This window comes from Onychostoma macrolepis, chromosome 07 (assembly GCF_012432095.1).
Source record: "Onychostoma macrolepis isolate SWU-2019 chromosome 07, ASM1243209v1, whole genome shotgun sequence".
Lineage (NCBI taxonomy): Eukaryota > Metazoa > Chordata > Actinopteri > Cypriniformes > Cyprinidae > Onychostoma > Onychostoma macrolepis.
Window position 1 is genome coordinate 21,654,464 of NC_081161.1, and position 288,358 is coordinate 21,942,821.

The window sequence follows — 288,358 nt, forward strand, 5'->3', positions numbered from 1 at the left end:
AAATAAAAGAAAGAATCAAAACGAGAAACAAAATGTCTTCCTTATGTTCCACAGAAGAAAGAAAGTACAGCGTTATTTTCATTTTTGGGTGATCTATCCCTTTAAATCTCAGTTAGATTGACTGATTGACTAAACAAATCACGCTACTGATATTAGTCTTGCACGATCACTATATTGCAGCTGAATAAAGCATTTGGCCCTCTAAATAGCTGTGAATTAAAAAAAAAAAAAATCCTATATGTTAAATGAAATGTCAGTGTACAGTGTCTGATGGTGTATTTTTAGCCTGTGAGATAAACAGAATCAGGAGCGTGAGGCCGCATCTAAAACACCATAACATCATTCAATTTATTTTCGTGACCATGTCTCTTATTTAACGACTAACAAGGAGCAATAGCTTGTGTTTGTGATTGTATCTACAGCCTGCTTTGGTTTCCCTCGGGCGATATTGGTTATTTCTCAGATTGAGACAGTGGTTGATATTATTCATATCCACTCTACCAAAAATATCAGCTTGCTGCTATTTTTATGGCATCCAGATGGAGTTTACATTACATGACACATTGATTGCAGCCATATATTTTGTGCTTGCTCAGGTATCCTTGATCTGTACACAGTGGCTATTCTGGGAATTCTATTTCCGCAAATATGTTAAATATATACTAGACATCCAGCCTCATTCATTGTTAATGAAGCTGCAAACAGAAACATTTTTATAAATCAGACTGCTCAAATAACAGATAACAGACAACGGAGGTAACAGAGATATGGATCACTTAGCAACCAAACGCATGACATCATCACTTCATGTCAAGAATCAGATACTATGATGTCATCAGGAAACGCATGACCTTGGAGAAAGGACGTGTGTGATGTCACTGATGTTATAATACAGGATATATAAGATACAGGTTTGTTGTTGTTATCTTTTATTAGCGCAAATGTATAACAAAATATACACTAATATAACATGTCTTGACTATTAAATAAAAATAATTTGATTGTCTAGGCGGGTGTCTGTTGTAAAAATGAAGTACACTGAAGGCTTCTTATAGCTCTTGGCTAAAACCTCTTCACTTTGTAGCTATATGCTGCCATCTGCTGGGTAATGAGAATTACACCAACAAAAATGCGGTGTGCACTTTAAACATATTTTGTTGGAATATGTTTTACAAGAAAATTCTATTTCAGTCTTTCTACTTTAAAATTCCATGTTCAATTCAATGTGTTACTTGTGAAATTTAATAGCAAGTTCTGAGTGAAAACTGAATCCTGCCACTGAAAAAAACTAGAAATTGCTAGTAGGCTACATTTGACAAATAATTACAAAGAAGCAAGTAACACACTCCAATAATCTTGTAATGTTTGTAACTTTAAAAAAATATTATTATTATTATTTACAGTGTAGACACCCTACAGGAAAAGAAGTATTGAACCTTTAATGCGAAATAATTTTTAAAAAGCACAAAACACATGTAGTACTTTATCTTATAGTTGTGGTTGTGCATAGTTTACAGTATATTCATATAGTTTTTAATAAAGTGTTTTTATAAAATCTATTAGTTCAATTAAAACCAATGTTGCAATATAGAACTAAAAGTGAATTCAGTTTAATCCAGTGAGAGTAAAAATAAATAATGTAAAAACAATGCCTGCTGGAAGCATAAAACTGCTGATTCTGGATGCTTGCTGTTTAAAATGTTCTGGTACTGTAACAGAAACTCGTTTCATAAGTGAATATACTGTGTCCATAAGCAGATATGTGCCAGCTAAGCAACTGCCCTTGAATGTTAATGGATAGCTTTCTCCAGGTATTATATACCTCCTTGACACACTGTCTTTAAAAAATGTGTAATTCAAGGAAAGACCTAGAGCAAATGTCAAGACCAAATAATTGCAGCAGACAACATGTTCCAGACTTTATTATTGCTGATGTCTGCTGTGCGTATCATGGCAGCACATGGCTAGGCAAACAGTGAGCACCCCTCAGTCATCCTTATTATCATTTCTTTCCCCGTGTAATGAGCCTTAGCCTGATTACCTGATGGAACAAGTCTGTGCTATTGAATATTCCACACACTTAGACTGCTCCCTGCAGGAAAATAATGACTCACAGATCGACAAGGTTAAACATTATCCAGCCTCTGTCAATTCTAATGGCTGCAAACAGAAGCTGAATTGTGAGCTGAAAAACTGCTGTGTTACGGAAAAGCGTGCTGAGCACACGTGCTTTTTGGTAAAAGCTTAAGATCGTATGGGGTGTAAATATATGTAGTAGTGTATAAATATATGTAGGGTGATTGCAGGTAAAGTGGGCCACGTGTAATTAATTTTTTTTTCTTTTCTTTATTACTTTTGTTAACTTTAATGTCCAGCTATAATATTTCAATTTGAATATCGTTCATATAAAGTTTTATTTGCATGTTATATACCAATAAACATTTTTAGATCATGCACTCCAGAAAAAAAATATTTTCAGGTAAAGTGGGCCATTCCTTATATATCAAAAAATTAAAAACACATGATTTATTACCACATATTATCAGACAAACATATTTCACAACATATTTGACAAATCCAAAAATATATAACCTACAGGTTATGAGTAAAATAAATCCTGTGTAAATCCTCATCTCAATTCATGTGTGAAATTCCAAACAACTGAAAGATCATGTTCTGAATATCAGAATTTTCAGAAATCAGAATATTAACAAAATGAACTCTACAATATGTTATAAATGTGACTATAACACAAGCAACAACGAATAGTCTAAAAATAATAAGAACATTTAAAATGGTAACCATACTTAAAAATGTTTTTCTGTCTGTTTTCTAAATGAACTTTAATTGTGTCCATATTTTAAAGCTTTATATTCTGCATCTATATTTTGCTCCTCTCATCCTTTCTTCATTCCACAGATTGACCTGAATGTCTCGATTTCCTTTCTATTCTCTCTTTCCTTTCTTCCATCTCTATATTGAATTTCCTGACTGCAGATTCATTTCTGTTTTCTAAAAAAAAGTCAATTATACATGTCAACTATAAAATAATGTCAAATTATTTAGTGAATTTGTGTATAATAACTGAAGGTTAAAGGTCAGCCCACTTTACCTGAATCCCACTGGCCCACTTTATCTAAAACATTCAGACAAAGTGGGCCAGCAATATTTAAACACCTTACAAGAAAACTAACAATTTTTTAAATATTTTTTTCTTCGCATTTTATTCCCCGTTAACTGTGGAAACAAAAACAGCAAGTAGAAAGGAAAATCTTATGTCAAAGGGTTTTCTACCATTTACCATGCCACACCCACCACTGTCATATTGCATCAACCAAAACTATTTTATCATTTAGAGAAACAGTATCCCTTTAATTAAGAACCATTGTAATGCTCTGAAAGTGCAAACCCATTGAACACAGTACAATCAAACTTAAATGGCCCACTTTACCTGCAATCACCCATATGTAGACAACTGAGAATTTACAGATTTCAAATAATTTTCAGGTCCATCATGACTTCATGACATTCAACTCAATGATTACTAAATCAAATGAACTTTGAGGACAGAACTTCTCGCTCTGCACTTTATTATATATGATGAGGAGGATGTTGCTTGAGAAATGTTGCCATGCATGAATTTTTTTTTTTTTTTTAAATGAGTATAACTTGTCAGCTGTTATTATCTGCACCTCAGATAATAACCCAGATAATGTCACCCCCTCAATTCACATAGTGTGATAGTTTAATTAAATTAACAGTTAATCATTTTATGTATGGAAAAGTAATATTCATTTTAACTTTGCAAAGTGCGTGATAATACAAAGTTATTTTACACATTTTTATGTGTATATATATATATATATATATGTGTGTGTGTGTGTGTGTGTGTAGGCTATATATAATTAACAATGGAACACATTAAATATTTCAAATAAATCATTTATAATTAATACTGAAGCTTTACTGCAGATTTTTAGTGCATTTCATCTGCAGTGGCACAGCTCTTGGGGTAAAGTTTGTAATATTATCACATATGAAATTTCACACAAGAAGAGTTAGGCTAATGATTGTTTGATGCTGAAATTAGTTTTCAGAGTACTAGCCAATGTGAATATAAAGGAACAGCAACCTGCAACCTGCCTACAAATTAGGCCTATTTTGCAGCTGCAGTAGACTATTATACAACTTTGTATGTGGTTTGATTTAAGGTCTATGTCTCCATGTATGGGTGCTGCAGAAATGTTTGCTTATTTTACGGTGGCCGAGAGAGCTCAACGCGCTGCAACTTCAGAAAACACATGCAAATAGAAAAGCACCAGCAAATCAAGAAAACATCTTCATCAGTTTGACAGCAGGTGGTGCAAATGCTCACAACGCAAACAAATAAAGAAACGCGCTGCAAATGCTCACAACACAACCAAATATTTTATTTGCAGCACGTTTCTTTGTTTGGTTGTGTTGTGAGCATTTGCAGCGCGTGTGTTGTCAAATTGATGAAGTTGTTTTCGTAATTTGCAGGTGTTTTTTCTATTTGCAGTGCGTTTCTTTATTTGTTTGTGGTGTGAGCATTTGTAGCGCGTGTGTTGTCAAATTGATGAAGTTGTTTTCTTAATTTGCAGGTGTTTTTTTTCTATTTGCAGCGCATTGAGCTCTCTCGGCCACCGTACTTAGTGCTATAGGATGGAAATTCAGATACTTGTCACTTATTAGACTGGTTAATGTTGAGTATACCGATCGCAAATCTACAAACTAAATGGAAGTTATTGTTGATCCATTTATCACCATATGAGGGCGCCAGAGAGGTTCAGTATTCCTTTTTAAAATACTCCATAAAATGAGACAACTGTCTGATTAAAAGAAACTAATGGATATTAAGTGAGAATAATATTATTGTGCTGTAAGTTTTATCTTTTTTTAAGGTGTTCATGGTCACTTGGTATCTTACTGTGTGCTAATGCAAGGTAAAGTATTGTGTAGTAGAGGAATACACAAATAAATTACTCCTTGCTACATCTTTTCCATTTATTGATTTTTGAAGCAAGCAGCAGGACTGAAAGCTCATGGAGAAAGAACAGAGAAAAATCAAAATAATTGTAACTTTATCTGACTGCAGTTTTTTTTAGAAGTAGCAAGCATTTTAATTCACAAATATAGTGACAAATAATGTCAGTAACAAAGACACATGGGTTATTAAAATAATTTAATAATTTTGTACATATTAAACATAAAAACTCAATACAATATAAAATATTTATGAAACCATGCCAGCCACCAAACACCCAAAAGAAAATCCTTGCCGTTTCAGCTGGATGTTGTCCAGGGGTCAAGTTTTAATACAGCTCTGACCTGTTAGAAATCTTCCGTAACACTCCTACAGTCATGCCAGAGATTCCATTAGGAATTGCATTAATAACAGGAACTGTTTTCTAAAGTGTGAGCAGTGTAATCCATTAGTCATTTCAACCCCCAAACATCACCCTCCTATTACTGTAAGAGCATTTATAAGGCTTCACTGACAGCACAAGAACATTCACTACAGTGTCCGCAGCGTTGATAAAAGAGTCTGTAAAAACTTACTTCTTGGACTCACAACAATCAGGTAAACAGAAATGCTATCTACTTACATTACGGAGCCATTTTCATCTATTCATGCAACTTTCAGCGATAATGGAGTGCCATCCTGCCACCACCAGGTCTGTGTTCCTGGAAGCACCACGAGCCTTACTACAAACAGCTTAAATAACACCACTCATGCCCTATATCAAAAGTTAACAAGAGCCTCTGGTGGCAACTAACAGGTTAAATTTCAGGATCCTGGATTACTAACCATTTCCTTTAGAAGTGAGAAAGCAGACGACAGCAAGCTTATCAGACCCCATCAGCTTGGACCCTTTGAAAGTACAAATATCTCAGCCACCTGCAACAAGGATCTGTTTGTGCAAGCCTGATCAAGGTGGATGAGAAGGGATCTAAAAATGTAGAGACTTGGATTCAAAGAGCTCAATGTCAAAGTCAAACTGTGTTTGAGGTCACTGGCCAAAACCTTTAAGCAGCAGACAGAGAGTGACATGACTGAACAAACCCCGCACCCTTATAATTCACGTTTTAACCTCAGAGGTGATTCTAGAGCAGTCTTGAAATATAGCTGATCACAACTGCTGGTCCAGGCTACTTAAAAGAGGCCCGCACTGTTCTGCCTTTCAGCAGCTGTGGTGGTCGGAAGTTGTTCTCCATGCGCATTCGGTCGTCTTCTTCCTCTCCATTAAACAGCAGTGTCCGGAACTTTCCCATCTAAGTCCAAAAAGCATGAAAAACAGCATGTGAGACAGAACCTGGCAAAGTGACACGATGCACTGCAAAAGAAATCAACTTTGGTTACCAAATCTTATGTAACAGGCTTGGGTCTCCATGCTGTGAATCTCCTGAGCTTTTTCTACTTATAGCCCATCAATCATTTTAATAAGCTGTACAAGATCAAAGCCTTGTGGCCACATGCCAGACACACTAGGCCGCTGTCACGACTGTGCCGCCAACATGCCAAACTGCTCATGCTTACTTTAATTAAATTTCCTTGTACAAAGTCTGAGGGACTACACAAGAGCCGGAGACCAAATCCACAGTCCAGTCTTTCAGATGAACATAGACATATGGATCTGAAATGCAAATCTAGTAATATGACACTTCAAAGCAAAGGTCATGCACTACTATTCAAAAGTTTGTCATCAGTAAGAATTTTTAAAACTTACAAATAAAAGTCTCTTATGCTCACAAAATGTTAAGTAATATAAAAAAATAAAATAATAATAATAATAATAAATATATATATATATATATATTAGGGGTGTCAACGTTAACGCATTAACCCATGCGATTAATCAAAGAAAATTAACGCGTTAATAGGTTGCTGGTTTTTTTTGGGCTACTTTTTTAATGTACCGCGGCTGCTCAAAGTGTATATAGACAAATTAAAATTAAAATAGATCATTTTACTAATGTGTATTATACTTGAAATGTATCCCTGGCAACTGAACTGAGAGGCGGTTGTAACATCAAACAACCTGAGTTTCAGCAGAGTATACATTTAAAGGCTTTTACACAGCAGAAATAAACATGACAACAGCCACTATAGATTATATAAAATAATAAACACACGATTACGATAGATATGGTCTGTATGTGATTTTCTTGAGATGAATGTGTATATCTGAAATGCTAATTTGTGCAGCAATATAAAAGGCTATAAATAACATTTTAACAACAGTAAACGACCAAATTCCACATGTGGTCATAAAAGGAAGTTATTACAAACACTCGATGGTGGTTTGAAGTGAGTTCTGAGTAAAAGTGTACTATTAATCTCATAAATTGTCTTATGTAGCATGATGCTAATATTAGCTCTAATGCAGCTGCAGAACAGGTCCAATTCTTCTTCATAGTGCATTTTGTCATAATACTTCATAAGGTCGCGAGAAAATGATTTTTTTTGTATTTATTTAGAAATACTTTTGATAATAGTTGGGTAAATGTATACTGGGATTGAAGCGATGTGGCTTGGTAAACGTTTTATTGCCAGTATAAAGGCTGATAATGGCTGAATAAAAACAAAAGAATAATAAGGATTATGTCTCATACCTGGCGGAAGTGTGAAAGGTTCTATTTCCTTAAACTAGTTTCATGCATTTCTTTTTCAACACATTTACAGGTAAATCCTAGTATTTTAAATTTGGGATTAATCATGATTAATCACAGCCCCTGACTGTGATTAATGCGATTAAATTTTTAATCGATTGGCTGCACTAATGTATATATATATATATACACACACACACACATTTATAAATGTACTATAATTTAATTTATTTTAAAATGCAATTTACTCCAAAGTTGAATTTTCAGTAGCCATTACTCTTTAGTTAAAGATTAATTAATTAAACTCCCATTAGTCTTCAGTGTCACATGATCCTTGATCTAATATGCTGATTTGGTGCTCTTCCTTATTATTAACAGTGTTGGAAACATTTGTGCTGCTTGAAACTGTGATATACATTTGATATGACAAATGGAAAGTTTAAAAGAACAGCATTTATTTGAAATAAAAATCTTTTGTTATATTATAAATGTCTTTGCTGTCATCTTTATCCAGTTTAATGTAACTTTGCTGATAAAATCTGAAAATTTCTGTAAGTGTGGTGTATGCAGCACAAATCTGGGGCTACAATTACCTCTATAGCGTTCTGAATCCACAGTAGGATTTCAGTTGTGTTTAATGTTGTCAGGATGTGCACATTTTGTTTGACTGAAAGTAACTCTGAGCTGAACCCCTGACATTACAAAAGGATTCTTTCACGAACACTCAGAGTTTTGAGAGTCACTCAATCAGACACTTTTAAACAGATACATCCACAGATAACAGCACACACTGGTATTGTGCACATATTTATATGTGTTATATGTGTGCGAGTATGTGTGAGTGAGTGATATATATATATATATATATATATATATACACACACACACACACACACACAAATATATAATCATTATTTATGCAAAACCAGACATGCAATCATGTCAGCAGATTTCTGACCAGATTCACTGTCTGGGATACTGTGGACTATCCCTAATTTACATCAATACCAATGATTTTGATTCAGCGGCAGTGCTTCCCACATCCATCTCCCTCCACAACCATTCATTTTCATAAACCGACATGTGTCAATAGACCATATGATGGTCATGACAAACACTAGCAATTCACTTTGTAAATAAGGTTAATAAAGTTAAAGAAAACCAAAAAGCAACCCACAAAAGCAACTCACCTGCTTCTCAGACACATAAATGGGTTCTTTCAGCACAATCCATGTGACGCTCTCATACAGTGGAGGAGTTGTGAGAGAGCCTGGGTATGTCCAATACTCCAGACTGTTCGGCAGGAGGCACTTTGGGTTAAAGCCTTTAAAATCAGTAACACTTCCCTATAAGAAAAAAAAAAAAAACAAGCATAAAATTATTGAACTGTATTGCAGAGCTTTAGGAAATAAAGATACTCTAAACAGGGCTGTAACAATAATACACAATATTTTGATTAGTGACTGACTAATATGTTTTTTTTTTTTTTTTTTCAAAGGTCAATTCTCAATATATTAGTTTTCTACACTACTGGATATTTGGTTAGGGGTCTTTGTGTAAATTCAACTAAAATGTGAAGCAAACAAGAATATTGAAGAAAATGAATCAAATTAAAGAATGTGATTCATTCATAAATGCACAAATTAACATTAAAATAATGCTGAAGAAACAGATAATTACTCTAAATACAAAAGTGTGAAGACACTGGAAGAAAATAAAAAAAACACCTGAGAGGTGCTAATTTGAATCCTTAGAACCTGATTAACATATTTCAAGACAAATATTTACAAATGAAATCATATGCAAAGAGGCATCTGGGGGTTTCCAAATTCAATCAGATGCAAAAAAAGAGGACTAAAGTGCCGCATCCGTTTGGCAAGCTACCTGAAGACCTTGATTTAATATAATCATTCATGCATTCTCTCAAAGATAGCGTAAATAAATTAATATGTTTCCCATTTTTCATAAATTTACTACATAAATACACATACCTTGAATTTAACCATATATAAGGCATCTGTTATCTGATGAAGAGCTCTGTGCTCATCACCTATCTGAAACAAAAAATAAAAAATATTATTAGAATAGGTACAATATGCACTTTACTGTGGATATTTATATCTTTCTGTACTTGATTTTTCTAATATTAAAAAGTATTCTTTTACGGATCTGTTTATTTAAATAAATAACATTTTTATTTTATTTTCCTCATAATACAAATCCCATGCTTTTCAACTAATGCTACATTATTTAGTTTTTTATTTTAATAGGAACTGTTTGCCAAAAAATAAATAGAAAAACAACATTTTGAAAATGCACACATCCTCAAGCCATCCAAGAGAAGTTTGTTTCTTCATCATTACAGATTTGGAGAAATTTAGCATTACATCACTTGCTCAGAAATGGAAAAACATTACAATAAGCCACAATTTGTATCTTCTAAAATACAGCATGCTTCAAAAGACATGGTCCCACTTTATATTAGGTGGCCTTAACTACTGTGTACTTTTAATTTAATTAATCATTTGGTACAATGCACTTATTGTGTACATACATGTTCTTACATTGTACTTTTATATTTAAAAATACCTATATGTAGTTACATCTGTAATTAATTTTTGTAATTACATTTATAATTACACTGTTGACCCATCCCTTACACCTTAACCCACCCTTAAACCTACCCATACCACCAAACCTGTCCCTAACCTTACCCGTATCCCACCTCAATAGCAGCACAAGTGTTTTGCAATACAATATGAACACAATAAGTACATTGTACTTATTTTTTGATGCAAGTACATAGTAGTTAAGGCCACCTAATATAAAGTGTGACCAAAGACATTAAAGGGATAGTTCACCCAAAAATGAAAATTCTGTACGCAGATATGTTGTTCACATTGTTTACACTTTGATCTGAATGCAAACTACATATCCACATAAATACGTTGCATACGTTGTTTACATATGTGATACTCTCCAAATTGGCACTATAGGGTGACGTGGAGAAGACGAATTGTTGAATAAAGTCGTTATTTTTGTTTTTCTTGCGCACAAAGTATTCTCGTAGCTCTGCAAAATTACGGTTGACCCCTAATGTCACATGGATTATTTTAACGATGTCCTTGCTACGTTTCTGAGCCTTGATCATGTAAGGATCCTTGCTGTCTATGGGAGGGTCAGAGAGCTCTTGGAATTCATCAGAAATATCTTAATTTGTGTTCCGAAGATGAACTTACGGGTCTTACGGGTTTGGAACGACATGAGGGTGAGTAATTAATGACAGAACTTTCATTTTTGGGTGAACTATCCCTTTATCTGATGGACTGGATTACTTATGGATTATTGTGATGTTTTTATCAGATATTTGGACTCTTATTCTGACGGCACCCATTCACTACTGAGGTTCCATTGGTAAGCAAGTGATGCAATGCTAAATTTGTATAAATCTGTTCCGATGAAGAAAAAATGCACATCTTGGATGGCCTGAAGGTGAGTACATTTTCAGCAAATTTTTGGGTGAACTATTCCTTTAAATGAGTCCCAATTCACACTAAGACTAACTTCCAGAAAGATGCCAAGGACAGCCAGGCCATCAGGTGCTGCTGCTGCCTCACCAAAGGACTTGTACTTTATGGCATTCCAATGAACCAGATGAAGCTGGAGAGAGACATTCAGGCAAAAAGATTGCAACACAGACAGTGTAAACAAATATAATATACAGTATAGACTACACAGAGCAGACAAAGTCCCTGTTCTGCCCCCTCACCTCAGAAGCGTAGGTTTTCCCATCAACCGTGTGTTCAGAGCCGCTGCAACCCTTGCATCCCCAGTGGAAGTGAAACTGTTTAAGTCTGTACATGTTTTCCAGAGGACCTCCCCGGATCACTGTCAAAAGAAAAGAGCAGTTTAAGGGGCCATTCACACTTAATGTGTTTTTTTTGGTTGTTGTTTTTTTTCTTTTAAAAACGCAAAAAAAAAAAAAAACCCCGTGCAGGAATGAAAATCAAATGCAAGGTCTAGAGACACAAACTTCTTTTAACTTGAGTGGTATGTTTTAGAACACTGTGTCATGTTTGAGACACTGCAACAGATGCGAGCGCAACAGTCAAACACAAACACATCTGTCTATTTTTTACACAGAAAAAAAAACAGTGCAAAGGAATGCAAAAACATGTTCTGTGTGAACGCCCCCTGACTTCCATGTAAAGTGAATATCGCCTTTTTTTTTTTAAGACTCGCTCAAAATGCGATGAAGGGTGAACAAAACGTGTATCTGAAAAAGGCGCTTGGTGTTTTGCACACCCAATACGTCTAACCACTGTAATTCAGTTCACTGAGTCAGAGCACAAAGTAAAAAAAAAAAAAAAAGTCTGGAGATAGACTAGCTTTTTTTGTGTGTGTGTGTCTGCAGCGTGTGTACACAACCACCCTACTGTGGTAATAATCCATCCACTCTGCTTGTTAATTTTAACCATAAATCAGAAAATGTCTCGAAATAAGCTGTTCAGAGCATTTAACAGCAACAACTTCCATGTAAAGTGGAACACAACAACTTCAGGTAAGACTTGTATTGTATTGAATCAACTAAAGTTTTTCAATCAAGAACAGTGGGTAATTTTTTGTTTTTCTTTTATTTGATTCATATTAGCAGCAGCAGCAGTAGTAGATACTGATAATGCTGCTGTCACTTTAATACACACATCTAATATACACACGTGATTTCTTTCCCAGCTTTGATATTCACAGACATAACCGACTTTGTGACTTTGGTGTTTTTGACATAACCTTGTGTGTATTTGAGAGAGTGTAAGCGCAATAAGATGTGAAAGTGAACTTAGTTTAGTACTCGCACGTCTGTGTGCGTGCGCTCAGAAAGCCATACATCAGAAGTTTAAACTGATATGGCTTTATAGCTCATGCAAATAATAAACTTTCATGATGACGAAGACTGCAATGTCAAGCGAGCGTGACTGCGATTGATCTTTGATAATCAAAACTAAACAGATGTTTTGTTAGTTGTTGCCTGAGTGACCGAGGCACACGCGGGGAGCATCGGCTCATTTGCATTAGCTCATTAAACATATATGCACGAAAACAGCAAGTTTTTGATTCCACTCAACAATGCCGTTTACAGCATGGAATGATAAATGATCTGTGGGGTATTTTGAGCTGAAACTTTGGTTTGAGGTTGAAACACAGACACATTCTGGGGACACCGGAGACTAATATTACATCTTACATAATATGTTTCTCTGTAAGGGGGCTCAGACCACAAATTCTCTTCCCTTTTAATGACTGCAGAATGAACAGAGTTACTATTTTTGATGTGAGCAATTTCATATAACAGTCATTGCATTCCAGAGCTCAAGTGGTAAGAAGAGAACTAAAATGACAGGGTCATTTGTGCAGATTAAGCAGAACTTTCTTCTGTGAGTGACAGTACAGCCCAGTGTTGTTTTAGTACTATTTTTTTATTAATATTTTGAATCAGTTTCAGTTTTCATTTTAATTTCAGTTTGTTTATAGTCATTTAAGTCAAATTAAACCTTAGTTTTTGATCTAATTATTCAAATTTGTATGTTCTTAATCTAATGTTTATATTTATCTAATTTCAGCTTCAATTACTGAAAACAATTTTATACATACAACTATTTCACAGCAGCTGTGCACAACATGAGAGCTGTGAGTAGAAGAAGCAGAAACCAGTTGTGTGCAAAAACTCAAATCTGAAGAAACAGAACTAAATGTTGCCTGCTCAAAGCTGTGTTCTTCTCTGAACATCAAGAGACCAATCAACCAACCATGACAGTATCATTTTAAAGCAGCATTAATGTTATGTCACTGATACCAACCTGATCTCTCATCTGAGTCAATGAACTCCACTACCACAGAATGGCCATTGTTTGATATGCTGACAGAGGTGCAGTTGTTGTAAGACAGTGAGATAGGAGACAGTCTGCCATCAAATACAGCATCTGCAGGGACTATATCAATAGGTGATTGGCGGTTACCCTCGGCAATGGGATAGTCTTTGTACCATTCTAATGGACCTAGAAAAACAATATTAAACAACCAGACATTAATGAATGTAATAACAGTCAATCTTTTCAAGTTAACACAAAGTACTGTATTGTAACTTACTGTTTTTAAAGTAGTTATCTACATTACTTTAGATATTGTTGTGTGTGTGTGTGTGTGTGTGTGTGTGTGTACTGGTATATATGGTTTATGAGGACACAAATGTGTATAATAACATGGGTACTACAACGTAAACATGGTTTATGAGGACACTTCCTGTGTCCCCTGTGTAAACCACATATACCAGACTGTTTGTGTGTGTGTGTGTGTGTGTGTGTGTGTTAAGCTTGAAACTACTTTGAAACTTTTTCAATTTGAAAAGGTAATTTTTGTTTGTTTGTGAAGAGAAATGTGAAGAGAAATAAAATATTTACATTGAAATAATGATGCCATTATGACAATTTTTGGATTTATGGAATTTTCAACTTTACTGTAAAAGGAGGTAAATGCAGTATTAGAATGCAACTTAATGGTTTATTTAAAAAAAATGCATAATTACAGCAAGGAAGTGATAAACAGCTTTGGAGGCAGGCCAAAACCAGGCTTCTTCATAATTGGGAAAAGGGAAAAAGAAAAAGAAACAGGGTTTTGTTTTTTGTTTTTTTTTGGGGGGGTGGGGGGGGGGGTGCATTTAGACATATTAACACAGTAATATTAAGTGTCAGCAATTCACTGTTAAACATTGTTATGCATTTGAGTTAGTTTAGTGCGAGTGTGACCCAACAACATTTCAATGTCTTCAATGTTTGTGAATTGTAGCAGGGTGCCAGTCTTGAAATCAAATACAGCCTGGTTACGTTGTTTAAGCAGCAACTATCCCCTTAAAAGATAACTGGGCTAATCTCGCATTAACAGTGGACTGGGCAACCAAATATGCAGCACTAAATCTAACGACAGATGACTGGACATATTATGAATGATTGAGTACAAGCACAAAAACTAACCCAGCACACATGCACACATTCTCACCATCTCTAGCTCACAACAAACTGACGGTTGCAATAACCAGCTGCAGAACCACAGCAGAGCCAGGCCAGCAGTCTGAGACCGGAAGTTATGGTGGAGATTATATCAGACCGCTAGCACTTGCTCTGCTGTCCTGAAACCGTATGGCACTAAAGTTGTCATCTGACAAACCGTTGTCATCAGAGGAATGCCATTCCTAAGAGGAAATCTTTTTTTCTGATTTTTTAATTTTTTTTTATTATTAAATATTATGAAGACAAAAAAATTGTTTTGATGGATTAAATTGCAAGGATTATTCACCACAACACTAGAAATGTGTATAGCGTCAATTTTATTTGATTTCATGCTTAAAGTCGGATCGATTTTAAAATAAGTGTCTGCTAAAATGCATAAATGTCCATGGATTTTGACTGTCAATGTTTTCATTGTGCATTCGTTTGAAAACAATAAATAAAATAAAAGCGATTCCAACAATATATTTCCTTGATGTTGCTGTCGTTCTTGTTATAGTTGTGGTGAGGACTCCTCTTCTTTTAAGCCCTATCAGACCGATCTGATGAACCCGCAAAAGCGCTTCTCATAAGGCCAGTCACAACATGCTCAATATTTATTTAAATAGGCCTATTTTACTTAACAATATAGGCCTAATAATAATAATAATAAATAAATAAATAATATATTAAAAATGGGCTAATAATCATTTAGTAATTTGTCTGTGGTTCAAATGGTATTCTGTCTTGCATTTTATCTCTTAAAATAAAAAAAATTAAAATTAAATTAAAATTAAAATCTAAAAATGAGCAGAAAGGTAGGCTAAACATTTACCACCTAATTGGTCGACTGGCAAGCTAAAATGATAAGTCCTGCAATTATATAAATCTATATAGTACATATTTTAAACTTTTATTGCATACCTGTTGCTGTTAAAATAATGTCCCATTTCAGAAGTTGCACAAATATTTTTTATTTCTTAACAGCTTCCTCTCTGTAGTGGAGAGGTGACATAATATTAGCCTATTCTTGAAGCAGTTTCCAGCTTTTCAGAAAAAAAAAGTCTATTAAAAAATAATAATAATAATGCATGCATTTTACCGTGAAGCTCAACAGTTACTGTACGGTGCTGTGCAGTGGTCAAAACCGATTTACAAAGACATTTGGGTATTGATGTTTTCTTGTAATCTCAGATTCGGACGGCAATTAATTGACTGCAATTAACTTACCGTTGTCCTCCCCATATCCCCAGAGATGGCCAGTCATAGCTCCCTCTTCGTTGAACAGCGGATTAGATGTTGTAAAGAGCGCAGAAGTGTCTTGAGTGGTGCAGAGGAGAGTTGTGTGTGGACGGAGTCTAGTGACAGCGGTAACAGGTGAATGAAGAGCGCTGTAATTGACTGACAGATGAGCTGATCCGATCAGGCCCCGCCTCCTCTAAAGCCGATTGCGCTGTGTGTTGAGGAGGACGTCTGTCAGGACCTGTCAAATATTTGAATAGCTAACGTACTTTGAATTACTAGTATATAATTGAGCTGTCGACTGCAAATGAATCAATTCATCTGAGATCTGAATAGAAAAACATCGAGGACGAATTCTGTTTAAAAGTGGGCATCACTGTGTCCATCTTTTTAGCTCTTTGGAAGGGCAGAGCGCTTGACAAGGGAGCACATTACCATTTAACACTGACACTTCATTTTGAGTCTGAATGTTACCTTGATAAAATTCAGAATGCAGAATTATACTTAGCTATTAAAACTTTTGCTTCAAATAGCCTTTATCTTTAATTTATTTCATATTATGTAGGCTACTAGTGGGGTACACTCTCAGAAATAAAGGTACAAAAGCTGTCACTGAGGCGGTACCTTTTCAAAAGGTACATGTTTGTACCTAAAGGGTCCATTTTGGTACTTAAAGTGTACATATTTGAACCTAATAGGTACCTTTTGAAAAGGTACCGCCCCAGTGACAGCTTTTGTACCTTTATTTCTGAGAGGGTAGGCTATTTGGTAAAAACGAGCAAACATGACAAACCAAGCTTTTATTAATAAGTCAAAATCAGTTTAACTTCAAGACTTCAAATGCTTCACAAGATTTTTTTTTTTTCTTGACAAATACTGACGTTTTATGGAGTTTTTGAAAACCTTTATTGTTGGATGCTGAAAAGAAGAACAAAAATGAGAGAAAGCATGCCATAGGCTAGCCCTTGTCTCTGTCATACTTGTGGTCTGACGAATAGACATTATGAAAAGTCATTTGTGAGAATTTGCATTTAAAATTAACATTTTACTATTATAAATAATCATAATAATATAACTAAATTATTTATTTTGTTAGGCTGTATTTAATAGTAATAATAACAATAATAAATGTGTTGTTTATAAAGGTCTCTGGTGCATAAGCTCTAGGTTTATATAAATCAAAAGCAATTGCCCTAACAGACAATTAACTCACAAATTACCTCTACCGTGAATCATTAACATGAGTACCACATTGTCTGAAAAAATCCTCATAGCTACATGATCATGATGTGGTTCAGGGCGATTGCCTGCCCATTCTAATGTCTGATCACTGTCTACTTGAGAACCTGTGGCACTCTTTAAAAATTAAGGTGTCTGACACCAAACCTGTACAATGGGTCAAAATAACAAAATAGCAAATGAAGAGTTCAGATGCAAAAGCCTCTAAGTGCCATCTGAGATTTTCATCTAAAATGAGCATTTTTATCTGGCTCCTATGTTTAAGTTCAGTAAATTTACTCTAATGGCAATGTATAGGTCCTTTTCTATGCAATTAAAGTGAAATAACTAAACATAAATATAGGAGCCTGATGAAAATGCTCATTTTAGAAGAAAATTTCAGACGGCACTTAGAGGCTTTTGCATCTGAACTCTTCAGATATATTGGCCTATATATATATACATATTATATTTGCTATTTTGAGCCATTTTTCCAGGATGTTTTATGAAAAGGTCTTACATGTACAGCTACAACTAGCCACATAAACAGTGACAGACTGATGATTACATCAAGATATTTTTTCCACATTCAAATAACAGATTCTAGAGAAAGAAATGAGGACATATGTTAAAATCGTAAGTTAGCTGCATGTGAAAACAGCTGTGACAGCAATAAAAAATTTAACGCCAGCAAAAAGGGCACTATGATGAGACATTTACACTTTGGTCTAACAGCATGCTTGTGCTTCTTCAAAACAATGACTTGAATATGATGCAATAAAAATAACGTGTTTGAGTCAGAGCTGCTGTCTGGGAGGCTTACCTCAGCTCTATGACTGTAATTTCCAAAATTAATAACATCAAAATAGCTAGGCAGCTTTTAGTTTTAGAACCAATGAAAAGTTCACTTCATATGCCACGTCAGAGATAGCCTACAGGACAGTTGTAGAGCTGCCAAAACAAGAATAGCAATGCAATGCAACAAGAAATATTATAATTGCACTCTTAAAAAATAAAGGTGCTTAACAAGTTCTTCACAAGCAATGCCAAGAACCATTTTTGGTTCCACAAAGAACCATTCTGTCAAAGGTTCTTTCTTACCGTTTTATAATCTGAAGAACATTCTTTCACCACAAAGAACCTTTTGTGAAGATGTTTAAGGTTCTTTATGAAACCATTTAGACAAAAAAAGGTTCTTCCATGGCATCGTGAAGCACCTTTATTTTTAAGAGTGTAGGAGATAACAGAACAGTCACTGGAGTTGGAGATGTTGTATAGCCTACTGTACGGTTGCAATATGTTTAAGTGTAATGATTTGTTTATGATATGATAGCACTATACATTTGATGTATTTGCACTGTAAAAAAAAAAAAAAAGTTGAGCCAACTTAAAATTTTAAGGCAACAAGCTTCAGCAGATTTTTGAGTTTTCTCAACTTGTCATTTTAAGTTTATACAACAAAAATTTGAGAATCTCCCACAAAAATAAGTTGAGCAAACTCAAAAATCTGCTGAAGCTGGTAAAAAATGTTTTTTAAGTTCGCTCAACTTTTCTTTCTTTCTTTTTTTTACAGTGTGGCAGATGCTTTTATCCAAAGTGACTTGCATTGCATTGAAGGTAAACAATTAGGCTAGTTTGTGCATTTACTGGGGACTAGTGAGACGCTCAAGAACAAACAAACAAACAAACAAAAAAAAAAAACACTGACAACTGAATATTAATGTTTTGATCAATATAATTAAGAAATATTGCGGAATCCATACCAGCCAGTGGCTTTTTGTTTCTTGAAGGCTAGTGAGGAAGCAAACGTCCTCAGAAGTTGTCATGATAAAGTGAAGTTAGTTCATTTGAGGAGTGTAGAAAAGATACCCAGGGTGAGACGTTTTTTATTTATTTATCTTTCTCTCTCTATTTGTGGCTTTCTACTGATGGTAGACTAGATGACAGCTAGACATTCTCAGCAAGAGGACCAGTAGCAAAGATAAACCAGACTGTGATTTATTTTTGTTGTTTTGTGATACACGATTCTGTGGAAAGATGTAGTATGATTGACCCTGGTGTCCGCATTAGAGTGAATCTGTGTAAACTGACCCACATTTTGACAGAGATGACTGTCAGTCATTCATTCATCAACGTTTAGAATGTATAACAAATTTAATCCTCATTTTGTAACCCACTGATACTTTGAATAAACCGCTGCTCACCTTTTTCACGTAGTGGCCTAATTAACAAATCAAATTCTTCTGAAGAAGGGGAAAAAACAAAACAAAAAAACACTTACAAGTCCCCAAGGTGGACAAAGGTGGCTATTAAAAGAGCTAAGGCATAATTTAAGCGGCACAATGGCTCCACCTTTTGGCCAAACGGAAGAATAACAAGTCTGTCTGTATCGAATCTGCGGATGTCAATCTCTAAACAGTGAAACAGCAGCGTGCCGGTAGGATCGAGCCGTCACAGACAGAGACAGAGGACCATGACAGACCATAAAACGAGCAAAGAGCAGAAGTATGATCGGCAGCTCAGGTACATATCGCTCGGGTTTTACAACAGAATAACGCAGTATACATGCACAGCGTTTCTCCTTCAGCATTAGGTTTAAGCTTTCCAATTGCATTAACGCTGACATACATAGAGGCCCATCGGTCATAGCAAGAGCTTTAATCATTCCAGACCTACCTCAGATTGATCATGCTTTAATTCAGTACACTGCAGCAACACAATCAGTCTAATTTCCATATATAGCCTATTAACAGCCTTACTGATCAGAAACCACTGGATGTATTAATCTGCTTGACTGTTGCCTGTCTGTCTTTGATTGTTATTATATTATACGCTGGTCATTTATTGGTTGTTGTATGTTTGTATCAGGTTGTGGGGAGATCATGGACAGGAAGCACTTGAAAATGCCCATGTGTGTCTCATCAACGCCAATGCAACTGGCACTGAAATCCTCAAAAACCTTGTGCTGCCAGGTATCAGTATTTCTCAATGTGCACCTCAAATCATAACACTGAGCCATGAATTCATATAGATTATTGTGTTAACATTATTCTTACTCTGCTTCTTAGGAATCGGAGCCTTTACCGTAGTTGATGGGCACAAAGTGTCAGGGGAGGATGTTGGAAACAAGTAAAGTCACTGGCCTGCCAATCATTGTCTTGATTTCGTAACAATCTTAAAGAGATTTTTGGTTATAGTGTGATGTATGGATACATTTATGAGATTGCACAATATAGAAAATGCTTCTGATTCTGGTCATGCTTTGATCTTTTCTGCAGCTTTTTTCTCACCAGCAGCAGTATTGGGAAGGTAAACACAGAATTGTGTGTCCATAACAACTCTGTCCAAACCCAAAGTGATATATATGCTGAATGATGTTGTGCTTATTTTGCAGAACAGGGCTCAGGCTGCTACTGAACTGCTGCAGGAGCTCAATAGTGATGTGTCTGGAAACTTTGTAGAAGAGGTCAGTGTTAATGTAAACAAAACATATTGTATTTTTACTTTTAATATATACGCAGCTGAACAAAACCAGTCCTACTTTGGACACATCTGCTCAAAACTATGAAATTGAAAGAATAGGAAATATATAGTGACTGAAATGTTAAACGAAACTTTAACTTTAACTATTTTAATAAAATATAATATAAAATAATATTTTATGGCTTAAAATTAAAATGTAATTTAAAAGAAAAAAAGTCATACACTACCATTTAAAAATATAAATGTAATTAATATTTTTATTCAGCAAGGATGCATTCAAATAATTAAGTGACATTAAAGACAGCACAACACTGATAACATAGTTTTCAACAATGATAGTAATAAGAAATGTTTCTTGAGCACAGCGTCATCATGTGATCATGTAACACTAAAGACTGAAATAATGACTGCTGAAAATTCAGCTTTGCCGTCACAGGACTAAATTACAATTTAAAGTATAAAAGTATACTAAAATAAAAAAGTGATATAAAATTCAATAATATTTCACAAACCTTTTGAACAGCAGTGCGCATATAAGTGCAGTATTAATAACTAATAACAAACATTTGATCATAAGCCTTTAAATCTAAAGGGATTTAAGATCATGAGCCACACAAATTCAGTCAAATGTGTTTAGACCTTTGTAAGGTAGTATATCTTTTCATTTTTATCTTTTTTCTCTTTTTTTTGATATTCAGAGTCCCGATAAGCTTTTGGACAACGACCCTGAGTTTTTTCACAGATTTAGTCTGGTCATTGGCATCCAGCTTCCAGAAAGGTATTACTCCTATAATACAAATCTGAATATATTGTTCCATAATTATTTACGTAGATTTCTTAAATGCATTACCAAACAGACATCTTAAAAAAAGACCTATGCTAATATTTGATTGGTTGTATTGCTGGTTCTTTAGATCAGTTTATGTCATTGTATTTTTATTTTGACAGCACATGTTTGAGGCTGGGCAGTGTTTTATGGGAGGCTGGTGTGCCGTACCTTGTATGTCGAACATATGGACTTATCGGTTACATGAGACTGATTGTGAAAGAGCACACAGGTAACAATCATTATTTCATGAAGCAAAGAATTTTTCGAGAGATTAATTCACTTGTAATCCAATAATCCTTTGCTAAAATGTAATTTTGCATATCCATAATAGTTATGTAAATACATCTTTGTCTGTCTGTGTCTTTCACTATAGTGGTCGAATCTCATCCAGATAATGCGTTAGAAGACCTGAGACTAGACCAGCCATTCACAGAGCTCAAACACCACATAGAGTCCTATGACCTGGACAGCATGGAGAAGAAGGTCAGACAAAATGTTGATTACTGATGTCCTTTTTATTGTACGTGACTGACTTGCATGTATTTTGTGTTCACGTTTAAATCATTGCAGTTTAAAAAATGTTGTATGTATTTTGTTTTAATTTAGGATCACAGTCATACGCCATGGATAATTGTGGTTGCCAAATACTTGGAAAAGTGGTATAGTGAGGTAATTTTGGACAGCTTTCTAAATATGAGACCTAATGTTAATGTCCTAAATTACCTCTTAATAGACCTCTCAAAGTGTTTCTTCTCTGATCCAGCACAACTCTCAGTTACCGAAGAATTATAAGGAGAAGGAAGCTTTCAGACAACTCATCAGAGAAGGTAATGTAATTCATTAGAGGTTTGCCATGTAGTTCCTTTCAATCATTTTTTGTAGCTCATTTCTCTTATTGTGGGCTTTCCTTAATTTCTGTATTTTCTCAGGAATCCTAACGAAGGAGAACGGAGCACCTGAAGATGAAGAGAACTTTGAGGAGGCAATCAAGAATGTGAACACGGCTCTGAACCCCACCAAGGTAGAACTCCTCACATTTGAAAAGCTGTAGTTATAGTTTATGTTCCTTGCATATGATTTGTATTGATCTTTGTCCCATTGTAATGTAGGTCCCCAGTGCAGCGGAGGACATTTTTAATGCTGAGCAGTGTGAGAATATTACCTCACAGGTTAGTAGGAACATGCAAAAGTGGCAATTGGAAATGGTCATGATTCTTTCATTACCTTCCATTTATTTGCCATGGTAAAATGAAAAAAGTTTTAAATATTTAAACACATTCAAAGTATAAATCGCTTCTGAAAATTCTGCATGCACATACAATCAAATCTCCCGTACTATTTTTTATTGGGGAAATGTATGGCTTCCAGTTTGCTGTTTGTTGGAGATAGTGAAAAGAGGTGGCGCTTTTTAATTATTTTTTTATTTGTATTCTCCATTATCCATCTAATTTTTAATATAAGAGCAGACGCTGCAATTTGTAACTTGAGTTTCCTAGGTTTCCAGTCAGTTATTTTAGCTGTACAAAAACAGTCTGCTGCTACTTGATATTGAAAAGTGGTATTGTGACATCATATTATTTTAATTTATTATTGTAATAGTAAATACACTACTTAGTAGTTTACTGCACTTTATTCTTCTAGTTATTTACCCATAGCGTCTGAAGAATCAGAATCAGTCTCACACATTCATAGGAAATAGCTTACTTCCGCATTGTAAAAGAGAGAGAATAGATTTTAGCACTTTTCCTATGTGCTTCTTTCTGTAAATATGTAGTTACAAGCAAAAAAAGAAAGCTAAATATATGTATGACTTTCAATAATATCAGTTTATGCATCACCGGTATCTTTAATCTGTCTTATCATAGAGCCCATCCTTCTGGGTGATGGCACAAGGAGTGCGGGACTTTATTCGAAACGAGGGGAACGGAAAGCTACCTGTGCGAGGAACCATCCCAGACATGATTGCTGATTCGGACAAATTCATCAAGTTACAAAACGTGTAGGTATTCAGCATTCAAATCACAAAGAGTCTGCAAACATTTTATTAGTAGTAATGTGTTTGTGAAATTTGCCTGATATTGCAAAGCACTACCGGTCGTGACCAACAGCTGAGGAACATACATTCTCAGACATGTATAGTGACTGTAAATCTGTTGCTTTCGGTTGATTCCTGCTGGCTGTGTTTTTGGTAAAATAGCATTTGTTTGACACTTTCAATTGCAGCTACAGAGACAAAGCCATGAAGGACGCAGCAGTTGTGTCCAAACATGTTGAAGCACTTTTACAATCAGTTGGAAAGGTATTTACATAATGTAATAACTGCAGTTTATCCCTTTTATTAGCACATTAACATTAATGATCTGTTTATCCATAGCCTCCAGAGAGCATCTCTGAACAGGAAATCAAACTTTTCTGTGAGTATTGCATACAGACTCCCATAGATCAGAATATTTTCTGTTTTTAGGCTTTGTAGGGGAACTATATATTCCAACACTTATGATATTTTGCATCAGTTCACCTATTCCATCAGTTTATTTGCATATGTGATGTTCATGGTTCCAGCAATTACTGAAAAATTCACAGGTGGCTTTCTCCACAAATTATTCTAATGCCTATGTTGTGTGGTGTTTTGTGTCCCACAGGTAAAAACGCAGCTTTCCTCAGAGTGGTGCGCTGCAGGTCTCTGGCGGAAGAATACAGTATGGACACTTTCAATAAAGATGAAATCAGTACGTCTTCTCTGTGGTTCTCTTGTCTGCCTGTGTATCTCAGTTTATTAATGTTATGGCCACTGTACATAATTGTTTAGAAGGATTTACTAACATGATTCATTGTTGTGTATATCCATGCTTGGGTGTTGCTGTGTGTGTTTAAGCAGTTTTTTCTGTCTCCATAGCATCCTGTATGGACAGCACAGACAGTGAGATGGTTCTGTACCTCATGCTCCGCTCAGTCGATCGCTTCTATCAGCAACACTCCCGTTACCCAGGTCAGAAGAGTTATCAAAACAGGCAAAACATATATATATATATAATCAGGGCTTGACATTAACTTTTTTGCTCACCAGCCACTGTGGCTAGTGGTTTTCCAAATTTCACTGGCCACAATTTTGTTGTTGGGAAATTACGTTTTATATGACTTAATACTGCATACAAAAATGTATTTAAATTGATTTCCAGGTAATTTTTGACCTATTTAAAGGGCATTTTCCCCTAACCGTATTAAATGCATGCATTATCTTTCATATCAAATTGTTACATTTTATTAATAATTTCACTTAATACAATAAGATAATATAGGGCTGTTACCAATCAAATGAAATCAGTATCTACAAAATCGATCTTTCCACTGCAGAAGAAACGTTAGGTTACTTGCGTAACCCCGGTTCTCTGAGAACAAAGCGAGGTATCTCACTATGGGAGACTATGGAAGCACCAATTACACAACGTCTGTCCGAAGGACGGACCAATCACAGCTCTTGACAAGGAGCCGACCCCCTCCCTATATATACAGCTGTGATCCCCGAAACAGCATTCTAAGCACGCTCTTCCCCGATGTTATGCGAGTAGGGAAGCTTGGTGAGATACCTCGCTCTGTTCTCAGAGAACCAGGGTTACGCAAGTAACCTAACGTTCTCTTTCAAACAGTCGCTCGGTATCTCACTATGGGCATGATATAGCCAACTCCGGTAACGCATGCTTTCCGAAGCCACCAAACAGACTCGAAAGAAAGAAAGATAACCTTTCAATTCTCCAAAGGGCACACTTTAAGAACTGCATGAGCCAATGAAGGCGCAGTGACATCAAGGCAGTAAAATGTAATAAATGTATACGGGGAAGCCCAACTTGCCGCCGCACAAATACCGAAACCCCTTTGAACAACGCCCATGAGGTAGAAATCCCTTGTGTAGAATAAGCCCTCTGGGCAATGAAGACCCATACGTGTTTATAACCTCCTGGGGAAGCCCGATTGCATTTAGATTTAACCCTTCACGGGCCAGACCCAAAGATTGATTCGTTCAGGGTGGGAATGAAATATCTGTCCCCCCGCTTGTGACAGCAGGTCCCGGCGCAATGGGAGCGGCCAGGGCTCTCCCCGAAGGAGCTGGACGATCTCTGCTAGCCACAGTCTCCCTGGCCAACGAGGGGCTATAAGAAGGAGAGATAATCCGTTTTCTCTTACTCTGTTTAGGGTGGGAGAAATTAGACTCAGCGGTGGGAGTGCGTATAGCAACACGTTCGGCCACAGGTGTGCCAGCGCATCCACACCCAACAGCGCATTTTCATCCCGAGAGAGAAATATAGCGGACATTTTGCGTTTGCCTGCGAGGTGAAGAGATCTACGGCGGCCCTGCCGTACATTTCCCAAATTTGATTCACCACCTGTGGGTGGAGTACCCATTCTCCATATAACATGTTTCCCCTTGACAGGAGATCTGCCCCAACATTCAGGACTCCCGGGATGTGCGTCGCACGCAGTGAGCTGAAGTGCACGGTGCTCCAGACAATCAGCTTGCGTGCTAGATTGTGCAGTTGCACCGAACACATACCCCCTTGGCGATTGATATACACCACCACCGTCGTATTGTCTGTCCTGACTAGAACATGAAACCCTTCCAGAAATGGGAGAAAATGCTTCAGTACCAGAAAAACTGCCATCAGAGAGTTCCTCAGGGGCAGGGCCTCAAATGTAAAAAAAAGGGGCAATACGACGAAAAAAAAAATTATAGGTCAAAATATTGGAGACATTACTATTTTATATTTTTGCAAGAAGTCACTTATAGTCATCAAACCTGCATTTATTTGATCAAAATTTTAATATACTTTATTTACTTAATGCATTTTATGCAATGTTGAATTCTGAAAACCTGTGATAGATACAAAATAGTATCCCAGGTACCAATAAATAAATAAATATAAAATAAATAATAATAATAAAGCAGCGCAACGGTTTCCAATATTGATAATAAATCAGCATATTAGAATGATTTCTGAAGGACCATGCATTGAAGAATGGAGTAATGATGCTGAAAATTCAGCTTTGAATCACAGTAATAAATTATATTTTATTAAAATAATATAAATGTATATTAAATTGTAATAATATTTCACAATATTAGGCTACAGTTTTTTCTGTATTTTTGATCAAATAAATGCAGGCTTGATGAGCATAAGACACTTTCATAATGCTCCATAATTATCAAAAATGGTAATATAATAAAGTCCTTTCATGTCACCATTTCACCAGCCTACACTTCACATAATAGGCCTGTAGGTGGCACTTGGGCTTAAATAACTATGATAGTTTCATCAAATAATAAACTGTGTATCATACATAAATATAAGTGGACTGAATAGCCTACTGATTACCATTATTGCGACTTTTGGCGTGCAGTGCTTTTGTAGTCATTTAGCATACATTTTCCAAGCGATTTAATTTGATTTATAAAATGAGACAAACCGCAGATCCAGATCACTCCACAAATAAGCTCGTCTGTCCCATGTAATTTTCAACCGATTTATGAATAAGAACAGAAAATAACCGCTCCACTTCACATATTGTCCAATGAAATTTGAACTTTTTGTGCCAGATCATGATTGGTTGGTTTATTATAGCTACATGACTAATGGGCATTGATGAATTATATAATATTCTAAATAGAGGTCGACCGATAGTGGATTTTACCGATACTGATAGCTAGGTTGGACCACACTGGCCGATCAACCGATAGTTTTCAAAATGGATACTGAAAGAAAGCTAGTGCTTTACTATTTAAAAAAAAAAAAAAAAAACAGTAACAGTACTGAACCATACTTTGTAAATGAATAAAAATATTAATATTATTTACTATATTGATCATTAAAGTTATTTCATAGTTTGCTAATGTTAAAAGAAGAAACTTTAAAATTTAAAATTGTAGCCTATTAGTAGCTAATAGTGAATGTTGAAATGAACACACTCTAACAAGTAACAATACTTCTACAGTTTTCATTAATGCTATGAATGGACTCTTATAGTTAAGTGTTACCATTTAATTTCAACAGTGATGCTTAAAGATAGCCATTTTAAATATCTGCACAAGGCCATAGCATTAAAATGACATGCATATGGATATCGTATGTGTACTCACACACTTTATTTGCATCTATTTTTTAACACTTGATAATTATCTAATCAAAAAACAAAAAGTTAGTCACACACCGGGCAAAAGCGCAGCGCTGCATCTAGGAGAACTCAGTGGTATCACACACACACCAGACGCTTTGCGTTCAAATCAAGTGGTGGTTTAAACCATTAATTTAATCACCAAACGGACATAAGTTTGCTTCAAAAATGAACAATGTGGCATAAATGAGTTTGAAGTTCGGTGTTTAAAAAAACAGAGCAAGCGGAAAGAGAAATCGCGATCTATTACAGCTTTCTATGAAGCATACAGACTTTATTAGAGCCACAGAAAGACAAATGTTTTGCTGAAAAATGTACAATAATTTATAGCCTGGGGTGAAGTCATTATGTACCTTCACAGCGATTTGGGACAAATATAATGTAATTTAATAGAAAACTATTTGAATGGCGCTCTGTTCCGCGGCAGGATTTTCTGTCGGCTGTATTTAAATGCACGTCTGGAGTTTCCCCGCTCTGTGCAGCGCGCAGTGTCACGTGTCAAAATAAACAACACGTGCTGTCAGTGATTTCCGCCTCTAGAGGGCGCTCTCGTACTGTATAATGCCAGCGGACGCTTCTCAGCCACTCCAGCAACGGTTGCAACCCGGAAAACTATCGGTAACCAACCAACTATCGGTAACCGATAACCAATGGTTGCGGCAGTCAACTATCGGTGCCGATTAATCGGCAAAACCGATGAATCGGTCGACCTCTAATTCTAAAATAATACATGGATTGTTTATTAAATCAACACACTTTGATTATTGATGAAAAATGTTTAAAATATTGTTTGGTTTATTTTTTTCCTTCCGTCGACCCATAGGCACTCACTGAAATAACCATATATGGCTCGAGAGCCTATGGTTTCCGAACAGACTGTCAGTGGAGCAAAACACATGCAACCCATAGCAACGGCTTAGATTGACAGATAGCCTATGTAAAAATAAACAGGAATTTTCTGACTGTTGAGCGATTAGTTCCTGTTTTGTACAAATTGTCATGTTAATTAGAATTCAAATGCATTTTGTTTTATTGACCACAGTATCATTGCTATTTGTCCGAGAGGGGCACTTTTGAATAATTTTGAAAAAGGGCAGGCCCAAAAATTCTGCGATAATCGATATATTTCTAGAAAATCCTATAATGATACATCACAATGCAAGTTGCAAGTTTTCTTTCTTTATTCAAGTCCAAACTGTTAGAAAACAACAAAAAAAAAGTTCTGTAAATCAATTTTAACATGTTGAGTAGGCTAAATTAATCATTTTATTCTTGGACTTATTAAAAACTTACACTTTTATTTTTCTCTGTGTGTAAACAAACACATTTAACTGCTTATCAAACAGAAAAAAAAAACTAGATAGATAGATCGATATAATATAAACCTGGTACGTTTCAAAATTTAGTGCTTTAGTGCTTTCTCAAGCTTTCTACTCCTCTCATCATAAAAACGGAGCAATAGAAGAAGTAGCCATTCACATCGCGTTTTTTGCACGCTCAGGTTCGTTAATTCAAATGTAGATGGGCGGCAAGCACACACACTGCACACTTCTGTGCCGCATTGTGGCTCTGACAAGGTTTTGTTTTGTCCTCCATGCCATAGGTGCAGATTTATGTTTCTGTCGGTCGGTGCCCACTGTTCACACTGCATAACGCGCACTTGTAATATCTGAGAGAGAAGGAGAGTATCCAGTTTTGTTCACATAAAACTGGACGCACCGCATGGAGTGGAGAGGTTAGGCGACTCATGAACTGAATATGCGCTCTGCAATAATAACGTGATCGGTGCCTATGATCCACACTGCTAGCTGTTCCGGGGCAGTTTTTTAGTTTTCATCTCCATAAACATATATAGTAGGCTATAGCAGTAAAGCTAATACAGTGGCTGGAAATCTGTTTATTTTTCGGTTCCTCGTGCTTCCCCATCTTCATAGAGAATGCGGTTCATGGAACTTGCTCAGAGTCAGAGTGCTTTAGGAAAGCTGGAAATGGTGCGGTCGCGATTTCCACACATTTTTAGACACTGTGCACAGGGAAATCTATTTAGAGCACCTTATTGTATTAATTAAAATAGAAAAACAAAATAATCTCTGTGTCTCGCTCCGTGCGCTCCCACGAATGAGCGCATATCAGATAATCGTCCAAATAAGCAGATATTCTGAGACCCTAGTGTCTCAGCTGCGATAATGCACCTGCTGAACACGCGCGGAGCCAGGCTGAGCCCAAATGGAAGAGTAACAAATTCGTACGCTTCGTTCTGAAAGGAAAACCTGAGATATTTCCTGTGTGCCGGGTAGATGCTTATATGAAAGTAAGCATCCTTGAGATCGACCGCGGCAAACCAATCGCCCCGGCGGATTGAACGAGTGAGAGACCCGACTGTGAGCATCTTGAATTTTAACTTGTTTAGAGCACGCAGGTCCATTATCGGGCGCAAACCCCCATCTTTCTTTGGAATTAGAAAATAACAGGAGTAATAGCCCCTCTGAGTTTCCCCCACTGGAACTCGCATTATAGCTCTTTTCTCCAAGAGGGAGGATATTTCTGCTTCCAGCACCCGAGCCGAATCCCCTGTTGCTACAGATGCTATAACCCTGTTGAAAGGAGGGGGTTTTACAGCAAACTGAAGCCTGTAACCCTTGGTTACAGTCGCGAGGACCCACCGATGCGCAGAACATTCTCTCCAAGTCTCCTGATGAAGAGCCAGAGGGTTCTGTTGAACCGATTCCATAGATGGAGTGCTGGTGCCATCTAGTGGACAGAGAAAAAAACGGCCAGAATCTGTGTGGCCCAGGGACCGATTTATTTCTTGGTTCTTTGATATTATTATATTTTTGTCTCCCTGCGCCTTCGGCCTTGAGCCTGGATGCGACAGGGGATCTTTTGTTTGTTGTGAAACCAGGAGAAGAAGTGCTTTGTAACAATACACTTGGGAACTTGTGCTTGGACTCGTCAGACCACATTCTTTTGGTGGCTGCGTTCTCAGCACTCGAACTTGCAGAATTGCTGTCAGCAATCCACGGAATCGTGTGTGTTGAGGGGAAGTTGAACTGGCCTGAACACAACTTAGAACCATTTCTCTGCCCAAACTCCACATCCTCCGCTTTTTTTTTGCGGTTGGGGGAACAAACGTGGTGGACTCGAGAGTTGACCAGAAAACCCTAGGTGCTGCCCGTCCCTCCCATGTGGCGATTGCATCCTAGGTATCCCTCTCCTTTTTGTTGGAAGGGTTAGTGGACCTGGACTTTGCAGCCGCTGCCGCGAATGACTGCTTTCCCCATGGCTTAGCGTTATGAGCAGCGGGGGGGCGGGCCGCCTGCTCTGCGCTCTGGGGTTTAGCAGTTCTGGAGGCATTCAAAAACAGGCCGCGGGGGAACAGGAGGACGGGATGCCCTTTTTTGCGGCAGACAGATGTCAAACACCTCTCCTTCCTTCTTTTGGAGGTCGCACCTCTGTCTCATCGCCGCAACAGCCAGGCCGAACAGCCCACTCGAATCTACCGGAGCGTCGAAAAAATCAAATTTCTCCCTGTCCCCAATGCTTGAGAGATTTAGCCACGGCGACCTCTCCCCCGCGATGGCGAGGGCCATGGTACGACCGCAGCTTTGCACCGCACCACGTGAGGTGCATAGATTGAGATCTGTTATGTTGCAGATCTCCTCCCAGACCGCCGGGTTCGGATTACCGGCATCCAGCTGCTTACCCAGCTCCTCCAGTAAATTCGGCTTGGTAGGCCATCAACAGTGCGGTGACGTTGAGTGCCCTCACCGCTAGTGCCGAAGATTTCTAAATTTTCTGGTACATGGAAGCGGTGAAGCGTTCCATTTTCCCAGGGATGGAGGGGCTGGCCGATGAGAGAGTGGTCCGCCTGTTCGGATGCAGGTGGTGAGCCACTGACTGCTAGACCGTGGGAGGGTTAGAGAGCCCAAGCCCCTCCATTTCACTCAAATCTGAAATATAGCACGAATGCATTTACACTGTATGCTAAATTATAACAGCATAAATAATGTTGTGAGCTCTGTGTTTTAAAATATATATTTTTTTAATATACAAATGTGAAATGTTGGAAAAAATGCAAAGATAGGCTACTATGAAAGTAAACTGCCAGTAGGTGGCAGCAGTGACTATCTAAATTAATGAGTCATTGAAGCATGCCTTCAAACCATTCGTTCAGACAGCTGATTCATTCAAGAACGAAGCAAGTGCCTGTCCTAATGAATGGACCACTGTATCATTAACTCAAATGATTCAAAATTCACAAACGTGAATCATTCAGTAACAAAACACCGCTGTGTTGCTCAGAGATGCACGACTGTTCTGCTGTGATCTTTGTTTGGAACTATTTTCATTAACCAAATGGAGAAAAAACAGTCAATATATCCTTTCAATAAATTCAAATTAAAATATTGAACTAAAATGTATATTAACTACTTGTTTTACCTCTTTAAAATGTCAAATTTCCAATCGTGGTTTTCAGAGAACTTCCCTCTCTTGGTCATGTCATGTTGCTTAACCTTTCTGCATGTTATAAATATAAAAACTAAGTTACATTTTTATGTGCAGTTGCGTTCATTTGTTTTGATTTCTCCACGAGATTCTCTCACATAGACAGGCTGCGTGAGCTTCAACTGGCGCGACCTTGTTTGTTACTGATTATCCATTATCAATCACAGTCTACACGGAATGTAATAAAATCAGAACCATTCTCGCTGAAATTTCGGTGCAATTAGATGGTTAAATCAGATTAGTTGTCCGGTCGGGCAAGTAAAATTCTCATCTGTCACTTTAATGTTCAAAAAACATATTATTTTTCAAATACTGTACATTATTGTAGTTCCTCTATGCCCCGCCTCTCTCAAACGCGTAGTTTTCTACAAAGCCCCTCCTTCCGACAAGCGCAGTCTGCTCTGATTGGCCAGCTGGCACAATGCATTGTGATTGGCTGAACACCACAAGTACTCTTCGGAAATGTAACGCCCCTTACCATAATCGCGAGCTTCAGCTTTCAAAGTAAATATAAAGACAGTTAATAATGTCCTTAGTTTTACCATCAGTTCAAGTCCGAAAGGGGAGCAAAGTCGCGTGACAGACACAGTGATGATGCTATGTAATTGCACACAAGCCGCGGTTAAGACCGTTGACTCCACTGTGATGTGACCCTTTCTCTCTCTCTATCGCTCTCTCACACACACACACAACGCGTTACTCTACACTGTGCATAACTCCGCATTTGAACAGTCAATATCAAATACTTAAACTAATAACAAAACATACTTACAGTCGCTGATTCAGAAGCGCCAGATTGTCGGAGCAAAGTCGGAATTGACCCCTTTTTTTTTTTTTTTAGAAACAGCCTTCGTACACAGCCAGCCTTGACTCCCCTAGGTTCACAAAACTGTCGTCCATAAAATGTGTTGCACAAATTCAAACATTTGGGTTGTGCTGTTCTGTTGTAAACAAATCTTAACTAATGATTCCTAATTGCATCTACTTCCGCTAGACCAAATAAAGTGCTTTTGCTTTCGCATATAGACACACAACATCTCCCTAACATGGCTGCATCAACACTACTGCGGTTACTGAAACCACACCTTCTTTCTTTGTGGGCGGCATTACGCAAATATTTCCACATCGTGACGTAGACATGTGGGGGCATGTTTGAATGATGCGTTTTAGCCCGGTCTGGATCAGCCTTCTCTTTTAGATAGAATAAATCCTTTTGTGGGAGACTTTGAGCTTTGTAACTCTGCAGATCGTATACATGCACAAACAGCTACATAACACACTAAAGAAAAGGAAAACAAGAAATCGCATTATATGACCCCTTTAAACGATAGTGTATATGAACTCTGTCACTCTATAGAGTATGACTGTTTTCTCAGGTGTCTACAATTACCAGGTGGAGGAAGACATTAACAAACTCAAGCTGTGTGTAAACAGTCTTCTACAGGAGTACAGTCTGAACGTCAATGTGAAAGATGACTACATCCATGAGTTGTAAGTTTAAGTTCACAGTTAAGCCCGTTTGATTTGAAGCTGTTCAAACTAAATATTTATACAAAAAATGGTTTTGTAATATTGATAATAAAGAAGCACAAGTTCTCCTGTTCATCTGGTCCCTCTGTTTATAATCAGATGGTAACAGTGTAAATGTTATTTTCATATCTTCCAGCTGCCGTTATGGAGCTGCTGAGCCACACACAGTCGCCGCTTTTCTGGGAGGTTAGTGTTTATGTACTTATTCAGGATCCTGCAAACACACACCTCATCAAACATTCATAATGTATATTGTGACATCCGCTACAATATGGATTTACAGTTTTTCTCAATTGATTTGACACATTTCTCCAAACACAGGTCACTGTTCTCAAAACAGTTAACACAGTGTTCTGAACAGTAATTGTCCTAAACAGAGTGTACGTTTTCATTCATTTCATACAAAGTACAAATCATGCAAATAATTTTCTCAAAACTAAGTGCACAAAACTCTCAAATGTTTTCACAATAGTTAATACAACTACATACTTTAAAATATCTGAAAAATCACAAACATTTATGTACCATTTGTCCAAACACAACAAACAATACTCTGTAATTTGTCATTCTATCAAATGAACATGGTATATTTTCAATTGGCCCTAAACTGAAAACTACTCGGTTAATCATATACTCAACACAGGAAATGCAGTTTTCCTAATCGTTTACACATTTATCACAATTGCTTTTGAGTAATAATAAAAGGGAAAAGAGCAAGAATGAATATGCCAAATAAATAAAAAGGGGGGGAGGGGGCGTTAAAGAAAGAGGTGTAAGTCTATAAGGCAGTGGAGTGGGTGGAGAAAGCAGTAGCCCCTCACTGCAGAACAAAGATCCAGGGGGCGGGGTTGGATCCACATCCAGGGGGTGGAGAAGGGTGGGTTTAGGGATCAGGGGGTGGAGACAGGTAGGTTTAGGTAAATGTAAGGTGGGAGGAGTTGGATCTTGATCCAACCACACCCCCTGGATCTTGTGTTCTGCAGTGAGGACCATCTCGGAGAAAGGGGTGTAATGAGAGAGAAGATGAAAAGTCTAACAGGTAGAAAGAGATGAGCAGAGAGGAAGATGTGAGAAAAGAGGAGAGGAGAAGAGTAAGAGATGAGTAGAGAGGAGGGCATTGGTGTAATGGAAAGAGCATGAGGAGAAACTGTAAGAAGACATGGACAGAGAGGAAGTGGACAACAGGGAGCAGGGTTCGTACAAGGTGCTTAAAGTGAAGTACTTGAATTTGACTTTTTGAAATTTAAGTCCTGGACATAAATTTGTTTGGTTTGGTTTGGTTTTGGTTTCGTCTTTTCTCGCAAAATTTATGACGCAGCATGTCTGATATACAGAGCCGTTCCGCCTGGCTTTTAACAGCGCATGAGATCTCGCGATATTACTCCTTGAGACGATCGCGGTCTCGCAATATCAGTATAAAGTTGATTTTGGGGTAAAACCTTTGAGAGTGCTTGCATTATATTACTCGGTCTTTTATTGCATGTGCTGTTTGTTTGGGTTTCATTTATGAACACACAAAAAGTCTGACGCGCTTTGTGTTGCACTGTTATCATTTACAAGCGTGAAAAGCGTCTCCATCTCAGCAGCTCGGTCCACAAACTCTTCCTCTGCATATGCTGTGAGTTTGGGTTGCTTAACGTTTATCTGGGAAAACAGTGCGTGTTATCTCACTAGATTTGTAATGTAAATCATTTATAAACCTATGCAAACACAGGAGAATATTTTCAGATCAACATATTTCTAGATATGTGATTTATTGAACATCTCTCTTTCAAAATAAAAGTGCCCTCACTCTGAGTTTGCATGTGGCCAAACATTAAAATTATATGGATTTAAACGTCGTTGAATCACGCTGTAAAGTGAAACATCACCAGGCCGTTGGCGCCCTCTGCAGGTATTTGTTACAATACATAATGTACTTAAATAGGGTATTTTCATATTATGTATAGGCATATTACATTATGTATTTTAACAGTGTTCCTCAATAAAACCATGTAATTACTTGGTTTTGATACTTTATTTGAACCAATTATTATTGTCTCATCGTTAGTTTATTATACATAAATGTAGTCAATATAAAGCCTGTTTTTCACTTAGGTCTATTTTATTACTAAGAAAAATCTGATTACTCAATTGTCAAAATAATTGATTACCAAGATAACCGTTATTTACGGCTCTAGATTAGTTAAATGTTTCAAAATACAACTAGATTGTTTTGCTTTTTGTGATTTAAAAGAAATATTTTGTCATTGAAAATTTCTTAAAAATAGTATTAAAATATTGTCTCGTTCTAGTGAACCAAGTATGTGTATTTTGTCTCATCTCATGAGCTAAGTGTATTCTCACACCCCTACTGTCTATGAGTGTGATATAGCTCATAACTTTCCAAGTGTATGATGAAGCTTTTACTCTTCAGGTTAATCATATATTCATAAAAAAAAATCACTTTGAATAAGGAAAGCGATAACTTTGCCATTGTATCCTTTCAGGTTGCCAAAGCCATCGCATGCTTTGCATGTGCTGCACTTTATTTGTACCATTTTGTTGTATTTGTTTATTTATTAGAATTTGAAAGATAATAATGATATTGTGATCTCTGATTTTAATCCTTGGAAACCAAAAAAGTAGTGCTTGAAAAGTCCTTGAATTTCATTTCACAGTTTCTGTACGTACCCTGAGGGCGGAAGGTGCAGATGAATTTGAAACAAAATCAGAATTACCCTAAAGTTTGTTCTTGCTGCTAAAGGTAGCACAAACAAATTTTAAGTTTAAAGGGGCAATTCGTTTTTCAGATGGGTGATAGAAGTTGAACTACTTTTTTTTTTTTTTTTTTTAGATATACACATTATAAATAAATAAATAACTCCATGTTGAAGAATTGCAATAAACATGTATTTTCATTAGTGTATTTGTGCATCTACAGCTGACTATGTTTTATAATCATTAGAGAACAAACCTATAGATTTGATGTTAATATTTACTTTTAATACATGTATTACTAGAAAAAATTGCAGTGCTTCATTTTGCAGTAAAGTTAAACTGTTTGGTTAAGATCATTTTGTGTTTGGATGGTCTTACCACGGTCAAGGCCCAGAAAGATAGTAAGGACATCGATAATATAGTCCATATGACATCAGTGGTTCAACCCTAATTTAATTTTATGAAGCTACGAGAATACTTCTTGTGCGCAGAGAAAACAAAAATAATGGACCTCATTCATGAAACACGAGCAGAATGAATTTTTGTGTAAATTGTTTGTAAAGCTGTTCTGACGTAAATTTTCGGATTCATGAAAGTGTTCGTATTTTCAAAATGTTAGTTGGTATGAAAGAAATGTACACCTGCTCCCTACCATGTGTAAATAGTGTGTAAAACGTTCTGTGTTCATTTTGGCAAACTGATGACACTGAATTTTGATGCACTGCCATCGTAATATTTGTCTTCTGTTGCAGGATCAGCAGCTCAAGAAGCCATCAAAATCATCACACACCAGTTTGTACCTTTCAACAACACGTTCCTCTATAATGCCATGTCACAGACCTCTGCTACTTTTCAGCTTTAGAGCAATCGTCCCTTCCAGCTGTGTTTCCTCATTCCTCTATCAAAGCATTGGTCTCAAATTGGCACTGAAGTTTGTTTATACTTATACTGATCAGTGGTGTTGCTTTTTGACAAGACCAGAACTGATGCTGCATACTGAATAAACAGTATATCTCCAAAGCTTCTGTATGTGATTTGTGTGTTCTTTTCACAACAGTCAGTTTGAATGTATATACACTCTTTACTGTCGTTTTTGATCATTTTAATGCATCCTTGCTTAATAAAAGCAAACAAGCATTTATTTTTTTCATCTTACTTTCTCCAATTGTATCACATTTTCCAAAACATATTGAGCAGCATAACAGTTTTCTACATTGTTAATAGAGATGTTTCTTGAGCAGCAAATCAGCATATTAAAATGATTTTCTGAAGGATCATGTGACACTGAAGACTGGAATATGCCATCACAGGAATAAATTAGATTTTGAAATATTTTTCAAATGGAAAAGAGTTATTTTTCATTGTAAAAATATAAAATATTTTACAATATTACTGTATTTTTGTTCAAATGAATGTAGCCTTGGTCTTCAGAAGGCTATGATGGGCTGCCCTATTATTTATCACATTCATTTTATTTGTATTATCTGATTTTAAAAACTCTAGACAGACTATTTTTTATTTGTATGGTCTCGCGTTCAGCCTACATTATCTGAAATAAACGTGTGACATTTTCACATGGTAACTGGAGAACTACTGTTTATACATGTCATATAATTTTTCTAAATATGTTTTCTAAAGCTGTATTGTGGTTAGCTGCTGCTGTTTGTTTGAGTGGATTACAGAGTTATTTCCTGTTGTAGGGTGGAGTGCTGTGTTTCTATGGCTGGTCTAAAAGCAGACGGCTCTCTGTGGTTTGAAGAGAATAGCTAGGTTTTCCTCATAGGGAGTCTAGACAAAGGAAGGATGAAATCAGTGGCACGTAAACATGTATTTTTACTCATTCCCAAGCCTCCAAGAATCTAAAATTTCCTGAATGACCTACTTTACTCACAAAAATGTTTAAGAAAAGTTCAGAACACTTTCGTCAGTGTTTTTTAGAGCCCAAATCCAGTGGAGGGCACCCTCCTCCTTCTGCTGGAGCACATTCTGACCCATGCTTTTCATTTTTTGCACATTCCACTGTAAAATAATTTAGAACTGGAGGCTCTCCTTATATTGATCTGTCAAGCAGGACAATGTTAATAAGAAACCAGGCCATGTTGTTCAGTTACTACTTTTCACAGAAGCAGAAAATGTTTAAACGTTATCCTCCTCATGACTAATATATAGATGACTGTGTTACGAAACTTTCCCTGTGACCCCTGCATGAGAAGGATTGCCTATTTGGGCCATGTTTATGAAGGATTGCTGGGCTCAGCCTGCAGCTTTTCAAAGCTAATGGAAATTCCCCCAAGGTGATTTACTCCTTCTGGACCGAGAGTGACATTGAAAGCTTGACTATGAGTTATGACTTATACAACTAGCAGATTGAAACCATCTCATGTATCCCTTGTTTGGAAATACTGCTTATCTGTTTAATATCCATGTCGTTCAACTTATGTCATGGCAATATCTGCTCAGTTCATGACCTTGGTTTTGTCATCAGCTGAATTAGATTTTCATTTGGGGTCATACTTGGCACTGGTATTTTAGTGCTATTATAGTATTCATTAAAATCGCAAATTAGTTTTTAAGATTTTCAGTTTTCATTTTAGTTTTTAAGTTTTAGTACTTTTGTGATCCCATTTTATATGCGATGTCTTTACATTTAAAAATATATCATTAAAATTGCATTGTATCAAATTATTCATTTAAATGTTAGTAAATAATATAAAGTGGGTCCAATTTTATGTACATTTGTCATTTTATTAGTTTTTGGGCTTTTTTTCTATATTAATAGCTAAAGCTTTAATTTTCAGTTTTCGTTATTTCAGTAATTAAACTTATTTTATTTTTGTTAGCTGCCACTTTCCTCATTTTCCCAAGTTGAAGTGTTCTTTATACAAAATTAAAAAAAAATACAATTTTGTTGAATTAAAATAATAATTTATAAATGACATTTAATTATAAATACAATTATTCAATCTGTGCAATTTTAGCTCTGCTTGCAGCTGTATACTGGACTGATAAACATTCAGACATTTATCACATACAGGTAACCTAATATAGCGTCTTTTTGAAACTAAATTCTTGCTGAACATTTCTCCTGATGTCTTCAATGCGGAAAGGAGAAGGTCTGGAGTTCAGCATGTCATGCAGCTGCATAAACAAGGCCAGAGAACCACGTGGAGCAAACCAAACATGGTTTCAATTAGATTAATGCATTATTTTTGCAATAGAGAGTTAACTAATGTTTTTGCTTTACTGTTTATATTACTTCATAGGCTGCCAATCACATTTTATGAACTTTTTAAGTTCAATTCTAATGTTAAGAACACTACAACTACACTATAATAAATGATGGTGACATTGCTGTGCCCTAATTCATCTGCAATGATTGCACGGTTGCACTCTTTTGGAAATCTGCAGTAAAGCACTTTAAGCCTTCACATGAAGCTGTATCGAACCTGGATATCCATGTCCAGAATCCATTCCCTTTAGCAGAACTGCTGAACAGGGCAGCTCTTCTTCATTAATATGGATGACTGAGGCCAGAAGCATCCAGAGGCGACACACAGTTTCTCATAAACACGCCTGCTCTAGAGATAAAGAGACAGTGATGGAGCAATACTATCACCACATTCATTCACATACTGCATTCTTTCTCTGTCTGCCATGTGAGCAGGAAAGTCCGGTACTTACACAAATAGAGGAATATAAAGCTGACAATGTGAGAACAAATTGAATAGTAATCAATTTAGCGCTTGTGCCACAATAAAAATCAGAATCTGAGACTTCTGATAAATTGTTTTTGATCATAAATAAGGTGATGCATTTTTTTTTTTACTTACAATTAATTGTGCTTTAAACCAAGGCTGCATTTAGCTGATCAAAAATACATTAAAACCAGTAATATTGTAAAATATTGAATGCTGAACATTTGATTGGTTGTATACTTGTATTGTCTTGTTGTGCATAATATAGATTTTCACTGTCAACTGTATGGTCATCAATATTATTTTACTGTTAGTTTGTTATTATCTGTTTTGAATCTTTTTTTCATACCATTTCAATTTTTATTTGTATTAAAGTTTTATTTATTTTGAAGTGCTTTTTCTTTTCGTGGTCTATACATTTTTTTATTATTATTTTTATTTCAGTTTTAGTTTTAGTTATTATAGTACAAGTTAAAAAAATATTAAATGAGACATGTTCCCTTCATATATATCCAGTTAACATTTATTTCAAGTAACAAAAATGCTTCTTTAATTATTTTAGTTCCCGTTTCAGTTTTAGTTTTATCTATAACAACCCTGATGGTCACTTATGCTTTTGTCGTATACAGTTAACCAATTATTTATTTATTTTTATTGTAGCATTTGTATTCTGTTACTTTTTTTTACAGTGTGCGGGAACATGCCCTCATGGAGTATAGGACAAAGCACCATGAACAACGCTATATGTGTGTATAACCTCAATACATATATTCAGTAACCTGAATGGTCAACCAAACACTCATATCATATGCATTCGCATACACTGTGTCTTGGTTCCATTCATTATTAGGATCTGAGCGAAGGCCGTTGGGTGGTGCACTATCTGCACACACAGGAGGAGACGGTGAACAATAGATGAGCTGGCCACGTTTGTGTGGACAGTTCTGTAATGTGAAAATCAATGGGCCAATCTTGAGCACTGACACAGCACAAGTGCTTCATTTCTATCCATTTTCTGTGTATTAATTTTCCCATGCTGTTCAGTGAGTGCTCAAAATAAATCAACACAACTGTCCATATGCTGGACCTATATTTATATAAATCAGAACTATGTCTATAAACACAGACAAAGGGCAAAGCAAGGGAGAAAGGCGGGGGTAAGGGGCTGGAAAAAGGGCGGGGAGGTTGCTGAAATCTGCTGATTATTATTTTGGATATTTGCTTGGCCGTCTGCCAGCGCTGCGCTATGTCTCTCCATCTCTCCTGGGGTCTGGTGGAGCTGGGATGAATTAATACAGCACAGTCTGAGCAAATCATTCCCTGAACATGCTGAGGCCCTTAAACATACTATAATACAACGATAGTCAGATGGTAAATCCATGACATTTTTAGATATTCCATAATATTGAATGATTACCTTACTCTTAAACCAGGGTATTTAAGTAACGCATCAAGGCTTGATGTCAAGACAAATCAAAGCATGGTAATATCATGATACGCTTTTGTGCTAAAAAAGCTTTATGACAGAATGAGAGTCTTTGAAGAGTCAATTAGCATTCTGTATGGTCACTAAGTCAGCGTGCAGACTGGATTTTAAAGAACATGTGCGGTAGGAAGCATGAAGCAGCCTATAGTGTCCTAACAGTTCGCTTTCAGAGCACACTGGCAATTAATCAGACTGGTAAAAGGGCTGTATTTAGGGACAGAGTGAGGCTCCACAGTGCCTGTGATGAGGTCTTCAGGCTCACCCGTGACAGACAGGCTAGTTTATGGTGTGTTTATGTAACACAGCTGCAGTTAAAGACACCTAGGCCCCCTTTCTCAGCTCTTCACTCAGGGTCAGAGGTCAGGAGGCCCTGTTTAGATCGATTCCTAGAGACTCAGACTGGACCAGAGGATCACAGTAAGCGTCAGCTTGTTCAAAAGTCTTCAGTACTGCTATGCATAGAGATACAACAGCTGTGCTGTTATTAGAAGGCCAATATCTAGTAATGACACATGCTGTTGGTTTGCCGCTGGAGGATTTAATAAGCTTGTCTGCACAATGGGACAGAATTAGCGTTATCATGCACAGACTGTCCTTGAAATTGGATACTATATAAATCTAAGATGTTTTCTTCATCCATTTTTCTGATTAGCACTTTTTGTTAGACAGATGCGCATCCTGAGTGTCCTTTACAGTAACTCTTATACATTTACCCCTGTTTATTTGTGTTTATTTTGTTAAATTGGTGAAAGTATTTTGCACTTTTTTGCCATAAATTGTGTAACTTATGTACACTGCTGTTCAAATCCTTGGGAATGTTAAGACTGTTTTGCTTTTTAAAGAAGTCCCATGCTCACCTGTTTGATAAAAAAATACAGTAAACAGTCATATTTTGAACACTTGTGTATACACTGAAGTGACCACAGAAATTTAATTTGCGATCCTATAACCCAGTTTTCCTCTTTATGACTCTCTCACATTCTGATTAATAAATGTCTGTGTTCTCCTATATGCTCTGTCTCTCTCTATTATATACATACGGAGCCTTTCCTCAGCCAGTTCCCTGTCTGGCCCCAGGTGCTTCCTCTTATCACCCCCTTTATACTGCCCTACAAAGGCAAAGTGCAGTAACTACGCAAACACTGAAACTGAGAAAAATGCCTTTAAAGTTTTTACATCAGCCAGTCAAACATGTTGTGGGTACATTAGTGGCAATGCATTCATTTAAAACCTTCTTAGGATGAATTTTTTTATAGATAAAAACCATGACTACTGACGTGACCTCTGACCACCAAAATGCAGATACTGCACTCTGCCTTTGGATGAATTTACACAACTAAAACACTATTGCAAAAGCCAAGTGTAGTATCTACAAACTAAATGTGTTCATCCAGCTTTCCTTTTGTGTTTCTTACTACATGTTGATTGTTTTTAATAACTTTAATAATTTTATTGATGTTTGTATGTTGTGAATGTTAAAATTGATCAGTAGTAAGCCCCAAGATCATCTTATCGCAATGCTCCTTTCACCACAAAGAGTGTTTTCCTCATTTTATTTAAAAAGTAATTCATTACAGACCAAGTAGTTAAAACAGTAGTTAAAAATTCACACAATTTCAGCTTTGCCTAACAATATAACTAGGGTTGCCATAAAAGGAAAATAAGGGATAATTGTGATTCTTTATAGGAAAATAAGGAACAGAATAAGGGATGCTCAAAATATTTGTACTGTACCGCATCCTCTACATCATTTCCATGTCTACGGTTAAGTATATGTATATAAGGTGTATAAAAGGTTCTCCGAAAAAAAAAAATCTAATTTGTTTGCTTAACGTATTCATGTACAATTATTCTAAAATGAATTGTAATGTCATTCAAAAAATGTCACACACATTACACACAAACCACTGGCCTGTGAAATAATGAAAGAAGTCATTCCTCAGGTAGATTGCATGTTTTCTTGCCTAGCTGAATGTTGTGCTCATGATAATCACGTTGTTTGCATTCACCCAAACTGATTTGCCGAAATCAAAACGAGGACGATGAGGGGAATTGCAGTCAGTGCGAGTTCCGCTCGTTGTGAACCGGGAGCGACCAGGCGGCAGAAGATTCCGCTTGGTCATAAAGCCTTCCTCGAACAAATGAAACGGTGATTTGTGCAAAAAGAATGATTACTTGTCAGTTAAGAATTAATTATTTGCATGGTCAGGTAGTCATATCATATGGCGTATGCTTGGGCCAAACTGCGTTCCGTATAACTTTCATACCATCATTTGGCCGCGAGATACTAAGGCAGACCGCGCAGTATCTGCGGTGTCAAACGGGAAAACAAAGCCAGAACGCAGTAACTTCACTTACTGCGGTTTGCCTTGGTATTAGCTTGGATTTTGTAGTTACTGCAATTTTGACACTCTTGTTTCTCTGAAACGGGACAAAATTGAACCAGGAGACTTTGTCACAAGACAGATCAGATATCACAAAGCCCATTTTAGGATTTAACCCAATTTTGACCAGATGTGTAGTTACTGCACTTTGCCTTTGGACGGCAGTATAGGACTCTGCTCTAGTGTGTCTCGTTACACTATTCACACAAACACACATTCATAAGCACCATCTCACACTGTGTCCAAACATGCATCACACCCATAACTGGCCACCAGGACCCTGTGTTCATTTTATCTGCACGTGTCTGCAAACAATGGCTCTCGAGAAGCCATACACTGTGATCCCTCCAAAGCAAACTCCAGCTAGACTATGACAGATTTCAGAGTGTGGAGAAACTCACAGCGTCTCGAAGACCCTCGTTCCTCAGAGATGTTATCCGTTTGGCAATATTTATCTTTCTAGTTTAGAGATTTGAAAGTGGAACCACCATAGCTCTAATTTTACAAAATACTTCCTATTTCCATTAATGCACAATGAGAATTATGAATAAACATTTGTGACCCTCTCTGTTAAAACCCAGGCTAAAAAATCCAAATCTAATTATGAGATAACAAGCATCAAAGTTTGATTTCAACCATTAATTTCACTAAGATTTCAGTTTTTGACATGGTCTTACACAGTCAATATTAAAGATATCAAGGTTACATTTTCACAGAATGTTCTTTACCTTATGAAGGATGATGGGTAACACTTTACAACAAGGTTCATTAGTTAACAACATTAGTAAACATGAACTAAGAATGAACAATACTCCTACAACATTTATTAATCTTAGTTAATGTTCATTTCAGCATTTACTAATGCATTATTAAAATCACGAGTTGTGCTTGTTAACATTAGTTAATGCACTGTGAACTAACATGAATAAACAATGAACAACTGTATTTTCATTAACTAACATTAACAAACATTAATAAATAGTGTAGTGTGTAATAGTTTGTTCATGTTAGTTAATACATTAACTAATGTTAACAAATGACACCTTATTGTAAAGTGTTACCAGGATGATTTTATGTAGAAAACAGTAAATCACCAAAAAAATGAATTTAACTGGGTTTTCACAGCCAGGGTCACATTTGTGCAACTTTTATCAAATGCAAAAATGAATTTACATAATAAAATATTATTCTTGCTGTCTAATCTCAATGGCTTTTGTATTTGCATTTTTGCAGTTTACAGTGAGTATTAATGTAAAAACACGGAGAGGAATAATGTTAGCACATTTACATGCACTTCAAAAAATTTTAGTATGAGTAAAAAAATAATTTGTCTCTATAAAATGTCACATAAAAGCTTAGTTCGACTAACAGACTAGGCACCGTGCAAGTAAATGGCAAATATAAGTACTAATAAGTAAGTATAAGTGCAGAGTAAAAAAATAAATTAATAAATAAAAAATAAAAAAACCTTACTAAGGCTCCTAGTGAAAAATAAACGCTAAAATGTATTTGAAATACATTTGCATTGTGCACAAACAGTACTCCAAATAGAGTTTTATTATAATTAGTATATCAGTAAGTCTCAAGCAATATGTCAGAAAATATAGATTTGAACTATATAACCTATGTACTTAGTATGAAATAAATGTATTTTAAATATATATTTTTTTTTTACTAGGGGCTGCATTTGATCAAAAGTACAGTACAAACATTAATATTGTGAAATATTATTACCATTTAACTATTTTATTGAACTATTTTAAATATTATTAACAATATTAACTATTTTGATGTATTCTCATGTGCTTCAGCAAGGATTGGAATTACTTCCATCTGGTTGCCGTTTTCGTACTCCAATATCTAGAATATAAAAATTATAAAAACTATTTTGTTCCTTTGGCTACAAGCTGTTAAACTCTAATTCAAGGGACACAACTGTGTGTGTCAGAGAGTCACCGTCAACGTCATCACAAGCAATCACGAGATCGCAGTCACCTGAGTTCTGATCACCTGTACCTGCTCACCCTCATCAACACTGCCATAAAGCACCCACACTCTCTGACATTCATCGTCCGGTCTACGGTTCACATACGGAACAGTAACCTGGCTCCTTACTACTAACTATTCTCCCATTGTTACTCCTCAGATCCCTCCAGCGATACTCCACCGAATCCTCCCGCGACCTCCAACGATTACTCCCATTTGCTCTCCGGACTCTCACCATCCTATACTCTGCGATCTCCCCCATTGAAAGACTCACCTCCACGTTCACGCACTATCTGATCACTTATATTAAATAAAGTCACATTCACCTCTAACCCTTGGTTCTTGGCTCTGTTGTGTGACAGAAGACCGGACCAACACCGTCACCCGCATGGATCCCCGGCCATCGTCACCTTCGGAGATCCTACAGGAGCTGGTTAACACTCTGCGGACCTCTTTGCTTCCACCTCCAGCTCCTCCATCTGCCTCGGCCAGTCCCATGGCGCTGCCTGCCACCTATGCGGGTGAATCGGCTGAGTGTGGCGGCTTTTTGCTTCAACTGTCCCTCTATTTGGAGATGCAACCGCAGACATTCCCCACCGAGCACTCCAAGGTAGCTTTTTTAATTTCCCTCCTCTCCGGGAGAGCTTTACATTGGGCTAAAGCCATTTGAGACGCCAATACTGCCATAATCAATTCCTATGAAGCTTTTACTCGTCATTTTAAGGAAGTGTTTGGATCAGCTACCGGAGCGTGTTTGGATTCGCCGGCAAATGGTAATATATGACGATACTTTAGGATTGGAAGGATTCATGCAACGAGCCAACAGAATCTCCCAGCGTCTCTCTGCATGTGACCTCTCCAAAGCCGCTCACCAGCCCGTTTCATCCGCCGCCATCCCTCCAGTACCAGAGCCCATGCTCATTGACACGGCTCGTCTCACCAATCGCGAGCGGACAAGACGATTAACATCTGGCTTGTGTCTTTATTGTGGCTCCACGGAACATTACATCAAGGCTTGTCCCATCAAACCCCCACGTCCTGCGGTGAGTACACTTCAAATGAATCCTCTGATCTCCAAACTGTCAGTCATTTCCGTACAACTCCTCACCCCTTTTCAATCCGTTCCAGCCACTGCCTTGGTCAACTCGGGCTCCTCTGGGAATTTTATCTCCCAAGACTTCGCCAACCGTCTCCACCTGTCCCTCCAACGACGTACCCAGGAGCTCCAAGTCGAGACAATCAATGGAAAGCCGCTAGGACGTGGGCGAGTCCAGTACGAGGTTCCATCAATGCCTCTCAAGATTGGAGTGCTACATGAGGAGGAAATACAATTTCTGGTACTTGAGGGCTCCACCGTGGATATCATCCTGGGACGCCCCTGGCTCATCCTCCACTCACCGGTAATCAGATGGGAAACGAGTGAGATCCTTCGCTGGAGTGAGGAGTGCTATCAACAGTGTCTCAAGGGAATTCCTCAACCGCTGTGCAAGTCCTCCAAACTCCAAGTGGCCTCCACGAGGATTGAAAGCCCCGATTCCGATAAAGTTCTTGAAGTCCCATCTGATTACAGGGCGTTCCAGGATGTTTTTTGCAAGCAGGCAGCCACGCAGTTACCACCACATCGGCCATGGGACTGTGCCATAGATCTGCTGCCTGGGTACAAACTCCCCAAGGGTAGAGTATACCCACTGTCCATCCCGGAGCGCAAGGCTATGGAGGAATACATCGAGGAGGCTCTCAAACAGGGATATATCCGGCCATCCAGTTCTCCAGCGGCTTCAAGCTTCTTCTTCGTGGGTAAGAAGGATGGGGGCTTGCGGCCTTGCATCGATTACAGAGCCCTCAACCCCAGACCGTCAAGCTCCCCTATCCACTTCCCCTGGTCCCGGCCGCCCTCGAGGAACTCCGTGGGGCCCGCATCTTCACGAAGCTGGACCTGCGCAGCGCATATAACCTCGTTCGGATCAGGAAGGGGGAAGAGTGGAAAACTGCCTTCATTACCCCATCCGGCCACTATGAGTATCTGGTCATGCCCTATGGTCTTGCCAACGCCCCTTCCTTGTTCCAAGGCTTCATGAACGAGGTTTTCCGGGAGTTCCTCCATCGATTCGTCGTGGTCTACATAGATGACATCTTGATCTACTCCCGGAACCTGGCCGACCATCGCCAACACGTTGCGCAGGTCCTAGAGAGACTTCGACAACATCAACTTTATCTAAAATTGGAGAAATGTGAATTCCATCGCCCCACGGTACAGTTCCTCGGGTATGTAATAGGCAAGAAGGGAATACTAATGGACCAGGGGAAAGTCACTGCTGTCTCCACCTGGCCTGTTCCCCAAACGATCAAAGAACTCCAAAGATTCATAGGATTTGCTAACTTCTACCGTCGCTTCATAAAAAACTTCAGTATGATCACAGCCCCACTCACCACCATTCTCCGGGGAAAACCCAAGTCCCTGTCCTTCGATGCCAGTGCCCACGAAGCCTTTGATGCATTGAAGAATGCTTTCAGTACGGCCCCCATCCTCCGCCATCCCAATCCAGATCAACCCTTCATTGTAGAAGTGGACGCCTCCACCACCGGCGTCGGGACCGTACTGTCCCAGCATTATGGCGAGCCTCCCGGCCTCCAGCCTTGCGCCTATTACTCGAAGAAACTGACCCCCGCGGAGCAGAATTATGACATCGGCAACAGGGAACTCCTAGCCATTAAGTTGGCCCTTGAGCAGTGGCAGCATTGGCTGGAGGGAGCCAAACACCCATTCACCGTAATCACTGATCACAAGAACTTCCAATACCTCCGAGAAGCCCGAAGACTCAACCCTCGCCAAGCCCGCTGGGCCTTATTCTTCACCCGTTTTCAATTCACCATCACCTACCGTCCCGGAAACCGAAATGGTAAAGCGGATGCCCTTTCCCGCCTTCATTCCCCAGAAGTTCCCTCGGATCCTGAACCCATTCTTCCTCCAGCCCTCATCGTAAATCCCATTATCTGGAACATCGACGACGACATCCGATCCGCCACCCTCACAGAACCTGCTCCGCCGGGAGGCCTAGAAGGGAAGACTTACGTCCCTACGGATCTTCGACTACCCCTTCTGGGCTCAGTTCACTCCGTACCGGGCTCTGGACACCCAGGCAGACAACGGACCCTCTCGCTCCTCCAAGCTCAGTACTGGTGGCCCAGTATGTCCTGTGATGTCACCAGGTTCGTCCAGAGTTGCTCAGTCTGCGCCATGTCTTCCACTCCCCGGCAACTACCGGTGGGCAAGCTCATTCCTCTCCCTGTACCTTGTAGACCATGGTCCCACATCGGAATCGATTTTGTAACGGATTTATCTAACTCAGACGGGAACACTTGTGTACTGGTGATAGTGGACCACTTCTCCAAAGGGTGCAAAATGATTCCTCTCCCCGGCTTGCCCACCGCACTGGAAACAGCAGAACACCTTTTCCACAACGTCTTCAGGCATTATGTGATCCCCGAAGATATAGTGTCTGACCGCGGACCTCAATTTATTTCCCACGTCTGGAAAGCCTTCTTCCGCCTCTTAGGAGTCACCATGAGCTTATCTTCGGGGTACCATCCTCAGACTAATGGCCAGACTGAGTGGAAGATCCAGGAGCTCGGACGATACCTCCGGGCATACTGTCACAAAGACCAACACAGCTGGAGCCATTTCCTCCCGTGGGCCGAGTATGCTCAGAATTCCCTCCGGCAAGACACCACAGGCCTTACCCCATTCCAATGCATACTCGGTTACCAACCACCGCTCTTCCCGTGGACGGGAGAGCCTTCTGAGGTTCCAGCTTTGGACTACTGGTTCCGGGTGAGCGAGAGAGTGTGGGACTCAGCGCACGTCCACCTGCAACGGGCAGTACGGAGACCGCCGTAAGCCCACTCCCCTTTACCTTGTAAGAAACTGAGTCCCCGCTACATTGGTCCGTTTAAGATCTTGAGGCAGATCAATGAAGTATCCTATCAACTCCAACTTCCTCCCAGGTACCGTATCCACCCCACTTTCCACGTGTCCCTACTGAAACCTTGTTCCTCTCTCACCCCAGACCCACAAGAACCGGACGAGCCTCCTCCTCCAGAAATCCTGGACCAACCTTCCATCTATCAAGTCCACGAGATTCTGGATTCACGGCGGCGGGGAGGTCGACTGGAATACCTTGTCGATTGGGAAGGCTACGGGCCAGAAGAGAGATCCTGGGTGGCCCGGGACAACATCCTTGACCCGCTATTGCTCCTGGAGTTCCACCGTACCCATCCAGACCGCCCTGCACCCAGAGGTCGAGGCCGCCCCCGCCGCCCGTGTAAGGGAGGGTAGTGTCAGAGAGTCACCGTCAACGTCATCACAAGCAATCACGAGATCGCAGTCACCTGAGTTCTGATCACCTGCACCTGCTCACCCTCATCAACACTGCCATAAAGCACCCACACTCTCTGACATTCATCGTCCGGTCTACGGTTCACATACGGAATGGTAACCTGGCTCCTTACTACTAACTATTCTCCCATTGTTACTCCTCAGATCCCTCCAGCGATACTCCACCGAATCCTCCCGCGACCTCCAACGATTACTCCCATTTGCTCTCCGGACTCTCACCATCCTATACTCTGCGATCTCCCCCATTGAAAGACTCACCTCCACATTCACGCACTATCTGATCACTTATATTAAATAAAGTCACATTCACCTCTAACCCTTGGTTCTTGGCTCTGTTGTGTGACAGTGTGATCGTTATTATTGATGTTGGTGCTTTGTAATGCAGTTTTTATCTGTATTGCCCAAAACAAATTTACATCATGAGGGACAAATAAAGTAAAGATTGATTGAGATTGATTCATTGATTTAGTGATAACAGATTTTTTATTCTTCCTCTGATGACAAAGCTGAATTTTTAGCAGCCATTATTCCAGTCTTCAGTGTCACATGATCATACAGAAACCATGATAATATGCTGATTTGGTGCTCGAGAAACATTTATATCATTATCAGTGTTGAAAACAGTTGTACTGCTTAATATTTTTGTGGAAACAGCGATACATTTTTTTTTTTTCAGAAATCTATGATTACTAAAAAGTTCAAACGAACAGCATTTATATGAAAGAGTATTTTTGGTATCTATTTAAAAGTGTACTTTCACTTCTGATTAGTTTAACACATCCTTTCTGAATTAAAGGATTAATTTCTTACCGACCAAAACTTTTGAACAGTACTGTATGTATATAAAAATCTGTGGAGCGTTTAAGCATGCACGTCATGTATACATGCAAAACATGCAGACATGCTCAGCACACGCATTCTCTAGCTGCCAGTTTTATCACTGTCGCCCATTTTTTTTTTTTGCATTCCCTTCCTCTACCATCACTGTTATCTCTTTAACGTCAAAGGCACACACAGATACACCTGTGCTTAGTCACACACATCCTGTTACCCAAACATGCTGTTTGAATTAATCATTCATAATTCACGTGCTGATAGTGAAGCTGTCTTTACTTCATCTTTGAGGCTGAGAGCAGTGTGGAGTGTGGGAGAGTGTGTGTGTGTGCATTGAGAGGGGTGGGTGTAAGTTATGCAAAGCACAAACCCAGTGACCCATACTGCAGGACGCACCTCCCCACTGGGTGGAAACTTTCTGGAGGCCATGCTGGGAAAACAAGAGCCAGAGATGGAAAAGACTTAAAGAGAGGAGAGCTGGCCCTTGATATTACAAATTGTCTTCCCTTCAAAAGTGGGGCCTCTTTATTTTTACTTAAATAGTCTATGGCCTGGGTCATTGTCAACTGCCAAATATGATTTAAAAATCTCATCAATCCCAGCTATGCATGGAATTCCTTCTAATAACCAACGGCACATCCTTGAGGAAACACTGAGTTTAACAGTGTGCTTCACTGGAACAGCATCCCTCTCTCTCTCTCTCTCTCTCTAAACCTGTCAAGCTCTTCAGTAAAGTGTGGATGAATGTGGAAAGATGTTGAGAATGCCACAGATAAGTGGTGTGGCCTGCATTTTTGGGGGTCACGGATGGAGCACAGAAAGTTGTTGGTATTCCTTTCTATGCAACTTTGAGAAATCATACCAACAGTGGCCAAATACTGGCATCAGATAAAGGTAGAAAATGTAGTGCAAAGGTAGAAAATAAAAGAGTGGATAGAAACAAACAAACAAAAAATGGGTGATTCTTTTCATTTGAAGCAGGTTATGACTGAGCTTGTAGCAAATGGAAACCCCTAGGTTTCATGGCATCTTTACCCCCATTGACTGAATAAGCTTGTGCTCTTCCTGCATTCATGCCATTCCTTCTGCTGATTACACTGCCATGGCTGATTTAACTTTATTAGTTTTTCTGTTACTACAAGGAAGGACATCACCATACAGAGATCCATATCTAGTGAGAGAGAGGCATGTATCTGTAAAAATGTGTTTGGTGCTTTCCTGGTCGAAACTCACATAAGATACTATTGTGTTGTGTTTGCTACACAGTTATTAAGGTGTTTAATTGGTTTTAGCATGTAGTTTCTGGGGTGTTCTGGTTTGTTGCTAAATGGCTGCCCATTGTCAAGTTTTTATAATGGTGTAGTCTCTATGACTGAAAAGGGCTCCAGATTGCAACAAAATGGACACAATTAAGAGGTCACAATTTTTGCGACAGTAAAAATGATTAAGAAACTGGTTTCTATTTATTTTTTTTGGACAGTACATCCAGATAAGCGATTGTGTCATTGTGTTGTGAGCTGAAATGTTTCCTGCAAATTTCAAAAAACAATGTGAGCTGATGTCCCATTTGTGAAAAAATTGTTGTTATGAACCAGGGCTCCATCCATATACATATACTTCCTTAAGAGAAAACAGTATTTGAAAAGAGTAGTTTATCTGAAGTAAGTGAAAACTACTTCTGAAGTGCGCATCTGATGGACACTTACTATCCCATGAGGCCACGGGAGAGGAGTTGTGAATGGCAGCAAAGTAAGTACATACTCACAAGAACATTGTCAGAGAGTGTGCGATTTTGGATACAGCCTAGTTCTTTTAAAGCTGCAGTCTGTAACTTTTGGCTCTCTAGCATTTAATAAACAGAACTGTGTGTATAAATTTTGTACATTTTGAACACAAAAAAGTTACGGACTGCAGCTTTAAAGGAGTCAGTCAAAAAGACTTATGAAGTTTACTAGAACATGCTGGCAGGTTAGCGGTTTTAATCAGAGGCCCTGTTTACACCTGGTATTAAAATGCGTTTTCGATCCAACCACAAGTGGACAACACCACATACAGGAATAAATGGGGGCTAAAACTTTTTAAGCTTGTCCACTTTCAACCACTTCAAGTTAATCAGGACAGAAGTGGTCAAAAGTGCACAAAAGAGACGGATTAAAACACCAGGTGCAAAACGGGAAAGTGTCTCCCTTGTCTACTTCTGATTTGATCAAACAAAAAATAATCTTAATACAACCCGAATTCCGGAAATGTTTATGTTTAAATGTTTAAAACTAAAAGAATTTCAAATCACATGAGCCAATATTTTATTCACAATAGAACATAGATAACATAACAAATTTTACAATTTTATGCACAAAATGAGCTCATTTCAAATTTGATGCCTGCTACAGGTCTCAAAACAGCTGGGACGGGGGCATGTTTACCCTGGTGTAGCATCTCCTCTTCTTTTCAAAACAGCTTGAAGACGTCTGGGCATCGAGGTTATGAGTTTCTGGAGTTTTGGTATTGGAATTTGGCCCCATTCTTGCCTGATATAGGTTTCCAGCTGCTGAAGAGTTTGTGGTCGTCTTTGACGTACTTTTCGTTTAATGATGCACCAAATGTTCTCTATAGGTGAAAGATCTGGACTGCAGGCAGGCCAATTCAGCACCCAGACTACAGCACCCAATTCTTCTACTACAAAGCCATGCTGTTATAATAGCTGCCGTACGTGGTTTTGCATCGTCTTGCTGAAATACACAAGGCCTTCCCTGAAATAGACGTCATCTGGAGAGGAGCAAATGATGCTCTAAAACCATTATATACCTTTCAGCATTTATAGTGCCTTCCAAAACATGCAAGCTGCCCATACCGTATGCACTTATGCACCCCCATACCATCAGAGATGCTGGCTTTTGAACTGAACGCTAATAACACGCTGGAAGGTCTCCCTCCTCTTTAGCCCGGAGGACACGGCGTCCTTGATTTGCAACAAGAATGTCAAATTTGGACTCGTCTGACCATAGAACACTTTTCCACTTTGAAACAGTCCATTTTAAATGAGCCATGGCCCACAGGACATGACTGCGCTTCTGGACCATATTCACATATGGCTTCCTTTTTGCATAATAGAGTTTTAGTTGGCATCTGCAGACAGCACAGCAGATTGTGTTTACCAACAGTGGTTTCTGGAAGTATTCCTGGGCCTGTTTAGTAATGTCAATGACAGAATCATGCCGATGAGTGATGCAGTGTCGTCTGAGGGCCCGAAGACCAAGTGCATCCATCAAAAGTCTTCGGCCTTGTCCCTTACACACAGAGATTTCTCCAGTTTCTCTGAATCTTTTGATGATGTTATGCACTGTTGATGATGAGATTTGCAAAGCCTTTACAATTTGACGTTGAGGAATGTTGTTTTTAAAGTATTCCACAATCTTTTTATGCACTCTTTCACAGATTGGAGAGCCTCTGCCCATCTTTACTTCTGAGATACTCTGCCTCTCTAAGACATCCCTTTTATAGCTAATCATGTTACAGACCTGATGTCAATTAATTTAATTAGTTGCTAGATGTTCTCCCAGCTGAATCTTTTCTAAATTTCTTGCTTTTTCAGCCCTTTGTTGCCCCCGTGCCAACTTTTTTGCGACCTGTATCAGGCATCAAATTTGAAATGAGCTCATTTAGTGGATAAAAGTGTAAAATTTCTTTGTTTAAACATTTGTTATGTTCTCTGTGTTCTATTGTGAATAAAATATTGGCTCGTGTGATTTGAAAGTCTTTTAGTTTTCATTTTATTCAAATTTAAAAAACGTCCCAACACTTCCAGAATTTGGTTTGTACCAGGTGTACACACGGACAGACTCACTGTTGAATCGTTCAAAGGTATTAGTTCACAACTGACTCCATCACTGAACTGTGAATCATTTTTTTTTGGGTAGGCCTATGTCTCACACAAAATGAACTGGTAAATGTTACTGTGGTGTGTATTTTAGGTCTGTGACTGGTTGTGAGACAACATGTAATTAAAGACACACATTTACAACAAAGTTTTGTTGTAATAAATGGTTTTCTCAAAACATGTCAGTTGTCAGCGCTCTGTGTGAAATTTAGAAAGCACTAACTACTGATAATTATAGGCTGAAATGAGCCTGCTGTGAACAGTAAGGAGCGTTCGACAGACTCCATAATATCTGCAGTCACTGAAAGCACATCAGCATTTAGGCAACATGAAAAAGATTAATCCAGGCTGTTGTATGCGTGTGATGCTGTGTGCACATGTGTGTGTAGATTTGTCAGGATGTCTGACTGTGCTGCTTTGCATGTGTCAGCAAGCTTGTATAGTATACACTCTGCCAGCATAATGCTACAGAGACCCACAATGCAGCAGTCAGCAAGTGAAGAGAGGGGGAGGGAACAGAGAGGGGGTGGGGAAGAGACAGGTCAGAACCTTGATTTTTTTGTTAAGAGGGTGTAGAGATCTTTCTGTAGTGAATTTCCACAGCCACAGGAGGGCACCACTTCTGATGTGCCACACAGGTTTGAAAAACAACACACATCTGTGAGCTAAGCTAAAGGTCCTGAGCATATCAAAAGCTGTTCAGAAAAAAACAAAACAAAACAAAAAACTCTTACTACTTATTGAATAATGTGCATTATACTGTTTTTTAAATAGTACGTAACAACAGTAGGTATACTGCAACAATTAAACATTTCAAACATTAATATGCTTAACTGTATGCTATATTGTTGTCACATGGCCTACCACAATGCATGTTTGTGCTATTGTATGCAATTGGTAGCAAATTAGTGAATCAAGTAGCAAATTAAGGTAGCAAACAGGATACTTGATTCCAATTGGAATTTTTTTATGACTTAAGTTGATTGCTTGACAAAGTTTATTGGAGTGGTTCTATTTATGTCTTATTTGTGTGTGTGTGTGTGGTGTGTGTGTGTGTACTTGTTTTTCTATTCAGGTGGGGACTTAAACCTGAATACACACAGACTCATGGGGTCTCGTGTCACGGTGGGGACCTAAATTGAGGTCCCCATGGGCAAACAAGCTAATAAATCACACAGAATTAAGTTTTTTGAACATCTAAAAATGCAGAAAGTCTCCTGTAAGGGGTAGGTTTAGGTGTAGGGCAATAGAATATATGGTCTGTACAGTAGAAAAACCATTACGCCTATGAATGTCCCCACAAGGATAGTGAAACAAGTGTGTGTGTGTGCTTAGAATTTTAATTTTAAAGTTTAAGTCACATCCTGTTGCTCCTTTAAAAACTTGCTGAGGCCCCTGGTTGAAACCTTTATAGGCCTTACAGAAAGACTAATTGTTCTGCAGACAATATGAAGGCTTTAGCTTTGATGCAGTTTTTTAACCATGTTTTATGCTGTTCTCGTGGTACACGAGATATCTCAGGGTTTGGTCACTTTGATGGCCAGCTAACTGTGTAATGCATACACTCTATTATGTGCTTTTCTCACTGCCAAAACCAGCACACTCACAGGAATAGGTCAGTCTGCAATCAGCTTTGTAATCCTAGACTACAGGGTGGATAAAACAACAGCTTTTTATTGTTTGTTATTGAGGAGATGTTATTGTTGATGTTATCGCTCACCTGCCTTTTTGAAAAATCTCATATTATGCAGTTCATCTGTACAACGTTGATCCAAAGAGCTCTCAGCACAAGAAAAATCATCTCACTGAAGGAAATGGTGTTGTACAGAGTAATACTATGAGCTGGAATGACCTGCTTTCACTGAAAGCTTTTGGTTTTAAAAAATCAGCTCTGAAATTGGGTAGAGGGCTGTTATCAGATGAGACACCGACTTCCTTCCCACCAGGCAGATAGAGAGACAGACAGAAAAGGACCTCTGTTTCACCCCGCTGCATCAGTGCTGTGCTTGGCATGCTGCAGGGTCACAAAACGGGGATCAGACAGTGTTATGCAAGTGTTTGGGTGGCTGGATATTACTGTGTGTGTGCGTGCAGAAATGTCTGTGTGTCTTGAAGGCAGAAGCACTCTCTCGCTGCGTGGTCGATCTGTCCTTGTTAGTGTTTGTGTGAGCGACAGCCAAAACACTCTGCACCAAAATGTCCGTCGTCATCAGTGTATAGCCTCTTTTTTAAATGGTTGCAGACTGCGGCAAATCCAAAAACCTATCCCAATTTTTACCTTCTCTCTTTTACTTCCCAGCATAAATAATATATTTTTAATTTAATTATAACATGTAATTTAATCCAAGTATCTTTACTGGCCTTTAGAAAAGTATAAAGGGGCCTTTGGCATAAATCATATGCTGGCTTATAATGGCTTTGCGAGAGCTTAGATTTGAAAACATATGCTAATAATATTACTTTTTGTCCCTGGCAGCCTCACAAGAAGACAAAGCAGGATTACATGTTTAGAGACCACAAAACTAAATTTTTCAGCTTCACATTTCAATACCTCCTTCTTTAGAAAAACTTGCTGGTCAAAAATGTTTCCACAATCCCTGAGGCTTGAGTTGTTTTCTCAGTTCCAAGAACTGTCCCATATTGAATGACATGTCAAATCTCACCAAGACTTTTGCATTTATTTTAATATATTTGGCAGAAACTTTTTGTCCAAAACAACTTACAGTGCATTAAAACTATATAATATATGTGTAATTCTCCAAATTACTACAGTAAATCACATTGTCATCTAGTGAATTCCATGCAGTATGTTCTAGTACTATATGCGTTGGGGAGTCTGTGTTGTATTACATTGGGAAGTTACTTGTATCCTTTCATTTCCTTTTTTTTGCTTTTGTTTCCTAATTTTCTTTGTTAAACCACTCTTAGTCTAGATATGTTTTTCTCTCTCTGGGAAGTTTCTTTCTCTTTTTCTTGTGCTTGCAGATGTGGTGTATCATGTTTACATACTTCCTTTATTCCTATATTTGTTTAATTACAGAACTGCTGAAAAGCACTACCACAGGCTGTGTATGAGGATGTGCATGTGATAACACACTTCAATTTAATTGCTTTATTGTTAGTACTTAATTAATGGCAGGAACTGAGCTGCATCGGAAAGTGTATTTTATCACGGTGTGTGAGGGAAGTTGATTGTAAGTCCAGTCTATGTATCCACATACACTATACCGTTTAAATGTTTGGGGTCAGTAAGATGTGTGTGCATGTTTATTTTACATTTGTTGTGATGAACAAAAATAATACATTTGACTAGAAGTTCCTCTAGCTAAGGACTTTGTTATACTCAAGATAATGCTTGCAGTCAAACGGACCATAAAGATCTATTTTATATCATTTTGATAATGTTTTGAGACTCCATACTGCCGTGGCTCCTGCGGGAAGACCAGGAATATCTCCCTTTTAGCAATTTCAGATGAAGCACTGTGGGATCAGTAATATTTTATACATCTGAAGAGTGATTTGCAGAGAATTTTTTTTATATGAACTGGGTCAAACTAACCAGTAGCACCAATGTTCCTTTGTTTAAATGCCTTAATGATGGATTTGTTTCTGACAAACATACAGCTTTATGCTTCACAAGATGTTAATTGATGGACCGGAGTCATGTTGATACTTGTAGATTATTGTGATGCTTTTATCATCTGTTTGGACTCTCATTCTGACGGCACCCATTCACTGCAGAGGATCCATTGGTGAGCAAGTGCTGTAATGCTAAATTTCTCCAAATCTGTTCAGATTAAGCAAAAAAGACATCTACATCTTGGATGGCCTGAGGGTCAGTACATTTTCAGCAAATTTTAATTTCTGTGTGAACTGTTCCTTTAAGAGGGTCAAAATGACCCACAACAGCTGAGGAGGAGTTGACAGGAGACACAGACTGCTGGGTTCCAGTAGTTCTGATGGTATCTTCAAAAACACATCCTACTCATTGGTTATGGTATCAGGCCAGACCAAAGATTTCAAACATCCAGCAGCAAACCACACACATCAACCTCACTTCCTCTAGTTTCTCCTCTCATAGTCTGTGTAATGATGTGGTGATAAGTGATATTAACTAAATGCTTTTACGTGTCGCCTGCAGAATTTGCAGTTGCACTTTAAGTGGTGCACTCAAGATGTCTTGATATACAGTACTAAATGTGCTCTAATCACTCTTTTTGTTCTCTCACTTGTTCTGCTGCTTCTTTTTGTGATTCCCCTGCAGGACTGTGTTTGCAGGAGTCTTGACAGATGTGGTTTTTCCTGGTTCCTGGTTCTGATCAATCCTGTGCTTGCTCTTTGCACCTGGGGTCACTGCTGTGAGGACATATGGCTGTGCGGCAGAAGAGGTGAGAAGTGTGTGAGGTTCAGAAAGGAAGAGGGAGTGACAGAGAGAAAGGATTTAATGAGGCCCAACCACCAGACTGGTAATCAGTGATCTCCCTCATAGTGGGCCTTTTTGTTTGAAGCTGCACCACAGGATCTCCCTCCCTAATGTGCCACTTGCCTTCCTCTCCATTTATTCTCTACTCTCTCTTGCTCTCTATCCCCCGTTTCTTCCCTAAACCTCTCCTTCCTCAATGACACTTTCTTTTCCTCTCTTTCAGTCTCAGTTGAAATTATGAGACATACTCAATGACATACTCCAAAAATATATATTCTTATATCGTTCAAAAGTCGGTATGATTTTCTTATTTTGAAAGAAATTCATTCTTTAATTCAGCAAGGATGCATTAAATTGAACAAACATGACGGTAAAGACATAATAATAATGTTACACAGAGTTTTTACTTCCATGAAATGCTGTTCTTTAGAACTTTTTATTCATCAAATAATTCTGAAAAATGTACCACCGTTTCCACATAACTTTAAGCAGCACAACTGTTTTCAACACTGATAATAATAAGACAGTTTTCTTGAGCACCAAATCAGCATATTAGAATGATTTCTGAAGGATCATGTGACAGTGAAGACTGGAGTAATGATGCTGAAACAGGAATTTTGAAATATATTAAAATAGAAAACAATTACTTTAAATAGTGATTGTATTTCACAATACAACTGTTTTTACTGTTACTGACCCCAGATTTTTGAACAGTAATGCAAGCCTATATTTATTCATATTTATTTGTAATTATTTATGTATAAAGATAAATTAATACATATAAAAAATAGCTTATGTAGTCATTTTTTGCATTTATTTATATTTTTATGATTATTTGATTATGATTATCTGTTTTCTTTCTTTTTGTGCAGACCTCTGCTCTTTGTCTCATATGGCACTATTGAAATTCACCAGTGAACTAGTTTATTTTAGCGTCAACAAACTTATCTTTCCTAGCACAATCTAAATGTGGCAAGAGGAAAAAGAAACAGAGTAGCACGCAAGACTTCAGTTAGCCTGTGCTTCATGGAAAAACAAGGCCCTGTTTTCTCTCTTGAGACACATTTGCGAGTGTCTGTTTATGTGTAGCATCACTGCAAAGAGTGCTGTGAGTCTGAAAGCCTGTAATCATCTAATGGACTCCAGCTTAAATAACCAAAGGACGTTACTCACTCCGAGTTTTGTGAATGTAAATATAATTTAATGTCTTTGTTTGCCTGTGTGTGAATACTAACCCTATAGTAAAGAACTGTCACTCTCATTTAAAAGCTATACCGATTCAAATCCCTGCTGTTGTTACAAACAGACTCGCTTTGAGGGGGCGAGACCTTCAGATCCAGCATTGTATGGATAAAAAAACAAGCTGATAATGCTGAAGTATCATGTTCACAGATAGATGTTGTTTGCACCACAGTTTATTGAGACACAGATAAACATAAGTGCTAATAAACAATACTGTTTCACTTACTGTTGATGCACTGAGCAGCCATTTTGGATTCTGAAGTCGGGGTTGTTTTGGTTCCTCTGAAACAGAACTCCGACTTAAAGAGGCATTTCAGTTCAAATACGGGGAACTCAGAATTCCCGACTTCAAAGTACAAATGGAAATCTCCCTGTACTCTCAAACTACCAAACTAACCAAAACTGCTGAAAAAGTGGGCAGGGATTAATGCACTCTATTACAGATTCAGTTTATGGTTGTGTCCATTTATTATTATGTAATATGATTATGTAAATATCTAATCATAAAATGTGTTCTTAAAATAAAATCTGACAGTGAAATCATAAATGTAGGTTCTTCATTCTAACATAAAAGCATTTTTCAGGCAGTTCCAATGAAGTGTAAGAAAAAAAAATCATCAAGTTGTCTATTTCCTCCCATTTGCTGTATCTGACAAAAAACAGCCTATATTTGTGAAGCTGATTGAATTGTTGAATTGCTTGAGTGCAGGGTTTGCAGTGGCGTACAAGGCTTCTGTTTTACTCCGACTGTGTTAGATGGTGAAACCGATAGTGTTGTTGAACTGTACCATCCCAGCTTTATCAGTGTCGGTTTGTGTCTGCGTGTGATTGTTAGCATGTTAGCTCAGAAAGGCTACACTTGTCTTGTCCTAAAGGCCTTTTTCTCTTCTCCACATGTGCTCACACACAAACTCTGTACACTGTACCTGCATCAATGGCCTTCAGCATGTGTGTCCAGTGACAGGCTGTGACAGACCATAATAAAGTGCCTCTAACAACCAACACACACACACAAACACACAGAGCATACAAACAGAAATGAACTCTTATCTACACCAACACACCCTGACACATATTTCTCTCTCACAAACACACACACTGCTATTATTTTGCCCTGTCTCCCTCGACTCCCCTCCTCTCGCTTCCCTCTGTCCCCGCTAACGGTCATCTAATTGATAAATAATTCAGTGCGACAGATTCTCTGGCAGCCCTGTATAAGCAAGCAAAGCCTCTGATTTAGCAGTGTCACCCACATACTCCCAAAAGCCAAGGTCATCTTTTATAGATTAAAAGCGCTGCTGGACAGAATCATGCTGATGTTCTTTGCTTCATGTTCGGAAAATGAGACTATTGAGTTTGCTCAGATAACATAAATAATAACAATTGTGAAATATTTGTATGGCTATACACGTAAATATATGAATATATACAGACTTTTCAAGTTGGTACTGTTGTGCCAGTTTAGGAATCATAGTGAAAGTGAATCTGTATTGGTGAAAATTTTGTTTCAAATGTAAATGTTGACTGTACAGTGTTTGTATACAACCCAAATTCCAGAAATGTTGGGACGTTTTTTTTTTAATTTGAATAAAATTAAATCTAAAAGACTTTCAAATCACACGAGCCAATTTTATTCACAATAGAACATAGAGAACATAACAAATGTTTAAACAGAGAAATTTTACACTTTTATCCAATAAATGAGCTCATTTCAAATTTGATGCCTGATACAGGTCTCGAAAAAGTTGGCACGGGAGCAACAAAGGGCTGAAAGAGCAAGACATTTTGAAAAGAGAACATCTAGCAACTAATTAAGTTAATTGACATCATATCTGTAACATGATTAGCTATAAAAGGGATGTATTATACCCCCTTTCCACCAGCAGGAACCAGGTGCTAGTTCAGAGCCAGTGCTATTGCCGGTTCTTAGTTGGTTCAACTGGCGAGCCCTTTAAGAACCGGTTGCTTTCCCACAGAGAGCCAATACAGAGCCAGGTCTTACGTCACTGAATACGTTTCATGTTTCGGTTCACTACTTATTACTCTATTAGACTTGTTTGAGGTGCATCGGTGCCACGCAGACCGATCGATCGATCGCCACACAACACACTAAAGCACTGCGAGAGCGATCCAAAAGCATAAAGAGCCGTCTGCTTTCCAGTCGCTCCCACAGCACCCCGATGCCTCGCACCGAACGGTCCATCCTGAACAAGCCTAAACAAACTGTGTTTAGCTGCTATTTCAAATATGGCGGTCCAAAGTTTCTGTCATCTTGTTGGTCATGGTAACCCTGCCCCCAGCACCTGACGCAAGTGGTTCTTCCTTCTAACAATGTTTTGGTGCTACTTGTGAACCGCTTTTCCTGGTTCAGAGCTGGTGCTTTGGGTGTCCAAAGACAAAGAACCGGTTTGAAACTAGGCTCTGGCTCCGAACCAGCACTCCGAACTGCCTTGGTGGAAAAGGGGTATTAGATAGTCTCTCAGAAGTAAAGATGGGCAGAGGCTCTCCAATCTGTGTAAGAGTGCTTAAAAATATTGTGGAATACTTCAAAAACAACATTTCTCAATGTTTAATTGCAAAGGCTTTGCAAATCTCATCATCTACAGTGCATCATAACGTCATTTTATTCAAATTTAAAAAACGTCCCAACATTTCCAGAATTCGGGTTGTACTTTTTCTGAGGAATAACGATAAAGCATGCTAAACAATACTGTTTGGCTGATTTACAAGGCAACAGGATTGTTCAACATTTCCCAGCAGCCTTTGTGGCAGCACAAGAATAATAAAATACACAGATATTTCAAAATTGCACACCAGTTGTGTATCATTTGTTTTTTAATGTGCTGGGTAAGTGCTGAAAATCCCTTCCATCTTTATCGGTAATTGAAAAATTGGATCAATGGTGAATGGACCAAAATCATTCACCATTTCTGAGATTGTATGTAAATATAAACTTTCCAGGAGGACGTAAAGGCAGCAAAAATTGGAGTCTCCACAAAAGATTGTCTTGTGATAAATTGAATTTGTCTGGACACACGATAATCTTTTCATTAACAACCCAGTTTATTAGGACAGTTCTGAGTTCATGCGAATGTGGTTGTTTTGTTATACTTTTAGAAGAAGTACTTCTGATGAGTAAGCATTGCTACTTCCCTCTGATTACATAATGACTGTACTGTAGGTTTCGAATGCATTGTAACCAGCAGACTGTTTTCTAAATGGAAGGGCAGGAATGTGAGTTTTCAGTAGCTTTCTGTTTCTACCCTGCATACACTGGTGTTATACTCAAGGTGACTGAGCTCAGCATAGCTTTAATATTTAATCTTAAACACACACACACACACACACACACACACACACATGCTGCTTACATACCCAGTGCCACTGCTCACCAGGCTAAGTGAATGAGCATTGTAATTCATCTAACCATGTCAAAGTGCTGATTTTACTTATGACTTTGCAAAAAACGTTTTGAGTCAAGGTATCTCCAGACCCTTGTTATTGGGGCATAAGGTAATACTGCTGTGCCCCAGTAAAATATAACTGATAAACCCTTTCCGATTATAAACTAACCTGAGAATAATTTTATCAGCTGATATCAGCTAATCAGAACCTGCAAAATTCACTAATTAATCACTCTTCTGATATAATCTTTCAGATGGGTTTGTAAAAAGGTCCAGAATTGTTCATGATTCAGTTTGATTCATTCAGACAGTTCACTCACGCTGAATCGCTTGTAGTTTGTAAGAAAAACAGTTTGTAAGAAAAAAACCCCCCAAAAGGTGGATATTTACCTAGTCCACTGTGGGAAACAAAACTTGCAAATCATTTGACAGTGATGAAGCTGCTCTTGTGAGCACTCTGTACTACAGTGAAATCAATTTATATCCAAAACTAGAGCCCTGAACATGAAATGTGAAAGAAAAATTAGATATTGTGGACACAAATTAAGAATTAAATCCCACATTTTATTAATGTTTTATTGGCATTGAATTAGTTACATCATGGCCATGTTGTACTGATGGGCCCTTTTCACATTTCTAGGGTTCACATAAGTCGTCATATTTAGGTAAACTTCAATAGCGGTGAATGCAAACTACAACTTTTTTTTTTTTGCCTTCCAATTTGCTCTAATAGCAAAATTTTAAAAAATCCATTACAACATGACTTTTCCAAAGAGAAAAAAATATTGAGAGATTGATTATGGTGCTAAGAAGAGAGAAATATGTCAAATTTGACGTCACTCTCCCTCGGCCGCTGTACTGGAAACACTCGCACAGCAACTAGTCTTATGAAATTTAATTTGAAGGTAATTTAACACAAAGTATAGTGTCACATTCTTTTTTTTAAATGAGAATAATAATAATAATAATAATAAAAAGATTAATCATGTTAATAATTGGAAACGCATCAACAGTTCATTGTGGGAATGAATTCTTAATTGCTGGCCACAGTATATTTTTTCTCTCTCGCTCTCTTCTGCATGTCATGTGCGTGGAAAATATGGGGATCAAACACGTCTGTATGCATATCTCCGACCTAAAGTTTGCCATTTACCCTTATAGTAACCACCTACTATCTATAAGGCCTACAAAGAGGAGTGTAACATCAAACACAATCAGTTTGGATCGCTGTGCTGTTCAGGGGAAAATGAGCTCTGCTTAGCACGTGGCTTCTGGTTCCTCCTTCCTCTGTTTAATGGTCTAGAATGATTAAGTGTCAGGGTATAAAATTCTCTCTCTCCTAATGGCTGAGGGGAGAAGGAAGAGAGGAAGGGGGTTGGGCGGCACAACAAAGACACATCTTCCCCCATAGAGACTCCATGCTGGGGCTGTCACCAGTTCACACACACACACACACGTAGAACCCCCACTCGTGCACTGTCTTGCCTTTCCTCACCTCTCAAACATGCATTTGGTTTGGTCTGTTACAAAAGTGTGCTGCAGAGCTTGAATAGACGGCAGGCCAGGCCGGGGGACTGTGCAATCTATATACACGGGGGGAGGGAGGGAGAGAGAGCAATAGAGGGGAAAGGGTAAGGAGGCAGACCCAGCCCTCTCGGTGGCCATTAAGCTAACTCGTGGATCAATACTGGTTGTAAGTATGACTGAGCTTCTGCACACCCGCATATAATGACAGCCTTACAGAGCAGCTGCACAGATGGGCAGAGCATTGCCAGGTCATGAATCACAAAGAGAGTGAGAGAATAAGAGAGGAGTGGTAAAAACAATGGGAATCCCCCTTGGAGTTTTTCAGTTTTTTTTTTTTAACACTTTAACACTCGCCTTTCAAGGATTGAAATTGGTAGTAGAAAGAAGTCAGTTCACTTGGGTGAGACAATCAGTCATTTTCTCCAGCGTGTACTGCTGCAACCGCAGTCAACCGCTGACTTTCTGTTAGGATCAACAGGCCTTTTTTTGGTCATGTGATTTGGATTTACTAAGAAACCACACTTTTTCTTTTTCTTTTTTTGTCAACTTCAGGATGCTGACTTTTGTTTGCATTTTTCTCTCTATTTTTTCCTCCTCCGTTTCAATTTATCACAGTTCAAATCATCTTTATGGACACTTCCACCAAAATAACATAGCAAAAAAATCAAACAATTCAGAGAAATAAAGTAAAGTAAAGATAAAAATATAAATATGTTATGAAACACTTCTGCCAGATAACAACCACATCAGAATATCACACAAGGATATTTTTTGCCAGTGCAGTTTGGCACACAGAGTAAAATGCTAAAATGCTCACTTTGTCTGTTTCGTGTGTTTTCCGGGATAGTTTTTAACTCAAAAGTTGTCTTTAAAAACTCAGTGCAACAGAAGTAGCAACAGATTGTTTCTTTGGTAATGTGACATATCTGAGTGAAATGGATTATTGAAAAGGGAAAAAAAAGTAGGGTGGGAAACAGAGTTCTATCCATTGGTTGATGATTCGATGGAGCTAGATCTCAATGTGAGTTGCAGCTGATTGTGAGAAAGGGGTGGAGTTTAAACGACTGGCGTAAATGATTGGAGAACTCCTTCATATGTCACCAGAGTGAAGTCTGTTGTTTTACCGGAAAACTGTGTTATGAAATTTTGATTAAAAATGTAAAAAAAAAATAAGAATAAAAATAAATACATGAAAAACAAAATTCAAAATAAGATGCGTTTCTTAAATAGAATTGAACAGGGTGAATTTCTGTTATATGCCGACTTCATATAATCTTTAAATAACATAAAACCTTGAATACATGTGCCAGATTTTATCTATACCAACTTTTTTAATACATGGAAGGGGATTTTATATTAAGAGCAGCGAAAGTGAAAGATCAAATGTTCTCATGTGTAGAAAGGGACAGGAAAGCACGTCGAGTTTTGTGCCAAGGCACCAGTATAGAACACATAGCGCTGGTGTATCCAGGCACTGCAGCTGCGGCTGCACAAATATGCACTGTGTAGAGAGCCTTTAAATCAAGATGCAAGCAGGGCCTCTCATCTGTTGTGCATGAAAGCTAAGAAAAAGAGAGGAAGAATATGGGAGGAAGGGAGCGAGAGAGAGCGAGAAAGAGAAAGAGAAAGAGAGAGAGCTGAAGGAAGGAAGGAACCTTGCTCCCCAAGCACAGTAAGATGGGATGAGGAAACTGGATACCTTGCATAGAAAATTCCTCACACTGGACCTCTTCCCTTAAATCTGTAAACCAGAGATTTCTTCTTGATGACAAACTATAAGAGGCATATAAACCATATAGCGCAAGATATCAAGATAATTTTTCACTTTAAAAAAAAAATTAAGAAAAAAATCACACTATAAAGCTGAATATTTGTAAAAATGACAGTGTTGTGTGTGTATAAAATTAACATTCTTCAAATCTTCTTTTTTTTGTTCCACAAAAGAACAAATATCAAACAGTTTTGGAATGACAAGAGGCTGAGTAAATTATGAAAGGATTTTCATTTTTGGGGTACTACCCCTTTAAATGTGTAATACCAGTGGTATTTGTGTATAATATTAGTTTAAATAGCATTTTCAGAATGTAGTACAAAATACATTCTGTTCATTCTGATTCCACAAAGAGAACAAGTTTAACAGTGACTCTGAAAAACACTGAAGCCAGTGAGTTCATCCACCCATCCCGCCCCCACCCCCCTCAGCTTTAGAGAACATTCCTTTCATAAATCTGTATGCCTGTGTTTTTTTTTTTTTTTTAAGAAACCCGAGAATTCGTGCTTGGTATGTGGAGGAGCTCATTATGGTGCCTGTGGAGGGCACTTGGGAACGTTCAGATATTTCCAGCATCATCTCTTGCAAAGCCTTTCTCATGCTAGCCTCTGTTCTCCTCTCATGCTAACAGACACACACACAATAGTACAAACTTACCCTTTAATCAGTTCTGTGCATTCACACTTAAGTGAGACAGCCTCTCTTTTCTTTTAGAGAGCAGGTGAGAGTAGCACATTTTCAGTACTTGTTTTTATGTGAGTTTATTAAGCTCTGTTTCTAATTTGTCCATGTGCTTTCCTTTCTATGTGGGAGGTTATGTACGTGTATGTGTATGTGTACGTGTAAAACTGTCTGAAGGCATTATCTTTTTTGTCTCTCCTTCTCTCAGAGCTCCTCCTTTCAAGCAAGAGATGTTCCCCAGTCTTGTTGCCCCACTGCAGTCTGCTGCATTGTACGGCATCGCCCACTTGTTATCCTGAAACCTCTTTCACCCCTGTGAAGAATGAAAAATTCTTTCCCCTGTTCTACCACAACCTGATTGAGTTAAGCCTTTGAACAGACATTTGTATTCATGGCCATGTTCCATGTTACTCAAAACAACACGTGTCTGATGCCCAGCCCCACAGTACAAATTTACAAAGTCAATGACTCTTGGGACATTGTTGGAATGGTGACCTGCCAGTCAGATCTCTACTACTGCACAAAATGGCTGAAAACAGGCCTACAGTATGCTACTCCTATAGTAATTAAGAGCCAACACCGCACATGCTTCTGGAACAAAATGGGTCTGCTCTATGCAGGAGATTGCATCATGCATTTATTTGAAATACTCTTTTAAGTATTACTCGTTTAAGTGAACAAAGGACATTTGCATCTATTCAGCACAACATTCACAAAAATGCAAAAAAGAAAGAACCATTTTTAAGGTATAACAGAGTGTTTTATTTTCTAAGCCAAGCCATTAAGTTAAAATGAACATTCCCCACTGATTCTCCCAACATGAAAAGTTCAAAATGCTTCATCCTCAAATCTCCGTATTACATGGTGACAGAAATGTGGTCTAAATTAGATTTTAAACTATTAAATGCTAATCCAATAAACCATTTCAGTATGGAGCAGTCTCGAACACAAAAGATGATTCTGTTCATTCAATTCATTTTTACTATTGTTACTGTCCAGCATTTCTGTTCTGCCATCTCAATAATTAAAAATTCTGCTCGTGTCTAATCATCATTTCTCTGGCTTACACATTCAACCAGGCCTGTAAGCTCACTCTCTGCAATGGCAGCAGGACATCGGCCACAAAGACTTCAAAGACCATCCGCTCTCTTTCTCTCTCGCTCTCTCATTCTTTCCCTCCCATTTCCTTTTAGGCTTTTACCCTCACTGTTTCATTCTTCGTTTATCACACTCTTAGCTCTTGGGTGGTTGTATTTCTTTTTGGTTAACCAGAAATTCCTTTGCCTGAGAGAACACAACAGGCATTTTTCACATTTATTTTCAAAAAGCCTGTGTTGTCAGACGATTGTTTCAATTGTTTGTTTGCATCAATATGGGATTCACATTTACGGTTTGTTTCTCAGATTAAGTCGACAGCTCAGCAGACTCACTGTGGCACTTCTACCATGTCGCCAATCGGAGCTGGAGCCTGAAAGTCAGCAGCCAAACTCAAGTCCTTTTTCAGTTCACAGTCACTTAGCTCTTGAGGGGGTTCTTTGTCCTTCACACCATTTACACATGCTTCAAACGGGGACTCAAGGACATCTGCAGGGGCTACGTCTGGTGCCTGCTCATGGCATTCCCCGTTTACCTCAGGGGGAGCCGACACAGATTCCTCTGCTGAGCCAGCACTCTCGCAATCTCCATTATTCAGCTTCAGATCTGTGACAGTCGAGGCAGGTTCCTCGAGGCAGAGATCATTGGTTGAGGTTGATTCTAAGATGACGATTGTGGGAATGGACTCCTCTGCACTCTTTTGTTCTGCCACAGGTTCGGGTTGTGTTGGCTCTGGGGATGGCTCAGGATTTGCTTGTGTTAGTGTAACCTCAGGGGGTGCAGCAGTTTCAGATTCAGGCTCTGTGACTGGTGTGGGGTCCTCTGGGGAAGGCACAGCCACTTCAACCTCTGCTGCACTCAATGCTTCGGAAACAGGTTCAGGCACTGGGGCAGACTCTGCGACTGGCTCTGGAGCCGCTGCCTCAGTAACAGTCTCTGGTTCTGGCGTGACATTGATGGTTTCTGTAATTTCAGTGGACAATTGACTGGTATTTGCAACCTCCTCAACCACTTTCTCTACCACCTCCTCTGTGACAGGTTCCGCTGGTGAGGCTTCAAGTTTAGGCGACGATACAGGCTCTTCTAGGACAGGTTGAGGTTCTTTGAGTGCAGCTGCAGAATCCTTAGCCTCTGGGGCAGTTGCATGTTCCTCAGGTACAGCTGCTGGTTTCTCAGATAGTGTTACAGGTTCCTCTGTTACTGGTGTCTCTGGTGCAGCGGCTGGTTCTTCTGTTGCAGCTGTAGGTTTCTCTGCCACTGGTGCAGCTGCAGGTTCCTTTGTCACTGGTTCCTCAGGTGCAGCTGCAGATTCCTTTGTCACTGGTTCCTCAGGTGCAGCTGCAGATTCCTTTGTCACTGGTTCCTCAGGTGCAGCTGCAGGTTCCTTTGTCAGTGGTTCCTCAGGTGCAGCTGCAGGTTCCTTTGTCACTGGTTCCTCAGGTGCAGCTGCAGGTTCCTTTGTCACTGGTTCCTCAGGTGCAACTGCAGGTTCCTTTATCACTGGTTCCTCAGGTGCAGCTGCAGGTTTCTTTGTCACTGGTTCCTCAGGTGCAGCTGCAGGTTCCTCTGCTGCTGATGCTTCTGGTGCATCTGCAGGTTCCTTGGGTGCAGATACCTCTGGTGCCGCTGCTGGTGTTTCTACTGCAGCTGCTGGTACCTCTGCTGCTGGCGCCTCTTGTGTAGCAGCTGGTGCCTCTACTGCTGTTGCCTTTGATGCAGATGCTGGTACCTCTGCTGCTTGTGACTCTGGTACAGTTGCTGGTTTCTCTGGAGCACTTTCTGGTTCCTTAGATGCAGCAGTAGATGCCTCTGTTGTAGTCACTGGTTTTTCTGGAGCAGCATCATCCTTCTTCACCTCTGCTTGTGCTGCTGATGGAGAGGTTGGCTTCTCAGCAGGTGCTTCAGACTCCACCACTGGCACTGCTGCATCTACTGCAGCAGCCTCCTGCGGTGCAGCCTCCGACTCAGTCACAGGGGTCTCTGCCTTTTTCTCAGCTGGTTCAACTGCTGCCACAGCACTCTCCTCTTTCTTCTCTTTAGGGTCACTGACATCGTATCCCTTCTTCCGTTTGCTTAGCTTGCCACCCATGATGTTCTGTGGGAACAGAAGAACATCTTATGTAAGCTACAAACATCACTGCATTTCAATATATTTAAATGTATGCATTTGTCAGATGCTTTTATCCAAAGCAATATCCATTGCATTCCTTCATTATACATTTTTTATCAGTTCATAAATGATCTGGGAATCAAACCCATGACTTTGTATAGTGCCATACTCTATTGTTTGAGCTACATGACTATGCAAAAAGTTGGTCTAAAACTCCATTGGAAAACAACCAATATTCTTAGCACCTCATTATGTATATGAAACTGTAAAATGTAAAACTGCTCACATAGCACACCCTGTTTCTCCATTTAAAGGGCATTCACTCAATCATTTCAACCCAATGCAATCTCTGCCAAGGACTTTGAATGCAGTCCAACTTTGCTATGGAGGAGGACGTGGCTTAAGGACAAACGGTGACTGGATGGGAATGTCACTTAGTTTTTATAAACTTGTAAAGATATAATTCAAGAACCCAGTCTTACAGTGTGAAGGCGGCAGGCACTGATTGTATATAATGGGGTAGAAGGATTTGGAAGTGAAACAGAGCACTTTTAACTTCTGAATCTTCAGAAAACTAGACAAAACCTAGTCAACAGGTCTAGTTATGTCAAGTATTATATTATGTCTGCATTTTTGTTTTTTAAATTCTATCAATCTGTATACAATTTCACTAAAATAAATGAAAAAAAAAAGTCATATAAAATTCATTCATTTCTTTTTTTTCATGGCTGGTTCTGGTTGGTAAAGCAGCTTGGTTTGGGGACGTGTAAAGATAAGTTTCAGGGGAAAGACTGATTAGATAACGAACTGAATCACATTTGGTCACATCTGTCAATGCTAATGATGTTACTTAAATCGTTCTTTTTAAACTCCAATGAAAGGTTTTATTATACAACAGCTTTTCCTTTTAGGAAAAAAAAAAATCTTATAAATGGCAAGGAACCTAATTTGTTAATTGGAATTGTTTCAAATACATATGGAATTATGGATGTGTGAGGTAGATTAAATGTTGTTTTTTTCTTGCCACTAATATGACACCACTTGCGACCTTTCAAAGACCAGCAGTTATTTAAGCTGCAGCATGGTGGGGTTACAATAGGAGCTGTCCATAGTGCTGCACTGGGGCAAACAAAGACCGGATACGCAGTCATGCCCCAGTCCAACCTGCAGATGAGTCCAACTGCTGAGATGTGCTGCCTGTGTCAGCGCTCACTAAAGAGCGTTTTTATTACAGCCTCTCACAGCGCTCTGTGGCAGTACACTTCACAGCCTCCATTATTCCTGCAAATCTTGCTTGATGAAGTTACTCATTAATATAATGATGTAAAGAAATTTGCTTAATGATGGTCTGAAAGTTATGTCCTTGAAGACTGGCGAAATACCAAGAGCAAATATGGCAAACCAAGTAGCCTGCAGCCATGTTACAATATATATAAGAAGAAAAAAAAATGTTGTGGAATGTGGTGGAAATATTTCATAAAAACATAAATATTATTTTGCATTTTAATATATTTACACATTTCCAGTGTAGCCTACACGCACATACGATTTAATATATTTTCAAAGATACATACCCCCACCCCAACACCACCATCCAAGCTCCCCCACCCCGCTCCTCATATCGACCGGCTCCTCCTTACGTTTTAATAAGAATTTTTATAAGCGCAAATCAATGCTTCCGATTTCCTTAAAACAATGCTTTCAATAGAAAAGCGCCAGTAAAGGGAAATCGAAATACAAAAGGGGTTAAATCTTTAACCGAGTAAGAGCTACCTGTAACCCACTGCTTCGTTTTGATAAAATAATAAAACAAAAGCTTTTATATATGACTTATTTTTACTTTTACTCATATTTTAACCTCCCAGTAGCTACATGTCTTACAGGACACAAGTCACACCTTCCAATAATAATATTAAGCTTAGAAAGATTATAAATGTAACATTTTTAAAGTGTCATTCAGACATTTCTAGGAAATAAAAAAAAAATGTTTCACGTTCAGTTATTGAGTAACAGAGATATGGGATGCCTTCGTTGTACCTTTTTTTTTTTTTTTTTGGTGGTTTTTATGAGTGACATATGAAAATTAGTCCTACTAGAACAAAGAACGGCTCGTGCTGCCTGCGCTCAACTATATCTCCAGCCCCAATAAAACGCTTTGTCTGGTAAGTGATTTTTACCCGTTATTCAAAGAGTCACTACTAACATTTTACTGACCTGCTTCTCTGCTTCTGTGAAAATCCGTGCGTAAGAGTGCGTTGAATGTACTTTCCTTTCTCCTGTAGTAGTGAATGTGATTCAGTTCGAGCCAGTCCTACTCTCTCCCTCACGTCCTATCTGCGACTGGGCGTTTTTTCGCTTTTCACCCCTCCTGTTAAACCCACGGTTTGTGAGACATCTGTCGTTATCACAGCCTCTCCTGCCCACTGCCCACAATCCATATACCCTCCCTCTCCTCCTCCCTTCCCTTCCCCCTCACGTTGGGTGCATATTTTACTAGATTAGATGGGCTTTATAATGGGTTTTGGGAATAATGCCCCCTTTTCTTTCACTTTTTGAAGTGATCTCTATAGCAACCGTATTCCTTTCGACTTGATGTTGGTGGATTTGCCTTTTTTCCACCTGCCTGATTGGTTTTGGCATGCATTTCTCTTTATGTGTGTGTGTAAGGACAGGGGTTACAGCAATTCTCCACCCCCATGGATGAAGGAGAGGAGAATGAAGTGAATTGTAAGCAGGCCCTTCGAATTCAGTTGCACAGTATTGTTCTAACAGTGTAAAGTGTCCACACACAAATCCAGTCTTAAGCAGATATTCTGTTGAAGGAAAAACGACTAAATGTAATCATAACTTCGACACAAAGTGAAAGGTATTTCATTCATCTGTTCTTATCTTGACAACGCTGAATGACTCGGATTCTTTGCGTGTCTGCAAACCACCAGAATAATGTTTCTGAATCATATATGTGCCGCAGGTCAAGATGTCATGAGGTCATTCCTAATATTACATTCCACTTAAAGTGGTCTGACACATGGCACCCTTGTGTAATTTGCCTACTTGGTGTTAATAGTACAAGAGGTGCGATGAGATTTAGGCTCATTTCTTGAGCACTAGAAATATGTATAAATAATGCAAAATACACTTCACAACATTAACTCTTCTTTTTCACCTTTTATAATAGGCTTTTGATTCAAGAAGTACTCACTGTATTAAACGATGCCATTGGATATGTTGAATATGTCTTTACAAAGACAGGTATTCACTATTAACCTATTGGGTTACTTTTGGCCCACTATTAAATCAGACACAGAAATCAGAATATTTTAAATTGGTAAATAGTAGTTGAAATAGACAGTTTTAACATTAATTTTAAAGAGCAATAAAGTACATTAGACATCATTGTTATGCAAAAATAAATAAATAAATAGTTATGCTGTTGCACACAAGTGTAGAATAAAGGATGGTCTCATAAAAAAGCTCACCCTGGGGCAAAACAGACCAGCTGTGTGGATAATTATAAGTCAATCCTTATGTAGACAAGCCAGTTACATATACATTTTTTTTTTTTTTTTTTCATCACAGGCTCATGATTAAATCACACTGAGGGCAGGAATGAACCAGCGTGCCCTTTCATCACTGCTAGACACATGGAATGTGATGAAACATGGTCGTGAGAAACTAGTTTCCTCTCCTTAGTTCTGCATGTTTTACAGCACAGCTTGCATTTTGTGTTGTACTAAATGTCAAGTTTAGAAATCAAACAACCTAACTCAGGACTTTACTGTCAGATACTTGAAATATGAGAGGTTGTGGTCTCATGTGAAAAATGTAAATACATGTTTCATTTCTTGACAGTTTTAATGATCTACATTCATGTCTAAAAATTGCGCGTAATGTTTAGATTTCGGTTGCACAGCTGGTAGGTTGGTAATTTGTTAAAATGCCCAGCTATTCTGGGCAGAGAGTTCAAGGTTACAGAGTTCCCAGACTCTGTGTGCTGAAAGGTTTATGATCTGTGAGCTTTATGCCCCAGAGAATGTTTAGCAAGCATATCATATGTGTTTAATCATACGTCTCATGTCAATAAAACAACAACAAAAATGTTTGATCAGGTTGCAGCTTTCTTGGGGTTGAAAAAAGAAGACAGCGGCCTCTAGTGTCTGAAGAATGATGGTACAACAGCTCTTTGCATTTTAGACAACACCTGTGAAGAAGAGGATAAGAATATTGATGAGAAACAGAATGAAAAAAATAACATTTAAAAATAACGAGTCTTTATGAAACCTAGATAAAAAAAAAAAAAAAAATCTTAAACTTGATGATCCGAGTTTAAAATAAGATTAACTGCAGTGATAAGAGGAGCTAAATTCAAGTTATTACAGTTATAAGAATAGTTCACAAAAGAAAAATGAAAATTTGCTGAAAATGTACTCACCCTCAGGCCATCCAAGATGTAGATGATTTAGTTTTTTCATCAGAATAGATTTAGAGAAATTCAACATTACGTCACTTGCTCACAAGTGGATCCTCTGCAGTAAATGGGTGCCGTCAGAATGAGAGTGTGAGGTGATAAGATGTGAGAACATCCCCTGTTGTCCTCTCACATAAAAATTCACTGACATAATTGTTTTAAACAGTTTTCATTTGTAAATAGTGCTTAAACTGCGCATATTTACTCCTGATTCAGTCAAAATGATTTTTCACAGTAGAAAGCAATTTTATGGATAGAATACTCATATTTTAGCCAATTGTTTTAAGTTGAAAACATCTTAATGATGGACTAGTTTCTAACCAACAAGCAGATTTTTGCTTCACATAATGTTAATTGATGGACTGGAGTTATGTGGATTACTTGTGGATTATTGTGATGTTTTACAAACTGTTTGGACTCTCATTCTGAAGGCACCCATTCACTGCAGAGGATCCACTGGTGAGCAAGTAATTCAATGCTAAATTTCTCCAAATCTGTTCTGATACAGAAACAAACTCTACATCTTGGATGATCTGAGGGTAAATGTTCAGCAAATATACATTTTTGTGTAACCTGTTCCTTTAACTAAAACGTCAAGGTGTACGTGAAGATAAAGGCATGATTCAATTATTAATAAAACTTCCATGCTTTCAATTGAGGACACCTCTTTTTCACTCCTCGTGTCAGTAAAAGAACGTGTTTTTAGACAGCAGGGTGTTCATGGCTAAAGAATAAAAGGAAGAAGGTCACATTACAGGCCTCTATATATGAGTCAGGGTTTTGGCATGTTAATTCTCTCAGGAGACCCCCGGTCTTACCCCTCCACTCCTGCCAGTAAAGCACAGTTTCAGTTTGCCCGGCCATATGGAGCAGCCTGAGGGAATAGCCTCTAGACATAATTGTGGCAGTGCCTCAGCTGTCATCCCTTCTTCACAACACTGCATTTGAGTAGGTGGACCACAATCTCCTTCATTATCTCAGCTCCTATAAGCACACATCCATTAGTTGTGTTTTATTTATTGTTCTTTTATTCTCTATTTACCTACTTTATTTTAGTTTGCCAGTTTTTTCCTTGAATATATTTTATATTATATATAATATTCATATAGCCTATCTGTTTTAATCAGGTCTCGACATCAAGGTTGAATAATTTCTTTAAAGGTGTGATGCTCACCTTTTATATACATTCATCTACTAATGGTATTTTTAGTCTTGAGACACTTTAAAAGAAAAAGATGATAGAAACTCTTTTACAACTAAATTTTATATAACTCTTTTATAACTAAATAGATTAATATGATGACCCAAAATATATAATAATTTACTTACTATTTTTACAATGCCCAAAGTGTTTTTAAATGAAGTTCATTAAAAAAAAAAAAAGGAAAAAGACTTAATCCTTGTGATCCTTATACCAGCAGATGTCGTCGCTGCACTTGATAAACTCTTTCCTTTTTCTCACTAGCAAACTTAACCTGGATTAACCTTCTTAAGTAACTATTAAAACTCAGTTTTTGTTCTCCAATATGTTTTATTTGATTAAAAATATCATGTTTACCTCATCCCAATTACAAGCAATATAAACAGCATATATGGTAAAAATTTGCCCTTTACCTGTTAGATCACATTTATGAATCAAAGTGCTACAACCTTGTGCGGGAATGGCAGGGGCAGAAGCACAAAACTCACACTCACACTCACTCACTCACACACACACACACACACACACACACACACACACACACAACACACATCTGGTTTACTATCCTTGTGAGGACTCTCCATAGGCTTAATGCTTTTTCTACTGTACAGACCGTATATTCTATTGCCCTACACCTAAACCTACCCCTTAAAGGAAACTTTCTGCATTTTTAGATTTAAAAATGTTTTATTCTGTGTGATTTATTAGCTTGTTTTTCTGTGGGGACCTCAATTTAGGACCTAAAATGTCCACTCTTGTATTAGCCCCGTGTCCAGTGGACCCTGGACATCCTGTATGCTCGTGTGTAGGGGGCGTGTACAGTGAGTGATCATTGAAAATTTGTTCTGATAAATGTTCTTCACAGAAAATGAGCCAAGGCCAATGAGTCTGAGTTTGAAAAAAAAAAAACATACAAGGATTAAAACAGATTTTTTAAATGAAATCTGAACATTTTATTTAATTGTGTTCAATAGTCTGGTACTAAAAACTAATTGTTATTTTTTGAGTAGATACTCAAATACTTTTCCCATTCCTTGAAGACTGGCAAAAAAGCACTCGAAGACAAGAGACAGGCTAGTTAAGAGCGTAACCTTTCCACGCATAACTCCTGTATATTCCATAATACATGTGTAGACAGACCTTCCACGCGCGGTTCCCCTGAAGCTGGGCGCCATGGATCAGTTTCTTCTCCCTGCAGTCAGACTTTGACCAGAGCAAAGCAACCAAACAGCTGACCTCAGATCAGCGCCAGTCACATGCACTGACATCAGCGCGCGGCAAAGTCTGAAATGACATCATTCAAGCCAACGCGGATAGTGGTGCCTTTTCAATCGCCTGATCATAATTACATACAGCTGGGCAACAACGATCATATGATTTCATGGTATTTTAGACAAACAAAATAGGAACATTTCCCGCTCTTTCACGGGTTTTTGTTAAGTTGCTTTCTGTGCGATAATTTAAGACTCGTACTACGATAAAGGCGTTGTTCATGAATATTAATGTAGTCACGCTGTCTGTGCTTTGAAACGTTTATTATACATCCTGTCATGTGCCTAATTAATATTCATGACCCAACCTATGCGCGCGCTTCCCAGCGTCACAGCACGTATTTAATATTCATAAGAAAGTCCTTCGCCGTAGTAGGATAGGTAATTCGCGAAGCGTCTCATGTGTGAGGTCCTCAGGCAGTCAGTGTGCGCCTCCCTTTGTGCCTCTCCACTCAAGATGGCTCCCGTTTTAGAGAAGAAGCTACTGGGCGCAGCCGGGACAGGCGACACTATGGATAACAGCAACGAGGATGATGAAGGACAAAACCTCTGGTACGCCCGCACCCTCAAAGTGTCCAGGAGTGCAGCGGAGTTTGCAGGGAGTTAGTTTATTTGACAGTTGATGTGCTGCTTTGTCACCAGCCGGGTGCTGCCCAGTTCAGACGCCGGTCCCGGATGAGCCCAAAACACTTTACATAAACTTGTAGCAAAGTCTGAGGCAGGCTAGATTAGACCTTTACAACGGGCGAAATAATAATGAAAGTCTTCGGAAGCAGATTGTCTCGCTTTATATGCTCATGTCATGCTTACTGGTGTGGCTAGCATTTGTTAAAACTCAACGGTTTATGTTGACTTCAAGTCGTTTCTGAAGAAGCTTTGCTTCACTGTTTTTCTATATGTAGGAGTGGTGATTTGTTTTTCATTATTATTATGATAACGTTAAGTGTCAGGAAAGTGACTCCTGATGTCTGTTTCTGATGGGATCTAACGGTTGACTGACAATCACTAGTGAGAGGTTCCTTGTGGTAACGGCCTTTTCCGGATGTTTTGGTAGCATCATAGTACATAATTACAGTTATCTGCCGGCAGAACTAACCATCAAACTACTAACTACCGTGTTAAAGCCCATGTTTGTTAATGTCATGGATGCCAATTGCTCGGTGCTCATTTGTTGTTTTGTCCTTCAGGTCTTCAATCCTCAGCGAAGTTTCCACACGCTCCAGCTCTAAATTGCCTTCTGGGAAAAATATACTGCTTTTTGGTATGCACCTTTTTTGCTGAATTTGATTTTTTAAATCCGAATTCATGGCTTATTATACGTTTTACTTGCAAATGTTGACATCGTGCACTCAAGTGAAACAAACTTAGGTAAATACCTTTAAACACCGTTTATGAAACTGATCTTGAAGGTTAGATAACACAAAATTAAAATTATGTCATTTAATCACCGTCATGTTGTTCCAAACACGTATGGCTTTCTTTCGTCTGCGGAACAAAAATGAAGAATGCTGGTAAACAAACTGTTTTGGTTACCTTTTACATTTAAAAAAATGTCAAAATATCTTCTGATGTGTTCTGCGTAAGAAAGAAAGTCGTACAGGTTTGGGATGTTATGAGGGTGAGATCACAGAATTTTTATTTTTGGGTAAACTATGCTTTTAACTTTTTGTCCCAGTCATAAACTGAATCATTTTCTTTGTCTAAACACTCTAATTACTACTTATATGCCATGTTTATGAAAAGTGATATGATTTCTGCTGATTATTTTAGGGGAGGATGGTTCAGGAAAGACAACACTCGTGTCGAAACTTCAAGGAGCCGAGCACAATAAGAAAGGTAGAGGGCTGGAATACTTGTACCTGAATGTCCAGGATGAAGACCGAGATGGTAAGTGCGTTTATACTGGGTAAAAGTAGGTGATAAAAGATTAAAAGGATTTGTGAACTAGGTCAGTCATGATGATAAAACTTCCATAGTGGTGATGTAACTTTTTTAATATGGTTTTTTTTTTTTTTTTTTTTTTTGGAAGTCAATTATTTACACTAAATATGAAATGTATTTTTATAATGCTTTGTAAACAAAATTCTATAGGACTAGAATATAAAAAATAGTAGTTTTAAATATTGCTTTTTAATATTTTGGTCTGTGGAAAATGCAGTTTATTCAGTTTTTTTTAATTTACAATTGAATTTACAAATCTTCCAGATTTGACTCGCTGCAGTGTGTGGATCCTGGATGGAGACCTGTACCACAAAGGCTTGCTGAAGTTTGCAGTGACGGCCGAGTCGCTGAAGGACAGTCTAGCGGTGTTCGTGGTGGACATGTCACGGCCTTGGACCATCATGGAGTCATTGCAGAAGTGGACGAGTGTGCTGCGTGAACACGTGGATAAATTGAAGATCGCACCTGAGGAAATGAAAGAGATGGAGCAGAGTAGTAAGTGCTGTTTTGTATTTTTACTACTAGGATGTAGTAGAACCAACATCTTGGTCTTAGCTTGTACGGGACATTCAGATTCAAGCGTGACTGTGGGTTCTACCTTACTGCTAGACATCGTATTCGACTTTATTGTGCATACCATATCAACCCATGTCAGGCAAATGGGAACATGGATGTTGATACGGCTTACTATTTTATTTATTTTTTTGTCAGTTTTCTAATATGCTTTCTGCAGTGAGAATTGTTCCTTCTTTGGTGGGTTTTGATCATATGTAAATGTTGAGATTCAGTAGCAGACAGTGAAACTACATTTACATATCGACTTCGGGAGAAGAATTAGCAGCAGACGTAGTAGAGTAAATGACAGATTGTGATGCAGTAGTAAATACACAAATGAATTAGAGGTTTTTTGTTGGTTATTTTATTTAGCCCATTTATTTATTTTTTGATATAGTGAAGAATGATAATGTTTCAGTGACTAAACGACAGTGTTTTTTCCATGGTGAATTCAGCATAGATGATGCTAGTTAGAAAGCCATGTGAATTAGCCTTGATCTAGGGATTCTTCTTCTTTTATTATAATAGTTGTATTTTGTTATTGAGCCCTAATCCACTTTTATTATGAGAGTTAATAGGACCGGCTGCATTGGATGATGGTTTATTGACAATCTGGATATGAAACACTCTTTGTGCTTTGAATTTGCATAATACATGTTATTGGACTCTTGCTGTTAGAATTGGAGTATCATAAATGCTGCTTCACTAGTGTTAGTTACAGTGTTTTTATGTTTTCAAAAACCCTTGTAGTTTGATGATACAGAATGGTTCAAAAGTTTGGGGATGGCAAGATTTTTTTCTTTTGTAATGCTTTTGAAATCATCCTCTCATGCTCATCAAAGCTGCATTTGTTTTATCAAAAATACAGTAAAAACTGAAACATTATGAAAGAATCCCCCAGGATTCTTTGAATAAAAATAGCTTTTTTAAAGTTTAAAACTCACTTAGTTATTATAAATTATTATGTTAACGTTATTATAAAAATTATTAAAGTCATAGGATTAGATAAATGATTTGTTGAAAAGTAATGTTAATGCTATGACAAATTATTTGATAACTTCAGATGTTTTACTGTGTGAAGAAGACATAAAGCTGCTCCAGTCGCGTTTGAGAAGACTGAATGTTTCTGTAGTGTGATCTGAGAGGCAGAGTGCTCAAACATGAAGTGAGAGGCTATTTCTGAGGATGACTGTATCTGCGTGTGCCCTATAAACAGGGCTGTGAGAGCAGAATGGGGAAGTGGCTTGGCAATGGTATTGTTTTTAAGCTTGTGTATGAAATATTGAGACCAGTGGTTCTACAGCACATCTGAACGGTTACCTCAATCGCTAGCTCTGTATGTCATGTGACCATCTTATTGTATGGCATTTATCCTTCTATGTTTTTTTCATTCATAATATTAGAAAAGATCTATATTTCCGTTATGCAAATAAATTGCAATTTAAAATAATTTTTAACAGAAAATTGTTTTACGTTGTAGTAATATTTCATACTATTACTGTTCTTAGTGTATAAATAAATGCACTTTTTTTCCCAAGTTCACATGTTGGATGTGTTGAATAGGTATCCAAACACACTAAACCTCAAAGCCGCCCATAGCTTTGTAAAACTGACCCGCCCTGTACAAGAGCCCAGCTAAGATCAACATAGAAAGCACAAGCAGGCAGCCTCCTCTCACTCCTTACATCTGACCGCACTCAGTGATGTCAGCACTTCTGTGGGATGGACGGTCCAGCCTCTCTTACAAGACATTGCATCATGGTTTGCTCAGTTAGACCTTCCTGACATTCGACTCGTTGTTCTAAACATGGCATGGCAACACAAACCACTGTGCTGAAACATAGCTCATAATCTCACAGCTCTTAGTCAGCTAACACATTAACTGAATGTTTATTTGAAGTGTAGAGATGACTGGATGTACTTTGGAAATCCTTTTTAGTGTAATGCAAATGTGGCCATGTAACTGCTTTTTACAAAAACAGCACTATTTAATTGGTATTTACTATATTTTTTATTTTTTTGGGGCATCATGATTTTTAGATGCACTTGGCACTCTGATAGCTTCTGTTGACTGTCCCCGCCCTTGTTTGTGGAAGCTGGTCAAAGTCGACAGTAGAAAGTGATTGTAAACTGGTTCTTCTTTTGATTGAGGTCATGACAGTGGGCCATATTGATTAAGAAAGTCGGTTGGTGGTTATAGATTAAAATCTAAACCACAGCTTTAACTGTCTTGTGAAAACAGGCTTATTAAGATGTTAAAAAAATGCTCATTTATGGTTTTTGGACCAAGTTTGTTGAGAACTGTGGAGATAACATGCAGTAGAATCAAGGGTATTATTCAAAAATGTGAAGACTGCCATGTGATATCAACTCTTGCCTATTGGCTATTATTATTTAAGAAAAATCACTAGATGGTAAACATCAGTTTGCCTTCTGGAACTAATTAAAATTTTCTAATGGACTCTCTGTCAGAAAGCATTCGTAACACAGTTGTTTATTGGTTTTCTGGAAGTGCACCAGATTATCTTGATCTCCGGCTCTTGTGAAAACATGTATGCACTCCACATCACAGGGTGTGGGTAATTGAGTGTGATTATTACAGTTAAAAGAGGGATTCATGAGTACTTTTCCTTTTTTTCTGATTATACACTACTATTGAAAAGTTTTGAGTCGGAAATGTTTTTGTAAACAAGTCTTTTTTTGCTGACTAAGTGCTGCATTTATTTGATCAAAAATACAGTAAAAACTAATATTTGTACAAATTAAATTAAAATCTTTCTATCTTAATAGAATTTTAAAATGTAGCCTAATTTTCTCCTGTGATAGTAAGGCTGAATTCTTGAAGCAGCCGCTACTCTAATCTAGGGCTGCACGAAATATCGCACGCGTTTGTCATGCGCATCTCGTCAGTAAAGCCGGTTCTGTGATTATTAATAAATCTCCATCACCTGTTTTCAAATGGAGCGGCGCATGACAATCGCATGCGATATATCGTGCAGCCCTACTCCATTCTCAGTATCAATTTAATGTGTCCTTGCAAAATATTAATTTCTTTCTTTTAAAAAAAAACAACAAAAAAAACATCACTGACCTCAAACTTTTTAACATTAATGTATTTTAAATCTGCTTTTAAGAGAGTTATGGTCTGTTATTCCAGCAGCACCATAGCTGTTGTTCTTTTAACAGTACGTTGAAGGAAGTTGTGCAGCTTGCCTGTTTTCTGGGTCATCTGGAGCTGCATTCTTAAGGTTCCTGAGGAAGTTCCTCCCCCTTTCCCTCCCTCAGCACCTCCTGAATATACCACCGATTAAAGGCCATTCCAACCGCCCACTTCACCATATCACCATCATGCCCAACTCCATATACTCCTGTATATTAGCCTGGCAGTGAATAACATTGTTTTTGGTTGCATTTGCATGTTTTGTAGTGCTGTAGTAATGAGGGCTTGTGCAGGGATCAGACAGGGTCTTAAGAATGTGCTGTCAGCTCTGTTCACATCTGAGCTGCTCTTCCACAGGCCTCGGCTGCTCAGATGTGTCCAGAACAAGTCATGATTTCAGGTGGTTTAAGTTACACAACAGATAATAAACTGTTGGGTTAAAACAATGCTACAAATTCTTGCTTATACTAAGATTTATTTATTATTTTTGCAATGAGAATCTTTTTTTCCCGCTTTCTTTTTGGTACAAATTGTCTGTCTTATGTAATCTGACTTGGATGTCCTAATTCTGTGGATGTTCTTTATATTTGTATGGATTTTTGGTGGTGAAGGCTATTTGTGTCTTAAAGTGATAGTTCACCCTAAAATGAAATTTGTTAATTAATTCAATCTCATGTTGCTCACGTCAAATGTATGTGTGTGTGTGTGTGTGTGTGTGTCTATACAGTCATGGCCAAAAATATCGGCACCCTTGGTAAATATGATCAAAGAAGGCTGTGAAAATTAATCTGCCTTGTTAATCCTTTTGATCTTTTATTTAAAAAAAAAAAAAAAAAAATTAAACTTTCATTGGATAATAAGAATTTTAAATGGGGGGGAATATCATTATGAAATGTTTTTCTCAAATACACGTTGGACACAATTATTGGCAACCCTAGAAATTCTTATGAGTAAAATATGAGTAAAGTATATTCCCACTCATATTTTGAGCACTCCTGGGTGATTATGAATTCCCATTTCCACAACCTGGGCAATAATTAAGAATTTCCAATCAACATAAAATGTTACAAAACTGCCCGGAAGAGGACGTGTGTCTATATCTTCTTAATGCATGATGAGAAGGAGAGTTTGAGTGGCTAAAGACTCTCAATTCAAACAGTAAATGCCGTTTTGGTGCTGTTTAATGTGGAGTGACAGATCGCTATAGCGCCTCAGTTCAACAGACGCAGCAGTGCGTGGCGTACGTGAACTGATCATCTCCTCCACATTAATACCAGTTTCAGCACAAAATAAACATGACTAAACATCCGAAGGTAAGTTAAAAGAAAGAGTACAACTTTACAATCCGTATCCTGTCTCAAGTAATCGCTCAATCAGTGTTTCAGCCATGCAAAGATGTCAATACAATTGCTTGTAAACAATGTCACTTAACGTCACATTTACCTCAGAAAAAAACATATTCGGTGACCATAAACTCATTAGTCAGATGCATTTCAATTAATTTTGCTAAATATATGCACCATATAACATTCATTATAAGTTTTACTGTTCTTCAATGTTTAATTTGTTTGAATAAATCCAGAATGTGATTTTAGATTTTTAAATAAAAGATAAAAAGGTTTAACAATGCAAATTAATATTCACAGCGTTATGTATGTATGTTCAAAAGTTTGGGATCAGTAAGATTTTTAATGGTTTTTTTTTTTTAAGGGAGTTTCTTCTGCGCATCAAGGCTGTTTCAACACTCATAATGAATCTGCATATTAGAATGATTTCTGAAAGATCATGTGACACTGAAGACTGGAGTAATGATGCTGGAAATTCAGTGCTGCATCACAGAAATAAATTCTATTTTGAAGTATATTAAAATAGGAAACCAATATTAGAAATAGCAATAAGATATTTTTTCTATATTTTTGAACGAATAAATACAGCATTGATGAGCAGAAGAGACTCACTCATTTGTTTTTGAAGTATGAAATAATATATGGTTTGTTTAATGTAAACTGTAATGTAATGGTTTGATGCTTCTGTTACTGTCGTCAACTGTATGATGTAGCGGGTAACACAGTTTACTGTAAATGTTAAGTTACTGTATGTTTGACCCTGTTTGTGTCTTGTTCTTTTCTGTGCAGTGGTTAAGGCCTTTCAGGAGTATCTAGAACCAGAGGAATCCACGCCAGCCTCACCCCAGAGACGAGCTCCAGCAGCTGGGGGAGAAGATGAGAGTGTGCTGCTGCCCCTTGGAGACAACGTCCTCACACACAACCTGGGCATTCCAGTGCTCATAGTTTGCACAAAGGTAGCTGAAAGTGATAGGGATGCACGATATTATCAGACTGATATCAGAATCGGCCGGTAATGGCTTTAAATGTAAATATCGGCATCGGCCCGATATGAAAAATTATGTCTATGTCTTGCCGATAAGAGGAATACCTTAACTCACATGTGCTCAGGGAGTGCTAGTGATTAGATCATGTCAGCAGTGTGGCTCATTCTTGAAGTAAAGTTTTGTCTGAATGATGATTTGGATCGCTGCATTTCAAATGAGAATGCAGGTACAGAATGAGGCGTTCAGTGTGTGATAGACTAGAGTAAACAGTAATAGCACGTGCAGTGACAGCAGCTGCAGCCTCCCCTGGGTCCTAATGCCCGTTTGGTAAGATGTTTTAATCTGTAGGGGGCACTGTTGGCCTACTTTTAATTAAATTAAAAGTAAAATAGCCTACACAAATAACATTTAGACTGTTTCTGATAAATAAAGCAGTAATTGATGTCATAAAATAATGAGTAGGTTTTGATTTAAAGGTCAGATGCTATAGCTTACATGGAAAAAAAAAATCACAAACATGACACTTGTAAATTAAATAATTTTTATATTTATTGATTTATTCATTAATGTGTAATGTAACGTAATGTCTAAAAGATTTTCAGAATTTTTACAACTCTTTAGACTCTACAAATGTTAAATCTTAAAACAAAATATTAGGGTTAACAGCATCTTTCTGGGGAAAAAAATGCAGCGATTGATATATCGTTTATTTATATTTATTTTCAAAGCTTCAATGTACTTTCAAAAAACCTTCATTATTGTTTATTTAATTCTAACAAATAAGTTCTTGTTAAAATATTTTGCTTATAATTCCAAACAAAAGGAAATATATCGGCATCGGCCAAAATGAGTTATCGGCATATCGGATATCGGCAAAAATCTAATATTATGCATCCCTAGAAAGTGATAAAATCATTTGACCTGTCATATTGGTTCCTTACCTTAAAAGTTTGGTCAGCATATTTGAGATCAGCATAGTGAATATAGTACGTATTCCATTACCATCACATTATTACAGCATGCTTTTTAATCAGGTCTCAGGAATTGTGTGTATAAACAATACTATAAAAGTTTGGGGTCAGTAAGATTGTTTTCGATTTGAGTCTATTATGTTCACCAAGGCTAAATTTATTTGATGAAAAAATACAGTAAAACAGTACAAAATGCAGTAATGCTGTGAAATTAATAGATTTTAAAACGTAATGGCAAAGCTGAGTTTTCAGCGGCCATTACTCCAGTCTTCGGTGTCACATGATTGTTCAGAAAATGTTGATTTGGTGCTTAAGAAACATTTGAAAATTGACTAGAAAATTTGAAAACAATTTTACTGCATGCATAATATTTTTGAGGAAACCATGATACTTTGATTCATCGTTCTTTGATAAATGGAAAGTTCGAAAGAACAACATTTATTTGAAACAAATTATCTTGTAACATTACAGATCTTTACGTATAAATTTTCATCAACTTTATGACCTTTTGCTGAATAAAAACGTTTATTCTACCTAAAAAAAATCTTACTAACCTTAAACCTTTGAATGGTAGTTTATGTTCTGTGTATAAATAGGAGTGATTAGATGTAAAAATTTGTGAAATTCGAGGGGATATGTTGAGTTGTTTTGCTCTGTGTTTATGGATTGGGTGTGTTGTTTCTGCTGCATCATTGAGTGTCTTTAGCTGGATGAAAAGCTCTCTTTATGGAGTCTCCGTAGCCCGCAGGTCCAGAGCTGCAGACGCACCATGCCCCCCTCACATGCTCTTTCGGATCAGAACATGCTCAATGATCTCTTCTATTGTTAGCCTCCCTCCAGCTCCGGGTACATGAAAGACAACCCGTTTTTAAATGAGGTAGTTTAGGTCTGAGAGTAAAATGTTCACTCTTTGTTCTGTTCAACGTCAGGAGGCAAAGTGATCAAACAACCTCACCCTGGGATAGAGGAGAATAGAGCCTGATTGAATTTCAGAAAGCAGTTCCAGTTTCCAGTTTACTTGAAAGCGCAAAATTCGCTCTTATCAATATGCATTAGTATCATCATTACTGATCTGCAAACAGCAGCAATTCACTGGCATACTACGAAACCTTTTAAAGGGATAGTTCACATAAAAATGTAAATTGTCGTCATTTACTTACCCTCATTCTCATCCAAACCTGTATGACTTTCATACTTTTGCACAACATGAGAAGATTTTTCAGTGAATGTTGAGGTTCTAACAACATTGGACCCCATTACTTTTCTTTGTATGGTCAAGATTAAAAACAAAACACTAAGACCTTTTTCAAAATATCTTCAAGATATCAAAATTAGGTTTAGTTTACTCCAATAATATATTGCCATTGTTTTATCACATTTGTTTTAAGTGTTAAAGCCAGGATGTTTTTAGTATATCCTGTGGTTCAGTACAAGGTCAGGAGTATCTGTGACATGCAGAGATGAGTTTGCATTTGCAGTGGCCAAGACTGATCTGTCCAAGATATTTTTGTCATGGCAGCCTCCTGGATTTTTAAGCAGCCTAGTTGGCACCTCCTCTTCCTGCCAAAACGATTATGGCTGGAAATCGGCCACAACCTGAGTCATTCACAAACATGGCTGCTGCATCAGTACTGTTAAGCATGTGTGTGCTTGTCTGTGATTTTTAGGATGGTGTGTCTGTCATTTAAAAGCAGGAGATCAATGATGTTAAATGTATGGTTCACCCAAAAATCTGTCTCTGTGTTTTAGTGTGATGCTGTCAGTGTACTGGAGAAGGAGCACGACTACAAGGAGGAGCATTTTGACTTCATTCAGTCACACATCCGGCGGTTCTGTCTACAGCGTATCCTATTCACTCAGTCTCAGCATTTGTGCCGTTTTAATATTTCTCTTTTTTCTGTGCAGTAGACTTTAAAGAAACATTTAGTTAAATGTATGGTTATAAATAACAGCTGTGTTTCCAGAAACTCACCATAATATTTCAGGTATTTTGGGATTGTATATTGGTGACTTGTATATTTTGCAACAAATGACTGTATATTTTAGTAAGTGATATAATGTCAATATACTAACCTGCTTGAATTACCAAAATCTGCTTTTTACCTTTAAAATGTTCTGGTAACCACCATAATAATAATAATAATACAGGTGGTAAAACAGAAAGTCACATGGTGAAACAGCGTTCATTTTAAGTGAGCTGTCCATAAAACAAAGCCAGTAATTGTGAAAAAACGGTGCACTGGGACATATAAAGACAAAACACTATCATGGTAACCCACATGATGTTAAAATAATGCTATAAACATGAACTCAGAAACAGAAAATGTAACACAAAACACCCTAATGCACTTGACTTGCATCAGAAATTAGAACAAACCGAATTATTTACATAAAATATAATCTTAGTGGTGTGTCATGCAGGGACTTCTGGGAATGTTCTTTTACTGTTTTTCATCATAAATCATACAGCAGTTCATTGTTTTTATTTGCATAAAACAACATTTATCACAGTGAAATTACATATAATGCATATCTATCTCCCTGTTAAAAATTACAAACATTTTTTACAGTATGCACATCCTTAATCAAAACTCACAGATGGAGCTGGTTTGATTTACACTTCAGTCAAAGAGGAGAAGAACCTGGACCTTCTCTACAAATACATGGTGCACAAAATATATGACTTCCAGTTTACTACGTCTGCCTTAGTAGTGGAGAAGGACGCTGTGTTCATGTGAGATCTCCAAAATCACCTAAAACTGTTTCATTTCTTATCTTTTTATGCGAGAATATCCATGTCTAATTCAATTTGGTGTCAGTCTGTCAAACTGGTTTCTTTTAAAACATTTTTATCTCTGCATAGTCCATCTGGATGGGACAATGACAAGAAAATTGCCATCTTGCATGAAAACTTCACAACGGTTCGACCTGAAGATCCATTTGAGGACTTTATAACGAAACCTCCTGTGCGAAAGGTGAGAAAAGAACCTAGGAATGAAAATTTGACCTTAATCTGCTTGTACGTATATAACATATGCCTATTTGTCCCTTGTGTTTCTACAGTTGGTGCACGACAAGGAAATCAGTGCAGAGGATGAGCAGGTCTTCCTCATGAAGCAGCAGGTATGTTTGGTCTGCAAGAAAACAGATTGCAGATTTAATATCAGATTTCTTCATTCAGTGCTGAGGTTCCACATTTGAAAGGCAGCTGAAATCAAGTGATGTGTTCTCTGACGTCGATATGCATCCCTCACTAAGATCTCCTGCTGTACCTCATTAGTTTGATTACATGCAGTGAAACCCTTTTGACTTGTTTAATTTCCCTCGTGCTTCCAGAGTTGTCTGACCATTCAGGAACTGGTGAAGCCAGCTTTGTTTTCATTTACTGACCCAGGATTGATATGCAGTATAACTGTTTACATACACAATATTTGGTCATTTTAAAATAATAATTTCTTTTTAATGGTCATGGAAAGTCAGCTTCTTATATGCTGGCACGTTCTCAGGAGTTTCACTGTGGTGCTTGTCGAATCCTGAACGGTTCCATGTGGTTTAATCAATTGTGAATACTGTTCATGCAAAGGATTTTGTTTTGAGGATGGTCTTTAACACAATATTAGGCTCTGTGCACTGTCACCTCTGTTGATATTGTCTTTTTTTAAATGAAAAGATTAATGCGTGAGACACCGCACACAAAACAATGTGTTGTCTTTCAGTTAGATGAACAACAATATTATAAAATGTTTTTATATTTTATTTTTTTCCTAAAAAAAGTCTTACGTAACTTCATAAATGTGTTTAGTTCCACTTTTAATCATCCGATGCATCATTGCTTATTACATTTTTTTTTTTTTTAATTCTTAAATGACTGGCCCCAAAATAGTAGTGTACATAATAAAATAGCTTTTGTTATGACCATTTCACACAGCAATGTTTCAGCTCTCTTTTCTTCTGTCACTTTATTACAGTCACTGTTAGCCAAGCAGCCAGCCACACCAACAAGAGGAACTGTAAGTGTGACTTCAGACACCCCACACACCTCTCACAATTTTAAGTGTGATACTATTATGTAGCTTTGAGGGTTCTGTGTTAATGTTGTGACACTAATGTTTTATAATTTTACAAAAGCTACTCAATCATTTAGCTTTTTAAAAAATAAAAAAAAATCAAATTGCACTTCAGATTCCTTTTTGTTGGTGATTTCATGTAGTGGGAAATATAAGTCTGCTGAATTGTTTTTGCATTTTTCTAACACCTGTTTTTTTTTTGTGTGCACATAGGAGTCTCCTGCCCGGACTGCATCTGGTTCACCCCGGCCGACAGGTCGGACAGGGCCCACCAATGTGGCTAGTGTCTCACCCATGACTGCGGTGAAGAAACCAGACCCCAACATGAAAGGTAAGATATCTTACCTCGCAAGATTACACGCACCACTTGATGCAGAACTTAAATGAAGCTTTGTGATCTTATGCCTCTCTATTCATCAGACTGTCACAAATAGCACATGATTGTGCAGTCAAGCGAAAACACAGTGTTTTTGTGAGAGTCTTAATATGAGCACTTTGTTTTCTCTGTTTCTCTCCATGTTCTTTTTTCTTTCTTTTGCTGGTTCATCCCTCTGCCTTTGCCTCACAGTCTAACCTCTTTAAAACACTGCCCTCATGAGGAGAATGTAGGGATAATTCCCTAAACAGTATATTCCCATGCATTCCAGTTGATGTGGGAAAAATGAAATTTTCCGATCATTAAGCTCAGCTGGTCAGCATGTTTCAAACCAGCAGGAATAGATTCAGTCACTTTAATTAAATCAACTTTAATGGAGTTCTTAAACCTTCTTACCCTATAGGGTATCAGATATCATATTTCACATTTAAGTATTTCACTTTTCACCAATCTTTAGTTAATGGACATAATAGACAAAGCCCTTTTAATATTATAGTGGTGGTGATTGTGAATCTGGATGTGTGTTTGCTTTTGAACATCACGCAGGGTAAATGAATATCAGTTGGGTATTGCCATTGTCACCTGAGGTCATTGTTTAAATTGTGTGTGTTTATAGGAGCAGCAGCAAATGAGGGCGTGCTGGCCAACTTCTTCAACAGTCTGCTGAGTAAAAAGACGGGTGTGCCGGGCAGTCCTGGGACACCAGGGGCGGCAACAGGACCGGGCGTACAAGGCTCTGCCAAGAAAACAGGTAAATTCTTCCTTTTCCAGCCTCAACCCCAGGAACAGGTGAATCTCACAAAAAACTGCCATGTATGGGTCATATTTCACCCCAAAATCATAAGGAAAAAACATTTTTATTTTTTGCGTAATGCAAGTCTTCATTTACTACAATATTGTATAGCAGCGCATAAGATTATTTATTTTTTGTTTTTAGCAATTAGGGTTTAGGAAAAATAGTTTTTTTTTTTTTTCTTAATTGGCCTCAGTTTCTTAAGGCATGTCTTATTTGCATGACATTTGGTGTGCATCATCTTAAGATACTCTTGACAAAAAGTTATCAAAAGAATTTTGATTCTTTTTATCATTTTGGCGAGATAGGCCAGTGTCTTTGTGAGTGTGGCCTGTAGTGACTTATTGGCCTAAATCCTTTGCATATGTGATGTTTTAAAGGGATAGTTCACCCAAAAATGTGAATTCTGTCATCAATTACTCACCCTCGTTATTCCAAACCCGTAAGACCTCTGCTCATCTTTGAAACACAAATTAAGATATTTTTTGATACAATCTGAGAGCTCTCTGACCCTCCCATAGACAGCAATGGAATTAACACGATCAATGTCCAGAAACATAACATGGAGATCAGTAAAATAATCCATGTGACATCAGGGGTTCAACCATAATTTTGCAAAGCTACGAGAATACTTTTTGTGTGCAAAAAACAAATTCAACAATTCATCTCTCTGTGTCACCCTGGTGCCATTTTGGAGAGTATCCACTGAACGTAAACAGCGTTTACTGTTCTGTGTCAGCTGCGCCATGTGGATACGTTTTCTAAGTTCGGATGAAAGCGCAAACAACGTAGAAAACATACCCACAACGATTGTTGAATAAAGTCGTTATTTTTTTTTTTTCTTTTGCGCACAAAATATTCTCGTAGCTTTGTAAAATTACAGTTGAACCCCTGATGTCATATGGATTATTTTACCGATCTCCTTGCTACGTTTCTGGACCTTGATCGTGTAAGGACACTTGCATGTTATGGGTTATGGGAGGGTCAGAGAGCTCTCAGATTCCATCAAAAATATCTTAATTTGTGTTCCGAAGATGAACGGAAGTCTTACAGGATTGGAACGGCCTGAAGGTCAGTAATTAATGACAGAATTTTTATTTTTGCGTGAACTAACCCTTTAACTTCAAAACTTGGTACACGTGGACAACAGGACATTCTGATGATGTTTTTTTTTTTTTTTCCTCTGATTTTTGGTTGAATTACAACCTGTGCAATCATTCATGAGATTCACCTGATCACCTTTTATCATAATGACTTTTGTTCCCTCTGGACAATGTTGTTTTTTGGAGTTTTGCCTTTACAGCCAGAGAGAGTATCCAGGAGGCATGGGCTAAAAAGCCTGTGTGAGTGACGCCACCATGGATGGTGATATCTCATACTTACAGGTTTTCATATCTAGAATGATGTCAAGTTCATACCAGCTGCACTTTTCAATTTTTTGTGTGTGTATATATGTATATATATATATAGCTAATACATTTCTGTGTCCATTACCTGCTGTTATGGCCCCATTGTGCTCGGATAAAGAACCGCATGCAGTTTTTTTTTTTTTTTTTCCTTTCCCTCTTCATATCCTTCTCATTAAGTTTGCATTTGTGTAGCCGCACAGCATGCTGCTTTTGAATGCATACCAGCATGCAGCACTCATCCACATCCACCGAACAGGTTCCCACATAACCGTAACCAACCTGTGTTATTTTCATATTCAACACAGAAACTACAGGAGATTACTCTGTGTTTTCTTTCTCTTCTTTCTTCCAAGGGCAGAAGCCGGGTTTGACTGACGTTCAGGCAGAACTGGACCGAATGACTCGTAAACCCGACTCAACGGTAACGGCCAACAACACCCCTGCGACAGAGAACGAGGCATGAGAGCGCTAACAGCATTGTCCACTCTGGAAATCAACATGTAATGACATAAAGGAGAAAAAAAAAAAGCTATTCATGACCAAAATTCCCCCCACCTTGTGTGTCAATCAGCAAACAGAAAGTGTTGGGATTCTGTCAGATGTATAGGCTCTGATGTTGTGGGGGAAAGAGAGGTAGATATTCGAAAAGATGCAACTGCTTTTCTTTGTTTTCATTTCCAGACCCCTTTCTGTGTATGTTTGTTTGTTTATTTGTGGTGATTTAATTTTTGGTGTGGCATAGGGCAGGTCAGGTAATGGGTGCTCTGTCCTTAAGGAGGCAGTCAAACCTCTGAAATGTGGGGCCTTGCTTAGCTTGGGGATCGTTTAACGGCACCCATTCCCCTCCTCCTGACGAGTGCAGAAACACACTGCTGCATTCAACCAGCAGTCGCTTCAAGTGTTGCAATCAGCTACAACTACTGCTAAAAGCCTAAATATATTCATTGAAAACAAGAAGTACTTGCAAAAAGTATGTAGTGTGTACAAACAGTTAGATTTATGCTGATGTATTTATAAAAAAGAAAGCAAATCAAGCTTTTATTTTCTCTCTGTGTTTTATCAGTGAGACGTTAAGCTTCACTTAACATGGTTAACATCACTGATGTCATGACACTAATGACAAATACCCATTGGCCTTCAGCACACAAGAATGGCAGACGTTGCCACACCGCCTCTTTGAATTATGTAAATATGCGCTAAATATTTGCTATACGAGCTTTGATTTGATTTTGTATAAAATTTGAATTATTTTAACAATTTATGAAGATCTATTTCAGATGAAACAAGCATTGATGAGTATCAGGCTGAGCTTTTTCTTTTGGCTATGGTTGTTTTTGGAGGAGAGGGGCAGGGCAGCATCTTTCCTAGTATAACTCCCAAGTGCCTGTGTCATAGTGGAGGTGCTTGTCTCCAAAAGAGGAATTGCACTGTAGCATTAACAGTCAAATTTTTATTTTTTTTTTGGTCCAGCTTCATGTAATTTATTTTTGTTTGTTTTATTTTGGAAATGCATGTCTGTGGTCATTGCTTTTTTTTGCTACGATTACACATTTTGCTTACTTCAATGGCCTAGATCTTTTTTTTTTGCTGCCATAGGTAGCTTGCCTTTCTTTTTGCGAATGTCAGCGTCCAAATAAAACGTGTTTAGCGGGACATTTTATCCCACCTCCCAGTTGGAATTGTGGCTTAAACCACTAGCGCCATTCTCATGTGGCCAAGTGATAGACTGTAAGTCGTGTCTTCTGTTAGTCCTTACAAATGAGATCTCAGATTTATTTTTTTTTGTTATATGTTACCTGAAGACTGTAAAGTGATTCATGTAAAACATTCCCGATTTCTGTAGATGACCCTGTAGGCGACGCATGTTTGTTTCGTATGCCCTGCCTCAGTGCCCACTGGAAGTGACGACTTTGCCTTCAGTGTAGCGTTCACTGTTGTCACTCCACATGCTCTGTCTCTTCACTCAGGGTAGTTCTGAGTCCATATAACAGCCTTGTTTGTCTTCATAGTAAATTTCTCAACATTTTCTTCCACTACTGATACTGTATCATACTCCTGTTTCAAACTGGTTGTTTTCGGATTTCCATTTTTTTTTTTTTTTTTGGTCACTGAAAATGAAACTAAGTTAGTTGGTTTAGCTTGACAAATCATCCACAGACATGGTGTAATGTTTTTTCTAAGGTTTTTAACCTTAATGTTGTAGTGGAGAAACTGTAAATGGAGCAGCTAAAGTGGCTTTTAAATGATCATTATATTTTCAGATGAAAAAGGAAAACGCAGAGAATTGGAATCTGGAACCAAAGATGTAGAATCCACATGTTATGTCTGTCGAGTAGCTGCCCTAAATTCCTCCCAGGTGGCCACTCTTGGCTGAGCCTGGAGAAGCCATCATTCCAAAACGGATCCTCTGCTTATACTGTGGTGGTCTGTGTTCAGTGTCCGATTGTTTTTTTCCACTAGAGTTTGAAGTCTTTGTCCTTTTTTTTTTAAGCTCTTCAAGGGAATAGACCACGATACGTGTAGAGTTTACTGTTGTTTTGAAATCTGAAAAGATCTCATACCAAACTAGAGATAAGGAACTCGAATGAAATTTACATTTATGCTGCATAATATTGCTTAACGGTTTCCATTTACAATGGGCAGGGCTAAAGCATTTGCTGATATTCAAGCACAACATTAAGTCTGGATTATATACCTCTTGTTTTAGTGGTTAAGGTTTTTCATCTATTCAGATTGTGTAAGAACTTATTGGGGCTGCCACTAATGAAGCCTCTGATCACATATAACATTCTACCTGCTTTCAAAACTGCTCATATAACCTTAAATGCACTTAAGTGTTTCATTGCATCCTCTGCATTTGCTGTGTGACTGAAATTTCACCGTCTAAATATCAATGACACATTCCTGTTAACATAACTCATTTTCCCATTTAAAAACTGAGTTTAATAATATTTCATGGCATTGTAACTTTTACTGGAGGTGAAGAACTGTTAATTCATCTTAGTTAAATGATCAAAAGTAACACATTGTTAGCTATTTAAACATTTTGTCCCCCCCCCCCCACACACAAAGTTTGACAGTTACTGATTTTAATAGTAGCTTGGTGCAAATGTAAACAACTTAATGAACTAAGAAATTGAAAAACTAACAAGCTGCTCCTGAAATGCCTGAAGTACTTGAAAAAGCTTCTTAACTCAGAACCCATCTGTTTCCCCAAAGGAGATACACAACGGATAAAAGGTCTAAGGATGTCCACCAAAAGAAACAAGTTCACTTGGCTTCAGCCTCATTGATTTCCTTCTCTTGGTTGGGGATGATTGCAATTATATAACGAACAGCACATTTTATATATATTTCATTCAGACTAGAATGAAATTTGAGCGCTTTGTTCTGTATAATCCTTCTAATATGCACTTACCCCTGTAAGAAAGAAAATGTTGAGAAAATGCTCTGGCTTCCAAAATTTCTATACAGGAATTGAAAGACCTTTCTATTCACAACAACGGACTGTGTTTGTGTGCTATACCTTAAAGTGAGTCTGATTGTATGGCTTTAACTTGATGCAGTATGTGGCCATGTGAAAACTTGCTTTTAATGCAAACAAAGATAAGGAAACGTCTTTTTTTCTTTTCTTTTTTTTTCAGTCCTGGCTTAAATAAAATACAAATCCAGACTACAACATCTTGTGATTATTATTGATTTTATTTTTTTGCTTTTCATGTCAGTGATTTTTACAAGATGCACAGCTTCTTAGAAGACCACATTACAGTAACCTAATTCAAATACTGTGTCAAATACAATGTTTTGAAGCATGGTTTAAGAGTTTGCTACAGTTTTCAGATGGTTGCATGATTTTGGGAACCAAACCAGTTGGGGGCAGTGCTGGTCTCCTATCTCTAGCCATTATTTTTTAGAAAAGTTAAATGAAAATGTGTGCATGCATATATTTGCATATGTAATCAGTAACAGAGCGTGTGTATGATATCATTAGTGTATATATTAGTATTTTATTTATACATATTAGTATAGGCAGTATTGATAATATTGTGAGAACCAAAAATATATGACGGCATAGTATTTACAGTATTCCTAAATCAGTCTACAAGTGGTTTACTAATTGTATAAAGCTGATAGAAAGTACATGGGCAAAGTATTTAAGTACCAATATAGCTCTCTAGGAAGGCTGCGCACTAGAGCTTGGAAACGGTGGCAAGCTGAATGAACATTTATTCATTTAACTAGTTTATTTTGTTACAAGTACGTTTTATCAGTAGTAGTTAATCCTGTAATTACGATCTTTTTTTTCAATTTTAGCTAGGATTATCTAATATATATGGAAGCGCCTTTCCACCACTGAATCAAAAATTTAAAAGGTAATTGCGACTTTATCTTGCGACTTTTTTCTTATAATTACGTGATACAAACTCACAATTCTGACTTTTTTCTCAGAATTGTGTGATATAAACTCGCAATTGCAAGACAAAGTTGCAATTCTGAGAAATAGAACTGTGAGATATAAACTCACAATTCTGACTTTATAACTCGCAATTACGAGTTTATATCACACAATTCTGAGGGAAAAAAAGTCGCAATAACATTTTTTTCTATTATTATTATTTTATTCAGTGGCGGAAACGGGCTTCCATAAATATACAAGTACTAGTAAAGCTTGAATACTCACTAGCCACAATTTGAACATATAGTAAACAGCATCCCCATATAATTCATTGTCAAAGCGTTCAACGTGAAGTTGGTTTGAAGGGATAAATGTTAAAGCGGCTTGCCGTAGCGACACAATAAACTGCTCAGTCGTTTCGCGTTTGATGAATCCTATATTGCGATCTTCACCTGCATGAGGGAAGACGAAAACCCAAAGCTTGACGTTTAGAAGTATGACTCTTTTGTGCTTTTGCTTCTCTAAAAACAGTCGCCAAGACTTCACATAGCGTCTATCCTCGCTGGAATGTAGTTTGAGGGCGGAGACTCGCAGCAACATTACATTCTGCATCCAGAAACTGTGAAGTATGGACACTGCCATGAGAACAGCCGTGATCATTCGAGATCGTTCAGCACTGTTCCCAACAGGATCCGAGCACAGCGCGAAGGCAGGAGTGGGGCTGGAGATGACGGAAAGGTGGATGTAGTGTTTGGGCTCGGGATCTGTATGTCACACACACGGCTGGAGTTTACGGTGATCGTCTTGTAACGAGGGTTGTTCTTTGTTGAGACATTGTTTTCTGCCTGGCTGTTTTCAGAGGACCAGGGGACCGCTGTTCATTTCAGCCCCGAACCAGCTCTCATATCTGGGCGGGACGTGGAGATAAAAGAGTTCAGCATGAGGAATAACGAGGAGACTGAGGGCTTTGATGGCGAGGCCTCCAACACCTCGATGATTTCAGGAGCCAATAGTCCGTATCAGCCGACCACCGAGCCCGTGCACTCCAGAAACGTGTTCAGGGCCATCAGGTGTGACCTGGACTATATCAAATCACATTTCGGTATTTTAAAAGTTATCGAAGTGGTAAGTTCAAATAGTCACAGTGTTTCTCCATTCCATGATTAACAAGTTGTATTGGCATCACTTTTAGAGTCAGTAAGGTGACATCCTGTGAACAAGTCAAGATTTCTTCATCATCAACTTTCTTTCTTTCTTTCTTTCAGTTAGATTGTATTGGTGTGAGGAAGACAGCAGTGTCTTCAGCATGTCTTCAACAGTGTCATCGTTTGTTTTTCTTTAATAGTTTTAAGTTTTTCTTTCTTTATTTCATTCATTTAGATGCTCCTTCCTGATGACATTCTTTTCATGTTAGATCGTATTAGTGTAAGCAAGACAAATTTTCCTTTTATTATTATTATTATAAGTCAGTATATTCAAGGCAAGACAGATGTCTCCATCATCCAAACAGTGGCCTCAAAAATGCCTTTTCCACACAAGATAACAGATCTGTTTTCCACATATTTCAGTAAGATATTCACTCCTGATTACATTCTTCTCATATTGGATTAGTGCGAGGAGAGTAGATTTCCTCTTTTTTGGGTTTTTAAATCAAAATATTTCCTGTTGGATACATGCCGACAGGCGTCAAAATCTCTGGAATGCATCAGTGACGGAGGGGAATGTTGCCTGGAGTCTGAATGAATTAACTTTCAGGTTGCACTTTAGGTCTGCTTGATTGGCAAAACACCCAAAAAGCTATAGAGTCACTGTGGTCAAACTCACAGAAGAGCTTTTTTTGCCTGTGAACCTCTGCCAGATGTTGAAAACGGAGTGGGAAGTGTAAGGGGAGAGAGAGAGAGAGAGAGAGAGAGAGAAAAAAAAGATGGCTCTCTGTTGTTCTGCTGCCTCAGCAAAAGCAAAGCATCTCCGATCGGGCCCTCATGGTGCTCCACAGTTAAGAAACTGCATGCACAGGGGGAAAACAGAGTGAAACTAAGGAAGTCATTAGGTGAAACAAGGGCTTGTGTGCTGCCAAAGGAAACAACCTGTGTGCCAGTACAGAAGATAGCTTGTCTGCTCTTTTATGTGCGTCTCGGGGAAAATGATTCCACAGCCACAATTTAATTGGATTTATTAAGTGATAATACTTGGGAGCACACACAATAGCTGAGATAGAGTTCATATGGAGTAGATGCAACACTTTTATCTTCATGAACATAATGTGTGGCTTTCTATCTATGCTGTTTTGTGTGGATTCAGAAGCTTCATTTGCCTGTGGAGTCAAATTACAGGCAGACGAGAGTAGTATAGTAAAGCTCTGTCCATCGCTGACCAGAAACCTTAATATCTGTTTGGACTCTTATGTGATAGACTGCAGCTCATCAAAGATTTGCAAAAAATAAAAGTTAACGAACAAGCCTCTAGTTTGTTTGATCACGTTTAACCTATGAGCTGTTACTTTTTTCAGGTGGATAATATACGGTTTGGGGCATTTTGTTTTGCACTAATGAGCAGGTTAGTGAGAGGGGATGAATAAAATTAAAATACTGAACTAAAACTAAACAGGATATGATTCAGAAAGCTCCCACATAACTTTTAAATTGCAGCATTCCAGTGATATTCCTTGGGGTGTTTTGAGCTGCGACCATAAAATCTCAGACTTGTTTGAATATGTGATCAATCATTCCTCAAAACAGAGATGTAACATATTACCCATAAGAGAAAGGCTGTGTGAGCTCAGCTAGTTAGACTTTAGTTGGTTTTGTCACATTATCATGTTTTTGTGTGGGTTTCCTTCGGGTCCTGTGTACTGGATATGTCCTCATTCTGTCCTGCTAACAATCTGAGTGATATTTAGATTGTTTGGAATGTTTTTTTGGGGGAAAAAAGAGCAAATTGATCTGTAGCACAGGATTTTTCACATGGCTGCATGTTTCCTGCTGTTGACTTGCCAAGGATATTCAACCACGGCTGTTTCTCCATGTACTGGCCAATGATTTACCTAAGGCCCCCGTGGGATAAGGAGGAGTCTTTTTGACTGTTTAATCTTTGCAAAGTTTTTTTTTTTTGTCCATCTGCAGATGTGGCCTTCTTGGCTAATATCAATGGATCACCCCATTCCATTCACAGATTAAACAAGCATAGTCATTGGACTTTTGTATACAGATATAATCTGTTGGGCTTCTACAAAAATATAATTCTTATCTTAGGGCGAGTTTCATAGGGTTTACATAACACGTGCTTTTCAAATCTTGACAGAACAGATTGTACAAGGTGTCTAAAAAACATTTTAATTATGATAAATATCTATAAAATATGCATAACTATATAACTATTGTAACTGTACACCACCATTCAAAAGCTGTGTAATATATTTTGATGTTTCTGAAAGTCTCTTATGCTTACCAAGGCTACATTTGTTTGATTAAAATTTATTAAGATTAGTAATATTTAAAAATATTATTACAATGTAAATGTTTCTGTTTTAATATAGTTTAAAATGGAATTGATTTCTGTAATGGCAAAGCTGAATTTTCAACATCGTTACTTCAGTCTTTAGTGTCACATGATCCTCCAGAAATCATTTTAATATGCTGATTTGGTGCTTAAGAAACCTTTCTTAATTAAGAAACATTATTATCAATGTTTTATTTAATATTATTTTTTTTGGAAACTTTGGAAATGTTTCTACATTTTTTTTTTTTTTTTTTTCAGGATTATTTGATTAATAGAAATTTCAAACGAACAGCATTTATTAGAAATATAAAACATTTGTACCATAATTGTATGTGTTTAGTATCACTTTTGATCAATTTTATGCATCCTTGATAAAAAAAAAAATAATAATAATAATTGTACTGACCCCAAACATTTGAATGGCATATAAGAAAAAAATCTAGGTATACGAGATGACCTTGCTGATCAAGTTAGTTGCCACTAGTCATTCCTAAATTGAATACTTTGAAATGTTCTTGGCTAGAGATACTCCAAAACCTTTTGTTTTTATACGGCTTCCTTTCTACAACCAGTTTGACCAGGAAGGACCCTGTCAATTAAGGTAGTTTCAGACCTGAAGGGCAAAACTATTGACCTTTAAACTGTCTGTGCGAGTTCTAAGAATGAAGCCACCAGATCCAGATGATTCCACCGTGTGTCATTCGGATTCAGTTTTGTGCATTATAGATGTTTTTGGTGCAGTCTCAGGCAATGAAGTAGCATCATAAATGTGTCATTTTACCTTAAAAGATAGTTTTTCAAGGTATGTTTTGTTAAGGGCCGTTAAATATAATGAAAGAGCTCTCTCTGTAATGTAGCGAGTTTATGGACTTACCAGATGTTTTTTTGCCTCTCCACTCCCTCTCACAAAACTTATGTAATGTGGAGAGCTTGCTTGTCTGCAAGCATCTCCAAGGTTAAGGAATAGTGTTTTAAATTTTGTGCAAAGATCAGTTCCCTTCAGGCGAGGAAAAGACTGTTGGGGGGTGGGAGCTGGAAGGCTCATTTCCGTTTAAGGAGGAGCTCTTGGAACACAATGCAAGCTGTCAGACCAAGTCCTCCACCGTTAATTTTCTGGGCACAACAGATGGCGTGTGTACAAACTGGGGATTTGACTCCATGTGGCCATTGCTACAAGGAACTTGCTGATTGCCTAATGTAGGGGGCTTTGAAGGACGGCAGAATGAGGGTGGGGAGTGACATATAATCACTACTTAATAGCTTGGGCACCTGCTGCCTTGTGGGACGTGGGCCATGCTGCGTTTATCAATATCACGTCATCTCCAAATGCACATCTTTAGTTTGTCTTTTGGATGGGGCATGACGGACAACTGAAGTGATGCTGGCTCTGCTGGCACTATGACAGGAACATCATGATGTGAGCGGTCATTTATCTTTGGTCCACACTTCCTTAATGCGTTAAGTGCAAATAAGCCGGATGAGATGGAGAAGGGTTTGCATTGTGTTAGTAGGGCAATAAGCTTACATGAGGTCAGCCTTCATTTGAAATTCTGTGGAAATATTAAATAATGTTGTAGCTAATAAGATGTGTTGCCAAGTCCAAGGTTGGGGAGTATTAAACAGATATTTCACCCAAAAATGAACCTTCCTCATGTTATTCCAAATTGGTTATTTTCTTTCTTCTGTGGAACATAAAAGAAGATATTTTGAGACATGTCTCAGTATTTTGTTGTTCATACAATGGATGTTGGTGAACCAGTTTAGTTACCAACATTCTTCAGAATATCGTCTTTGTGTTCCGAAGAGAGAAAGAAAGTCACACAGACTGGAGTTACATGCAGGTGAGTAAATGTTGAACTATCCCTGTAACAAGGCACCTAACCCCACCTTGAGATTTACTGTTGTTTGCTTTGAATATATGGTTCAGTGGCAAGAAATCAACCAAACAAGGAGGGGAATGTAAATCGTAATTTGATCATCTTCATGCCATTACAAGCAACTGTCAAAAGTTCAAATGAAATAATTCATAATAATATTGTATTTTAAATGGTGGGGAAACATCTGAAGAAATGTATTTCAAGTCAAATTTATTACAAGTCATTTACTCCTATATTTATGTTCAGTTATTTCACTTTTATTGCACAGAAAATGACCTATACATTGCCATTAGAGTAAAATTACGGAACCTAAATATAGGAGCCCGATAACAATGCTAATTTTAGATGAAAATTTCAGATGGCACTTAGAGGCTTTTGCATCTGAACTCTTTGTATGCTTTTGTGCATTTTGAATAAAAGTATTAGTTTCCTTAAAAAATAAAAAAAATAAAAATAAAAAAAAGAAAGAAGAAAGAAAAAATTGACTGACCCTAAACTTTTGATTAGTAGTTTATGTTGTAACACAAAAATTCTATTTTGAATAAACACTGTTCTTTTTAACTTTTTATTTATCAAAAAATCCTGAAAAAAAGTATTACAGGTCCCAAAAAAATATTAAGCAGCACAATTTTCCAACATTGATAAATATATAGCATTTGTGCTTACACTGTAAAAAATTTCAGACCTCCCCAACTCAAAATTTTCTAGTGACTGATTACATCTAAATTTTTCCACTGGCCGAACTGGATTTCTGCTAACTGAATTTGATCAATTGTGGCAACAGTCTGTTAACATTGGCTCAAAGAGAAATAATACATTGAGCCAATTGGGAAGAAAAGAAGTCTACCAAACCATGTTATTGCCCCAGTTAAATATTTGAAATAGTAGTAGCATACATTTTTTTTGTTTGTTTTACCTAATTTAAAAATGTATATTGGTAAATGTATATTGCTAAAGCAACCTTACTGAATTGTTTGTTTATTCCCTGTTGTCCCAAAAGAAAAAAAAAAAAGAAAAAATTAAATGATGATACACTAAACACTAAAATTTGAATACTTTTAATGAAATATACAATATTGTGAAAATACCTTAAAATTATAAATACACAAAGCTGATGAATTGCACTTTATACATTATTACATTCACAAACATGCAAAAAATGTCAAAGACCATAAAATAACAATAATTTAATTAATAATAGTAATAATTTATCTGAGGTTACTTCACCCAGTGTTTAGAGTAATTTCACATGAACTCTACCATTCTCACAAGAAGTACTTTGAGCTCATGAAACTGCATCTTAACTATTTAAACATCAAATACATTCGCATATTAAAAATAAAAATCATCAAATTTAAGTAATGGGGAGGTTACTTCACCCAGTGTTTAGAGTAATTTCACATGAACTCTACCATTCTCACAAGAAGTACTTTGAGCTCATGAAACTGCATCTTACACTTCAAATGTTTGCCAAAAAAAAAAAAAAAAACTCATAAGAGGTAATTTGAGGTTAAAATTATGCCATTAATTACACTTATGTCATTCCACATCAATAAGACAAATTTCATCATCAGATTTCATAAAAAAATATCTTAATTTGTTTTCTGAAGATGAACAAAGGTCTTACGGATTTGGAACGACATGAGGGTGAGTAATTAATGACAAAATTTTCATTTCTGGGTAAACTATCTCTTTAAATCCTTGTTGTACTCCAGGATGAGTGCATACAATAATCCAAAGAAGTACAATAAACGCGTTTACAAAGTCTCCTAAGTTGTCAAACACCAGCTCCTCTTCCAGGACAACGGAGACATTCAGCACACTTGACAGGGCCCTTGAAGTGGAACTACTGCTGCTTACTATTTCAAGAATTTTCATTACAGTTGTGTGGTTCTCCAATGGCTCTGTAATAAAATAAAAAATGATTAAAAGGCAATGTCAATACTAAGTCTACATTAGAATTAGCAGCCTACATTACACCGAGCCATGTCTCATGGCAACACTCAATAAAGCAACTCACAAATTACATCTAAGAGCTAATAGTGTTTGACACTAATATGGAATAAACCTATATCCAATAATAACTGTTAAATACTCACTGTGAAATTCGTGAAATAGTGGCTCTTTTTCTACTCCAAATGGTGCCTCGTGAGCTCAGACCTAGCAATGGTGGGTTACACTAATGGGAACAAAAAAAAAATAGTTATAGCAGAAACATATTCCTTGAGTCTCAAACATTTCATATATTCATCATAAAGTGAGATAAAAATAATTTATTTCAATAAATAAGTAACTTTAGGTAACTGAGAGATACGGGTGTGCGATATTGACAAAAAAATATATCTCAATATTTTCTGGGATTTTATCGATAATGATAATTAGACAATATTTTGCTGAGTGTGTTATTGTGCTGGTATCTTAAGGACTACCGTGGACAGCTGAAATTTTTTGATATTCTTCATATTCTGTGTGGTGGTCACTTCACAGCAGTGATAGAAATGAATCTTTTCCAATAATTTTAAATTGATATTTACCTGTTATGGGTATTTTTAGCTTTGTAAAACCATTTTTTTTCTAAAAGTGTGCATCATTTCTAGTCAAACTCTTACATTTAATCAGTCAATTAGAATGATATGACATTTGAATGAATGAATGAAATCAGTATCAACAAAATTCATCTTTGCAATGCAGAGGAAACACAGTAGCTGCATCTGAAGTGGCTGCATTTTTTTTTTTTTTTTTTTTTACACAGTTTAATGCAGAACATGAATGCATTTAACCTGCAGTTACACATGCATAAATAACGTTTTGATATTTTAAACATAAAACGTTGAATACTAATATTTACAATTATTTTAAAAATGAAAAGATACTTTAAATATGAAATTAAAACCGCCAGTAGGTGGCAGCAAGTCACTGTTAATAAGCGAGTCATTGCGATTGAACCGAATCATTTAAAGGTTGATTTATTTAGGAACGAAACAGTCTTAGAGACGCAAAACAGTGCTGTGGCTGTGTTTGGAATGATTTTTGTTGGCGAAATAGAGCAAAAACAGGCAATACTGTGTCTAAAACGCAAATCCCTTTAATATTAACTTCTTGTTTATTGAACTGTTTTGTAAAATCAATATCACATTTGTAATCATGCTGACTTTTTAAGAAAAAACGGCACTCTTCGTGTGATATTAACAATATGAAATTATATAAATACTGTATATACATTTTTTGCCCCCTTATTTTGAATTATGTGATCATTCATAATAATAGACTGAATCATGCAGTGAAAGAACTCACTCTAGCGTTAAATGCGCATGCGCACTCAGTCCAAACATAATGCATAAACTGTTGGATAACAGACCCAACCATCAAGTTCATTCCAGTGTGGACTTCACAAAAGGTGCATTGGAGCTTCATTTTGAGCGTCTTTTAAACCCTAATGGACAAATTGGAAACCCTATAGTGTCATGGTCCAGCGGATGGTTTTGCTTTTATTTTTCAGCATCAGTTAAGTCTGAATTTGTTGGCCCGACTATCTCTGTCATTCCATTAGCAAGCCCACATCCATTTTTTTATTAATCACAGAACTCATTCATTTCGCAGGTAGGTTTCCACATTGTGCTTCCATTCCTATGTGTGCAACATTTTATTTAGCGTCTGCCGTGTGACAGCATCCGGTCCGGGCCAGCTGGAAATGCTGGGCCCCTGTGTAGATGTTGGAATGTTTTGTGGCAGAGGTTCTGTCTCCCCTGTTGGAGCGGGCCAACCTGTAATCTGTCTGAGGTTTTGTGCTAGAGAGTCAAGGCTGCATAACACCTAAATAGCACGTTAACCTCAGAATTCTTCCCATGCTGTGGTCTACTGACGAATGCGGCAGGAAAACATCGGTGAACCCTCTGCGACTTCGGTAGGGTTCAACATACTCCGCAAGGCCCTGTTATGACCATGTGGAAAACGCATTACAAAGTAAACCATGAACGTAGATGAGTCATTTATACCTTGAAGCAGCTTTTTGAGAAATACTTTCTTGTGGTTTTTCACTGCTCCACACAAAGGACTGCATTGTATTATGTTGTTGTCTTAAATCAGACACTGTGATTTGCACTTGATTTTTACACAGACAACATCAGATGTTACTTTAATTTTCAGCTCGATGAAATAAAGTGAGTTGTTTACTGCTGGGACAAATGCTTCATGTTTTGTTTTAAAAGGGTCGGTTTACTCTGTTGCAGGTCCTGGCTCTCATCTCTTTCATCTTCATTGAGACCATAATGATGTGCTCGCCCTGTGCCGGCGTCTACCTCTTTGAGTTTGTCAGCTGCAGTGCCTTCGTTGTCACAGGCGTCTTGCTCCTCATCTTCAGCCTGAACCTGCACACCAAAGTGCCCCATATCAACTGGAGTCTAACAGTATGTAGTCCTTATCAAGATCCACACAACCTTACAAAATCCTTCACAACTTTAGACTTTTAAATGGATATTTTGCTCCCAATTTCTTTTCTTTTCTTTTTTCTTTTTTTTGCAATTTATTCACCCTCATTTAATTCCAAACTTGTATGAATAAATTCAATATAATTTAATTTAATTAATTTATTTTAATTTATAGTGCTTATTTAATTGTATTTTCTGTCAGTTTATGATGTGTATTTAGCTGAGCATTGAGAGGAAATGTTTGCCTTGAAGATATTTTTGCAGTGTAACTATTTTCCCTTCAATCAATTTGGCATAATATTTTAAGAGGCACTTGTGATGATAGATTATCGAGGCAGAAGTTATTTCTGACGATCAGCTGTTTACATAAATGGAAACATTTTTTTAGTTTCCAAGACATGCCAATAACTCTTGCTTTTTAGAAAGTAAGCCACTCTCTAGCGTCCAATGCTGCTGAGGAGGAGGCCATGCACACTGGGTTCATATTGCTCAGAATGGAGCTTGTGTGCTCACAGCTCTCATTAAACCCGCTTCTAGCAAACGTGAATGGCTGCTCTTGGGAGATGAATTTACTGATTCACTGAAAGATTAATAAGGCATGGTTCCCTTTGTCTCCCTGCCTATACACACACACACACACTCACACACAAGCTCAGCATAATTGGACCTTAGTGCTGTGGATCTATTACAGGGCTTATGATGGAAAAGGCTGGAGAGTTTTATTTCCAGAGCTGTGCATGAACCAAGAAAAGTAACAGCAACTCGCATCCAACCATAACTATTGCGTTGCAATATGGTATAATGAAGAATATGTGCTTAATCTAACCTCACATAGACAACAAGGAAGTGCCTCTGCCATTATAAGTTCGAATTTCAATGTTTTATTACACCCAGATGTAGACAGAGAAAATTGGACCCTTTTGTGGTGTAAACTGGTGTAAAAAAAGTCATATATTTATGCATTTGACCTCAATTATACATGTATAAAGAAAGCTTAGAGCATCACATTTTGATTTAGGACAAGGCCTTTACTCTTAAGTGCTTTTTTTGTTTTGGCTGTTTGCCACTTTTATAGAAGTGCTTTTTAAAAATTGCTTCTCTTTTTTTTCTCTGTGTTTCTCCTCTTCTCTAGTTGCTTCCTAATCTAGTTATCCACTAACCTGCCATCGTGCCATTATATAATACGGAAATTGTTTTGGCTCATAGACAAATTGCTTTTGTTCACTTTGGATAATTTCATTTCATTTATTAAGGATAGAATTTCATTTTTTTTGTTTTATTTTCAGTGGATAAATGACAGGAAATGGTGGGGGAAGAAAATGAAATGAGATCAGGAAATGATGAGAGCTGAATTCAGACTTACTGTAAATACCTCACATGAGCATCAACGCTCAACTTGCTAGATCACATACAGTAAACCACATTTTGGCTGATGGGAGAGATGTTAAACAGGGTTTTCGGTGCATGTGAGTGTGTATGCTTTTGAGTTGGGGTTTTCTTGGTATTGCTGTGGCTCATTGGAAGATCTGTGATCTTTAGGATCATTTCAGCTGTGGTGGGGCTGAGGTTTTGAACTGAGCATCATCTCCTGCCAGTCGGACCCCATGGGCCCAGGCCTCTCATTTGTTCTGGAATGGATGCACTGGGACGGGGGTTTGTTCAGCAACAGCTTGGCTCTCCTTCCCTCTTTCGTGTTTGTATCTCCAGCTTGCGTAACTTCACCACTGCTGTGCTTCAGGAACTTTCACATAACGCAGTGCTAAAAGTAAACTGTACTTTTTGGTCCTGTAATTGTGGCCTCTGTCTCATTTCGAGATAAAATCCTCCCTAACCCAGCAGCAATTAAACTTCTTTCTATAAAGAGCAGAAATGTGGATGGTAGAACTTTAAGGTCTTAAAATCAGATATTTGTGACTTCTAATGTTGATTTAGTTTAAATGGCTGCCGATTGGAGCGTATACACACAAAACTAGCTGGTTGTTTCTTGTGGCTGTTGGTTCTTGTGGTGGACGGTCCATCTATTATACAGCACCCCCTATTCCCTTGATTGCTTTGATGGTGTGATCCAGTGCCAGGCTCAAAGGGGGCTGGCATAGTGACTGACATTATTGAAAGTGATAGGTCAGTAGAATGAGCGCATTCAGTTTGCGGTGGTACGCTGGCACCATTGTACCCATTAACAAACCACACACACATACATATACAGAAAAGCATGGCCAGTGTTCATTGAGCTCAACCAAAAATAGACAGGGCATTTTAATAGAAAATGAGGAGAGATTTGATTTTGTGAGGTGACGGGATAATGATTGGTTTTACATTGTGTGCTTTAATGGAATGGCCGCTCTGAGACTTGAGAAGCTTTGCAGTGAATCTATGATTATGTGTCATTACTGAACACGAGCAAGAGGCCAATTGCAAGATGGGAAAAGATGCATTAAAAATGTGTAATTTGGAAATTTGACTGATAAAGACTAAATTATTGTTATTGAACTATGTAAATGTACTATAATTTTTATGTTTTCGCATATTCTAATATTATCAGAATGATTTCCTTTCTAGAACCACCTATTATAGCCTAGTGATGGGCCTGTTGGAGGATGAAGGTTAATAGTGTATCATGCTGTCTGTCCACACACACACACACACACACACACACACACAGCATCCAAGAGCACCAGTAGAAGGTCCAGGAAAAGCTTTTAGCAGCTTCATTTAAAGCTAAAGTCTAGCCGCTGAGGCGGATAAAGAGATATGACTGAATGTTCAAGTTTCTGGTTATTTTATTCAGCAAATCTGGAATGAAATTAGTTTGTTGTCTCTTTTTATTTTATTTTTTTAAAGATCTATGGGGCTCCTGTTGCCTAAAGCAGTGTGTAACTCAGTATTCACGCACCACTGAGAATATTTGGCACAGGCTGTATACTGCTAAGACCCCACCTAACCATAAATATGTTTCTTGTGCATATAGATTTTTATTTTTTGGCAACAGTTTGCAAAATGAACTTGGTTAAGTGCTCTGTCCCTCATTAACTCATCATAATGTGTATAGATGTTTTCTTTCTTTCTGTAAATATATTTAAAAATCTAACTTATTCCTGTCGTGGCATAAATTACTTCACGTGATCTTTCATATGATCCTTCATGAATCAAATCGAGAAACATTTCTTATTATTATAGATGTTGAAAACAGTTGTTCTGCTTAATATTTTTTGTGGAAAACTTGATTCATTTTTTTCAGGATTCTAGCATTTGTTTGACATTCTTTTGTATCATTATAAATATCTATTATTATATGTGACCCTGGACCAAAAAAACAGTCATGAGTAGCACGGATATATTTGTAGCAATAGCCAAAAATACATTGTATGGGTCAGAATTATCAATTTTTATTTTATGCCAAAAATCATTGGGATATTAAGTAAAGATCATGTTCCATGAAGATATTTTGTAAATTTCCTACCGTAAATATATCAAAACATAATTTTTGATTAGTTGTATGCATTGCTAAGAACTTCATTTGGACAACTTTAAAGGCGATTTTCTCAATATGTAGATTTTTTTTTTTGCACCCTCAGATTCCAGATTTTCAAATAGTTGTATCTCAGCCAAATATTGTCCGATCCTAACAAACCATACATCAATGGAAAGCTTATTTATTCAGATGATGTATAAATTGATTCAGATAAATTTATTATTATTTAATCAGATGATTACATTTATTTAGTGAAAGTGACGTGACATGTGGCCAAGTATGGTAACCCATACTCGGAATTTGTGCTCTGCATTTATCCCATCCAAAGTGCACACACACACCGTGAACACACACTCGGAGCAGTGGGCAGCCAATGCTGCGGCGCCCGCGAAGCAGTTGGGGGTTCGGTGCCTTGCTCAAGGGCACCTCAGTCGTGGTCACTTCACTCAATCCCTACCGGACCTGAGACTCGAACCCGTAATGAGTCTGACTCTCTAACCATTAAGCCAAGACTGCCCGAGATTTTAAAAAAAAAGGTCCTTATTGACTGGTTTTATGGTCCAGGGTCACATATTATAAATGCAAATCAATTTAATTCATCCTTGCTTACAATGTTCCAGTAATGTTATAAAACAAGTCCATTTCAAGTACAGAGATCTTCAGTCCACTGTTAACAACATGGAGGGCCGCAGTGGCTGTCAAATACATCAGATCTGAACCCAGTGTGAACACTACATTTCCCAGTTTTAGACCCGTCCTGAGATCAGTTAGCTTTCTCTACATGCAGCCTCACACACACACACACACACACACACACACACACACACACACAGACAGACAGACACACAGACACACAGACAGACAGACAGACACTCACTACTGAAAGTACATTTTAAGAGAACTCGTGATTGCTTTTGTTTGTGTTCAGTTTCATATTAGGTTACCTGCTTTAAATGCTTAATCGTTTGTAAACTTCCATCAAGTTAATAATGTATATTTATAACTAAATAATTCTGAGGACTTGGTACTTTTGTTCCACCTCAGGCATATGCTTTGTGTTCTTACGCTTCGAATATTTTAAACACATCAGCAGTTTTTAGCATTAAGTGCGTTTCAGTTTGGTTTGGCTTGCATTGAATCCATCTGTTGAAGTATGTGTGAAGGCAAAGGCTGGTTTGGCATGTGTTTGAATGATTGAGACCGTATCCTGGTTTTGGCATATAGTTAGTGTTCTATATTGCATGTGAGATGGGCATGGGTTCGCTTGAGTGTGTGTAGATGAGAGAGAGCGAGAAAGAGTATCATGTGAGACAGTGTGTGCAGTCACTCCCATCATGCATTTTGTCACATGGGTGCCCATGCCTAAGTCACGCTGGAGTGCTTATTGGCTGCACACAGACGAACCACCCAGCTTTATCCCTTCTCTCTTCTAAGAGTGTGTATTTATGGAGGTGTTAAGGATAAAGAGAGAGAAAATGAGACTTTAATGTTATGTAGTGTGAGGAATCTTTTACTTTAATTTTTTAATAATAATATAAAAGATAATGTATATGTATGTTAATTATATGTGTATGTATATGTGTATAATTTGTGTGTGTGTGTGTGTGCATAAACTTTTCAAAAGCTTTTAATGATGCTTCTAAGGGTATTTTTACATAACAACAATGTATTAAAAACCGAAAAGTTTCTCTTTTTTTCCGAAAAGTTATATATACAGACGACTGCATTGCCAAAATGATTCATGTTCACACAGATTCATGAAAACTATTATGCATACCAGGCCAGTAGTTGATGTTATTTTGTAAATAAACACCGGTAACACTTTATTTTAAGATGTTCTTCTTACATGTTACATGTACTTACTATTATAATAAAAAAATAATTATGCATAATTACATGCAAGTAACACTAAGGCAAAACCTAATCCTAACCCTATTTAGTAAGTACATGTAGTTAATTAATATTACTTAGTACTTAAATGTATAATTACACTGTAACAAGGACACCTTAAAATAAAGTTTAACCAAAACACTTTGCGCCTGCAGTCTGAATACCTATAGATGCACCACACAACCAAATGTTTAATTTTCCAAGGCATAACATGTAAGATGTAGTGAATGCAGCACAATTCAAAAAGTCTTTCACACTGGCCCTGTGTCAGCAGGACATCTTCAATAGTTGAACTGCAGTTCATGTCACTGCCCTCAAGTGTCATACTGCATGTACTGTACAACTGCTTAGAGCTGAGAGGAGCAGACAGTCTGTGTTTACTTGGAGACATCAAAGCCAGTGCTTCTTGCTGTGTCGGCCTGTGATGTGAAATTCGAGGTGCCAGGCAGTGAGCTTGTGCTTTGAAGGGCTTGTTACATTTCACCCCCCACAGAGCTTAGACAAAATCCACGTCCATTCCAGACTCTGAGCGCTCAGGAGGAGTGAACAGAGGAGGATTTGGCCTCATTTCAGAAACCTCCAAATGGTTCCTCTCATCCTCACTCTCTCCTGAGAGCTTGAACTCTGATTTGTTGCAGTATTAAAACTGTAAACTGTGACATTATCATTACAAAGTGGTGGGTGTATTAACAGAGGGAAAACTGTGATAGTAGTAATCAAAAATAGGAAAGAGACTCACATAAACCTCTGCCAATGCCCAGCCATCATTTCATAACTCCTTGACTGTAAATGAATGACTTTTTTTTTGGCACAAATACAAGGTGTTTGTGCAGTCTAACTTAATGTTTTTTAACATGGACACATTCAATTTATGAAAAACAACAGTTTTGTTTATTTATACCATTCCAGCATCTATGGCTATATTCATGGTGAGAACCAGTTAATCCATACTGAAGAACAATATTAAAGACATTTACAGTGAGGGAAAAAATGATTTGATCCCCTGCTGATTTTGTACGTTTGCCCACTGACAAAGAAATGATCGGCCTATAATTTTAATGGTAGGTTTATTTGACAGTGAGAGACAGAATAACATATAAGTATTTAACCCCTTCGCCAAACATTTTTCTTGTACACGTTTCTTGTAGTTGGCCACCAGGTTTGCACACATCTCTGGAGGGATTTTTTTCCCACTCCTCTTTGCAGATCCTCTCAAAGTCATTAAGGTTTTGAGGCTGACGTTCGGCAACTCGAACCTTCAGCTCCCTCCACAGATTTTCTATGAGATTAAGGTCTGGAGACTGGCTAGGCCACTCCAGGACCTTAATGTGCTGCTTCTTGAGCCACTCCTTTGTTGTCTTGGCCGTGTGTCTTGGGTCATTTTCATGCTGGAATACCCATCCACGACCCATTTTCAATGCCCTGGCTGGCTTCAATGCCCTGACGGTACCTGGCCCTGTCCATCATCCCTTTGCAGTTTTCCTGTCCCCTTAGCAGAAAAACAGCCCCAAAGCATAATGTTTCCACCTCCGTGTTTGACGGAGGGGATGGTGTTCTTGGGGTCATAGGCAGCATTCCTCCTCCTCCAAACACGGTGAGTTGAGTTGAGCCAAATAGCTGGATTTTGGTCTCATCTGACCACAACACTTTCACCCAGTTCTCCTCTGAATCATTCAGATGTTCACTGGCAAACTTCAGACGGGCCTGTACATGTGCTTTCTTGAGCAGGAGGACCTTGCGGGCACTGCAGGATTTCAGTCCTTCACGGCGTAGTGTGTTACCAATTGTTTTCTTGGTGATTATGGTCCCAGCTGCCTTGAGGCCATTGACAAGATCCTCCCGTGTAGTTCTTGGCTGATTGCTCACCGTTCTCATGATCATTGAAACTCCACGAGGTGAGATCTTGCATGGAGCCCCAGTCCGAGGGAGATTGACAGTTATTTTGTGTTTCTTCCATTTGCGAATAATGGCACCAACTGTTGTCACCTTCTCACCAAGCTGCTTGGCGATGGTCTTGTAGCCCATTCCAGCCTTGTGTAGGTCTACAATCTTGTCCCTGACATCCTTGGACAGCTCTTTGGTCTTGGCCATGGTGGAGAGTTTGGAACCTGATTGATTGATTGCTTCTGTGGACAGGTGTCTTTTCTACAGGTAACAAGCTGAAGAACACTCCCTTTTAGAGAGTGCTCCTTATCTCAGCTCCTTACCTGAATAAAAGACACCTGGGAGCCAGAAATCTTACTGATTGATAGGGGATCAAATACTTATTTCACTTATTAAAATGCAAATCAATTTATAACTTTTTTGAAATGCGTTTTTCTGGATTTTTAATTTTTTTGTTATTCTGTCTCTCACTGTTAGAATACCATTAAAATTACAGACTGATCATTTTTTTGTCAGTGAGCAAATGTACAAAATCAGCAGGGGATCAAATATTATATATTAGGAAGCACAACTGTTTTCAACAGTGGTAATAAGAAATGTCTCTTTAGCAGAAAATCAGCAAATCAAAATGATTTGTGAAGGATTTCATGAATGTTGTGCATTTGCCTTCCCCCTGCCTGTCAAACTGCATCACTGCAGTCAGCATAACCACACCTCACTGCCAGCTCCTTCTTGTTTTGACTCTTTGGTCATTAAAGGGTTTACTTATAGTTTGATCAACTCTAAACTTGTGAATGTGTAAATGTTTCTGTTGATATGACATCCCTCATGCAAATGTTATTATTTAATGAGCTAACCTCTATGAGCACATACACACTGGAGATAATAGTTGTCCCTCCTTCTCTCTTTGTAGACATAATCTGTTATTTGTAGGAGATTTGTCTCTCTTCTCCTGGATCAAAACATGGCAGTGAAAGTATATGTGCTGCTTGTGTGTGTTATTGCGTGTTTGACACCAGTCAAACATTTAAATGTGGTTGTCAAAAACTCCCAAAACTTTGTAGCGTATAAAAACCCATGTGCCTTGTATGTTTAACAGATCTTCATTTTGAAAACATACCGGTAATGTATACTACTGTGCAAAAGTTTTTTTTTTTTTTCAGCAGCCATTACTCCAGCCTTCAGTGTCACATGATCTGTCAGAAATCATTCTAATATGCCGATTTGGTGATCAAAAACATATCAAACAAGCTTAATATTTTTGTGGAAAACACTTTTTGTCAGTATACTTTAATTCTCTCTTTCTCTCTTGCAGGATCTGATCAACACTGCCACCAGCACCTTGTTCTTCTTTCTGGCTTCAGTGGTTTTGGCAGCTCTCAACCATCAAACTGGAGCAGAGATCGCAGCTGTGGTATCTATCCCCTTACTCAGCTCATTATTTCATGAATTTTGTCGATGTGATTGTGGGTGAATTCAAATGTTTAGTCATTTCTCAAGTATTTGAAGCGGGCCCTAATCTGCTGGGGCTCTGCTGCCCTCAAGCGGCTGAAATAGAGTAAGCACATAGTCATTCGTGGAGAGAGTCCTGGACAGGAAGGCAGTGGGAAGTTCTGAGCAGTCAGAGTCACCATCAACCTAAATGTTTTACATGTTTTTCTTTAGTTCTTTGATTTTTAAGACTGAAAATCTCTTTGCTTCCTCTTTTCCTCTTTCTCCATCCCACCTCTTTTCTTTCTTTTCAAAATTCACGTGTCAATTTTTACTCGTTACAAATTCCCACAGAATTTAGTTACACATTAACCTCATGCTTGTTTATAAAATATTTTGATTATGTTTTAGCTGTCAGTAAGACACTCAGCTCTGTTTAAGTCAATTTCACAGAATTATTGGGAGACTTTTTCCAACTCAGAGTATAAAATTTATAAAAGATAAATAATCATGAGATAACGTTTTTTAATTAGAAATGTTAGATACAATGTAGCAGGTGGGAGATTTAAAATCATAGTTACCTTTATTTTTTTTACTATGAGGCCGGAAACAGGCCGTAAATAACTCTATAATTCCACCAGATTTCCCCCAAAATCAGCACAGAAAATGCCAAAAAAGAAAAAAAAAGTCCATTGACTCCATCTGGGCCTGCTCATTACAGTGTGTTATAACTGAAGCCACTATAAACATCTCACATGCACATACCTTTCTAGTTAGTTTGTCTGTTTTGGTTGAGGCTGCTGACCTGTGACTGTGAGGAGGTTTGTTGTAGATGGCTCAGTGAAGAGAAGTAATTCCCGATATTGATACAGGATCAGGTTCTCTTACAGATTTTAGACACTTCAAGAATGACCTGAGATCAGCAAAATATCCACCAACATCTTGGAAGTCAAAGGCTGGGGATTTGGGCTAAGAGTTTTATAATACAGATGTTCTCAGCAGGAAACCACTTTAACACCCGGGGATTTTTCTGAACCACAGGGCACGGCAAAATTCCTTCAGTCCTTCACAGTATTTCTGTTATCAGCCTCATATTGCAATTTACTATAAAACATATCAGTATTATTTAGACATATAGTAGATTTGATGTTATATGTACAGCACTTAAAGAAATAGTTTACCAAAAATGAAAATTTGCTGAAAAATGACTCGCCCTCAGATCATCCATGATTAGATTAGAAACTTGCTCATCACTTGCATATCAATGGATCCTCTGTAGTAAATGGGTGCCGTTAAAATGAGAGTCCAAACAGCTGATAAAAACATCACAATAATCCACAAGTAATCAACATGACTCCAGTCCATCAGGTAACATTTTCTAAAGTGAAAAGCTGCATGTTTGTAAGAAACAAATCCATCAATAGGGCTTTTTAACTTTAAACCGTAACATATTTGTTTAGAACTGCTTGGGACTTTTGGTTTTGGCTTGTAAATGGTGCTTTATCTGTGCGTATTTACTTCAGATTCAGATGAGACAACTTTTTCACTGAAGAAAGCAATATTATGTGTAGAGGATTTGTATTTTAGCCAAAAGCAACAGTTAAAACATGTTATTGATGGATTTGTTTATTACAAGCACGCAGCTTTTCACTTAAAAAGGCATTAATTGATGGACTGGAGTCGTGTGGATTATTGTGATGTTTTTATCAGTTGTTAGGACTCTTATTCTGACGGCACCCATTCACTTTGGTGAGCAAATGATATAAAATTTCTCCAAATCTGTTCCAATGAAGAAACAAACTCATCCACATTTAGGATGTCAATTTTGAGCCAATTTAAATTTTTTGGTGAACTTTTCCTTTAAACCTTAATAGTTCAAAGATGAAAATATCCCCTTCCATTTTTCTTGAGTATAAACAGTAGTTTTGTGTGTGTTTATATCCAGATTTTCGGGTTCCTGGTGATGGGTGTGTACGGTCTGAACACATTTTTGGCAGTACGGAGATGGCGCCTCGGGGACTCGCGAGATGGACCCCTGCAGACCAGCGAGTACATCCGTGCCCGCACAGCCTCACGGGGAGAGGTGGAGTCACGGCCTGAGCTACAGTAAAGCACACAGGCAGACCAATGAAGACTGAGACAAGCAAAGCCCTGTCTGCATTCCTGTCACAGTGTACTCTTTCATATCCTCGTGATGGGAGCCTGATGAGCTGCAGTCAGGTTGAGCGCTTACAAACAAACAAACAAACAATTGCGTGAACAGTCTAAAATGGAACAAACCTCTGGCATCTTCATCAGCCTCAGGCCAGCGTCTTTTGACTTTATACTTAAATACTGTATATTTCTGTTAATTAAGGGCTTTACCTTATAATGATCTGGATAATTATTGACTGAAACTCACTCCACTGTGCTCCTAAACTCCCAGCGGGAAAGTTCTAACAAAGCCTGTCAGTCGCCCGTTTGAAACCCCCTTATATTTAGCTCTGCATTCTAATTAGAATGCAACTATGCCTAAAATGTCTTATCGTGGATCAAAAATAACTAAACAGAATGGAATAATGGAAATAAATGGTTGCTAAATAGACTGATGTAAGTGATCTTTCTGACTGAAGTGTAACAGGAGTGTTTATGAGCAAAAAAGTGTTTTTGTTTAGTTTTTTTTCTTCTTTCTCTGCCATCGTGTTCCTGTATCAAACACATCTAGTAAACTGCCGTTGCATTGGGCTGTTTTCTGTAGAGATGGAGTGACTAGATGTCAGGAGCACCAGTATTTATTTTAATGTTAATTCTTTTTTGTAATACCAAAGCTTTGGTAGCTACATTGTAGTAATAGTGTAGTATTTCACCTCGTGAATGTGACCCTGCATTGCAACACAGTGACAGCTTTCAGACTGTTTGTGTGGGTGAAGGGAGGTGAGTTTATGAAACTTTTTAGAGGCTAATCTTTAGATGATACAATTTTTTAGTTACTAAATCGTCTGTGCATAGTCTGTTGGTCATTTTTGTGGTTTGTAATATTTTCTCTACTCCACTGTGTACTCCAACCCTGTCCAGTTATCTGTATATGTCGATTTAAGCAAGGGTAGAGTTTTTGAAGAAGGTGTATATATTACGTATCTGTGTGACATTTTACATTCCTGAAGGTTTCCTATTTGTATGAATTCTGACACTAATAGACTGTATTTGAAGGAACAAGTGTACGGCAGTACATATGAATGCATTAGCTAAACTGCGTATCTTTTTTCTGTGTGCCTTAATCGTAGAGGCATTATTAGTCGAAACTCTTGGACACTAATGTTAAGACAACATTAGCAGAATAACTGCTTTATGGGGTGTGAAATTAAAACATTCTATTTGCACTCTCTGATGAACTGATCCGTGGTAAAATCATGTTTTCTGAAGTGCTTTGTTGACCTTCTAATGGGTCTAATAGTGCAATTGTACATGATTTTTTTTTTTGGTTACACTTTATTTTGATAGTCCACTTTAGACATTCTAAAAACTATAAGTAACTTTGTAACTACACGTCAACTAATTCTCATTAATTTGCAACTACATGTCTACTAACTCTCAGAGCAGACTGTTAGGGTAGGTTTAGGGTTAGTAGAATGAGTGTCTCATAGTCAGTATGTTGTATGCTATGGACCCATCAAAATAAAGTGTTAGAAGATATTAAGCAGACAGTCTACTAATACTCTAATGACTGCTAGTTGACATGTAGTTGCAAAGTTGTAGTTGTAGTTACTTACTGTTAGTAGAATGTCTAAAGTGGACTATCGAAATAAAGTGTTACCTTTTTTTTTTCACTAGAAAATGCTCATTTGTAATATTCGTTTCTATATTCATACTTATGTCTTATTTTAAGGTTCTTAAATGAAGTCACTTTTATGTTTTGGAATAAGACCAATGTTGAAATGAAGTCATTTTGAGGTGTGGACTCACATTATAGACATTGATCAACACTGTGTGGGCTTGAAAATGTTAAAAGACAATCGCAAGAATGATTTTTGTCTTAATGAAGGACTCTGCATTAAAGTGCTTAAGTCACTGATTATTTTTCCTATTTTGAAAGCAATACTGTGTGCTTATGCTTTAATAATGTGTAAGAGCTTTCACTGTGCTTTGACTCTGTGCTAAACTTCTTATTGGAAGATTTTAGCATCAAAATAATTCCTGATCTTGACCTTAATGTGTTTTCAACTCACAAATCATCGAAGTGTTTCAAAAGAAACTAAGTTGACATTTTGAGGGAGTCAAATTTTGATAATGATTGTACTGTTTCTTGCTGACATTTCCTGTATTCAAGAATTTTATTCCATGTAACAGTGCTATAAATTTGTATTTTTGTATTTATAGAGTTGTGCATAGACTTACAAAATGCTAATTGTTTAAGAATATTTGTGATGGCAATCTTTTCCTCAAATAAATGGATTTGGATGAACTTGAAATGGGAAAAATTACTGTGGTACAGGAATCCACTGCATTTACGATCGCTGAGACCTATTTCTCAATCTCGTCACTTTTTCAAAACTCTTCATGCAGTGAACACAGAAGTCTACGGTATGTGGGCTAAACTGTGGATCATTTCCCACTGCTTTGGAACAAAATACATTCAATGGCTACATATTTCCATTTACTTGAATTCCTCTCTCTCTCTCAGAAACAACAGCTACCAACATTCTATGTACCTACAGGCCCATTTGCATGTTTACATCCCTCTTTTGTGTTACATTTAAGTTTGAAATCATAATTACTGAATAAGACAGACATTTTCTACATTTATACAGTAATACCATATTGAAATATATTCCAAATCTAAAAAAAAGTTAATACTGTAGCTGAAAACATACACGGGTCTTTCAATTTAAATGTTATCTATACAAATTGGTGCAATTTAGGAATAATTGGACAATGTAACATATATTGCAGTGACTTCTAAACAGTAGATCTGTCATCCTTGTTTTGTAAAGAAATGTTACAAAAGAAAAACGTATAATGATACTTGAACGAGTTGATTTAAAAACATTTTGTTCGCTTTAACACATTTTGGTTGTGAAATTAACTGCTGTTGGCAAGGAGAACGGTGATCAGTTTTGAGAAGTGACCATGAAGAAATGTGGAGAAATGTGTCCAAGCGATTGTAAAACCTACCGAAATATACTACATATCACTAACAAACTAACACATTTTGCTCCTAACGTTCCAAATTACTGGCAAAATTACTTTCTTTATTTGCTAAAAATAAACCATACTAACAAAATTGCACCAAAATGATTTATTGATGTGGCAATTTGACAGTGCATGTTTCCAAAAGAGTCCTTGAAGCATATGCACTCTTCATTGAAACACTAGAAGGTGGTTTACACGTGGTTACATGCAGAATGCCTGAGAATACTATAGTAAACCAGGAGACGCTCCTGTATGCACTGCTGAAGCTCATGTTTATAATAGCAGAGCAGTGGCATTGTAAGAATAATACATCTCTAGATGAGCATCAAAAGACAAATCCTGCCTTTTTTTTTTGCAGTTCTTTGGCAAGTCATTGGTTTTACTTCAGCATTGAAAGACTAACACCAATGTGCAGACCTGTGGAAATAAGACAGGTGACTGTGGCCAGCCAACCACCTGCTAATTTCATACATGATGTAAACTTATTTTGTTGCTACAAAACATTAAACATTAAAAAATATTATTATTATTCCCAATACAGGGCTTCATCACCAAGTCATGCATCATTTTTTTTTAAAAGACAATTTAAGAGAACATATTTTGAGAAAATATTATCTCAGAATAGTTCTAATTAGTAAACATACACACACAGCTCCCAAATACAGAAACAGAAAAAAGACTCGTACATACTGTAAAATCTGAACTGAAAGTGACCACACACACACAATCATGCTATAAGTACACCTAAGCTGTAAGAGGCAGTACATAAACATCATAAATGGTACAATACTGCCTTTTCTTCAAAAACAGTCATCAAGCTTGACTGATGTGAAGCTATGTCACTGGAATAATTCACAGCTTTGGCAAATTCAAATGAGAGAGGCTTAGATTGCATGGACGCATGTATATACAAAGATTACTGAAAACTCTATAGCTTCTATTCTGTGATGCAACATTTGAAACAGACTGCTTAATTCTACTCACAAAAAGCATACCCAAAATTTCAAACAGACAAGTCTGTTTTGGTTATCAGGCACTGTAGTGGTCACACACCAGGTTTTTGGATACAATCACAGCTTTAGTCAGAGTCGGAGTCTGAGTCATCATCTGTGAGGAAGAAGAATGTGTTATTCTGGAAGAAAGAGTCACGGAATAACGACAGGAAATAGAAAAATGAGATGGGGAATTCCCAGTGAAAATAATCTGCCATGGAAGTTTAATGCATGTGACTCTGCATGACAGTTGCTATAATAGTTTTCTCATAGTGAGAGTTAGTTCATACATTTAAATGATACCAAAGACTATAAAATGGACTTTGATGATACTCCAGGAGTTCTGCCTGGTCACTCACAGTAAGCAGAATAAAAGCTACACTGTGGAAAACTATTTATGAAGTGACCACCTGGAAACCACCTTTCACTTCCTGTGTCTAGTCTCACTAATAGTTTTGATGCTTTAGTTTGATGTGGAAAGCTTCATGCATGTATCCTGTGAATGAAACTCCAGCAGAGAGAGAGAAAAAAAAAAAGAGTATTTTCACATCTCGGGAGTTGCATTAATGTTAAAAAGTTTGGAATTGTAAAATATAACTATTTAAAATAACTGTTTTATATTTTAATATAGGCCTACTTTAAAATATGTATTCCTGTGATGGCAAAGCAGTCATTCCTCCAGTCTTGAGTGTCAGAAATCATTCTGATATGCTGATTTGACACTGAAGAAGCTTTTTGTTTTATTACCAATGTTAAAAACATATGATGCTTAATATTTCTGTGGAAACTGCAATATAACAGTTTTTTTCAGGATTCTTTGATGAATAGAACGTTCAAAAGAACAGCATTTATTTGAATAAGAAATATTTTTTGTAAAAAATATAAATGTCTTATAATACTGTCAATTTAATTCATCCTTGCTGAATAAAAGTATTAATTTCTTTAAAAAAATAAAATAAAATAATTCTTACTGACATTTGAATGGTAGTGAAAATAAGTGTAAATAGTGTAAATAAGAACCAGTATCGATACCTTGTGTGTTTGGTGGTTCTTCACTGGAATCACCTCCCTTGAGGAAGTTGGCCAGTTCATTAAAGATGAAATAAAAGTCCAGCGCGAAGAATATTGTGGTAATGAATCCAAAGACCTAACAAGTGAAAGAGAAAGAAAAACAGAGACACATGAAACCAGTGCAAACATCACACAAGTCACATGTTGTATAACTAAGTGCCGATAAAAGAGAATTTGACTGAACTGATGTGAGCCTACCCCAGCGGCCTTTGAGGCTCCATCCACATATTTTGACACAGATATTATAGAGATGATGAAAAAGATGATGGAAGCGCTGACACAGCGCAGGAAGTCCTTGATGAAACAACAGACATGGTGATTTGGAAAAAAGGACAGAACTGGTATTCATGGACAAATGTTATTGATGCTCTATGAAGTTCCAGGACAGCAATTTTGTAGGTCAGAAAACTTACCACGAGGGGCCAGTGAAAGCCCTTAAATCTCTCATTGAACTTTGTAGAATAAGCAAACAGCAAGAAGAGGGCAGCCAAGAACTCTATTAAAGGAGCTGTGACGAAGGCAGCTGCTGTTGAAGCAGCAAAGCACACAAAACTGATGAACGACATCACCTGAGGGAACAGGATACATTCTTTGTTATTGTTCTTCATTATTTTGTTCATTGCTGAAAATTAGTGACAGGGTGAGTGCACCAGACCTTTTAAAGGGCTATTTGCATTTCATGTCAACATAAAGTTTGATGCTTTGACTTTTTTGGAAACTTGCATTGACAAAGAAGAAACAACTGGCCATTTATTTGTCTAAACTGTAATTATACTCTCTCTCTGTCTGTGTGTGTGTGTGTGTGTGTGTGTGTGTGTGTGTGTGTGTGTGTAAAATATGAGAGGCGTAAGAAAGCCACTACTAGCCCTGATAAAAACTCCCCCTTCAGATGAATGAGGAAAGTTTGACCTATATAGCTGCAGAAACCAGCTCATTTACCCATTTATTTAACAAAGAAGCGAAAACGTTTCAGGAACAAAAATGTCATCAAAGAATAACCAGTGAAAACAGATCGATGAGAAAAAGAAACTAAAATCAGAAGAATAACGTTGCACTTCTGTATGAAGTACCAGATGCCAAAAAACAAAACAAAAAAAAGAACAATAACAACAATAACATTTAGCGGATATAACATAAAAAATGACTTGTATAGGCTACTATTATGGATAGACTCAACATGGTAAAAGTCGAAAAGCATACCACTTCACCGAGCAACAGTAGTCCTTTTCGGGAGGTGATGAATTCTTTACTCGGGAGAAGAGAACGGACTGTGGTTTGTCGTGATCGGTCATTCTCCGGAGCCTCGATGTCCCCCATGATCACACCGATGAAACTCTTCTGTTCCCGAATAAAGTTCACTGAGATGCTCCTACTCTCCGCTGTGAAACAGCTACTCTTCGCAAATCGGCATAACTTTCCACGGAGTGGAAACGGAAATAATGACAGCGCGGAAACGAAGCACACAAAAGAGCAACATCTGCATTCCCGAAATCTGGAGACCGTTAATAAGTGAACAGAGAATGTGGGCGATACATCTCTCACAGGATGGAGTGGCAGCTGTAAATATATTCGTGCAACAACTGCACATATAACGTCCATCTGCACGACTCGACAGATTTCTGTTTTGAAGCCCCTTTTATCGTTCAAAATCATTAAGGTTTTTTATACTTCGTAACTTTGTTGTTCATAATAAGAGATAATAAAGTTGTCAGAATGTTTTTTAAAGTCTACCATGAAAATAAATAAATAAATAATTGTCATGAATGCCATAACTTGTATGCACTCAATGCAATTTTTTGGGTAATATTTTTAATGCATCACATAGCCTATTGTGTTTGAACATGGTTTAAATACATTGTTTATTCTGGGGTCAAATCACCCCAAATTAGCATAATAACTCTGGATAACAACAATCTTTCAGACAAAGTGCTATTTTACTTTGTGAAATAAGAAAACAAAATCAGTCACTGTTAATGTTGAGACAATAATGATCCAAATGAACAATAGCTTATCTTCATTTCCGAAATCTGCATAACTGAACAGAGAATGTGGGTGATACATCTCTCACAGGAGTGGCAACTCCTTTCATTAAAAATCAAATGCATTATTATAGCTATATAAGTATTTTACAATTTTGTTTTGGTTATTAAAAAAAAAAAAAAAGGTCTGTTATAAAATGAAATGAGCTCCTGCAGAGCTTTAAGTGTTCTCTGTTTGGGCCTCTGTGGTGGTTCCTGGATTGTTGAATGTGATTTTTTTTAGAAGGATATAACCATCCAAGGACCACAAGACTGCAGCCACAAAGCCCACAATCTGTCAATCAAAAAGACACCATAGTGAAAACGTTGTGTCATAATGTTTAGGTAATTTACAATGAGTATTCACAATGATGGAATAGGTTTGAAAAAGTGAGAAAGATTTAAGGCCTGCATAGTGCTTAAAAAGAGAAAGAGAGAGCTGCAGCAATGAAGGATGTATACATTCTCACCCCTCCGCTCAAAGTGCCCTTTACTGTGAATGTGGAAACTGCTACCAGGCTAAGAATACACATCAGTGCAGCTGCAAAGAATGAGCTGAACACATCCTGTGAGAGCAAAAGGGCATTACATTTTAGCTTCGCAAACACGACAGGTATTGGTGGCGTTATACAGAGTTCTCTGAGCAATCGTGCATTGATTCAATCAAGCAAATTAGATTTATGCTCTTACCATAAGGGGCCAGAAGAAGAAAGTGAACATCTTGTTGAGTTTCAGTAGGTAGAGCAGAAGAAAACCAAGTGTGATGAAAAACTCCATGCATGTTACTGCAATGTAGGCCGGCCTAGATGCCACAGCATAACATACAAGAGCCACAAAAATACATACCTGAAAATAAAAATAAAGATGATTTTTTTTTTTATGAATTTTAATAAGATGACCAGATGTTACCTGACTGAACGGTGTAATGTTATTTTAGTTAACAGGCCTACATTGTTTGCCTTTTTGACAATGTTTTATTCAAAATATCAAGCCCATGCCATTGTTATTTAAATAAGTAAGTGATTGCCATTGATTGAGCATTTGTCCTTCCCAAAAAGTATAAAACATAACAATATTACCATGTTAAATTTGTATAAAAGTCTCACCATTTCTGATATTTTCAGTAGACCTTTTGTGGACTTCAACAAAGCCAGATCAACTTCCATTGTGGCATTAAAATGATCTTTGTATAAAATAAAATATGATGGTTTTTATGTCGATGAGTTGTTCTCACAACACAGCTTGTGGATCTTGTCACACTACTTCCTGAATGAGTGTTTCCTTTTAGTCTCAGGAAATGACTAAATGCACTTGAACTCAACAGTTTTCAGTAGTGTAATCTGATTATCTGTTCATGTTATATGGACTTGTTAAGAACTCTGAGTATAATATTTCTACATTGCATTGATAATTTTGTAAAGAGACTGCAAATTATAAAGTGGTAGCTAATAAAATGCTCTCTTTAGCAAAGCAATGTGTACATTAGCTGGTCTATAATCTGTCGAGCATTGTGATTCTGGCTGACCATGGCCAATGAGATCTATATACTTTACACATTATTACACATTATTTTACAGACGATGTAATCTTCTTTTGTGCCAAACAAACGATATGAAGCAAATGCACTGCTTGGTTTTGTCGCGTCATTATTTATTTGGTTTTTCAAATTAGTTTTGTAATTTGGAGGTCTGAGATAGCATCATGTTTTGATGAGGAACAAGATACAAACAAAAAACAAACAAACAGGTTTCCTGAAAAGGTCAACTAATTGCTTGTAGATAGTTGTAGGCATGCGCCAGTGCCAGACTGCCTTCTTGTTGCAATATAAATACTTTAAAAACGATAGAAATTGCACACACTATAATGGACCAGCCTGTTAGATTAATAATATTTCCCTATACATTTCTGCGCAATAATAATAATAATAGTAATGCAGGATTATCTCGAAATAATAACATCATTGTACATTTTACGAATATTTTAATGAAAAGTTAAAAATTGTGTTAAAGACTTTTATTTTGACATGTTTTGGTCGGTCATTAGTGTGGCAAGTTCATCACACATATATTTTAATGAAAAGTTAAAAATTGTGTTAAAGACTTTTATTTTGACATGTTTTGGTCGGTCATTAGTGTGGCAAGTTCATCACACATATCTTTGTAAATGTAGCTACTAGACGTCGATGAAACACGCGAGATGGTTGTTAACTTCTTAAAAGAGTTTTGTCGTGTTGTCTTACCTCTGTATTCACACAAATCTTTGTCAACAAATGTAACGTTACTTGTCCGACAAACGCCTTCACTGGGAAAGCATTTAACCGGACTTTCGCGGAGCAGCACATCTGTGAATCACCGTAAGTCCTGCGCAAGCTTCCGTTCTACGCAATATAACTGCGACCACAGCTCTCATTCTTACTTACTTTATTTATAATGTGTCTCGTTCCGTTCGTATTTTCTTCAACTTTTCCCTAGTTATGTTATGAGTTATGTTATGCTCAATCAGCTTTGCATTAACAGCACTGACATGAGCTTAAGCTTGTTGCCTTGTACATCCCGATACTGTACTCTGTTGCTATAGAGATCTGCTGCTGAATCCGATAAAGGTTTCACGATGTTGTCTCCTTCTCAAGGGAAACTGGTTAGAAACGGCGAGGAGAAGAAATCTGTGGTGAGTTACACACTGCAGCATGTATCTGGATGAAAAGATCCTCTTATCTGAAAGAGGGTGAATTACACGGCTGAGAAGACAGTGAACATAATATTGTTAAATATGTGTATGGGTATGGGTGGTTGTTGTTGTTTTGAAAATTGCATCCACTTTTGTTCAGATTTGGATAGAGGGAAATATCGCAAGTGGAAAGACAACATGTCTGGAATACTTCAGCAAAACCAGTGACATTGAGGTAATGTAGTAAATGTGTAATCATGAATAATATTTCCTCACCATACCTGAAATTTCTCTCCCACAATTCTTATTTATTTAATAGACAACTGTCTCGTGTTGTAGGTGCTAACAGAGCCTGTGTCTAAATGGAGAAATGTACAAGGATGCAATCCATTGGTAGGGAACAAGTAGCACATCATTATGGATATAATGATCTTTTTCTTTCTGATCCATCTTGTTCTAAATTTTATTTCATATTTGATTATTATATAAATGTATTTTATTCTGCCACAGGGATTGATGTACCAGGACCCATCTAGATGGGGACTCACTCTTCAGACATATGTCCAACTGACAATGCTGGATCGGCATGTATTACCAATGGCATGTACAAGTCCTCTTTCACTTCCCTATAGTCAATTTAGTTGAGTTGCTTTACGTGTATCTCTTTCTGTTCTGCAGTACAGAAATTAGCCTCCACCTTCTGTGTGAACAGAGGAAATGGAATGTGAATCATGACTGCAATAACCTGTTGTTTTTCTTTCTGGCACCGCAGTCAGCACCAATCAGAATGATGGAAAGATCTATTTACAGTGCAAAGTACATTTTTGTGGAAAATCTTTATAAAAGGTACATTTTCTTATAAAAATGGGTAACCCTTTATTTTGGTGTCCTTATTAAACGTTAGATGTACTTACTATAGTAATAACAGTAAATAATGCATAATTACATGCAACTAACCCTAAACCAAACCCTAACCCTACAGGTTGTTAATTAATATTGCATAATATTGTTTAATTACACTATATCAAAGACACCATAAAATAAAGTGTAACCACAAAGTGTACTGATCATTAAATGTGTACTAATATTAATTAAAAGTTTACTTCACCCCAAAATTAAAATTTGTCATTAATCACTTTCCCCCATGTCGTTCCAAACCCGTAAAAGCTTCGTTCGTCTTCGGAACACAATTTAAGATATTTTGGATAAAACCCGGGAGGCTTGTGACTGTCCCATTGACAAACAATTAACACTGTCAAGGCACAGAAAATTATGAAAAACATCGTCAGAATAGTCCATCTGTCATCAGTGGTTCAACCGTAACGCTATGAAGCTACAAGCTTTATTGTACTTTTTGTACTTTATTGTACTTTTTGCGTACAAAAAGTATTCTTGTAGCTTCATAATGTTACAGTTGAATCACTGATGGCAGATGGATTATTCTGACGATGTTTTTCATAATTTTCTGTGCCTTGACAGTGTTAATTGTTTGGCAGTCAATGGGACAGTCACAAGCCTCACGGGTTTTATCCAAAATATCTTAAATTGTGTTCCGAAGACGAAGCTTTTACGGGTTTGGAACGACATGGGGGTAAGTGATTAATGACAATTTTAATTTTGGGGTGGAGTATCCCTTTAATGTGTACTAATATTAAATGAGTATTATTTTATTTGGTTGACAGTGGAAAGATGCCCGAGGTGGACTTTGCTGTTTTAAGTGAATGGTTTGAGTGGATCATAAAGAATATTGCTATTCCTGTGGACCTTATTGGTATGGCAAATGTATCTATATAAGCATGTTGCTTGTTAGATGTAATAATGCCAAATAAATGTTGTTGTGTAATGTTTCTAACACATTTTATGTTCTCATTGGGTTTTATACAGTTTACCTACAGACCTCTCCACAGACCTGCTATGAAAGACTAAATCAGAGGTGCAGAGAGGAAGAGAAGGTTATTCCACTGGTGAGCTGTTGAGTTATTTGTGATCCCGTGCATGCAAAACTGAACTGAAATGCAACAAACCTGAAACAACCCAAAATAGATTCTGTATCTCTGCTGTCAATGGTGGAAGAGCAAATGGCTGCCACATTTAGAGATGACGGCACTTTTCGTGTTATCAGAAGGCTAGATTACAAACATTACTCTTTTTTTTTTTTTTTTTCATATATTTTGAAAGAGATTACACTTTATCAGATTTTTACCTTTTAGGAATACATAGAATCAATCCATAATCTCTATGAGGACTGGCTCATTCATCACAAGTCATTTGAGGTTCCTGCTCCAGTTCTGGTGAGTTTCTGCCGATAGTCATTGGTTAAAAAGCCTGCAACATATGATATCTCTTGTGACATATTGTATAATCACCTGTTGATGAGCTGTTCCATGCACTATATCTTGGAGTAATTTGTGCCTTCACTTTTGTGGGCAGGTAATCCCAGCAGATCATGATCTTAAGAAGATGCTGCATCAGTATGAGGAGAACAGAGAGAAGATCCTTATGGCACATTGCTGAGTAAATGATCAGAGACAACGATGACCATAACAAGCCATAAATATGTCAGCTCTCAAAAGACAGATGAAGCAAGCACTTTTTTGTTTTTTTGATTTGAAACGGGGTTTACAAACATTCCTCCTGCAGTGGGCAGTTGATTTACATAGTAGGATTTGTAAATTAGTTCATATGATAGGTATTTCATTTAAATGCTGTCTTTTATGATTATTATTTTGTATTTGTATTTGCAGTCATTGTAAACTTGTTTAAGCACTTAACAAGAGACATAGTCTTTTTATTTTCAGTCTTGTTTATGGAATCATTCCATATTATCTAAAACTACTGCACTTGGAAACATTTCCATTTTTTATTTTTATTTTTTAAATGTCTGCGGACATTTTAAATTCAGAATGCCAATTCCAGACCGTGCAAATATACTGTATGTGATTTAGTCTTGCATTTTATAGTGAAGTTATAGTCTTAAAGATTCTTTTATTTTCACGAGTTGTTCATCCTCCCACTTGCAGACAGTGTCACTATCAAATACAGGTACTGCAGTCAGTTTTTGTTACTGAAGGTGTTACTGTGACCAATGTAATTTCTACTGCATAAGGCATTGTTTTAAATAAACTGAAAAAATGATTTGAAAATATTGATTTTATTACATTGTAATGATGTGCTGCACTGTAGCCTCAGTAGTATGGCACAATAAATACAACAATTGTTTGCACCTTATTACTTTAAATAACAGGTAGTATAATATAGATGCCCCAGGGGCCTCATTTATAAAATTTTGTGTAGAAACCTACGTTTGATCTAAGATTATTTCTCAAATGTGCGTACGTGCGATTCACACAATTCACAAATTATCTTGAATTTAGTTTTTCTGTCTTGTAGATGCCCCCTAATTAATGTCATTTGCATATTAAAGTGCACCAGTCAACGTCTAAATCCTTTACTTGAGAATGGTCAGTGACAAGAATATTTTACTTTAATTCTGCTTTAAGAAAAAAAATGTTTGTACACCTGCTTAGAACCTGGCGTGGCACTAAGCACCTTTCCATGTGAAAGACCATTTTTTTTAAAAACTTAACGTTGGCATGAATTTTACCTCTTTAAGATCAAATCTGTGCATATGTATGTTTTATAAATGAAGCCCCAAACACCGTTTTGTAACACTTACTGTATATTACCCCATTAATACAAGGTTAGACATCCCAGCAGAAACAAATGTTCCATTAAGACAAGTAAGTGCACATTTATCTGTCTCTACATTTCATAAGGCACAGTATCTAGAAAATCAAGCTCTAATAATCATTTTGATCCAAGCAGATTCATGAAAGTTATAGCAGCAAGAAACCTTCATTCAATTCAAACAGCTATGATAGAAGTTAAGAAGACAAAGGGCACATACATTCTTACTGTCACCTTCATAAACTCTTAAGACACCAAACCAAATCCGAAATCAGGGCTTCATTAACAAGAAAATCTCTATAAATGAAAATGCTTTGCACATCATGATTAGCACAAAGACATTTTTGTAGCACTGCCACATTCTAGAACACTTTAAAATCTCTGCCATGGATATAAGGAAGAAACAGGAATACTTTGTGTTTCTAAATCACCACGTATGTTTGGACTAGGTCGTCTTCTGGTTGCTGAGTTGTGGGACTCTTGTGTCCGTTTGAGCACTCATTAGCAGTCTGACTGTGGTCAGTAGGTGGTCCAAACACTGGGGTACACACACTCAGTGCACTATGGATGTAGATTGACTGAGGAGGCTCTCTAATGAGGTTGTCTTGTGCAAGAGCGTCATCAGACCCAGCACAGCTCCCACAACCTGTGATGTTGCAGACAGGCTCCTGGGATGGGCTGCACAGGATGGGCAGGCTCATGCCATCTGGGGATTTTGTGGGTGGAGCTGTGATGACGTCATTGGGTCCACTGCATGGCTGGGCCTGTGCAGTCTCCTCTATGGGGTATTTAAGAGGTTCATCTGCACTGAGTTCCTTCATCTGCATTTTCTCCATTTGCTCAGTGAGCTCAGCCAGGCAGTCTTCTGTCGAGCCTTCACGGCTGTGTCCTTGCAACAGCTTCTCAACTTGAAGAACCAATGGTTTGTCATCTGAGGGCTGGGCTTCTACAAGTGCATTTGCAATGTGTAGTTTTCTTTGGCTTGGCATGGTCTCAGCATGTATGGCTATAGATTGGGGGCCACTCATGTCAGCACTGGCCTCGTGGAACAGGCCCGCATTGTGGCCCCTGGATCCAGCCCACTCCTGGGCCTTGAGAGGCTGCATAGATCTCTGAGACTTTCGGAAAATGGGCTTTTGTCGGATGGCCAGGTCTGGGTAGTTCTCCTGCATCTCTAAGATAGACTTGTCATCAGTCATAAATGAGTTGGACGGTCTTTCGACATCAGAGATAGAAGCATCTTGAGACTTGTCGACTTCCTGATCATGAGGGTTATGACTTTTAAGTGACTCCTGTCGCTCCTCTTCCTCTGGGTTTACCAGAGAGCCACCTTCAATGTGCCCATCATCCTTAAAAACATCCTCGTTTAGATTACAGATGTCATTGATAGGTTCTGAAACTACTTCTCCAGCGCTGAAGGTCAGAGGAGCAGCTCTCATTCGGATGATCTCCAGACATTCCACATGTGATCTCTGGTTCATGAGCTCCAGAAGATACTCACACTCTAACCGGGCAAGGAAAAGGTCGAATCCCATACTCTTGGCCTTGTCTGGATCAAAACTGTCTGACAGTCTATACTCAGTGTCTGTTTCCATGCAGTATCCAATAATCTGGAGAATACTTCTGGCAAAAGGCAATACTGGCTTGATGTAATAGACAAAGTGTCCTGTAAATGTCTGAAAGAACAGGCGGAAAAAACAGCCCTGATTAATTGTGTATTATATTAAACTGTATAGTATTTTAGAATGTTTCAGGTTTCTTTTTCACTTCTAAAATAATTCAACCTTGTGCCCTAATGTGGTACTGTATTGCAACCAATTATTACAGCCTTCATGTTCTGCTGAGAATAAGTGTATACATCGCTCAAAGAATCTTAAAGTTTTATATATATATATATGTATGTATGTGTCTGTGCATGTATTTCGTACTTCTGTGTTAAATATGGTTTTGTGGGTAAAAGTGCTTGCGGTCTCTGAGACCACAAACAGAATTTAGGAATTAAAGGAAGTCAGCAAGAGCAGCCTTGATAAAACAAATCTTAAAACAGTCTAAAATGGTATGCTGGTTTTAACTGATCTTAGTTTGCCTTCCAGTCTGGATAAGATGTCTTCAGATGGCCTAGTTGATGTCAAATCTGGTCTAAACAATTGATAATTACTCAAAATCCTAATAAGACCAGAAAACAGATCAGGCTAAACAGGTTAGGAGACCAGTGAAAAAGGGCTGGTTTGCACTGTTTTTAGCATAATCAGCTCATCAAAAGTCCTTACGTATTAACTTAATACTTAAAATGATTTTGTGGTCATTTTGCAAAGTGCTCGGGGGTCTCTCAGACTTCAAACAGAATATGTGAATTAAAGGAAATTTGTGACACCACCACTGCTTATAATAATAGCCCTAATAATAACAATAATAATGAATTAACCAGCCTAAACTAGTTTGCTGGTTTTATGTAGCCTTCCAGTGTCTTGTTGATGGTCTAGCTGATCTCACAGCTGGTCTGACCAAATGAAAAGTTCCCCAAACCTTTCGAAAACCACAAAACAGACCAGTCTGACCAGGGCAGGAGACCAGATAAGAACAGCAAACCATCTGAGGCCGGTTTAACTTCCTATTATCATCAGCTGGGAGAGCAGAGAGGACAGAACTAATAATAACGGCTTTTATTTACCTTTAAGGTTTTAATCTCTTTCTTCCACGGAAACAAAAACAGGTTGACGCAGAACATCTCTAGTAACTCGGCAGCTTTTTTGAAGTCGTGGACTCGTCTGTGGCAGTCTCTGTACTGCGCGCACTTAAAGAGAGTCTCATAGAAGTCCAGCGCGTGGAGTCTCTTCCGCGGCTCTTCCTCCGCTAACAGCAGCACGCGTCCGGCTTCATCTGTCACCTGAGTCTCTGAGCACACTGTCAGATTGCCTTCGCAACAAACTTTGTCATAGTACTGTAAATACTTAGAGAACACGTCTTTTCGCGAAACAGGCGTTTGATCGTCGACGCTGTTGGTCATGGTTGTGACAGAAAGTGATCAAGTTGATCAACTCCCATATGAGGAAGCGAAAGTAGACAGTATGCAAATGAGGAGTGATGATGATGATGAATATGCAGGTATCGCAAGCGAATACCAAATACGGAAGAACCTCAAATATACGTGTTCTTATTGTAGTTTAAGAACTGACCTGGATTACGTTAATACAAGGCTTACATTTCCATAAATGTCCATGACCAATAAGCCAAACGGTCCTGTAGGCATCAGCGACGTAATATCGATCTCATTATCATTCATCCCAGCCTCGCGAGACACCTGAAATACCTATATATTGTACATTTATAACTACACTTAATTATACCAGGGTTTTTGTCCATGATTTGTCCGAGAGACGGTTGCTGGTATACCTACATGTCTCCATTGTTATTCTTCCTCGAATGAAGGAAACATTAGTGACATCTAGCGCTGGAAATAAGTAATTCTCATAACGTGCGTGTAAAAGAATATCCTGAAGATGGCAATGCAATCACAAAATTGATGCTTACGCACTTCAAACACGCTTTTGAGTGATGTCAGAAAGGAAAATACCTGATGGGGGAAATCCAGCTTTTAAACTAGAAAATGTTGTGGGGTATTTTTAAGTAGGCTATTCTTGTGTAAATACGTGGCATATGAAATGGTAAATATTCGGTACATTAATATCAAAATACCTTAGTATTACCATCTGATAACGGCCCATACCCTGTTTTTTTTTTCTATTTTATTTTATTTTTTATTTTATCAGCGTGTAATAAAGGAAATAGTTTATGGGCTAGCCATTGAACTAGTAATCATGCTGCTGTCTCCATGACTGATCTCTTACAGTAGGCGAGATAGACTGACAATACTTTTTACAAGCGGTTCTTCTAAATGTTCTATAACTTCTATTCATCAAATAATCCTAAAAAAAAATTTATGGTTTCAACAAAAATAATAAACAGTAGGGTAATTGCAGATAAAATGGGCCATTTTTTGTAAAAAGTGTAATTTAGATACCTATATGTTTTTTTTTCTTTTATTTTCTTTATTACTTTTGTTAACTTTAATGTCTTGCTATAATATTTCAATTTGAATATAGTTCATATAAAATGTTATTTGTATAGGCTATGCCAATAGGCTAAACATTTTTAGATCATACACTCCAGAAAAGAAAAGAAAAATCAAAATCAGATAAAGTGGGCCATTCCTTATATATCAAAAATTATTCTGGTCCTAATTAAAAACATATGATTTATTAACACTTATACTACGGGGCCGTTGAATGCTTGAATCTGATTGGCTGCCGAATGTTCTGAGGTGTGCAATTATTTTCAGGGAAACGCACGGCGAACGTAGTTCCAGGCAGCTCTTGACCGCATTACAGGACCATATCACTTCGCCAAATGATTTCTGTTATTTCAAAGGTCTTACAACAGCAAAATAACCAAAACCCACAACGACACTGGCCAAATAAATAAATATAGTAAACAATATGATAAAAATGACAGATCATGTCCATGTTTTTGCCACAAAATTGCGCTTTATTATGTACGGAAAGCACATACTCTATCTCTCCCGCTCTCTCTCCCTCACAGACCGCACATACAGAACAGTTACAGTTTGCACACACTAGCATACATCGCGCTAATGTTGTTAACGCTACTCTGACGATTTTATCAGTAAACAACTTAAAAACTACATGACTTCTCACAAGCGAGGGAACAACGGCGCTGTTCGTGAACAAAAGGAAGTAACTGTTAAGTTTCACTATAACTAGAGACATTGCTGCCGAACACTATTGAGAGACGCACAGAGGTAATTCTCTCTCTCTCTCTCTCTCTCTCTCTCTCTCTCATAACTTAGTTATTAACTGTATTAACTGCATTAATCTGTTATCAACGGCTCAAGCCTTTGTTACTAGATTTAAAATGACGTTTAGGAATTAGCAACTGAGGCCTTGGATGAAATGCGGAAGAAATAATCCTACTCACAATAGCGATTTAAGTAGAAATACCAGACAAATGCCTTGAAATATATCATCTGATCGATGTCTTGAGGTTTGGCAACCGTAGTATGACGACGGTCCGTTGAATTATTAGAAAAATAATGCACACCTGAGGTGTAACGTGCATTATTTTTCTAATAATCCAACGGCCCGTCGTCAATTATTCCTTACATATTATCAGACAAACATATTTAACAACATATTTAACAAATCCCAAAAAATATAACCTACAGGTTATGAGTAAAATAAATCCTGTGTAAATCCTCATCTCAATTCATGTGTGAAATTCCAAGCAACTGAAAGATCATGTTGTGTTGACATTACATTTTATTAGGCTAAATCTGAATATCAGAATTTTCAGAAATCAGAATATTAACAAAATGAACTCTACAATATGTTAAAAATGTGACTATAACACAAGCAACAACAAATAGTCTAAAAATAATAATATGAACTTTTAAAATGGTAACCACATGTGTCCCTGGACCACAAAACCAGTCATACAGTAAGGGTCAATTTTTTGAAATTGAGATTTATACATCAATAGGACAATATTTGGCTGAGATACAACTATTTGAAAATCTGGAATCTGGGGGTGCAAAAAAATAAAATAAAAATAAATTCAAATATTGAGAAAATCTCCTTTAAAGTTGTCCTTAATGAAGTCCTTAGCAATGCATATTACTAATCACAAATTAAGTTTTGATATATTTACGGTAGGAAATTTACAAAATATCTTCATGGAACATGATATTTACTTAATATCCTAATGATTTTTGGCATATAAGAAAAATGACTATTGTTTGACTATTGTTGGCTATTGCTACAAATATAGTCATGCAACTTAAGACTGGTTTTGTGCTCCAGGGTTACAAATGTAAAAACGTGTTTCTGTCTATGTTCTCTAAACACTTTAAATGAACTTTAATTGTGTCCATATTTTAAAGCTTTATATTCTGCATCTACATTTTGCTCCTCTCATCCTTTCTTCATTCCACAGATTGACCTGAATGTCTCGACTTCCTTTCTATTCTCTCTTTTCTTTATTCCATCTCTAACTTGAATTTCCTGACTGCAGACTCATTTCTGTTTTCTAAAAAAGTAAATTATACATGTCAACTATAAAATAACACTGTAAAAAATGACTGTGATTTTAACGGTAAAAAACTGTCAAAATGCTATAGTAAAAACCCGTTAAATGGTTAACGGTAAGTTCCTGTAAAATTTACAGGGAAAAACCATAAACTGACGTTCCCAGAATTCCCTGTGTTGCATTTCAAATTTTGTTTGTTTTATTATTGAAATGTTTTTTCTTTGAAATAACTATGTTTCTTCTTAGTTTTTTTCTTATCAGTTATGTTTATTAGGGTTGTATGTTACATCTAATGTTGTTAAATTAATGTTTATTGCATATCTCACCATGATGGTGTTTAGTGTGTGTGAATGACACTGTGCACCTTCTATATATGTTATTATTTAAAAGCTGCTTGTGATGGGCTTTGGTTCATCATGTGACATTCTCATCACCACCTGCATTTGGTGGTTATCAGTGTATTTCAAAGGTACAAAACAGATTTCAGTACTTTAATCAGTTGGTATATTAACAATATATCAGTTAATGAAATTACGGTATTTAACTGTAAATTTAAGTTAAAACCGTAAAACCTAAGATGTTGTTACTGTATTTTTACGGTAGAATTCCGGCAGCCACAGCCAAGAGGTCCTCGCTGCAGCCTGTAGCACGATGAGGTAGCTGGATCAGATCCAATACGTATTGGATGTTTGACGAGCATGCGCAGTATTTGATTTTAATGCGCATAATGGGGCCGTCATTGAAGCTAGTATATAATGTAAATTAAACTACATCATAGGCTACATGTGTTTCATAGGCGTACACAAATAATATAATACTGTGATTTTAAACTCGTGTATTCAAACTTTATTTAAGCAACAATGGTGTAGTTTTGAATGAAAGAGTTTGGTATGTAAGGTATGCTTATTTTTTATTATTATTTGGCCCACTTTATCTAACACATTCAGCCAAGGTGGGCCAGCAATATTTAAACACCTTACAAAAAAACTAACAAATTAAAAAAAAAAAAATGTTTCTTTGCATTTTATTCCCCTTTAACTGTAGAAACAAAAACAGCAGGAATTGTCCCAATAATGTTTGTTTCCATTTAGTGAGCGACCTTATCATTTAGAAATGAAAATCTTACACAGTCCTCCTTTGAGGTGTGGCCACACCCACCAGTGTCTTATTGCATCAACCAAAACTATTTTATCATTTAGAGAAACAGTATCCCTTTAATTAAGAACCATTGTTATGCTCTGAAAGTGCAAACCCGTTGAGCACAGTACAATCAAACTTAAAAGGCCCACTTTACCTGAATTAACTGTTTTCAGCACAGATAATTATAAGAAATGTCTCTTGAGCACCAAATCAGCATATTAAAATTATTTCTGAACGATCATGTGACACTAAGACTGGAGCAATAGCTGGTGCCATCATTAATAAATTACATTTAAATATGGCTATATATTATGTACTATATTGACACATGAAAAAAAAAAAAAAAAGTATCCTGAATACAGAAATATTCATATTACACGATCATAAGATGCACAAAATGTAATAAGCACTTTTGTCACCAAATAAAGAGCTGCTGGCTCTAGAGAATAACAGGAACTATTTCAACGTAAAATTGGAGGAATCTATTCTCAGAATCTCACTTATTTTACATTATCTGACCTGAAAATAGTCAGATGGTAAAATTCACATTAATTACAAGTGTCTCATTCATGTTTAAACTAACCTTAAATGGTTGTACTTGTATTTCTGTACTGTAGTTAGTGTGATAGAGTTGTGTGTATGACCATGCCTATCAGCTCTGGATGAAATGAGCATTCCTCTGGTATAGTTTAATAGAAGTGGAGCTCTGGGATAAGAGGCTAATTAAGGGCAGAGCTATGGCACAGGCCATCTGTTCAGGATGCTTTCTTTGAGCCCACCATGCAAACAGGCAGGAGAGAGATACATGTCCATATCAGTGCTAGCGAGAGGCTCGTAATGCATTATGAATGACAGGAGTCAATGAGCAAAATGATTCAGGAAATATTCTGTCCATCTGGAAGCCTTTAGTGTACAATCAACATCTGTTACTAAACTGCACAACATTCTCTAAAACTTGCCAGCAGTAACTGTGCACAACAAAACCCTACATTGATGTTTTTCGAAACTTATTATTTCAAAATTCTCCCAGAAAGGATCAAAAGATGGACATCTTGATAGATAGAAGTCTTGTGTTTTTATTTATTCAGAGGATACAGTGGTAAAGGAATAAAGACTCTAATACAAAACATACATCAATATCTGCAGCTCTATGAAACAGCATTATCACTTTGGACAACCGACCACAACATAGTGACAGAGAAATAACACATTTGAGATGTATTCATTAAATGTAAGTCAACATTTACAATGGGTTTCGATGCTAAGGTGCTATTTTGGTGCAAGAAACATATTCATGTGGTCTAATGAAACTGCTGAAATAGTTTAGCACACAAATGTAAGCCAGTTTAAAGTGATTTTCCTGAACATCAGCTCACTAAATGCAGCTAAAATACACAAAACCCTAAAACCGACAGAAAATAAATACTATGTGACCAATGGGGAAATAGATCTTCATTGAGAATTTGGCAATATTCCTTTAAATCTGTACTGTATGTGTTTATTTTATCTTTATGCACACAGAGTTGCTACAGCCTTGCTAACAAGTGTGAATTAAAGGAATAGTTTATCCCAAAATGAAAAACCGCTGAAAATATACTCAAATTCACCTACATATTGGATGGCCTTACTTTATCAGAACAGATTCGAAGAAATTCAGCGTTCAATGAACAACAATCCAGTCGATAAACCTTGTGAAGCAAAAAGCTGCGTGTTTGTAATAAACAAATCCATCTTTAAAATGTTTTTATGAGTGAGTGAGTGAAGTGACATACGGCCAAGTATGGTGACCCATACTCGGAATTTGTGCTCTGCATTTAACCCATCCAACGTGCACACACACAGCAGTGAACACACACACACCGTGAACACACACCCGGAGCAGTGGGCAGCCATTTATGCTGCGGCGCCCGGGGAGCAGTTGGGGGTTCGGTGCCTTGCTCAAGGGCACCTCAGTCGTGGTATTGAGGTGGAGAGAGCGCTGGACATTCACTCCCCCCACCTACAATTCCTGCCGGCCCGAGACTCGAACTCGCAACCTTTGGATTACGAGTCCAACTCTCTAACCATTAGGCCACGACTTCCCACAGTGAAAAAACTAACAAATTTTTAAAAAAAAAATGTTTCTTTGCATTTTATTCCCCTTTAACTGTGGAAACAAAAACAGCAGGAATTGTCCCAATAATGTTTGTTTCCATTTAGTGAGCGACCTTATCATTTAGAAATGAAAATCTTACACACTTCCCACAGTGACTTCCCTTTTAACTTCAGACTCTTGTTTCTGACTAAAATATGAATCCTCTATCTATAATATTGCTTCAGTGAAAAAGTAGTCTCGTCTGCACCGTTTACAAACGGAAACAAACCAAAACAGTTCTAAACAAATGGATTTTGATGTAAAAGGACATCGGGGATGGACTTTTTCAGCGTTATTATGGATTCTAAATTATATGGGCAGAAAATGCCTTAATGATGAATTTGTTTCTTACAAACATGCAGCTTTTCACTTCGTAATATTGGTAATTGATGGACTGGAGTCATGTTGATTACTTCTGGATTATTGTGATGTTTTAATCAGCTGTTTGGACTCTCATTCTGACGGCACCCATTCACTGCAGAGGATTCATTGGTAATCAAGTAATGCAATGCTAAATTTCTTCACATCTGTTCCGACGAAGAAACAAATTCTATCTACATCTTTAGATGGCATAAGGGTACATTGTCTGCAAATTTTCATATTTGGGTGAACTATTCCATTAGACTCAAGGGTTTACAGACACAGTATTATTATTACAGTGTGGTGGCAACAGCTAATACACTCATTACATCATAGAACATCTGGACCACATCTGGACCAGTCTTCATCTAAGGTGTTGACCGATACAGCTCACGCCTTTACAGAGCTATATGAGCAGAATGAGACAGGCTCGACATCTACAAAATTACCTTGTAATGCTACTTCAGATGTGTTGTTATTGGAAAAGTAGCCTGTGATGAGTATAGAATTTTTAACTAAACATTGGTGGAAGTCAAAAGTACTATAATATGAGAGTCCAAAGTTGACATCCATTCAAACTACAATAAATAAATAATAGTGGGCCATTTAATATTCATTTCTGCTTTGAGCTGCTTTTCACTACACAAGAAACGCATTCATGCATCAAATTCAATTTAAAAATCCCTTACAGACCCTCTTTTCTGTAAGTATTTACTTCCGTGCTGTGAGGGAAAGTGGCGAGAATAGAGGTGAGGTGTCATGCAGTGTCATTTCTGGGCAGCTTTTAAATATATAAATAAATATATGTATATATATGTGTGTTTTGGAATGAAATTTAGTTCACTTTAGCATGTTAATCTAACAGTCATGGTGATTAATAGGCACATTGTATATTAGAAACATGCATGTGGCGAAGCCATTGTGTTACAATGAATAAATAAAACAGGAAAACAGAAACAAATCTGATACATACATGTTTCGGAAGCACAGAATGTGTCCAGCAAGAACTATCTTATGTTTCATTTCATATTGACGTCGATGCTACAACGGCTTTGCAATTGAGCTACTTATAGTCTCAGCTCTTATGTTCTAATGTACACAGCATCAATGCAGTTTAGAAGAACAATTGTTTTACACCCTTTGGCGAAGTGTTCCCTAAAGCCCTTTCTAACTATAGTTTGTATTGTCATATGCATTGATATCACTTATCAGACATCTGCTGTTCTCCTAATAAGATCTTCAGATGCATTTGAGACTTTAGGAAAACAGTAGTCTCTGCAAACAGAAGGATATATAAATAAATCACAGTGATCTGTGAAATAGATGTAAAACAGTGGTTCTCAACCTTTTTGACTTCAAGCCTCTCCTTTGTCCAAGACAATATTCACAAGATGTTAATTGTTGCGTGTCACGTTGATTACTTGTAGATTATTGTGATGTTTTTATTAGCTGTTTGGACTCTCATTCTGACGGCACCCATTCACCGTAGATCATCCACTGGTGAGCAAGTGATGTAATGCTAAATTTCTCCAAATCTGTTCCGATGAAGAAACAAACTCATCTACATTTTGGATGTTCTGAGGGTTTGTAATTTTGAAGCATATTGAAATTTTTGAGTGAACTATTCCTTTAAGATTATGTTAATATAACTATATTTAAATCATATTAAGACTTATCGGGAAGCTTGGTTTAGGCCCCTAGTGGGCCCTGGCCCTCTGGTTGAGAACCACTGATGTAAAGGAGAAAATAAATCAAATGATCTGTAAAAAAGTATGGATTAAAAGCATATTGATTTTCTGATGACATTCAAATTTCTGTTAAAGGTAATTTCTCATCTTTGCTAGTTATTCTAGTTATTAAATTTACAAAATATCATCTTAAAAAAACTTTCAGTTTACAAAACGTAAATATAGTAGCCAACGTTTGAAGTGGATCAAAAAAGTTCATCAAAGTTGTCCTAAGACAAGAACGCATTTTGGTTTTAGGTTTTAAGACAACTTCGGATCCACTTCAAATGTTGACTAGTGTAGTTAAAACCAACCCAAAACTTGAACGAAAAATAGACCTGTTGGAAATACACAGTCACTCATGCAGGAACACATTTTCACACTAAAAAGAAAGATCAATTTCTATTCCTATGTAAATTTCTCTATTACGGCCCCAGGTTTATTAAGAGGCTTTCTGCTCTTTTCTGACATCCAGAAGGGCACATTTCAACAGTTATTGAAACTGGTGCTTGTGATATTTAAATCATCTATCAGTCTAGCAGTAAAAGAAGACACACGTTGACATCTAATTACACCATAAGCGAAAGACAAGGTGAGGTGACGCACAAAAAAGTGGTCGATAGCCCTGTGCTCTCATGGCGACTCCCGCTGTGTCACAGAAAACAGGAGGTGCAGTGTCTGTGTCGGCTGAAGTGAGAGGTAATTGTGGGCTCCTGCAGGTGTCAGTTTCAGCTCTCGACTCAGAAGACCCCAGCCACACAACAGAGTCCCTCTCAAAGCTGGTTTGGTACAGTGACGGATGAGTGAGCAGGAGGGGCCAGGATTACAGGATCCTGTGGGAAACGCTGTCCTGAGGACTGCTGTCTGCTGTAGTGTGTTTGAGCAGATCCAGGGGCATCAGAGGAAGAGGCTGGTTTTGTTCACTCACTACTGCCTCGTATGGGGGCGCCTCATCTAAAGGTAAGGCTGACAAAGAGATGGAGGCGATTGGCTGGTGCCTGAAGTCCTGTAGTCTGGTTGGGTAATGGGAAGAGCCACTTGCTGACACCCAAGAAGCACCAGCGAGCAGATCCTCCATCTCTCTGTGACGGTGTGGGGCGGGATGCTCCCGGCACGGGTCTGTGAGGGAGTAGGGGGGCGGATCGTCCGTTGGAACATATATCTGCGTCCCTTGTCCCACACACTCATCATAACTGAAAGAAAAGGCCATTTTGAAATAAATATTATTATATATACACATATGATTTCAAATAACATTTCAACAATATTATGTAATTTATGTATTTATCAATATACTATACTACAGTTTAAAATTCTAGGGAAGCACATAGTATGTCCTGCATACATGGTACGTCACATTTTATAACCACTAGAGGGCAGAAAATGTATTTATGCTAAGAACCCTGAAATATGATTATCTCCTTACTAAATACAATATAGTCTGTATGGGAAAATCATATAGTTTGATATTATGAAGTCAACCTGGTGTTTCCAGAATTAAATAATTGCATTTTATACTGATTTTATAAAACATACACAAAAATGATTCAAATATCATATGGAAAATACTACATGTAAAATACACTAAATAAATTGCTGTCAAAAAATATTGTGATTAATCTTATGATTTGTCATGATAGGCCAAGTTGTACTTTTTCTTTTCTTAGCACTCAGCAGCTGCAATGATGCACAAATAACATTCAAGCAATGATATAGGACACTAAAATGATAAATTAAACAATGTATGTATTAAGATTAAATCATCGTGTTGTGCATATTTAATATTTAAGTCCTTCGAAAGCTTTCTTGGACCCCAACCACCCAGTCTCTAGGGGGCTATGGGTCTCTAAGCCCTAGAAACTAAAAAAATAATTAATAAAATGAATACAGTAACATAACAATAAATATTATATCATATTTAATAAATTAAAGTTGTCAGATTGATGATAGTATTATGCATTTTTATAACTGCATTATGAATGAGGCGTCTAAATCCAGTATATTTACATAGTGAGAATATTTTTCATATGCTGTTATAACATCTGAATGCCAGACCCTCAGTATTACTGACATTTGATTTTCTTTTTGTTCCTTCCCACCACACCAAATTGCCAATTTCAGTTTCTCTGTGCGAGATCCTGCTGCACGGCAAACAAAGCTCCAGTGAAGCACATCAGATTTAAAGCCTGATGTGTCCATCCAAGAGAAAAGCAAACAAAAAGAGAGACAAAGGAAGTGAAATGGCCTACTTGTTTGTGTGAAGGTGAGTTGTGTGTGTGTGTGTGTGTGTGTGTGTGTGTGTGTGTGAGGTGAGCTACATTAACCAGGTTCATGGGTGCTTCCAGTAAAGTGAAGCAGTCTTATGCCTCTGACCTCAGCGTGAGCAGAGCACAGAGTGTTAGAAAGAGTAAGAGCGAATAGCAGCAGGGTAATTGGATCTCGGTATGGTTAACCATATCAGACTGTCAGTGAGAGCGGAAACGGGATGCTAGAATTGGTTTAAGCTGCCACCCCAGGCTTACACATGAGAGATGAACACAGAGAGGGCTTTATGGTGGGCTCAAAGATCTCTGTTATATACACATCTTTTTTGTCTACATACAAAAGATGTAAAGATGGGTTACGAAGATTTAAAAAAAAATAATAATACTATTATTTAGCAAGGATGCATTAAATGGATCACAAAATACAGTAAATATATTTGTAATGATTTTTTGCTATTTTTTATTTATTCTATTCATCAAAGAATCCTTAAAAATATGTTGACAACAAAATTAAGCAGCACAACTGTTTTCAAAATTGATAAGTAGAAATGTTTCTTGAGCAGCAAATCAGCATATTAGAATGATTTCTGAAGAATTGTGGCACTGATTCAGCTTTACCAACACATTCTAAAACATAAATTCAAATATAAAACATTTATTTTAAATTGTAGTAATTTTCACAATTCTTCTGTTTTTTGTTTTTTTTTCAGTTTTTGATTAAATGAATGCCGCTTTTGTGAGAATAAGAGGCTTCTTTCAAAAACATTAATGACCCTAAAACTCCACTTCATAATTTTCCAGAACTGACTGGAATCCAATATTTATTGAATACAAAATTCATACAGTACCTAATTTTCTAACACAACCCAAATGTTGACAATTTAAGGTACATGCTTTCAAAATGGTCACTATCTGGTATTGTATGAAAAAGAGCAACATAGAAGAAAAAAAACAATGCTTTGGAACAATTTTTATTTTTTATGTAATAAATATGAATTATAAATATATTACTTGTAAATAGATATAATAGTTTTTTTTTTTTAGTTTTTTTTGTATTTGCTCCCCAGATATTTAATTTATGGGCATCTTGTGGGTCATTCTCTCATGGAATTGTTTGTTGAATTAAGCTGCCATTTGTGGACGTGAATTATTTCTGATGCTTCTACAATCGTTGGCTATATAACAAACTGATCTATCAGCAGCAGCTGTATCGAAGGGTCTCCCATATACTCAGAGATCCACTCTCTCACCTCCTCCGTCAGGCTTCAGTGAGGTGATGAGGGCTAATTAACACACCACCTGCTCAACTGGAAGAGGTGATGATACCAGGGAAAACGGCTAAGCATGACAAAGACCCATTAAAGGAACGAGTAAACACCAAAAAAGTGGTTTAGATGAAATCAGTCTGGTTTCATTCTCCTAAAGTTTCTCTGTCTTCTCTTGTTTCTCTTCTCATGTCATGATGGTAATCATACACACCACATCATGAACACGAAAAACGCCTCTTCATGTGGACTCTGAATAACATCTGTGCTGCTTGAGGGTCATTCTTTATTTTTGCCTCTGCATCTCTAGTTGGCTGAGATTAGAGGCTGCTGATACATCAAGCAGTTGAAGTTATCAACCAAAAACAGATACATTTGTGTAAATGTTACAATTATTAGTAGTGCATACTAGCAAAAAATGTCAAAATGTCAAGGGTTAAAATCTATATAATGTATAAAGTAAACTAAAGTAAATGTATGTCAGTGTAGCAGATTGCAATTAATGTAGACAATGTAGAGTCACAAAATGTTTTAGTGAAATTATATCCAAAAATTGTTATATATTAGTGCTGTCAAACAATTAATCGCATCCAAAATAAAATTTGTTTACATAATATATGTGTGTGTACTGTGTATATTTATTATGTATATATAAATACAAACACATGCATGTATACATTTAGGAAAAATATGTTGTGTTTATATATTAAATATATTTATATATAATATAAAATATAAGAATATAAATGTATGAACGTAAATATTTTCAAAATATATACTGTATGTGTGTGTATTTATATGTAAGGGAAACAGGTCAGTTTAGCTCAAAGGGAATCATTTATGATTTTAAAGGGAATTTGAACAGAATCACTGTTTCACAGCTGATCACTGAGTCGGCAGCGATTCACTGAACGAGCCGTACAACATCAACTCTGCACTGGATATTAAAATCCAAAATATAGTGAAAACACTATTAAATAGCACAGTAACAAGATCGGCAGTTTAAGACATTAACTTGTAAGCACAAAACACAATATACTTCTCCTTTCAACATAAATAAGACTTTATTGGATAACTCTAAGACATGTAAACTAATCTAACACATGAACACACGCATTCACACATTCATACAAGTTGCAGAAAGAGAGAAAATGAGGAAAGGATGAGTTTATGAGAATGAAAATGTGAAATCCCAAGCTTATAGCAATATGTGCTATTGCATAGACCTGAACAACCATAAATCACTTATTGAGTTTCTCAATGAGGCTAAAATTTATATTAAATGCACCAGCTTAGCAAAAATCTGGAGTTTGTACTTGCGTTTCCTTTGTGTTAAGGGATTCCCTTTTGCTGTCGTCTTTGCAGAAAGGGGGTTTCCCGAGATTGCCGATTGATGATCATCATTGATGATGACGAATCATGTATCATATTCATGATTTCTATAATCAGAATATGATACATTTGACAAAGAAATGATTGATAGAAACGCTTAAAGCATGATTTTGTGTCAAGTGTGTGGGTTACATACATAATATGGAGTTATGCTTAGAAATCATTAGTTGCTCATAAGTCCTTTTAAGATGATTTTGGTGCATAAAATACAGTTTCTGTGCCATTCTGTGGACGTGAGAATGGGTTAATGGGTTAAATGGGTCAAAAAGGGTTTGGAAGTGATTTCAGTCTGGACTTTGTCCACCCAACAAAGTCTCCACTAATAATTTCCCTCATGTGAAGGTCATGATGTGCTGTGTCTTTGACCATCAATCTTGGTTACTTGCCCCAAATTTGACAATCTCCTTCCTGAGTTGGAATTATCAATAAGTGTTCCTTTTTTTTGTTAATGTTGTACGTTGTTATGTGAAAGAGACTTGTTGTTTAGGCTTGCTTCAGACGCATGGCACCAGGGTATCGTGGACAGATTTATGATGTTGTCGTATTGGTGGTTCTAACACCAATCCGATCGAATCTTAAATTGTCTGATTCGCTCTGATATCCTACATATATATATATAATAAATACACACAGTACACATACATATATTATGTAAACAAAAACATTTATTTTGGATGCAATTAATCACGATTAATCGTTTGACAGCACTATATATATATTTACAGTGGTTTACAGTTTTGCCTCCAGAACATGATTTAATTTCATAATGTTCATGAAACATGCAGATGGTTGCTCTGAGCATAACAAATATCATATGAAGCGAGTCGTACTGTTTTTTTTTTTATCCACTTTTAACTTTAATATTTGGTATGTCCACCTTTTGCAGCAATTACAGCAGCACATCTCTCTGGCCTCAATATATTTCCTGCGAACCTCAACACTAATGTTATCCCATGCTTTCTGCAACTCAAGCCAAAGGCTTTCCTTTGAATGTACAATAGATCTGTCCAGTTTATTTTCCAACTCGCCCCAAATTTGAGGTCCGGTCTTTGAGGGGGCCAGTCCATCATTTTCAATGTTCCAGCAGATTCCTTCCGTCATAGGTAGTTCTGGCAATAGTTCGTTTTATGGGTATACAGTGGGGAAAATAATTATTTGATCCCCTGCTGATTTTGTAAGTTTGCCCTCTTAAAAAGAAAGAAAGAAGGGTTTATCATTACTGGTAGGTTTATTTGAACCGATAGAGACAGAATATCAAACAAAAAATCCAGAAAAAAAGCAGCATATGAATGTTAAAAAAAGATTTACATTTAATAAGTCAAATAAGTATTTGATCCCCAAGCAAAACATGACTTAGTGCTTGGTGCAGAAACCCTTGTTGGCAATCACAGAGGTCAGATGTTTCTTGTAGCTGCTCACAAGGTTTGCACACATCTCAGGAGGGATTTTGGTCCACTCCTCTATACAGATCCTCTCTAAATCATTAAGGTTTCTTCGCTGTCTCTTGGTAACTTGGAAGTTTCAGCTCCCTCCACAGATTTTCTATAGGATTAAGGTCTGGAGACTGGCTAGGGCACTCCAGGACCTTAATGTGCTTCTTCTTGAGCCACTCCTTTGTTGCCTTGGTCGGTATCAGCATTTCTCTTCCTCCAAACAAGACGAGTCGAGTTGATGCCAAAGAGCTCAATTTTGGTCTCATCTGACCACAGCACATTCTCCCAAGCCATCTGATTCATTCAGATGTTTATTGGCAAACTTCTGACGGGCCTGTACATGTGACATCTTGAGCAGAGAGACTTTGCGTGTGCTGCAGGATTTCAATCTTTTGCGGCGTAGTGTGTTACCAATGTTTTGATTGGTCCCAACTGCCTTGAGATCATTAACAAGCTCCTTCCGTGTAGTTCTGGGCTGATACCTCACCTTTCTCATGATCATGAGTTGAGATCTTGCACGGAGCTTCAGACCAAGGCCAATTGATGGTTGTTTTGCATTTCTTCCATTTCCGAATAATCGCACCAACAGTTGTCTCCTTCTCACCAAGCTTCTAGCTGATGGTCTTGTAGCCCATTCCAGCCTTGTGCAGGTCTACAATCTTGTCCCTGATGTCCACTGACAGCTCTTTGGTCTTGCCCGTGGTAGTGGAGAGGTTGGAATAGAAGATACAGATTCTATGGCCAGGTGTCTTTTATACACACAGCACATAACCCCACAATGCTCTGGCACACGTCCCTGAAAATACTGCACTCAGATATACCATGGCGCCACTATGTCTAAGAATTACACACTTCGGCAGTCTCTCCTTCTAAACTTGGCAATGATGGCCAATGACTACATCCTTTGGACTGCATACAAATGCATTATGCAGTCTTTTCATTAGGTTGTACCTTATATTGTGTTACATTATAAGATTGATTCACAGACATACACAAAGCCAAACAGAAACTCCCCCTGCAGTGTAGCATTCGGAGTCCACTTCAGCCCATATACTAAGATAAACAAAACCACATTTTAATTTGTAATTCACTAAATTGTCATGGCAGACACCCAAATCCACTATCGTTTTATAAATAATACTGTTTTTGTGTCACAGAATGTTTTTTTTTTTTTTTTTTAGTTAAGAATGTACTTGTTTAGACTTAAAATATGTGGTTTGTTAATAAAGATAACGTCTATTTGAAAATTTGCTTCGGTGTTTTCGGAGACATGAGCTCCAGGGCGTCAGCGGGCGTTCAGCGCTCATAAACCCACTGAGAGCGCCTTACCTTGGCCGGATCTTCTGGAATTTGCCGCTTGCTCTGATGTCTCTATGCTTTCTAAGCATGAGATATAATTAGTTTTGAGTAAATCTCGCGGGTAGTCTTTGGTCTCATTAATCTATTATTTGTTCCAGAGCAAATAGTTTTGGCTGAGGGCAAAATCTCCTCACGTTATATTTTGTGTAACTTCAATGCTGTATATCAGAGCGTTGCCTTTGTACTTTTGACTGAATTGCCTAGCAAATTTTATTATTATATTATTATTCAATAAATAATATCTTATATAATTTATAGTAATATTTAATAATAGTGTTTAGTATTGGGAAATGGTGCGTGTTCATGATGGTGATTTTAGTTACATTGTTCCGCCATTAGATGGCGACAAGTGACTGTTTTTATGAGTGAGTCAGCACCAAATACTTTTATATTGAAAGAGGCTGAAACACTGTTCTAAACAAGTTATTTTTAGTTTTAACAACAACTTGTAAGATGCAGCCAAAAAATTTAACTAATGCTTTATTGTGAATATAAGATTAAGCTGAAGAACCCTGTATCAGATGCAGGTAGTAGTTTGCACAAGGTTTTTACAGACACTCCGTTGTTGTTTTTTTTCCACACTCGTGCCGTCCAACTTGTTGTATAAATGCAATATCACACTCGCAGCCATGCGAGATGGTTGTATATCGGCACACTGTGATTACCGATAGAACAATCACAGCCGTACTGATATAGTGTCATATCGCACTGCTACACGTGTGATATTGCTCACATGAACTTGGCTCTATGCATCGGCTGTTGATTGTATGTAGGCAGATCTGAATGTAAGCTTGCAGTCAATTGTAAGAAACATGCAGGGTTTAAGTGAACTAAATGTTTGAAAAAAGTCTGGCAGACGTCACCAAAGAGAAATCTTACATTTCACATAAATATATGCATGAGTGAACTGTTCATAATAAGATCCATAACAAACATTAAAAAAAAAATAATAAAAAAAACAAGACAGGGTGGATTTTACCTCCATGCTGACTTGAAAAAAGACTGAATGATTTCGACAGGTCATGCTGGATCAGGTCTAAGGGTTTTATTTATAGACTAGGTTCAGGATTCAACTTTAATTTCCATGTAGACCTCTACTCCTACAGCCTGATACAGTTGTGCTCATTTAAAGGTTCACAACACCTGCTGTGTCACCTGTAATCAATATGAATAAGACGTCTGTTGTTACCCTGGTTACCCTCAGTGGTGTGTTCCCCTGATCCTCATACATAAATAATGACCGTGATCGAGAATCCTCCATGTGCGAGTGTGTGCGCGAGGTGCTATCAAGATAAAAGCACATTCAAAATGTCGACGCCTGATCTGCGATGAATCACAGGAAAAGAATATGAAAGCTAATTTGGCTTTTTCTCAATGATAAGAAGGTATAGCACAGAGATATGTTAGGGCTTTCTATATCCCTCCGTGTGAGTGTTACATAAAGCTGTTCGCTCTCTTCAGAACAAGGTGAGAACTGTTTTGCACCATCCTGCTTCCTCTGTTAAGGAGCCAGGCTCCTCAGGGACCCCTCCACACACACTTACTGAGATTCCACCTCAACTGACAATAATTCATTAATCAGGCTATGCAAATGTCACAGCCCAGTCATGACTGTGACTCTCATCTCATCTATCCATATCCATAAATAATAAACAGCCTGCATTTGCTTTAATGTTTTGTTTTTTTTCACCCACAATTGTTGTTCCCAAGAACAAATATGAGCATCAGTTGTTTTTGCACCTTGGGCTAATGAAGCTCCCACTTCCCCAGAGAGTATAAACAACAACACCTGCAGATGACAGAAATATAGTATACAGTCTCTTTCATTCCACACCCAATCTTTAAAATAAATTTGTATAATAAAATAGCTAAACTTTAAATGCAAAAATAATATTATGCATTATATTAAAAATAATAAATGCATAAAATATATATTCATTATATAGTAATATAGTAAATATAGTAAATCAGAAATTATTTTAATATGCTGATTTGATGCTCAATAATTATCCATTATCCATTATCACTGGTACTCAATTATTAATAATGGTTCTTATTATTAATGTTGAAAACAATTTTCTGCTTAAAACATTACATTTACCATTATTATTTAATATGAAATATGAATCCTTTGTAACATTATAAATTACTTTACTGTCACTTTTGATCAATTTACTGTGTCCTTACATCTTTTACATTTTTTCTTATATCTTACTAACAGTAAACTTTTGAATGACAGTATCAAAAAAAATTCTGAAATGAAAACATATTAAGCAGCACAACTATTTTCAACATTAAACATAATAAATGTTTCTTTAGCACCAAATTAGCCCATTAGAATGATTTCTGAAGAATCACGTGACTAAAGACTGGAGTAATAGCTGCTGAAAATTCAGCTTTGCCATCATAGGAATAAATTACAACATTTTTTAATATATAAAAAAAAATAAAAGAGCAATGTGTTCAGTAAACCATTGTTAAATAATAATAATAAAAAAAACAATTTATGTTTAGTTTTTTCCTCCTGCAGCTGTACTGAAACCATACTGAACCGTGACGTCAAAACTGAGGTGCGTACCGAACCGTCATGTTTTATACCATTACACCCCCAATATACATGTATATATTATGGATGTAACAATTATATAGTTTGACGATAAATCATGATAAAATTCCCCACGGTTAGTATTACCGTTTCATATTTTAATTAGCATTAAAACCGTATTCGATTTCCATGATTTGAACAACTCACGATAAATAAATACTGTCCAGCATAAAGCACAGTTTTCAGTAACAGTCTCACGTGCGCAGAGTAGTTTTGTTTTGAGTGAAAACAGGGCGGAAAAGCTGGGAGGTTTTAAAAGAGTGCTGAGGGAATTATACAAAGGAATAAATGAATTAATTAATTATATGAATGTACATCTGAAGGTTCTGACTGTCTTCAGAAACGATTCGATGGCATTTTGTTTTCATCTTCACTCCACGTAATACCTAAAGGAAGTGTTCTTAATCGTAATGCTGCTTTGTGCACGGAGTTTACGGGAAACAGCTGTAATAGGTTGTTTGCAATCACGTGATTCTGATGACGCGCGAAATGCAGCTGGAGGGCAGGAAGTGATTTTTCTCCATAGGAATCAGTAGCAGAAACTCAAAATTCCTGTGTTTTGCGTTGTTTAAGGATGCTTAAATCGGCCAAACCGAGAAACCACAAGGAGCTTTTATCGTGTAAGAAAATGTGTTGTTCGTAAGGGGGGAAAAGTCAAGAAATTGACTGAAAAACACGAAAAAGTGGCTTGTAAAGCTGCGTCTGCGGTCGGGAGGAGCGAGTCGGATAATGCTCGTGTGTGCAAATGGTTAATATAGTAAGATATAATAATATATTACAATATTAATAAATATATAAATAGATTGGGCTGCCACCTCTCGCGCATTCAGCGTGAGACGGTCAGAATTCACTCTGAATGCCACACACAGATACGATGTAAATAAGATATCATTTGCAGTTGTAAGAGCTTCATGTCACGAAACATCGTGAGATTGCGATAAATTGAAGTGAGTGACAGCTTTTTAGTGATTAAAGTTATATATGAAAGCGCTATTTGCTCGCTTTCTAGGCTATAATCGATTCAGAATTTAAATAACTTGTTTTGAGTGCTACTAATAGGACCAACAGCCACATCCCAGATAGCAAAATACACTCGGGACAGTTCCAGTTAGATTCTCGCCTGCCGGAGACTTAGCCTACCCCTCGGCCCGGATGCCTGTGGACTCACTGCCCGATTCAGGGCCGAGTCAATCGGGCCAGATGCGGCGGCCGTTAGCGAGCCGACACTGCCGCATCCGAGCCGGAATCGGCCCGACACTGAAGTGCACGGTGCGCCGGACGTGGCCGTTTAGCATTGAGTGAATTCTGACTGTCTCACGCTGAATGCGTGAGCGGTGGCAGTCCAATCTATTTATATCTTTATTGATATTTTAATATATTATTATATCTTATATTATATTAACCATTTGCACTGCACGAGCATTATCCAACTCCCTCCTCCCGACCGCAGACGCAGCTTTACAAGCCACTTTTTCGTGTTTTTCAGTCAATTTCTTGACTTTTCCCCCCTTACGAACAACACATTTTCTTACACGATAAAAGCTCCTTGTGGTTTCTCGGTTTGGCCGATTTAAGCATCCTTAAACAACGCAAAACACAGGAATTTTGAGTTTCTGCTACTGATTCCTATGGAGAAAAATCACTTCCTGCCCTCCAGCTGCATTTCGCGTGTCATCAGTGACATCATGTGCAAACAACCTATTCAGCTTTTCCATAAGCGCCACCTGCTGTCAGAGAGTGGATTTACAGAGACTTATATTTACATTCAGCTTGTGTGTAGTTTCTGTCTGGCCAAAAACGGACCGGATTTGCATGCCCTGCTGTAAACGTTGACCGGTTGATGAAAAACAAGCTTGGATTGAATGTGGATTCTACACATTTAAACAATTCAGATAAGTTATCTAGAATTATTTATGGAGCAGATAAAATACTTATAATCATTTATTAATCAATTATCATTTTGACTTAACTCTTTTCTTTATTTAAAGGCTGAAATGTGAGGTTTACCTTTTTATAAAACTTTTTTTTATTTGAACATTTACATTTGTCATTTTATTTGTTGTTTGTTGATTTTTAAATGTAAAACTTGGTGAAGTGATCTATGTGATCATATTTTAAATTAGTATTATTACATTCAATACCGTGATAATACTGATAACCGTGACAATTTTGGTCACTATAATCTTGATAAGAAATTGTCATACTGTTACATCCCTAGTATATATATATATATATAGATATACACACACACACACACACACACACACACACACACACACAACTACATTGCAGAGTGTGTGCGTGTTTCTGGGATCAGCCTAGCTTTCTCCCGCTCTGCGGAAGTGGCACTTCACGGGCTCCACAGGTGAGCAGCTCATATACATGCCCTGAGCACTAAGTTCCCAGGTGCCATCTGTGGCCATAGCAGCCCTGGCATGAGTCACATGCCACAGCCCCTCCCTGCCAGTCCCACAGAGACACAAGCACAGCCACACAAACACACTGCCATTCTGTAGCAATGGGCTCCCACTTGCACCCACTGCGCTAATAGCTCCTCATTCCAAAGTCCTGAAGACATCAAAGAACAGCATAGCAGTGGACTCCATGTTAGAGTCCACATATGTGTATGTAGAATAAACTGGCAGGTTCCCAAATGTGGCATGTGGAAATGCCTAGGTAGCCCAGTCCCTCCACAGCATAATGGTCCTATGCCAGTCCACATATACACACACAGACAATTTGCTTCCTCTACGCACATATTTTTTGTAGCTATATGTTGCTTTAACTGTGAAGACAGAGAGCCCTGAGTTTGTAATAGGGTGGGCTACAATGTGCCAGTGGTGATAAATGCACATTATGATGTGACTGGAGGCTCGTCTCCTCTGATCTGAAGAGTGATTCCGCTACCGCTCATTTCTGGCACAGATGAATGAAGGCCAGCAGAGAGGCAGGCAGTGATGGAGAACTCCGTTCAGCTTCAGTGCCTTAGCAGCTGTAACACCTCCTCCTCTCAAAACACTCCAAATTCACAGATACCATACAAAACACTACAGAACATAGAACACTGGAATTGAAGTCTTACAATGAAAGAAGCCCCCTCTATAAAAGTCGCAAAATCATATTTTTAAGCAAAGCATTATCACATAAGCAAGGGTGCGGTTGTTCCAAAAATCAGCATGGCTGTAATTCAGCCACAGGTAATCACATCAATGCTGATGTGTGATAAATTATACAACAGTTCAATAAACAAGTTCAATACACCCTCATGCCATTTCACATAAGACTTTCTTGTTCAGTTGAAGACAAACAAAGATTTTTTGAAAAATAACCCATTTCTGTGATGGACCCCTCAAAGTTGACTCTTCAAAAACCACATGAAGCAAATAACAGTAATCTATACAAACCCAGTTGATTAATTAGTGTCTTCTGAAGTGAATGGCAGGTGTAAAAAATGATTACTGTCAAAAATTAGTGCGTTAATGTGTGCGATTCATTTTTTCAGTATACCGCACTAAAAATATTTAACGTTGTTTACGCAGGGGCAGAGCTAGGATTGGCCACCCCACTCACAACTGCTGCTTCCGTCTCTTTTTCTCTTGACAAGAATTACGTTTATTTACATGCAGAACGTCTTTACGAGCCCATCAAAATGGGAGACTTTTTAGATGCGCACTCCACTTCGACTCAGCGCCAGGTGCTAGTCAAACGAAACGGTACAGGTGAGGAGAGAGCTTCAGTTGAACAACAGTGAACTGCGGTCAGATGAGATGTTGTCAGGCTATATGTCAGTAAAAACTAATTTTCCTGTCCTGTCAGCCGTTATACTGTGCTCGTAGCATGTGCTCTTTAATTGCACATGCAAATACGGCGGTACACACTGTAAAACAAAAATAAAACTACGAGTATGCAATGTCATAGTTATGTCATCAGTTATGTCATGAAGTTACCAAAAAGGCGACTTATGCTGCCTTAAAACTGTGCATGTAAGTATTTGTTATATATGAGTCACTTAAGAACAAATGTAGTGGTTTTCAAAACTGTCCTGGAGCAGCCCAGCACCGTCTCCCTCATCTAACACACCCGATTCAACTCGTCAGCTCATTAGTAGAGACTTTAAGACCAGTAGTGGGTCAAAAAAGGTTGTGAGAAAATATGATGTGTGTCAGATCCGTGTCACGTTCAGCAGCGGCAGCTCTTAAAGCAGCCAAAATAACCTAATAATCAACTGCTGTGATGTCTGTTACTCAAAGAATAAAAAAAGAGGAAATCAATAACATTTGCAGCTTTAATCTATATTTAATTTTGAATTTAGTGTTTGATAGCTTTATTTAATTTCTGTATATATCCTACTTGCTGAAAGGCACAGGTAGCTAAATATGACATTCAATATAATGGGTTTATGTAGTGATTGTTTTAAGTTAACTTAAATTAGAAGTTGTTATTTGTTAAAGTCTAATAAATGTTAAAATGGCTATAGTCAATGGTTAAATATAAGGAAAAATAAAACTTCCTAGAGACATCAGTAGTGTTGGAATCAGTGATACTCGCCTGCAGTCATAAAAAGATGCCATTAAACAAATATGAAAAATATACTGTATTTGTGTTGCTTCTACATTCATTTGAAGATTGAATGTGAAATTATTGCAATATAAATGTATATTTAAAAACTTTAATGTTAGGTGGGATTAATTACAATTAATTTAATAAAAAAATGCATTTTTTTGTTTTATCGATTAACAGCAGTAGTAAAAATACTAATATTTTAAACTTATAACTACAAACCATCGGCCAGAAGAAAAGTTTTTTAAAAATCTTTGTGTTGAGCTAAGGAAAGATTAGTCAGATATATCTGGGACGGCATGAGGGTGAGTAAATGATGAGATAATTTACATTTTTCAGTGGAGTATCCCTTTAACCACTACATGCCTGTGAGCAACACACAGTAGCTGTGTGCCTGAATAAATTATTGTTGTTGATCTAATGAGTTGAAAGGCTGATTCAATGACTCATTCATAAAGGGTCACTTGTTTCATTCATGAATGAATCAGTGCTGTTAAACAAATTGGTTGAATTAATGATTTATTTACTCACTCATAAAAGATGACACTTTTTTCCTGAATGAATCAGCATTGATTAACTAATCAGTTGAATGATTGATTCAATGACTCGCTAAAAGAATTGGTCAATGAATGATTTAATGGCTTTACCATGTGATAAACTGACAATGCATCTGGAATGTACAAACACAGACAAACAAACAATCTATACTCTTGAAACTCTGCATGGCCAATCAGATTGGAGGACTGGAACTAACTGCATAACAGGGTCACAGGAAGATGTTTTGGGTTGGATGTGCTGAAGCGGCTTACGTACGACATTACGTACAATGTCAAAAGTGTACAAAAGTGATAAGTCTGATATCGTACTTTCTAATTTACAATGTCTATATCAAGAAATAAGCGAGGGAATAAACAATAATGAACAATTAAAAAAATATTTTACTGATTTTAAATGTACCCTAATAATTTCTTCATATAAATGTGTTTACAATCCTGTAAAAACGGGGTGCTGCAACACCCCTACTTCCCGCACCTCTGCTGTAGAATAATAAGATAGTTTGTTTCCATAAACATTGTTTCATTGGATGAAGACTTTTCAATGCAGAACAAAATATGTTCTGCATTTGAGCGTGTAGTGGTAATCTTCCATCATCTTACCACATCCTCTCACAGAGGTGTGCGGGTATGGACTGCTGGTCTCTAATTAAATTGAGTATCTGGACTGAGGGTCGGATATCTCTCCCAAACAGAATTACACACTATTCAGTAATTCTTAATAGGCCTCCAGGCCAGCACTAATATTCTATATTAGTCATAATTTGCTTTTTAATAGGAGGAGGCCCTGCTCTTTCAGGTAGCTCTTGCTCTCAGGGAGAGGTAATTTCACCCTGTTCAAAAGCCCCTTCACAGAGCTTCACCAGAGGGCTCTGCCAGCCTAATGGAACTGTCATAGAGATGTAAATAACATTGGCACTCTGTGAAACAAGCCATGAAGGGCAGGCAAGTTGAGCACAAGAATGACTCTAACCAGACCTTTCCTCTCTGATATTTAACACACACACACACACACACACACAGACAGCCACATGCTTAACAATTTAGTTATTTGTTATGCAACCGAGGAAGCACTTCAGAATTGAGAAAGTGATAAATAACTTAACTAGACAGAGTCACTTTGAGAGCAGATTAACTGACTCAACAGTCAGGTCAATCAGAAGCGATTGTTCTGCATGAAGTCACAAGTCAACCTTGACTTTAGTCAAGGTTCGAGTCAACATCTTTGACAGCAGCACGCAACAGTTTTTATTTAGAGCAGGGACACATTTACATGCAATCCATTCAATAACATTTAAAATATATATCCAGGAAGTGTTTTAAATTTAAAGCGGGATAAGAGGGCAAGATGGGCGGGTTGTGAATATTAATTAGCTAATGCTTAAATCACAAGGTAATTTTCCTAGACTCAGTCATGTAATCTAATATTCATGAGCTTAGCTTTCACCTTGGTTCCATTCATAAAAATTTGGTTCATATATGCTTGAATTGTACAACCTTGTAGATGTGCCACGCTGTCAAGGTATGAGTAACTTCAGATCACCTTTACATTTGCTCAGATATTTCACAAACTTAACTGATTTTGATAAATAGTCAAAATGATGGGTTAATCTGGTCTGTAGCTCATATCTGAAACCTACAGTATAAAAACTGAAAATTAGAATTTATATCTAGTCTTCTTACATTACATCTTTTCACTTGCATATTGCACTTTTCAGAAAACCTGAACTCAAATGAAAGGTTTCTTTGGCATGTTAAATGAATGTGGGTGTAGCAGTGCACTTTTTTTTTTCCATCTACTAAAAACACTGCCAGTGTGCAGTGTGCTGTCATGCGCACACACTTTCATTCATATCTTGGAGTCTCTTGGTCAAAGTGTTTTGTAGGTCAGTGGATATATGCATGGATCAGACACCTGTATTTTTTCTTTCCTAATGTGGTGTAAAAATAGAGGTGCCTTTTTGCCCCCATATTTGGAAAGAACAAAGAAAAATCAGTTTACATTTCCAAACATTCATTTTGCCATTAATTGTAATAATACAGTGAGATTTTTGTTTGCACAAGGAGTCTGACAACAGCCAGTGATCCACACAGAGATCTGATCTGATTATTATCCAGTCTGTCTGAATTGACATGAAGAAACAAAACAAACTGAGACAGACTAAATCCAGAAGAACTGTGGCAACGTCTCCAAGATGCTTCAAGAAACCTACCTGCACCTACAGTACTGTTAAAAGTTTTAGGCACTTGTGCAAAAATGCTGTAAAATGAGGATGCTGTCAAAAATAATGTAATAAATAGATTTTGGTGTGACCATCCTTTGCGTTTAAAGCAGCTTTTGCCCTAGGTGCCCCTTGTGCATAGTTTGTCAGGCAGCTTTGCAGGTAGGTTTCTTGAAGCATCTTGGAGACGTTACCATGGCTCTTCTGGATTTAGCCTGTCTCAGTTTGTTCTGTTTCTTCATGTCATTCCAGACAGACTGGATGATAATCAGATCAGATCTCTGTGTGGAGCACTGGCTATTGTCAGACTCCTTGTGCAAACAAAAATCTCTGGTGAAAATACTAGTGTTCTCATAATTTTGGCTACCACTGTATCTTTGGTTGAGTAGTCTAAAGGTGAGAGTTCATGCAATACATTCCACAATCACAGTGATCTCATAAGGGGTATTTGAGTTCTAATATCATTGACTTTTTTAAGGCATTCATTACTTCTCCATCAGAAGCTATATATTCCAAAATCACTATGACCTCATAATTTTAGAATGTTCCTAATATGGTCATAATTACTTCAGATTATACACTTCTATTATGAAGTCATAAAAATATCACTATATAAAGCCTATCCCCAAGGAGGTTATAATGGTTTTGGAGTTTGCTTAAAATAAAATAACAGAATTTATATCCCAAATGGATAGATTATAGTTATTTGATACAGACTCCAGGATGTACAGATATCCCCTGAGGTCATAATAATTTTGAAATGTATCGCCTCAGTTAATGATCTGGTATTGATTTTGTAATGCATTACAAGGTTATGAAGTTCCTTAGTTCACGCAATCAAATTGCTTTTGCAGTGCTCTTATGAGGAATACATTCTAAAAACAGCAATGGCCATTTGAGCTGCTTCAAAAATGTTAGGATCTGGTTTTGACATCCACTCTAAAAATCATAGTTTTGCAATGAGATCTTATAAACAATAAACCTTTCTCGCTCTGAGACATCCCTCTGTGATGGGCTCCCCTACCTGAGGAGTATTTTATGGGTCGCTGTGTGAAGGCAGGCAGGCTAAATGGCAAGGAAGGGAACTGACAGATTCTTTGAAGATGCCAATTAGACAAGCTGCCATTTAGATCAAACACACCAAGCCTTTTTCAGTGCAAAGCCATGGCATTTATCAGCAATCTCCGCTTGTTAGGAGAACTGAAAAGTTGAAGGTGTCCGACCTTCCTAACAGGATGAGGGAGGACTGCGAAAGGTGAACCCTTCTGAACAGAGAAAGAAGAAAAGGACTGAGAGCTGAAAAGAGTGAATACAACTGGTCCATCCGGTTCTCTGCAAACTCTTTCTATTTTTGACCATTTCTTTCTCGTATTCCTAATTTTTCACACAATACAAAAAATTAACACCAAGTCCAACTCTGGTTTTAGCTAACAAATATACATAAAGTTTGTGTCAACACAGAGTAATTCTGCTTTTCCCAGACACCAGAATCTAACTAGAACAGCTTTCATTATTTTCAAACAGACCCTTCAAGAATGAACGTCTGAATCTGATAAGATGGGTGCAAGTTACACTTCAAGTCAGGTTGAGAGAGAAACGAGTGAAATATAGTTGAAATATGGCAAATTATTCTGGACCATTTCTATCTTTAGCATCTCTAACTGGCTTTTAACGTGGTTATCAGCTCATGCTACGCTGAGGCCTTTAAAGACTGTGAAAAGGACGACGGAATGGAATCCATTAAAGAGGAAGTGTGCCTTCTCTGTCACAGCCGATAAAGTGATCTCATTACCGATTACACACGCACATGTTCCCTCCTCTACCTTCCAATGTACATACAATATATATTCACATAAACTCAATCCAGACGTAAAATTTTACTCACTGAGGTGGGGAGTCTGGGTACATGACGTTGACTTGAGACAGCGTCTCCACATAAGAGTCAAAGTCAAATGCAGGGGGAAAGTCCTCAACACAAGTGGACCTCAGCTCTCCAATGGAGCCACCATATGAGAGGCCATCTGGAGCTGTAGAAACAACAGCAACAAAACATGATCATTTCTGTTTCTCGTATTACAAGTTCAAGAATGTTACATATTGAGAGTGGCACATTGCATGTTTATTTATATCCAAACAATTACTGTCATGTTCATAAAAGGAATGGTACATCCAAAAATTTGAATTTTGTGATCATTTACTCATGTCTTCCAAACCCTTAAGACTTTTGTTTCTTCACAACACAGATTTTATGATGAAAAAATATATTTTTTAATGAAACCTAAGATATTTTGGTCCATCCACTGAAAATCCATTTGCTTGCTTGACACATGAGAACCACGGACGTTTCATACATTTGATCTTCATGAGCTCTATGAATGTGTGTTGATCATTAATAAAATCTGTTCATCATATAAAGTAATCATGTCTCTTCATAAGGCCTAAACCACTATGGATTACCTTTATTCCTATAATCTGCTCTCATACCTCTTTATGAACTTTCTGAACCTGAAAATTTTGGGTGACTATCAATAGAGGGACAGGAATGTCAGAGATTTCAAATAAAAATATCTGTATTTTGTGTTTTAAATATAAACTCTTGTGGGTTTGGAACGACATGTGCACGAGTAAATTATGACAGTGTAAACTATTCCTTCAAAGTGTTGTGCTTATACAGTAAAATGTGTATAAAAGTGTGATTATGACAAAAAATAATTATATTTTCTTAATGCCCGATACATGCAAATACATCAAGGTAAAGGAACATATGAAGAGTTCAGATGCAAAAGCCTCTAAATGCCATCTGAAATTTTCTTCTAAAATTAGCATTTTTCTCAAGCTCCTATATTTATGTTCAGTTATTTCATTTTAATTGCATAGAAAAGGACCTATATATTGCCATTAGAGTAAAATAACTGAACCTAAACATAGTAGCCTGATAAAATGCTAATTTTAGATGAACATTTTAGATGGCACTATGTATGTGCCTCATAATCTGTAAAGATCAGACTGAAATGATCAAGGATAAAAATAAAGATACAGTGTTTTCATAGTACAGTGAACTCAATCTAAAAGGAAAAATGTATTTTTCATGATATGACCTCGTTAAAAATGTATAAATGTCACTGCATAAGACAAAAAAAGAAGTGACATTTAAAGAAAGATGGCACAAACTGAACAAAAAAGATTAAAAACTATAAAACACAGTGAAACATGACCATGGTTCATGATAAAATACACCAGTGGTTACTCTTCTAGGACACACAAAGTTCAAAGTAAACCTAAACCTTCATATTTTTGCAATGCCAAATTGTAGAGAGATGTAGAGAGTTGACCATATCACTAACTACAAGGCTAGCTTGGACAAGGCTAACTGATAGAAGCATTAGGGCTATGCAAAGATTGGCCTTCATTCCCTGAACTCCCAAACAAAGGCTGAATGCACGGAAGGGCTGATTCCTCTCAGCTTTTTGGAAACAAATCAACTTGTTATGCATGTCAAACAAACAAAGCCACGGTGTGAATTTGATATGTTGTGGAGCCCATGAATTTAGACCACTGACCGTAGCTGGCACGCAGGTGGGGGTTACGCAGGCGGCTGTCTTTGCGCAGACTGCCCACAATGATGGTGACGCAGGAGAGGAATAGCACCAGGCCGATGACGATGCCAGCCACCACCAGAGGGGACACCAGCAGGCTGGCTTCATTACCCCCTTCTTGGCAGTCTGGGTATTCATGAGCATGACTGCTCTGGTTTGAGCTCACTGTATAGAGGACATGGTAGATGTGTGGAAGATCCACAGAATGATGAAGATAGGAAGATGGAATGAAAAAAGGGAAATAGGAGACAAAGATGAGATGGATGGTCAGTTTTTTAAGCACTTTCAATAATTTACAGTAGCAGGTGTTACATAATAAACAAAAGAGACATTTTCTTCATTCCCACACAGATAGAAAGATCATACTGGTGTGGGATTATGTCAGTTAATATATAACAGCCCTGCTCTGAGACACACACTCACACTCGCAAACCTACCTCTCTGAGGACCGCAGATCAGGAACGCTCCCCAGACTTTCATCCCTCAATGGATTAAATTCTCAAGTCTGCAGTGTTTAAATTTTAATCCTGACCCGTTTGAATTTTTAAATATGCGGGGTGGAAGACTTTCGTGTCAGCTCGCGAGAAGCCCAACTCCAGCCATTAGCTCCTCTCTGACTTCTTTCACCCTTTCCATTAGGACCAGAGAGAAACCAAAATAAGCCACACACACTCTCACACATACGCACATAGGCTACAGAGATACAGAGAGATTCAATAAAGCCTATTGGATGATGATATTAACACTCTGTGGGCTTGATGCCTCCAGCCCTTCCTGGAGATAAACAAGACAGAAATCAAATCAATGTATCTGTGGGGCCAGCACAGTGCTTCTATTGTATCCATATTTATTCTGAGGACAAAGGGAACATCAGGAAATGTTCAATGTGATGTGATAATTCTCTTAAACTCCATAACCGGCAGATGGAGTATAACAACAACAACAAAAACAACAATAATGTTAAATTTAATTATTATTTTTGCACAGTTACTGCAGGTTAATAAAAATGTGTGGTAATCAGTGGCTGTTTAAAATATCCCCTTGTAGCTAAACAAAAATCACGCCACTCAACTAATGTCTTACCATCCCTGTAAATGTATGCAATATGTGTATGATATGTAGATTATCTATTATTTTTGTAATTAATGGTTGATTGCATAACTGATTTCAATATGAGAAAGAAAAAAACAATCATTTACTGCTTGTCTGGAATGATGGAGCAAAACATCACACCTTCCTGATATCAAATTAGGCCACAGGCTGTTCAAAATACTGGAAAGACTCAACACAAAATAATCACAGTCAATCACAAGACCTTCTCAACATCAACAGTTTTGCACTTTTACCATCACATGTGCTTTCTCACACAAGCAGGTAAGCAAGAGCAATAAAGAAAGTAACTAAAAAGTGTGCTGTCACTTGACAGTTTGCTTTCTGAACTTCAGTCAGTACTGATAGCAATTATGAATATTAATAGATTTGAACATCTATGAAGTTCCTGGTTTCTTTTCAAGATAATGTGTAATTTGGATTTAGAATATTAGGTTTTTTTTTTTTTTAATATTGCGCTCAGAGAATATCAGCTGTGCTGTGAAGCATATATTTGGCAAACAAACTGAGGTGCTAAATGTTGGTCTGTTGTTAAACTTTGAAGGTGGAATACAGAAATACACTGTTGTTAAAATACCTCAATGCTCCTGTGACTCTTTAGAAATATGCTGTGAGAAACTTGTTTGTGTAACAGACTCCATTAATTATTATCAGTTCACAAACCTCACAATTAATTAAGCAAAGGAATACAGAAATTAAGTAGTGCTGTCAGTCAAGTAGTCATTAAAATGCACATTCAAAGACGCATTTAGAAAATTACACAACCGTTAAAAAGTTTGGAGTCAGTAAGTTTATATAAATTAATAAATATTTTCAGCAAGGTTTCTCAATATGGAAAGAACATTTAAAACATTTGTAATGTTACAAAAGATTTCTATTTCAAATAAATGCTGTATTTTGAACTGTTCATCAAAGAACGCAGTTTTTCACAAGAATATTAAGCAGTTTTCAACACTGATAATAAACAAATATTTCTTGAGCATCAAATCAGCATATTAGAATGATTTCTGAAGGACACTGAAGACTGGAGTAATGATGCTGAAATTTCAGCCATCGCAGGAATAAATTACATTTTAAAATAGAAAACAGTTATTTTAAATTGTAAAAATATTCACAATATTACTGTTTTTAATGTATTTTACAAAAACATCAACCCCACCAACTTTTGAATGGTAATGTGCATTTACTACAGATTTAAAGGGATACTCCACCCCAAAATGAAAATTTTGTCATTAATCACTTACCCCCAAGTCGTTCCAAACCCGTAAAAGCTTTGTTCGTCTTCGGAACACAATTTAAGATATTTCAGATGAAAACCGGGAGGCTTGTGACTGTCTCATTGACTGCCAAGTAAATTGCACTGTCAAGGTCCATAAAAGTATGAAAAACGTAGTCAAAGCAGTCCATCTGCCATCACACTTGCAATCTGAATTTTATGATGCGACAGGAACACATTTTTGCGCAAAAAACCCCCAAATTATTGACACTTCCTGCAAGTGCGTTCATTAGTTCACTAGTGTTTACGTCATGCGTCATCAAAGGCGTGCTTGCGTCGTGCTCTGCTAGTGAACTCATGAACGCGCTTGCAAATTGTGTAAATTGTGTTCCCGAAGACGAATTAAGCTTTTACGGGTTTGGAACGACATGTAAGTGATTAATGACAAAATTTTCATTTTGGGGTGGAGTAACCCTTTAAACCTAACCCTAAAATTATTTTTGTAGAAGTGAATATATAATTAATTTTGTGTGTGATACCTTATTTTAAGAACAAGTAAACTTTGCATTCAACTCATTCATTCATCTATGCATTAAGATCTGATTTATTAGCATCACTGTGTGCTAATACGTGGGTGGTCAGTGCTGGGGCTGGCAGTGAGGTCTCTAAAGACCACATGGTTGCATCTCCAGGACTACAGCATCATGGCAACCTCCAGGCATCCAGATGGAGTATGCTAACATGTCTGCTGTGGCCTCTCCCTCGAAATGTGTGACATTATGAGCTGAATGCAACCGAGATTGCATTTGGGAGATCAGTTCACTCCAGTTAGACTGAATTCAGCATAAGTGTGTGGCTTATGTAAGCTGTCATGTCCTTCTACTGTCCTTCCCTCTAGTCCTTGCATCCTTGTCCTGTCTTTAAAAAACAAAACAAAAAAACCACATGGTTTTATGCTGAAGGTCGCAGCAGCCCAACATACAACTCTATTGCATAATCACAACAACTTACGCTTTTTCTGCCCTTCTTCAGCCTCACCTTTGCACACACACACACACACACACACACACACACACACACACACACACACACAACAACAACAACAACAACATTCACACTTTCACCATTCTTCTCTCCTTTGTCTTGTCATGCTTCCCATTGGGAACAATCCAATTCTTTGCCACAGATATCTATAACTGCAGCCCACATTTTGTGTTCAACATTAGGCACTTTCTCACACCCCCATTTTCAGTTCTACACTGACAAAACACTAATCTTAAACTGCACTGCATGTTTGTCTTTTTGTTGTAATATATATCTAAACTTTTTTTAATTTTTTGTAAATTTACTTTATAGTTAGAAAAATCGAAAAAATGTCAATGGGACAAAATACACTATGCTATTCAAAGTACATTCGGTAGCACTTTAGTATAGGGACCAATTCTCACTATAAACTAGTTGCTTATTAGCATGCCTATTATTAACATATTGGCTGTTGATTAGTGCTTATAAAGCACATATTCTGCATGACCATGTTCTACATCCCTATTCCTACCCAATACCTAAACTTGACAACTACCTTACTAATTATTAACAATTAATAAATTAGGAATTTGGGGCAAAAATCATAGTTAATGGTTTGTTAATAGCAACAATTGAGCCTTAAAATAAAGTATGACCATACATTCTCTCAATACAAGTCTTATAAGTGTCAATTGTTGATAACCAAACAGTTGACGGTAGCCATTCCATTGACTTCCATAGTATTGTTTTTTTTTTTGTCCATACAACGAAAGTCAATGGCTACAGTCTGGTTAACAGCTTTCTTCAAAATATATTCTTTTGCACTCAACAGAAGAAAGAAACCCTTACAGGTTTGGAACAACATGAGGTTGAGTAAAAGATGACAAAATTTAAATTTCTGGGTGAACTGTCCCTTTAATCTTTGGGTGAACTCTCCCTAAAAAAACCAAACTTTCAAAACTCAAGTCTACTAAAACTAAACTGAAAAAGGCTTTTTCTAAAATTATTTTATTCTGATATCAGAAACACATATTTATATCCCGATGGCAAAGCTTCTGTGTATTAATCTTGGCCTACATGAATAAGAACTGAAACCCCAGACTAGCTATAAACTGCTCAAATAATCCAGAATTATATGTCTCCATTGCAAAACACAAAAGGCTCTTCCAGCATGCGAGGCAACAATATGCTCAGCGCTGAAACTGTACTTGGACCTACGCTCCTGCTACTCGGCACCACTCTGCTCACGTGGGCAGAGTGAATAACCTGTTCATACGGACACAGAAATAAATACACACTGCTTATGTGCAGCTTTGCAGTGCAGTGTGAAAAATGTTGAAGGGTCAAGGAGCGGGTGGAAAATGTTTATATAAAACAGCTTTTTATACAGTAATATATTCACAATAAAGCACGCCTTGAGTACTTTGACAGAAAACAAAAATGTTCATTTCAAACACATATCTATAATTAGTAAAACCAGAGAAACTGATAATTTTGCAGTAATTTTTTCCAGAGCTGTAGAAACCGAGACTCAGTATGAGAAAATGTTTGTTTTTCATCTTTTAAATTAAAGCAGACCAAATTCAAAATGCCTAATAAGAATAAAGTTTGGGCTTCTACACACACACACACACACACACACACACACACATCAACATATCTCCCATATGAGAGGACTTCTCTGAAGATTTTTCTGTCATTTAGATACATAATATCTCCTCAAGTTGATGACAAGAAACCAATGATCATATTTCAGATCATCAGATAAAATTTCAACACTTTACCATCTCTTTGTGTGAACGAGGTAAACATGAACCAGGAAATTACAAATGAAGTATCTGACTAGAAGATTGCTCTAGTTGGCATTACAGTCCTAGGCTCATCTGCACTGGGAGCTCCAGAGACCAAAGACAGCAGGAGCAGAATAAGGCAGAGATGGTGCTCTGTTCACAGTAGAATGTCTGGGATATGACTGTATTTATGTAACATTATGGTCCTTTCAAAAGACTTGCATCAGAACACAAACCCTGCTTTGGGCATCACATAAAAAAGCACTGCAGACAGCATCATGTCAGGGTAAAATGAGGTTGCTAGGAAGCAAGAAAGAAATAGGTATACACAGTTAAACATGTATTTGAGATTAGAAGTAAGTTCTGGCTGATTATTGGAGTCTCAAAACCTTGCTCTTGATGAATTTATATTAGTGCAGGAATTTCTCAGCATCTTCTCAGAGTGATTACTGTACACATAAATAAACAGCACTTGCAGCAGCATTTACAGAAACACAAGCATTTCATTTAGATCTCTCAGCAACAAGGATGAAAAGTGTGTGAAGAGAAGGTCACTTCTACCCACACATCCAGCAGCACACAACACACACACACACACACACACACACACACACACACACACACACACACACAAATACACAGAGAAGCTTCTAGGGAGCTGATTCTAATAAACACAAGCCCTGATTTGTTTCACTGAATATTACATGACTTCCAAGAAGAGCACAAATGGTTCAATGAATCAAATGTGATGAATCTAAATTTGACTTTCTGATGATTCTCACAACTACAGCTCAATATTAGAATAAGAAAATATACAGTACATACAGTGGGGTTCAAAAGTCTGATCTAGCTTTTTTTCCCATTTAAACCTGTAAATAAACAATGTTTTAGAATTATGATAAATATATATATATATTATAATGTGCGATGAGTAAGAGATTCTGCACACGGTATATATCAAATATAAGTAATCTGCTGACATTGATCATGTGAACTCTTTGTACAGATGGTCAGATGTTCTTGCATTTATTAAAGCTCAAGACACTCTTTGGATCATCTTAAATCAAGCTGAACATGATCATCAGGTTTAACACAAACTTGTAAATGAAATCAGCATCTCCATAAAGCTTGTCAACAGAAGGAAGCATGAAGTGCTCTAAAATTTCCTGGTAGATGGCTGCGTTGACTGTGGACATCAGAAAACACAGTGGACCAACACCAGCAGATGACATGGCAGCCCAAATCATCACAGACTGGAAACTTCACACTGGACTTCCACTCTTCCACTCTTACTCCAGACTCTGGGACCTTGATTTCCAAATGAAATGCTAAATTTACTTTCATCTGAAAAGAGGACTTTGGACCACTGAGCAACAGTCCAGTTCTTTTTCTCCACAGCCCAGGTAAGATGCTTCTGACGTTGTCTCTGGTTCAGAAGTGGCTTAGTACCTCTTTTCCTGAAGACGTCTGAGCATGGTGACTCTTGATGCACTGACTCCAGCTTCAGTTCAGTCCTTGTGAAGCTCTCACAAGTGTTTGAATCAGCTTTGCTTGACAGTATTCTCAAGCTTGCAGTCATCCCTGTTGCTCGTGAACCTTTTCCTACCCAAATTCTTCCTTCCAGTCAACTTTGCATTTAATATGCTTTGATACAGCACTCTGTAAACAGCAACACCTTTCAGTAATGACCCTCTGTGACTTACCCTCTTTGTGGAGGGTGTCAATGTTCGTCTTCTGGATCATTGCCAAGTCAGCGGTCTTCTCCATTATTGTGGTTTCAAAGAACAAGAGATACCCAGAATTTATACAGCAGGGATGGTCATTGATTGAAACTCAAATGTAAATATTCTAATATTTTGAGATACTGATTTTTGACTTTCATGAGCTGTAAGCTCTAATCATCAAAATTAAAACAAAAAAAAACTTTTGAAATGTTTTACTTTACATGCAATGAATCTAAAATATATGAAAGTTTCACTTTTTGAAATAACTTACAAGAAAAAATTAACTTTTTCACGACATTCTAATTTATTGAGATGCACCTGTATATATGGCCAAGTACCTCATGTACACTTGTAAATGAGCTTCACACCTACAAGACAAACTTGCCTCATACAAGCTTCTCCTGAGCCTCATGAGAAATGCCATCTGTCAGAGTCGTTAAAAGTTGACATAACCTTTTACTCATTTCCACTTCTGGGTCCTGAGAGACACAGCTGGGAAGGACGTGACAGATAGTGCAAGCCTTGGCACATCCTTCAATCTCTCTAGCTGACCCAGATAACACAGACCATGAGCTGCACTGATTCTAAACAATCAAGTAATGTGAAAAAAAAAAAAAACATATTAGATAATTATATCTCGCTTCTGCACTCTGCAGTTACCTTCAGCTAGCTTGAGTAGTAATACTATTTATTTTTGTCACATTTACTGTAACATTTAGAAGAAATGCAGTATAGAATTAGTTTATAGTTAAAATAATCAAGTTTTTAGAGAAAGAAATGGCAAGAGAGGAGTTCAAAAATGTCTTTCTAATATCACAGATCTTCTGCACAGCAGACAAAGGTCTGATGAGAAAAGAGCCCTTAGTGAAAAGGTCACAGGATGGACAGATGTGTTGTCAAGAGCACACAATCTATTCTCATAAAGCTGGAGAGGACTGCTCCAATGAACAGCTATTGATCCAGGCTTTTGGCGTTTTGTTTCCTTTTAAATCAAGAGGACTTTCATGCTTTGAAGCCTCAGTGCTTTCTTCTTTCCAGCAACCCATTTAAAATGAGACAAGCACTTGCACTTAAATAATCAAGGATTAAAATAATAAAGATCATTCACTCTAACTGTGGATATTACTGCTGTAATTAATATATGGAATGATAATTATCATGGTGCTTATAAAGTGCACTGAAATACCCAACAGAGAAATCAAATCAAACAGTAATAAAAACTAACAAAATTGCACCCAATTATTTCATAATGAAATAATGAGGCTAAAATTGGAAACAAAGTAAGGCAAATTAATGCAACGGATGATTTAGTCTCGTGCATATTAATGTCTTTTTGTTCTCTATATATCGGAATAAATCTCATTAACAACAGTTTGTTATTTCCCTCATAAGGAGCGTAACCTCTAACCCCAACTGTTCAGAGGCCTTTGGGACGTCTGCAGAAGCAGCAGTGCTGAACTGTCACTCTGCTTAATTCAGGACGTCACAGTGTTGATTTAGCAGAGGCAGTGCAGCTTCCGAATATTGAGCAAACGTCAGCTCTGATCCAAGATCAGCACTGTGGAAAGCATTAAGCAGTCATGTCAAATGAGCCACTGAGCGAGGGGAAGCAAGGAAAGCCATCAACACAAAAACCTCCTGTTCCCTCATGCCAAGGGCAAGTCCAGGCATAGCAGAGACTTGAGAAGTAAAGAACAGTACACTGCAAAATGAAAATTTGTTCGTTATTTGTTCATATTTTCATCATTCAAAACCTGTGATGTTTTTTTGTTTTTTTAACAAGATTCTCTTAAATACTTTTCATTTACTAAAATACACTATAAGTCTTCTGGAGTCATATGATAGCTTTGAGTGATGAATCAGAATTGTGTCGTCATTGGCATCAAAAGAAATTCCCTCTCTTGGTGTTTTCAAATGCTATTTTCCTTCAAACTGGCACCATACGCTTAGATATGACACATAAACCAGCGGGATTTGGAATTAATGGCAAACCTGCTGCCTAGAGTGGGGCTGATTTGTGAGATTCAGTTGAGAGAAAAATGCTCCCTTCATAAAGCGATCATGTGGTTTCAGGAGACTTGTAATACAGTGTATGAGTCATATGCACCAAACATACTATTTTGTTCACGCTTATATTTTATCTAAAAAATGAATTCTGTCATCACTTTCTGTCCCTCATGTCAATCTAATCCTGTTTAACTTTCTTCTGACCCTATAATAACAATTTACATGAAGTTAAGCAAATGACAGAATATTCATTTTGGATAAACTATCCCTTTAAGCTTGACAGACATGATGTGGACATGTTGGGAAACAAATCTGCAGAATTCTTCCAAAATTCTCTTGCATAAAAATAACAGCACACAGGTTTGGAACGATACTGTTACAGAAGACTCACACAAATGATTACTTCAATACAGATGTATTTATTGAATAGCAGAGTATATGGAGACTGGAGATGGTAAGTATCAAATTCAATAAGCAGGTCAATGGAGAGATGAGTTGGTAATGAGAATAGGTATTGCCTTGACAGGAACTGATGGATGGGAGAAGCACACACAGTCACACAGATGGATCCGGGAGATTCTGACTGGGAGTCGCTGAAAGAAACAGATGTAGGAGCACAGGAGACAATACGCTGGAGGGGACACAGGAGGCAAGTACACGTTGGAGGTAAGTTGCTGTGATGCATTGAGAGTCCATGTCGAATGAACAAGACCAGACACTGGAATGCTGTGAGGTGTGTGCTTAAGTAGTAGTTTTGACGAGGGTGCTTTTGAGGTACAGGTGTGATCAATCCGAAGTCAGGTGAGGGTGTGCACAGTGATTGGGAGTGAGTGAGACTGACCGATCTGTGAAAGTACCTCGGGGGGGGCACCCTGGATGCCGGTGCAGGATAGGGGCACTGGGGAGGCATCCAGGGCGGATCAGGGGATTCAGGCAGCCATGAGGGAATTGACCTTTCAGGAGGCCATGACTGATGAGCCATAGTGGCCCTGACCAAAGTCCCAAGCATGGCCACTATGGCTACCAGGACCACGGGTATATAGCCCCCCCAAAATCTTTTTGGTGAAATTAGGAACAGGCACTGGAGGGCACTTGCGAGGAGCAGAGCTGGCCGACTGGGGGAACTCAGGAGACGAAGGGCTGGACGGAACCAGCAGAGGTGAGGGAGATTCCAGGGTTAGAGTGTGCGTAACAAACTCTAACGGTAGTGCCATGTCCAGGATGTCTTCTCCGGAGGGCTTGCCATACTCTCTGCAGGCGGGCTTACTATACTCTCTGCAGGCGGGCTTGAGTTGGCTGCGGACGGCGGCGGGCTTACGTTGGCCCCGGTGGCGTGAATTTCCCCACGGACGGCGGCGTGAACTTCACCGCGGACGGTGGGCTTGGGAGAGCCGCAGGGGCGGCGGCAAGGACTTCGTCGCGGGTGGCGGTTGACTGATGAGGACATCCACAGGGTTGTTGAAAACTTCCTCCACTGTGAAGGACGAACCCGCTAATATAAGCACATGGTCAATGTATTGCGTCAGAGAGCCAGGGGTTGTAGCAGCTGGTGCGTGGAGATATAGATAATCATTGAGGCCGCTCCAGAAGACTACCTTCAATGTTCCATCGTTCCACGGCACTTTGTGGGCGAACTGGAGGACATAGTTGACATAGTCCTCAATGGGGCGGCCATCTTGCATGACAGTGAGGAGTGTGTTCTCGGGATGCTTGGCCAAGATGTCCATGCTGTGTGTTCGGTGTAGGTCTGGTCTTCTGTTACAGAAGCAGACTCACACAAAGGATTACTTCAATACAGATGTATTTATTGAATAGCAGAGTATATGGAGATTGGAGATGGTAAGTATCAAGTTCAATAAGCAGATCAATAGAGAGATGAGTTGGTAATGAGAATAGGTATTGCCTTGACAAGAACTCGTGGATGGATGGGAGAAGCACACACCTCACACAGATGGATCCAGGAGATTCTGACTGGGAGTCGCTGAAAGAAACAGACATAGGAGCACAGGAGATAATACGCTGGAGGAGACACAGGAGGTAAGTTGCTGTGATAGCATTGAGAGTCCACATCGAATGAACGAGACCAGACACTGGAATGCTGTTAGGTGTGTGCTTAAGTAGTAGTTTTGATGAGGGTGCTCATGAGGTGCAGGTGTGATCAATCAGAAGTCAACTGAGGGTGTGCACAGTGATTGGGAGTGAGTGAGACTGACCGATCTGTGACAGATACCAGGGTGAGAAAAGTTTGGCTGAATTATTCCTCAAATGGTTACCAAAACCATTAAAGGTAATGACTGCAGGTTACCACTTTTCATAGGGTAGATAAACATCATAAAAATAAGCAATTGATCATGATTAATTACAGACAAATATCTTATTAATTAGTTAACATTTTTAATCGATTGACAGCACTAATAACAACCAACCATAGCTATCAGTGTTGTTCCTACTTGTATGAATCATATCATTTATAAAGCTGCATTCATAGTATTTGTACATGGTATTGGCATCCTAAGCATTTTATTCATACTCAACAACACCTAGCAAAACCTAAAATAACCAACATTACAATTTCACAATCTTTGATCTATGTTCATAACACTGCTGTATTTCCTCTAAACTGTGTGCACACCCACACATCATTTTGGATGAGCTGTTCTAGCACAGCTGGCGTAATGCATTCATAATATTTCCCCTGCAGGGCTTTTAATGTGAGTGTGTGTGCGTGTGTGGCTAAGCAGAAGAGTCAGCGGTGATCCTGCGGGCCTGTAACGGATGCTGGCTGTTTGCTCTGTGACGGATGGGGGATAATGGATCTGATTGTGGCAATGATGTTTGCTCCAGTCCGCAGCCTGTGCTGAAGGCGGTCTCTGGGAACACTGTGTCACTGTCAGGCCCTGTTTGATGAGGTTTGTTACTGGGCAGTCTGTCTGTCAGCACGCTGGGCTCACTCTAACCACCCCAAATCGACCAAACAGAACTGTGGGCTTCATCAGCTCAAGGTCAATCTCTACCCAGTGCCATCTGACTCGGACTGGACAACAGCTGCTGACCGGAAAGCAAGAAACTATACAGCAGAGGGGCAGCGAACACACACACACACAAATACAATACTGCAAAATATGAATCACACTGACACAATGCATGAACACATTAGAGTAAAAATAAATGGGAAGAGACTGGGGTATAGCTGCAACACTTGTGTCTAACTGTTTACATCTCGAGGAGTTCTGGTCATAAATCTGTCAAACTTTAAAAGCAGATTTCAGGAAATGATGTTAAATTGTTCCAATACCAGAGTTGAGGTAACATGTAACAATAGGTCTTTTCACACTGCACTGTGAAACTCCGATAACTTTGGGTTATCGTCGTTCTAAACCCTGCTGGTCAGTTGGATCTAGATAATGTACATTTCACATTTGTAATTTAGAAGCGGGGTTAGCACCTCTTATCACCCACTTTTGCAGTGTCAAACTTATACAGTGAGAAAAGATGTGGTCTTAAAATGTATACTCATGGCAACTATATTCAAGGCAACAGACAACCATTTGCGCAGCTCATATTCATGTGCTTTGCACAGTTATGGAAATGCAGCACGGCGTATAAACGGTTTTAGCATTTGAGGGGGAAAAAGTAAAATAGTGACGGAAAGGGAAGTGGAATTGGCGTGAAGAAGAGACTGTTTTATTCTTACCTTAATAGTCCAAAAAGTGCATTCAGAAAACACTTATATGAAGTTGGCAATTTAAAATAAAAGGATGTGCAGTGCTAAAGCCTTTATGTAAACAAATCGAGTGCTGTGTTCATCTAATCAATGACACAGACACTGCAAATATGCAAATAATAATGTTAACCAAGGTTCAGGAATGTACAGTATGAAATGTCAGTTTATGAATACCCAGGATTAATTGTAAACCCCATGTAAATTATGAGCAGTGTGAAATGTGAAACAAAACAACCAGGATTCCTGTTACACGGGATGTAGAATGAGTTAATGATTTTAAGTGCATAAAGTCCTAAATCTAAAAACAAGTTAAATTAAAAAAAAATAATAATAATCCACATAATATAGTTCTCATTTTAAAAGGTTGAACAACAAACATAAGAACAGCACGCGTGTGTGTGTGGATATTTGGATATACCGTTGCTAGGTTTGGGATCGGTACGTTTTTTTATTGTTAATGTATTGTAAAAGTATTTTATGCTCAACAAGTCTGCATTTATTTGATCATAAAAACACAGTCAAATTGTAAAATTATGAAATATTACGAGAATATATTATTATTATTTTTACAATTTAAAATAACAGTTCTCTATTTTAATATATTTAAACATTTATTATATTGCTAAGATGGCAAAGCTGAATTTTAAGCAGTCATTACTTCAGTCTTCAGTGTTACATGATCCTTTAGAAATCATCCTATGCTGATTTGGTGCCCAAGAAATATTTCTTATTATTATCAATGTTGAAAACAGTTGTGCTGCTGTCTAATATTTTTTTGTGGAAACCATTATTATTTCATGAATAATATATATATATATATATATATACTGTATATTGGTAACACTTTATTTTAGGGTCTCTTAATTAGTTGCTTATTAGCATGCATATTACTAGAATATTAGCCATTTATTAGTAGTAATTAAGCACATATTAATGCCTTATTCTACATCCCTAATCCTACACAATACCTAAACTTAACAACTACCTTACTAACTATTAATAAGCAGCAAATTAGGAATTTATTGAGGGAAAAGTCATAGTTAATAGTGAATTAGTGTTCCCTATTCTAAAGTGTTATCATATATAACATATATAAAACAAAACACACATAGCTTTCAGGTTTTAAATTTTAGGTTGTATTTTTATGAAAAAATATTGTGTATTTTGTTTAACATATATTTTCTCTTTTTCATTAAAAATAATAAAATGTATTGCCACTACTGAAAAAAAGAAATAGGTCCCACTTTTACTTACATTTAAATTAATCATTTGGTACAATGCACTACATGTTTTTACATTGTAATGGTATTTTAAAGAATACCTGTATGTAATTAATTTCTGTATTTACTTTTATAATTACACCGTTGACCCATCCCTTATACCTTAAACATACCTGTACCACCAAACCTGTCCCTAACCTTACCTGTATCCCACCTCAATAGCAGCAAAAGTGTTTTGTTTTGCTATACAATATGAACACAATTCAAATATATCCCTTTGTCTGTGTTCATAAGCATCATTGCACCTATTATTACAGTTATTCCATCTATCCTCATGTATAATATTTAATATGTTGTCAATTATATCATCAAAATCATGCCAAGCAATTCCTCCATACTAACAAAGGCCAGTCTAAAGCATTGTTTTTGGTTTGCACGTCTAGTCCAAAGTGGGAGAAAGAATGCAACACGTCACAGTGAGTTTTCTAATGGAGATTCAGAGCCATTAATTTCTGGAATAATGGAAGAGAAAGAGCTTGCTGTACAGTGCACAGTGGAGCCTGTAGTGAATTGGATGTGGGTCAGAGAAATTCAGAATATCTAGGTCATACCGAATCGTACAGAGGCTTAAGCTTTCTCTCATTCTGGCTCACCTATTAATAAAGCCCATAGGGGAGACACAGATTACAATTCTGCATGTGATGCTCCATATTCACAAATCATAATCTCATTATTTAGCCAGACAACAAAGCTCAACTGTGCAGTGAGGAGGTAAATCATACGGAATAGCTATTATATACTGTCTACTCCCCAACTTTTTTCATCTGATGCTGATGAGAGCTGAAATAAACATATGCATGCAGTTCTGTTCTGGAAATTAAAGGAAGAGTTCACCCAGAAACAAAAATGATGCCATCATCAAACCTGTATGAATTTCTTTCTTCTGCATGAACACAAAAGACAATATTTTTAAGAATGCAGGTAACAGTTTTGTTGAACACTGACTTCCACTGCATGGACAAAAGAAGAGATAATTTTAGGTAAATTTGTTTATTTTTTGCCGCAAAATGTAAGCTTTAATTTGCATCTAGTTGGGTTATCTTAATATCTGTTCCACGAGAGATATTCAACAGCAACAATAAGAAAACATTTCAAAAAAGAAAACTGTGCCAGCCAACCCCGGACTCCCTTTCTATGACAAAACATCTGGTCATTGGGGGGAAACGCTGTAGATTTTTACAACTGTTACTGTTATGAAAGTTCTCTTGGTTAACAAAAGCAAGACAGAATGAGGATATACAGGTGCTGGTCATATAATTAGAATATCATCAAAAAGTTGATTTATTTCACTAATTCCATTCAAAAAGTGAAACTTGTATATTATATTCATTCATTACACACAGACTGATATATTTCAAATGTTTATTTCTTTTAATTTTGATGATTAGAGCTTACAGCTCATGAAAGTCAAAAATCAGTATCTCAAAATATTAGAATATTACTTAAGACCAATACAAAGAAAGGATTTTTAGAAATCTTGGCCAACTGAAAAGTATGAACATGAAAAGTATGAGCATGTACAGCACTCAATACTTAGTTGGGGCTCCTTTTGCCTGAATTACTGCAGCAATGCGGCGTGGCATGGAGTCGATCAGTCTGTGGCACTGCTCAGGTGTTATGAGAGCCCAGGTTGCTCTGATAGTGGCCTTCAGCTCATCTGCATTGTTGGGTCTGGTGTCTCTCATCTTCCTCTTGACAATACCCCACAGATTCTCTCTGGGGTTCAGGTCAGGCGAGTTTGCTGGCCAATCAAGCACAGTAACACTATGGTCATTGAACCAGCTTTTGGTACCTTTGGCAGTGTGGGCAGGTGCCAAGTCCTGCTGGAAAATGAAATCAGCATCTCCATAAAGCTTGTCAACAGAAGGAAGCATGAAGTGCTCTAAAATTTCCTGGTAGATGGCTGCGTTGACTGTGGACTTCAGAAAACACAGTGGACCAACACCAGCAGATGACATGGCAGCCCAAATCATCACTGACTGTGGAAACTTCACACTGGACTTCAAGCAACATGGATTCTGTGCCTCTCCACTCTTCCTTCAGACTCTGGGACCTTGATTTCCAAATGAAATGTAAAATTTACTTTCATCTGAAAAGAGGACTTTGGACCACTGAGCAACAGTCCAGTTCTTTTCTCCACAGCCCAGGTAAGATGCTTCTGACGCTGTCTCTGGTTCAGAAGTGGCTTGGTAGCCCTTTTCCTGAAGACGTCTGAGCATGGTGACTCTTGATGCACTGACTCCAGCTTCAGTTCTCTCCTTGTGAAGCTCTCCCAAGTGTTTGAATCGGCTTTGCTTGACTGTATTCTCAAGCTTGCGGTCATCCCTGTTCCTTGTGCACCTTTTCCTACCCAAATTCTTCCTTCCAGTCAACTTTGCATTTAATATGCTTTGATACAGCACTCTGTAAACAGCCACACCTTTCAGTAATGACCTTCTGTGACTTACCCTCTTTGTGGAGGGTGTCAATGTTCGTCTTCTGGATCATTGCCAAGTCAGCAGTCTTCTCCATTATTGTGGTTTCAAAGAACAAGAGATACCCAGAATTTATACTGTAGGGATGGTCATTTATTCAAACTCAAATGTAAATATTCTAATGTTTTGAGATACTGATTTTTGACTTTCATGAGCTGTAAGCTCTAATCATTAAAATTAAAAGAAATAAACATTTGAAATATATCAGTCTGTGTGTAATGAATGAATATAATCTACAAGTTTCACTTTTATATTAGTGAAATAAATCAACTTTTTGATGATATTCTAATTATATGACCAGCACCTGTAATATATCCTCTGGAGGGATACATTTTAAATGTAGGTAATATAAAGGGTGTGATAGCAATGGCAAAAAAAGAACCACGCCCTGCCATGAACAGTATCCCAAATTTGCTGACTTTGAAGCCACACATTTAATTTTTGTTGACAAGTATATATATATATATATATTAATTTAAACATTTAACATTTATAATTACATCACCTTTAATAGCTGCATATACATGAAGAAGAACATTGTAAATTAATCATTTGATAGCGGAGAAACTTATTACTGTATCTAAAATAGTCTGCTGTAGTTTCCTCCAGCTATTGCACTGCAGTATGAATATAATTTAGTGTTTTTGCATAGCCAGTGTGTATGAGCCAAAGACATCTGCATCAGTCTGCTACGCTGTCAAGGGAGCTGTCAGACAGATTTGATAAATAGAGAAAGAGTACAGCAAGTCATTGTCAAAATCTTCCCGCTCGACTGTCTAATCCAAGAAGACTTTAAATGAGAGTGCAACTATCTGCTTTCATGTTTACTGCTACTGAACCTTATAATGAATCTGTGAGATGTTTGTAAAACCCCAACCTTTCAAAATATCATATGCAAAGAACAGTACTGCACTACACAGAGTGAATATTGTTTTTGCTATGTTTACAGTAGCATACTTCCATAAGTGCAGTATGTACACTGTATGTAAATGTTCTGCATGTATGCCCTAGTGAAAAATAAATATAGGCTACTACAATGTATTTGTAATACTATACTATAAATACATTTACAAATTCATGTGCTTAATAAAAATACCCTTCAATTGCACTTTTAGTTTACTAAACTGGTATACTTAAAGTCTATTAAACTGGAAAAAACTAATATACTGAAGTATATTTTGATTGTGCTAAAGTGGAACTATTGCAAGTATACTTCAGGTAAATATCTTGCATCTTTAAAGATCATACAATCTTCATCAATAGTGAAATTAAAATACATTTTGGGCTTAATATTATGTGCAATGTGTACAAGTAGTACTTCAAATAATGTTATATATATTATATCTGTAAGTTTCAAGCGATATGTCAACAAATATGTTAATAGATTTGAACTATACTTAGTATGAAATAAATGTATTTTAAATATATTAAATTTGTACTAGGGTGAAATACGTGGCTGAATGCCAAACTAAATGGCAAAATGTGTATTTCTTTCACAAATGATGGTACAATATAATACAATAATAATATAATGTTTTGTAAGATTTCACAAAAAGATACATTTTTTTAAATGCAAGATTACTTTATTTCCAGGAGTATATCAGGTATAAGAAATGTTGCATGATTATTCTCCTGCCTTTATGAGTTCCAAATGGCACTTTAAATTTAAAAACACAAAAGGCTCTTCCAATGAGTTTCAGTTGCCAGAGAGCCTAAAAATCCAGCACTTCTCAACTCAACTCGAATAGGGGTGATTGACTCACAGGTGTTGAGTTATAAAAAAAAAAGAAAAAAAGAAAAAAGATGACACTGGTTCCCTGGATTCTCATCTCTAAGACAGTTTCCCGTCATGGAAGGGCAACCATTTAAAGACACCATTGCCATGTCATTTAACCCAGTTTAAAGAGCACAGTGGCGATAAACCTGGGTGCTTTGGATACCACATATCCCAAGCAAGTTAAGCTAAGGGGGGATTAACAGTGGAGATCCGTATTATCTAGACCTCGAGGGTTTTAGTGGGTCAGGGGATGCAATAGCAGGACCCATTTCCACAGGATTTGGCAGCTTTGATCCCACTCTCACTGTTATGGATGGCAGGCTGAGCCCATGGGATGAGGCACTGGCCCTGTGGCTTAATCTAGTTTAAGTGGCACCCATGAACCACTTCAGCATGTCTCACTCAATCAACAAGCATCCACCCATTTCCCTTTTCAAACCTGAATAGAGATCGCCTAAAAACACAGAAAAAGATTATCAATTTAGGATAATAATACGGACTGCCAGGCACAGATGGAAAGCGCTGCAGGCTGGATTCATTGTGCTGCTGTTGAGTAATGCTGGATGCTGGAACTGCAGCTGTTGCTGAGATGCTACTCAAAGAGCACAGCTAAAAATGGGGCATCTTATTTTATTTTTTACACCTTTTTGTACGGTCCAATAAACTAAATATATATGACAATCTCTGATGTTTAAAATTACATGAACAATTATAAAAAGCACAGTATATTATGACTAACAATATCAGACAATATTAGCAAATGTTTACATCATCTATATCAGTCTGATTAATCCAACATTGAAAAACCGAATAATATTATGGCTTTTTTTCTTCATATATTTCTACGGAGCCCAGCGTGTGACATGTGGGACTAAATACATTCATTATGAACCCAAATTAAGAATTTAATCTCTCAAATTTTGTAAATCTTGGCCACTACGTAATAATTTATTTTCTTTCACATTTTTTTAGTGGCCATGATTTGCTAAAACAAGGGAATAACTATTAATTCATGGCCTAAAACAAAGGAATGAATGAATTAATGGCCACAATAAATATATGTTTGTCTTTATGTCTTGTATGGGGCTCAGGTCTTCTTTTCTGCTGTATCTAATAATGTTTCAATGCTTAATTCCACTTTAATCTGATAAAATTATAGACTTTTGGAAACATTATAGACATGAAAATAATTATTGGTCAAAATTTATTATACATTTGCAAGCTTGGTGCAGATCTATGCTAACTTCGTGAACTGCTTTATAAAATAAGAAGTGAATTAGTCCCAAAACAGTAGAAGGATTTTACAGCAATAACAATCTAAGGATCCAGCAGCAATGGTAAAAAAAAAAACTCATAAGCATTACCATCATGCTAACTCCCACTTCTTTCCTCTCACTGTCGTATAAAGCTCATATGCATATAGATTCAGGGCTCTTGCAAGGTTGCTTCTTTCCAAGAGTGAAATTGTTAGTCATGCCTGCATAAGGATGCAATCTTCCATCAATTTTTCAAAATTCATGCAGAAAATGGCTCGATTTTGCCTGATGGCTGGAGCTGGAGGATATGGTTTGATAAAATTGATGTGCACTAAAATATGAGCAGACCGCTTGAGTATTTAGAACAGTTTCAGGCTCATTTTCCATGCCAAGTGCTATTTGTCTAATGTCTCAAATTTTGTAGGAATAACAGTCGCCACAGAGAAAAGATAATATTTCAGAGAGAGCAAGATTACATTTTTAATAGGGACAGAATTCATAGCTTGTGCTATGAAAATATACAGTTAAATGCATCTAAGGATCACAAGTGAGTTAACTTTGACTGCACATTAATATCAGTAGAAGGGAGAGCAGTGATGGACTAATACTGTTTTAATGTGGACCACTGACATTGACAGCCGTGCAAAAGCAAGGATGTATGTCAGCGTGGGTACGCTTCCTCAGGGAGGGCTGTAATAAAGCTCATTCTGATAACCCAAAACTCAGAGCCGCCCGTTGCTCATCTAATTGGAAGCGTTTATGAGAGCAGCAGCAGGAGAGGCCTTCTCTCGCTCTGGAATTAAAATGCTAATGCACTTGAAACAAACAAAACAAAGCCTTTCTACATCTGGGATTTGCATGAACTTGAAAGTAGCCGTGAAAGTCAATACCAGAGGACAGCAAGTTTGAAGAAGGAACATTTAGCCAGCGTACGATATAGGACAGGAAGAGAAGCAACCATGCGTGAATCTAGGAACTGATGCAACAACAAAGGTAACATTTTCTACCACACTGAATCTTGCTTTCTCCTTGTCTTCGCTGCCGCTTCTTTTAGCCTCCCTCTGGGATGACTGTAGGAGGGCGAGTGTTTATGAGTGGGCTGTAGTAGCAATAATGGTGGATGTTGTCTGTGCCAATGATGCAGCGAGAGGTATGATGGGTGTGCTATTCCACACGCACAGCAGGGGCATCCCCAGTGGGCTAGAGCCAGCGTCACCAACCTGGCTGCAACACAAAGATCTAACCAGCTGAGACAGTGCCTGATGGAAGGTCACATCAGGAAGAGAGGAAATGGCAGCGCAGCAGGCAACCTGCTGATCAATACTAACGCTTTAATTGGGCAAAGTAATATGAAAATGAACCAGGTAATATACAGTATATAGAAAATATGGACCTGGAATGCTTTCTGATTGAGACGCACAAAATCAGCTATTATTAAGTGTTAACAAAATTCTTCAAACACACAACAAGGGATTGTGGGAAATAAAATTGTTTTGTTCTTCCAAATCTATACGGTATGAGTTTCTTACTATCAATTTCAAAATATAAAATATACAAAGAAAATAATAATATATATATTTTTCATATATTTGATATATATTGTTTTTCAGCAAGTATGTATTACATTGATCAAAAGTGACAGTAAGGTAAGTACATTTATAATGTTATACCGTACAAGATTTCTATTTAAAATAAATAAATTCATAATACATTGATAATAATAATAAACATTTCTTGAATACCAAATTAGCATATTAGAATGATTTCTGAAGGATCATGTGACACTGAAGACTGGAGTAATGATGCTGGAAATTCAGCTATCAAAGGAATGAATAACATTTTAAAATATATTAAAATAGAAAACAGTTCTTTGAAATTGTAATAACATTGTACAATATTACTGTTTTACTTTATCTTTGATCAAATAAATTAAGTCTTGGTGAGCATCCGAGACATCTTTCAAAAACACTGACAAATTACCAATGCCAAACTTTTAAGCGATAATGTAGGTGAATGAGAACTGAGGTTGTCATGCTACAACAAGGAAAGAAGGCAGTATAAAAAATAATCATAAAAGTGGTCCATAAGATTTGATGATGAAGCTTTTCAGTGAATAACACCCTGCATAAAGTCAGTTCTTCATACATGTCTTTTTTTTACTTCAGAAGAACTGGAATATAATGCACAAGTTGCATGGACTACTTTTATGATCTTTTATAGTGCTTCTTTGTCCTTTGGTCCTTGACAGCCAAAACGATGTAGCCTTTTATCGGTATTTATTTCTTGCTATTTTCTTCCTCTGTGCGGGCTGGAAGCCAGGGAAAAAGCTTGCTGCAGGGACCACAGGGCTACCGTGACATTTAAAGTGTTGGATAGATGAGCAATGTATCATGTATTAGAGTGAATTGAGGGGAGTGACTAGAAAGCACTACTTTATGTGAGTGCAGTTTTAAGGACACAGAGTCCTGCTACCTGCAGGCTTCTGCATTGTACATCAGATTTTAATGTCTGGGGAATGAAGCAGGGCACATACATATAATACATTTCAATATTTTAAGTGATCTAACTGTAAGGTACAACAGGTTCTCTTCATACACACACCACTACCTCATGAAAATTCACTCTGAAAGAGTCTGACAATACTAATGATGAAAAACATCCATGTTAATGAATTCATGCTGTTCAATGAATACATGCATTCATACATTTCAATAAAAATTGCTTATATTTCAATATAATCTTATCCACTGCAGTATATGGTTTGTCACAGAGCATCATTCCCTACTTATTTCTGTGCATATTTCCTAACAAACACAACGCAACAACAAACAAGATGCAACAATTTCCAAAGAAAGACAATTTTCAAAGAGTGCATTAGTGACTGCCCACATTTTCCAGAGAGATTAAAAAATTATAAAAAAAAGCTATGAGGAGAATCTCCCATCACAGTTTCTTATATTTGAAGCAAAAAGATTTTGAACCCTTTTTATTCTTTTATTCCATGGTTTCCATAAACCGCCACTTGAAAACTGTCATTTTCTGCCACCAGATAGGCTCCGCCCACAAAAACGTCATCACTGTTTGCAAACGCCAAATTGGTCTATATTCACTGCCGTTCAAAAGTTTGGGATTAGTCTTTTTTCTTTTTTTTTGAAGAATTTAAAGAAATGAATACTTCTATTTAGCATGGATGTGTTAAATTGGTAAAAAGTGACAGCAAATACATACTGTTAGAAAAGATTTCTATTTTGAATATGTTGTTCTTTTCTACTTTTTATTCATCAAAGACTCCTGAAAAAAGTATCACAGGTTCCAAAACTTTACATCACAGGAATAAATTATATTTTTAAAGTATAATAAAGTGTAGTAAAATAGGAAACTGTTGTTTTAAATTATAATAGTATTTAACAATATTACTGTTTTTTTACATTTGCTAACCGTGACTCTCTGATTGGTGATATTTTTGTACAGCAGCATGTGTAATGTAGTTTTTCACAACAAATTCAGCTTTTAAACATGATTATTTAAAAAAAAAAGAAAGAAATAATGCGAACTGTACAGCATATACCATCAATTAACAGTAGGTTTGTCTTTATAGGTTTATTTAAGGTTGTTCAAGTTTCTCATTTTGTGAGTTTAAACAAAATGCAATCGCCATGCTACATGTCGAAAGTCTTGTGACGTCATAAGTTTAAGTGGATACAATTTCCTGTCTGTAAACAGTTTAGCCAAAGGTCAGTCCGAATTAGCAATGCCCTAAATGCGCTATGGCTGAGGGGGCTGCCTGTTTTACAAAGGTGTTTAAAAGAAGACGGAGGCCTCTTAGCGAACAAGATTATATGTCAGTGAAAAAACAGTAACATAATCACAAGCATTGCCTTAGGTTTCACAGTACTGGTCTTGTATAATAATTACAGCAATAACAAAAGATGAGATTCTGATTAAAAATTTGCAAGGAAAAGAAGTAACTGCGGTCCCCTGGGCACGTATTAACATTCAGAAACCATTTTACTCATATTGAATGGACCAGCAAAACTAATTTCTTATTGGATTTGTTTGCACAGGGTAGGGTAGAGAACTATCCCTGATGGCTGATAACCTGCCTTTATGTAATTTAGCGAGGAGATGTATCTCAGTCAGATATAAGTATGAAAACATTTAAATTCTCATTCTTTGATGACATTTCTGGCACTCTCTGCGTGGTAGTTTACATGATTTATAGTTTGTTGTGCTGTAACTTTGAGCTCGTTTAGGCTGCCAGGCAAAGTGAGGAGAAAAAGGGTTCCCTTTCAAACAACTCAGTGTCAAGATAGCCCAGTTGAATCACAACTTGGAGCCACGTTGCCATGGTTTCTGTCTCGACCCCCAACTAGCTGTCTACAGTTTGGTTTGTTTGTTTATTCCTCAGGATAAAACTGGTATCAACATTACAAGTGTGTGAAACCTCTGTTCTATAAATCTGCATAAAATTGTGGTCTATGACTCCATGATGTACTTGTAACTCACAAGCAATGGGTGAGATACAAATGGACTGGAAGAGACAGTAAAGGATGACAGACATCTCCACTCTCTGAAAACATTGCAAATTTACAGAATACTGAAAATTGGACATTTTGCTTACCTGAACAAATCAGTTTCATCAACATGTACTCCCTGCCACAGTCTTTCCTATAGTAACATCTTAATCGATCCACCAAGCAGGTTCCAATTCTGACCTTCTCCTTTTTGCAAAGAAGGATGATGTTCTCATCTGCAGGAATGAGAGAGAGATCAAAGGAGAGAAAGAGTAAGAAAGTGACAGCCACCCAGATGTGGATACATCTCACCCAGTGACCACCCACCTTATTTCAATCCTACGACCACAGACTCTTCATATTATTTATGACAAGGTCATCATTCCAAGCCAAAACACATCAAGTCAGTTTTGAGGACATTTATCCAGACTGGTACACCAGTTAACCATCTTTGACACTTCAGCTTGTGTACTAAAGCACCTCACAAGTCGTATTTACTACTGGGAAATTCTGAGATAATTTTGATACCAGAGTTTCCGAGTTAAACATGGTGGAGGGGACAACCATTTCTGCAGCCAATGCTATTCTTTGTTAGTTTTTCCCACATCAACTACATCACTTTGTCTTATTGCTAAAGTTTATAGGCTATATATGAACGATCATTTGAAGCATACTGTAAATTTTATAAACAGTGAAATAAGCATGTATTTATACAGTATGATTATCAACCAATCGGATGCTACATTTTATTTTTTCCCGACAACAATGCACTTGAATCTCGTAATCACGAAAGGGGGAAAAAGGAATTTTTTGATAGCATGTGAAGGCAGCATTAGTCTGACTACAAGACAAACACATATTTTCAGATTTGAAAGATTATACGTTTTATTTTTGTATTTTCTGCAAGTTGATAATGAGAAAATCTGAATTGAGTTGTAAAGGGTTTGACTGATCCGCTTGATTATGAAAAGTGTTATTTAACAAGTGCAAAGAACAGCATCTTTACATCTACAACTTACTAATTAAGTCAATACTCTGGGTTATTTATTTTATGTAACGTAGCATAATTTACCAGGGCTCATTAGCCAGGCTACTGGTGACATATTTACTTTTTGACCATATTAAATACTTTTCAAAAACAACACAACTGTAGAATGAAAATGGAATTTAAACTTTAAACTTATTCTTGTTTTCTTGTTCTGGCTAACATTAACTAGGATTTTCATGAACACAACATGAGGATTAAAATGGAACATCATCTAATAATCTAATGGCATACATAAAGTGCACTAACATCCAGATAACCTAAAGAAAATCTCTGCCTAATTATTCAGTACACACAAGTGTATTTGAGAAAACATGCAAACAAACAAAACAAAAAGTACTCACATGTTTTGGTGTAATTCTTGCCACCCTTGATTATATCTGAAGAAGCGAAATCAAGATGACAGTGCAGGAGTAGAACTAGAACTGAAAAAAAAATGGGACAGAGAGAGAAAGCAAGAGGGGACAATTGCTTCATATCATTAAAATGAATTGTTTTATTTTAATTCTACATCCCTGCTTGCAGGGTTGATGCTGATCTCATGGGATCTTGGTATCTCAGGTGTGTGTGCAGGTGCATTCGTTCAGAGTCGAGGGAGACCAACTGACAACAAGCTACCATGCAAACTAGCTAATAACTCAACAAAATATGAGTGCTACACACAGTGACCTTTATGTTCCTATTACATTATTAAGTTATGAAAATTCACAACTCACAGACAGACAGACAGACAGACAGACAGATAGATAGATAGATAGATAGATAGATAGATAGATAGATAGATAGATAGACTCAAAAGCACTACACACAATAATTTGAACTTTTAATTTAAATACTAATAAAGGTTTGTTTTTTAAGATAAAACAACCAGTTGTAAAGCTATTAAACCAGTTTGGGCATATTAAGTGAAATAACAAAAGGTTATTTACTAAAGATTTACGAAGATTTACTAAAAATAACTAAAAACATGCATATGTTTGCTACCATTAAAATACTTTGATTTGTGTATCCTAACGTAATCAGTTGATTCAGTCTTTTAATATATTGACGAAACAGTTAATTGTGTTCCACATTTAGCAAGTTTTAGGTTACCTGACAAAATATTTTAGTGTCTATTTCAGCGTAAACAGACCAGAGTCTGAAGAACAGGGTAAAGCGAGAACATTTTGTGGAGACCGTATGACTTTAAAGTAAGGAACAGGTGAAGTAACCTACTTACCCGCTCGCAGAGAAGAAAATAGCCCCATGCAACTTGAACGTCAGTGTTTCTCGGATTGCTCTAAAAAGCCCATATGGACTCAGAGCTGCAGCTGAATTTTTCTCTGCTAACCTCCTCAGACATGTTTAACCACAATCCTGCAAATTCAGCTCCTCGACATGTCTTGCGCGGTCGTGTTGTCTATGCATGCATGTGCCACCGATCACAGACGGCTACATCAAATCATCTGACAGAGCTGCGCAAACGCCGCTTCACTCCGAATCCAAAACGATTTCTTACTTGATCACAGCACTTTCATTACAGTGACTGTAAAAAATCACAGCAAATAACTGATGTATCTGTATCCTTGCCACCTCATGGCTGAGTCTCCCGGCACTTCATAAGGCTTCTGAATAAAGAAATGAGGGCAGGTGATGCTGTGCCATTATACAGATAGAGAGAGAGAGAGAGAGAGAGAGAGAACACTGCACTCACGACAGACGAATAGTAGCCTACTGGGAGAGTAAATATATTTCAGCATAAATAGATATAAAAAGAGAAAAAAAATCATAACCTTATAGTTAATACTTTGTACAGTAAAATGCCATTAAATAAATTGAACAACTGTCATCAGCCTAAGCACATGCAAGGTAGCCTAACTCTCAAAACGCTGTAACATGGATCTTTCTAAATTCCAACATAACAGAACGTTAAACACCATCTTCTTTCTTATTTTGTTCAAAAACACATACAGTGCCTTGTTTTTCAACATTACTTTTACTCTTCCCACCCAGTCACATGCAACACATGCTGAGAATTAGAAATCCTCTGGCCATAATGGCAATAAAACCTATTCAATTTCAACAGCATAGAGGCCTACATGACATCTCTTCCCTCGTTTTAGTTAAACCGTGGCCACAATTCAAATAAATTAACATGACCACAAGTTGTGGACAAAAATAGCCACACTGTCTATTATTAATTTTTTCCACGTCATGTGCTGGACTCCATACAACGCAACTTGTGAATAAACACTGCTATACACATTATTTCCAAACAAATTGCACACAATTCAATTATGACAAAATGTTCAAGACTTGTGCTGCTTATTTCAGTTACATAATTTGAAAAGAAAAGCAGAAATGACAGAAATATAACATGCTGTTTTTTTGTTTTGTTTTGTTTGTTTTACACTATTGCCATTAAGTAAAAAGCCATAATTACATAACACATCTGAAAAATCAGTTATACATTAACCAACTACTTGTGACTGTATAAACAACAATGGATGGCAGGTATTAGATGGTCATGGCTGGCACTTGACATGAATGTGATGTATGAATGTGAAAGAGCTTCAAATGGGATTTTAGTACCCAGAGGAAAGAGGAAAGACAACATACTGTACTGTGTGATCTGATACAACAGTGGCTGTATAGCTGTCAGTATAACTTTACTGTGGCTTACATGCAACTCAGGAAAGCCCCTTCACTTTACTTGTCTTTTTGCAGCTGTTAAATCTCAGAGGAGGTATAGTACAGCAGGTCAGCATTTTCTAAGTGCAAGTGTGAATCACTTTCTCACACTAGTACAAGATCACACCTTTGGGATTTGAGAATGCAACAGCTCAGCAGATATAAATGGGAACAGAATGTGCATAAGCCATTAGATGAATTGCCATTGCTTGTTTCAAATCTCAACAGCCCCTCACTTTTGGCATGAGCCGTGCTGCACCATACATCACTTGCTTTGCATGATTTACTGAAAATACATCTGTTATTATTACAACAAGTCTCTATTATTATCATACTTAAAATTTATAAGCATTTTATAAAGTTCTGCATATTTGTATTTCAGAGCTGTATGTAGGCTATTTGTGGTCACTTTGGCCACACACATAGTGCAAAAAAAAACAAAAAAGCACAAAATTATAAATAATTTTGATGGTTATCACGATGTTACTGATTGCAATTTCCAGAGTGGCTTCTGTATTTTCTAGTACAGTGGTTTTCAGTACTGGCTGTTGACCCACAGAACTGCACATTTATGTCTCTCTTATCTGACAGACTCAGTTCAGTTCACGGAGATCTCACTCACCTACCAAGCCGATGATCAAAATCAGGTGTATTAAATAAGGAAAACATGTCAAATGTGCAGTGCTGTGGGTCCCCAGAATCAGGGTTGAAATCCACAGTTTTAGGGCAGCCACTTTCAAATTGCATGTATGCATAGTGGGAATAATGGTCTGCTTTGAGTGTGAGAATGGTTCTCAGTTTCAGTAAACCAGCTGTTTAGTTGGTATACATAATTTGTATTTAAATATTTGTCGCATGATGAACCACAAGTGCATTTACAAACTCAGAAGACACGGATTTGAATTAGGCTGAAGAGTTTTTCTGAAGATTCTTTTAAGGCTAATTTACACTGTCACTGGATCACAGTACATCACTTGTCAGAAATTCCAAGATTTGACAAACGGCGATTCAACATGTTAAATTAGCAAAAATGACTGACCAGTGCAACAGATGCCAACAACATACACACTGTCTGTGTCTGTCGATGCAGTGTTCTATTTCTATCTACTAGCTGTTCTTTCCTTTTTTTATCTCTCACTATTAGCAAATTACTTATGTATTGGCCATTTATTAGTAGTATAAAGCACATATTAATGCCTTATTCTGTATGATTGTATTTTAAATCCCTTAATCCAAACCCATACCTAAATTTAACAACTTTACGAACTATCAATAAGCAGGAGTTAGGAGTTTATTGAGGGAAACCTCCTTCTTAATAGTGAATATGTTCCCGATTCTAAAGTGTTACCAAAAAAAAAAATTGTATTATTTAAATATTTATTTCTGTTCTATTCTGTTTTCTTTTTATTTATTAAAAAACAACAACAACAAAAAATGTACCCTTTAACACTAGTGTTTTCTATTTTTACTATTCAACAGATGTTTACTTTATTTTAGGGTCTCTTAATTAGTTGCTTATTAGCATGCATATTACTAGAATATTAGCTATTTATTAGTAGTTATTAAGCACATATTAATGCCTTATTCTACATGACCTTATTCTACATCCCTAATCCTACCCAATACCTAAACTTAACAACTACCTTACTAACTATTAATAAGCAGAAAATAAGGAATTTATTGAGGGAAAAGTCGTAGTTTAATAGTGAATTAGTTTTCCCTATTCTAAAGTTTATTGTAAAATAAATAATAATAATAACTTGCTATGTGTACTGCATACTGATTTAAGCATCACAGCGCTTATATATTATTGCTCTTCTGAGAAGTCAAAAGTGTCCCACATTGCCCCAATTCACTCTAATAGGCTACAGTGACAAGGACATTAAAATGTTTGCCTTATGTGCTCATTTACACTTTTTTTCTTTTTTTCCCTACGTTTCTGGTTGCTATGGGTTGTATAATACATGAAGTATGACTCAATATGGTAGGCTATAAAGGGCTTGGAGAGGGTGATGAGGTCTCAGTGACTACACATTAAAAAAATAAAAGTTCTTTATCAATCTTTCCTTTAAAATCAATGGAACCTTTCCACTGCCCAAAAGGTTCTTTATAATTATTCTTTTAAGAACTATTCACTGAAACATTCGTTGGGGAACCCCAAATGGTTCCTATATATTGCTGTGAAAAGCCTCTTTTTGAACCTTTATTTTTAAGTGCGCAGCTGACAAGTGTATATTTCTGCTTCAGTTTCCCAGTATTGCTGTTACTGCTACTAAAAAGACCAAAGATCATGATCCACATGTACACAAGAGACAGATAGACACATATCCACAGATAGACACAGGTGTCCCCCGGTGTGTCTGTGCGAAAGAGAGTGTGCAACATGTACATGACATAAGCCAAGGAAGACATCTGATTGAACTCTCTGTGAGGGCATTAGAGTGGAAGGTACATTGTGGCTTGCTGAGAGAGGGAGAGGGAGGGAGGGAGAGAGAATGTGACAGGGACAAGTGTTTCTGAATGAGCTTATATAACATTCCTGTGCTCGAATCTTTAGTGGAGCCAATCTACATTTTTCCATTATTGTAAGAAAAGGTGTGTTCATTAAAAATAAACTCTGAGTGAAAGAGAAGATATATGAAGGTTAAAAAAGGTGAAGGGATTTCCTTGGGTTTGCTGACCTTTACAAATCCTCACTTTACCTTCTCATTTCTCTGCTTCTTCAAGGCATTAAATAGAATCCATTTCTATTCCAAGGTCATTTATCTGTGTGTATGAAATGGAGGAGACAAGGGCAGATGGAACATACGTGTACTGTAAATGAGAGAGTGTACCTCTATTTTGTTAGCACTTATCAAGTATACTTCTTCGTTCTGCTGTTTGAAAGAAGTCTCTTATGCTCACCAAGTTTGTATTTAGAAGTACACTAAACAGTAATATTGTGCTTTCTACTTTAATATATTGTAAAAATATAATTTATTCCTGTGATGGCAAAGTTGCATTTTAACAAGCACTCTTCAGTGTCACATGACCCTTCAGAAATTATTCTAATATGCTGATTTGGTGCGAATTTCTCATTCTTATTGATATTGAAAACAGTTGTGCTGTTTAACTATTATTATTATTATTATTATTATTATCATCATCATCATCATCATAATGATTATCATTATTATTATTATTATTTGTGAAGATCATAGTAAGAAAGGTAAATAGAAATAATAGAAAGGTAAAAATAACAGCATTTATTTGAAATAGGAATACAACATATTTTGAAACAATATAAATGTCTTTACTGTCATGTTTGATCAATCTAATGCATCCTAATAAAAATATACATTATTTAAAATACAAATAAATTAATAAAACTAAACATTTTACTGACCTAAACCTTTTCAACAATCCTGAATCTGCACGTAAGTAAAACTGTAAGAAGCAAAAGAAAATTTCATGCCTTAATGTATTTTCAGATTTTTGTTTCCCTGAAATCTAAATATATGTGACCCTGGACCTTAAGTCGCTGGGGTATATTTGTAGCAATAGCCAAAAATACATTGTATGGGTCAAAATTATCCATTTTTATTTTATGCCAAAAATCATTACGATATTAAGTAAAGATCATGTTCCATGAAGATATTTTGTAAATTTCTTACCGTAAATATATCAAAACTTAATTTTTGATTAGTAATACGGATTGCTAAGAACTTAATTTGGACAACTTTAAAGGCGATTTTCTCAATATTTAGATTTTTTTGCACCCTCAGATTCCAGATTTTCAAATAGTTGTATCTCAGCCAAATATGGTCCTATGCTAACAAACCATACATCAATGGAAAGCTGAAAAAAAAAATTTATTCAGCTTTCAAATGATGTATAAATCTCAATTTCGAAAAATTGACACTTAAGACTGGTTTTGTGGTCCAGGGTCACATATGGCTGCAGATCACAAATCTTCACCAAATAAAAAAAATATGGCAATGTAAAAAGAGTCATGATGCTCTTTTTTTTTTTTTTTTTGTCAAGCTGTTCAAAACAGGCCAGTCTTCATCGTCCCTTCACTGTATGATATTGTGCTGTCCTCTTGTGTTCACGTTGTCAAATTACAATTTATGTGAAGATTTATTTCTCATTACGAATCCTCTTTTCTTTTTTTTTTTAAATAATAAAGCGATCGATAAATGATTAAATATATATTGCCTTCATATATTTGATCATATCTGTAAAAGCTACAGAAATTGGGATTTACTGTACTATCATGAATGGGTTTTCCTGGTGGAATCTATCCTAATAAATTACAGTTATTTGATGTAAGCAAGCAAATAAATAAATAAATATATAAATATGTAGCCTACTTTTTATTCAGCAAGGACACATTCAGAAAACCAAAAGTGACAGTTCAAAACATGAAAAAATCATAACGGCCACCAACATTTAAACAGTTCTGTTTGTATATATATATTTTTATATGTTTAATATTAATGTTTATAAATTATACTTAACCTATAATAATATATGCTGTAGAATGTTGCACATTATAGGTAGTTAATTGGTTAGCTGACGTTCGGGAACAGGGCCACGCCCCAAACAATCACATGACTTTCCAAAACCTCCATATATCGGGCCGCCTCATATCGTACTGTTTATCTCTTTCTGTCGAACCCACCTTTCCCACCCCGAGTCTCTCTGAGCCATCAATTCTAGATGCCCTGATAAACCTGACCATCATCCCATTAACTCTACCCTTCATCCTCCTCTACTCTTCCCCAACACTCTGTTCAACTAACTATTTCATAGCTCGTTTGTGGTGTGGTCCTAGTTAGTGAATAGTTAATAACACCAACACATTAAATAATGTCAATGAATTGAACTTCATTGAATTATTACTGAAGAATTATTGAAGTATTTTTTGTGGATTAAAAAAAAAAAAGTTTTGAATGAAAATATTTCAAAATGTTACTGTTGTTGCTGTATTTTGGATCAAATAAATGCAGACTTGGTGAGCCTGACACTTCTTTAAAAACATTACGAATCTTACTGTTTAAAATCTTTTGACTGGTAGTATATATATATATATATATATATACTGTATAAATACTGTCAACTTGTTTGCTCTCTCTTTGTCTGATCATTGTGTTGCTCACGTCCATTTGTTTTCTCGTGCAGTTTCTGCTGTCTCCCATTTTCCTGTGTTCAAGTTTCCTGCCACTGTTTTGGAAATTTTGGATATTGCACCCACGACGTCTTGACTCTTGTGCTGTGTTGTTTGCTTGTTCCTAAACTGGTTTAACTGCACTTGCAAGTGAATCTCAAGTTATTTTGTGTGATAGTTATATTCTAAATAAACTACAAACAAAAAAAATATATACATTTCTTTTGGCCTCACATTCTTTCTTGTAACTCTTCCCTCTCAGTCACACACCTGACAGAAACGCTCATTATGCAGCTCAGTATGTGGGCTTTTGTCTTCTCAGGTGTGAATCACAGCAGGTTGATCTGTCAACCCAATCTCATGAAAGTGCATGTAGATGATTTTCACATCATTTTGAAGCAAAAACTCTAGGTTTCAAGGTCCAGTTCTCAAAAGAACAAATATTCTGTATGTGTTTTATGGCCTTACTCAAGTGATTTAAAAATTTTAGTTTTTCACTAACCATGCATAAACATTGCTTTCTCAAAAACACAATCATGTACATGCATGTTGCTCACATTTTATTGTAGCCCAGTTTGTGCTGATTACTGTGTTATAAGACTTTAGCCATTTATATGTTTATAAGCAACTGAAAAAAGCACAAATGTCAGGGCATGTCAAAACTTCTCCAGGGCCCCAAAACACCCTCAGACCCCAGAGGGTTAAACAAATAAATGCAGACTTGGCGAACATAAAATACTTTTTCCAAAGAAGAACTCTTGAACAGAAGTGTAACTATAGGGCTACTGAAGATAGGTACTGGGTTATACAAGAAAATGATGATGATAAATTGCAGTGTGATTTATTTAGATGAATATGTATTTGATGATTTTTTGTCTATTATATTGCATTATCTCTGTGTTCATTGTAAGAAAGCCATTACGTTGTACATACTATGAATGGTCAAGTCTGCAGCCTCAGGAAGTCCCAGCTGGGTGTCTCACAGATGTGTTAGGCGTGACATCACTGTGGAATTTCCGCTAACGTGCCGCTATCTGTGTGATCTGTTTGTCTGTGCGATAAACTTCAACTCAAGGCACCCTCTGCTACCCATAACATTGGTTTAATGAGACACAAACACTCTTCACACACACACACTGTTCAGCAGAAGACATTTTGTCTTCTTTATTTTTTTCTACACTTTATTTTATATTAAGGACACTAAACCTATTTTATGGAAGTTTATTATTCAAATACAAACTTGGCAGTTTCAAAACAGAAAACAAAAAGAATATTTTTAACAATAGCAACAATAGAAAAAAGGCACATATTTTTGTCCCTCTTAACACACAGAAGAACCATATACTGAAATGTTTAGTCTGACTGCCCAACACTGACATCTACTGGACCTTCCCAACAAATCTCAGACACTTTTGTTCGATAGGAATAATGTTCATTCAACACACTACGCACTTTAAACTGGCCATAATGTCGATAACCGCTAATTCAAAGCATACATACCTACATGAAATATGATAACAATAATGAACAATCACATAGGCTATCAAGTGAAGGCCATTTTAATTACGATTCCAGTTTTTCTCGAACTTTCTGTACATTATTTTACTTGAGAAACATGATGGGTCCATCATGAGAAGATGTGCAGTCTATCTGATTTTCATTTACTGTAATAGTCTTTGCCCACTAGTTACATACATTAGTGATTGAACATCTAATTCTACAACCAGAATAACACATCATTTTTCATTAAAAAAAAAAAGAGATGAAAACCAACTAATTAAATTGTATGGTGAAAACAAGAAAGAAAAAGAAACATTCAAGAGCAGCACCGTTTGTCTTGAAGGACAATGCCTTTGTGACCAAGACAGCTTTTATATCGTTCTTTAACATTTTCCTGCTCTCCTAAGTTTTCTTTCTTTATCCCTCCAAGACGACAAAACAGGAAAAAGGTTTCAATCTGTTCCTTCACTTAAAAGATAAGGGAACAGGAAGTGCATTTCCTTGTGCTCATACAGACAGGAAGTTGACATTTCAGTGACGGAGCTGCTCATGTTTAACAAGACAGGAGAAGAGTGCTTGGTGTGTAATTCCCTACAGGAAAGGGAGAAGGTGGCTTCCACATATTGTGCCTGTGGTTAATGGGGAAACAGGGTAGAGTTTGTGCACAGAGGTAAATATTTAAGGTATAAAGATGGTTTACAATTTTTTCAATGAAAGGAGATCCTCTTGTCTATTTAGTCTTGAATGAAAGACGGACAATATTGTCAAGACACTGGCTGGCCCGCTACATATTTTGGTTTTAACTATCATCAAAATATTTAACAAGTTAAATGGCGCTGTTAAATATATAGCCACGCTTAAGTTTTGATTCACTTGGTATTACAGTTATTCAGACCACTTCTCGCATTTCAACAGGCATACAACTCACTGCATGTTTCCTGAGACGTTTGCAATTGCCTTATAATGGTGGACCTTTGAGATTTGGCCTTTACTCATAACAATCGATGTGCTGATGATTCCTGTCAAATAAACTTGGAGTAGCCTTTAATTCTTTCAATGTACTGTTATCACCACTTCCTTTGTTGCTCCCATGGCAGTACAGTAGTTTTCCTGATGAGAAGAGTCTGCTGAACAATGCTGGCTCCGCGATTACACTGACTATGAATCCAGAAAACACTTGTATACATAGTAAAAAAATCATAAACTGGCACACTGAGGATTTCTAGGAATACAAGATGCAAAAAAAAACAATGTTAGAAAATATTAAGGACAACACAATCTCATCGCTACTTGTAACTTTTAAGTTTGGTTGCAAATTCATATTATTTGTATAATCTCAGTTTTATGTTACTGGTTAGGTTTAGGGGTGGGTAACATTTTTGTATTTTCGTATGAATCTAATCATACAAGTTCATACGAATTCACCACCAAGTTGCCAAAACGTAAAATAATGATGTTTTCTCATGAGATTGGGTTGAGTAATACAATACACGCAAAAAGAAAAAAGAAAAAAGAAAAAATCCTTCACAAAATGAACACAGATATTTTGTGTCAAAATGAAATCAGATTTGCTGTAAGGATAAACCAGAGAGTTTGTCCAACGCTGTTTTATACAAAACCCACCCAGACAAAACAAGTCTAAAAAACCAAGGCAAGTTTTTCTACTAACTTACACTAATTCTATGAAAATTACAAATACAGTAGTGCTCATCATAATGTCATAACAATGCATGAAGGAAACAAGCATTGGCACTTGTTTATCCCTTTCTTAAAGGGACCCTTACAAAAAGTCCCATGAAGAGAAGACAGCAGTCTCATGCTGATGTGTCCTCCTAGGACGATGGCTACCTGATAACCCTGGCCTTCAGTAGGATCAGTCGGAGCTATCAGAGTCCGAGCCGTCTACTCCATAGAGCTGAGCCAGGGTCCTGAAACGAGGTCCCCACTCATGCAAGAAGTCGTAGTCCAGATTGGACCCACTGGAGGATGAGTCCAAAGAGCTGAGGGAACCGGCCAGGGATTCAGATCCCTCATAGCCGTAGATGTGTAAAGTATCGTAGGGAATCCCATCACGGTCGTGGTCGGCCTCATCCTTCTTCACCTCGATCATCATGGCCATGTCACCCTTACAAGCAGAGGGTTTCTTCACCACGGCGTACAGCGAAGGCCCCGTGCTGGGCCGAAAGCTGCTGTCGTGACAAGCAGAGGACAGGATGGAGACGTCATAACCATTAGTGTCCATTTCTCCACCGCCTTCCTCGTCATATCTCACCAGCTGCTCGTGGATCTCGCCACAAGACTTACTAACCAAAACTTCCTTCTGATAGCGCCTCCGCAACACAATGAGGATGACGATGACTAAGAAGATGAAAGAAATACACAATATCAACATTCTTTCTTTCTTCAATCATTTTAACATCTTCCTGGTTTATTTGTGTAATGTAAACTCATTATAAATTTTGATTGACAACACAAGTTTCAAACAGCATTCGTTCGTCTATAAATAAACAAACGAATGAAACAAACATAAGGTGGTGTTGAAAAGGAAGTCTCTTATTATCACGGGGGTCTGTGAACTTCAGAATGCTTCGACACTTCTCGTCTGTCTGATGGTGTGACTGCAGATCAGTGGATTGTCTTAATTGTCATCACTCTCGCCTTGTTTCTCACATCTAGAAATGCAAGCGCAAACCTCTACTTTGGAAAAGGTGTAGAGACGCAAGCAAAATGTCATCTCACACTTTCCGGAAAAATAGGTAATCTGTCACTGAGGTGATACCTTTTTAAATTGTACTTTTAGTATGTTAGGTGAAGTAATAATACACTTTAAGCTACTAATATGCACCCTAAAGTGGTAAATAAGACAAAAATATGTACTGGGTACTGCCCCAGTGACAGCTTTTGCATCCTTTTTTCTCATCATATACAGTACACTAACTAACTATGACAAGGAAAATATGGAACTAAGCGACTCTCTTACATGCTCTTATTTACAGCGTTCAGTACCTGGGTTATTTATACAACCAGACCACTTAAAGGATCTTAAGATGGTGAATAAAATATACAGAGTCTCCACTTGGGAAATTACGGAGAAAAGCCTTTCCTCAAAGAAAGGATTTAAAATGCTCACATGTATCATTAATATAACCATGCTCCTGTCAGGTCATGAATCCTGCATAATCTGTTTTGCTGGGCTTGATTAAATGATGTGTTTGCTTTTCTAAAAATGTGTTTCTTTTTTAGTTCTTAAAAAAAAAAAAAAAAAAAAGGAAAACACTAAGGGAGGAGTCTTTGGCCTTGCATGGTTATCTTTGTAATAGAAAGAAGAAAAACAAGTGAGATGAGAGATACGTGTAAATGTACCCAGGATGGTGACGATGCAGAGAAGAATGGCTAAGAGGGCGCTGACGCTCATTCCCGTCCGGGTGTAGGCCATACAGTACTCCACCAGTCGAGGCGTCTGGCACGTGCACACTTTAATCTGGAGGCGGTCAGTCCTCTTCTGTTTTGGTGTCCCTCCATCAGTGATTTCGATTTCTAGCACATGTTCCACTGAGTGCTCGGTACTGAAACCGCCTTGCTTCAGCATTATGCTCGCAGTGTTATCTACAACAAATGTTAATAATTGAAGAGAGTCATTAATTTCGCTCTTATTCAGGGGAAATGACTGACTGTGTATGCCACAGGTGCAAGCTAACAATTTTCATCAGCAGTGCTATTGTTGTCATTGGACTCTGCTTTTGTTTTCTGTTGATGCTTGGAGGGAAATGTAGCTGAGATTCTTGTGACAATTCAATGCAACCAGGCCTAAGAATATCCCATTTCACACAATAGTAGGAAGAGTAAATCTTCACTTTGACATTCGTGTGGCCTACATTGAAATGCTCATCTAGCACATTTTGAGGAAAGTCAGTTACAGCTGTAAAAAGCAACATTCTGTCGTTGATGTAAAACATGGATAAATACATGTAATTATTTTATAGATTACACTTATGAATTGTGAATTTTTTTTGCATGTTTTTGAAAGTGCTCACCAAGGCTGAATTTATATATCAAAAATACAATAAAAAAACAGTAACATTGTGAAATTACTATTAGAATTACAACTAAAATAACTGTTTTCCATTTTAATAGCTATTAAAATGTAAGTTATTCCTGTGATGGCAAAGCTGGATTTTCAGTCTTCTGTGTCACATTATCCCTCTGAAATCATTTTAATAAGCTTATATATCATAACTAACTAACTATAAGTAACTTTGTAACTACATGTCAACTAATTCTCATTAACTTGTAACTACATGTCTACTAACTCTCAGTAGATTAGGTTTAGGGTTAGTAGACATATACTTGCAAAGTTTCTCATAGTCAGTATGTTGTATGTTGTGGACCCATCAAAATAAAGTGTTAGAAGATATTAAACAAACAGTCTATTAATACTATAATGACTGCTAGTTGACATGTAGTTGCAAAGTTACTTACTGTTAATGTCTAAAGTGGACTATCAAAATAAAGTGTTACCAAAAAGCCCAAGACATTTTTTTTCATTCCAGTTAGTGCACCTTAACAAACTACTTTGCTTTCCTGTTTCTGCCAGTTTAAAATAGTAAACCATCATATTAGTTCATTGTACAGCTGTGAGGAAAGAAACCACAGTGTTCTGAAAATGTTCCTCAGTCTGGCACATTTAGAACATGGAGTGTCAGATCATAGATTCATTGTGCATGGCTGCTGCTTTTAGAAAGCTTGTACCTAATGCATTTTACAGTATTTTGGTGGGTTTCGTCCTATTCCTTTTATGCCTGATTACTCTACGAATAAGCAGCAGTTAGTTTGCTCTGGAGTAGACAGAGAACTAAGGATAAAGCAGTCTTAATATCATTCATGAAATTGTACCTGCGCTGAAACTAGATGTTTTAAATTCAACTTTACAAACATTATCCTATATCTATAACTATAACGGTAGAGTGGCTGATTCAAGTTGATTAGAACCACTCCAACTGTAGTGAACATGAATTAACTCACTTCCATTATCATGAAGGGAAAAGTTCAAGCTGGTTTTTGCCAGAGTGAAACTGATCCTGCTTGAATTTTCATCTTTGTCGGAGGCACCAACAGTCCCAATGATCTGCAAGAGGGTAATAAATGAAGGATTATGAAAATACATAGCTAAAGGAAAATCATTATAAATTTGTTCATGTGAAATGTATTCAAGCGACTCCTTACTGTTCCAGGTTGATCACTCTCACAGATATACACGTGGCTCTTGTTAGTTAGTTCTGGTGCGTTGTCATTAATGTCAAGAACCTTCAGATTAACCAGCGCATAGGACATTAGACCTGAGGATTCAGAGATAACCCCCCACCCCACAAATTTACTAATGATCTTTATCATAACAATGATGACCATACTAATGATGAAGATGCTTGTTATAATTTAAAAAAAAGAAAAAAGATTTGTCTGTGAATATTGCTGTTACTTGGCTGGGGTTATTTGGTAAATATGTAAAGACGTTTTTACTACAAACTTTTGCTACAATATTAATTTCTAATTAAATCAAAGTACTCTTGCAAATACATGTAATTAGCACAGCAAAACAAAACAGTTCCCAAAAGTCACATTCTGTTGAATTTGTTGAACCAAATCTTTGATTAACAGATAATTTAGCACAAAGCTAATTCAGTGAGATTGTGATCCCTCCAGAATATAAATAAGACTGAAATCACAACTAAAATCACATATTTTGGAAACACAAATACTAAAGGTTTAGACACACTTAGCTGAATTAATGATCCTCATGGTGGTAAATACATTTTTAAATTTTTATTTAAAAGCTTATGTTACAATTTGTGCTGTCAAACTATTAAATAAAATATTTTGTTTATATAATATATGAGCGTGTACTGTGTATATAAATACAAACACATGCATGTATATATTTAAGAAAAGATGTTATGTTTATATATTAAATATATTTATATATAATTAAAATATAATAATATAAATATATAAATGTATATACATGTAATTTTTCAAAATATATACTGTATGTGTATGTATTTATATATATATACACATACATAACAAATAAACACAGTACACATACATATATTATGTAAACAAAATATTTTATTTTGGATGCAATTAATCGCAATTAATCGTTTGACAGCACTAGTTAAAATTCCATTTTTTTTTTATTACAAATATAAATTAATAGTGCATAATATGAATATAAAACACTACGTATTCCCTGAAAAATAATCCACATAATTCACACATTAATTTTATCTCACAGTTTTTAAACCTTCAGTATTTTTGTAAAACGTGGGGAAAATGAAGGTGTTGTGAAAGCTTGATTATATCCTACCATTTGGTGTATTCTCCTGAGCTGTAACCTGGAATGTGTAGGAGGGTTTGTCCTCTCTGTCCAGTTGCTTCTTTAAGGACAGATGTCCTTGTACAGGATCCACAGCTACAGGACAGTTTGGGTCTTCAATAGAGTACCTAGAGTGATCAAACGTCAACATTAGATGAAACCATTTTGATCTGTTTACATAACTATAACATTTATGACAGTACAGCAAAATAAAAATCTCTGTTTATACCGTATTTTGTAACTGTTTTCATCTGGATCCTTTGCTGAAACAGCTCCAATGATTGGATTCTCGAACGGGCCCTCGTAGATGCTGAACTTGTATTCAGTTTGGTTGAAAACAGGTGGTTCGTTAACATCAATTACATGGATGAAAACTTTGGCTTTCATCTGCAGTCTGGATCCTTGGTTATCTGGAGATTCAGACACTGTGTACTCTGACACATCTACACTAAACTTGTGCATCTTCTCCGTTTCATAGTCGAGAGGCTGTGAGTGATTAGGAAAAAAAAAAGAGCAAAACAATAATTCTAAAGCTAAGAGATAAAATGTCAACTTTCAATGAAATCATTAAAAGCATTGCTCAGTCTTAAAAATTCAAGTTGCCTTGAAGCTTGTTTAGTAATGAAGCTTGAAGTGCTTACCACTTTGAGGCTAAGAATTCCATTTTTCTCATTATTTATTTTAATGTCAAACACATTAGATTTCTGTTGTACAGTAATAGAAGGATTTTTGTTTTTTATCTCGTCTTTGTCCTCCACTTCTAATATGCCAATTTCATATCCAGGTTTGCTGTCTTCTTTTACATTAAAATAGTATTCTCCTAAGGAGAAAAATACTTTCTGTTAACAATGATTTGAAAAATAGTCTAGTCTAGCATGCAGTGTATTTGCAAAATTTAGTTACAGCTTTTACAGTCAACTTACCCTTTTTGAAGGTGGCAATGTTGTCATTTATATCAGTAATGTTGATAGTCACAATCGTAGTAGCAGAATTCCCAGTACTAACGTCTGGCATGTCTTTGGCTTGTATGGCAATTAGATACTGACTCTGTTTCTCTCGGTCAAGGCTGCTTGTCAATGTTCTGATTACACCTAAAGACAAAACAAACAAAGACATTCATAAAGTTACAAAATATATCCATTTCAAATAGTGCTGTCAAACAATTAATCGTAATTAATCACATCCAAAATAAAAGTTTTTGTTTACATAATATATGTATGTGTACTGTGTTCATTTATTACGTATATATAAATAGACACACACATACAGTATACAGTATATATTTAGAAATTATTTACATGTATATACATTTATATTCTTATATTTCATATTATATCTAAATATATTTAGTACTTAACATAACACATTTTCTTAAATATTTACATGCATGTGTTTGTATTTATATATACATAATAAATTTACACTGTATACACACATATATTATGTAAACAAAACTCATTGTGGATGCGATTAATCGCGATTAATCGTTTGACAGCACTCATTTCAAATAAATGCTGCTGAACATTCTCGCTTTTGAATTTTCTATTAATCAAAGAATACTAGGAAAAATGCATCACGGTTTCAACTAAAATATTAAGCAGCACAACGGTTTTCAACACTGATAATAATATGAAAAGAAATTCTTGAGCATCAAATCAGGATATTAAAATGACTGCTGAAGGATGTGACACTGATGGCTGCTGTAAATTCAGCTAAAATGATTAGATAGATAGATAGATAGATAGATAGATAGATAGATAGATAGATAGATAGATAGATAGATAGATAGATAGATAGATAGATAGATAGATAGACAGACAGACAGACAGACAGACAGACAGACAGAGACAGAGACAGAGACAGAGACAGACAGACAGACAGACAGACAGACAGACAGACAGACAGAGAACTTTTATGACCCTAAAGTTTCTAATTGCAAACCTGTATTGTTGATGTTGATGATGTTGAAGAGATCTGTCCCATTCAGAAGTTTGTACCCAATCATTCCATTTTGAGTGGTGGGATCATCAGCATCAGTTGCCTTTACTGTCATTACTATAGATCCTAGAAAGATAATGTGTGCAAAAAGTTAAGCATAAAATGAAATAATGTTTTCTGGCTGTTTTACAGTACTGCAACAAAATCCACATTTCATAAATCCATCAAGGTGTACTACATAATAGTTTTTCAGTCCTACTTGTAAAGCTGTCCACACATGGACATCGTGGTCACCCTGTTACCTGCATTAGAAGATTCATTGATGGATCCTGAGATTTCAGGTGGAAATACAGGGATATTGTCATTAATATCCATGACCACTATTACAAATGTATCATCCTTGTCAAGCTGTTTTTTGGTTTTAGAGTCAATGAGTGAAGCTGTCAGATTGTAGAAACTTTGCTTCTCCCGGTCCAACTTTGTATTGACAACAATATCCCCATTGTCATTTACAGTAAAAGCGTCATTAGCACCTTCTCCTGAGAGGATATATCTTGCAGATGCATCGAAAAATGTATTCTCTAGCTAAAAAGAGAAAGGAATGGGGGAAAAAGTATAGAAATAAAAGCAAGCATTACAACAAATATTACAATAATCCAAATATTTTGTTCATTATATCTAAATTTACATAGTAATTCCTCAGAGTACTCTACTTGAAGTATCTGAGTTTACTTTAAGCAGTATATTCAAAGTAGCACTATCTACATACTTTCATTAAATTTATCATTGTTTAGACCCTTTACCTTTCCAATTTTTTCAGGAGGGTTTTTTGGAGGCATTTCCTCATTCACATAAAGTTTATCCCATTTCCAGTCTCTCTTATGCCTTTGAAGCACTCTGCTCGGCATGGATGGCGTTTTCAGAGCTTGGTTGACATCAGCTCCAACGCTGAGGGTACATAAAACGACCAGGACACCTGCCCAAAAGCCAGGCTCAGTCATCTGCCTGCAGGCAGAATGTTTCATCATCTGTACACCATGTGAATGGAGCAAAAAAAACAAAAATATATAAATTAATTCATGCCTTTCAAGATGGTTTCTTCACCCTCACAGACCTCAGTATGTTTAATGTTGGCGAGAAAGAAAGAAAGAAAGTCAGTTGTTATCTCTGACTTTGAAATCCCTTCATTAAATTGTCTGTCTCATTAGGGTTTCTCCTGTGGCACAAACTTTCGACTGTATTCTTCTGAATGATGGGAAACAGCACACTCTAACTGTGTGACACCGTTAAAGCCCACTAATACATTCCCTAGCCTACTTCACTCCCATCCCAGATAACACGCTTTAGCTTGATGGACCATTCTCATGTTAGACTCATTTAGACGATGATATTAAGATGAGGTGGATTATGCTTCTTAAGTGTTCCCAAATTGCTAAATCTTTGCTATAGGGCCTCATAAAGTCTTCCACTCAAAATGATTACTTTCACAGAAGCTATAAAACAATGGATTCAGAACTGTATGGGCAGCACATAATATACTATGCTAGCTATACTTTGAGCTCATTTCTACTCTGATGTTCCTGATTATTCATGCCTGTTTTTCTACTTCTTTTTGTTTTCTCCAATCAGGTTAAGGGCAAAAGGGAAATGTTGCTCATTATCCAATCTTTGGTAAGACTTGAAAGAGTTATTCTACAAATTCTCTCTTACAAAAGAGTTAAATATAAATAAATACATAAATAAATAAATTGGCACAGTCATATAATAACTTTAAATATTCTTTAATCTTGTGACAAATAATCTTTTTTCATAAATGGACAGAAGTTACAAAATGACTGTGACATTTGTCTAATGTTCTGGCAAGGGTCTCTTGAATCTTTAATAATAATAATAAAAACATTCTAATGTTAACAACTTTTATAAGTTAGAGTTATCTGATCTTTATGTTCCCAACATTTGCACAAAAACTTTCCCCATAACATTCCCACGTCCCATCACATTTATACATCTTTTTTTTTTTTTTTTTGCTGGGTAAGTACAAACTAAATGTTCTGTTGTAAACGTATATGTCAAATGTCCCAGTACACTACTTTTATTGGGCAAGCAGTGTTCCATGAGTGCTGATATTTGATGTACTGTAACAGCACCACCTCACCTGGCTGTGTTTGTTCCACTAAATTCCAACTCTTGATTCTGTTTGGCCTCTTCTTGTTTTTGATGCCAACTAGCCATATTATATTTGAATTGCTGGTTACTAAATATTAACTTCTTGATAATTCAGTCAGCAACTCTGCTCATGTTATATTGGAAAATTAAAAATAAGTTTTTTAATTCTAAAGTCCCCTTTCCTCTCTCTTTTGTCTTTCTAACACACACACACACACACACACACACACACACACACAGACATATATATATATATATATATATATATATATATATATATATATATATACATATACATATACATATACATATACATATATATATAAATATGTGTCCCTGCCTCTTCAGTCCAGCTTCAAACCCCTCTCTGGAAAATCATATACATATACATATACATATACATATATATAAATAGATTATAGCAGATAATTTCCATTCAGACAAGTCTAATGTAAACCATCAAATATTTCTCTTCAATTCCCCACCCACCTCTCTCAGCAAAAAAACAAAACAAAAAACATGTTTTTTTCAGTACAGTGCTATCAGCTTTGAAGCTGAGACTCATTGTAATCTCAGCACATTGACACCGAAGCGTGTTCAATACAAATTATTTTCAACATTTGACATTATTGAAAAGCACACCATTTCCACAGCAATTGTTGTTTCAACCAGCCATTTGAAAGGCTTTGCGTGTATGTGTGTATGTCTATGTGTGGGCTTCAGATTAAAATAGGTTTAATCACGGAGCAGCTTCCAGCAATCTGCAGTCTGCCTACTCTCTCCTCTAGAAAATTCAGCCTGACATACATCAAGTCTCCCTTCCTTTATCACACGTCTTCAGTGTCACAAGTTCCAGCAACCTGTTAAAGATGTCACTGTCTGAAGTACATGCACTGCACCTGTTCTCACCTCTGACTCATCTGGTACACCTCTCTTCATTTAAATTCTAAATATATGTGTCACATAATGTCAAGCTCACGGCTGGCATGTTTTATATTATTTACAGCCTGAACTGTGATGATTTACATAACCTTTAATAATTAACAGCACCGACTTTCATTCTTCGTATGATGAGCACTGATTTCTACATCTCTTAAAACATTATTCCTACAGTGGCATATGGGATGAGACATTAAGAATAACCTGTAACTGCTGTGCTGTTTCAAGAAAAAAACAGGACAGATGGTGCACAGATTTAAAATAGTTTCTTTGTTCCTAAGTAAAATGTTACATCCATATAAGTTCAACGTCTTCCCATGCGGTAATCAGTGTTCCTTGGGAATTTCCTTCCTATTAGTCCAGGAAGCATCATTCAAATCAGACTTTTGTTTTTTGGTGAGAAATGTTACAATACACATTAAAATTGAATTAAAACCAAACATACACAGATACAGTATATATTATACAGTTATACAATATATGTAATTATTTCAACCGAACATCATAGCCTCAACTTAAAAAAAAAAAAAAAAGAAGAAGAAAAAAAAATCAACACACACACACACACACACATAAATATATATGTCAAACATTTAAAAAAAAAATACAAATCATCACCTACCAGAGTTTTGGTCCCTTCAACAGTCTTCCTCGATTCGAAAATCCCTTCAGTAAATGAGTTGTATTATATCCTCCTCAGTCTCAGGTCAGTGGTGTCTGTTTCCAGCTGCATGTGAACCTGTCTGAGCTCCCACAGAGCTGCTCACTGGACAATCAGGCCACTCCAGTGGCAAAAGTGATCAGCCCAGCCCAGCAGTTCCTCTGGCCGCTTCCTGTTATTGTCCCTGCCTCTTCAGTCCAGCTTCAAACCCCTCTCTGGAAAATCAGATAAGATTCGCAGCCCCCTGACCACCAGTAGCTCTGAGAGGCAAGCGGAGCATTACACCGCTGAACGAGAGAGAGAGAGAGCGAAAGAGACGGGGAGCGATTGCGACTGGGAGAGAGCGACTGAGGGGGCCGGAGGTGGGAGATCATTAAGTTCCAGCTCGCTTCCTTAAAGAGGAGAGGAATGCAAAAGTGATTTATTATTCAAAGCTATAGAATAAAGAGCATGATAAACAGGTTAACGGAGTTAAAGTAATCCAGAGAGATTTTCCTCAGAGTGGTATTAAATTTTACAGAGGCTGTGACTGTCATATCTGCCTCTGTGATCTTGCCTAAACTAGTAAGTGAGAAAGAGGCGGGTGGAGGGGTCTAGTCGTGCGTTCAGCGGAGGGTTGAGTTTAGGGACTGGGACTTGCGGCGGATGTATGTATCTGTCAGAAGTGCTTAGTGTTGTGCCCCATTGATCTAAGTGGAGAGAGTCAGTTTAGTAGGATTAGTTGCATAGAATGGCCGAGCCGTTTTGACAGGGGACCTAAGATAAATACCCCTGGGTGCTTAGACAGAGAGGCAATTGCTGAAGTGCAGCCCTGCTTGACATTTGCTTTTGTTTGTTTGTCTGCTCCTTGGCTTTTGTGAGGATATTCTTATTTCTTTGAATATGTCTACTGGCCTTCACTTTGAAAGACGTGGCTGACAGACTCTCACGACAGGCCTCTGGTAAAGAAAAATTGGTCTGACCTTTGATCCTTTTTTTTAGCCCTTGATCAGAACGCCCTGCTGAACTTTTGTTCAAATTTGGTTGACTTTAAATCTGCTTCCTAGCTTTGAAGAGTATTACTTGACCTCATTTTTTAAACTAACACATGAAAGAAAAAAAAATCTGATTGCGATAAGGGGAAGAAATGTTAACATGTTTCATATTGTGGTCTTGAAACTGTTTCAAAATGGCATGAAGTGGAAACCGACTGGTGTTTCATGAGTTTCATTATCCATTAAAAATAATAATACTGGTAATAATTAGCCCAGTGATGAACTGGCCACATGTCCAGGATGCACCAGCACCCCCTTAAACCCTACAAAGGAAAAGCTGATGTGGAAAAATAACAGATAAGAATAATATATATATATTAGTGCTGTCAATCGATTAAATACTTTAATCGCGTTAATCACAAATGTGTTGAAATTAGGAAATGCATGACAAACTAGTTTAAGGAAACAGAACCTTTCACACTTCCGCCAGGTATGAGACATAATCCTTATTATTCTTTTATCATTATTCTTTTGTTTTTATTTAGCCATTTTCAGCCTTTATACTGGCAATAAAACGTTTATACGTTAAAACACATCGCTTCAGTCCCAGTATACATTTACCCAACTATTATCAAAAGTATTTCTAAATAAATACAACAAAACATTTTCTTGCATCCTCACGTGAAGTATTATGACAAATTGCATTATGAAGAAGAATTGGACCTGTTCTGCAGCTGCATTAGGGCTAATATTAGCATCATGCTTCATAAGACAATTTATGAGATTAATAGTACACTTTTACTCAGAACTCACTTCAAACCACCATCGAGTGTTTGTAATAACTTCCTTTTGCGATCACCAGTGTTGGGCAAGCTACTTGGAAAATGTAGTGAGCTAAGCTAACAGTTACTCTTCTTTAAATGAAGCTTAACTACACTAAAGCTACAGCCCTGGGAAATGTAGCAAGCTGAGCTACGGCAACATGGCAAAAGTAGTTTACTACATCCAAGCTATTTAAAAAAAAATAAAAAAATTCTATTGAACCAACATCATACCAAGTCAATGCTCTCTCAGTGATCAATAAAACGGTCAGTCAAGCAGATAGACAGACATGTTCAGTTTAATTGTTTATTCAACATCTGTTCCAAACCAATTTGGCAACACAATCAGTGGGGCACAATCAAGGGCCGGATTGACCTCAAATTGTGACATAGGCAAAATTAATTTTTTCTGCCGGCCAGAAACCTCCTATTGGTAGTTGGTATTGTGGCTTTATTGTATACAGATACACTTATATAAATGGCAACACTTCACAATAAGGTTCAGTAGTTAACATTAGTTAACTAGTGTAGTTAACACGAACTAAGAACGAACAATACTTCTGCAGCATTTATCTTAATGTTAATTTCCACATTTACTAACGCATTATTAAAATCAAAAGTTGTTTGTTAACATTTGTTAATGCACTGTGAACTAACATGAACTACCAATGAACGACTGTATTTTCATTAACATTAACAAAGATTAATAAATACTGTAACAAATGTATTTTAATGAAATCGTATTGTATAGTGTTACCATATAGATGTCTAGGCCTACAGATAGGCTACGTTTATTTGCATTGTTGCATATGTCATTAGATATTAATATAAACATTTCACCAAGATCAAGTTCAAATACAAAGCTTTTGACCAGCAAAGGTTTTTTTTTTTTTTTTTTCTGACTTGTGTCCCATTTTCCCCAGGTTTCTGTCATTATGTGGGCGTTCAGTTTTTTTTTTCTGTTATTTGGCCAACGTATCATATTATGAAAGATTCAGCGCTGTGCACGAGCTATTTGGCTGTGACTTGACAACAAATGCTAGACTAAAACTAGAAACTCTTCTCCGCTCCTCAAAAAAAAAAAAAAGCATTTATAAGTGTTTGAGTAAAGAAACCGCTGTACTTATTAAACCAACAGTTCTTTATTTACCTTCAGACTGCAAACAAGCTGAGATGCTCCAAAATGTGCGCCGCACTTCATTGATGAGAGAGGCGGGAGGAATAATGAGGTTTGAGGAGCCAATGGCGTTACGAGCTTTAGTGTCTGTGCCGTCACTTACTGATCCAGGATCAGTGATCCGTAGCTGTTATATTCATGATTTGAGCTCGAGTTTCAGAATGCTTTCTTTGGAAAATGTAACGTTAGCTTTTGTTGACGCTACCGCGCTACTTGATCAAAAAAAGAGCTTAACTACTGAAAAGCTATTTTATTCAGAAAGCAGTGACGCTACCGACACGCTACTGAGAAATGTAGTTAAACTACTAGCGTCACTACTTGTAGCGACGCTACTGCCCATCACTGGCGATCACATGTGGAATTTGGTCGTTTACTGTTATTAAAATATGTTATTTATAGCCTTTTATATCACTGCACAAATTAGCATTTCAGATGTACACATTCATCTCAAAATCACATACAAACAAACTCGTAACATACTCGTAATTGTGTGTTTATTATCTTATATATTCTATAGTGGCTGTTGTCATGTTTATTTCTGCTCTGTAAAAGCCTTAACATGTATGCTCAAGGCTCAAGTTGTTTGTGACGTTAACAGCCTCTCAGTTCTTAAGTTGCCAGGTATACATTCCAAGTATAATACACATTAGTAAAAGGATCTGTTTTAATTTTTATTTGTCTATATACACCTTGGGCGGCCAGTCCAAAAAAAAAAAAAACCGCAAGCCACGGCTCTGTAATTTTTACGGCGACTGTATTTTCAAAATAGCCAACTTGTGCCGCTACCCTGGCAACTAGGGATGGGGAGTCGACTCCAAAAGATTCGATTCCTCGAATAGATTTGAATAGCTCTAGAGTCGGAGTCGACTCCAGCATTGGAATCGACTCTCGATGTCTTCACATGACTTCACTAAGTCACATATCTGCTATGCAGTGTCTGGCAATTTAGTGCAGTATATCAGCAAAGCGTGAACAAAATTAAGTGAGGATCCGTTTGCAGTGCAGTCCGTGAGCGGTGCAGAAGCAGCAGCACGGGCTCATTGTGCTTTCACATAAGACGCGTTTGAGTGCGCTATGATTCGCGGCGGTTTGAAACGGGCCGTGCACGCGAGCGTCGGATAGCTGGAGCTATCGCAGAAATGATTTTTCCCCATACTTTTATCTTACGTGAAGGTTACTTTAGAAATAAATAACAGTCATAGTAAATTTAGTTTGTAATTATACATACTTCTGTGACAGCTTTGTAGTTTAATCAATGCTTATGCGATGTTATGTTTAATGCAATACAGTCTGGTTTTCCATGGTTAACCTAGGCTACTTGTGTTCAATCATTAACCTTAAATCATTAAAAACTCACATAATAAACAAGAAAAAATGAATCAATAAGTTTGCATTTGTATGCATTTACTCATTTAGCCTACTAACTGCTTGTTTTCTTTAAAAAAAAAAAACTATAGCTTTTCTAATCTATTTTGTATTATATCTATTTGTTTTCTTTTTATTTATTATACAATTAACAAAAGCAAAAAAGGCCTCTAGCACTAGCTTGCTCTATTCTTTTTCTATTCGGTCTTCTTTTTATTTATTAGGCCTAAAATAAAATTTTAAAAAACTTGCTACATGTACTGCATTAAGCTAACTGATACTTGTTATAGAATTGCATATCATTGCTCTTTTGTTGATTTCGATTACTTCCATTGTCCTCATTTGTAAGTCGCTTTGAATAAAAAGCATCTGCTAAATGACTAAATATAAATGTATTTTTAATATCAATGCTGTTTAAGATTAGTGCCATCCCCTGACCATTATAATGTGACAAATTCATAGCTCATTTAAAGGTAATGTCACCGCTAAATTAGAGTGATTTGGACAGTCATGCTAAATGGAGTCGAGGAGTCGAGGAGTCGATTCCATCAACTCCTATGAACACCCCTACTGGCAACACTGGTTCGCTGTACCCTCATCACACAATGATAGATAACCTTCTGCGCTGCGATGACGGGAAGAAGTTGGGGTCAAACCTTATCAAACTATTAATTTGCGTTAAAAAAAAATATTAACGCATTAAAATTTTTAGATTAATCGCATGCGTTAACCGTTAACGTTGACACCCCTAATATATATACAGTCATGGCCAAAAATATCGGCACCCTTGGTAAATATGACCAAAGAAGGCTGTAAAAATTAATCTGCATTGTTAATCCTTTTGATCTTTTATTTAAAAAAATCACAAAAATCTAACCTTTCATTGTATAATAAGAATTTAAAATGGGGGGAAATATCATTAGGAAATAAATGTTTTTCTCAAATACACGTTGGACACATGTTCTTATGAGTAACATATCTCTGAAGTATATTCCCATTCATATTCACAATTTTGAGCACTCTAGAGTGATTATGAACATGAAATTATCCAGCCATGGCTTCCTGTTTCACAGAAATATAAATAGGAGGGAAAACAAAGCCCAAATTCCCTTAATCATACATCACAATGAGAAACACCAAAGAATATATTTCTGATGTGCAGCAAAAGATAATTGAGCTTCACAAATTAGTGAAGTGGCTTTAAGAAAAGAGCTAGAGCAGTGAAAATTCCCATTTCCACCATCAGGGCAATAATTATGAATTTCCAATCAACATAAAATGTTACAAAACTGCCTGGAAGAGGACGTGTGTCTATATCGTCCTAATGCAGAAGGAGAGTTTGAGTGGCTAAAGATTCTCCAAGGACCACAGCTGGAGAATTGCAGAACATAGTTGAGTCTCTGGGTCAGAAAACCTTAAAAGAAATGGTCAAACAGCACCTACATCACCACATGTTGTTTGGGAGGGTTTCAAGAAAAATTTTCCTAGCTCATCCAAAAACAAACTCCAGCATATTCAGTTATCAGACACGACTGGAACTTCAAATGGGACTGGCTTCTATGGTCAGATGAAACAAAAAAATTAGCTTTTTAGCAGCAAACACTCAACATGGGTTTGGTGAATACAGGGATAAAAAGTACCCCATGTGTACAATGAAATATACTGCTGCATTTTTTTATGTTGTGGGCCTATATTTCTGCTGAAGGTCTTAGACATCTTGTTTAGACACATGGCATCATGGATTCTATCAAATACCAACAGATAAAAAAATCAATAAGTGACTGACTCTGTTAGATATCTTATAATGGGCCATGTTTGAATCTTCCAACCGTACAATAATCCAAACACAAACCTCAAAAACAACACAAAAATGGGTCACTGAGCACAAAACCATGCTTCTGCTATGGCCATACCAGTCCTCTGACCTGAACCCTATAGAAAATGAGTGGGGTGAACTGAAGAGAAGAAGCACTGTCATAGAGCTGGGAATCTGAAGGGTCTGGAGTGATTCTGGATGAAGGAATGGTCTCTGATCTCTTGTCAGGTGTTCTCTAACCTCATCAGGCATTATAGGAGAAAATTTAGAGCTGTTAAACTGGCAAATGGAGGTTTCAAAAAGTATTGAATAAAAGGGTGCCGTTAATTGTGGCCAATGTGTATTAGAGAAAAATCATTTATTTCATAATGATATTTCCCCCCATTTTAAATTCTTATTATCCAATGAAAGGTTAGATTTTTGTGATAAAAAAAAAAAAAAAGATCAAAAGGATTAACAATGCAGATTAATTTTCACAGCCTTCTTTGATCATATTTACCAAGGGTGCCGATATTTTTGGCCATGACTGTGTAATGTCTGTGTAGGATCAGTGATGGCTGATTACACTTTGTTTTAAAAAAAACCTTTTAGCCTTTTGACATTTGCATATAAATTACTGACCTGGCCTCACCGTTTACATTTATATGGGTGCTAAATTGCAGATGGTCTTTATCACTATCAAAAGGATGCTAAAACAGGTTGCATCTGGGGTGTCTCTATCAAGCTTCTAACACATTCCACAGAGGAGGGAATGACCCCCCCGTGCCAGGCACCAGACCAGTTGTCTGTCTCCACAATTTCCAATACACGTCACACACACACCTATAGACATTGTCTTTATTTAGGCCATAATTAAGCAGTTATAAATGTATCTGCTATATGCATGTGTTGTATGTATATTCCCCTATTATATTAACTTAGTTAAAACCCTTTACTTGTATTAGTTAGACGTTACATGCCTATATTCAAGTGTATGAGTGTATCTCTGCTTTAATATCGTCTGGAGGTTACTTTCTTGGTATCAAAATGATCTTCTCTTTATTTCTCACACAATGATGTACACTATGTGATCGTGAAATGCATCGAACAATTCTTACTATGTTTTGAATTAAAAGCTGCACTAGCAGTCCAGATCAGCAATAAAATGCGAATGGGCCATAAACGGAGACAAAGGATGTCTCTCCCGCTCAAAATGCATGCCTCTGATTGGTCACTCCACCCACAAAAGGGGTGCGGCAATGAACTATCAAAAGTTCCGAACGCAGACTAATGAAGGCTCAAAAAACTCTTCTTCTTGAGACGAACACACTCCAAAGCTCTTCTCTTGAGTTTAACCTTCGGGCAGTGTTTACCTTCAAGTAACTTTGTGGACTTCTTCAACTCACTCCTAAAGAAATCATCGAGAACCTTGTCTACCGCATCAAGACTCTTATTCAGCAACAAACCAATGCAAGTAACCATTTACAACTGATTAGATGCGTGTTTAAGTTTGAACCCCTTTTAAGGTGAATTGTGCCTCTGATGATTCTCATTTAGGTTGTGGTTAATTGATGTGAAATACTGCCATTCTTTGCTCTTCTCTCTCTTTTCCTTACTTTCCTTCATTCTATATATATATATATGTTTTGCTTAATTTGTTTGTATGTTAGTTATAGTTTCATTTATTAAATCCCTTGACTTACATTGGTATCACTTCTGTGAGCCCATCACGGAATTTTTTCTGTGAGCCCATCACGGAATTTTTTCTGTGAGCCCATCACGGAATTTTCGGCGATTCCGTGATGCCACCACAGATTCGGAGGTTAATTAAGTCCGTGAACATTACACGGAATTCTGTGAGATCATGTTGGTCTCTGTGTTCCGCTCACAATTCAAAGTCACTGAATGTTGCTCCTCGCTACATGCTAAACTACTGCTAGCACTGTATAAGTAGGAAGGCTATTGTCCCTTGGCCAGGAAAGTAATCTTCGTAGAATTGATAAATAATTATATTGTCTGCTTGGTGGACGGACAGATCAAATAATTGTAATATCGATTCTGCTACAGTTAATTCTAAGATCTAATCTAAATATTTATTATTAATTATAACCAGTTATAATTAATTATAAATAATTCCTTTAAGCTAATTTGCTACAACTGTATATATATATATATATATATATATATATATATATATATATATATATTTCTGCCATGACAACTCTCGGAATAGTTTGTAAAACATTTTATTAATGTAAATGAAGATGTACATAGGTTTGGTATTGACGGACTAGATCTGCTACGCTGCTACTGCTGGACCTGTGGCTGCTGCTGCTGCAGAACAACTTGACTTGCTTCTGCAAAATAACATAATTAAAGACATGCTACTGCAAGAAGAGAGAGGTAGTCCCCCCCAAGCAGTTCTTGGCAGGTGGTGCTGGGGAGGTGGTGGGCTGAAGAGAGAGCTTTCATTGCGCACAGTAACTGTGCACTGGGTTGTAGGAGGCGAGGTTATATAGAGGAACTAGTAATGAATGCAGCATGAAGACAACTGGTTGGAGACGTTACGACTGAATGAACCAATCAGGGCGAGTTTCATGGCTGAACTATATATATATATATATACACACACACACACACACACACATTTGTTGTGACTTCATTGAACATGTTAAAACATACTGTACCTTCTTTAAAATAAAATATATTTCTAAAAATATAATTATTAAAGTAAATTCTTCAGATCTTTCTAATTACACAAAAATAGTATTTTATAATAATATTATTTAATATAATTATATATGAATTTAATAATTTTCACTGATTTAAAATGTTTATAATAATAATAATAATAATAATAATAATAATAATAATTAATATTTTACTATAAGTGTTTATTTATAATTATTTTTAAGTACTTATAGTATTCACTGTTTTAATATTTTATTGTTTAGAAATAATATTTAAATATTTAAAAACTTATTTGTTTGCTAAGGCATACAATGTATGTTGACAGATTCTTCCATTTTTAATTTCATTAGTAATGTGTTTTGTGTTTTTTATTTATTTGGTGGTAAAGCACACTGGACAACCTGGGTTGTAATTAATGGTGCTATACAAATAAAACTGAAATTGCCATTGCCATTAAGTGACTTCCTGAGGCAATGAAAATCTCTTGTATCTTTGGGCAGATATAAAATTTTGTCTTAAATGGGCAAACTTATTTAAAAACAGCTTCTGTGGATTCCTCATTCCAGAAGTTAGTATTGGTGTATTTTATGTTCCTCATCGTCATCTGAGACCTCTCCTTATGCCTCCTACAGGCACGACCGTGGTGTTTAACCCTGCCACTGTCCAACAGACATTATCTGCACTATCACCCACCAGACCGCATGAGGCAGTGGATGCCTTGTGAAGCGTGTGCTTTAAAAATAGCAGGGTTCTTGTCTTCTTTCATTTGCCTTAGGTGAGCAGCCAAGCGCATGGAGGCCCTCGGAGAAAGCTGATGTACGGCATGTTTGAGGCGTTTGGACTAATCTTAACGAGACATTAATGTTCACTTAACGTGATCCTAAATCCACCCTGGGGCATAGTCTGGATGGAATAACGTGTTTGAATTGCCCTCCTTCCACTTTAGTCTTACTGAAAATGGCCCCTTTAAAGAAACCAGACTTTCATATTGAGCACAAATGATTTGTTGTCACATTGGGGATGAAGCAATGAAAGCGTAAAAGTCTGTAATTTTTTAGCTTTGGTAACACGTCTCAGAATAATTGTGTTACGGTCATACCAGAGAAAATTTGTTTTAATAATGAAACACAAAGAACCCCTTCAAAAGCTAATGAGAAGTGCCTGAGGAATATGCATCAAATGCATCCTGCTGTTTGCAAGGCTTCAGCTAAATTATGCAGCATGAAGAATACAATAGCATCAAGACACATTCAAGCTAACAATGTTTCTGCTTTTGCTGCCGTCTGAAGTTTAAATATGGCTTTTGTTTTCTTTAGATTTGGGAAAAGTTCCATTCACGTTGTTGTGATATTGGTTTCACAGATTCCAAACCTTTTGCCTAATTCAATCACAAAGAAATAAACACACAGAAATATCAAAGCCAGCAGCTAATTTACTTTTCAGGAAGCATAATAATGCTAATTTTATCACCTCATTCAACCAGGCGGCTAGACTAACAGAGCCAGGGCTTGCAATGCAGCTTCCAACAGCCAGTTAGCGCATTATTTTTGATGTTAAGATGTGTGAAGAGACGACCCGGAGCAGAGAGCTACAAAATAAGAATGCAGCCGCAGTTGTAAGAGAAAACAGACCGGGGCGATACTTTCATGTCGCTTTCCTTGCACTCACATGTTGAATTCATTAATTCCCAGAACATATTCCCTTCAGGTTTAAGGACTTGAGAGAGTTAAAATTGCCAGAGAGTTTCATCATGGGCCTACTTGCCCTTCATACCTTTTTCAATAACAAACGGGGGAAGCATATTCAAGGGTGGGTAATCACAGCAGAGGGATTGCCTCATAGCGGGAAGGCAGAAAATACATGCAATTTTATAAATATTATTTCAAAAGCAACATGGTACTTCACAAAAATATTAATTGTACTTTGTAACATCAGGATCAAAATCTAACAACTACGGTGAAAGATCGAAAGCTTCCGTGCATTCCTCCATGACTGTGTTCGGGTGTGAGATTCGCAAAGGGAGGGCTGTTGAGCGCAACATCGGTGACATGCTAGCGGAATTAGTCACGCACAATGAATCACGTTACATTTTTATCTCTGATGTCACAACCCCATGTATGGTATACAGAGTATCACGCCCACCGTGATTAGTAATACCAGCTTCAAAGTCTCTGTTCTCCCCTCCTACACCTTTCTAAAACCGAGAGGTCTGCTAATCCCATCACTTCAGTCCTAATCAAGCAGCTCCAGCCCTGCAGTAATTTCCGTAACGCCAGCCCCGGCTTCCTCCCAGACCCAAACTAATCTTCGGCTCATGTCCTGTGTTTGAACCTTCAGAAACATAGCTGCAGAGGCTCGCACCAGCACCCCTGAACTTTTAATCGCTGCACAGATTTGTGCTTTGATAACCGATTACGCACACATGCTGAAACATGCTGTTAAAGGGCAGGGATGTCGCAACTGAAAGCACATCTTGGTGTTCATGGCAGGTAATTGGGGATGATGATGAAAAACAATTAGGACTGTGAAAGGTTATTTTCTCATAACACTGATTTCTCTGAGAGGCTAAAGCTATTTGGATTGAAGCACACATCTCTCACACAGAGACTAATTTTTGTCAAGTCTCCTGAGTGTAATCATCTCAGCGTGAGCAGAGACAAACGCTCTGAACTGGCCAGCTGTGTTGGATCCATGGGATTTCCATTCTGTCAACAGGAAGCTCAAGGTTAGAAGCTTAAATGGGGATGTTGCTACTGTTTCAATAGGAGGAAGTGAATAGACCTAAGGATGAATGATGCATTCCTTAGCTAGAAGAGAAACTTAACTCTAGTTCACTGGGGACTTTGAGCTATGTCTAGGCTTCTTCTTTTTTGTTTTTTTTTGCACTTTGAATTCCTTAAGATCAGCCAATTTCATTTCGATAAGTGCTTTTTCACTGAAGCATCTTACAGAAATTTCTGCTTAAAAGGGATTCTGTATTTCTGAATGTTCAATTAGTCTAACTGTGGTTCCAAGAATGAATCAGCCTTATATAAATAATACAAAAAAAAAAAAAACTAGTTAAGCTTAATCGACAGTACTTGCGGCATAACATTCTTTAAAACAAAAAAGTATTTAAAAAAAAGATATGACCAATAAATCATGGCAATATATGTTTTTTATTTTTATTTCAAATAGTTGGGATTCAATTTGAATTAGCTGGATTTTTTTTTTACTTGCAGAAAAGCTTACAATTTATTCACACCAAATCATGTTTACATCTCGTGGTTATGCTACTGAAACCTTGATTATTTTAATGTTTACAGATTTTTAATGCCTTATTGTTATTTTAAATAAATGGATGGACAAGTTGAAATAATTTCATGGTCATCAACATTATGCCACAAGTGCTGTTGATTGAGCTTAACTTGCATTGAACCCAGAATATTCCTTTAATAGTTATCTGATTTAATAGAGGTGAGATGATTAGACAGCTTCTTTTCTTTCTCTTTCTTCTTTATCCCCTGTATGCCCTGTTTATCTGCTTATGCTTTCACTGGTGACTTAAGTATAATCTTTAGCCTTAAGAACCAATTTAGTGGCCCAGTCGCTCAAAACACTGTGTTCAGGAACTTCCATCTGGGCGATGGGTGATAGGGGGTCATGTTGTCGGACAACACCCCACCCCCTTGCCAATGCAAATCCGCACTCTTTCTGATTTTCTTTCTCTCTAAGCCAACCGACCTTGTTGTTACAAATGACAAAGTTGTCTTTATATTCTCAGGTCTTCTGCTGCTATGAGGAAGATCACAAAAGACAGCTGAATATCAATTGCGACTTAAACCAGACTGATATTTTCTTTACATATTTGTTCCTTCTTCACCCTGTTGAGAGAAAAGTGTTTGTTTTACAGAGTCACTGGAGATTTCTGCCGTTCAAAAGAAGGCGAATGACCTGGTGGAAAATGCGAACTGAGAGTACACACTTCACATGGCTGTATTTCCTGAAAATGTTCTCAGGACTCGGTGCTTACTAATGCAGCATTTTGAGGAAGCTGCTGCTGAAGGGCCCCATTTGCCGCTACACTGAGAACTTAGTCAGTCCAATCCAGCAAGAGAGTAATACTGCTCTGAAAGCCTCTGTAACCCTGAGTCACTTGCTGGCAGCTGGTTGTTTTCTGAGTAATTTGGATGGAGCGCCTTGCCTTATAAAAGATGGACAGGATTGGCTCAGATATCCATTTGAGAGGACTTTCTAAGCCTGCTATTAGAGGAGAGAAGAGGGATCTATTGAACGATATCAGGGATATTTTGAGTTTTTAGTGAGATTGGAAAGCCACCCCCCTTCCCACACCTTCTTAGCGATTTGCATTCTCTTTTGTGGTATTATCAGGGACATTATTACATTTTCCCAGGATTTCTGTTGTAAGACGGTCTAGGCGTTTGGGCTTCTCTGGGAGCTGGAACTTCATTTTGGTCATTAAAATTAGCTGAACATTGCGTCTGACAGAATTAATGATCTAAAACATCTATTTAAGTCTTTTAGTCACTCATACAATTGACATGACAGAGTGGGCAAACAGGCACAAGAGCTACTATTCCTGTAAATATGCTGTTTGAACGGCATAGATTTAGAGTGCAGTCATCCAAACAGGCTTTTGGGTTTGTTGTACAGCTGCAGGCTAAGTCTTAATTAAAGCATGGTTAATGAATAAAGTTCACTCCCACATATTATGGATTATCTCTAAATATATATCACTAATTGGTTTCGTACATTACACTGCAGTTGACTGTCATTAGCTCATATGCTTAGTTGTCTTTTTGAAATAGAGAGCGTAACCATTTCAGCTGTGCTTTGATGAGAACAAAAGGAGACCTCTTCAACACATTATTAATGGTATGAATGGAAACACAGTTCTGTGTTATTTTCAGTGAGTACATGCGATTCCGTGTAACTTTATTCATCATCATCATCACTTGTGCCTAAATTTTGCCATCACAGATATAAATTACATCTTAAAATATATTCAAATAGAACAGTTACTTTAATAATTCATGATTTAATAATTGTAATAATATTTCATAATATTACTGTTTGCAGCCTTGCGAGCATAAGAGATGTCTTTCAAAAAAAATAAAAAAATCCCTCCATCTTTGAAACAATAATGTATATTGTGTATTATATTATTTATATGTGTATATTTAAAAAAAAAAAATATATATATATATATATATATATATGCATTTATTTCTAATTTTGGTCGTGATTTTGAAACTGGGTCTTGGAAGTGAGACTGCGAGACAGGAGGAGTGTGTGTGGTGTTGTATGTGGGGGGAATTAGGACGTAGCACTCCAGTCCGTTTATCCATTCACCATGAAGTTACAGCCATGCAAAACAAAAGCTCATAAATTATGCATGCCAAACATAGAAATAAAATTAAAACCACTTTCACAATGTCTGTGCTCAATGTCTGTCCTTGAATATAAAATAGATCTGAAAGATGGTGTGATCAAAATTGTTATGAAAATATGTAAGGAATTAAACACAGAATCATATTAAAATGCTAAACAATAGCAAATCTAGAGAGAATATATAAGAAAGAATAATCAGTTTAAAAATAAAATAAAGTATTCAATCTTTTTCTATAGCGTGCCTTGACTTCAGAAGCACTCTGTGTGGTTGGATGGATGTAAGGCTGCTTGATTCAAATGTATCTGTTCACTGTATCTCTGATATTATAATCATGTCAATCTAGCAACTCTTCTCTAGGTGTGACTTGAGAATTGGTGACCTTCCTAACAATGGTATAAGCCCCACTGCTGGAGAAAAAGGGATTCTGGAGAACAGAAGTCAAAACAAATCAGAACACAAAAACAAGTGCACTGACATGGCAATGCAAAGTGCCAGATTATCAAGGTTAAAAATCTAATCCCTTTATCTTTTTCATCTCTTGATTGCTTCACCAAAGCCACTTTCCCTCACTTGGCAAAGAGTACACACCTTGCGACCCGCTTTTAGTCCAGATTAAGAGAAACCCTAATCCCATTCAGAGGATCTGATTAAACCGTTGCTTCGGGAAATCCAGTCACGCCTTGTTTTTGATCTGTCTCTTCCCCCATATCACTAACACAGAAAATAATTGTATTTTTTTTGCCATTGTCTTTTCTTTGAGAGAGAAAAGTCCAAGGCTGTTTCCTCCGAGGAGGCAACAGAGGCAGTGCCTCCTCAAAACAGTGGATGAGAAAAAAAAAATAAAAAATTGTAGTACAAAAATAAAACAATGTAAATATTACAAAATATAACATTAAACAAGTGCATAAATCATTACATTTTCTAAAGAAAACTGTCCAACAGACACTAGCAGGTAATTTACAGTGGGAGTCTGCATCTCTCTCGCCTCCCCTGAGCCCACTGAGTTTTAACAGACCCCCTAAAAGGGTCTGTAAAGGGTTTGACGGTGGGTAATTGAGAATGAATGGAGGAAAGTCACGTGAGAGGAGGATATGACTGGTTAAGATTGGCAGTGACTGGCTCATGCGATAAATCTTGTCAGTCTGAATGAACAATATGTAAGCAATAAGGTACAAGAGGGCGTGCTGTTTAGTGTATACTGCCTCAAATATCTTATTGCTTTTATAACATGGTTACCACACAATAAAAATAAAAAATAAATAAATAAATAAAAAATAAAAAAATATATATATATTAAAACCAAAATTTATGAACTGATACTTTACACAGAAAACTACAGTAATACTCCCTCCTCACTTCGGAAACTGTGGGCTTCCACACAGACACGCGCACATGTCAACATTTCGCCAGCAGGGGTCACTCATGCTTCATTAAACAAATAACAAGCAGTTAATTTTGCTGAAATACATAATACACAGAACAGTTTTGACACTATGTTATTGATTGTTTATGTTGCTAAGGGTGTTGCGCAGTGATACATAGAACTGTTGAGTGAAGCGGGCATAGCTGTGTATCGTGAATAAAACCAAAGTCTCTTTAAGGTAAGTCATGTCACTTGGCAGCCATCTTTGAAATGCCACTCAGGCATGAAAGTGCAGCTCCTATCTCTTTGAATGGGGAAACATCAAATTCTACAAAACTGGTCACCAAGCTTATGATTAAATTTCATATTTGAAATCACCAATGAAATCTGACAACAACTGTATCATAAATGTTGTTTATTTTAATCAAACAGCCTTATTCTATAGTCTTTGGTAAAACACAGCTGATGACCAATCAGAATTGAAGACTGGAACTAACCGTTTTATAAAATGGTGTTAATTAAATTACATTTAATTGAATTAATAGCTAATTTAAAAAGTAAGTAAACAAGTCACACACTTAGATAACCACTTTGTTACCTCAAAATAAGACGTGAAATGGCCTGAAAACATAATCTGTGGGAGTTTTCAGTGAGCAATAACCTTAGTGAAATTTAAAGTAAATAAATTATTTACTGAGCTTTGATGACTGATGATTCGAAAAATTCAAAAACTGTTAAAAGTTAACTGTTAAAAATAATAGCATAAGTTCAAATATAAAATACATTGTTTAAATTATTTTTAAATATAAATTTAAATGGATTATTTGTGACCCTGGACCACGAGTCATAAGGGTAAAATTGAGATTTATACATTATATGAAAGCTGAATAAATAAGCTTTCCATTGATGTATGGTTTGTTAGGATCAGACAATATTTGGCCGAGATACAACTATTTTAAAATCTGGAATCTTAGGGTGCAAAAAAATCTAAATATTGAGAAAATCGCCTTTAAAATTGTCCAAATTAATTTCTTAGCAATGCGTATTACTAATCAAAAATTAAGTTTTTAGATATTTACAGTAGGAAATTTACAAAATATCTTCATGGAACATGATATTTACTTAATGTCCTAATGATTTTTGGCATAAAATAAAAATCAATAATTTCGACCCATACAATGTATTTTTGGCTATTGCTACAAATATACCCCAGCAACTTAAGATTTGAAATTGAAATGATGATGATAATAATAATAATACAAATAAATAAATACAGTAACATTTCAACTATATATCAATTTCAACCAGCTTTATAACTATAGAATTCTCCAACATTAAAAAGTATGTTTAACCGTGTTTTTTTTTTTTTTTCCCTACTTTCTTGTTTATCTGATGACTAACAGATGACTCAGCTCAAAGAATCAAGGGGTCAAGATTTGGCTGGTTAGCATGGCCCCGTTAGCCCCTGCTGGTAGATGCCGTGACTAAACCATCTGCTTCCAAAAGTAACTTTATTCACTGACGATCATTCTGATGTAGCCATGTACTCTGGACGGCTGATTTCAAATCTCATATTTCTGAGTATCTTGTGCCAGCAGAACAACAGTCAATAATGACACTAGTGTCTTCTGTAGAGCTGCTTTTCAGAAGAAATTGAAGCCTTTTGGAACATTAACACTGACATTTTCCTGTAAACTGCTTTGAAACAATGTGTAAAGTGCTAAATAAATAAACATGACTTGAACATTTTAATGAATTTCTCCAGGTTTTTCAAACCTTTTAGCAAGGAATCACGAATCAGAAGAATGGCGAGTGTGTCTGAGATTGACGAGCAGTGTTGCCAACTAATTTTCAGAGAAAGTTGCTAAAGGAAGGTCGATTTGTTGCTAAATGAGGTTATGATGTCATTGCGCAATGACGTCATTGCGTAATCACGACGCAAAATTGTTTCACAACATCAAATCTCAGCAAAAAATATATTTTATATATGTTCATTTAGATTTGTTTGTAAAATAATATGTATAATATAATTTTAAAATATAAATAACATTAATTTAATTAATTAACATATATAAAATATATATTTTTTGCTCAGATTTTATGTTGTGACAATTTTGCGTCCTTATCCATCTTCAAGAATCGGCCAAAAACACATCTCTTCCATCTTTATTTAACCCTCTAACTCTAGCTCTCTCTATTCTAATTCTATTTGATCTATCTGTCCTCTTTGTATTTATTAGTCTTTTTTGTATCTATCTGACCCTCTAACACTAGCTTTCTTTTCTTTTACATTCTATCTACTTGTTTTCTTTATAAAAAAAAACTGTGTCAGGCTAACCAAGTCTTGTCATAGCGCTTGCATATTGTTGCTCTTTTGTTGCTTCTATTGTCCTCATTTGTAAGTCGCTTTGGATATAAGCGTCTGCTAAACGACTAAATGTAAATGTAAATGACTGTATTTTAAATACATTGAATTATCGAACAGCTAGTAAACTAATAATACTACACATTCTCAACAATTATGCTTTAAGCAGTGTATTAGTAGTATGTTACACTCTAAGAAAAGTCTGTACAAATATAGGGCACAATCGATTATGTTAATATGAAATTAATTTCCGTATTGTTTTATTTACCTGCATTTTAAATTACACATTGTATTTTTGGGTTACTGGGTTATAATGGATAATGTCCTGGAAAATTACCAGTATCTTTTCTATTTTTCATAGACTGATCAACAATTGCAGGTACAAACAAAGTGTATCATAAATGAACAATTATTAAATTATTATTGAATTGAACAATTGCAAATAGCAGCTAACTCAATTCACATGATGTGTGTAGTGCTAGTCATCTTTGGTTTCCTCTTTTTGTGTAATTTGGATAGAAAATGTGTGCCTTTTTATTGTCTGAGTCACTTATCAAAAGTTGCTAAAAGTTGCCAAATAAATTTTAAAAATTGCTAAATTTGTTGCTAGGTGCTTTTGGAAGAAAAAGATGCTAGGGTAGGGTGAAAAGTTGCTAAATTTAGCAACAAAATTGCTAAGTTGGCAACACAGTAGAGCTTTTATAGCTCTGTATCGCCATCTTGTGGACAAACGCGATTCTGCCGCTTGTATCAGAGCATGTTCTCACATGACAGAGGAGGAGAGTGCTGAAAATTTGAAACGCTGTAATTTCCTCGTAAACTAATAATCAAAGACCTTTTCAAGAAAGACAGTGATTAGCCTGCAAGTGACTATGTGTCTTCATCAAGGCTTTTCTGTCAGCTTAATTTCCATGGCCCTATTGGAGCATCTCCAAATGGCATTGGCTGCCATATTTGAAGAGGCAGTGAGCTATTCTGTGTAATTATCACTGATGTGTATGCTTGCGGTGGAGTGGCTCATTCTAAACTTGGACACCATTCAGAGACAGTTATCTGCACAAGCTCTGGGATACCACACAGACACACAGACATGGACACGTTCACACACAAAACACCCACCCACACAGAGGAGGCAGAGGATGTTAGATAAACTGACAAACACCATACTGTTTTTTTTTTTTTTTTTTCGAAATAATTTTTGGCATCTCTCTGTGTGATGCAACTTTGATAGGTGCTGTAATATTTGTAAATTTTATTTTACATATTAAATGCAGATATGGCAGTGCACACAATACCTCCTGTGCATATTGTTCAAAGAATCGTTGTATAAAAGAATCCTGATAAAATATATCATGGTTTACATTAAGGAAAAATATTCTCAACATTCTCTGACTGCACACAGTAGAACATTCCTGTCACTTGTTTAGTTCAGTTTGTTTTGTGTTTTTGTTGTGGTCAAACAGATCCACAAATGTTACTTTAGTGGATACTAGTTAAGTCTGTCATAAGTAAATCCCAACTATGTGGTAAAACATAGAAATTTAGCATCAATAATATCTGCCCTAATTATTTTTTTTATGATGTTAGACATATTCAAAAAGTCAGAAGGCAAAATATGAGGTTCACTTTGAAATTACTATTACTATTTTTACATCTCTGGAACCCCAAACATAAAAACAACACTGTAAAAAGTGATAAGTTGACTTAACTTTAAAAAATTGAGGAAACCTGTTTTTTAAAAAAAAAAAAAGTAAAGTTTTTTAAATGATCATTTACTTAAAAATTTTAAGGCAACAGGTTTCCTCAATTTTTTTAAGTTAAGTCAACTTATCACTTTTTACAGTGAATAAAGTCAAGCTCAAAAGAAACAAGAGGGTTAACTCTGTATAATTCATCAAGAAACATCCAACTTCACTAGATTCGTAAAAAGGCCCTAGTGGTTGTGAGGCCTTCACACACCGGATCATTAAACATCAGAATTACATTGTGAGATCATATTGCATCACGAGCAGCATCAAGGCCAGAGGACGACTCACGCTTGAAAAGGACTCCACAAAGACCTAATTAATTTAATAAAACTAAAATAAGCACAGTAATTTAAAAGTAAACATGTTAATGCCAGTTGTGCTTTTGTATAGAGAGGAATTACTTTAATTAATTAATAATAATAAAAAAAAAGACCTAACAGCATGTATGAGCAATACCTTCAAAGTTATGTTAGGTTACGTTCATCCCTACAGACTTCTTATCACAGACTTATGAACCACTCAAACAGTCTTTGTTTTTAATTATCTTTTGTCATTATTTATGTGAACTGCTAGGGTAATGACTCACAAAATCATTAAAAAGCATTTGCTAAATTACAAATAATGAAGCAACATCTTTAAGACAGATGTGGTGACTGTGGAGAAAGTGAAGTCATGGCTCTCAGATATTTCTAATCTCCTATTTCTAATCTACAGTTTGCAGAGGACCCATGTTGAGCAACTAAATCTGTCTTTTTGTACACTTACTTTAATAAGTAATGACACTGCATGCAAATAGATAAAGTCGCCGAAAACTAGAAATTGCGATCAAGTTTTTTTTTTTTTTTTTTTCTCTATTGTGAGATATATCGTCTGTCAACAAGAGGATGGCACTTGAGTTTATTCATTGGATTTCATTGGATTGTTATGTACACATCACCAGAGATGTCATTGCGAGGGTGAGGCGACATGAATGTTTTTGATTATGAGGGCACATGAATTGAAAAAGTAATGTTCATATAAATCATTTATAATAAATCCTGCAATATGGCATACAAAAAATAAGAACTGTCAATTTTGATTTCACAGTGACTTCAAACGTGTCTTTTCTGCACCTATGTATTCAACTCAGCTTCCCTCCAAGTTTTGTGTTTTATCTTCCTCTCTTATTCTCTGTCAGAGATGTATTTTTGTGTTTGTCCACTGTGTTGTTTTGATGTTATGATGCATGCAGTTATCTGTCAGTGACAGCCAGTGGGACGTGTTTACTTGAGCTCAACAGGAGCTGACTCATGTCTGCACCTACATGTCACCTCTTTGCCATGCCATAACTTAAAGAAGACATGCTAATGAAACTCTGGGTCTTCACTGTTGCCAACTCCACTGATATGCTCTCAAAAACATCCTGTCAACTTCAGTCAGACTGCTGAAGACTGGAGTTCTGAAACAGTCAGAAGGGAGCCCATATGAAATAATCTTCCATAAAATATGTCCAAAAATGAAAGGAGGCAAGTTTGTAGAACAGATGTCTGCAAGAATAAGACATCTAGTAGATGATGAAGATAAAGATCTGACTGCTTTCCACAGTACACATGTAAATGCACGAAACCCTTCTACTGTTGTTACATTCACACAGCAGCTGAATAACATTATCAGTCTCCTTCAGTTTTTTTATGCTCTTATGTATGGAACTGTAGTCTGCATCTTTTTTGTCATGCCATTATATGATATGTCATATATTAGGCCTATATGTGAAGAACTTCTGACAAGTATTATACAAACTATTTATGAAAGAAAGGTTGAAGAATAACATGCCTTTAAGTCTTTGGAAATACAAGACTGAACAGGACAAAATGGAACTGGAACCACACGAGTGACACTTACTGCAAGCTTCATCTATTCGCCAGTAGGTGGCGACAAATTATTAGTGAATCAATGAATCATTCATTCCACCGATTCGTCCAAAACCTTGGGATGCAGTATCTTTATGAGAGGAGTCATCGAATCATTCACTTGTTCAACAACACTTTACACTGACAAGGCTGAATTGAAATCTTTAACCATGTCTTTGTATGGCAGAAACAAATAGAGTATTATGAGAAGTATGTGACTGATTCACTGATCTTTTAAATCGATTCGTTCAAAACACAGATTCTTCACTCCCAGAGAAGGAAAAGAGCTGATATCTCTGATTTGTCTGGGACAATTTTTGGGAATATTGTGCATAAAATGTAAGTTACTCAATATTACCACCTTCTTTATTCAATTTGTTGTAGCTATTAAATCACATTTCCTATGGCCTTATCTTGTTGATGTTCAGAGCTGCGCTTGCTCATGATTGTTTGGGTGATATCAAAAGTACAGAAACAGATTAAACGCCATCAGCATGGTCAAAATGCTTGTATTTACTGTATATAATCACATAGCTTTACCCTCAAAGAAATGACCTTTTTCACATTTACAGATGGTTATTTAAGTAGGCTATTCTGTTTTGCACTAGCTGGCTACTTCAGCTGTAGACCTGTTTTCCATCAAGAAGACGTCTATTTAATGAGCGTGCTATAATTAAATTATAGGCTAATTATTGTAATTAAGTTATAATAAGTTACAATTAAGTTATACCTTAAAAATTGGACGGTTTTAGTTTCATAACCAACGCCTGTTAGATTGCGTGCCTGTTTTCTGGATGCCTGCATTATGAAACCTATTAAAATAGAGACTGGAGCGAGTTATATAAATGCAAAATTAATTGTGTACTTAAGTTAGTAATTAAGCTGAAGATCTTACCTGATTCCGCTATAGTCGTCAAAATATGTAAATCCATGATGATCATACAGCCTGAGAAAATTATGGTATGTAGGCTGTTCAAGAAAGGTCAAAATAAATGAGAAGCGTTGTTGGAAAAAATGATCACGTCACAATACACAGATTAACCATATATGAAGAGTTCAGATGCAAAAGCCTCTAAGTGCCATCTGACATTTTCTTCTAAAATGAGCATTTTTAATCACTCTCCTATGTTCAGTTATTTCACTTTAATTGCATAGAAAATGACCTATACATTGCCATTAGAGTAAAATCACTGAACCTAAACATAGGAGCCTGATAAAAGCCTAAAACATAGGAGCCTTATTTTAGATGAAAATTTCAGACGGCACTTAGAGGCTTTTGCATCTGAACTCTTCATATGTGTATATATATATATATATATATATATATATATATATATATATATATATATATAATTTCTCAGATGGACCCCTTGAAACACACTGACCTTCTCAAATAAAACAGTACAGTCTCTACTATTATTTTTTAGGGTTTTTTTTAATAACCATTTACACTCTGATTTACTGATCTGATCTGATAAAGATCTGTCATTACACTGTGATTTTAATTGTAAATGTTCATGCATGATTTCCACTGTAACTCCCAAAACAAGTAGCCTAATAGTAATTTTGAAGAACAAATGTGAAGGCTATCAGACGGAGCAGCACAGGGACTTTAATTTGGCACAAGAGGCTATCAGTTGGATGCTCATAGCATGACGCTACAATAAGAGGCTTTCCTTTTACTCTGCGGCCTAACGTTCAATCAGACTGCATATCTGAATCCAGCTGATATTTCTCCAGAACAATGAATTATCTCTTTAAATCCCCATGAACACAAGCACCATGAGAAGGAGGTTAATCATGGTCACTAACCATGCTGTGCATTGTCCAGAGGACAAGGTTGTTTGATTGTCTTCAGCATGCAGTGTTTCCTTATCTCAGGAATACATGAGCCTGGCGAAACCATTCGTGTGCAGCTGACTGAGATGCACTTTGTAGTAAATCTACAAATAGCATCCAGAAGAAGAAAACATATGCTGTCTCTTGTGTTAAGGAGATGGTGATAACCATCTTTGGTGAGCATAAGAAGTAATGTTGCATTCTAGAGATGCCGGAGACTGTTTGATGATTCCAGATGCAGGTCTGTTTTCAGGTCTATCGGCGTGTACGCAATATTGAACTTTAAAGTGAAAGAGATTGAATTCACTACTCCTTTGAGTGAACAATGCCTTTTGCGAAGATAACATCCACATGACAGACATGTTAGCACGTAAATTTGTTGGTCTCAGAACATCATGTTGAATCCTGTCAAGGTTTTCCTCAGAATTTGTCATGTCTTCCTTGATTACTTAGATCATTTGTAGTTGGTAGACAACACAGCATGACAAGTCAATTTCACTTGCAACGCCTGTTTTTAAATGTTTCTATTAAAGAGAACAGCTGTGGTTTCTGGAACACAATAGTGGGCAAATTTGCTAATAGGCATCCCACGGCTTACAGGCGCGTGTTTAAGCAGCGTCAAGAGAAAGTAAAATGCACGTGCACTGGCAAACATGCCTTAGATTGCGAACAAACGCTTAAATCAAAACATTTGGAAATCCAAACAACATCCTCGCTCTGTGTTCTACATGGTTGCCTACGTCTTTTCCGTAGGGTTTTTCAATAATGCATATCTGAAGCCAACAGGTGTTAGATGAGAAAGCAGCATGATTCAGCTGCACTCGCTGATGTATTCTTTTTTAACATTCTACATTGTTATAAACAGCGTCCACTAGGTCTTGATATAAATGAAATTGCTTTGTTTCTGAAGTCATAAAATACAGTGAACACTCGTCTGTTCGGGATAATATCCATGTGCTTTTAAAGCAGACAATGTTGATGTCTTGTAGTAAGTGCTGCAGATACAAGCTGTTCCCAATTAACCATTTGAACATTTAATCCAACAGGCCTCCCATCCCTGAGCTGGGTGGGAGGGCCCCTTTCCCAGCATGCATTCTTCCAGATAAGCAGAGATGGAGATGCAAAGCTGCCTAATATAATTGCATATTAGCTGGCTCAGGCCTGAGCTCCCAGTGGGGCTGTTAATTTATCGCAACCAATTTAAATTCCTGCCACTTTCTAATAGCACTAATGAAAGGCCTCTCCCTGCACTAAGAGTACATTTGAGCTTACTCATTCAGGCACAAGGTGCATTAAACTCAACTAAATTCATAGAAAGCAAGCGGGAACAAATCGGCGGCAAATGTTTACCATATGTCACCTAGGCCCTAATTAGTGCAAGCAGAACATTGGACGAAAGAGTAAAGAAGAAAATGTAAGTTTGTTGGAGTGCAGCACACAAGGGTGCCCTCACTGGGATTCATTTTAGAGGCATAATGTGCACAATTAAGCACTTTAAAGTCTCCTTTGTAGCATGTTGCAGCTCTTCAGAGGGCTATAAATAGAGATCTTTCAGAAAATTGGTCGCAACTGCATGTTTGCTGGAGGTGCGTGTGTCAGCATGAGCTCTTATCAACATTGTGTGGCTAACTGAAGGTGGCAGGCTTCACCTTTACAATGTTCTGTTTCTGTTGCTTACAAAACCAAACGGATGATTCCAGAAAGAAAAGTTCTCATCATATAAAAAGTGAGATTAAACCTGGAGTATTTACCTTTTGCTTCGACAGCTGTGCCTGCTTTCAGACATTTTAGTGTCCTGAGAGGGCAGTATGGGTGTATAATGGCAGGGAAGGGGTGACGTAAAAGGTCTTCAAAAAATACTAAAGAATGTTCTCCATTTAGATTGAAATAAGAAATAGAGGTGAGAAAATCAATAAATCCAGTCTGGACTTGTCAGTCTCACTAAAAAGAATGAAGACATGCTCTTTAGATGTTTTCTCGTAACACAGAAAAACAGAGCAGGCTCCCTGGAGACCTGCTTAATGCAGAGACCTAATAGTGTCAGAGAAAAATAGCAGTCACTGACTATTGCTTGTTGATTTATTCTATGCGATCATCGTTCCTGTAATCATAATTGGATTTTATGAAGCAAATGAAGCTTGATAAAAATAACGAATGAAAGAAAAGACCTTTTGAGTTGAGGCTGAGATGTTGTAAGTGGTACTTTGAGATGTATCAGGCTAAAACCAATCTCATTTAACAAAGCTTAGTATTAAATGGTAGACCGGTTGGCACAGACCTCTCAATGAAGTTGTCAAGCTAACCATGATTTCTTGAGCTTCGAAATAGTTTTTCTGGTAAATCTGATCAATACTTAACTGTATCTAGTTTTATATTTATCGCTTAAGTCACTCAGACATCTATGAAGATGGCTCCTCCTCCAGTGAGTGCATAGTACTGTTTGCATTCGCTTCATATCCCCCTTCCATGCCAAGGCTTCTGGGAAGGGGCACAGCGAAAGTGCTTAGTTTCCATTCTCGTTATCAGGAAGGCAGTGGGAGATGATATATCACAGGCACTTACCCAGTGAAACTGACAAATGAAATGGTATTGGGCTGTGGACAATGCCTGTTTAATGGAAGTGGCCCTCGGTCTAACACCAAGCTGAGGAGACATTACGCAATGAGTTGAAATCTTTAGTGAGGCCTTTCAAGCAGATGCAGCTGTCCTTGATAACGCAGCAACTCTTAAGAGAAGAAAGAAACGAATGTGGAGTAAATATACTGAAAAATATGTACTCAGACCTTTTTATGGAAGTCAGACTGTGAGTCTGTGCAATGTAGCATCATCATTTGCACTTTTGTAGTTTCACCTTTACTTGTGAATACAGACTGGTGCAAAGTTAGCCTTGATGACCCCCACTGATAAAGGCGGCTGTTAGTTTCAGCCTCAGACGTTATGCCCACGGACTGTTGGCTAAATGTCTGATCCAAAAGGTAAACAAAATGGGAAACGTTTCAAGAGTTTCAGCCTTGTCATCTGATTGGTTCTACAGTAATTCTGCAGGAATTCCAAAAGATGTGTGTGCCACTTTCATTAATGGTTCATTACCCGCTTTGAAACAAAGCCATCGTGATGCCAAACCCCCTCATGGAAGAAGAAAGCCGTTGTGTATGCAACCGTAGTCCTTTTCGGATGGTGATTGCTTTATATGTGAATGTCTGTAAAAATAAATTTACATGCCACCTCAGTGATAAAACTCATGCATTCAGATGATGATTTATTCACAGTGGAGGAGCAAGTTCTGTGGTCCTACGAACCTGTAAACGTGCTGCTCACATGGTCAGTAGCATGATTGTCTGCTGTAAATAAATAATAAGGGATAATCAACGGTTTGCCGTGCATTATAGGATTTTAAATGCACAACGTGGTGGCCAAGAACTGTGGAGGGTGGTTGCCTCCACAAAGTGCATTTAAAATCCTTTAATGCACGGCAAATCGTTGATTATCCCGCTTATTCCATGGTCATTTGCCAAGTTATAGACAAGTGAAAACTAGTATTGCTCTTTTCAGCGCAATATTTGACCAGAAGGGTAAAAATGACAGTTATTTTCGCCAGTAACGGTTCGTTAGCTCTAGGATTCTGCCCGCTTCAAATCAGACACAGATGAAATAGTGCGGTAAGATCACATTTATTTGAATGAATTATAGCATGTATTTAAATTAATTATCGATAGAGAGAGAGAGAAAGAGAGAGAGAGAGAGAGAGAGAGAGAGCTGCAACAGTGTGTGCGTTACCTGCATCTGTATGTCTCTCTACAAACAATCAAGCTGTGTTTAGTTTACTTACTTCAAAAATAGCTAGTTTACCACCTCGTTGCTGAGGAATATAATGCAGCAATCTAGGTTCTCTAGGCTATTTTATTAATAACAGTCGCGGGGCAGCGTTGACAAGGTTGTGTGTGTGTGTGTGTGTGTGTGTGTGTGTGTGCGTGCGAGTGATGTGTATTAGGTTGGAACTACCTGTGCATTAAATGGTTTTAATGCATACCTGCCAGTCAATCAGAATCGAGTATTCAGACAGACCATGGAATAAAATTGTATATAATACATATTTTAAAATTGTATTGCATACCTGTTGCTACTATACTGACTATTTCAGATGTTTATATGCTTTTCTTATCTACCTTTTGTTCCTAACAGCTCCCACTTGCTGTGGTGGAGCAGTGATGAAATGTTATTGTAAATACTTTCCAGCATTTCAGTAATAAAAATGTACATCTTTAAAATGCATGCAAATTAAAGTGAAGCATACAGCAGTTACTTTATATTGCTCAGATTTAAACAGTACATTTTGAATGGACTCATAGAATTCAGGATTTGGACGGCAATTAAATTACCACACAAACTTGGAGTTTATCAGAAAGCAGTAAGCAATTCGGCTGGGGATTCTTATGCAGGTGCTAAGCAAAAAACCTTAACATTCTGGATTCAGAGAGCAATAAAATCACAGACTAAAGGTCCTTGCACACTGAGTCCGAAATTTTTGCATGTTAAAAAATAAATATGTCCTCACATTGTCAATCACGTCAAATCACGACAATGTTCTTGAATTAATTCTTTATTGCTGGTTTGTTATTACAGGGACATCAACATGTTCGTAACCCTAAATATGACACTGAGCAAAGTGTGACTGGTTGCTGTCCCTGCCCAATAAAAGTTGCCATGGAGTCTTGACCTGATGCGGTCAATCTGACAATCTGGCTACATGACATTAGATGTGATATAGCTGTGCAGATTATGCAGAGTTTATAAAAGTTTGGTAGTTAATTGCACAAGGGTGACATATAACACTGATTGACTGGTTGTCTTACTGTTGGATAGTACCCTTTTTTTGTGTGTTTTTAAGAGATCAGCAGCCTGTTTTTAAGAGCTCTCGAACAAAACAGTTAGCCTTTCCACCTGCTCAGCTCTTAATTTAAATGAGGGTTAATGATTTGACTATGCAAGAAGAAGTGAAGTGAGAGAAACTATGACCTGTTTTGGAGAACCTGGATTAAAATACAATTAAGCTAAGCTCTCCACAATGGGCCTGGACCTCACAGTGTCACGCAGCGTTCAAAGAGACGAGCCTAGAACAAGCTCTTGGAAATTTAAAGCAGCATATTTTAACCTTGGACACGCTTCACTCACCGTAAGAAATGACCTGAACCAAATCTATTTTCTGGGTTCTTAAAGGGATAGTGCACACGAAAATGAAAATTCAGCCATCGTGATCCTTCAAATCTGTTTGTCGTTCTCTTATCTGTGGAACACAAATGTATATATGTACACACACAAAAGAATGCATTGTAGAGCTGACTATACGGATGTTCCGATTCAGTGTAATTCCCATTAATCTGATTCTTTTGATTGGATTCAGATTCATTAGTTTATTCTTACATATGAATGCTTTTCTTCTAATGCAGTAAATATAAGGCATTGTTTCAGGCATATTAAAATTGATAACTCATCTTTCAGAAATATTAATTAAAAGAACCAGCGCATATAAATCATTTGTATGTTTCATTTGTATGCAGTCCTGAAGAAGAACTCAACAGAAAGACATTTCTTGTCATCATTTTATTCAGTCACATTTAATATAGATTGCTCACAATCACAACTCCGGTAAAATATGATTTCTTTTGGCATGATGCTGAAGATTCAACAGAAAAGTGCTGCATAAAACACTGATAAATAAAACCCACTTACCTTATGAAATTGTTAAGCGCAGTACCAATGCATTTTCACTTAGCCACTGAAAACAGACATTGAGTAAAAGATAGTAAAAATCATGACTGTTCAAATTAAAACTGTGATTATGTGTGTATGAACATGTGAATATTTTTGCCCGATGCTAATATCTTCGCTACTCTTTTTCATATAATGAAGGGGTCTAGGGCTGTCAAGCAACAAAATAAAACATCTTAATAAAAGTAGTCCATGTGTACTATCCCAAATCTTCTGAACAAGATCTTGACATTGATGCCAAACACCATTCGTTCTCATGCACCCTACATCAGTGCATCTGATCTAATGGCAATACATTTGATTTGAGAGCTACGTTGGGGTTGTCACACATCTTTTGGCTCATAAGACTTGAAATAGAGTGACATGGACCACTTTTATAATACTTCTATGCTGCTTTTTAGTAATTTTGGAACTTAACAGCCCCAGTCCCCTTTCACATCAAATGGAAAAGAGAGGCTATAACATTCTATAATATTGCACCTTTTGTGCTCCACAGAAAGAAGTAAGTCATATTGGTTTGGAACAACATGAGGGATATGTAAATGATGACACGGTTTTCATTTTTGGGTGAACAATTCCTTTAATTGCACATCGTTAGCCATTGATTTTTCTAGACTAAGAATCAAACCTTACTGAGTCCAAAGAGGAAAAGAGGAGCCGGGCCTCATGGTGATCACTCTGAAGTCTGTTCCTCCAGGGTTTGCGATAACAGATTCTGTTCCCCCAACATCACACACAGGGGGCCTGAAAGGAGAAAACAAACACGCAGTTTCCTCTTCAACGTGGTAGTCTAAATCGCAGTCACCTCACTAATTTGTCTAAATTTACTCAGTTATCAATAATACAATGTAAGTGAGGCTTACTAAAAAAGTCTCTGTGGTTTTTAATTGGCGTTCATTCATAGATCGATTTCAATTCAAAGTGGGAATAATTTAAAATTAAATTACTTGTGAGGCTTGAGGGAGAAAAAATGGTGACTTCACTTGGATGATGCAAAAGGATGAAATACATTATCTGGTTTGTGAAAGAAAGATCAATGAGAAGATTATTTTCAAAAAGAGAACTTTCTACTATGTATCCATTCCAGTTTCTTCATCAACCAGAATTTTTGATCATGATTCATAATCAATGATACGTCTATGCCTAAAGAGTCTTGATTTTTCAATTAGAGATGTTGTTCTTGTAGAAAACACTAGCAGCGGAGGAAAACTGAGGAAAGATCTTATTGTACGAAAGAGATTAGCATAGCAACGAGACTGCATTCAACCACTTGATATAATGTGGTGTGTGTTGCTATGCTAGGATACTAATTCTGCTAGAAAACACATGGTTCTTTGTTTAGTCAGGCACTAATGAATCCTCCTGCTGTCTCCTCCATCTTGATAGATGAGCTGTTGATACGGTGGGATATCTGTCATAGGCACAGCAACCTCCCCGGAGGAAACTGTGTGGGACCCTCCTCGCAAAAGTGTCCCTTCGGTACTTATCAAAGTTCCCCGTTGAAAGGCTGTCCCCTGCTGTGCTCAAGCTCTCCCCAAGAGGGAGGGCCCTCAGTCTGGGGCCCAACTCACCCAGCGGGCCCTTTTTCTGAGTCTTCTCTCTGATAAAGGTCTGACTTGTTTACCAAGTCAGCCGAATCGGCTCCACACTGAGCTCCCTCAACCACAGTGCCATCTTCCACCAAAGAGCCACAATGAGAAGATGAAGGACAAGAGAAAGCCAAAGCTTTAATGAGGAGAGTGGAGCAGATAGCCAGAATGCTGCACAGGGAATAAATGCAGCAAGAGATAAATAAATAATCATAGCTGGTGCAGCCAAGCGTATCGAGTGTTATGCCTGTGTTCCCTTGAGAGACACAAGGCTTCAAGGTTGTATATGCACAACATATATGTTAGGTTGTGGAGTGGACCTATCACCTGTGGAGATCTGTGCAGATGCCAGATCAGAATTTCTGTGCGAGCCAAATGATTAAAAGCATCTCACTAGAGATCTGCACCGGTATTCGTCAAAGACAGCCAGCCAACCAACCGGCCATGATACTCTTTTCAAATGGTCCTGACAAAACAGGATGTTAAAGCAGGTTTTAGTGAGATGGTATGTTCAGTGTATTGATCAGTTGCTTTTCAAATAATCATTACCCATCAGTCTGATGGACTAAGTTGTAAATCTGTCATTGTCTGTTCAGTCATGTTTGATTTAATTTCTGTGATTATTACATAGATGTATGCAATATCATCCTGATATAGCCACTATTATATACAGTATATATTTTTTTTTATCAGTAATTATGTAATATTTATTCTAATGTAATATACGTCATTTAAAATCATATTTTTAGATGTCACCAAAAGCCACTTAAGGACACATAATATATGTAATATTCATTATTTAAAATCTAATAATTTTAAATATGTATAATAATTTTATATATAATATCATAGTTTATGAATAATACTTTTATTATATAATATTATATTTTGTAATTAATTTGATATAATATATATTATTTAATCATATCATTATTTTAAATAATATATATCGTTTTTGTTCACAATATAATTAATATACTATATATAATTAAAAAAATATATATATATATATATTGTATATACAAGTTTTCATTATTATTATTTTTATTACAATTAGACTTAGAAGTCACAAAGACCAATGTACCAGGTGAATATGCTAATTGTATTATGCTCTTTTTGTTGCCAAAAGCCACTTTAGGACATTATATAATATAATATAATATAATATAATATAATATAATATAATATAATATAATATAATATAATATAATATAATATAATATAATATAATATATAATATAATATAATATAATATAATATAATATAATATAATATAATATAATATAATATAATATAATATAATATAATATAATATACAGACATTAAGTACAAGTAGAAATGCATAATAAGTTGAAATGTGTCTGCAGCAGTACAGCACTGTGTATTTGCTAAAGGCTATGTTTTTATGAAGATTCTTATTCAGGATATGAGACGTGTATATACTAAATAAATAAACACATACATGTACATAGAAATACTTTCATAGGCCTATTTGTTTTATATATATATATATATATATATATATATAACAACAGATTTGTTGTACATATGTTACGACTGATTCTTGTACCAAAACCTTTTCTCTGGTCCTCAGTGATGCACTCTACATAACCTTGCTTGGTTTTTTCTCTCTAAGGTTCTCCTATATTCTGTATGAAAGCCTTGACTAACTGCTAGTCTGGTTTTCTTCCCGTACAGATGCTTCCTGTAGTCTGTGATCTTAAGATCTGCATAATGCATTTCTATGTTTGGCAGGTGGAGGTGTGGGATGGTGTCCTCCTCTTCAAAACTAGGCTTAACGTTCAAATCCTCTCTCATAAGATTCAGCAGCCTTTGCAGTGGTGATCCGTGGTGGTGTACGCTGCCATTCCGGGTGGTAAATATAGGCTGTGTTGAATCACACTGGCATGTATGAGGTGTGACATTTACGAGTGCTGAGAGAGTCGCAAGAGCCCCGGCTGCGAGACAGCTGGAAATCAGTGCCGGCATGCAAAACCTAATAACAACACTGATATTTACTCTCTCTCTTCTGCTCTCCCTCTGAGTGTCTCCCTCTCTTTGATTCCTTTGATTTTCATCTTTCCTCATGGGGGCAGCACATCTCCACATTTGATGGGATCTGATAATCCTCTCATGCCCCCCACACAGAGATTCACTTCATTCTTACCCCCTCCTTCCACCCCGTGCATCTTCTCTCTATATACTCTTCTGAAATCTTTTCTTTGTTCCCTTTTGTGAGGGGCCACCGTGAGTCAAGCTCCACTGCTTTACCAATTCCATCAAAAGGCTAATCAACAATCTCGGAGCGGGGCAGTTCTCAGAACAGTCATTCTTTCTGTGCCCAACCGGCAATCCAGCAAAAGCAAGCAAGCGCTGCAGTAATAGACCTTGAATTACAATTAATCCTGCCTGGCTCGATTTGCCAATAGTAATTCCAGTACTGCGAGAGTGGGACCGGGTTCGGGCTTGGCTGGAGACTGCAGGGGTGGAGAACCGGAGTGAGAGAGAAAGAGAACGAATGATTTAGAGCCATGTTACCTGTCACTCAGGCAAAAATTACAGCTCTTTTATGGCCTCGGCAGAGGACTGGGCCATTAGTCTTTCAGGTGCTTATTTTACATTTGTCACCGTGTATAGCTCAGCACCCATAAAACACCGTTGTTTCAGAGTACATTTTGAGAATCTTTGCATTGCCTGTGCTGTAGATATACAGTAAGTTTTTTGATGTGCAGGCCAAGGCAGAGGGAAGATGAGGAGGGTAATGGGAAAGCTCTGAGCAGCAGGTTGGTTTCCTGCCAGGAGTCTGCTGAAGTGCCCAAGGTGCTCTCTGGTATTTAGATTAGGAGGCAAAGAGGGATTTCATTAGTTGTTTATCTAGAATCTGTGAATATGTTATGCTGCTTGTGAGGAATAACCGCACATGTGCTCAAATGAAGTTCAATGTGTGCACACTCACACATAGAAATAGGGATTTTCTTGCACAGCTGGGGAGCAACCTGCATTTCTCCTCACCTTCTCTCTCTTTCTCTTTCTCTCTCACTATACCCAGAGCCCCATTTCACGAGGACTCAGTCAGCAGTGACAGACAGTAACAGTCAGCAGGCAGATGTCATCCTGTCCAAGGGCAAACCATCGTGCCATCCTCACAAGCCCTGCATTAGCACTCGGTTTTTGCCACTTAAAGGAATAGTTGAAAATTATGTCACTATTTTCTTACCCTCATGTCGTTCCAAATGCTTAAGACGTTTGTTCAAAACATATATGATCTTCAAAACACATATTAAGATCTTTTTATGAAACCAGAAAGATTTCTGTCCCTCCATTAAAATTCCACACAACAAAACTTTGAAGCTTCAAAAAGTAAAAAAAAAAAAAGAGATCCCAAAAGAAATCTGTAGTTCAGTCATGAAACTCTACTCTGTGACAGTACCCAATCAGACTTCTTAATAAACATAAGCATTTATGCAATTCCCTAGCCAGAGATCATCCTAAGAAATAAGAACAAATCTTGTTTACTCTCCCCCTCCCCAGCTCCACCTGTACAGATCTCATACAGGTCATCTCTCTCTTTTTTTTTTTTTAAATCCTTATTATGTATTTATGTTACTTTAAGTAAGCTGAACAAATCCTTCTATTTGCTCAGCAGCACCAGCATTCAAACATGCATGCCGTTAAATGTTGGTTAGAAATCAGTCTGAGATATGATAGCTTTATGTGATCAACATAATTAGTTTAAGCTTTTATTCAGATATAAACTTGGTAAAACTTTATTTTAAGGACCAATTCTCACTATTAACTAGTTGCTTATTAGCATACATTTTACAGCATATTGGCTGTTTATAAGTACCTATAAAGCACATATTAATGTCTTATTCTGCATGATCATATTTTAGATCCCTTAATCTACCCCACACCTAAACTTAACAACTACCTTACTAACTATTAATACGCAGCAAATTAGGAGTTTATTGAGAGAAAACTCTTAACAGTTAATAGTGAATATGTGTTCCCTATTCTAAAGTGTAAGCATAAATGGTGATCAACACATACACAGAACATGTCAAATATGGCAAATGAAGCTTAAACATGCTTGATTGACACACATGGACCAATGAGATTTGTTCTCACAGATGAAGCAGGTAAATGCTTGTACAGTTGGTAAACATGGAAGCCCAATTGTATAAGCATATGTACCTGCTTCATCTGTGAGAACAAATCTCTTTGGTATATAACATATTGCTGCATGTTGATGCATTGTTACATTCAAAAAAGGCAACATTAAATCTGTTCATCATATAAAGCAATTGTGTCTTTTCAGAAACTGCTTGATTCATACTGTTTTTTATGTTTGACTTTCAATGGATTGACAAAAATGTTGAGAAAATGTTAAAACTGTGTTCGTTTGTATTCTGAAGATCAGCGAAACTCAACAGGCGTGGGCGTGAGTAAATGATGACAGAATTTTCTTTTTTTCCCTGAACTATCCCCTTAAATGAGATGAAATGGTACTGTCAAGTCTTTTCTGTTCTTATCAGAGTAGTCATTCAATTGTTAAGTTAACTGTGTGGGAACTATTTTTATGATACCTTAGGTAAAGACACATGCTGGAGTGGTCTAAAGTGCCAACAGACAAGGGCATATTTCAAATCTAAACCTTTATTCTCTCCGACTCACTCTGTCTGTCCCCCACATTTACAGCTCTAGATCTAAAAACAACTTTATAATGGCTTCTTTCAGGCTGTGGAGAATGTAAAGGCAGTTTTATTTTTTTTGTCTAGCTTTTGAAGAGAGATTTTTTAAGAACTGCCACAAAAGACTTTTTTTTGTTAGTCATTGAGGCCTTTGTAAAAGGAAATATACTCCCTCTGCAGACACAGCCGATATTTAATCATGTGGTATGAATCAAAAGAGCCTTTTTGACCCTTTCGTCTTGATTCTCAGCTGTCTCACATACACATGGAAAAAATTGTAAATAAAGCCAAATGTGTGAGACAGCTGTGCTGGACAGACCTCCCACCACTAATAGAGATGTTTGGAGTTTGGGATCTTTATTTGTTTCGAACAATCCTAGTGTACTCGGGCCATAATATTTTGATGAGCATTGAGGGAATAACACAGTAGGGATATGTCAAGATGCTTCAGCTGTCATTTCAGTGCACACAATTATAGCTGTACAAACACACAGGCACTCTCATATAGTCAGTTTGCCATTAGTAGGCCAACATGGCATCTACAAAGCGTTAATGGAATCAATAAAGTGATGGCAGCCAGTGGAACATGCTTGACTTGCTTTGATTACCAATAGCATTAAACCTGTCACATGCATAGCTCGTTTCTAACATGTTTGGTTGGGCTTGTCTGCTCTTCTGTTGGTTCAAGTTTATGATAATGGCGTGCAACCAAATTGGCTTTAGTTTTACTTAGCAACAGACGTCGTTCATCACAAAGATTGTAGGCTTTGTCATATAAAAAAAAATCTTGATCTTTTGATATTTTGTATTTTGTATTTTTTATATTTTGAAAAAAGAAAAAAAAAGGTTAAATGTAATGTAAAATCAACTTAAAAATATAGGATTAAAAAAAAGAATATTTAGACACGAAAAGAGAATATTTGAATAATGTTAATGCAGATTATGTAAAAAAAATATCTCTACTTTTCTTTTCTCTGTCCTCTTATATGTATTACTCTTAGCTTACACTTGAAACTTGCATTTACTTAGAAAAAAGTACCATGTTTTTATTTGGATGTGTTCTATGGAAGTACCTTGGGGTACTATAGGAATAACAGAAATTTCATTTCATTATGGTGCTTATATTAAAATGCCATGGCATTGCCATCTGGTTATGGTCTTGCCAGTACTTTTTTATGAAAGTTGTGTTCTGTGAATAAGTTGGAATTGCCAATGTTTTTATTTGTTTAAATAAAGGGCTCATTACACGATAAATCAAATTTGCCTTGATCTTTTTGCATATAGTCTTTGCTAAAACTGTCCTCCTCATTATAAAAAAATCATTTATCTAATAAAGCTAGTTTTGGATCTGAGGTGCAAGATGACATCACCCGGTCACAAACATTTGTATAAACACTGCCTCCAGAGCAAGACTTCGACAGATAGTCATCTTCTCACCATATGGCCCCACCCACTGGCGTTTAGCCGCTAACGGCTTGACACTTGATCATGCTGAATGCGAGTGTCGTCAAAAGCGAATAGAAATTACAATCACTGCTGCTATCTTGTCTACACTGGATACAGTATACAGATGCATTCACTCTCTGACATGTGCTTGAGTCAGTCACTAGGTTTAAAAAGCTCGTTCGCGTCTTTTTACGGATATCAGAAGGATCCCAGCGTAAGTGGATAGTTTATTTTTAATGGCATCCCGGATCGTGTCTGAGGATTGATTGGATCATTTTGTTTTGTAAATGAGGCACAGTGTTATGGAGAGTTCACAAAGAAACATTTGTTGAAAGATGAATCGGTACCAGATCTGACTGCAGCTGCATCACAAACTGTACAGTAAGTAAATGATTTCATAATGCTTTGTCTGGAAATGACCATTTTTGATCATATTGTCAAAACACTCACATGGAATAGTGAGGGGATGTTGATAGTGCCTCCTATACAATGACGTTAGCCAATCACAACACTGGCTGATTCCTACTAAGCCTTAAAGGACACGCCCCTTAAAACAAGTCATTTTAGTGAGAGGGTCAGAATGAGGGTTGAAAATAACTATTTTTCCACATATTTATTTTTTTATTTTTGTGCAAAATACTTTATTAACATTATGAGTAATGAAAAAAAATTAAAAAATCCACTTCACAACCCCTTTAACATGAAAAGTCTTAAAGTTACAGGGGCAAAAATGTGCAAAAAAACAAAAAAAACAAACATAAAATTATAATAATGTAAAACCAGCTTATGGCTGTTTTTACTGTAAGCAGGACTGTTTAATAAACTGCTAAACAAATTATGAAATAACTCCTTTAAAGACATGCATTCTGTTTATGATCTCTCTTTCACCTCCTTGCTCTTTTTTGTCTTAGACTTCTGGTCTAGATTTGAGAATGCTGGTCTGCACGGCTGTGAATCTCTGTCCTGCTGGTTTGCTCCAATTTATTACAGTGATTTCTGAGTCATCAAGCTGTGAAAGACAATCTACCTGCTGAAGGAGCTCTGTTTTGTGAGGCCTATTTCTTAATTATTCATTTTTCTCAGATCTGTTATTCTCAGAATGGATACTCAGTCATTTGAATGAGTGACTGAATAAGGCACGTCTTTTTTTTAAATTCTTTTTACTCATCATTTTAGACTCATTAAAACAGTAAATACCACAGAGAAGGTTTTAATTACATCTAGGCCTATAAAATAAATAAATAAAATTAAATAAAAGAACACTTGTTGTTTTTAGAGACATTAGGTCTTGTGTTATTTTTAAAGTTTGAACTGTAAAATTTCTCAGTAATAACCTGAACAGAGAATGTAAATGACTGTTGATTGTTTATTCTCCAGTCGATTGCTTTTGGCCACCTTTGTAATATTCAAAACTGAATTGGGAATGTTTTTTTGTTTTTTTTGAAGAACCCAAATTGAATTTAAAGTAGAATGTAGAATTTAAATTAATTAAAGGGTGAAAGGGAGAAAATTCTTAAGTTTGTAATTTTATCCAAGCCTGTGATACTGCATAAATAGTTACATACTGGCAGATGGGGTTGATGAGTTATTTAAGTCTGGATGTTTTAAAATATGCATTTTCTCTGTGATGTCAGTAATTATAATCAGAGTGTCATGCAGTTGTAAAAACATTCCCACCCAATCCCATAAAGCTTGTCAAACTGACTCTACACTAATATATATATATATATATATATATATATATATATATATATATATATATTATTTTATTTATTTTTTTAGAAATGGTTGTCTGTAGGTCCAAAATACTCTTCAGCAGATTGATTGATATTTGTCTGTAGTCCATCAACTTATAGCTGTATTGACATGCGCTGCTGCTGTTGACTGATTATCTCTCGAGCAGTGGCAGAGTAGAGCAGAGGCCTAATAGGAAAATAATAACAAATAATCTGTCATCTCTACAGGCCTGAGCAGTAGAAATATAAATAAGTACAATCATCTCTCAAAGGCACTGTTAAGATTGAATTGCATATATTGCATTTACACTTTATTTTGTGTTATTCATTTTATTTTCATTTATTGTCAGTGTCCTCGGTTCACCTAAAAACATCAGAGCTGTGTATGTGCTAATGCCGGGATCTAGCTTCCTGTCTTTGTATTCTCCTTGGTCTGGCGATGCACCTGACTGCCACCTAAAAGGTCAAGCATCCATGCAGTGTGCAGGGCAAAGCCACGCTCATCCCTCTGCTCCTCCCAATCAGCCGCCCCTCCATCCCCTGGGTGACTTTCAGCGGTGAGCACATGAAAGCACTCCATGCGGTGACTCTAGCCTGTGATCATTCACTCTGAACATCGCAGAGAACCATGAGAGTTATGTTTGTGTATGTAGTCTATACAAAATTTACATTGTTGTGCATCCAATCACAAATAGTTTATATCACATGGCATTGTTTTACACCAGATAACTTTTAGAATAGGCTACATGTCATGTCTGCTGAAACTCGCTGAACATTTTATTTTTGTAAAAAAAACATTTTTGTAATTTGTCACTTTCCAAAATAGCGAAAACATTACTATTTGTAGTAAATTTAAAATGTAAAAATACATTAAAAAAAAAAAATACAAATTGTAAACATTTTAAATGTAATTAATTCATGTGATATCAAAGCTGAATTGTCAGCAGCCACTACTCCAGGCTTCATTGTCAGATTCACCTTTAGAAAGCATTCTAATATGCTGATTTTATGCGCAAGAATTTTTATTTTAAATTATTATAATTGTTGAAAATAGTTGTGCATATTATTTTTGTGGAAACCGTGATACATTTAGTTTTTTCAAGATTCTTCAGTGAGTTAAAAAAAAAATCAAAAGAACAACATTTATTTAAGTAAATTTAACACATGCTTGCTGAATAAATTTTATTAGAAAATCACTTTGGTTACAGCCTTTATGTATAATGCATTATAAAGGGTTATTAAAGGATATAATGCATTATAATTATTCATACTGTTCATTGTAATGCATGATATCTTGTGGTAAATAATTATAAATTAATTTAAAATGCTCAACAATGAATTGATACGTGTTATGATGTATTCATTGAGAGTGTACAATGCATTATACTGTGCATTACAAGGCATAATTAATGCATTAAAACTACTTTTATAATGCATTATACATAAAGGCTTTAAGTAAAGTGTTACCAAAAAATCTTATTTGAACAGTAGTGTATTTATATGGTCAAAAAATGTGCACACAGGAATGCACTCACATTCACAGCTTATACATGATGTTAGTCAATAAGAGAGTATCTCCACAACATTTGATGTAGGAGCAATATGTATCAGTATTGAACTCACATCTGGGTGAAATATGGCCCTTTAGAGTGGAAATGCATGTCATTACAGAACATGCTGGTGAGACAGTTACCACGGGGCCTCAGCATCACTTTGATGCAAGGGTTCAATAAGAGATAATTGCAGCAGCCTCACTGTTTCTGGCTTCCAGCACTGCTCAGTCTCGGCTCACCGGCAGCCTGCCTGTAGTGACAACAGCTTATCTGCTTGTGCTTTGAGTGGTTGGTAGGGGAAGAGGTTACAGTGAGGTTCACTCTCTCAGCGTTCTGCCCATCCTGTCACTTGAGACATGTCAGACAAGGCCAGATGTCAAGCTTAGATATCCTGCACTGGGTTTGATGAACGGGAACGTAGGTGTGGCGGAGACAACAGACGGCACTCAAAGAGCGTGAGGGTGAACAGAGTGAGCGAGGAGAAGAAGGGCAGGTTGTGCTTGTTTCACAGAGAAAGCATGGCGAGCTCGTTGAAAGCACTCCCACACACTTGCTTCCCTGCAGAGACTTGCTGCAATGAGAGGAAAGAAGAAACCTGGAGTGAAGAAAGCTTTACCTGAGAGAGAGAGAGTGCAAGAGAGTGTGTGTATACATGTGTCTATACTTATCTGCTTTCCGTCAGTTTGTGGGTGGGTGGATGGATTTATCCTATCTAATCATGGTGTAGGCTGTGAAAGATATGTGTTTTTTTGTCGGTATACAGTACGTGTGCATGTTTATATATGTATACTTAATGTGATTTTGCAGGCTATTAAATAATGGCAACATAACATGTGGTACAGTACTTTACATCTCTCAGTTAGAGGTAATTGGTGCCATCTTGCATATCTCATTATGAGTCCAATATTCAGGCTTCACCTTGAAAAAAAGTGTTACGTGCTAAATGTGTTAAATGTGCTAAATGAGACCAGTTCATTTCACTCAAATATTACTGAATGTTCATTGCATCAACTTTTGTGACATATCCAAGTGAAACCTCTTTTTGAATATGAAAGGAAAGTGACAGGTGACTGGAAGGGAGAGATTATTGTCCCCATCTTGTGTCAGTGTACATAGCATCAGACAAGATATGTCACTGCAAAGGTGGTGGTGGTGGTGGTAGGGGGGTGGGGGGTTAATGTTTTTCATTAAAGATTACAAGGGAACATGGAAAAAAATGATGTGTACAGATAAATTATTTACCCAGCGATGGTTCAAGATTGTGGCATGGGGACATAACATCTCCATTCCCTCCATCAGGGAACGAGGGTTACGTATGTAACCGAGATGTTCCCTATCTGTCGGTCACTATGAGTTACAAATGGGGTCCATGGAAAGCACCACAACCTGAACCCCATCACAACCTTATGGCATTGCAAATGTTGACAAACAAGCATGTGACAGACAAGTGCCATGCAAAGGTCATAACCTTCCCATCGCCCCAGCACAAATTCGCTGACCTTGGTACTGGCAGGGACCACAGGTGAGTACATCGCTGCTGGAGATAGCCAAGCCACTGTTCCTTTGCCCACAGATATTTCTGAACAGAAGGGTTTTCGACTTTCAGAAAGATTGCTTCAAGTCTTTCCTGTTTGTTGTTACAGCTTAGCCTTTTTTTTTTTTTTTTTTCTTACAATGGGGAAGCAAACTTTCTGGAGAAGGGCGCTACGGAGGCCACATCCTACCTGTAGGGAGGTATCATGTAGAAATGCTAATATGGACTGACCCAGCGCTGGGGCAGTACTACATATGGAATGGTCTCTGAGGCAGGTCCTACCTGAGAGTAGGGATGGAACAATTGCCAGCAGAGACTGACAGAACGCTTTGTCAAAGGGAAGACACGGGTTTACCGAGAGGGGATGCACCAAGGAGGGGCTGTCGCGAGGAGCATGAGTTCCGGAAACCAGGTCCGGGTGGGCCAATACGGTGCAACCAACATGACCTGCTCCTTGTCCTCCCTGACCTTGCAAAGAGTCTGTGCGAGCAGGCTCACTGGGGGAAGCGCATACTTGCGTAGAGCCCGAGGCCAGCTGTGTGCCAATGTGTCCGTGCCGAAGGGGGCCTCGGTCATACAGCTGGCAGTGAGAGGATTTGCGGGAAGCAAACAGGTCTACCTGAGCTTCCCCGAATCGACTCCAGATCAGCCGGATCGTCTCGGGATGGAGTCACCATTCTCCGGAGAACGTTAGCTGTACTGAGAGTGCATCGGCTGCATGATTGAGCTCCCCCAGAATGTGGACAGTGCACAGTGACTTGAGCTGTGTCTGACTCCAGAGGAGGAGATGGCAGGCGAGCTGTGACATGCGGCGTGTTCGTAGACCTCTCTGATGGTTGATGTAGGAGACAGCCACAGTGTTGTCCGTACGGACCAACACATGCTTGCCTAACAGCAGTGGCCGGAACTGCCGCAAGGCCAGATGCACTGCCAACAGCTCTAGGTAGTTGACGTGCCAAAGCAGTCGAGGCCCCGTCCAGAGCCCCGAGGCTACCTGCTCGTTGCATGTAGAGCCCTAGCCGTGCTGGAGGCATTTGTTGTGACAACAACATGCTGGGACACTTGTTCTAAGGGCATCCCGGCCCGTAGAAAAGCAAGGTCCATCTAGGGGCTGAAAGAGCGGAGACACGATTGCGTGATGGTCACATGATGTGTACCGCGGCTCCATGCCCATCTCGGAACTCTGGAGTGCAACCAGTGTTGAAGTGGTCTCATATGAAGCAACCCGAGTGGCGTGACTGCGGCTGCGGATGCGGATGCGGATGCCATATGCCCCAGGAGCCTCTGAAACTATTTCAGCGGAACCACTGTCCTGCCTCTGAAGGAACTCAGGCAGTTCAGCACCGATTGAGCACGCTCGTTCGTGAGACGCGCCGTCATGCTCACCGAGTCTAACTCCACACCGAGAAAAGAGATTCTCTGCACAGGGGAGAGCTTGCTCTTTTCCCAGTTGACCTGAAGCCCCAACAGGCTGAAGTGCCGGAACACCAGGTCCCTGTGATCGCACAACTATTCTCGCAACTGGGCCAAGGTGAGCCAATCGTCGAGATCCTGATGCCCACTTCCCGTAATGGGGCAAGGGAGAGCCCGAAGGGGAGGACCCTGTACTGCCATGCCCGACCCTCGAACACAAACCGTAGGAACGGTCTGTGTCGAAGGATGAATCAAGACATGAAAGTAAGCGTCCTTCAGGTCGATTGCTGCAAACCAATACTGGGGCTGGATGCATCTGATGATGCGCTTCTGCGTCAACATCTTGAATGGAAGCTTGTGAAGGGCCTGATTCAAGACTCGCAGATCCAGGATTGGTCGAAGGCCACTGCCTTCCTTGGGTACGATGAAGTAGGGGCTGTAAAACCCCTGCTTCATCTCGGCTGGAGGGACCGGCTCGATTGCATCCTTTGCCAGGAGGACAGCAATCTCCTCGTGCAAGACAGGTGTGTCTTGGACTGCCACCGAAGTCTCGAGAAAGCCGCTGAACTTGGGAGGTCGCTTGGTGAACTGAATCATATAGCCGAGTCGAATTGTGAGAATAAGCCAGCGAGACGGGCTGGGCAGCCACGCCCTCAGATACCGCGCAAGTGGCACCAAAGGAACAATCGGTGTACCCGCGGTGGTGTAGTGAAGGGGAGTAGAGCTGGATGGTACAGAAGGCGCTGCATCCCTGGGGGGACTGGCTAGAGATGCGTGGTGAGGCACTACGTCCCCCAACCGTGCTCTCTTGGCTGCTGGAAAGATAGGTCATGGACGAGAGTGAGGAGGCAGAGTGTCACACACTGACAGCCCGCGAACCTGAGTACCCGGAAGAAAAGGAAATAGCTCTTTCTTTGAAAAAGTGGGTAACGCTGGCCCTTGAACCAGCGGCAGAACAGAAACAAAAAGAAAACAAGGATTCTCCGCCCTGCCCTCTTCTGGGGGAAGAAGCGACGCTGTCCTCGTCGTCTCCTGGGAAAGAGCAAGATCCCACATCTCCGGGTTGCTCGCGTCAGGGCCGCTTTGTTGATTTACTGGTGGCCTAGGTGTTGATTCAGCATGGGGCGGAGTGGCTCTGGACGACGCAGGAGGGCAAGATGTGCTGGATCGACTAGGTCTGCTTCTGCACTGCCGAGAAGGCTGGGATACGAACAGCCCAGGCTGGGATACGGGAGCATCAAGAAAGCGTGCTTTGTCGACATCCTTCATCTCTGCCAGGCTGAGCCAGAGATTTCACTGAGCCAGAGTGGACATCGCCTTCCAGAGGGACCGCACCGTGCCTTTTGTAACCCGGAGGGCGAAGTCAAGCTCCTGCATCAACCCTTGGTGGAACTACCCTCTTGCATTTGTTTCAGTGCCTTGGCTTGGTGTACCTGCAGGATAGCCATGGCATGCAAGGCAGAGGCAGCTTGGCCCACAGCGCAGTAAGCTTTGGCCACGAGAGCGGGCGTCACTTTAGAGGCTTTGGACGGGAGACGCGGACGATTCCTCCAAGTGGCGGCGTTTTGCGGGCACAGGTGCACCGCAACCGCACTCTCCACCTGGGGAATATCCTTGTACCCTCTAGCCGCCCTGCCATCAAGGGTAGTGAGGATGGAGGAGGGAGATGAGTGGACCAATCATTCAGCCGCGAGGGCTCAGGACCGGGTGGTCTGTTGACCTCCAGCCCGATACTCACGGCTGCCTGGGGAAGCATGGCCTTCAACTCCGGGTCCGATTCGGCAGTGGCAACAACACCCGAGGGGGGCAGCTCCACCGAACCTTCATCCTCGAAGGACGAAAGCCCATCACCCGATGCTGCGATCGACATTTGTTCTTTGGGGGGCGCACCAAATGAAATGTTGGCAGCCCTGCGGGGCGAACCAGCAAAATCACTCGGGAACCGGACAGGACGATCGCTGCGTGAGGAGTAAGAGATCCGTGGGGACTGTACTGGCAGAGAAGCTCTTACTGTCACGAGTAAGAGGCACCGGGATGGGTGGCGGCAGAGGGTGCCAATCTTTTCAGAAAAGAAAGGCGAGATCGCAGCGACGTCATGCTCATAGGCCCACAACAGGCACATGAGTCATCCACGAACACATCTTCAGCGTGGTGGATGCACTTGAAGACCACGATCTTGTCCGTCATCTGCAGAGAGGTAACGACCGCAACCAAGAGGACACGGACGGAATGGCATCTCTAAAAAGACGTGAGCTATCCATGATTTGCTCTTTTAGAAAATTGCTCTTTCAGTTGAAGTACCCAGAGGAATCGCCGCTGACAGGGACACCGCTGATTGCACCTTCTCGGCAACCTTGAACAATCGCTCTTAGAAGTGAAAGGCTTCATGGAGATCAGGTATGCAAAATCCACTAGCCAATATTCATTGGCGTTTTCTCTTAAAGACAGAGGTGATTGGGGCTCCCAAGTGAATCCCCATTTGTCGTCATGACATAACTCGTAGTGACCGACAGATAGGGAACTCATATTAAGCTGAACTCAAACTGAATGTGTTATAGTAGACTTCTTGTTCCCATAATGTGTTGCATTAGACTGTATAAAGAAAATAAATGTTATTTTATGTGTTTTTGTATAAGATGAATATAGGGGGAAATCTGTGAGTGTTTCATTTGGATTTGTTGGATTTGAGTGGGTTACAGAGGTTGTGTTGATGCTGTGTGTTGCTTTATTTGGAAAAAATATAACTATAAGTAACTTTGCAACTACATGTCAGCTAATTCTCATTCATTTACAGCTACATGTCTACTAACTCTCAGAGTAGAGAGTTAGACTAGGTTTAGGGTTAGTAGACAATTTCTTATAGTCAGTATGCTGTGTTGTGGACCCATAAAGATAAAGTGTTAGAAGATATTAAGCAGACAGTCTACTTATACTATAATGACTGCTAGTTGACATTTAGTTGCAAAGCTACTTGCTGTTAGTAGAATGTCTAAAGTGTACAATCAAAATAAAGTGATACACTTAATTTTATTTAAAATTATGATATTAAAAATAAAAAAAAACCTGAAACATGATGAATCTTTCACAATATAAATAACATGCAATTTTATGAATTTTAATTTAATTCCAAATTGAAGATAGATAGATAGCTACATATTAGTCAATTAATCTGGTCAAAACATCCGTCTGTCACCACCCAAGACCTGCTACTGGACTCATCATGTGTATGACAGACGGTAGCCCCTCTTCCAGATGTCACAATTAAGTTGTCTTTCAATAGCGTAGAGATAGCCCCTCGCACAAGCACTCATGCCCTGTCAGGCGGCTTATCTGCTCTGATAGAGGTGTGTTTTCTTTCCCACACTTTTGTCAAGCAGGAAAACAGCTATTTACAGGGCTGCCAACAGCGATTTCCACAGCCTTCCTGTGTGGTTAATACAGTACATATCAACAGTCTGGACACATCTTCCATCCATCTGTCCGTCGTTCCATCCTCGGTCCATCTATCCGGCTGCTGGCCAGCCAGCCATCCCATTTATTTTGTTTGCTTTTGGAGAAAATGGATGTGAGCAATCACTTTGTTGAGTGCTGAGACTGAAATAGCAATTCCGTGGCTGTAGTTGCCCAGCTGGTTTCTGTTTCCTCCAGTGCTGTACGTGTTACATGTTCATTGATTCATCTCATCTCATTGTAGCTATGCTTTTCTAATGCAACATGCAAGAAAAAAGATCTCAGATGAAAAGAAGCTCAAATAGCCTTTTGCTACAGATGCAGTGAAAGTTGGAATAAAAAGAGTGTCACTCAAAAAAACAAGAAAGAAAGAAAAAAGTATTTGTGGTAAAGGTAAGTAAGGGATATAGGAATATCTTTTCCCCAGCCTTTGTAGAAATGATAAGTGTGGTATCATATTGGAGAAGTCAGTTCCATTCACTCACATAGTGTGCCCATTGAGTGCACGCAGCTGAATTAGACTTTCAAATCACACCGACTTTGTTATTTTCTTCAAGTCTTGCTGTGCACAAGGCTCTTCATCTCAAGACAATCAGCGTGCCAGGTCGATGGTGCAAGAGAAAGGAATCATAGAAGCAGAAGTGTGAATGTTTAAAATGCAGCTGTTCTTGTTCTCGGCTGCCATTAATGCTGGCTGCCAAAATGGCTGGAAGCCTCTAATGATGTGTGGAATAAGAGGACACGGTCTGTATCGTCACCGGCAGTCATGACGTCTTTAACTTTTCACCTTCCTGACAGCATTCTTGAAAATGCCAACCGTTCTTTTACTCTCGGTCGGTTCGTCTTAGAAAGCTGAGACAGGCGGCCGATTAAAGGGAGTTCCTGATTAAAGCGTGCATGACTTTCATTTCAATGACTCTGCTAAGAGTATACGCCGAATGAGCCTTAAACACAATAAAAGTGTAATTAGTCTTTCTTGCATTAATTAAATGTCAATCATAATGAATCCATTACGTGTTATGTGGCTTTCTGAGAGACGCACCAGATTGCTTGATTACTGCGAGAGCACACCTGTATACCACAAAATAGCCCCGAACAATTCTTGTTATGAGTATTATGTTGTTCAATACAAGCATCAGATTATTGTTGTAGTAGGCATAACATGCTAATTCAAAACTAATTAAAGTGATATGCAATCTGTTAGTTTATCAGGAGGAAGATTGGAATGTAAAATACCCTCAAGCTAAACACCCAAATTTCTCTGGAGAAAGAAAAGCAGCTCAGTTTTTGTGAACAAACGAGTAGGAATTGGACTGTGGTCTTCCTGCCTCTGCTGGAAATGGGAACTGCTTTTTTCTCATTTTCTCAGGTGGCATTGCAGCCTCAGTGGCAAGTCACCTTTGTTTAAATCAATACTGCAGAAAGAGTGACTGAGAGAAATGGGGAATGTAGGGAGGCAAAGCGGTAGTGCTGTAAAGAGAGATGTGTAGTCATTTAAAAAAAGAAAGGGACAAGCACAAACATGTAGCATATATGCACACACAAAGCTATTACACACACACACACGTTTGTTTTTGTGAAAAGTGGGGACATCCCATAGGCGTAATGGTAACTGTATGTGCTATTGCCCTACACCTAACCCTACCCCTTACAGGAAACTTTGTGCTATTTCAGATTTTCAATACACTTTATAAGCGTTTTGAAAAGTGGGGACATGGGGTAATGTCCTGAAAAGTCACCTTCTCCTTGTAATGCCTATGTCATACCCTTGTCATTATACAAATTTATGTCCTCATTTGTCACAAAATCGCATGCACACACATACAGACGCACACACGCACACACACACACACACACACACACACACACACACACAGTGGTGGCCAAAATTGTTAGAACACCTGACAGATCTGAAAATATTGACTTTTTTGCCTCCAAAACATGATTTAATTTCATAATGTTCATGAAACTTGCAGATGGTTGCTCTGAGCACAACAAATATCAGATATCAATATTTTTTAGCCACTTTTAACTTTAATGTTTGGTATGTCCACCTTTTGCAGCAATTACAGCAGCACATCTCTCTGGCATAGTGTCAATATATTTCCTCAGAACATCAACAATAATGTTATCTCATGCCTTCTGCAACTCAAGCCAAAGGCTTTCCTTTGAATGTACAATAGATCCAGTTTATTTTCCAACTTGCCCCAAATTAGCTCGATGGGGTTGGGGTCCGGACTTTGAGGGGGCCAGTCCATCATTTTCAATGTTCCAGCAGATTCCTTCCGTCGCAGGTAGTTCTGGCAATAGTTTGTTTCATGGGTATTGTCAACCTGGTCTCATAAAAATACGTACCTCTGTGCACTTTTTGTGCGACACGGTTTTACGTACCTTGCTGCACGTTTCGCCGCAGTTTCAAATAGAAATGTCCACTGAGTGGCGCTAAAACACAGGTTCAGTATGTGAACCCTGGCACGTTTTTATGTAGATATTGGTACGTATTGCAGTTTTTTTTTATTACGTTGCTTCAGATAGGTATTGCGGCGGTTCAGAATTCAAATATCCGGGGACTGTAGCTAAAAGTTAAGTTGCTCTGTCGTGTTGGAAATATGCCCTACACCAAATCCAGCCCTAAACCTACCCGATAGTGTTAACAAATGCAAAACTAAAATGTATAAAAACGTATTAGCTGATGCAACTGTGCCATTTGAACTTCCTTTTATGCAGTTTTGAACTGCTTTGTCGAACCGTAGTTACACGGGATTCGAACCGGAGCTTCTCGTCTCCTAAGTCCGTCTCCATACTCCGTGAGCTACCGAATAAACTTATCATTTATGAAAACCCATAGATATGAAGCTGGATGTGTGCTATGCTAACGTTCAAAAGCATCAGTTTTCAAATCTCCCAGTATATTAATATTGTTTTGAAGTCATAGCATGATATTCTTCAAGTAATTGTGCGAAAATTACGCTTTATTAATCGCAACTCTGTAAATTTGTGTGAAAGTGTTCATTTATTTTGGAAACTGCAGTGATATGTAGGCTACTTATTGGTACGTATTTGATGTCACGCTAAAAAGTGCACCCAGGTACGTAAATGCCATGAGACCAGGTAGCTACCGGTATTGTAATGGCCAATTCAACAATATGTATTATGTATTCATGTATATAAAATAACAAATGAATGAATTAAGGTATTAACTTATGAATGAAAAAAAGACCATGTAATCCATTTATTTCTTATCTCAATCTTTAGTTCATTTGTCCATTTTTTTAATTCATTAGTTAATACCTTCATACCTTCATTCATGTTATTTTATTCATTAGTTAGTTCATTAAATAATAAATGGACAAATGAACAAAACTAATGAATTAACTAATGAATAAAAGAACAAATGAATGAATGAACATTAACTAATGAATGGAAAAAATGGACAAATGAACAAAACTAATGAATAAAAGAACAAATGAATGAATGAACATAGTAACTAATGAATGAAATAAAATAATTGACAAATGAACAAAATTATTATTTTTTCAATAGTTCATTCATTCATTTATTTTATTCATTAGTTAATTCATTAATTTGTTCAGTCAATCATTAGTTAATCTATTCATTTGTTTGTTCATTAGTTAAAGTGAATTTGTTCGTTTATTCATTTGTTTGTCTATTCATTCATTCATTCAAATTCACATATTAACATTCTGACCATTGCACATTCCCTCTTAATTGTTACTTTCACATATTTATCTTTTGTTCCTAAAAGTCAAGACATTCTACTACTGGTTTAAATTACTGTATTGTATTTTGAGCAGTGATTTTTATAACCAACATCAGTTATGTTACAGAATGACAAATAGTTGTTGTTCTGGACAACAAAAAGTGATCAGTCCTTGTCTTTTGTGTGAGCAGGCCTTCAGATCTTTCTCCATTAGATCTTTCTCCTTCAAGTGTGGAGCTTCAGCAGAAATCTGTTCACATTCTTAAACAAAGTCAACCATAATATTTACACACAGCACTAGTCAGCAGAGTGTCCAGTTTTCTGAAGTCACTGGCCAATGTTCAGGGCTTATATGTTTCATTCTACGTTTTTGTTTTCTTACAAGGTCACCCAACAAAGAGCTCATTTCACACTCTGCTAAGGGAGCTCAGCTAAAGGTCTGATTGGATGAAAGAGCCACCACTGAAACTGTAGGTTTCAGAGTGGAGCATTGTGTGATGAATGTAAACATATGGGAGTTTCAGTGGTCCCACCTCTGTTCCTTCTGACTTAACGTTGACAAAAGCTCTTAAGGGATGTTAGTGTAAATGCCGACTCTATTCTAACAAGCAGTAGTATATAGAGGAAAAAGTTGACATTGACCTTTCCGAAGTTATTTCTTTTTAAACTGTAATGCATTGAGTTTTAAAAAAAAAAACATCCTGTCATCCTTAGTTGTGTGCTTATAGTTTGGAGCCATATATTGTAAACCTGAGTGACAGTCACAACTGGTACATTTTTGTCCCTACTTTCTACATACTGTATGCTGCACTTCACATATGAGAAGTGACATTTATATGTACGAGTGCCCCAAGTCAAGTGTACAGCAGCACTAGAACTAATGTGACAACTGAGGTTTTTCATCCATCCAAGTGCCCCATTTGTATAAAGACATCACAAAGAATCTGAGCTCCTCTCAAATTTTACATCAAACTTAAAAGAACCATTTTCGACAAGGGATGTTTTTGCCGTTAGGGATGAATCGAGTCAACCAATTGCAAGCAATCCACACCAACTTGACGTGACACCAATTTCTAGCCTTTCACTTGAAGAGCAGCCAGATCTATTCATATGATATTGCAATAGACGGCACTGAAATGACATTGAGGCAAATGACACCGGTGGCCAACAAAGGATGCAAAAGTGACATGCAGTCAATCTAGCATTGCTACACCAATACATAAAGACAAATTTTAGAGAAGGTCTGTCAAAATAAGGCTCGTCTCCAGTCGAGATGGCAGTAAAAGTAACAGTCCAGAAAGCAACAGGAGAGAGCAAAGAGGAATACAAAAAGTTGGGCATGTACTGTATACACCTTAAAACGTTTGGGGTTGTTGTTTTTGTTTGTAATGCTCACCTTGACCAAACTTTTATTTGATCAAAAAAATACACCAAAACAGAAATATTGTGAACTATTATTACAATTTAAAACAACTGTAATATATTTATTCCTGTGACGGCAAAGCTGAATTTCCAGCAATTATTACTCCAGTCTTCGTTGTCACATGATCCTTCAGAAATCATTCTGATATGCCTATTTGTTGCTCAGGAAAATGTAATTATAATTAGAAATGTTGCAAACATTTGTGCTGCTTAATAATTTTGTGGAAACTATTAACTTTTTGGATCCTTTGATGAATAGAAAGTAAAAAACAAACACACATTTATTTATTTATAAATGTAAAGGTCTTTAATGTCATTTTATCAGTTTTATGTATCTTTGCTGAATAAAACAATAATAAAAAAAAAAAATAAAAAAAAGTTACTCACCACTAACTTGATCAGTTGTTATTGATATGTACGTCTATTCACAGAGAAATGAGGGAATCTCATGGAGTGATCTTGTAGCACACTGAATGAGTGGATCTTGTATCACCCTGAATTTTATTTTTGTTTTTTTGTCTTGCTAATAGTCTATTAGAACCTAAAAAGCGATATATTGTATTTTCTTTGGACTACTTACAAACCAATATTCTTATTGTCTTGTTACCAAAGGTTTTATGCTCATATATTAAAATTAATCCTGTCCTCCATTTGTATTACAGTCGGTAGTCATGGTAATCATTTTGAGTCGTAGGGTGGTGCAAATTAGCCACAGAGGCTGTGATGCTGAGTGCCAAAAATGTATGTTGCCATGAGCAATAGTTAAATGTTTCTTAAATAAATTATTTTACAAAAATATTTGACTGCTTAATTTGTGGTTGACGGTTTATAATCAAGTATTCCAGAGAGCTGTTTAATAAAATGATCTATTCCCTAAGTGATTCATTATTTTCTTAAATGCTTTCTGGAATAGAGCTGACCAAAAATCACATACTGTCTTACAGTTTTTTACAGTCATTTTTGCACTAATAACAGAACACAAAACTCAAAACAGTCATTATTTGTAACACAGACTGTCCAATCGTCAAAACTTTGCATATTGCGTTCATATCTTTAAAGAAGCCTTGCATTTGCAGAAGCATTGGTTCAAAATACTCATTTATTATGAAATATCATAGGAACATTACTTTAGATCACCCACACACAAGATACCCATAGTTTCACTGTTTAGTTGTTAGTACAATCATTACATATTGTTGTTCAAAACACATGATGCAGCTTTCATTATGGTTCTACACATTCGTATATCATTGCAATAGACTAGAGAGAAAAGTACAGACACTGGTATCATTAAACATTTGAAAATTATTGATGAAATAATCAACTCACAACAGGTAAAAAACAAACAAACAAAAAAACACTTTAAATAAGAAAAAAATTAGATTAGTAAAGTCACAGTTCCTCACTGCGCTTCTATGTTTTTGTCAACCCTGTCTTATGGGTTTGGCCACAGGTTCTCATCCACATCATAATGGATGTTTTCATTAGTTAAACATCTAACGAAAAAAAAAAAAAAATCTTCCTGCATGGCAAAAACAGGCCTGACATTGGTCTCCTGTGATGTCATTGCAGGCATCATCTATAGCCTGGAGAAGAGTGATGTGTTTGTGAGGGGCGTATTATGAACCTTCCTCCTCCATGTGGAGAGAAACTCTTCAGTTGGGTTACAGTAAGAAAGGAGAGTATGGGGTAAATATAAGGTGATAAACTGTGGATGGGCCTGAAACCATAATTGCACTGCATTGCTGTTGCTAGGAATTCTGGGCCCTTTGCACTGATTTTGTTATGGGGCCCCTCAAAATCACATTCAGTGGGCGGTGGTCAGGCCCCCAGCAAACATCATTCTGGGCTGCTCTCAAACGCTGGGCTCTCAACCTCTCCTCCATGTCATGGCCAGGTTAAAGCCTGCCTCATCCAAAAATATGAATGGTTTTCATCAGCTTCCAGCTCTATCACCCTCGAAAAAGGCATTTACAGTATTGTAGGAAAAACAAATACTGATAACAATGATGTAGATATATATGATATGTGACCCTGGACCACAAAACCAGTCTTAAGTGTGAATTTTACGAAATTGAGCTGAAAGAATAAGCTTTCCATTGATGTATGGTTTGTTAGGATCGGACAATATTTGGCTGAGATACAACTATTTGAAAATCTGGAATCTGAGGGTGCAAAAAAATCTAAATATTGAGAAAATCTCCTTTAACGTTGTCCAAATTAAGTTCTTAGCAATGCATATTACTATTCAGAAATTAAGTTTTGATATATTTATGGTAAGAAATTTACAAAATATCTTCATGGAACATGATCTTTACTTAATGTCCTAATGATTTTTCGCATAAAAGAAAAATTGATCATTTTGACCCACACCGTGTATTTTTGGCTATTGCTACAAATATACCGCAGCGACTTACGTAAGACTGGTTTTGTGGTCCAGGGTCACATATAGGAAATATTTATTTTTTCTCCCAACAACAGGCATATTGAAACTGATCATACCTGAACATACTCAGTCCTCAGTTGCTTTCATCATTTTCCATAAAAAAAAAAAAAAAAAAAATTTTTTAAATTGTACTTCAAGAGTAATGCAACAGAAATGCAGTATTTTGAGCACTTGTATCAATTGATAGTTAGATCATTGTAATGAAATGAATAAACACTCAATTCAGATGTAATGTGGGAGTTGCATTTTGAAATAGTAATACTTTGATGTTAAGTTGTGTCACTTTGAACCGGTGATTTTAGTTCAGTGAACAAAAGATCTTTGGCTCATGTGTATTGTATCCAAGCATTTGGAAAAAGTGTTAAGTGTTTTGAAAAATGTGCATTTTGATCGTCGGTTGTGAAGTATGTGTCTAGAGTTTTGAAAAATGATATGAAGGTTATGTTATTAGTGCAAAAATGATTGTAAAAAACTGTATAACCACTTAGTGCCTCTAGCAATGTCAAAGCTTAGTCTATGAATGGAGTAAAGAAAAGACAGAGTGAATTGCTTCAAGAGGACAATATGAACTGACTCCTGTTGTGCTGTGTTCATTAGCTTTAATTCATTAATGTGCAAATTAACCCCAGACACACAAAGACCAGCGGCAGCAACATAGAGGGGTGTTAAGAGAAGAATCTAATTTGGTCATCTAAAGGTTATGAATGAATAATTCATGAAACGTTTTATTTCCGGTTGTCACATATTACTGTGGCCCCTCTGCCCCCTCGACTAGTTTTCAGTGGCGGTGCTAAGATGGCACATTGAGAGGGAGTAAAAAATGGCAATAGTTCAGGATCCAGAGACACAGCTGTGCGCTGATAGTTGGGCTCTGTATCTTTGCATCTCCGCTAGTGCATCAGGAACAGATGGGTCTCGGTTAATTGAATTATTTATTAACCAAATCTCTGAGCATATGCTGGACATTGAGCATCCTGTCTTGTCTGAGCCGCCCAGCAGTCGTCAAATTTCCGGCCTCCTCTGAAGAGCCTCCTCCCAACCGCGTTCCACATCCCGAGGAAAAGAGAAAGAGGGTCAATAAGAACAGTAGACACTATAGATACAGAAGTGGGACGTGCTAATGATTTACCTATTTGCCTTTGGCCATTTCGTACCACCGGCAGTTTATTTTCCTCTTTCTTCCTCCACTCTAAGCATCGCTCCGGGCCTCCCTGTAGAAGAGGATGCTGCTTCGCTATCAGCAGTTCTGGGAGCAATAAGAGCAAGACTGTTGAGAAGTTTTTGCCCTCGAACTCTCCAGGGATAAGCAACACTCTGTGAAGATGCCCTCCCCTTTCCAAAAACGAAAAAAGGAGCAGGAAATCAGCCTCCACAATGTGCTTATCCTGACAAATGGGCCGATGATGATCCCCGATTAGCTTCGGTAGAGGTCACAATGCTCTTTTCCTATCTGCTACAGAACACTGACATTTAAAGACCTGGAACGTAATAAATGTGCAGCGATAAAAGGTTTAATGTTAGCAGGGTCAAAAACATACTGTGTCGAAATACGCTCAATAAAGAAAGCCTCCAAAACAAACTGCGCCAAATCAAATTTAAAGCCACTACGATGGTACGTTCTTATTTTGGAGTTAAACGTACGTGTTATTTGAGCACGTTCGGAGCAGACAGACAGACAGTAGCTCATTCTCCCCGCCGTCACAGCATAGGCCCCAAATCCTCTCTTCTCCTGTCTTGTCAAATAAAATGAAATGGCTTTGATCTTCTATCCTAACTCAGCTCTGTATAATTTCAGCAGCTGCTGAGAAACCTGCTCTCTACCTGAGTGTTTGTCAGCCTGAGCAATTTGTCTTTGGATGGATTGCATTGGGTGATAGCTTTATGGAGTCACGGCCAAAGCTTGCAGCACTGCCTGCAAAGAACAAATCTGTGAGACTCACAATCATGCGAGACACGGGGAAGGAATGAAAGGGAAAGAAAGGGAAAAGGAACGAGACTGAAGGGAGAGAGAGAAGTCAATCAAATGCAGCTATTGTGGGAACCATTGTAAGGGTATCAATTACTTTGTGTCAGTCTCCAAAGACCTTCCCCTGGTAATGCTGAACACAAATACAGAACAAGATGTGAGGTAAATTATAGCTACACGGAGGTCTACAGGTATACCGACACAAATTCAGCAGAGAGACGCTAGACTGACAGCCTGAAGGGTGAGCCCAGAGATGTATCAGACATCTGTGCGCACGTTTCACTATCGAGTGTGTGCGTTGTAGCGCCGTGCTTCTTCTGAGAGGAGGCGCTGTCTTTGGAGACTTCTGTTGTATTTAAAGTGCACATTCTCTTGTGTTTCAAAGCTTGAGCGGATAGAATAAAATTTGCAAAACAGTTGGGGATCACTTGTACCTGCAACCCACACAGCTTGTAATTGCTCTGTGACTTCAACTCAGCGGTGAGAGGAAAGGAACCAATTAAAAGCCAAATACGGCCTATGAGGTGTCCACTAAAAATAGCCACTCAAGCAGCGTCTGCTGTGAGTTGTGACAGAAAATATGGCAGGTGGAATTTGGGGAATAGTATCCTACAGCTCTAAACAAGTGCGCTACTGTGTTGCTTTCGTAGTACGAAATGAAATGTTGCAAGCAATGATTATAAGAAAGGTGTCTGCCGTTATTTTCTCAAAGGACGAGATGTTTAAAGAACCAGGCTCTAGCAGCTGCATGCCGAAGTCGTCTGTGGGAAATTAGGCAAGCTGAGGCTTGTTATTGTGTTGTGGCTGATGAAGCAGAGGGCTTTTTTCAGCCACCCCTTACTTCTGTTCTCCATATTAATTCAGTTAATCTTTTTGTGTCTTAACAATGATGAAGTTTCTCACTGTGTTATCTGAGGATGCACCTTTATTGGATGAAAGATGAACACGAACACAGCAAGTTGTATGAAAATTTAAATTCTGAAGACTCTTCAGCTCTGTTCCAAAACCTAGTGATCTGTCTCATTGCCTTCTTAGACAGCTGCCTTACCCTTACCTTATCCTGATCATCATGGAACCTAATTATGGGATTTCCTTCTCCACAGAGTATACATGTGAAGCTGCCATCACATTTCACCATAGAGTGGCATTTTATGAGACAGTATGATATTTTAAGATGCTCCCTCTGTATGCTGCTTACTAGGTTTTAGAGCAGGGTTTTCGTAAAATGTATTGATTTATTTTCAAATCAAAAAGTTTTAATCGACATTCATCATCCTCGTCTGCACCCGATGCCTTCTGTACTCCCTCTGTAGGCAGCTCACTAGGTTTTGGAACAGTACCATGCATATGGCTTATATTACTTTGTTGATGTGACACTTTCAAGGGGTCAAGTCATCTCTCATGCTTCCCCATATTGTCATTCTTAATACCGTAATGGTCATCCTCATCACAATCGCCTCATTCTAAGTTGAGGTCAAAGTTCAATCCATCACCTTTAGTGACATGGCTAATTATGAGGTCAGAATGGGTCACAGGGAAAGACAGCCTAAGGAGTAATTTTATAGGGCCAGAGGTCAAATTGATATGTGATGTAGGAGTCTTATTCCCCTGTCCTCTTCATGCCTGTTGCTACAAATGTCTTCAATCAGGACTCTAGGCTTATGGGGAAAAAAGCTCAATCTTTTCAAGATCTTTCACAAGTCCTCTCCACTTCTCAAATACAACCACTCCAATCCAAATATTGTTTTAACCAGTCTTGGAACCCTTGTGCCATGCATGTGGGTGGCATATGAACGTAATTAAAATGCTATTATTGTGCTATATTTTCTCTGTGGTGGACACTTGACCCTGATGGTGGACTTCTATGCTGATTTAACTCTTCTAGCATTTAAACAAGCCTTTTTATAAGCTTTTGATTGCTGTCCACTCTGATTAGGCCATGAGTTGTTTCTCAACAGTATGTTTTCATTTCTCATCTCCACCAGTACTTCTGAAGATTGGATGTTTGAGTGCTCTGTAATTGAGACTGAAACTTGGCCATGCATTATGGATCATAAGTACTAGACCTCATTTGAATATGCATTGCACAGTCCACCGAAGTGGATTGCCTCTCTGTAAGAGAGCAGGAGCACTGAGCTGAATTATGCAAAAGACCCAAACTGGATTGAGACTTGAATTTGAGTCTCAAAAAATATCGATCTTCATCTGTTTGGGTGTCATAAATCTGGTGTACTGTGTATGTGTCTCATAAAAGCAGATTGTATCCCTCCTCCTTTTCATTTCCACCACATCTCTGCTCACAGTAAGATGTGTGTGTGTGTCGATTGGACGATCACACAAACCGAGTGAGTGAATGACTCACTCCTATCCGTTTAGTGCTGCATACAGAGAGAAGTGTTTCATCTACTGGCTTTGTGACAGGTCCAACCATGTGCCGCAGCTCATCAGTCCTTGCGCCGTGTATGATGATCTTCCTCTCTGGGGCTGTGAGAGCCGGAGATGCACCGGGGATGCGATGGGACTAACAAGTACGTGAGTACAATGCAGTTGAGCGTTGACTCACCAGCTGGCTTTCTGCTCAGTGGTGTGTCAGATCCCCTCTCTCCCGTTTGAGGGCATCCCTGTCATAGGCTCCCCATGCCTGAGACTGTCACTACCAAACCATTATCCTTCATTTTGAGCAACATTAATCCTGTTGTAATGGAGATGGTGTTTTATTTACTCAGCAATGCTGTGCACACATTGAATCTGGGCTGAATTCTAAGAGTAAACAACCGCTGATTGATTCTACAAATGTTCAGAAAACTGTGACTCCCTTTCAGGAAGTGTTTGATCTCCAGGGAATGGTGACCACTGGTATTTTTCTGAAGCGAAAGAGAACATTTTTGTTTACCAAATACATACACACATATTTGCTATACAGCATGGGCACAAAAATGCCACTTGGCTGTCTCCTCCAATGATTACAGCAAAGTACAATTTATTTCATTGACAAACAATCCTCAGGTGGTTCCTCCCTTGTTCTTCAACATAGAAAAATACTTCAAAATGGTTGAAACCGGTTTGAAAGTCAGTTTGAAGCCACTATATAACGTCATCCTTACCTCACACTGTCTTATTCAAAGGCCCGCAGTGCACCACGCTTTGCATCTTCTCAGTGCCATTCCATTTGAAGTGCAGTAAAACAAAAACATCAGTGGCTGGAGGTGTTTCTCTGGAGAAATGCTTTTTAATGTTGGATTGTTTGAAGCTGCATCTCTGTGAAATTCTCATTTTAACACTGTTTTCATAGGATATGAGTGAGTAAAGTGAGCAACTGTCAGGGAAGTAAAGTTTGAATATGAATACTGGTGTCAACCATCTTGGTTAGGAACAATTGATTTCTGTTCTGATACACCCACAAGTCCCATGTACTTAGTGAAGGCTGCATTGTTGCTCTCTGGTTGAAATAATGATGCTATTTGTCATATGTATATATGCCTACACATGAGCTGTAATTCAAACATGGATGAGATAAGGGTTTTAGCATTGAATCTACAAATCATATATTTTTCTGTCTAAATGGAAAAAAAAATCCACATACATGAATTTTCTGCAATGTGACAGAGGTAACGACAGATCTTTTTTTCTGTATTGTGAGGTTCATTCAAGTGAAACTTGATAATTAAAAAAGAAAATAAAAATAGAGTGGGGACTTGGTTCAAGCCATCGGTTGTTAATTGGATGGAGGCAGTTCTTAATCCACTGTAAGAAAGGAACAGCGTTTATGTGGTAAAGTCCCTCATACAAGAATTATGTTGTTTCTGGAAAGATTGTTTACATTTACAATAAGATGCATTAAAAAAAAAGTTAGCAGCATAAATAACTCGTGAATAATTGTCATATGAACATTTAGCTTTATGCTAAGCTAAAAGTATAAAACCTGATAAATTAACTTAAAGATCAACACTGCATTAGCCATTTTTATATTTTTATCATGAAATAAGTTTCCTCTTCAATGTAAATACATCCATCATGATGTCCTGCCTACGGTAACCAAGTGCTGGAAAGGAATGTGTTGATGGCAGTTAAACATCAAGAGAGATCTATCCAAGAATTAATGTGATTGTCAGTCAATAGCAATTATAGCAAGCTGAAACTCCGCATCCAGGTCTCATTAGCGTAGCTGTTAGCACAGACAGGCCTGTTTATTTTTAGCTGAGGGGCAAGGCAAGGCAAAGGTGCAGGGGGCAGCGTGTGGAGACTATTGATTAGAATCATGTGCTCGTATGTTGGAGGGGCCAATCTGACCTTGGTTAATGACAGAGTAGAGGTGATGAGTGCTAGCACAGCTGTGGCTGTTGTCGGCTATCATCTCACCTTTCAGCGCTCCAACCTATAACAATACACAGACATAAAGCATCCACAGGAATGAGAGCTCCATGTGCACTGGGCCTTATATCCACTTTATTTTTTTTTTAACTTAAGAGCAGGTGGCCATTTGTACCTTTAATGTGCGATGCTTCCAGTGTCATCCGCTTCCAGTTGTTTTAGCTGTAACAGTTTGCTATGCAGTTTGATACAAACAGGTATTTGTTATCCTATTATTTAAATGTATTATTGTAATATTGTAAACTATTTTGTAGTGCAAATAGTTGTACTCTTTACTGCACTTTGTTAGTTGTATGGTTATTTAAATATAGTGGTTAATGAATCAGAAGTCTTCAACATTCACAGAAAATAGCTTACTTCCACGTAGATAAAGGTGGATAAAGTGGTAGATTCTGTCTTTGTATTTATAGGGCTTTGCATTAAACCTCCAGATTTTAACCTTGATTTTGCAGAAGACGAACCAACAGGACAGATGGACTTGGGTCCACACCAAAAACTGTAGTTGGAAAGCATCCTGAAAGCCAACACTTGCATTTAGATTGCAAATTAGATAATAATGCGGAGCAAATGTCTAAAATGTGTTATAATTTTGCATCCTATTATTTAGCAATAACAGCAGTCATAGCCTTAACTGCATCCATGCGATTGAATAGCTACATTAGCGGCGTTGCTAATATCCACCCATTAGACACATATTACTGAGTTGTAAATAGAGCTGTTAAGAATAAAAAGCAAAGAGATGAAACAAAGACCCTGGTGATAGATGGTGAAAAGACTTCAGGAAAAACTGCAGAGATTCAGACACACACACACACACACACACACACACACAGACATACTTGATGAACACGTGCAAAAACAACATCATCATCATCATCATTTTTATTTATTTTTTTTCCGTTTAGTTTTGGGAAGTATTCTTGTGACCCTCATCTTCAAATGGTCGGAATGTGGGAACATTTTCAAGGCTCCTGCTGAAAAGTAAGAACGGTCAGGCCAAGATCAACAGAACACAAGTATATCACATTTAGCTTATGAGGGGAGACGGTGGGAGCTCGCAGTTTGTGTTCCTCCTCCCTCTCTAAATTTATATCTGCCTGGAAAATGAATCTGTATAAGGTCACACTCCAATCAGGATTCCCACAGCATTCCCATCTAAACGTAAACTGAGAAAGCTATCAGCCAGAGCCAATGTGTGCCTTATTGAAAAAAATGAGACTTCATTAGGAGAGCAAAATAGATGGCATTGCATATTGAAATTGTCTTACTGATTTCTCACCAACACATGCCAAAATGGGGGTTGCTGTGTGTTCCCCTGATCCTGATAAAAGGCGAGGCAGATGTTATGTTGAAAATTTCCTTTTACAATAAATGATTGCTTCCTCCGCTTTGACTTAATAGAGGGGTAGATTCCTCCCAAAATTCAAAACAGAGGGTCTGTTCTGCCGGATTCTGTCGGAAATCTGCAGATAGATGCGCACACGTCCAGATGCCTCCTGGTTGCAGCTAGCATGGTGAAATCCAAAAACAAAATGTGTTAGCAATTGAAGCCAATGCCTCATATCTCTCGGTACTGACGTTTTTATTCATTTTAACACGTGTGAAAGCAGATGAGATGGTTAAAGAGATTGACCCTAAAACAATGGGCAAACTGCAGTCGAACGGGTTGTTTTGAATTATAGGTGAGCATAAGGTGAAAAAAAAATGGGGAGCGCAACGACGAAAGAATGAAAGAGGTTTAAATGGGAGCCAAATTAAAGACAGAAAGCCTGCCTGCACACATCTGGACAGAGCAGTGTGGGTTGGTTTAAGCGGAACCTCATACATCAATGAGCCATTTCAGCACATTGACTTTAAGGTTATTGGCTTTGGATGTTATAGTGAGGGCATTCGTTTTCTGGAGAAGACATCTGCTTGGCTTTGGCTGCGGTGTAAAGCTGGGCCTGCCTCTCTGCCTACAGTAAAGAGTTGTTCACTCCAAGGATGATAACTATAAAAATAACAGTTTAATATTCTTTCTAGTTCTATGAGAAGTACACACCATAAATATAATGATAACATTTGTGGAATCACTTTTCCAGTTGATGAAAGAACATTGGCAGCCTATCAGTATCCACTAGCTGCAGACAACACTTAAAGAGTGCTTATATTAAACATAATATTATCATCTGCTAGTGAGGATGCTAATATAGTTATTGTAATAGTTGTCTTTATAGTTATTGTTCTTGGTGTAAACGGGCCTTATGGAGAGAGCGAGAGGACCATGAGTCAGGGTGTTGAGGTTACTACAAGAGACTGCAATTACCTCCTCTGATTATTATAGTTCCCAAGCACAGAGACGACATGACGGTTTTCATTCTGTACGCCAGCTCTTTTGTATTTGGCCTTCGCTGCTGTTGTCATGGAGCCTTGAGATTGTGCGTGTCTAAAGGACCTGTTTTTGTGTCTGGCATGCATCTGGCGTGAGTGAGCATTATGAAACGTGACTGTTCTTAGCTTGTTAGGTGAATGTGCTTGCAGTATGTGTGCACGTGAGCCAACGAGACTTGGAGACCTTTTCAAAAGAGAACAAGTGGAGCTGTGCAAAGGAGAGGATAACAGAGTGTGCAGTCATCGATTCCCATTTTTAGAAGTGGCTGTGCTCTTTCCGTACTGAATGGCCCAAAAAACACATACTCCTTTCAGTCGGCGTGTGACTCGGTGTCCATTTGACTCCTGAAGCCCATCTTTCACTTGCAGAGTCTTTAGAGAAAGTTCACGTCTGGAGTCATTTCATCAATGATCCACAAAGGCCTGTCTGGCTGGCTGAGGGGTCAGGCAGTGTGATGTATCACGCAGAACTGAGCAGCACCTGTATTCAGCATTCATGCTGCTCTGCACACTCTAACTCAATATACTGTACAGTAGGAGACGGATTCTGTGATGTGCTGGAGAAGAGAGAAAATACACTCTGATCCCGAGGTGACGATGATCATGCACTTTATGAATCTGGATTTCTGTGTATCCGTGTATCTCATCTCATATACTAGATGTTACATATCATCATATATTGAAAATTGGATGAGAATTGTTGATTTAAAAATATTTTTGTAACCTGAAATAAAATAACTCAAATTCAACAGAAAATTAAAAACAATATTACAGCAATGGATGTAATACAAACAGAAATAAAATTGAAAGAAAATAGTAATCAGCAGCAATAAATAATAATATTTTTTGTAGAGCTTTTATCACAAGGCTGGGTCTGTGTGGGAGATGACATCCCACCAGCAGATGGCAATGTGACGGGAGATGACCTATACAGAGTGCACCCAAGGTTTGGCTGGTTAGCATGGCCTCATTAGTTCCCTATTGGTAGATGCCATGAAAGCACCATCTGGACCCAAAAAAGCATCTTTATTCACTGATATCCATTCAAAATAATTCTTCTATATTGGTAATTATAATGATAGTTAAATGTTATATCATCAGTGCCTCTAGTGTGATTAGTCACATGAGATTTTGTGATGTGATTAGATTTCCACATGCTTTTGTGTACTTTAAAAGTTCTGAATCCAGCATTTAAAATAATAATAATAATAATAATAAAAATATTATAAAGGTTAAAATAAAAGTAAAATAAAGGTTAGGCTGTAAATGTCAAAATCATTGCTGAAAATAAGCAAAACTATTATTGCAAACTATAATAACCACACTAGTTTAAGGTACATTTTTTTTTTCTGAAAAATATAATATCTGAAACAGCAACATCTCTGTTCTTATGCAGTCGATAAAGAATCTTCTAACAAGAAAATTATATTTTACATTCTCAGTATATAAATATTTATATAAAATAAAAATAAAAAATATTGGTATCATCAGGCAAAGTCATCAGTCAGATCATCAAGTGCTGCTGATGCTTAAGCGTTGTTGTTGCTGTTGTAGTGTGTGGGTTGCAGACACAAAAAAAAAAAAAAAAAATATATATATATATATATATATATATATATCTGCTGGGAAGTTTGTGAACCCTTTAGAATTTTCTATATTTCTGCATAAATGTGACCCAAAACATATCAGATTTTCGCACAAGTCCTAAAAGTAGACGAAGAGAAACCAATCAAACAAATGAGACAAAAATATTTTCTTTGCCATTTATTTATTCAGGAAAATGATCCAATTTTGCATATCTGTGAGTGGCAAAAGTATGTGAATCTATTGGATTAGCAGTTAATTTAAAGGTGAAATTAGAGTCCATCTGTGCAAAGGTGTTTTCAGTCACTGCAACGACTGTCAAATGTCAGTACGTGATCTGTTTTATTCAAAGAACAGGGATGTTTGTGGAAGTGAATCATGTCACGAACAAAGGAGATGACTGAGGACCTTGGAAAAAACAGTTTATGTTGCTCATCAGGCTAGAAAAGATTACAAAACCATCTCTTAAGAGTTTGGATCACAACAACAACGTTTGTCAGGCATCTACATCTGATTTTTAAACTTTAACAAGAAATGTGGAGTCATCTGCTCTTGCCAAAAAAAATGACATTAGGAGTTATCTGCTTTTGCTATAAAACAAATGAGAATGAGAGAATGAGAATGAGCTTTATTGCCAGGTATGTTTACACATACAAGGAATTTGTTATAGTGACAGAAGCTCCACAGTGCAACAGAATGGCAACGACAGGACACAGATAATAAAAAAGAATAATAAACAAATATACAAAATAGACAATGTACAAAATAGCAAAAACACAATATATAATATAGACAATCATGTATGTACAGGTATGATATGTGCAAATTTGAAATGTAAATAAGTATGTGTGTTAAATAAATAATGTGTAATAGTGTTGTGTGTTCCACGTTTACGGTCAAGATGCCTGAGGGAAGAAACTGTTCCTGTGCTGGTCGTTCTGGTGCTCAGAGCTCTGTAGCATCGACCAGAATTTTTTAAAATAAATAAATTAAATAAATAAATATATATATAGAATTAATATATATTTTTCTGAAATTAATCACGATTAATCCCACATAACACTGAAGTTTTTAATTATACTTTTATATTGCAATAATTTCATATTCAATCTTCTCATTAATGTAGAAACAACATAAAGTATATATTTAATATATAATATATATATTTTTTATCACTGAAGGCAAGTTTCACTGATACCAACTGATGTCTCTATGTATTTTTTCCTAATATTTAACCATTGACTATAGCCATTAAAAATTACAGTATAATTGAGAGCTATCAATTTAACACTTATTAAACTTTAAAAAATAACTTAGAATTTAAATGAACTTAAAACAATCTTCAAATAAACCCATTATAATAAATGTCATATAGCCTATACCTGTGCCCTTCAGCAAGAAAATATAGCCTAATTTAATAAAGTTGTCAAACACTAAATTCTAAATTAAATAAAGATAAAGCTTAAAACTACAGAAGTTATTGATTTCCTCTTTTTAATTTTGTTGTTTGATTAACAGACATCACAGCAGCTGGTTATTAGGTTATTTTGGCTGCTACTTTAAAAACTGTAGCTGCTCACCTTGATGCGGATCTGACACTGCTTCTCATGAATAAACACTTGCATGCACAGTTTTAAGGCAGCTTTAATCGCCTTCTTTTGTAACTTCGTGACTTAACTGACGACATAACTACAGCATTGCATACTAGTAGTTTCATTTGGGTTTGAATATGATACAGCGCTTTAATATTGCCTAATACAGCGCGCGCCGGCAAATTCATGCATGCACTCGAAGAGCACGCGCTACGAGCACAGTATAACGGCTGGCAGGACAGGAAGATCAGTTTATACTGACATATGGCCTGACAACATCTCATCTGACCGCAGTTCACTGATGTTCTACTGAAGCTCCTCTTCACCCGTGCCGTTTTCGCGCTCGTTTGACTCGCGCCTGGCGCTGAAGTGAAGTTGGAGCGCGCTTCTGAAAAGTGTCCCGTTTGATGTGCTGGTAAAGACATTCTGCGTCTGAATAAACGCAATTCTTTAGCAGTTGTGAGAGGGTGGCCAAACCTAGCCCCGCCCCTGCGTTGATTGCGTTAAAAAAATTGAAGGCGTTAAACTGAAAAAAAAAAAGAATCGCCTGCGTTAACGCGCTAATTTTGACATCACTAATTTATATATCTACATGAGTGAAATAATCTTACTGATGTGACAGTGCACACTGTACATCTCTGTGTTAAACATAAAGGATTTACAGGACTGAAAAAAATGAGGTAATACATTTCACTTACGTTTTTTTTTAAATTGATATGCAATTGTGTTAATGAATGTGAAATGGCAAAATTAGTGTCATCTGATCTAAATTAGCAGATTTAAAAATGTGTAAGTTAGTGTCAAGTAGAAAGCACTGATGTTATAGATGATTATTGAGCCAGTTTTAACAATAGTAGAAATCACACATTAATAGAAAAATAAGAAAAGTTTAACACAGTACAGTAGAAAACACACAGATATTGAACCAGATGTGGTTTCTCCTGCAGCCAGCATTTGTTGTTGTTATATGCATTATAGAAATAAATGTGACTTGACTTGAAATAGTAAATACATTTGGTGCTTTCAGGAAGACTGGTCAGCTGAGTGACATGGCATGTAGGAAGGTGAGCGGCTGTGTGTGATGTATGAGAGTGAAAGAAAGAGACGGGAGAAGTGTGTAGGGGAGTAATATCAGCCTCTTCTCACTAACCTCAGTGGCTTTTTAACCCATTTCTCCATGAGAGAGGTCAGTGTGCATGCTGAAGAATCCATTGATGACAGCATAAAGTGACAGCAATGAAATTGGAAAGAGCGGTTGACCTTTCAATGACACTCAGAAAAAGAAAAAAAAAAAAAGTACGAGGATGGTAGACTGATAAGGCTTGAGATCTGATTTTTCTTGAGATGGGCTGCTGGGTCTGTTTCATTGTCCTCTGCCAAAAAGAATTAAACAAAAAAAAAAGCCCAATGGAGAATTCATTGCAGTCCCGTTGATACTGCAACAGTACTGGAGATTGCATTTGCTGGCACACACTTTTACTTTGGTCTGCAGTAGAAGGGCCGTCAAAGGAATTTGTTGTCTGAGGATTGTTTGTAGTGCCTGGTGCTCTCAGCTGTCAAAATGAGTTGAGGTGAAAACTGTAAATATTAGTTTGCTGTGTCTGACAGCTCAAAACATGCATTTCAATAACCAAGCAACCAGGCCATGTTTCTCTCACTCCAACCTTTGTATTCAAGCTCACTTATGGACAGCTGCACAATGTGGAAGCTCTTCCTCCCGTATACCACAGATGTAAGCGTATATTTACCTGGCATATAGCAATGGTGTAACATCACATTAGGTGGGCCTGCCAGTATTTGAGCAGGACATTCATATGATTCTATATGCCCTTAAAAGTAACCCCACAGACACTGCTGACAGCATGGATGTTTCCTCCACTTTAGGAATGCTTCAAAAGAACAGCTGACTGTCCTCAAGCCTACTGAGAGTAAGCATTGGATATGACCTCAGTGACATGAGATTTTTGAGAAGGAGTACAAAATGGTGAGGAAGCGGAGGGAGCGTGGTGGGAGTGGAATGGGTGACAGTTTAAAAGTGTTTCTTCCAAAAAGCCAGAAGTGCCCACAGGGAGGATTAATGGGAACAAAATGAAAGGCTCCTGTGTGCCAGACTCTCTGAAACCAAACTCTTCAAAACCAGACGTTGCACCACCCACCTGATCCTGAGCAGTTGTGCTGTTATTTTTGGAGAGAATTGCCTCTCTTTATTTTGGTTGAACCAGCTGAGCAATATTAGAAGGCACGGGACATGTATTTTGGCCATAGAGTAGAGAAAGAACGGGGGGCTTCTACGTAAAGGATAATGTAAAGTCAGCAAGTCATTATTGCAAAATAAACCCCTTTGGGCCATACGAGATCCTGTCAGGGTTTATTTTGTGTGAACGACTGACTAACTCTACATTATCCTGCGAATTACATTGCTGCTTAACAAATAAATGAATACACTGACATTTGATATTGATTTAAATGGATTTTCACCCAAAAATGAAAATAGTCACACTGATGTTATTTTAAAACTATTACTTTTTGTCTTCTGTGGAAGATGAAATAAACTATTTTGAGGAATGCCTTTTTTCCCCCCATCCATATAGTGGAAGTCAGTTGGTTACCTTTCTTGAAAATATCTTCTTTTTGTGTTCTGTAGAAGTAAAGTAAGTCATACAACAACATGAGGATGAGTAAATGATGACAGAATTTACAGAATATACTTGTATAGACTTTAGAAAGACAGAACTTAAGCATAACTATTCGACTTTTTTTTTTTCTTTTCTACCATCAGGCCAAACTGTCCTCATTACAAAACCATCCTGATCCAAACTATAGTTAACACATTTAAATGCTATGAAATCTAGAATGTACAGTATGCTACCTCGTTGACGCAAGAACTGGCGATGGCATAATACTGTAGTAAAAACTGGAACGAGTGCACCATGCAGGATGATCAAGTCATACAGAGAAGGTAAAAGTATCCAGATCTGCAACAAAGGACATTTATTGACTTAATATTATACCATGAAATGAGTAGTGTTGACTTTTAAGGAGTTAGCTAGTGTAATGTACCTTGCTGGGGGAAACAAGCATGTAGAGAAACACTACTGTAAAATCATCACGTCACTACAGCCGTTCCACTAGCATGGTTAGCTAACAGTGCAGAGAAATCCAGGCTGGGAACGGATTGTAATTCTAATGTGCTGAACCATGCTCAATTGAAAATGTAGCTGGAACCATTGAAATGGTGAAAAAGTGCCAACAGTATGTTTTCCCTACAATGGTCAGTTATACAGTATTGCAATGGGGAATGGTCATTATTTGGGAATGATGCAATTGACCAATCAGAATCAAGTGTTCCAGAGAGCCATGCAATATGGTTGTATCCACCCGTTTATGTTGCAGGAGTCATGTACATAAGGTTTAACGGTGTAAATGTGTGAATAATCACATCCTTTAAACTGAACATGCAAGGTAAATAACAGCATTCCCCAGCTTTTTAAGGAGTTCCAGTAAACTAATGAAATTCCTCATCTTCAACAGAAACAAGCATGAAGTTCGACCAGACTGTGAATTCAGCATGAATCAGAGACTGTTTTGCAATTTGAATAACCCATGAGCCAAAGTTAAGCAGGTCTATTTCACCACAGCCAACCTTTACAAGTCTGATTTATGTAAATTGCTATATTGTGGTGCCACCGCAACATATTGGAATATGAAAAAAGAATATTAAGCATTTATATTTGATCCAGAAAATCCTCGCTATTCATTGCGCTGTTGAGCTTTGCCCTCTAATATATTTAAGGAATATTCTCATTACAGTAATAGGACTATGTTACATCATTTGCCATTGTGTTTTCTGGAATCATTCCCTCCAACGACATCATTTTGCCCAAACAAACAAACGAGGAAAATGCGTAGTGCCATTTCCTTTGAGATCTCCTTAGGCGTCAACAAATCTGATCAAGTTTCCCAAATTCACCAAGAACAGGGGGAGGAAGATGAAATATGCTTTCACTTTTCACAGCTCTAGTTGCATAATCCTATTCTGTCTCTGCCCATTAATTTTATATTTAACATTGCGCCTTGGTTAGGGCACCATTCAGTGTGTGGGAGAAAAGTAGTGGCTACCTAGAAGCCTCTGGCATAAATGTGACACAATGTCTCCCTTAGACATACAATAATACTAGTTAAAACAAATTCATTCTTCTCCTGCGAATGTAAGCCAGCAAACTGATGTAATGTACTGATGAGAGAGAGAGAGAGAGAGAGAGAGAGATTAAGGGTCTGAGGAGAGCGGTGGACAAATCTCATTTAAAAATGGCAGTAACGACATGCATAATTCAAACCCATTACAGGGTGCGGCTCCATTGCTCAACGTTAATTGAGACCTTCACATCTGATCCATAAAGAGTTCCTCTTTAAATTCACACAAGAAAGAACTCGTCTTCTATGCTAACATAGTATAATTTATGTATCTTCTATATTAAAATAATGTATTATTGTTCATTTACGGTGGAGTGCAATGTGATTTAGAATATATTTATTTTTTGTCAAAATAATCATCAGATACTTAATGGATGGTGCATTGCTTCACTAGTTTTTCAAAAACCATTTGATGAATCGGTCTCTTTTCTCCGTTCTGTTTCTCTGTCAGAATTGGACTTTTCATTCTGACAGACATTGGCTGAGTACTTGTTTACAGCGTTTCTGGCCTTGCGTGGCGGTCTGCTTGTGGTTGCATTGTCAGTAGGAGTTTTTCTTTAGCAGGTGTAGTCAGCTGTGAAGAACATCTCTCTGAATCAGACTTTGAGTGAATTTCGTCTCTTGTTTGGTGCTCGCTCCTCTTATTTTCTTTCTGATAAATATTTACTAAGCTAAATCAGCTCGAGCTCTGAAATATCACTCCCAGTCAAAAGTTTTGACACACCCACTAGTTTTTCTTTTTAAGCATATTTTGACATTTTAGAATAATAGTAAAATAAGCAATGCCACAGATTATGTATTGGCAAATTGAAACTATTACATATTTTATTTCCTCTGCATTCTGAGATGACTTTTTAAAGAGTGTAGAAGGAGTTCAGTTGTACTGTATGTTGGAGGTGTTGGAGTTTGTTCACTATCCAGTAATCTCATCCATTTCAATATAATAAATAAATAAAAAAACAAACAAACTTTGCAAACAAATAACAAACAAATACAATTGCAAAACTTTATTTTAAAGTACAATTCTCACTATCAACTATGCATATTGGCTGTTCATTTGTTCTTATAAAGCAAATATTAATTAATGTCTTATTCTACATGACCATATTTTGACCATACCTAACCTTAACAACTACATTACTAACTATTAATAATCTGCAACTTAGGTGTTTATTGAGGCGAACGTTTAAGTTAATAGTGGGATTTGAACCTTAAAATGAAGAGTGACCAAATTTGGTATTGCTAAAAATTCATATGTAGACAAAATGTTGTATTTGTTTAATGTGTACCAGTGGTGCTTTGGCTGAATGTTGATGTAGAACTATGTCATCAGCTTTAATATCCACCAGTAATTTTTTTCCAAGTCATTGAAGCTGTTTTTAAAACCAACTTTAGGGCAATGCAAATGTAATGTCTAACTCTAAACGTTTGCTGAAATCTTTCCACCAAGGGGAAATCACAGTCTTAGCACACCGTTCGAGATACAATAGCCCTTGTCTTTCATCATTTGTTAAAAAGCCACAGTAATGTGTTTTTCAGCTGTCTAGCAGTATAATAGAACTTGTCTGCTCCGCTTTAATGTTGCCCTCTATCCATAATCAAGCCGATCTTCCCAGTGCTCCTGATGAACATTAGATTTTAATTAGCTGCACTGCAATGATTTGTTCAGCTGATTAAAGTATCTTGCCTTCTCTTTGTGTAATAATCGCTGTTCTATCTCTAAATGCCTCCCAAACATGAGGCCGCTCTCTCTTTCTGTGTAATAGACCTGAAAGAGTGTGTGGGGCCTGATTGCTTTTCCATTGCATCTAAGACGGAGGGCAGGAGAAAAGAAAGTTGCCCTTGACCTCAAAGCCGTCATTCTTGTTTTGGAGGTTAAATCCTGCCAAACGGCACCTGGATCCAGCATGTTTTATTTAGACACAAGCTATGATCTCTGGCAAAATTAATAGTTGTGTAAACGCATGCATACACATCATCCTCACATTCTCATTTACAGTCTGTACGCCTCGAATTCTTGCAGTTCAAATCCATTTTAACCCAAGCTTATTAAACCTCACAGATTTTAAGGCTTTCCCTTTCCCCCAGAATTCAGAGTCAGGAAGCGTAACACAGCTGGTATGTAAAAGGAAAGGGTACATTTATCATGGGTAATGTACTTAAAAGATGATTCGGATGGGTTATTTTGTCAAGAAAGGTCTCTTTGTTAACAGTCACAGTGTAAAGCTATAATACTATGTGCAGTGTGAATTAGACATATAGTCCCTGTACTCACATGGGAGAATGTGGTAGATACTGTACATCTTAATGATTAAATGTTTGCCAGTAAGAACTCAGGGGAAGTGCACTACAACCAGCTTTATTTGCAAACACAGGGATGGACTTTCAAGGTTTAAGAAATGCTATAGTTTTCATTCATTCTTTTCATATCAGCGATTTTTTGATTCTTATGTGTCTTTCTACCAAGAAGGACCATGCTTGTTTTGTCATATATGTCCTTGGAGGGAAGGGAAGCATCACCTTCCTCTAGAGAGCAGTGCATTGACTTTTCAGAATTTTTAATCAAGGTTAAGTAAGATGATTGTGATGATGTGCATTTTGATGAGATCCCCCCATGGCGCACTCTGACATGACCTTAATCTCCAAAGGACGGCCTCCTCCACACTGGCACCACTAATCGCAATGCTGGAGAGCATCCAGGTGTGTTTTATAAAGTGACTGTGATATATCTGTCACACTTACCTACTCTCAGTGTCCTCAGATCAGTGGGTGGGAGATAGACGAATGCAAACTCTGATGGATGAAGGAGACCAGGCTGGTTAAATGGCTGAGGGAGTGTGTAAATATTTCAAATGTGGACTAAAGACAACAGCTGTCAAAAAAGTTGAAGGAAGATGAGAGGCGGTGATCAATGTGCAAAGTCAAATAATCAAACCATATGAGCTGTCATAATTCACGGTTTTCGGTCAGACTGTGCATGTTCTCAGGAAAAGTTGTGCAGCGGGCCAAAATCCTGAAAACCAAACACAAAGGATATTGGACCCCGAGGTCCCATTTGAACAAGAACTGCATTCTCTGTGAATGCTCGCAAACTCTCTGTTCCTTCGTGTCAACAGTCGGGCAAGTCGAGGTTCGGTCTGGTCAGCCTCCAATCAGGAAGTGGATGATATATGACTGCGAATTCCAGTGGTTTAAGTTAACACATTAATAACAGCCCAAACACTGCGGCTGGAAAAGAGAGAGAGAGAGGAAAATAAGCCTAACCAAAGACATATGGAAAATATTTTCTTTCCCCTTTAAATTATACGTCTCAGGGCTTCGGAGTCCAATTACCCTACATATTTAAACTGCTGTTTATATTTTAAACAAAAATAAAGCCCTAAAACTCATGCCAAAGCCCTTTTCCTCTTGCTTTTGCAAACTCCTCATTGTAATCGAGCCAGCAGATGGAGACGGTGACATTTCTGCGTGAGTCTTTGCGAGGCAGCTTTCAAAGTTTAATTATCAGTTGTAAAACATGCTCCAAGAACAGAAAATAAAAGAACTGTGCACACATAATTTGGCAAGACAGGAAACCTCCAAATGCAAAGCACATATTGTAATGTGTAATGTTCATCCACGGTCCAAAACAAGACTTTTTTGCATTTCTGATAGAACCCGAATCTGTTTTTAATCAGTGTAACCAATGTGGTCATTTCCAAAGCGACGAGCTGACTGTGACAGTTAATTCTTTTGGCTTTTCCGTGCTTTAGTCTTCTTGACTTTCCCAGAGAATAGAAGATATTCAATAAGGGGTGTCCTCAATGTTTAATTTCATGCTCGAAGACTTCCAAATGTCTCTCCAACAGGATGGGGAGAAAAGGGACAGATTGCAGTACGTTCTGACCTGTCCATGTTTAATTAATTTGGTGGCATTTTGTTCCTCCATAAAAGGATTTATTCATTCTCATTTGAAAAGGGCTAGTCTTCTCTTCTCTGTTGATTACTGCCAGTACCGTTACTTGGCATGTTAGGTGCTCTCACTTGCTGATGTGAAGTGATTGTTTTACACTGCCAATAATATTTTGAAGGCCTTTAAAAAAATAACAAAATGAATAATTTGAATAACTTAGTGTGCATACAAGATGATATTATGTAAGATGATCAAGGGCAGCACTTTCAAATTATTTTTGAAATGGAGCATATTAAAGGCCTTTATCAGGGAAAGAAGAAACTGAAATTAACTGGCACTTTCCATGAATATGGTTCGGATTGCTGTGCCATTACTTTCGTAAAAGCATTAGCGGCATAAATTTTATGGTTTTGTCGTGAGGAGAATCTAACATCATATTAACCTAACTAGCATGTTAAATGTCTGGGGTGATATTTCTCTCACCTCTTCTTGACCTTCTGACCTTCTCAAATGTATCCAGCAATTAAAGTTGCAGAACAATACAGAACACAATCCAATGAACTAATATTCAGATCATCGTAGTAAAAATGTTTATATATTAACACTTTTTATTGACTGAAAACATAATATTTAGCCACGTTCCTGGTATTTATGTTAATAAAAACAAATAAACCCAACAATATAAATTTTTTTACATATTAATTAAGATTATGTATGCTAACATAGATTTTAAGACATATTGGGGACACCTTGGAAGTTTACTGAGGTCCCCTGGTTAAGAAGCACTGCTCTAAAACCTTCTACAACCTTAAAATTGTGGCACCCAGGTAGTAACATCATTTAGACTCTTTCTACAACATGGTAGCAAGAAATGGCATGCATGCATATACTGTATGTGAGCAGTTTTGTTGATTTCATTATGTTCGTTTAATGTAATTTCAACAAGACAGAAAGAAAAAAGACTTTCAGCCTCTATTGTGTGCCCTGTTTGTGCAAAATGGCTAATAAATCTACGAGTTCCTGCTTGTTATGCAGGGTGAGCATGAAAGATTAAGTGGATCTGGAATACTCAGCGCTTTTAGATTTGTTTTACATATCCTTGTTGAAAGAAATGGACCAAAACAAAGATCTGACTCATATATTAAAATAGTATCTGTGACTCAAATATTCTCTACAATAGCCCTGTTCTCTCTTAACTTCTGAGAAATGTTTTTATTTCATCATCCCATATGCTCTCTTATTTCTCTTATTTTTTCCCCCTCAGTACTCACTTAAACAGTACTTAATAGTCTTAAATATTTATGTGAACTGTACAGAGGGTCTTTCTTCTCAACAAACAATCTGTGGTGGTCTGCGGGCAGCTGAGAAGCCATTTGTTGCCACGGTGATTTCATGCCCACAACTGATGCCATGCTATTGAAAAGCTGTCACTGTATCAAAGAAATGGCATATCTACCTATAACAGAAAGTGGGCAGCTTACATATACAGAATCAGAGGCAGCTGGAAGCTAGCTTAGTTTAGGGGGAGGGAGATAAATTTACAGAGGATTTTTAAATAATTATTAAAAAAAAAATACAGCATGATCCTCATTTGATCCTCCCTGGATGATTATATTTATTTTATTTCACTCCTGCATAACATTAATTTGAAATATAATTTTAATGAATGCACTAGCAATTCATTAATTGTTAACAGTAAATAAACACAGAAGATATTCAGTTAATTAGCTTATTTTCCGTCTTTTTCACATCTCATCTGTTTCAGATGATCTAAATCTCCCTTATGTAGTTTTCCTTGACTAATATCAGCTTGTTTTTTTAGTTTTTTTCCCCCTCTTTTTTTATTTAGTAATTTATTTATTTTCTTTGTGTGTGTACTAAATAAACAACACTACAAAGAGGTCCAGGAGTGGACGAGAAGGGAGCACCAGATTCCAAGACGCCTTGATTGATTCAGGGAATGGAATGAAAAGGGAACTCGGTGGCATTCCTGCCTGTTTTTCCACAAGAGCCTGTGCCACTTTGAGTGACATTTATGTTACCAGGAAAGAGCAATAATCTTCTGGATGTCTCTCCAGTGGTGGAGGGGCATATTTCAACATTCAAGACACTGCTGGCAAGAGGAGTTGATGGAGGTCAGGTCAAGGACATCAGGGCTAGTGTGGGACCCCTTTGTACCTGGGGACATAACCAGTGGACCCAATTCTGAAAAAGAATTTATTTTTCAAATTATTAGGGAGGTTCACCCCTTATGGGGGTGAGAGTGAACACTTACTGGAGTCACATTACATGAACCATATAAAAGTTATGAATTTGCTTCAAGCATCCAACTTACATCATTCCATCCATTTCCTCTTCTATTTTTATTATTATTATAATAATTTTTTTTGTATTTATTTATTTATTTTATTTGTTTCTTATTTTTATGAGTTTGTCTAAGACTGTGTCAAATTTTTAGGCCATACATTGGGTGAGGACTAATTGTGACTTATGGACCGTCAGAACAAAGCGTGACCATTTATTATTTGCTAAATCTTGTAGCCGTGTGCATGCATAATGTTACAAAACTATTTCTAATTCAAATAAATGCTGCTCTCTATTTATCAAAAATGCTGCAAAAAAACAAAACAAAACAACAACAAAAAAAACATATGTATATATATATTGTATAGAGAGAGAGAGTAAATTAAGGTATAATGGTTTCCACAAAAAGCGGCACAACTGGTTTCAACATTGATAATCTTTCATTGATAATCTTTTTTTTTGCATCAAATTAGCATATTAGAATGACAATGAAGACTGGGGTAATGATGCTGAAAATTCAGCTTTTCCATCATAGAAATAAATTACATATTCAAATAAATTTCATAAAACA

General features: G+C 37.4%; 11 protein-coding genes across 17 annotated transcripts; 4 read left to right on the forward strand and 7 right to left on the reverse strand.

The window, feature by feature from the left end:
• Positions 1-5,220: 5,220 nt before the first annotated feature.
• ca7 (carbonic anhydrase VII) lies at positions 5,221-61,011 on the reverse strand. 4 transcript variants are annotated; one of them, XM_058782507.1, is made up of 8 exons: positions 60,892-61,011; positions 15,900-16,152; positions 13,488-13,685; positions 11,402-11,520; positions 11,197-11,292; positions 9,624-9,686; positions 8,823-8,978; positions 5,221-6,294 (listed from the first exon to the last, which is right to left on the reverse strand). In XM_058782507.1, exons 2-8 carry the CDS (start codon positions 15,934-15,936, stop codon positions 6,172-6,174), a joined length of 792 nt encoding a protein of 263 aa, XP_058638490.1. In that variant the 5' UTR covers positions 15,937-16,152; positions 60,892-61,011; the 3' UTR covers positions 5,221-6,171. The 4 variants fall into 4 exon arrangements, with proteins under 4 accessions (XP_058638490.1, XP_058638492.1, XP_058638489.1 ...); XM_058782509.1 differs by lacking the exon at positions 60,892-61,011 and adding an exon at positions 19,334-19,442 and having other exon boundaries at positions 13,488-13,619; XM_058782506.1 differs by lacking the exon at positions 60,892-61,011 and adding an exon at positions 19,334-19,442.
• nae1 (nedd8 activating enzyme E1 subunit 1) lies at positions 19,508-38,882 on the forward strand. Its single transcript, XM_058782505.1, has 20 exons — positions 19,508-19,652; positions 19,998-20,101; positions 20,198-20,258; positions 20,408-20,438; positions 20,524-20,595; positions 21,311-21,390; positions 21,561-21,670; positions 21,815-21,924; positions 22,048-22,110; positions 22,205-22,268; positions 22,371-22,462; positions 22,551-22,610; positions 23,307-23,440; positions 23,665-23,740; positions 23,816-23,855; positions 24,084-24,170; positions 24,338-24,430; positions 33,489-33,603; positions 33,779-33,828; positions 37,095-38,882. Exons 1-20 carry the CDS (start codon positions 19,603-19,605, stop codon positions 37,202-37,204), a joined length of 1,602 nt encoding a protein of 533 aa, XP_058638488.1. The 5' UTR covers positions 19,508-19,602; the 3' UTR covers positions 37,205-38,882.
• A 7,671-nt stretch (positions 61,012-68,682) lies between the features above and the next one.
• On the reverse strand, positions 68,683-73,626 carry si:dkey-56m19.5 (cell surface glycoprotein 1). The gene is made up of 2 exons (XM_058781741.1): positions 73,468-73,626; positions 68,683-71,238 (listed from the first exon to the last, which is right to left on the reverse strand). Exon 2 carries the CDS (start codon positions 71,230-71,232, stop codon positions 69,475-69,477), a length of 1,758 nt encoding a protein of 585 aa, XP_058637724.1. The 5' UTR covers positions 71,233-71,238; positions 73,468-73,626; the 3' UTR covers positions 68,683-69,474.
• A 4,705-nt stretch (positions 73,627-78,331) lies between these two features.
• Positions 78,332-97,476, forward strand: dync1li2 (dynein, cytoplasmic 1, light intermediate chain 2). Of its 2 annotated transcripts, none has more exons than XM_058781744.1 (13): positions 78,332-78,745; positions 79,381-79,454; positions 79,964-80,080; positions 80,399-80,629; positions 85,985-86,151; positions 88,902-88,995; positions 89,751-89,886; positions 90,016-90,127; positions 90,216-90,275; positions 91,121-91,162; positions 91,433-91,550; positions 92,212-92,346; positions 94,156-97,476. In XM_058781744.1, exons 1-13 carry the CDS (start codon positions 78,594-78,596, stop codon positions 94,170-94,172), a joined length of 1,455 nt encoding a protein of 484 aa, XP_058637727.1. In that variant the 5' UTR covers positions 78,332-78,593; the 3' UTR covers positions 94,173-97,476. The 2 variants fall into 2 exon arrangements, with proteins under 2 accessions (XP_058637727.1, XP_058637725.1); XM_058781742.1 differs by having other exon boundaries at positions 78,333-78,745; positions 94,151-97,476.
• A 937-nt stretch (positions 97,477-98,413) lies between these two features.
• cmtm4 (CKLF-like MARVEL transmembrane domain containing 4) lies at positions 98,414-121,120 on the forward strand. 2 transcript variants are annotated; one of them, XM_058782892.1, is made up of 5 exons: positions 98,414-98,959; positions 99,053-99,318; positions 107,798-107,974; positions 116,557-116,655; positions 118,618-121,120. In XM_058782892.1, the coding sequence occupies exons 2-5, from the start codon at positions 99,133-99,135 to the stop codon at positions 118,780-118,782; spliced, it is 627 nt and encodes a 208-aa protein (XP_058638875.1). In that variant the 5' UTR covers positions 98,414-98,959; positions 99,053-99,132; the 3' UTR covers positions 118,783-121,120. The 2 variants fall into 2 exon arrangements, with proteins under 2 accessions (XP_058638875.1, XP_058638874.1); XM_058782891.1 differs by having other exon boundaries at positions 98,415-99,318.
• A 794-nt stretch (positions 121,121-121,914) lies between these two features.
• On the reverse strand, positions 121,915-125,557 carry cmtm3 (CKLF-like MARVEL transmembrane domain containing 3). Its single transcript, XM_058782591.1, has 5 exons — positions 125,105-125,557; positions 124,318-124,473; positions 124,103-124,198; positions 123,866-123,980; positions 121,915-122,948 (listed from the first exon to the last, which is right to left on the reverse strand). The coding sequence occupies exons 1-5, from the start codon at positions 125,555-125,557 to the stop codon at positions 122,920-122,922; spliced, it is 849 nt and encodes a 282-aa protein (XP_058638574.1). The 3' UTR covers positions 121,915-122,919.
• A 520-nt stretch (positions 125,558-126,077) lies between these two features.
• LOC131544416 (chemokine-like factor) lies at positions 126,078-127,208 on the reverse strand. The gene is made up of 4 exons (XM_058782594.1): positions 127,029-127,208; positions 126,613-126,768; positions 126,393-126,488; positions 126,078-126,217 (listed from the first exon to the last, which is right to left on the reverse strand). The coding sequence occupies exons 1-4, from the start codon at positions 127,086-127,088 to the stop codon at positions 126,104-126,106; spliced, it is 426 nt and encodes a 141-aa protein (XP_058638577.1). The 5' UTR covers positions 127,089-127,208; the 3' UTR covers positions 126,078-126,103.
• Positions 127,209-128,032: 824 nt separating this feature from the next.
• tk2 (thymidine kinase 2) lies at positions 128,033-131,153 on the forward strand. 2 transcript variants are annotated; one of them, XM_058782592.1, is made up of 10 exons: positions 128,033-128,275; positions 128,552-128,589; positions 128,750-128,824; positions 128,929-128,982; positions 129,100-129,193; positions 129,366-129,435; positions 130,272-130,360; positions 130,474-130,553; positions 130,800-130,880; positions 131,020-131,153. In XM_058782592.1, the coding sequence occupies exons 1-10, from the start codon at positions 128,119-128,121 to the stop codon at positions 131,101-131,103; spliced, it is 822 nt and encodes a 273-aa protein (XP_058638575.1). In that variant the 5' UTR covers positions 128,033-128,118; the 3' UTR covers positions 131,104-131,153. The 2 variants fall into 2 exon arrangements, with proteins under 2 accessions (XP_058638575.1, XP_058638576.1); XM_058782593.1 differs by having other exon boundaries at positions 128,136-128,275; positions 128,500-128,589.
• Positions 131,154-131,306: 153 nt separating this feature from the next.
• On the reverse strand, positions 131,307-135,705 carry si:ch211-189a15.5 (uncharacterized). Its single transcript, XM_058782590.1, has 2 exons — positions 134,948-135,705; positions 131,307-133,952 (listed from the first exon to the last, which is right to left on the reverse strand). The coding sequence occupies exons 1-2, from the start codon at positions 135,281-135,283 to the stop codon at positions 132,699-132,701; spliced, it is 1,590 nt and encodes a 529-aa protein (XP_058638573.1). The 5' UTR covers positions 135,284-135,705; the 3' UTR covers positions 131,307-132,698.
• A 5,552-nt stretch (positions 135,706-141,257) lies between these two features.
• Positions 141,258-191,610, reverse strand: bean1 (brain expressed, associated with NEDD4, 1). The gene is made up of 6 exons (XM_058783182.1): positions 191,149-191,610; positions 190,274-190,354; positions 188,992-189,120; positions 164,954-165,154; positions 163,279-163,420; positions 141,258-144,932 (listed from the first exon to the last, which is right to left on the reverse strand). The coding sequence occupies exons 1-6, from the start codon at positions 191,174-191,176 to the stop codon at positions 144,563-144,565; spliced, it is 951 nt and encodes a 316-aa protein (XP_058639165.1). The 5' UTR covers positions 191,177-191,610; the 3' UTR covers positions 141,258-144,562.
• A 7,272-nt stretch (positions 191,611-198,882) lies between these two features.
• Positions 198,883-214,330, reverse strand: cdh5 (cadherin 5). Its single transcript, XM_058783202.1, has 13 exons — positions 214,271-214,330; positions 211,287-211,717; positions 208,363-208,587; positions 207,862-208,144; positions 207,563-207,685; positions 206,545-206,712; positions 206,263-206,441; positions 205,851-206,107; positions 205,613-205,749; positions 204,472-204,584; positions 204,271-204,373; positions 202,612-202,854; positions 198,883-201,606 (listed from the first exon to the last, which is right to left on the reverse strand). Exons 3-13 carry the CDS (start codon positions 208,585-208,587, stop codon positions 201,122-201,124), a joined length of 2,316 nt encoding a protein of 771 aa, XP_058639185.1. The 5' UTR covers positions 211,287-211,717; positions 214,271-214,330; the 3' UTR covers positions 198,883-201,121.
• Positions 214,331-288,358: the final 74,028 nt, after the last annotated feature.

Excerpts from the sequence above, each read along its gene's own strand:
- si:ch211-189a15.5 (XM_058782590.1), bottom strand. The coding sequence starts at position 135,283 with ATGACCAACAGCGTCGACGATCAAACGCCTGTTTCGCGAAAAGACGTG. Across the intron at positions 133,953-134,947 it reads AAGAGATTAAAACCTTAAAG|ACATTTACAGGACACTTTGT; the intron begins GTAAATAAAAGC and ends CTGTTCTTTCAG.
- cmtm4 (XM_058782892.1), top strand. The coding sequence starts at position 99,133 with ATGAGGAATAACGAGGAGACTGAGGGCTTTGATGGCGAGGCCTCCAAC. Across the intron at positions 99,319-107,797 it reads TTTTAAAAGTTATCGAAGTG|GTCCTGGCTCTCATCTCTTT; the intron begins GTAAGTTCAAAT and ends ACTCTGTTGCAG. Across the intron at positions 116,656-118,617 it reads GAGCAGAGATCGCAGCTGTG|ATTTTCGGGTTCCTGGTGAT; the intron begins GTATCTATCCCC and ends GTTTATATCCAG.
- ca7 (XM_058782507.1), bottom strand. The coding sequence starts at position 15,936 with ATGACTGGCCATCTCTGGGGATATGGGGAGGACAACG. Across the intron at positions 11,521-13,487 it reads TGACTCAGATGAGAGATCAG|TGATCCGGGGAGGTCCTCTG; the intron begins GTTGGTATCAGT and ends TTCTTTTGACAG. Across the intron at positions 6,295-8,822 it reads TTTATGTGTCTGAGAAGCAG|ATGGGAAAGTTCCGGACACT; the intron begins GTGAGTTGCTTT and ends TTTTGGACTTAG.
- bean1 (XM_058783182.1), bottom strand. The coding sequence starts at position 191,176 with ATGGGGCTATTTTCTTCTCTGCGAGCGG. Across the intron at positions 163,421-164,953 it reads CCACCTGCGTGCCAGCTACG|CTCCAGATGGCCTCTCATAT; the intron begins GTCAGTGGTCTA and ends TTGTTTCTACAG. Across the intron at positions 144,933-163,278 it reads TACCCAGACTCCCCACCTCA|TTATGATGAGTGTGTGGGAC; the intron begins GTGAGTAAAATT and ends CTTTTCTTTCAG.
- nae1 (XM_058782505.1), top strand. The coding sequence starts at position 19,603 with ATGACAGACCATAAAACGAGCAAAGAGCAGAAGTATGATCGGCAGCTC. Across the intron at positions 20,102-20,197 it reads CAAAAACCTTGTGCTGCCAG|GAATCGGAGCCTTTACCGTA; the intron begins GTATCAGTATTT and ends TCTGCTTCTTAG. Across the intron at positions 23,856-24,083 it reads ACAGGAAATCAAACTTTTCT|GTAAAAACGCAGCTTTCCTC; the intron begins GTGAGTATTGCA and ends TGTGTCCCACAG.
- cdh5 (XM_058783202.1), bottom strand. The coding sequence starts at position 208,587 with ATGATGAAACATTCTGCCTGCAGGCAGATGACTGAGCCTGGCTTTTGG. Across the intron at positions 202,855-204,270 it reads TTCCCTTCATGATAATGGAA|ATAACACTGCGAGCATAATG; the intron begins GTGAGTTAATTC and ends CATTTGTTGTAG. Across the intron at positions 201,607-202,611 it reads CTGCATCGTCACCATCCTGG|TCATCGTCATCCTCATTGTG; the intron begins GTACATTTACAC and ends TCATCTTCTTAG.
- si:dkey-56m19.5 (XM_058781741.1), bottom strand. The coding sequence starts at position 71,232 with ATGGGTGGCAAGCTAAGCAAACGGAAGAAGGGATACGATGTCAGTGAC.
- tk2 (XM_058782592.1), top strand. The coding sequence starts at position 128,119 with ATGGTTGTTAACTTCTTAAAAGAGTTTTGTCGTGTTGTCTTACCTCTG. Across the intron at positions 130,361-130,473 it reads TATTCCTGTGGACCTTATTG|TTTACCTACAGACCTCTCCA; the intron begins GTATGGCAAATG and ends GGTTTTATACAG. Across the intron at positions 130,881-131,019 it reads AGGTTCCTGCTCCAGTTCTG|GTAATCCCAGCAGATCATGA; the intron begins GTGAGTTTCTGC and ends TTTTGTGGGCAG.
- cmtm3 (XM_058782591.1), bottom strand. The coding sequence starts at position 125,557 with ATGATTTTGAACGATAAAAGGGGCTTCAAAACAGAAATCTGTCGAGTC. Across the intron at positions 124,474-125,104 it reads TACTGTTGCTCGGTGAAGTG|GTGATGTCGTTCATCAGTTT; the intron begins GTATGCTTTTCG and ends CTGTTCCCTCAG. Across the intron at positions 122,949-123,865 it reads AGAACCACCAAACACACAAG|ATGATGACTCAGACTCCGAC; the intron begins GTATCGATACTG and ends TCTTCCTCACAG.
- dync1li2 (XM_058781742.1), top strand. The coding sequence starts at position 78,594 with ATGTGTGAGGTCCTCAGGCAGTCAGTGTGCGCCTCCCTTTGTGCCTCT. Across the intron at positions 79,455-79,963 it reads GAAAAATATACTGCTTTTTG|GGGAGGATGGTTCAGGAAAG; the intron begins GTATGCACCTTT and ends TGATTATTTTAG. Across the intron at positions 91,163-91,432 it reads CCACACCAACAAGAGGAACT|GAGTCTCCTGCCCGGACTGC; the intron begins GTAAGTGTGACT and ends GTGTGCACATAG.
- LOC131544416 (XM_058782594.1), bottom strand. The coding sequence starts at position 127,088 with ATGGAAGTTGATCTGGCTTTGTTGAAGTCCACAAAAGGTCTACTGAAA. Across the intron at positions 126,489-126,612 it reads TCTTCTTCTGGCCCCTTATG|GATGTGTTCAGCTCATTCTT; the intron begins GTAAGAGCATAA and ends TTGCTCTCACAG. Across the intron at positions 126,218-126,392 it reads AGGGCACTTTGAGCGGAGGG|ATTGTGGGCTTTGTGGCTGC; the intron begins GTGAGAATGTAT and ends TTTGATTGACAG.